The sequence below is a fragment of the Leucopleurus acutus genome (genome assembly GCF_964270905.1).
Source record: "Leucopleurus acutus genome assembly, chromosome: 3".
In the NCBI taxonomy this organism is placed as follows: Eukaryota; Metazoa; Chordata; class Mammalia; order Artiodactyla; family Delphinidae; genus Leucopleurus; species Leucopleurus acutus.
Window position 1 is genome coordinate 150,254,449 of NC_139145.1, and position 288,358 is coordinate 150,542,806.

The 288,358-nt window shown below is 39.6% G+C and overlaps 5 protein-coding genes across 8 annotated transcripts; 3 read left to right on the forward strand and 2 right to left on the reverse strand.

The window, feature by feature from the left end:
• Positions 1-1,561: 1,561 nt before the first annotated feature.
• Positions 1,562-20,146, reverse strand: LOC309960615 (UPF0489 protein C5orf22; the record flags this gene model as incomplete). Its single annotated transcript, XM_082837511.1, has 9 exons — positions 1,562-2,190; positions 5,269-5,408; positions 7,735-7,801; positions 9,809-9,930; positions 10,174-10,236; positions 13,711-14,140; positions 16,329-16,478; positions 18,696-18,841; positions 20,066-20,146. 9 exons carry the CDS (start codon positions 20,144-20,146, stop codon positions 2,058-2,060), a joined length of 1,332 nt encoding a protein of 443 aa, XP_082693637.1. The 3' UTR covers positions 1,562-2,057.
• A 306-nt stretch (positions 20,147-20,452) lies between these two features.
• DROSHA (drosha ribonuclease III) lies at positions 20,453-150,175 on the forward strand. 4 transcript variants are annotated; one of them, XM_082836166.1, is made up of 35 exons: positions 20,453-20,532; positions 21,612-21,738; positions 22,797-22,862; positions 23,780-24,613; positions 28,752-28,844; positions 34,394-34,504; positions 34,726-34,957; positions 39,229-39,370; positions 41,154-41,308; positions 44,302-44,382; positions 50,698-50,784; positions 53,053-53,139; positions 61,903-61,974; positions 63,569-63,650; positions 64,607-64,681; positions 78,527-78,696; positions 82,995-83,119; positions 84,727-84,826; positions 86,482-86,589; positions 97,133-97,240; positions 98,007-98,145; positions 98,477-98,537; positions 104,911-104,970; positions 106,266-106,365; positions 110,206-110,308; positions 112,513-112,583; positions 118,932-118,976; positions 120,492-120,649; positions 122,128-122,233; positions 140,389-140,530; positions 143,337-143,419; positions 143,511-143,614; positions 145,829-145,921; positions 146,731-146,777; positions 149,922-150,175. In XM_082836166.1, the coding sequence occupies exons 3-35, from the start codon at positions 22,846-22,848 to the stop codon at positions 150,050-150,052; spliced, it is 4,122 nt and encodes a 1,373-aa protein (XP_082692292.1). In that variant the 5' UTR covers positions 20,453-20,532; positions 21,612-21,738; positions 22,797-22,845; the 3' UTR covers positions 150,053-150,175. The 4 variants fall into 4 exon arrangements, with proteins under 4 accessions (XP_082692292.1, XP_082692293.1, XP_082692295.1 ...); XM_082836167.1 differs by lacking the exon at positions 118,932-118,976; XM_082836169.1 differs by lacking the exon at positions 34,394-34,504.
• Positions 37,935-39,070, forward strand: LOC309959578 (ATP synthase subunit g, mitochondrial-like). The gene has a single exon (XM_082835920.1). The coding sequence runs from the start codon at positions 37,985-37,987 to the stop codon at positions 38,294-38,296; it is 312 nt and encodes a 103-aa protein (XP_082692046.1). The 5' UTR covers positions 37,935-37,984; the 3' UTR covers positions 38,297-39,070.
• LOC309959935 (mitochondrial import inner membrane translocase subunit Tim8 A-like) lies at positions 141,051-142,562 on the forward strand (the record flags this gene model as incomplete). Its single annotated transcript, XM_082836481.1, has 2 exons — positions 141,051-141,089; positions 141,999-142,562. The coding sequence occupies 2 exons, from the start codon at positions 141,051-141,053 to the stop codon at positions 142,350-142,352; spliced, it is 393 nt and encodes a 130-aa protein (XP_082692607.1). The 3' UTR covers positions 142,353-142,562.
• A 72,083-nt stretch (positions 150,176-222,258) lies between the features above and the next one.
• On the reverse strand, positions 222,259-278,360 carry LOC309959517 (cadherin-6; the record flags this gene model as incomplete). The annotated part of the gene is made up of 11 exons (XM_082835843.1): positions 222,259-222,749; positions 228,031-228,282; positions 228,416-228,533; positions 229,593-229,714; positions 232,244-232,380; positions 237,285-237,538; positions 239,542-239,729; positions 241,878-242,045; positions 244,267-244,386; positions 247,688-247,982; positions 278,133-278,360. The coding sequence occupies 11 exons, from the start codon at positions 278,358-278,360 to the stop codon at positions 222,259-222,261; spliced, it is 2,373 nt and encodes a 790-aa protein (XP_082691969.1).
• Between the last annotated feature and the right edge of the window lie 9,998 nt (positions 278,361-288,358).

Below are 288,358 nucleotides of genomic sequence, written 5' to 3' on the forward strand. Positions count from 1 at the left end.
ATCTTATATTTAATTCACATTTTTCAAAAAAGCTGCTCAAAATCCCATGCTTTAGTGATACTTGTAAATAATCCAAGGCATTGTACTGTGGTATTCCTCATTGGCACTTAGAACACAAATGAAGGATGTCTTGATAAACTAAGTATCTTCCTATTTGAAATGTGCAGCGATATAATTCACTAAGTTGGTTATGGTCAACAAGTAGGGACTGAATTTTATTCTTCAATGAGAATTACAGAGCATGAGAACCAAATGATCTGAATGTTCCTAAAAAGGAAATTGATGCCCTTTTATTCTACCTGAGTTAAAACAATGATGAATCTCATCAGAGTTCATGGGAATCGTAATAAATGACTACTAAACCAGACTTACCAAGGCTATGAACACACCAAGATCATACACAATTAATTAGTGCTACAGTTTGGTTTTAAATCTTTAAAACCTCAAAACACACCTTTTTATTTACTTTAGCTGATAAAATAACTTACTTATAAAAGTAACATCATTTACAGAACTCTAATAAATTTTTTCAAAATTAAAAAATAAACAATAGCACTATTTTGCATTCTGATTTTACAGGGAAATAAAGCTTTTTGGCACATAATGTTCTATCAAAAATGGAAAGCTGAATCAGTTTGCTTTGCTTTTCACAACAGAAATAAGCATTTACACTTATTAGCATTGGGAGATCAACTTAATGACAAGAAAAGTTTGCTAGAAAATAGAATCATTGGAAAAATAGGATCTGGTGCCACCTACTGAGTGGCAATGGCAATGTGACCTTGGGTATTAGCCATCAAGTTAGGTAACACACTATAATTTTAGCTACATGCAACTGTACCCCTGTGGTCAAGGCTTAAAAGCTACATGCAAAAATGAAAACGACTGCTGTATTAGGAATGAGGATTGATGTATTTTTTTTTTTCTTTAAATGCCACCTGACCTTTTAAAGGAAAGGAAACCAAGGAGGTGGCTAAAAATGATTACTGAACACGAGGAATACTGAAGAGAGGAAGACTTTGGCAAATTAAGTAAACGAAAAGTTCCATGATCAAGAGTGACTTAGGTACGGTCTCTTACTCATGGAGAGACTGGTGGAAGGCAGTTACGTCCTTGGGTATTTATGGTAGATCAGAATTAAGGACTTAACTTCTTTCCCCTACTATTTACAGAAAAAGCTGGTTTATTTGAAAAAATTATCAATCCAGACTGCCAATAAAGTGGCACTTAGGAACTATAGATATAATGGTAATTGACACCCATTCTGACCATCTGGAGGAACAAAAAATCCTGGAGGATTTTTCTGATTAGCAAAGAAAAGTTACTTTTTGTTTGGTTGAATTTACTCAAATAGACCCCCTCAATACCAACAATGCTGAGAGCATTTCGTAAGAGTTGGGCCACAATCCTAAGTCTTGGAAAGGTAGACTTCCTAGAACATTTTCATGGACTGGCAAGTTTTTTTATTATTATCATTATTTTGCTAGTAGCTTCTGAGAATGTTACCTTCCTGTAAGGCCAGGGTGCCCTGAGTACTAAGAGCATGCCTAAGACATGTCTGTGGTTTTCCTTTCCTTCATAACATGTCTCACAATCCATAATTTGCTTCTCAGCTGTCCACCAAGAGGGCAGGGGCCTTGTCTATTCTGTTTGTTACCATATAACCAGCACTTAATTATGTCTGGCACATGAATGTGCTCAAAAAATGTCAGTTGGGTGAGTGAATGAATAAATGAATAAATCTCATACAGTCCAACCAACCTAAGGGGAAGAGGGGAAAAGAGGAAAAAAACCCTCACAAAAGTGAAGATGACAGTGATGGACAGGAAGAAAGATGAGCATCAGTTCCATCAACTGCGGGTAGACTTGATGCCAAAAAAACCCTGCCATCATTCAACAACTGGTGATACCTGTTCGGAGATTCAAAATACCTGCAAGATTTTAAATGAAAGTTAATATTAAAACAAAGTGTTCTCTGGAAGATTCATTTGCAAACAAGTTAATGAAAACCCTGTTACTACATCAAGATGTTAATAGGAGCCTAGCGTTGTGATGTTTCAAGATGAAGTGGACTCTGCTGAATACACCAGGTGAACGTCTAGAGTCCCATAGAGGGAGCGTAGCACACTGATGACTTTTTCTTGAATGGTGTCAACTTGCTCAGAAGGACAGTAATCATCCAGACTTGACCTGGAACCAAGCAGAGAAAGAGAAAGGAAAAGAAAAATACACATAAATAGGATGAGATCATACTGTGAAGTGAGGAAAAGCCTGCATGTGTTGACTTCAATGTAAATTAGAAATGAAGAAGCTGTGTTGAATTTTGGTATAATAACTGTTGAAAGCTACTAAACGTTTACTCTATGTCAGGCGCGTTACATGAATTATGTTCTTTAATCTTCTCAGCAACTCTATGAAATAGGTACATTTACCATCCCTTTAAAGGAGTCTGAAACAGAGAAAGATTAACCTGCACAGGCCACATACTAGTAAGTGTTGGTGATGGGATTCAGAACCATACAGCATGTCTTCAAAGCCTCAGTGCTTAATACTAGACTGTTGTTTTCCCTGAAAGGGAGATGTTGCTTGGGAACAGTGGGGCTAATTATATTAGTGACTGGGCATCATGTTTCACATTCTTTTATTATGTGTACACTCAGGCTAGAAATTATGACAGTAGAGGCGTTCCAACCGATAAAAGGGTTCTGCTTCTATAACCAATCTGCTAACCACACAAGCATACAAGATCATCCAAAATGAAAGGTGCGGATGTGCTGGTGCTGGGATTAGTCTCCTAGGTAGTATTAAGAGAAGAGAGTAAAGTGCGATGGGGCAGGAATCTGCATTTTGGGTCTTTCTAGAATCGCCAACTGTAATTTGAGTGGCACCAGCCAGTAACAATGTCGCTGATAATTTTAGTGGGATTAGTATCTGAAATGATTTTATCTGAAATGTCTCCTGGTTCTGAACCGGGGTGAGGAAATCCTTTGGCAATCCCACTGGATTGGAAAATGGCATAGAAATCTTTATAGAAGGAAGGAAATGGAATTCGTTATCTAGCTTACTCCTTATCACAAGTATTTTCGACCTAAAGAAACAATCTGTAAGACTTCAGATGAGCTCATTTCATTCTATGGTGATTAGGTTATTTTTGAGGCTTGATGTAAACAATTTTAAATTATTAAATACTGTCTAACATACACATATGGATAAATGTCTACTTTAAGAAAGCAGGATATGTAAAAGTTTGATTTATTAGCCTTAAAAAATAAGGGGCATTTCAATGCTTTCACAAAGATTTCTGGCTTCTTTAAAACAGTATTAGAGTAGCTCTTAATGGGAGCTACCCACAAGGGGAGTTTTGGAAATCTGCAGGTACAGTTTTGATTGTCACAATGACAACTAGGGGACCAGGGAAGAGGTCAGGGCTGCTTGAGTGCTTGCAATATGCAGGATAGTCCTGCAATGTGAATATGAATTGTCCTGTGTCCTGTACAGTCTCCAAGGTCCACGGAGCACTTATATAAGTGAAAAACCTGTTTTTAATTTTTTGAGCCTAGAATTTAATACTCTTCTACATATGAACAAAGTATTTTTGAAAATGGATTAAACTAAAATTTCCAGGACTGCAAATACTCTGTGAATTGAGGGAAGATTGGACTTTAAGTTCAGAACTTTACCAAGAGGTTCTTGTGACTAGACTAACCATGTTGCCATGGCAGTGCTGTTCATGGTATTTGGGCAATATGACGCACTGGATCTGTTGGCATTTTTAACAATTGCATTTAGTGACTCTTTGTAAAGATGCCAGTTTGGTGTGGCATCTTAATATATATTACTCTATTATCAATTACTTTCATTTCTCCTTTATGTTATGATTTTTTTGGTGTGTGGATATATGAATATATATTTAAATTATGTGTATAGGTAGGTTACTGCTATAAACTAAATGTTGTGTGCCCCAAAATTACTACGTTGAAACCTAATTCCCAATGTGATTATATCTGGAGGTGGAGGTCTTTGGAAGGTGATTGGGTCATGAGGATGGAGTCCTCATGAATGAGATTAATGCCTTTATTAAAGAGGTCCTAGAGAGCATCTTCACCCCTTCATTTTATGTGAGGTTACAGGGAGAAGATGGCTCTCTATGAACCAGGAAGCAGGTCCTCACCAGACACTGAATCTGCTGGTGGCCTTCATCTTGGACTTTCCAGCCTACAGGTCTTTGAGAATTAAATTCCCGTTGTTTATAAGCCACCCAGTCTAAGATATTTTTGTTATTGCAGCCTGAATGGATTAAGACAATGATATCATCTATATATTATAAATGCTACCTAAATATATTTAAATTATGTGTATATAGATTAGATTATCTATGAATTTCATTCAGGATGGTAAAAGAATTCTCATAAATATTTCTCATTAAATATGTAATATTATTTGCCATTTAAAGTACTTATTTTAGAAACTCAGTTACATACAAAATGAGTCCAAAGATTAACATAGAAAAGAAATTTTTATTAAATTGTTGTAACTATTCAGCACATTAGTACATTCAAATTTAAAACGTGGTAGCAGCTAAATATTCATCTGTAGGACACAGAAATGGGAATTCTTATGTTCAACTGAATAACATCACCAACTTCAAAGACAAGATTAACAGGAGTTGTATGTTGTTTGCCAACCATCACTAATAGGAAAGAGAAAATATAACACCTGAATTTCGAGCTGAGTAGGTAAAAAAATTAGCAGGTAAGGACTACTGCATTAGTAACCATTAGATTCATCTACGGAGATGAATTAATTTCCCACTGCCGTTGTAACAAATTACTACAAACTTAGTGACTTAAAGCAAAACAAATTTATTACCTTACAGTTGTGTTGGAGATCAGAAGTCCTAAAATAAAGGTGCTGTCAGGGCTGTAATTCTTCTCTAGGCTCTAGGGAAGAATCTGTTTCCTTGTCTTCCTGGCTTCTAGAGGTTGCATGAATTCCTTAGCTCAAAGCCCCATCCTCCATCTTCAAAGCCAGCAGTCTAGCATCTTCCAATCTCTCTGATTCTGACCTTCCTTGCCTTTCTCTTATAATAACCCCTGTGATTACACTGGGCTCACCCGGATAATCCAGGATAATCTCCTCAATTTCAAGCTCCTTGAGTGAACCAGATATGCAAAGTCCCTTCCGGCATATAAAGCAACATATTCACAGGCTCTGGAGATAAGGTTGTGGACATATTTGGTGAGCCATTATTCAAGCTACCACACTTACCTTGCAATTGTCACTACAGTAGGTTTTGGCAAATTTTTTAGAACGTAATACACAGATTGAATAAGATATTCAATTTCTTGTTCTGTGCTGACATGGTGAGGAAGTTCTGAATAATCACAGGTTAGACCAGCCTGGTGAACCTGAAAATAAGACAATTAAAAATTACAAGGTAATGTTGTTTTCAGAAGATTCTTTAACCATTTATGGCCTTGCTGACAAATTTTTAATATTTTTGTGGATTAGGATTGTTTCTTGCTTAATAGTTTCCATGCCATAGCAGTTATTTATACTTCGAAGTTTTGGAAGAACTGGTCTGTACACCAGTTTGGGCCTGATGCCTTTTCTAGGAATAATTCTTTATTTTATAATTGTGGATTCATTCAGTTTGTCTTTACTTCAGTCTATTTTGATAATTTACATTTTCTAGCAAATTGTCCATTTCACCTGGACTCTAAAAGCTAATATATATAAATTGGTACATAGTATTCTCACCTTACTTTTCTTTCAACAAATTATTTTATTTTTTATTTACTTATTTTTAACAGATTTTAAAAAAATTAATTACTTTATTTTTGGCTGCATTGAGTCTTCGGTGTGGCTCACGGGCTCTAGAGCACAGTTGTGGCGCATGGGCCTAGTTGCTCCGCGGCATGAGCGATCCTCCCGGACCAGGGCTCGAACCCACGTCCCCTGCATTGGTAGGCGGGCTCCCAACCACTGTGGCACCAGGGAAGTCCCTATTTACTTTTTTTTTTTTTTTTTCTTTTTCGCGGTATGTGGGCCTCTCCCGTTGCGGAGCACAGGCTCCGGACGCGCAGGCTCAGTGGCCATGGCTCACGGACCCAGCCGCTCCGCGGCATGTGGGATCTTCCCGGACCGGGGCACGAACCCGTGTCCCCCGCATCGGCAGGCGGACTCTCAACCACTGCGCCACCAGGGAAGCCCCCTATTTACTTTTTAAATACATGTAATGAGTACTACATTTAAAGCTTCAAGACGATACAAGGGGAAGACTTCCTCCTACCTTACTGAACCTACTGTTTTGAGTTTCTTGTGTATGCTTCATGTATAACCATATATACTGATATCTTATACATGTGTTGTAAATATAAATGACTGGTGTTCCAGTCTTAGCACTAAACGTGCCTAAGAGCTAGAAATGGCCCACAGGCTGACATTTTGCAGCCTCTGCATTAAAGTTCTGAAAACTGGAATTCAAACATATTGTAGCTTTGCCTGGGGTATGTAAGTGCAAAGTATGGAAACAAACACTAATCTACTGTATTACTGGAGGCTCTGGATACACATCAAAGATTTAACTGGCAATCATCAGTCAATGCACTAAAAACAGAGACCCTGCATGTTCTTTACTAAAATGATCAAAACACCTAGTGTTCTAACCCTGCAGCTATGGGCACATTATATTTGATTACATAATCTGCTACCAAGCCTATGCCATCCTTTTTCTCAACAAACGATGTACAAAACCGCACCCCCTCCACCACCAGAAAGTTCAGATGCCATGTGATGACTAAAGTAGACCTGCATGAAGACACATTCAATAATATCACGTGAGCTCAAAGGAGTTTTAAACCCTAAATGTCTTCTATCATTCTTAATAATTGCCGTTAAAAAAAGGGTGAGTCTTGAGTTATCTCTGATTTAACCAAAATATTCTTTTGCTGGTATGTTTTATTCTTATAAAGTTAGCATTAAATAAATACATAAACTTCAGTTCAAATAAAGTGGTTTGATTATATTCCACAAAAAAATAAAACACTACAGCAAAACCACAATTTATTAAAGTAAAATAAACACCAGAAGTAAAAGAAGCAGAAGACCTGGAGGTCTCAGCTCTGGCACAAAATTTGAGAAAAGGTACCTGAACTTCAAATGGGAAAATTTATTCTTAAATACTACAAAATGATATAAAAATAAAAGAAATTATCATTAAAGGCATCTTCTTTTGACACAGCATTCAGATTGCTGTTGGCAAACAAACTTATACAGCTAATACAGTTAAGATGTGCTGGCCACAATGGCTTCTATTGTCCTTCTATTTGGTTTTTACAATCAGAAGTTTTCAGAGAGAGAGGAAAGAAAGAAGGGGGAAGGGAGTATAAAAATGAACCAACAAAGAATGAGCAAATGTAGAAATTTTCTTTCCTAAAAGAAATCTTTTCTCTGGCAAGGAGAGATCTGACCATAGGCAAAGTTAATAAATCCACAGTACTTTTGCTTCATACATAAAATTGGCAAAAGTGTGTTTTTCCTGGAAAACTTTTCTAGTGTTCTGGCTTCTAAAAAGTATGTATTTCTTTCACTTCTTCTTCTTTTTTTTTAAAATCCACTCACACTTTCCAGGAACACAAATAAAAGTGAATCACTTTAACAAAGAGCACATTTTTCTAGCCAGAAAAATGCCTTTCTTAAAGGGTCATTTTATACTTCAATGTAAGTATTTACCATTTCATAGTCCGGCGCTTCCATCCGTTTTTTCAAACTTTGTATCAGTGGAACTAGTGATTCCATTCTGGAAAAAAGCACCCCTCAATTAAACATCACATCACCTGAACTAAAATTATAGTAGCAAATGAAATTTACCATTAACAATACGTTTCATATGATTCTTGGGAAATTAAAGTTGTTCAAATATCATCTTAAAATATTAAGAAACAAAGGTTCCCTGCTGTTTTCTGTTCTTTTTTTAAAAATTTATTTAATTAATTTATTTTTGGCTGCATTGGGTCTTTGTTGCTGTGCACAGCCTCTCTCTAGTTGCGGCGAGCGGGCGCTACTCTTTGTTTCGGTGCACGAGCTTCTCATTGCTGTGGCTTCTCTTGTTACGGAGCACGGGCTCTAGATGCACGGGCTTCAGTAGTTGTGGCACGCGGGCTCAGTACTTGTGGCTCGCAGGCTCTGGAGCGCAGGGTCAGCAGTTGTGGTGCACAGGCTTAGTTGCTCTGCCGCATGAGGGATTTTCCCATACCAGGGAACGAACCAACGTCCCCTGCATTGGCAGGTGGATTCTTAACCACCGCACCACCAGGGAAGCCCCTCCCTGCTGTCTTCTTACTTAAAAGATTACAGATCGTGTTAAAGATTAAAAATTAGCACTCAAGAAACTGACGTTTTCCTCTTCTTTAAAAATGGAAGTTCTACTGTGACTTTAAAAATTATTTTGATCAGCAAGAAAACTAAGTGCCTTTAGCACCCTGTGATGAGAAAAGATAGTTTCCCAAAAGTTAAAAAAAAAAAAATTAAGGACATATTTATTGACACATACAATTATAACTGGAAAAGTTTTATAATGTCTGATATAATAACAATGGTGCTTTTAAGTTATTTAATATAGATGGAACTCTTTGGAAGCCCTGATTAATTAGTGTTTCTAGTATTTTAATGCCACCTCTACCAATACCCACTTATCTGCTGGGAGGGAAAAAAATAAAGACAAAAGGAAGGCATGGAGGCCTGTCTACCCACTTACCCTATTACTTCTCCCTTTCTATTAACGACACTTTCTGGGCTTCTGGACCCTACTCACCCACCTCTTCTATTTCCTTAGGAATAGTGAAGACTCCTTCATGCTGAGGGTCTGACCCTTTAGGGGCATGGTAAGTTTGGGGAGACGTTTCTTGTTGTCTGACTCACTTTTCCTTTGTGCTATCCTTTTTTTCCTCCAATTCCAGTCACAGTTTAAACTCACCACTGTTGTAGCCTTGTTGTTTCTTCAAGGCTGTGACAGAACTGCCTGCAGGTGGTGAAGAGCTAAGTGTGCTCAGTAGGCAGGTGGATTTCAGTGGAAGGTGGCTAGATTCAGGATTCTAAAGTTGTCAGGCTATTTTGTTTGTTTTGTTTCATTTAATTTTAAACTTGGCTTAAGACTTCACAAAATCACAATATAGTAGGTACTCTTCAACATTTCTGGGAAGAATCATGTCCTGTGACTTATTTCTATATCTCCATCTTCCATCATAATTTCAAAAAGGAGGGAATCATTTTTAGATCTAGCGCCCTATACTGAAGAGGAAAAAAGTGCCTGATCAGTATTTACTGATATGATTAATACTACTATGGTTTATTCTTCCATACCACTGCTTTCCTTAGTGACAATAAAGTTTTACGATACTTATATTTCAGGGATGTTTCTGAACATTTTATTTTTAAGTGAAAATTGCACTGAATATTTTAAATAGGTAATACACATAGCAAAAGAAAATACTAATTTTAAAAAAAAATATTTATTTGGTTGCACCAGGTCTTAGTTGCGGCAGGCAGGTTCCTTAGTTGCCGCTTGCCGACTCCTTAGTTGTGGCATGCAAACTCTTGGTTGCGGCATGCATGTCGGATCTAGTTCCCTGACCAGGGATCGAACCCGGGTTCCCTGCATTGGGAGCGCACAGTCTTAACCACTGTGCCACCAGGGAAGTCCCAAGAAGATACTAATTTTTCAAAAGCAATTTATCTAGCAAATTTAGCAATATATGTAGGATTAAATACAGTAGAGTTGGAGAAAAAAAAAAATTGAGGGTCTTACCTAGGATATGAAGCCCATTTCTGTACAGTTTCTTCATCATCACCATCACACAAATCGGCAAAAGCAGCTTCTAAATCTTCTAATTGATGAATTCGAGTATCAACACAATCTACCAAATCTTCCTTTAAACACATTGAAAAGCCGAGATTATATAGTTACTCTTTCAAAAAAACAAGCGAAATCCCATTACAATGAGAATTTGATTCAATTAGTTAAAACATAATTTTTCAAGTACTAACCATGGGCTTCCCCAAGAAACACACACCAAGATTTTGGACAGTTGTGTGCGAGTACTCCAACACCATGTAAGCTATTATTAGATATGTGATAAATAGACAAACACAAAAGAAACAAATGGATGATACCTCTGTCAGGTTGGTACCAGGCTTTTTAAATTGGTACAGCTCTTTTAAGATTTTGTACTCCTCCTGGAAAACAAAACAAAAACTCCATATACTAGAAAAAAGATTAATTTTTCAATGATATGCTTTAAATAAAAAATGGCTCTGATACAAGAACATCTTAGATAATCATTTACAGGTTAGTCAGGGAAAATCAGGGAATATGTATAATTCATATTTCATTGTAAATATTACCACTTCTTTAGGGTAACTCTATCCATCTGGGCATGACAAGAATGTGTAAAAATTAGCTATGGAAGAAGACTTAATGGCTAACAGGTAATGAGATGAAAATATTTCTAATAATATTCTACTCTATAAATGGATACATCCTAGGATCTGAACAGATTTTCGCTACTTATGGGAAATATACATATCTTAGTAACAACAATAACAAAACTCTCCAAGTTCACTTTGCAGCTCTTTCCCTAGCCACAGAAGAGAGCTCTGGAGTACAAAGGCAATCCTGGAGGCAGATGCAATGGAAGGATTTTGCAGGAGAATGTCTCCCCTTATTCAGCACAGCCAGGCAGCCCCACTATAGGTAGGTATATCTGGCCCCAATAATCCTATTTAGGAGCATTGTCAGGAAGGGGTTACACATAAGACCTAAAATTCCTTAAGCACAAAGCGGTGCACTATCCTCATCATAACAATCCTGTGAGCTGGGTATGATTATTATTTTGATTTTATACTTGAAGAAACTGTGGGTCTGAAAGGTTAAGTAATTTTCCCAAGATCATACAGCTAATAAGCAGAAGTAACAAACAGAACTTAACTCTTTCTGACTTCTGAACATGTTTTTTTAAAAAATAGCTATTAAACTATAAGGTATAATACATGCTCTTTTCAAAAAGTTCTACAGAACCAAAGGATATAAAGGAAACAATATCCCCACTTTCTCAAGTTTCCTTATAGCACAGGAAAAGGAATAACTGTCATTAAGTTTCTTATGTAACCTTTTAGAAATTCCCATTACAAGTATTTGGTGAGTATATTTGTAGGATAAATTCATAAAGTCAGGTTTTTTAGCTTCCAGGTATGCCCATTCTCATGTTTTCTAAATATTTCTAAGGTCATTTCATAATTCTGAATGCTGGTAGTTATAGTCACTAGTTCATATACAATAGCAGGAAAGAAGCAGAGGGCAATTTTTCCCCCTTACTGCAAGCTGGGAGAGCACTCTAGTTCCCCCATTCTTGATCCAGATTGCACTACAGTTGACCCTTGAACAACATGGGTTTGAACTACACAAGTCCACTTATACATGGATATTTTTCTGTATATTGGAAATGTTTTTGGAGATCTGCAACAATTTGAAAAAATTTGCAGACCAACTGTATAGCCTAGAAATACTGAAAAAATTAAGAACAAGTATGTCAAGAATGCATAAAATGTACATAGATACTAACCTATCCTTACATAGACACAAGATGAATGATATTACTATAAAATTAATAATGGGTTAGTTTTCCTACTGTTTTACAACTTTGCTTTCAAAGAATTACATTACTGTACAGTATGCCCCTCTCTCTCCTAATTGGAGAAACTGCATATCATCTTATCACATAAGTGGTTTTTAAAAAAATATAACAATGTTTCCAATACTGTACTATGAATATGACTGTAATACTGTATGTCATAAAATTTTTATAACGATTCATTCATTAGCATAGAGGCTAGGCTACCGTGAAGCAATCATGTCAAATTACACTAGGCTACTGTAAAGCAATCACATTGCTGCTTCCTCATTATCAATGCATGAATCGTTATAACTGTAAATAAATATGACTTTGTCACATTATCTTTTCATTTTTGATATCTAGTGCTAGTAATACGTATAACAGTGTTTTGTATCATAAGAGACAATACTGATGTAGGTTCATCTTATTAACATGATATAAACTTATGGTATTGATAAATACAGTACAGTACTGTCAATGTATTTTCCTTATGATGTCCTCAACATTTTCTTTTCTCTAGCTTACTTTATTATAAGAATACAGTATATAATACATATAACATACCAAGTATGTGTTAATTTACTGTTTACATTATCAGTAAGGCTTCCGGTCAACAGCAGGCTATTAGTAAATTTTGGAGGAGTCAAAAGTTATACCTGGATTTTTGACTACACAGGGAATCGGCACCCCTAACCTCTGTGTTGTTCAAGGGTCAACTGTACATTCTCCAATTTTACCTATTTTTAATCAGTACCTATTAAAGATCTTTGATAATTTAGATAAATCACAATAGCTTCCGATATGCACACAGAACAAGGAGTGTAAAGTGCAACATCATTGTCATGAATCAAATACTGAACTTAGGTAGAAAGAAGACAGTTAATTTGAATCCCCAAAAGAACCAATCTGGAACAACCTCCCAAATGTTAAGCTAAGCAGTTATATGTGCTCATAAAATGCACCTGGGAATGCTCACTTGGATCATGAATTTACCAGTTTCTTAAAGGCACACATAGTTCTACCTCAGATCTGTGCATACTAATAGTGTCTGGTGATTTTCATTTAAGATCTCATGAGGTACCTGAAGGATCACAGGACTGAATCATTAGCTACAAATCATACATGTGTAATCAGGCACCTCAATGTTCAGTGAAAAATCTGTCACATGGGATTGTATATACATAGAATATCTCTGGAAAGATATACCAAGAAACTAGCCATGGTATTTGTTTCTAAGAAACTGGGGGAATGGAGAAGGAGTAAGAGAGTGACATATACACTTTTTAACGTACACACCTTTTTGTACCACAGCTGACCCTTAAACATCATGGGTTTGAACTGCATGGGTCCATATGTGGCGTTTTTCAGTGAATATATACTACAGTTCTACACGATACACGGCTGGGTCAATCTTCAGATGTGGAACTGTGGATACCAAGGGCCCAGTACAAAGTTATACGCACATTTTTGACTGTGCGGAGGGCTGGTGCCCCAACCTCCATGTTGTTCATGGGGCAACTGTATATGATTTTATTTTTTTCAACCACCCGTGTACACACTACCCCAATTAATAAATGCAAAATAACACTATCTAGAGCAGGGATTAGCAACCTATGGCCTACAATCTGTTTTTGTATATCCCTCCAGTGGGTATAAAAAAATTGAATAGTATTGACAATTTTAAAGGGTATAAAAACAACAAAGAATATGTGACAGAGACCACATGGGGTCCCCCACAAAGTGATTACTATCCGCCTGTCTGCCAAAAGTTTCCTGATCCCTGATCTACAGAAATTTCATACAATTCTCCAGAGCCACGTTTTAAAAATACCACATTTGGGACTTCCCTGGTGGTCCAGTAGTTGGGACTTTGCCTTCCAATGCAGGGGGCGAGGGTTTCAATCCCTGGTGGGGGAGCTAAGATCCCGCATGCCTCGTGGTCAAAAAACCAAAACATAAAATAGAAGCAATACTGTAACAAATTCAATAAAGACTTCAGAAATGGTCTACATCAAAAAAAAAAAAATACCCCATTTACCTGAGTGAACATTTCTTTGAAGGGATTCTTGACTGAAAAAAAATCTAAGTCAATATCTAAAACAAATGCATCCCCTTTCTCCAAAATTTTCAGGATTTCTCCAGTGCTGACTGAAGTGTGGCATTCTTGGCTTTCAGAAGAACATGAACATGATGGTTGTAGACAAGTTTGGTCTCTTCTCTGTGTCACTGAGTCATCTTCCAGTCCTTCTGAACAAGATTCACCATTAGTAGAGGCAGTGTTCTCTGCGTCCTCCAGTGCTAGCTTTGGCTTCTTAGCAGAAGACACTGTGTCATTTTCTTCTTGATTGTTACAGAGTTTATAAGGTTTCACCATAATTACATCCAATTGTAAAGGTTTTTGGTTCTCTAGCTGGTCTTCAGTTACATAAAGACCATCACTTAGAAAGTAATGATCTGTACTTGTAACCCTGGATCAGAGGAAAAAAATATTTTAAAGACGAAAGGACAAATTAGCTGACATTTCATATAGAATTTCAGAAATACAAGAAAGGACATATTTGACGAAAACTGGAGAGCTGTCTCTAATATTTGTATTTCCTGTTCTTCTATGGAAATAGGGTTCCCCAAATTTTTAGCTGGGCACACAACAGCCCAAAGTAAAGACCATATTTCACAGTCTATCTTGCAGCTAGGTGTGGCCATTTGACTAAATTCTGGTCAAAAGCCGTGAGTGGAAGAGAAGTGTACAGAGCCTCGCCCTCCCCTCCCCATCGACTGGCATGTGAACAAGGTGGTGGCAAGCCCCACTTGGACTCTGAGGACAAAGGCGATACTCTAGAGACGGGGGAGCAACAAGACAGAAGACACTGGCGTTCTCCAAACTGTAGGGCTGTCACATTGGCCCTGGACTGTGTGTGGTCAACTCTAACATGAGAAAGAAATAAATGGCCCTGTTTAGCCAGTGCTTTGGATCTCTCTCATACCAGCTGGATCTTTACCCAAAAAAATCACTGAAGAGAAAAATTATATCTGGAAATAATTTAAAATAATAGAAACTCCCTCTGACATATTTCAAAGCTTCATTAAATTTTATATAACTATAATATTTTAATATGAAAAGCAACTTAAAAAAATCTTGTGCATGTACAGAATGCATTTCACAAGTTGTAGATTTCTGATTTTAGACATATCAGCATGTTCTTAGCTTTTCAACTATATTATGCCTTGGTAAGTACTTTGAACAGCAAAACCAAATGCTTCTTCCAGAGGTAGGATCTACCCAATTAAAATAATGGTTAACATTTATTTCCCACCCACCCTCCTCTAGCATATACAGCCTTAAGTTTAAAAAGATTCAATTTTCTAAGAAAAGATTAATGACAATAAAACTAATGTCCAAGATTATTAAAAACTGTACCATCCTAAGAAAGACAAAGGCTGTATCCTCCAATCTAAATCTGTATTATTCTTTAATAAGGAACATTTTACTTTGTTCACATCTGTACAAACACATACATACATCTCAGACTGCATACCTATATGTGTCTTTTCCATAAATTTTTATTTGCAGGATTAACTAAAATCATGAGATAATAAAAATCTTCCTAATATTGTCATTACACATTGAGTATCAAATGTCTGTTTCAGATTGCTCAAAATTAATTTGATTTTGCAGAAACCTGTTACAGGTTAAATTAGGCCTACTCACCAAAGTACTTAATAAAAACCCTACCACTCTTTCATATAAACCAGTATTATGTATAATATTTGTATGTGGAGCCCTATTTAATTTGTTCTTACATCCTCAATAAATACAATTTTTATGTATACACAGAAAAGTTACTTGTCCAATTGATAAGAACATACAAGGAAAGTTAATTGTATCATTAAGGATAAATCAGAAATAAAAAGTATCATTTTCAGTGAGATAGACTGTATTTCATTTTCAATGTATTACCATTTCATCCCACTATCCTTCAGGTTCTAGAAAGTCATGATTCCACTGCTTAAAACATTCATCCCATAACAAGAGAATTTAGAAAGCTAAGAACATTCTGATACTTCTAAAGATATTACAGTATCACAAGCTACATAAAACATTGGTTAAATAGCTTATACACCAAAAATAATTGCATATGTAACTCAAGTCAGAGAATGCTGCTATTTAATTTAGATTAGGTAATTATCTAGAGCTCACCATATTAATAAAATTAAAACCCCAAATCTACTTTTCAGCCACTGAATTTATAAAAAGACCAAAGTGAGATAATTTTGCTTTTTCATTGCAAATTGTTAAATACAGCAGACAAAAGTTACATTGGAAGGAAATAATAAAATGTTATCATTAAATATATAAGTCTATAAGGTACTTCAATGATTTAATGGAGTTAGTCATCAATGGAACCAGGTTTCCAGAGGAGGAAGATCATGTTATTCAAAAACCAACTTGACTAGCAACAAAATACAAATGATGTGTGAAAAAGATCAAGAGGCTTGCAAATTTGTTCCTGGTGTTTCGAGAACTCTTTTTGGAAGAGTTGAGGGCTAATCTGACCCCATTTTCGTGTGGAAATACTTATAAGTTATTACAGGGACCTAAAATCAGATAGAAGAAGTATTCAATCCCTTTCATACTCATAAATACAAAGAAATTACCTGATTGTTGTGGTTGAAGTGTCTTTGCCTACTAAAAAATGATGTCTGCCCTCTCTGATTTGCTGAGCCCATGTGGGATGAAGCCATATTACATGGGAAAAATGGCCAGCATAAACTGCAGGTATAATCCAATTCTCAATACTTAATTCTCTGGAAAGAAATAGAGAGGAAGCATGAAAACTGTTAGTAAGTAGGTTTTTCCAAATGTAATTTCATTCAGAACAATATTTTAAGACAGTAGGTCTCCAAGTGGGGTCCAAGGACCCTTGCAGGGGTTCCTGAGACCTTTTCAGTGTAACTAGTTCAAAACAATTTTTCTAAGAACACCAAGGCACTATTCCCCCTTTTCACTGTATTGACATTTACACTGACAGTACAATGCAATGGTGGTCGATGTCCTACGATTAATCAAGGCAAAGGCACCAAACTCTACAAGTAGTCACTGTATTCATCACTACCAAGCACCAATGTCCCACACCCCCGTCCAGTTTCACGTGAGAAAGTCTTTCATAATTTTATTAAACTTTGACCCTGAGTATACGTTTTAAAATAACCTGTGTGGCAAGATGGGAAGTGCACAGCAAGCACTTCTGTTACGGATTTGGAAGTACAACGGTTGTCTCAAGGAAAAGCACTTGTAATTGAATTGCAAGCTGAACACCATTTTTCTTGAAATGAAGACTGACTCATAAACCACAGTTGTTCAGACGTGAACCTGAATTGCTGGATTCTACATTCCAACTAAGCTTTAAAAAATGACCACTTGTCAAGTTTTAGTATAGTATTAAAGAATATTCACAATTAACTGAAAAGGCTATGAAAATACTCTTCATATACCTCCACCAAAACAACATATGGTAACGGACTGAATGCAGAATCCGAGAATCCAGCTGTCTTCTATAAAGGCAAATATTAAAGAGATCTGTAAAATTTAAACATTGTGGGCTTCCCTGGTGGCGCAGTGGTTGAGAGTCCGCCTGCCGATGCAGGGAACACGGGTTCGTGTCCCGGTCCGGGAAGATCCCACATGCCGTGAGGCGGCTGGGCCCGTGAGCCATGGCCGCTGAGCCTGCGTGTCCGGAGCCTGTGCTCCACAATGGGAGAGGCCAGAGCAGTGAGAGGCCCACGTACCGCAAAAAAAAAAAAAAAGAATAAAGAAAATATATTTGTTTTCCATAAAAATATCTTATGCTAACATATAAAGTCCTATTATTTTGAAACGAATTAATATCTTAAACATTTCTCAGTTTTAATTTCAAATATGGTAAATATCAATAAATATAACTCACATTAAAAAAAACTCAAGAATTTTTAAGGGTGTACAGGAATCCTGAGATTAAAAAAGTTTAAAAACTATTATTCTATGACTAACTGTACAGTCATCATACCTGCTTCATAATTCTTTTTAATTTCTAAAATATAAAATCTCTAAATATAAAAGAGAGTAAGGACAATGGTAGGGCTACCACATTTCTTTAGAAATTAGTTCTCTGAGTTTTAGTTTTAGAGTCAACTAAAAGAAATGCAGTAGGCTAAAATTAATTCACACAAGCATTTATATTTTAATTTTATATTACAACAGGATAATTACTGCTATGTAACTTTTCATTTTATACGAGTAGGCTACATTGTAACAAATACATAAGTAAAGAGACAGTGACACGATTTCAGGGAACTATATCACTAAAGCGAGGTCAGTAAGTCACTATTTAGAGATACACTAGGTATGTCTTTCCTGAAGAATGGACTACAAATTACCGATTTCACGTCCACCTCTATGATTCTGTATAACTGAAAGTCAATAGGATTTGTGACCTGAAAAGAAACAAATTGGGAGGTTGCAGGGACTCAATACTGGAAGAAAGGATACACAAATTAAAGATGCATTGCTTATACAATTATTGAACTATGTGTTCAAGACACATTTTCTTGTGCCTCCGTAACCAGACTTTTAAAGGGGTAAAGAAGAGTGAACTGGCTTAGGTAATTTCTAAAGTCTCCGACTTCTAAAATTCTAATTCTAAAGCAGAGGCTGGTAAACATTGGCTGGGCCACCTGTTTTTGCAAATAAAGTTTTATCGGAACACAGCCACTGACACTTGTTTACGTAGTGTTTACAGCTGCTTTCACACCACAAAGGCAAAAATAAGTAGTTGCAACAGAGACCATATGGCCAGCAAGCCTAAAATATTTACTATCTGGTTCGTTAAGAAAAAGTTTGTCCATACTTGTTCTCAATAAAATAAAAAAGGCAAACAAAAGCAAAACTCATGAGCTTAGCAAAGACTAGTTCTCTTAATTGCTTATCATCTACTGCAAATTGTATTTCAGGTGCATAAAAGATGGTTAACAAAAATCACATTTTACCCGAAAAGTGTTTCCTTATCAAATACAGTGTCAGCTGGCATATTCACAGGAATAAGGAGGTCTGGATGTGAATCAAAATGCACAAAACTTATATTACTTGCAGGAAGATGCTTTGAGCCAATGGCCCGGTATATAAAGGGCAGAACCTGTAAAAGACACATACATGCACACATTCAGAATTGGTACTGAATTCATGAGCATACACTCAATTACAGACTGCAAAACAATGCTAAACATAACTGCACATAATTTGAAGCACACCAAGTTGTTAAAAAGTAGGGAAATATTAAATTTGTTCATTGCACATGGTTTAGACAATCATCTCAAGCTTTATTTTTTCCTCAGAACTTCCAAGTTACACCTCCAAAGGCTTTAATGGGCATCTCTCACCACCATGCTGCTTCCACCTCAAACACAAAGATAATGTGGGGAAATAGACAGGACTGGTACTCAGGAAAAAACTGCTGGTTAATACCCTCTCTGGCATTAAAGATGTGTTCAAGCTACCTGGGTCTTTTCCACACCTTCAGGATGGTGGTGCAGGGCTATGTCGTCTATAAGGCTCTTTGTCTTGTTACGGTCTCTAGAGTTCTAAGTTTAAGACTGAATTTGAAAGCACCACCTAACCTATGCTTGCTCTCTCAGACACATACACAGAGTCTCTAGGTCCTGAGAGACCCAACTTCCTTCCTATTCTCTTTACTTTATTCATCCACAAATCTGGGATCACCCTTTTCCTCTTTCATAGCCAGAGCATTCTCAAGGCATATGAATGCTATTAAAAAAGAAAAAAAAGTCTTAGACCACGGGACTGTCTCGTAGGCTTCCAGAAATCTAGATTAGGGCACCATTTTAGCTATTCCAAAGTAGCACTACCTCAGAAACAGAACATATCCTTAGTGTCTATAAACTCGGGGCACCCTGTTAAAAGATTTATGCACACACTACGTACACAATAATACTAACGGCCCTATGAGTGCTACTTTGCACCATTTCACAGGTGACAGTCCACATTCTTAACAAAAATCTCCCGGCTACACAGCAGGAACGTGTAGGGAGGCCGGGAGACAGTAGGAAGCCTGCGTCAATGCGCAGGTTGAGGACTTGGGGCTGTGCAGTTACACTGCCCGCGTTCGACTCCCGATGCCACCCGAGCCTCGAGTGTTAGAGGAGTTGCCCGACTCGTAGTAAGCGCCCCATAAACGTCAGCGCCTATTCTTCCAAGCTAACCGTTCTGGTGTCTTCCCCACAGCAATGCAACTCGCGTGGATAACTAACGCTGGTTATCTCTCTGGCCTCCGATGGCCAGGCTCCGCCGCCTCCTTGGTCCTCGCGCGATTCTGCCCCAGGCCCGGCAGCCGCCCTCTCACCTCCTGATGGTCTTCCACCACCCACACCGGGAGCTCATGGTAGCGCCGGAGCCGCGCGCACTCTCCAGTGAACTCGCTCATCTTCTCCCTCGGGACAGCGTCCCAGTGAGCTGGACTCAAAGAGGCTTGAGCTGCGACCCCGCCTCCTCTCCCGAGAGGAAACGCGCGCTCACCCGGTTGTGGTTCTGGATTGGAGGATGTAGGGGGCAGCGGGCGGGCGCAGGAGGGGTCGACGAGAACGATTGGCTTAGATGTTCATCGCTCTTATTGATGCACCAATCACCGCGCACAAGGCGCTGCGACGAGCCCAAGAGTTTTCCCTCCTGTGGTCCGACTTTCGCAGGTTCTCTTTTTAATTCTCCCGGTTTCCTGTTCCGGAGACGCTGGCGACGCTAAGGTCTTGGCAGCTGCAATTTGAGTCTGGATTTACTCTAACGGCGACCTCGCGGCCTGGGAGCCTTTTGCAGGTAAAAGGGGCAGCTTGCGGGTGTTGGAAGAGGGAGTGTTTCCAAGTGTCCTGATTTCAACGGGGCTGGAGTCTGGGGCTGGGGCGAGGGGCGCCTGGGAATTAGGATCGGGCAGCCCCTCTTCAGATCTGCAGCGAAGGGCGAAAAAGCGACTTTAGGCCCGGATCCTGCGAATAAATAGAAGTGAAAAATGAGATCTTTCTTTCATTTTGGAGCGCGTGCGGTGGTCCAGCCCTGGGGCCGCCCGGATCTCGGAGGGGAGTGAGACCGTAAGCTTACCTCGTGGGGCGCACGATCTGGCGGGAGATGTGAACAGGGAGACACGTAATTTCGGATCAGCCAGCCGAAGAAGACCGGCCTGGGGATTCAGCTGGGAGAAAGAGAGTGTTAATAGAAATGTAGGCACACTTTGCAACGTTTTCTACATAGACTGATGTTCCTGGACGTGTTAACTGTGCAAAACAGCTCCCTCAGTTTCCCTGCTTCCAAACAGCAACTTAGGAGTAGGCACACGCAGAAAATAATTACTTTTCAAGTTGCAGTGAGTTCCTTGACTTTTGATTTTTGTCGCACCCTAGCACAGCCTGACTATGCCTTTAATAGGTCAGTTTCATAATCAGTGTTTTCAGATATTCTGTCTCTAGAAACACATGAGGATCTAATGGCGAGTCTTCAACAGCAGTCTGAACACACAGTACAGGAGTGTTGGTGATCCTGACTGTTGCCCAACTCTAGGTTCAGTACATTCCTTTGTGTTCCCCAGGACCCTATGCATACCTCTTGTGTTTATAGCATTATATTATTTTTTAAAAATTGTATTTGTATGTGGATTCTGGGCTTCACGAGTCCTGTGGGCTCTGTGTCTTACTCATCTTTGAGTGCTTAGGACCTGTGACAGTGCCCCACATGTATAGGCCCCTTAAATGTTGCATGAATCAGTGAAAAGACCTGCTTTTTGTCTGGTTTTGGTAATGCCAATCTGTTGTGGATATATGCAGTAGGGAAATGTACAGTAGCAACACAGAAATGTATATCACTGGTGAGACAGTAAACATTTATTGATCACCTACTGTGTGCAGGACGCTCTGCCAGGGGCTGTGAAGGATACAGAAATGTTTGTGAATCAACCCGTTTCATCAAGGAGCTCATAATCTAGTGGAGGAGTTAGACATGCGCACACGTGACTGTAATATGAGGCAGTCTCTGGTAAGTGCTATAAAAGAATTAAGTACAGACTAAGAGCAACGGACGTGTAGAGGGAATGGGATTACTTCGTGAAGGGAACCAGGAAAGGCAGCACAGAAGAGTTGGCATTTGGCCTGGTTGGTGGGTAGAAGAAATTCAACGGGCAAATTCATAGGGTAGGGGATTTTAGAAGGGCAGGAGCAAAGAACAAGCGGGGTGATAGTACTTTGTATGTTAGGCAACTGGGAAAATCTGGGGTGATAGGCACTTCATGGGGAGGTTAATGGAGAATTAGCCTGGAAGAAGTTGGGACGAGATTGCAGAGGGCCTTAAATGCCAAACGTGTGGTTTGAACTCAATTCTCTGGGCCCTGAGTAGCCTGTGGTGGCAAGATGGGCTGTATAGGTCCTAGGTCTATCAAGAGGGCCTTGAACTGAATAATAATCATTAATCAGATATCATTTGGTATCTACTTTTTATTAAGCACAGTGATTGATACAGCTAAATAATCTGAAACTATTTTCATGAGCCATTTGAAAATCTACCTTAAGCCTATTGGTAAAACTTTTAGTTAGAAGGAAGATGCTTCTACATTAAAGCTTTTTGCTTTGGGTTTTTTAAACATTTTGCTGAAGCCTAAGTATTTGGAAAGCCGTTCCTGTTTGTAACATTCTTCAGTGGAAAGAGCTGAGAATGAGAATCAAGGGAAACTGTTGTGTTGACAAGATTATAATTAAGTTTGAATTTGAACGCTGGTCTCTTTGTGAAGTAAACTGGAGTGTGGAGTGGGAGAACAGAAATGATTTTTTTCTCTCAGTCTTTTAGCAAATTGGAGATAGAGTATGCCTAAGTTTCCAGTCTTTTAAGCTACTGATTATTTTGAGTCAGCAAGACAAGTATTAAGGATATCTAAAAAGTTAGCTGTAAACTTTAATTCAGTTCAGCGTGCTCTTAATTTTGTTAGTATGTGAACTGCATTGGAAGATGCAAAATCAGTGTTAAGATAATTGTAGAAATGTTTTCTAGCATTAGCAGTTTGGGAATCACTTTTATGTCTATTTATTCTTTCTGCCTTCTAGAGCTTATATTCTCTGTGGAAGATGTGACATAGCCAGATAATACGTCACCATGCAAGGCAGTACCTGGTGAGTGGTATGACAGTAATGAGCCGTTTTGGGAGAACAGGGAGAAGCAAACACTGGCACTGGGCCATTGAGGGTGGGAAGGGTTTAGATATGTGAGGAGAGGGGGAGTGTGTGGGCCATGTGGGCCATGTACACTGCCTGCCCTGATGGCCCTGGCAGTTCTGAGGTGCCGGCAGACGTTAAAGGTGGGATGAGGTAATGAGTTGGTGACCTGTAATCATTGTACGACCTGCCAAGAAGCAGCACAGAGTGTGTAAGAGCAGGGGACCTAACAAAACCCTTGGGGTGGTGACAGTGGCTGTAGAAAGGCCTGCAAGGGTGTTATTGTAGTAGCCAGGCAGGAGACGATGGTGTGAAATGGATACACTCAAGAAGTATTTATGAAGCAGAGATGATAGGCATTTGAAAATAAATTTTTAACTAGAGGGGATAAGGGAGAAGTTGTCAGGTAACCCCTGGTATATGACTTGAGGACCAGTAAATGGTCTCATCTATTGAGACAGGAAACACTAAAAAAGGAGCAGGTGGTGGTGTCTTGAAGGGGAAGATCATGAATTCCTTTTAGGATGCGTTAGGTTGAATTTGCGAGTCTGTGCTGAGTGGGGAGGAAAGTGTAGACGGGAAGATGGTGCAGATGTAGAGATGTGGGGTGTGTGGACGGGATGACATGGTGAGGTCATAGCACATGGTTGAGCAGCTTTAGGGAGTGACAAGGAGCAGGGACTGACCATGGCAGTGGGTTGGGTGGCTGAGACTGGGGAAGAGGAGTTTATTGGCCATGAGGAGGTTCCGCTATTACAGAGAACTCAGTATTAGATGGGTGGGATATGGCAGTGGCCTAAGGGATGGTCAGGCGTTTGTAAAACCCTGTATATATAGTGAGTTTTTCTTTTATCTTTTTCTTTCCTCCAACAAAGTCATAGAATGTCATTCCACCCAGGACGAGGGTGTCCCCGAGGGCGAGGAGGACATGGATCCAGACCCTCAGCACCAGCCTTCAGGCCCCAAAATCTGAGACTGCTTCACCCTCAGCAGCCTCCTGTGCAATACCAATACGAACCTCCGAGCGCCCCTTCCACCACGTTCTCCAATGCCCCAGCTCCCAACTTCCTGCCTCCACGACCAGACTTCGTGCCCTTCCCTCCACCCATGCCTCCATCAGCACAAGGCCCCCTTCCCCCCTGCCCGATCCGGCCCCCCTTCCCCAGCCACCAGATGAGGCCCCCCTTTCCCGTGCCTCCCTGTTTTCCTCCCATGCCGCCTCCGATGCCCTGTCCCAATAACCCCCCAGTCCCTGGAGCGCCTCCTGGACAGGGCACTTTCCCCTTCATGATGCCCCCTCCATCCATGCCCCACCCCCCACCTCCTCCCGTAGTGCCTCAGCAGGTCAATTACCAGTACCCTCCGGGATACTCGCACCACAGTTTCCCACCTCCCAATTTTAATAGCTTCCAGAACAACCTCAGTTCCTTCTCACCCAGTGCTAATAATAGCAGTAGCCCTCATTTTAGGCACCTCCCTCCATACCCACTCCCAAAGGCTCCCAGTGAGAGGAGGTCCCCAGAAAGGCTCAAGCACTATGATGATCACAGACGCCGGGATCACAGTCATGGGAGGGGCGAGAGGCATCGTTCCCTGGATCGGCGGGAGCGAGGCCGAAGTCCTGACAGGAGAAGGCAGGACAGCCGCTACAGATCCGATTATGACCGGGGGAGGACACCGTCCCGCCACAGGAGCTATGAGCGGAGCAGGTAAAGCACATGTGTGTTTTTTAATGAAGTGCAGAGGCCCTGGCACAGGCCATTTTTGTTGATCAACAACCAAACCGAAAAGGTCCAGCTGTGCACTTCGGTTTATAAAAGGAAAAGCGCCCCAAAATTATCAACATAGATTCATTTCAATGAATGTAAGATTCATTTCAATGAATGTAAGCCAGTTACTCTGCATAATACAGTTGACATTTTAATGATGATCAATAAAAGATCTTGTAGTTGTTTGTGTGGATGTTGTATTTAATTACGTTCAGTGTGATCACCATATCAGGTTACAGCACTTGAGTTCTTTTGGAATTGTTGATCTGCGTATGTTAACAGTCAGGAATCGAAGTAGTTAACAAGCAGAACTTGCTTTCTGATGTTTAGGATAAGTGGAAGTTTATCATATATTATTGCTTTCTTGCTCTGTTCCTTTATAAAATGAAATAATACACATTATCAAAGTTACAGTTTTCAAAATGGCTTTTAATTTGATTTTGTTGCATTGAAACATATTCATACTAAAGAAAGTTGCATTTAAAACGTACTATTCCATTCCAGATTACATTTCTTTTTTTTTTTCCAAAAGACCAAATATCTATATATACAAGAGAATAAGGTTTCCAACAGACACTCATAGATGAGCATCTAGAAGTGCTCTGAAATTATATGCAAATTCTTTGTGTATGTATGTTTTTCTATAAGTTAATCAGTTGCTTACAGCAGATTCTTAGGAGATGGTGTGAGTCTATTACACCAAAAATCTAACAACCATTGGTTTAGATGGAAAAATAAAAATGCACAGATATCGATTGTACTAATATTTATTCGTACCTTCAGTGAACTCTTTATATTGATGAAGATTTGAGGTTTTCCGGTTGTCAAGCTGGTAACAGTGCTGCTCTTTGTGTCTGCTGTGGTGTGTTTACCTTCATTGTCTTGTGGAACTTCTGTGCTGAAAAGTTTGAGGTCCCCAGAGCGGTCACTCCGTTACTTGGGTTTGTGGAGAGCTGGTCTTGGCCTCTATGGAATCAGTGTGCTTCTCAGTTCCCATGTTGTTCTCATGGCTGGGGGCTTGATTCTGACTGAACATTTTGCCAGTAAACGGTAGCAGTCATTCTCAGTCCCGAAGAGAGTGACCAGTGCTCGGAAGGTTTGGAAGGAAAATGCTCTATTGCTTCTCCCTGATGCCCAGCGGAAGGTGGAAGGAACATGTTTCCTTCAGAGGTGACTGATTCTGGTGGGCCAAAGCTGACAGAGTTGGTAGACTTTTAAAAGTCTTTTCAGCACGACTTACTTACTGTTCCCGGTCAGTTTTGTTCTTAATTCTGTGATGGACTAGTTGGCAGAGGCCTGTGATGGTTTATTTTACAGTTTTATGGTGAAAATCTAAATCAGAAAGAATTTGTTAATAGTTTTCTTCAGACAAAGTGATTATTAATAAACCTGTCTCTGGGGAAACATTTTGCTGCAAACTTCAGCATTCTAGGTGGCATTTTTTTTTTCCGTTTTGGGGGTGCTGTAGTTTTTAGGGCTCTGCTGTAAAATCCTGGATTCTTCCATCCAGGCTTAAGCTTGGAGTTAATGTGTTTGTTTGAAGAAACACAGATGTCCTGTAAACTGAGGATGTCTATCAGTAAGTGAAATCAAGTGCCAAAAGAATTACCCTTAATCTCCATTATTCTAAAAGGCAACCCCTTTACCATGAAGGACCTTAGGCAGTTAGCTCATCTTTCTAAATGGCCTTTATTTACTTTGGAGTTGTTTTATAATGTTGTATTTGGGATATTTGCCCAGGAGCTGCCTTAGTGTCACAGCCACATTAAAATCAGCTCCTTTTGGGGTCTTAGTAGCGTGTCAGTCATCTGTCTTATATGGAATGCTTCTGTGAAACAAACATGGGGCACCTGAAGTCCTAGTATAACTTATAGAAGTATATTGGAGAAAAACAAAAGTTCACAAATTTGTGCATTAGGTTGTGTTAAGTTTATGCAAATTCTTTAGTCTGTCCTCTGGCTACTTCTCCCCTTGCTTCTTGGGGTAAGTGAATCTGTCCTTTTTCAAATTTCATTTTCCCTCTTTTTCTCCTGCTCCGAAATCTGGTTGAATAATAATTACAAGATCCTTTTAGGGCAAACCATTTCTAGAGGAAGTTTGTGAAGAAGTAGATGTATGCATTTGCTATCGTGAAAGATCAGGGTTCCTCCGGGGAGTGGGAAAAGAAGCAGCGGCAGATGCAACCAGTAAGGTGCAGTGCAGCGGCTTCCCACAAATGAGTAGTGTTATAGCACAGTAATCCCCATAGCTGTCCTGTTGAGTACAACGTGTAGTCATCAGAGAGCTAGTATTATGTATCTAATACTACGCTTCCAAACAGGGAAAAGTTTTTGGAAAAATAACCCAAGCATTGTTTTTCTTGCTTTAAATGGCTTTATCATATAATGTTACTGTGACTTATGTCCATACTGGTCTTTTCAGTTCATAGCCACTCAGAGGTAGTAATCATTATCAGAAATGCCACTCTTGAATGCAAAATTCTATCCCCTAGATGTTAAAAAAACAAACAAAAAATTAGGAATATCCTTTAAGTTGAGGGTTTTTTGTTTGTTTTTTTTTTGATGTGGACCATTTTTAGAGTCTTTATTGAATTTGTTACAATATTGCTTCTGTTTTATGTTTTGGCCTTTCAGCCCCAAGGCATGTGGGACCCCAGCTCCCCAACCAGGGATCGAACCCATGCCCCCCACATTGAAAGGCGAAGTCCCAACCACCAGGAAGTCCCTAAATACAGTTTTTATTTGGAAGTATAGGCAATTATTTTTTTCAGCAGCCATGCCATCACAAATTACATTATATCTTTGTCATGTGGTACCGCTCACTAGCTGGGATTTACTGCCTAAAAGTAAACTGTAAATTTAGAAGTGTATCAGGTAAAGAATGTATAATTCCAAGCACTGGCTCCTTTACTTTGCACAGCTGGTGTGTACCTGAGGCTTAAGTATATGTTAAAAGTATTATTCAAAGGAGTCTTTCTTGAGGAGGGGTGATTTTTAGGTGAAAAAACAATTTTTGTTTTAATATCTAAGATCTCTATCAGTTTTGTAAATTTTGATTTCAGTGAATTTACATTTCTTCTGTTTGGCTGTAGGTTGGGGGATTTTTTTTTTTTGGCCATGCCACATGGCAAGCATATAGGATCTTAGTTCCCAGACCAGGGATCGAACCAGTGCCCCCTGCAGTGGAAGCACGGAGTCTTAACCACTGAACTGCCAGGGAAGCCTGGTGCAGGGAGAGGGAGATGTTTTTGAGTTCAGACATTTTTGTAGTCTTCTTGCTGGACTCAGACTAATATAGCATTTTTTTCCCCCATTCTAAGACCTAGTAGTTATTTCCCTTAAATTTATTTCTGATATAAACACACTGGAGTTCCGATTTTTGTTTCAGATCTCATTGTACTTATTAAATAGACTCAGAAGTTATTACTCTTATTATTACTAAATTCTGGTGTCACATTGGAAGGTTCAAAATCCTACATTCTAGTTTTACACTGAGTAAACTCAGTGTCTCCATTTAGAGTTTTTCTTTCAGATGAAGACAGCATTTAAAGGTAAAGTGACTTAGAGTCTCATGACAATTAGTGATGGCTAGAACTATACCTCAGGCCTATAACCTATAAGAGTTTAGAACTCTTTCATTATAGACCCTTGTCCTAATCTTTACTGTAAAAGCTTTAACTGGCATATATTTGATGGATGAAATTAAGAGTGTTCTACAATAGACAGTTGAATCCTTTGAAGTTTTCCTCTTAGGTTAAATAATCAAGGTTGGCTGGTTAGAAGGTCTCAAGAGAAGATTATGATAAAATTCCCTTTGTTGCTCAGTATTAAGTATGACTTCTTTTTTTTTTTTAAGAAAACAGCAAGAAATGTCCAAGTTAGTTAACTTCTGTAACGTGAAACACTCCTTTATCCTCTAATAAATGAAGGATGAATAAAAATTCCCATAGTGAATAGTGAGTGCCTGCAGAATTCTTAGGTGAGGTGAGGTTCATTTATTCAGAAGGTGAATTCAGTGAAAAGAGATGGTGTTTTGAGTCTTTCTGTTGAAAACAGCTCTGTGTATTAATTCCTTTAAGAGAGCGGGAACGGGAGAGACACAGGCACCGGGACAGCCGAAGATCACCGTCTCTGGAAAGGTCCTACAAAAAAGAGTATAAGAGATCTGGAAGGTAAGCAAGGAGTTGACACTGGTAGAAGTCATAGGATTATCTCCTGGAATTCAAATTTTGTGCTTGTGCAAAGTATCAGCCAGGTCTTAAGAATAGCCTGAGAGTCTGTCCAAAGAGCCCTGTGAAAAGTTAAAGTAGCCAATTACTTAAAAACCTTTACTTTCAAGATGTATTGAGAATGAACAAGGAAAATCTTGATACATTTCCAAAAGTTAGAAATTATATGGGCCACTTTCTGACCTCAGTTGCTATAAAACTATACATTAATAATTCAAGGTTTTTTAAGAAAAACCTTGAAAATTCATAATTATGCTCTTAAATTTACTTGTTTCAAAAAAAAAGAGCAAAACTGCAGTCACACCTTATTTGGAAAAATGACATTGAGATTGCTGCAAATCAAAACTTGCAGGATGTAACCAATTCTATATCGATAAGTAAAATTCATGTCTTATGTAATGGTAATTAAGAACAGTACTCTAGGATCTGACAGATTTGGGGTCAATTATTAGTTTTCCCAACTTTGTTATTGAGCAGAGTAATCTAATTTTTTTTAAGCCTCAGTGGCTTTGTCTAAAATAAGGACAGTTATACTTGCCTTATTGAGTGGTGAGGGGTCATTGAGATAATACACGTAAACCACTTAGAACTGGGCCCAGTAGTGCCAAATAAATGGTAACTATATATCTAATTATTATCTGATCACTTGACTCTAGAAATGGGTAGAGTATAAGAAAAGCAGAAAAAGGGATTTAAAGATAAAAGAAATTAATGAAATAGAAAATAGAACTGAAGTACTATAATAATATTTGTAAATAAATGCAAGATTTCTTTGAAAGGCCGTACAATTTAAAAAGTGGCAAATCAAGAAAAGAAATACATACATTCCATTAAGTATAAGAAATTATACTTTAAACCTCCTTCATTCCTGTATTATTACAGGAATGAAGGAGGTTTAAAAATTATTGTATGTTGGTATAAGTACAGATATTTTATTTGAGAGATTTAAAAACTTGGATGTGATGGGTTGTTTTCTATGAAAACAAAAATTGCAAACCTTACACAAGAAGCAGAAAATTTTAATAGGCTGATAACCATGGAAAAAAGTTGAAGAAGGTGAATTTGTGCCACTTTCAAAAAAGTTTTAAACTATTTTAGAACACTGATGAAGATGGAAGGAAAGCTCAGCGCGTGCTGTGATACCAGGAGAATCCAAATGGCAAAACCTAATCAATGAAAAGAAACCACAAAACAATCTCATATGAATAGGGATATGAAAATACTGATTAGTATATTAGCAAGTTTTCAGTTGTGTGTTAAAATAATTGAGAGATTATTCCAAGATTGCATGGGAAGATAGGTTAATATTAGGAGATTTGTAACTGTAATCCTTTGTGTCAGAATCTGTAGGGTTATCTCAGTACCTGCCTATTAGATATTTAAAATAAAGTCACCTCCATTTATGAGTAGAAACTGGTAAACCTCGAGTATAAGCAGACTTCTTTAACATGATGAGAACATTATCTCGTGACGGACATGATTGATACCATCTCAGAAGAGCCAAATTCAATGTTGAAACCTTATAGACCTTCCCATACACATTAAAAGGGGTCCTGTAAATCATTGAGGACCCACATTAAATAAAGACAAGGGGGCCCAATTGCTTACCACTGTCACCTGATGCATAGCTAAATCAACAAGCAAACGAAAAACATTGCATCCTTGTGTGTCCCAGGTATTGTACTGGTTGCGGTGATATAGTCATTAACAAGAGTCCCCACTTTTCAGGAATAAGAAAGTTAAGTACTGTGAGAAGTGCTTTTGGTAGAGCAATTAATTACATGTTGCTCTGGGAACACAGCAGCCCATAACTCAGTTTAGGGTAGTCACAGAGAAATTGACATTTTACTGATACCTAGAGTATGAGTAGGAATGCATGAGGGAAGGGGGATGGTAGGGGAAGAGAGAGAGCAGGTGTGAAGGTTGCAGTATGGAGAATTGGTCTCAGAGGATCAAGCCTCGAGGTAGGGAAATGAGTTTAGAAGGCTTTTGTTAGTAATCCACAGAAGAAATGGTTGTGCCTAGACCGGCACAGTGACAGTGGCGATGGGGAAAGATAGAGGTAATTGAGAGATCGATGAGGGACGCAGGAGGACTTGATAACTGATCGTGAGGAAGAGGCGGCAGCAGTCATCATCGAGGTCTGGTGTTCCCCTTTGAGGGCTGGGAACACTCAGAAACAGGTAAAGAAAGTTCAGTTCGGGGCAAGTGGGATTTGAGAATCTGTGAGACAACCAGATGGAATTGTGTGGTAGTTATTTGGACACAGAGGTGCAAGGTTCAGAAAAGAGATCCTAGCTGGAAATACTAAATGCCATGGATTAGATGAGGTCAGCTGGGAAGAGTTTGTTCAGTGAGAAAAAGGGCCTGAGGAGGAGGAGAAGAAGGAGGGGATGAGAATAGGAAACAAGTCAAGATACTGCGTTGGTGGAAATCATTGAGGACCGTCTGAGGCTGATGGTTTTTAATGTGCTGTGCTAGAAATCTCTTCAGTCTGCTGGTTTCTTCCCCATGCCCAGTAGCTTGTGGAGAAGGCAGAGACTTGGATTCTGTGAGTCTAACTAATGCAGTAGATGAGAAAATAAAAATTACAGATGTAAATCCTGTAAAGGAGGGAGAGTTATCATAGTTGTAATATAGCATCTTGTTAAAAAACAATTTCGAGTTTGGATTTTGAAATTTGAAATTCCTGAGACACCTACCTAAAAAAGATGTTTTGTTCCTGTTTTGAAATGTCCCTCTCAAAGTGTTAAAAAAAAAAAAAGAAAGAAAGAAAGAAAGAAAAGAATACTAATTGTTGTTCACAATAGACAACCCTGACCATCCATTATTCAAGATACCTGCCTAAGGGGATGGGGTGACAATGTCTTCTGCCTGTGTTTCTTGATGATAATAATAAACATTTGGTGGGATTTTTAGTACATGTCAAAATGTCTGTGTCAAACAACCATATTAGCATTTAACTACCACTTATTAGCTGTGTGATAGTGGGCGAGTGATATAATTTCTAATTGTTTCCTCTCTAGGGGATGTTTATATCTGCCTCAGGATTCTTGTAAGGACTAAGTGTGTCAGGGTGCTTACAAGAGTGTCAGGCTCTTAGGAAGCACCACAAATGAATAAACAAACAAACAAACGAAACCACACCACTGGGAGCCAAGATTTGCCATTATTAGCTAATGATATTATCAGGAAAATTCAAGAGAATTAGCTAAGAAACATGAGAATTAACTCACTGAAGTTATAAAATAAACATACTATAATTAATAGCCTTCCTAAATACTAGTAATACCTACTTGGAAAATATAACAGGGAAAAAAATGTAGATTGACTACAGAAAATTTAAATTAATAAAAATTAAATATCTTATTAAACTTAAAAAATATATAGATCAATGGGAAGAAAACTTCCCATTGTAAGTGTAGTAGATGACAAAGAAGCTGATGTAAATGAATGGAGGGCATGCCATATTCCTGTAGTGGAAGTGGAAGACAGGGTTATAAAATACCAGTTTTCTTCCAAAAACAGCTGTAGTTTTTGGCGGCATTGGTGGTATAGTGGTGAGTATAGATGCCTTCCAAAAAATCTATTTTAATGTAAGTTCGGTTGAAGTACCAGTTTTAGTAATCTAAAATTCTTCTTTGGAATAGAAGTGAGTATAATGAAGAAAAATAATAATGCACAATTTGGTATGGATATAGATAGATGAATGAAACAAATATTGAACAACTTTCAAGTATATATAAAATTTTACATCTATCATGGAGCTGTTTTTTCAAATCAGAGGAGAAACTGACGTGGGAACAATTAGCAAGCCATATGGAAAAAAAATTGAATTCAGGTTTCTGCCTTAGGTCTTGGACAGATACAGTAAAAAAATTTAATGTTAAAAGTAACTGAAGAAAATATAAAATATTTATTTAACCTTGGGATGGGAAAGGATTATAAGCGTAACACTAAGACTGGAAACAAACAAACAAATCTCTAGATTTGGCCATATAAAAATTGTATGTAGCCATAAGCAGAATTATAAGGAAAACAAAAAACTGACAAAGGTTACATTACTTATGACAGCAGACAAGTGATTATTTTAATAAAAAACTCTTTCAATAAACAAAAAAGACTATAATCCTAATTTTAAAAATATTGGCATGGCATATTGACTCAGATGTTCAGAAAAGAAGTGAATGTGAAACGTGTCATTTCAGTAGTGACAAATTAAATGAGATACTCTTCATAAGCATGGAAAAGATTAAAAACAATCATGTTGACAAGATGTGTAGAAATGGGAAATCACATATGGTTTTGATGGTAATCTAAACTGGTACTGCCTATCTGTAGAGAAGCCTTAAAAAAAGTACACACTCTGTGTGTGAAATAATCTGACAAGTCTGCAGAGAACCCAAGTGTGTTTACAGTAGCATTGTTTACAGTGGCAAAAAAAAAAATAGTAACAACCTAAGTGACTGATCAGATTTGTCAAATTATGGTATATACATATAAAAGAATAATATGAACTTATTAAAAATGGTTCAGATATAGATGTATTGAAGTAGAATGATGTTCCTGATTTACTACTGAGTTGTGGAGAGCAGGCTATAGAGTTTCTTTTTTGTTAAAACTTGTATGTTTACATATCTGTATCTTTTAACACATTTGTGAAATATAGCGGTTATCTCTGAGTGGTGTTACAGGTGATTTTTGTCTTGTTTTTGTTAATGCTTTATTATTTTTCTACAGTGAACATATATACATTTTACTTCACAGTACATTTTTTTTTCTGGTAACAAACCTAGTGATGTACATGTAATATTTGGAAGTTTTATCAATAAGTAATATATATAACCCTTCTAATCACTCACCCTTTTCCCCCTGATGTATACACACTCACACTTACCCTGTCATAAAATCAGGAGTGAATGGTAGAGTTGATGGAAAAAGTTAATTTGTGACTTTGACCCAGGTGTAAACTTTCTTGGATAATAGTGACTCTTATTATCAGGTTGCCAGCACAACACTAATAAAGCGGTTACTCTCCTTGGCTGGATTCTCAAGGCCTTTATGGTTTCACCTGAATTTCTTGGGCTTAATTTAAAACCTATCCTATAAGTTTTTCCCTCCAAGCACATCCATAGGCTGGGCCTTTGCAAATTTCATGCCCCAGAGATTCAAGGAGATAGAATTGCTTTTTTCCTTTTTAATTGAGTTAGTATTTGTGGGGTTTCGAATTAGGCAAAGTGGTGGTTCATTAAGCAGTAATACCCAAGTGTGCACTTCCAGAGAGATGCTTAGGGATAGTATAACTGGTTCACTCTTGGATTATGGTCCTCAGGCTAAATTTATGGCCAAGTTGAGACCATGTTTTGTGAAGATCTTTTTCTTTTTTCTTGGCAAAGCAGGATGTAGAGGATTCAAAACTAGCATGCTCAATGCTGAGATTGTCTATATATGTGGAGATTTCCAAATATTTCCCAGATATCTTTCTCTTCCAGGAGTTATGGTTTGCCGGGTGCTTCTGAACCTGCTGGATGCACACCAGAATTATCTGGGGAGATTATTAAAAATACAGATTCTTGGGCCCCACCCCCGGAGACTGTGAATCAGTAAGTAGATCTGGGGTAGGGCCTGGGAATTTGTATTTTTAAACAAATAACTTCAGGTGATTCTGATGTCACCAGACTGGTGTCAGGGGGTCACTGGTGAATATGGTGGTTTGCCATGACGTTTTTCTTTTAGGTAAAAAATGAACTGAAGAGGTGAAATAGAACAGTTTTACAATGGATGAACATTTTTAATAATTAGCCTCCTTCGTCCCCTTTTGAAGTCGCTCCCCAAGTAGGGAGAAGAAGAGAGCTCGTTGGGAGGAAGAAAAAGACAGATGGAGTGACAACCAGAGCTCCGGCAAAGAGAAGAATGGTAGCTCAGTCAAGGAAAGAGAGCCGGAGGAGTCGCTGCCCGACAGAAATGAGGAGGACGACGACGAGCTCCTTAAGCCTGTGTGGATCCGATGCACCCACTCAGAAAGCTACTACTCCAGTGACCCCATGGATCAGGTGGTAGGTCTGAAGTAGGAGAGGAGCTGTGGACCAGAGCTGCTCAGCCTCGGTACTATGGGCGTCTTGGGCCAGATAATTCCTTGTGGCGGGGCCCGCCCTGTGCATTGTCAGATGTTGAGCAGCATCTCTGGGCTCTACGCACTGGAGGCCAGTAGCACCCTCTGCTCGTTGTGATAACCAAAGCTGTCCTCTGATATTGCCACATGTCCCCTGGGGGTGACAGAATACCCCTCCCCGCCCCTCCGGTTGAGAACCACTGCTGTAGACCAAAGCTGCTTTACAAACGCAAGAGTGCAGCAGGTTAATGAAAGGATCTCTGCATTCTGCACTTTTTATGACACTGCTAGTCTTAATACTGGTGGTTTTGTAAGCCCTCACTCCTAGCTGCTTTATGCCTTTTGTGATCTATAGCCGTGTGTGTGTGTGTGTGTGTGTGTGTGTGTGTGTGTGTGTGTGTGTGTGTCCCCTCAAAATGAGAAGCAAGGGAGAATTGAGTTTGTCTCTTACAAGTCTATCCTTGACCAAAGGTAGCCATAGCAAGTTTCCCGAGCACATTGCTGGTTTTGTGGAGTGGCAGGTGTCATTGCCTTTGGTGGGCTCTTGAGAGACTCAGCACACGTGCTGTGGGAGATGGGGCTCCTGGGGCTCGGCAGCCACACCTCATTGAAGTGGGGACCCCACGACCTCCATATGCTCACTTCTTTTCTTTCTTCCATCTCCATTTTATTTTCTGTCACTCTCCTTTCTTTTTTCTCTTTCTCTCTCCCAATAGGTGTCATGCCTCTATCCCATTAATTTAGGTGTATTTGCCATGCGATGGACGTACAGTAATGTTCATTGATTAAATGAATGAGTGAAGGAATGGATATCTACAGATTTAGGACAGAAGAGCTTGGAGATGTTAGGTTTAGTGAGTGGGGTAGATAAGAGAGCATAGCAGTTGTTTGGAATTTTGTAAACATAGCTTTGACTTGGACTGGGCCCTTATCTATGGGGAACTAGAGAGGAGACTCCCTTGCCTTTGAAAGAAGGGTCTGAGAAATCTTTCCTGGTGGCATGATATTTTACTTGATAAAGTAAAGCAGAGTTTTAAATCATAGTTCACGTGATATAGGGAGGGAGAAGCTCACATACGGAGCACTGTTTGGTGTCGAAACTTTACTCCATGAATCTCAGATTATCTCATTTAATCCTTAAAACATCCCTGGAAAGAAGGCATCTATTACTTCAGAATGTTGCTGTAAATAAGAATAGTTGACTAATCGTGACTTAAACTTGCTGGGTTTATTTTTCTCAACAAGCTGTCTGGAGGGAGGTGGTGGCTGGTGTGCATTTAGTGGATCAGCGATGGCAGGGTCCTAGGTTGGCATTGCTGTCTTCTGGAGGGTCCACCACGGTTGCAGGATGCCTGCGGCAGCTCCAGGCATCACGTCTTTACACACCTCTGTCCAGACACAGATGCAGAGGGCAGTGTTGGGTGGAGCCTCGGGTGCCTGGGGATCTTTTCTTCCATCACTTTGCCCAGAACTGCGTCGTGTGTTCTCCCCACGGATTCATTTTCCATCTCTTCTGTAACTAATTTCCACAGACTTCACAGCTTAAAACAATACATTTATTACCTCACAGTTCTGTAGGTCAGAAGTCAAACTTGGGTCTCACTGGCTAAATTGAGGTACCAGCAGGGTTTCATTCCTTTCTGGAGGGAGCCTGTTGTCTTGCCCATTCAGGTTGTTGGCAGAGTTCAGTTCCTTGTGGCTGTAGGATGGAGGTCCTTGTTTCCTTGCTGGCTGGCAGGTAAGGGCTGTTTCCAGCTTCTAGAGGCCATGTGCATTCCTTGGCCCGTGGACCCCTTCATTCATCTTCAAAGCCAGCAGCCAGCGGGTCGAGTCCCTCTTGTGCTTTGAATATCTCCTGCCTCTTTTTCCATTGCATCTCTGAATCCTGTTGGGAGAGGTTCTCTGCTTTTAAAGGCTCATATTAGGTTGGGCCCACCCACATTATCCCATCTCAAATTCTGTAGCCTTAATCACATCCGCAAAGTCCTTTCTGCCATGTAAGGTAATGTGTTCATTTTCCAGGGATTCGGACAGAGGCATTTTAGGGGTAGGGGGACTGTGGCTCAGCCTGCCTTCTGAGACCGTGAGTTTTCTGCCCCAAATCTGAAGGGAATCATGGTTCTCTAAGCAAGGAGGAATGGCAGAATGGCTGCCATGGGTATTATTATTATTGAAATAACAAAGTTGAAGGCACTGAGGTTCAGCATTTAAACAGGCAGAGCTCTATTTTTCCCCCTCACCTTTTTGTGGGCCTATTAAAACTCCAGTGTAGAAGGAAGGCAGATAAACCAGAAGCCCAATATTGGCCTTTGTGTTTGTGCAGCGTTGGGGCAGAGAGACAGTAAGAATGTCAGAGCTATCCCAGCATCGCCAGTGTCAGTAATGAGCCGGGGCTGAGGAAGAGCAGTTACCCCCTTTTGGGGTAACTGCAGATTTTATGATTTAATATTCATTTTATGTCTGAAAGGTACATTTTGAAAATTACTAAGTCAGAGAGTATGGACATTTAAAGTGATTTTCAACCTGGGAGGAGAGTGGGGAAAAGTGGAACACTTCCTCTAGGAATGCATTGCAGAACCTTGTGTTTGTGGAGTGTGTGTGTGTGTCCCTGTGTTTATGGGGTGCATGTGTTTGTGGCGGTCATTAGATTAATGTGGGATATAGACTATCAGTGACTTTCAGTAGGGGAGGAGTATATGTTCCCTAGCAGGGTGTCAGGTGTCATGAATTCTCAGGGGTTTATGATTTTTTTTGTTGTTGTTATATCAAAAGGGCATAGATAAACTTTTCTGACGTTTCTGAATGTTGGCAATGTGCATTTTCCTGAGGACTTTGTCGACCATAAATGTGTGTGTGTGATTCAGAGCATCATTGCCAGCACTGGGCATTTTGCTTTTAAATGTTTATTAGCCTTCCGGGAGGGTGACATTCAGCCGGCCGGTCAGCGCGACGGGCTTTCCGTCCTAGAACCATGGCCCAGTTTGTCCGTAACCTCGCGGAGAAGGCCCCGGCGCTGGTCAGCGCTGCTGTGACTTACTCGAAGCCTCAATTGGCCACATTTTGGCACTATGCCAAGGTTGAGCTGGTTCCTCCAACCCCTGCTGAGATCCCTACAGCTATTCAGAGCTGGAAAAAAATTATCAATAGTGCTCAAACTGGTAGCTTCAAACAGCTTACAGTTAAGGAAGCTCCACTGAATGGTTTGGTGGCCACTGAGGTGTGGATGTGGTTTTATGTTGGCGAGATCATAGGCAAGCGTGGCATCATTGGCTATAATGTTTGAAGACCAGTCTTTGCTTTATTATTTGGGTGTTCTTGGACCATGTGTGAGCAGACTGCTATTTGAATAAAATAAGACAATGTGTCAAAATCAGTGTTTTCTCTATCAAGCACTACATGGAAGGTCACAATTTCTCTTGATATTAAGTTGGGTTGTCTTTTGCTTTAATACATTAATACAGCTCTAAATGCATGTCTTTGCTTAGCCTGAAATTGGAAAGGATAGATATGAATATACCAACCTGGTACATGTATATATGAGGATAGCATTTTACTTTGAAGTCTTGAAATAAATGATATTTAAGCTTAATTTTAGAAAAGTTGGGGAAAGGCTTTGAGAAAACAAGAACTTGTTCCAGTAGGAGAAAAATAATACCATGTGCCAAACATGGAATATACTAGTTAAATCACCTAGTATAAAGAATACAATTTGGACTATTTTTCTTTGCTAAAATCAGAGAAAGACCCCTTTGACAACAGGTGTGTCTGTAAATGTAGGGGTACTTTTTGTCAATTTGAATATAGCTTCCCCAAAAGAGACCAGCTGGGTGATATTCTGTGTGTCTTTGTAACATCTTTAACACTAGGACAGAGAATGAAAGCAATGACCTATGTTTTCAGTTTAATTTTGATATGTTATTAACCTGTCTTTTTTTTTTTAAAGACCTACCTTTACAAAAATAAAATATCCTATAGATATTTAACAGGATTATAGTTTAGTATCGTTCATGGGTCAAAATAATATATTATGTCCTGAAATAAATACAAGTGATTGGTATCAGTCTGTAAAAAAAAAAAAAAAAATGTTTATTAAATCGAGGGTTGAAAAATGACACCTTGCTAGTACAAATCTTTGGTCACTGGTGAGCTCTTATTGTCTCTTTGGTATGACTATTATTAATACAGTTCCTAATATTGATCCTTTATTTTTCAAAGGGAGATTCTACGGTAGTTGGAACAAGTAGGCTCCGCGACTTATATGACAAATTTGAGGAAGAGTTGGGGAGCAGGCAAGAGAAGGCCAAAGCTGCTAGACCCCCATGGGAGCCTCCCAAGACGAAGCTAGATGAAGATTTAGGTGAGTCACAAGGCACTAGACCGAGATCCTGTGCTCTTTTATTATTGCTTAATCCTGAACTTTTGGGATATGTCCTTGAGAGTCCCAGATTGAAATTTCCTCTTGCCCGTTTGGTTCTCCTAATTACAGTCAGCAAATACATAGCAGTGAAACTTTCTTCTTTCTGATCTTATTTTTCCTTAGTTACATTCAGCAGAATACATAAGAGATCTCATTTGCAAGGTGTGCTGACAGTTGTGTCTCCTGTAGAATCGTCTTTTGTCTTAATCAGAAAGGACCATTGTCCAGCCTCCCATCAAAAGCAGGAGCCTGTTCCCGTGCCTCGGGCCTCTGATTGGCAGGCATTCCCTGTGGCCATCCCCACTGCCAGGGTGCTCCTGGTTTGATGAGAAACTCCAGCTATAGCCCAGCTCTGTTTGAAGGTTTCTCTCTCTTCACAAAGTTTTCATAACTTTCTTATATGGTGATGTCTTGTCTGTTCGCAGACAAGACATTCAGCATGCCTTTTCCTGCGTGTTCTCTGGCTCTCATCTGTCTACTTTCATTATGTCTCCCTCGCTGAGAGGCAGTGTCCATGGTGGGGAAGAGCACTGACTGCACCAGCTGACCTGGGTTTGAATCCTTGCTCCACTACTTGAAAAGTGCGATCTCGGGCAAGTGATTTAATCTCTCTGTGCCTTACTTTTCTCATCTGTAAAAGAGGGATGACAGCCTCCATCTCACACAGTACACTCGAAAATACAACCATGTACGGGTTCCTTATTACTATGCTGTACTACGTTAATCTCTTGTAGCATTAGTCAAAGTTCTAGGTCTTTTTTTTTTTTTTAAGTGTGGTAAAATACTTACAACATGTACATAAGACACATAAGATGCACTGTTTAACCATTTTTGAATGTACGGCTCAGTAGTGTTAAGTACATTCACATTGTTGTGCAAACAACCTCCAGAACTCTTTTCATCTTGCTAAACTGACACTCTATCCACATTAAGGAACAACTCCCCAGTCCTCCCTCCCCCAGCCCCTGGCAACCACCATTCTACTTTCTGTCTCCATGAATTTGACTACTCTAGGTACCTCATATAAGTAGAATCACACCATATTTGTCTTTTTGTGGCAGGCTTGTTTCATTAGCATAATTCTTGGTCTGTTTTTATCCAGTCATTTCCAAGGACTAAAATCTTCTGTTGCTACCATCGAGAGAAAAACATTTACAATCTTCAGTCTGACGTTCAGAGCCTGGCATTCCTGACATTTGAGCCCTTCACTTCCAGGTTTTTCCGTGAGACCTTTGCTCCAGCCAGATTCCACCCATGCTCTTGCGTCTGTGCTTTTGCCTGCAGCGCCCCATCTGTGTTCCTTTCCGCCTCATCAGCCTAACCCCACCCCCACTCCATGCCTTGGTCGCATGTACCCCTTCTAGAAAATCCTCAGTGACCTTTCCGGACCAGTGTGGATTCACGGCACCTTTCTGAATGTGAAACTTTATACTGCTACAGTGGTTTGCATTTTCTCTGGCGTTGTTCATCAATTCTTTCTTTGTAAAAATATTTGATTCTTTGCTTCCCCCACTAGACTGTGACTTAGGATTATGGACTCTATTATTTTTCATGGGGTTGCTTAGCAGAGTTCTAGTATGGAGTAGGCACTCGAATATTTGCTGGGAGATAAACAGCTCTCCTTATATTTAGAGGTTTGGGTCATTAGAAAGTTAAGTCTCCAGGTAGAACCAGCTTGCAGATTGCTTCAGCATCTCTCCATGTTTTCCCCTCACCACTATAGAGAGTTCCAGCGAATCCGAATGTGAGTCCGATGAGGACAGCACCTGTTCTAGCAGCTCAGACTCTGAAGTTTTCGACGTCATTGCAGAAATCAAACGCAAAAAGGCCCATCCTGACCGACTTCACGATGAACTTTGGTACAATGACCCAGGCCAGGTATGAAGGCTTTTATGTTCTTGCTGTGAAGGTTGCGGACATACACATCACGTTTATGACTCTAGGCTCAGAAGATGCATGTTAGCTGGCACTGAAACTGAATTTTCCTCAGGGTTGAGTGTCATTCTTCACAGCTTATTTCTTTTCAGCTTCTGAGTTCAGCTCCAAAGCATAAGCACCAGAGCAAGTGTTCCTTGAATCATGTTTGATGATGTTGGTAAAATCCTGTGTTGGGGAGCAGGATGATGGTGCTGCCTCATTAAACTTTCAGTAAATGGAAGGAGATGAGTGGTGGGTTAGGGAGAGAGCACTTGTAGTTCTTTCTAAAAGCAGTTCATCTGGGGGCTTCCCTGGTGGCGCAGTGGTTGAGAGTCTGCCTGCCGATGCAGGGGACACGGGTTTGTGCCCCGGTCCGGGAGGATCCCACATGCCACAGAGCGGCTGGGCCCGTGAGCCATGGCTGCTGAGACTGTGCGTCCGGAGCCTGTGCTCCACAACGGGAGAGGCCACAACAGTGAGAGGCCCGCGTACTGCAAAAAAAAAAAAAAAAAAAAAGCAGTTTATCTGTAAGTTATCTTGCAGCCATCCAGTAAACAGTGTCCCAAGTCCTGTAAGATTCCGTAATTCCTAGTTGGTAGTAGTCACAATGTCTTATAACTTCTCTTTCTTGTTAATAAGCATGTTTGAGCTAATTACATCATGGCTGGACATAATTGTTTTTATTTTTGCTTACTATTTTATTATGAACTAATACATAATACAAAATATTAATAGTATCTATAAAAGATTTGTATTTTACAAATATACAGTACATACAAAAATAGTATCTTTAATGCATATGAAGTTATCAAGCATAATAAAACATATCTCTATAAAAAGATAATTTAAAATTTATGTTTTATACATAAATTCATACCATTGTCTATTATTTTGAATGCTCTTCTCCTGGTACTTATTAGATGACAGCTATCTAAATTTTTTTTTCTTGATAGAATTAATATAGTTAGAATGCCTGACAGAAGTGTACTTTCTCTGAGAACTGCTCTCTGAGAATTGAGCAGAAATGTTTGCAAATGGTCAGTGCATTTTGAAATCTTACTTTGATATATTAATCATGTGTATGATCTCTTTAAACAGCTTTAGTGAGTTATAATTCACATACCATACAATTCACACAATTAAAATGTACATTTCAGTGTTTTTATGTATATTCACAGGAATATGTGCAATCATCATCACAATCTAATTTTAGAGCATTTTTGTGTCCCCTAAGAGAACTCCTGTGTCCATCAGTCACTCCCCTTACCGTGTGGTCATATCAAGAAACCTATTCCTTGGTTTCTGTGGGTTCTTATTCCTGTCAGAGATTTACCAGGGCCTTCTGTACAGTCTCAACATTGTGTTTACTCTGTGGTTTTGCGTCCTCTGTACAGTTGAGCCTTATAAAGGGCTGATCTGCATTGGGGCCCAGACCCTGGTAAAAGGCAGGAATGTATGATGTCTATCTCACTTCCCCTAAGTGAGCACTAAGTGATTTTTCCACATTTTTCATCACAGCAGGTTGTGCCCAGCATTACGAATGTGTTGTGACTTTTGAGGGAATTCCATCACATCTCTGTTTGCCAGCTTTTACTTTGGATAATATCTTAATGTGATTTTTTGTTTGTTTGTTTGTTTTAGGTAGCCACGTTATTCCTCTGCTGTACCACCTGGAGCTTTAGATTTCCCAAAAGGATAAAGAAAGTTACAGATTTTTACTTTAAATTTCTTTTCAAAGTTTAATGAGATATTTTCATTGGGCACGAGTTACAAATCCCTGGAAATCGAAAGAAATATGTGTGTGTATATAGAATATATTTGTCCCATAATATATGTCATATTTATAAATTATACATTTTAATTAATACAAAGAAAGTGAGAAATGGAACTCCACTTCCCCATACTCTAAACTGATGCTCTCGTGTCCTTTTTGATTCCATATTAACCATTTATATTGAATAAACTCATGAAATTGGCTTTTAAGGCCCTTTAAGATTTTGACCTCAATTCTGCGTTTTTGGTTTTCTCACTCACACATATGGTCCGTTCCATTTAGATGGGTCTCAATCTCATGTCCCTGGAGCATAACATAGGATTTCTTCCTTCTCTCTTTTCTCTCATGCTGGTGCCTCATGTAGAATAGCCACCTTCTTTTCCCGTCCTGTTCAACCCTTCACATTTTGGTTTCTTGAAGCCTGGACATTTTTCCTTTTTCTTTAAAATTACTAAGCATTTCATATGTGTGTTATTTCTCCCATGTGGTGTAAGTATTCCTAGTGCTTGCTTCAGCAGTGCATACACTAAAATTAGAATAAGTATTCCTTGACTATGTGGACCCTTAGCTATGTATCACCCTCCTTCTCCCCTTTCTACCCAAGAGGCATTCAGGATTATTCACTTATTGAATCATGTGGGTGGAATTCATGGCAGTAAAATGAATTCAGGTGAACAAACATACAGACTCACCTGATTAGTGTTGAAAGTTTTTCTGGTTCAGGTAGGCATTTTCTTCCCTCTGCTTCAGATACCTTTAGGTCTGTCTTTGAAAACATTTAATCTGCAGGTCACTTTCAGAGCATTCTTTGTGTTCCTTCAGAATATAAAATAGGCTTTTCTTTTGTGAAAGAGTCATTTTTCTGAAATAAAAAATAGGGGGAACATACTGGAAAGTGATAGGAGAAGATGGGGGCAAACAGGGCTCTGACATTGTTATTTTCTGCTTGGCTGCACAAATAAGTCAGGAATCCAGCGTTGTCATACCATTTCCCTTTATCAGACAATAGAGACAGTTTGCAGCTTTATTGGTTGGGAACATCCGTTTAATCTTCTAACCATGACAGCCTCTTCAGAGCTTCGGTACTCATGACATTAAAACCCACACAGTTTCCGAGGCATCATCGTGCATGGAGTGGATTTTCCCCCAGTAAAAACAAATTACATTCTGTTTCTGACAGATGAATGATGGCCCACTCTGCAAATGCAGCGCAAAAGCGAGACGCACGGGAATCAGGCACAGCATTTATCCCGGAGAAGAGGTAACTGGTTCAGGTTATTATATTTGTCAGCGCTGAGAAGCCAGAAGTAGACAGATGCTGTTGCTATTCTTTTCCCCGTAAATGAAATAATACCATGGAAATAGTCTTCTCATATTCCCTAATAGTCTCTGTTACTGATAATTGGAGAAGAAACGTACTTGGGTTTTAGAGGTGGAGTGGGAATGTTATCAAGGGAACTTTGGAAGGTTCATTATTTAAAATAGGCAAAGTGAATTTGAGTTGCTTTTTTATTATTTTAAGTATCCTAAAACGGTACATATTGCAATCTTTTTTCATGTTTTTGTTATAAATGGGTGTGAATCTCCCTGGAGAAATGATCTTACTGAAGTGCTGTAAGGCACATGTCCTTTTTCCTTGGGGACGTGAGTGTACACCGTTGTGTTTGTTAGTCTTTGTCTGTTGTCCCCACTCAACTGGGAGTGGCACACGGACTTGTTTTACCTGTGTCATACCCCAGTCCCTGGGCTGTCAGGAGCGTGCCAAATGTGTCTGCCTGATGAGTTGAATACTTTTACATCATAGAGTTATATATACCTACTCCTGTTAAGTTATTTTCCTTCGTCTTTTCCCCATTATCTTTTATCTTTACAAACTATTCTCATTAATCCTAGGATTGTCACTTTATGATTCAGCACATTATGTTTAAACATAGTTTATGTAAATCCTTCATTTCTATGTAAAACTTGTTTGAGGCCATAACAGTAATCAGACTAAGGGCTAGGAGCCGATGGAGGATACTTTGAACCACTTGCCTCCCTTTGACCTCGTTTGTCTCTGGCAGTTGGCCAGTGTAGCGAGGGCCTGTGGGACAAGATCTGCTCTCTGTGAGTGTCCATGCGTGTGCTTCAGGCTGGGGTCTCTGCAGGCAGGGCTGCAGTGGAGACATTTCACAGGGACCAGGCAAGAAGAGAGTGGGCTTGGGACTGAGCAGAGGCGGAAGTCCACCTGTGATGGGCCTTTAAAGCCGGGCTTGTCGGAATTATCTTGCATGGGGCTGGAGTGGCTGTCATACCTGCATCTCCCTCGTCCCGAGCAAGCTGCCCTAGGAAGGGCACGACTTTGGCGGAGGGAGGGGCTCTGTAGTGGAGGCTCACCTGGAAGGAGCCAACAGCGGCAGGCTGTATGCTGACTGCTTTTCCCACAGCTGGGCAGCAGGCCCTTCCGCGAAGGGAGATTCAGGTGGGCAGTGGTGCTGGCTGAGGACTTCTGGGCAGGCAAACCCATCCTCAGAGTACATGTGGCCCTTTCACAATGGACGGGACCTATGTAGTCAGCATTCCACCAAGTGGTAGGTTGGTCTCCTTCAGGAATGGTGCCATATTGGGGGCCCAGCATTGGTCATTGGAGGTGGCTGGCTGGACGTTCGGCAGTGGCGGTCAGCTTAGCCAGCTTAGCCTGGGGAAGTGAGGTCCATGCTGTGGGGCTCGTGTGAAGCCTCCGTCTCTGCTACTGTGGCCACTTCGTTCATGTGCCCACCCTGTCTACCCTAGGTGGCTAATGACCGAGGCTGGCCGGCATCATCTGGCCATACCATTTTGTCAGCTAGATGGTTTAGAACCTCTTCCACAGTGGGTGCTCTCCCGTGAACATCCACATGTGATGGAGAGATCATCGTTCTCTCCTGTTTGTCTACCTACAAGTCTCTCCCCCAAGACCTTCTTATCCCTGATCTTCCCATCTTTTTCCTTCTAGGCCTCTGACAGCTGGCATGGCCACTTGCTTCTGCCATGAGTCCATCTATATTCTAGCCTCAGGCTACTTCTCTTTCCACACAGAGTGGATCACCAGGTACACCACCTGAAACTCCGCCCACTGGGAAGATTCTCCCTCATCGCTGTCTCTCAGAGCCATCCCTGAATGAGGCTGCAGCACGGTCCGTTTTCGGCTTGCACCCCCTTTCTGACTGACCTGTTTGCAAACCAAGCTTGGGCTTTTCCTTATGCTTTCATCCTCCCGTCCTTAGTCATCAGCTGAGGGAGGGGAACTGATGCAACGGTGGTGGGCTTGTTCGTGCCCTCTGCTCCTGTGTGTGCTTGGTTCTGGATGTACGCCCCCTCCACCTTACCATGGGTTGTTGCTGGTCCCACCCAAAGTTATGCCAGGGTGGGACTGGCAGAGCCCAGCTTACGATGGGCAGTTCCAGCCACATGTCTGTTTGCTGTCCCTTGGCCATGCCTTCCAGTTCTACCAGGGCCCAGCAGCACCCCAGGAATTGCTTTTCAAAGGCATATAATTCTTCACTATAGATGGCATGGCTTGGCTCCAGAACCCCAGAGACCAGCATTATGATTCTCCCAGTGTGGCCACAAACTCTTCTCGGCATCTTTTCCCACCAACAGTGTGGGATTTGCCGAATTGTATGGCCCCTGCAGCATGGCTGCTTGCACTGCGGTTTGGAACTGCTGAGGCCTTTCTCACTTGAGGCACGCTTACAGCTGGCAGCCTTTTGTGCCACTTTATAAATGGGCTGCAGTAATATTCCTAGCTAAGGACTCCACTGCCTCCTGAGCCCGGGGAGGCCCACCTCGTGTGCTGCTTCCTTCTTCATTGTAGGAGGTGGACGAGGCAATAATTTTGTCTTTTACTTTGGATGGATGTCTTGGAACTCCCCAGAATGCTCCCCTAAAATGGTGCGGCTGGGGTAGACCCTGAATCTTCGCAGGGTTTCTCTCTCACCCTTTGGAGCATATCCATTTTACTAGGGCTCTTAGTTTGCTCAACGTATTAATGTCAAAGATGCGGTGGAGCAATATAACATTCTACAGTATTCCAGAAGGTCAGGGGCACCTTGGACTGTATTATGACAGTGAGTGGGAGAGTGAACCCGGTGGCAAACCCATAAATGTTGTCTGTTCCACGTAAATGTGAACCAGTTCTGATCGGAACTGGTCCTCATCCTGATTGGGATAGAAAAGGATACATTCAGCAGATCAGTTGCCACGTACTTTGTACCTGAGGTCAGATTAATCTGCTATAACTACGCTACAACACCTGGCACAGCAGGTGCAATTAGAGCTACTTGGTTGAGCTTGTGGTGGTATATAGTCATCCGCCAGGATGCATTTGGTTTCTTTAGGGCCCAGACTGGTGAATTAAACAGAGATGTGATAGGGGCAGTCATCCCTGTGTCATTTGGATCCTTAAGGGTGGCACCAATCTCCACCATTCCCCCAGAGTCATACTGTTTTTGAGGTCCGGGTTGGGTGGCTTCTGCTTGACCTTTCCCATCACGATGGCTCTTACTCCACAGATCAAGGACCCAGTGTGAGGTGGCGCCGTCTGCCAATTTTGTCAATTCCAGTGGTACACTTGGGAACCAGGGAAATGACCACAGGGTGGATCTGTGGACTCAGTGGACCTACTGTAAGCCAGACCTTGACCAAGATTTTGTTTACTACCTTGGTCTCATCTCCCCCACTCTGACAGGGATACCAGGATGATACGTCCAGTCTCTGAGTATCAATTGATTCTGATGCTGGGTCTAACACTCCTTGAACTGTCTGGCTTCTTCCTTCCCCGGTGTACAGTTATCTGAGCAAAATGGCAGTAGGCCCCTTGGGGGAAGGACAGGGCCATCATGACCCTTTTTGCTGGTGATAATGTTGCAGGGCCCATCCTCCTGCCTTCTGGCCACCTCTTCAGGGAGTGGATTTCAGTCCAGTAACTTGTCAGGCCTGGAGCCGGGCAAGGGATCATGAGTGTTTGCTGGAGCAGCCTACCTTCAGCCTCTTGGTTATCCAGTCTTGATCACTTCTGTTGGTACAAACTAAGGTAGTACTCTTATCAGCTACCCATTTTTTTTGTACCTAAGGACACGGTGTTGTGAAAACCACTTCCATGACTCTTTGTGGGTTATATCCCCTTGGCTGCCACTTCCGTCTTGCTGGCGATAATGATAATTGTGTGACTTGGCTTCTTATAATGAGCCCCATCATCTGGCCTCTCTTGTTTCAGAGTCCTGTCATCCCTGCTGCTGTAACCACCTCTCTTACAATCAGCCCTGGCCTGCAGAGGAGGCCACCACCGATCGTCCTAGTGATGCTGGTGCCCCTTCACGAGCACATTCCTTTTGGCCTTGGTCAATGGCGTGTCCTCTGGGCCTTCCCATGGAATATGATTATCTGATAATATTTTTCAGTCATAGATACTATATCCATCCCAGCGTACCCATTTCCTTGAATCTCTGAATTCCTTCCTCCTCTGTCGGTCACTGCAGTTTTGGTATTTTCACTTTACTCAGCATGGGCCATCGCTTTTTCATGCTTTTAGGAGATGTCTTAGTAGGGAGTTCTCAGCATCTCCTGACATCCTTGAATCCTGAATGCTCCCAAGTCAGTAAACTCTTCCCTAATTAGCTGTATGTTCTGTTCCTTTTGATCGAGCACTCCCAGCATCTGGTCGTGTGTGGACTCCTGCTGCCGGCACGTGCTGGTGCCAGCTGGTTCTTACAGTTCCTTTGGGATGTTATGTCTCCTCTCAGCACCTTCCCAGCTGTAAAATGTGAAACCAGTTGTGCTGTGAAATGACCCTAATTACAGGTCTGTTGTGAGGTCGGGTGCCGGGAGAGTGAGGACAATGTTGCCTTCAGGGGCTTTTGTTGTCTTCAGACGGGTGAGTGCTTGCTCTTAATACACAAGGATGGGCCACCTCTGAAGAGGCAGAAGGCTTAGAGGCGTCTGAGGAGTCAGAACCTGTATGTCTCATCCCGGGTTTTCATATCCCTGACCTTGGCATAACAGACCTGCCTTGGTTGACTGTTAATTAGCCTTTAAGGTCCACCCACTCGGACAGGTAAGCCCTGGGCTTGGTCCTGGTGCTCTCTGACCTCTCACTGCAGGTGGTAAGAGCCTCTTTGTGTGCAATAGCAGGCTTTCACATCTGGCTTCTAGCTGCCTTTCCTTCTCCTCTGCTGCTGCATTTCTGTAGAGCAGTGGTTCTCTTAAGTGCAGCTCTCCAACTAGTATCAGCATCACCTGGGGCCTTGTTAGAAATGCAGATTCTCAGCCTGCCTCAGCTGCTGACTTAGAAACTTCTGGGCGTGGGGAGCAAGCAATCTGAGATCACACTAAAGTTTGAAGAGCATGGTAAGGCATCAGTGGTGCTCGGCAGTAGCCGCCCATCCCATTATCCCTACAGCTACCCGTCTCTCATAGTTTTAAACACCTGGTGCATTGCACCTGCTTCCACTGGCACAGTCTCCCAATTCAGCATCTTTGAAAGTTTCAATTGGCGTGTTATCTGGTGCCAGGGGCTGTGTGCTCCACCAGCCACCATGATGGGTTCCTTTCTGCCAGTTGGATGGTAAGTGATTCAGCTCCAAAACCCTATCTCATCTCCTGCTTTCTTGGATCACTTCTGGTGCCAACTGTCACACGTTGGATTCTCCCAAAGCAGATGCTAAGATGAAGTTTGGGGTGCATGTTTCTTAGGGATCTTCACCTGTGAGAGGAAGAGGATATTAGCAGCATCGGATAGACGGATTAGTCTAACTATGAGTCAGCTCCAGCAAAGCCCCTGTCAACCTGGTGCTGACCCAAGGAATGAGTATTGCCCATTCAAGTCGGGCTGGGGGGCTGGGCCTTTGTACCTCTGCCTCGCTCAGTACACGCCTGACGTCAGGTGAGGGGCCTCTGCAGTTGACACAGATCCTGAAGCAGCCGACAACTGGAGACTGCTGTCCATGCTCTTCACAGTAGGCAGCAAGTCCTTCCTTGAAAGATGGTCTGGGTCACCCATCGTTGTGTCTGTCACAGCGTACCCAGTGATTCCACTGATGCTTCTGTTGCTGTTTTCCTTTTCCCGTCTTAAGCTCTCTGCATATTCTGTCCACCACCTCTTGTGCTTCCTGCATTTCTGGTTCCCTCTATTTTTATTCAGCATATTTAACCCTTTCACTTTTTTCCCCTTCCTATTATAACCTACTGCTGTTACTTCTGAGATTATTTTTCTTGCTTTCTGGGGTTTTTTTTGGTTGTTTTTTTAGTTTATTGAGAGGTTAGCCAAAAGTCAATTATTATGTTATTTTAAATGAAAGGAAGACAGTCATGGAAATTCAGATCTAGAGAGATCTATATGTTGTATTGTACATGAGTTGGTGGGTTGAATGCCAGTGACCAGCAGCCCATTTTTATCTGTCTAGTAATGGTAAAGTGAATACTGTCCTTCCCTTCCAGTTTGTGAAGGAACACACATACAACCTCTTTTGTCAGATGCGAATCTAGAAAATACAGTCTATTTTTAAATAACAGTATTTTGCTGCTTTACTCTTAAACTCATTTTTATTTTTCCCCTCAGGCCATCAAGCCCTGTCGTCCTATGACCAACAATGCTGGCAGACTTTTCCACTATCGAATTACAGTCTCACCTCCTACAAACTTTTTAGTGAGTTCCTAACAAAATCAGGTTTCATTTGTTTAAAAATGTAGTAAATAGGTTCTATGTACATAGGTTAAAATGTGAATTGGTTAAATATGGATTCAGTTCTTAAATGTTCTTTCTTTTAAAAACATTTTATTTTTATGCCAATAAAATTGACCTTTATCATAGTGACTTTTATTTTTGGCTTCCTCTCATTATACTACTTTCTGTATCTTTTTTCATTTATATTGTTGGTACCACATAATAGCCAGTGAATTATGGAGAGCTTGTTCGTTGGAGCTGTGGCGTTGGAAGAATGCAGAGAACGCTTGTGCATCTCTTAAAAATCAGCTAATAGCTTATGTATTATCTATATATTATGACCATAAGTATTGCATATATGACAGTGATAATAATACCTAATGTTTGTTGACTATGGTACTAGGCACCATTCTAAGTATTTGACATGTATTAAGTTATTTCACACACAAAAATCGATGAAGCAGGTATTATTATCCCCACTATGCAGGTGGCGCAGTCGTCCATGTTTTACAGATAAGGTTAAGCCGCTTGCTCTAGATTATTCCGGCAATAAGTGGCACAGTGAGGACTTGAGCCTGGGCAGACTGACTTCACGGTGCATGGCTGTATGCCATTCCACTGTGCCATACTGCCTTTTCACAGTACAAAATTAATTAATTCTGGTTACTTTTTTAATTAAGAGATTTCAGTTTCAAAATTAGATTATTAATATTTTAACAACTTTATTGACATATAATTAATATACCATAAAACTCACCCATTTAAAGTATATATTTCATGATATTTAGTCTTTTCACAGAATTGTGAAACCATCACCTCAATCTAATTTTAGAACATTTTCATCATCTCCCAAAGAAACCCTGTACTTATTAGCAGTCAATTCTTTCCCACCCCACAGCCTTCAGAAACTACTAAGGTACTCTCTGTCTTTATCATTTGCCTATTCTAGATATTTCATATGAATGGAATCATAGAATATGTGATCTTTTGGCTTCTTCCACTTACCATAATGTTTTCAAGATTAATCCATGTTGTAGTATGTAACTTCATTCCTTTTTACGGCCAAGTAATATTCCACTGTATGGACATACTGTATTTTATTTATCCATTCATCAGTTGATGAACATTTGTGTGGTATCCACTTTGGGGCTATTATAATAATGCTGCTGTGAATGTTTGTGTACAAGTTTTTGTGTGGATGTATGTTCCCTTGAGTATAAATGTAGGACTAGAGTTGCTGGGTTGTATGATAACTATATGTTTAATATTTGGAGAAACTACCAAACTGTTTTCCCAATTATCATTTCACTAGAAGTTCTTTCATAATATTTAATTTAGACCAGCTTTGTTGAGTTATTCAAATGGGAAGTAACAGTAATATTGGAAAAACAAATAATACGCATTTGGATATTCTTTATTTCCCCCCCCACCCAAGTTCTTCGTGTGTGTGTGTGTGTGTGTGTGTGTGTGTGTGTGTGTGTGTGTGTGTATAAATATTTAGAAGAATAATGTTCAATACCTATGTAAAAAAACATGTCTTTTAGGTTTCCAATCTTGATAATTTGTTCCATGTTTAGGATTAAAAATGGTAGGCTATAAGAATGGCATAAAGAAGAGAATCTCTTATGCTTAGGTCAACATTTGTATATTTTAATTAGATTCAATTTGCAGGTAATTAAGATCTTTGACGTTATGCAGGAATTGATTTGTTACAGTGTTTAATGGGTTGGCTTCTCCTTGGAGGGCCTGGGAATGGAGCTGTGAGGGGATGAGCCTCCGGCACCTTGAGTCTTTTCAGAGCCTTCCAGGCTGTTGCTAGTTTTGACTGTTGTGATGCTGAGTCTTCTCCACTTGCTTTGATTCAACTGTGCCATTATGTTGTTCTTGTTAGAGCTTCTGTTAGTTCAGAAATATAGCTTAGTAAGAACAGGACTGGTAGTATTGTGGGATTAAATAAAACAAGTTCCTAGAAAATGAAGCCATGTAGCTAGCCTTTTTTTTCTTTATGGCACCCATAATAAACATTCTTGATTGTCTAGTATATAAATATTACTGAAGCTAGAGAGTTCCACCAAGCAGGAGAATTCTAGCTAGAATTAATCCTCTGTGTAAAGTTTCTCCCTGGTGTTTGGGAAAACGTTAACAGAAGTCCATACATTTCACCTATTGGTTGCTTTGTGTGTCCTGATGGGTTTCTGCACATGCAAATCATGTCATTTTTTCATACTTTGTGTTTCTGTTTGCTTTCAGACTGACAGGCCAACTGTTATCGAATATGATGATCATGAGTATATCTTTGAAGGATTTTCTATGTTTGCACACGCCCCCCTGACCAATGTAAGTATATGCTGATCAGCTGGCTTTCTCCTTCCCTGAGCCCCCTTCCTTCCCTTCACTCTTTCTTTCTAAAAGTCAAAGGAAATTTCTTTTAATCTGACTTCTAAGTAACAATTACTTTGCACCCCTCTACCTGAGCTGCAGGAAGTCAGCGGCAGTGTGTGTCAGGTGGCAATGTGACATCTGTGCTAATGAGTCACAGGTTTGGTCCACATTAAATGGTGTAAGTCAACATGTGTCAGAATAACATTTTGAGAGTGTGAAAGATTGAAAAAGAAGGATAAACTGTGGAGTAATGTGTCAAAGCTATTTTGGGTTTGGTGTCCTTCAAAAGAAAGTTGGAAAGTTTTAAGGAGAAGCTATTATTTAGTCTCTGAGCAATAGGTAAAGAAATAGAGCTTGTTCAGGACATCTGGAGCCTGAATTAACTTCATACATTTTTGTGCTTTTGAATCCCAGAAATATGTCTTCTTTAAGACACTCTGACATACAGATCCATGATATTATATAGGTATTGGTAATCGATTTGTTGGTAATCGGTTCAAATGGAAGTTCTGTATTTGTAAGTCAAAATCTTTCTGTCTCAAAGCTGGCAGTCATGGGAATTGTCTTACTTATTCTGTGTTCCAGTTGGACGTAGAGTGGAATTCACTGGCGGCTCAGGAAGGGAGTGTAGACGTATACTTGAGCCAGTCTAGATGCTGCTATAGAACTTACTGAATTACAGCTATGGTGTATGTACATCAAAGTAGAATGTTCTTTAATCCTTTCTGGTTTGGTTAAAAGAAATTACATCTGCAGTTTGAGAAGTTATTTTAGTACTGTTTACTTAAACTGTGAAATTCTGTTCCATTGGAGAGTAAAGAAAAAATCTTTGCCTAATCTTGCTCCTTTAGATTATTATTTTTTATTAGCAGACATGATTCTATAGTAGTGATACTAATTTAAAACAGATTGTTTTCTTAATGAGATTTTCTTTATGCTACAGTATATTTTATCCTAGAGAATCTTTTTTTTGAGAAGATGATTACACTGTAAATGTAAAAATAAAATCATTTGATAGTACACATCACATCTATCTCTAGGGTGGACCATAATATAAAAAGGACTTCTTTTTTTGTTGAGGTATAATTGACACATAATGTTATTAGTTTCAGGTGTACAACATAATAATTTGATATTTGTATATATTGTGAAATGATCACCACGATAAGCCTAATTAACATCCATCATCATACATACTTACAAAGTTTTAAATTGGACTACTCTTTTTTTTAAATTGAAGTATAGTTGATTTACAGTGTTGTGTTAATTTCTGCTGTACAGCAAAGTGACTCAGTTATATGCTGTAATCATTCTTTTTTTATATTCTTTTCCATTATGGTTTATCCCAGAAGATTAGATATAGTTCCCTGTGCTATACAGTAGGACCTTGTTGTTTATCCATTCTATATGTAATAGTTTGCATCTACTAACCCCAAACTCCCAGTCCATCCCTCTCCCTCCCCCCTCCCCCTTGTCAACCACAAGTCTGCTCTCCATGTCTGTGAATCTGTTTCTATATTGTAGATAGGTTCATTTATGCCACATTTTAGATTCCACATATAAGTGGTATCATATGGTATTTGTCTTTCTCTTTCTGACTTACTTCACTTAGTATGATAATCTCTAGTTGCATCTGTGTTGCTGCAGACAGCATTATTTCATTCTTTTTTATGACTGAGTAGCGTTACATTGTATATATGTACCATATCTTCTTTATCCATTCATCTGTCAATGGACGTTTAGGTTGTTTGGACTATTCTTAAACAATCTTTATGAAGAGACACTGGGAAGTTTTTGAATTTTGAAGGTTTCTTATTTTATTATTTTTTAAAATGTCTCAATTAGGCACTCAAACCCTTTGTTACACCAAATCTCATAGTCTTAGAGTTGAAAAGGCCTTCAGAAGTCATCTAGTCCAACTCCCCCCTACATAATATGTTTCTCTTTTTTTTTCCTCAGCAGGCTTGCAAATACAAATAATTAGTTACCATGAAAATATTTAAAAATTATCTGTCTTATCTATTAATTCCCTACAAGTAATACAGATCTCATTTTAACTTTTAGGATCACCTTAAAGAAGGAAAGAAGTGTGACTTCAGAGAGGGTTTAAACCTTAGTGAATTCTACTTACTAGCTGTATGATTTGACATTTCAATTTTTATAAACCCTGATTTTCTCATCTGTAAAACAGACGTTATTAGTTGTGGCAGTCTTACTGGTTTTTGTAAAAAAATAAATGAGATGACAAATGAAAAGTGTTTATCATGATGTTTAATATACAATACATATTGGCACTAATTATTTTGGATAAGATGTCAGGCAGATGTGGATTTGAGTCTTTCTTCTAATTCTTCTTTTTTTTTTTAACTGATTCTCCATATTTATGTGACTTTGGAAGAGTGATTCTTTGAGCTTTATTAAAGTTCCTCAGCACAAGGTTTGGCACTGAGAGGCCGCTAGTGCGAAATTAATTGCAGTTGTTACTGTTGTTGTAAAAGATAGGACTGAAAAATTTCTGGCTTCAGAGTATATTTTTTATAAATATTCAAGTTCTCAAAACTTGAGAACTTAACTCTGTAATGAGAAGATAAGCCCCATCATTTATGTTAGAGATGTTGATAAAATAAATCGAGTTTTAAGCTGAGTGTTGTACAGTTCATAGGAATTACATCCATCAAAGGCCTCTTGAATTTGAAATAGCCTCCCAAGAAAAAGAATTATTAAATCGCTTTACTGTTCTGATTCATTTTTTTGCTAGAGAGAGCTCATCAGCAAGAAGGGCATGCAAATGATGGTAATGTTAGAATCTCAATCCAGTCTAGTACCAACAAGTTCTCTTAAGGTCTTCTTGAATTGAAGTGGATTGAAAGCCTTGTTGGCTAAGTATAGAGCATTGTGGGAAAATTTTGTCCTTTTATGTAGTACATTTGCTGTTACTTATAATACCTGATGTTATTAGGGACTTTGACAACATAACTAAAATTACCTAGATATATGTATTACATGCATAATATTTTATCCCGTCCTCAAAAGCACAAGGCAGCACCATGATCATTTCCCTGCTTCTTTCCATTTCCAGTGGACTCGCTGCCCTGGATTTAGTCTTTCAGTTCCTGGAAGTAGTAGAGTTAGAATGTAGAAGTTTAGGGAGGGTATTTTCGTTGGTTTCTGGGAGGATGAGATAAGAGTTAGTGTCAAATCAGCATTCAAACGTGTTTTAAGAAATGGTAGTGGGCATTTATATTATTTGATTGGCCAACTGAGTTCTCAATCCACTGAGTTCCCAATATGTAGGAAAATGACAAGTCTCTTTGAGTCTTAGAGAGAGATGAAAGTTCGCATAGAAAAGGAGATTCTGCCTTTCCAAATTTGTGTGTCTGAGAAGGGCTCTAGTGGTACAGGTAAGAGCCCCAAAGAAAATACAGTGTGTATAAGAAAAGAGGTCAAAGAAGGAATCCCCCAAAAGTGATTTTAGTTGAAATAATGTGGGGAAAGGACTGAATTTGCATAAATCATCCAGCAGAGTTGCTGTTGCACATGGTAAAAGGAGTAAAGTTTATACTTTTGCTCTTTTTCTTGCCTCTGGACTATTCCCAAGGGCTCTGGTCCTTTTCTCTCCTGGATACACTCCCCTAGTAATGCAATGTCACGCACAGTTTTTCCTCCCATGCATGTTCTGACATTGATATTTATAGCTGTGACGTATGGCTCTGTGCTCCACACTCACATTTCAGATTGCCTGTTGGACATACCTACCTTGATGTTCCCTCAGGTACCTCACCCTTAACCTGTGCGAAACTGAACTCATCATCTTCTCTGCGTACTGAGTTTGAGGAACTCAGGGGACACCCTATGAAATTCTTTGTATTAATGCCATCGTGAGCTATCTGGTCCCTTAGGCCAGAAACCTAGAAATTATCCTCTATTCTCTCTCCTCTTTCACTTCCACATCAGAACAGTCACTGTATATTTCAGTCACATCTCCTGTGTTTAAATTCTTCTCCCTCCTTTTTGATCTTTTGTTCATTTGGCTTCTGAACTGTTTGTTAGACTCCATTCTGGTCTTCTGGTCTCTTGCCTTGTTCCTCTACAAGCCATTCCCACCCGGTTTACATAGCATCCCATCCATGTAAACTGTGATAGTCTCTCACTTAAAGTACTTGAATGACTTCTTGTTGCCATAAGGATAGCTCTGAATCCTTAACATGGTTTTTAAGATCTGCATAATATAGTTCATACTTTCCTTTCTAGAATTTTCTTACATCTCTGTCTCCATGCATTTCACTTCTGAAGAGCTAAATGACCTGTCCTTCCCCCAGCTCCCTTTTCTCTGTCTTGCTAGAAACTAAACACCTGTTGTTCCCCAGTTACTTTTCGGGATGACCTGGAAAATCCCTTCCCATCTTTGAAGACTCAACTCAAATGTTACCTCCTCTTTGGTTCTTTTGTACTTTATACTATTTTGTTTGCTTATTTGTTTTTTAAATGCACTTATAAGTTACACTGTATCATATTCTGTTTATGCTTGTTTACATGCCTTTTTTTCTCTTCTAGATCCCTACCTTTTTATTTTTTACACCTTTATTGGAGTATAATTGCTTTACAATGTTGTGTTAGTTTCCACTGTACAACAAAGTGAATCAGCTATATGCATACATATGTCCCCATATCTCTTCCCTCTTGAGCCTCCCTCCCACCCTCCCTATCCCACCCCTCTAGGTGGTCACAAAGCACCGAGCTGATCTCCCTGTGCTATGCGGCTGCTTCCCACTAGCTATCTATCTTACGTTTGGTAGTGTATATATGTCCATGCCACTCTCCCACTTTGTCCCAGCTTACCCCTCCCCCTCCCTGTGTCCTCAAGTCCATTCTCTACATCTGTGTCTTTATTCCTGCCCTGCCACTAGGTTCACCAGTACCATTTAAAAATTTTTTTTTATTTTAAATTTTTTATTTATTTTAAAAATTTTATTTATTTATTTTTGGCTGAGTTGCGTCTTTTTTGCTGCACGCGGGCGTTCTCTAGTTGCTGTGAGTGGGGGCTACTCTTCCTTGCGGTGCGCAGGCTTCTCATTGCGGTGGCTTCTCGTTGTGGAGCACAGGCTCTAGGCACGTGGGCTTCAGTAGTTGTGGCACGTGGGCTCAGTAGTTGTAGCTCATGGGCTCTAGAGCGCAGGCTCAGTAGTTGTGGCACATGGGCTTAGTTGCTCTGTGGCATGTGCGATCTTCCCGGACCAGGGCTCGAACCTGTGTACCCTGCATTGGCAGGCAGATTCTTAACCACTGTGCCACCAGGGAAGCCCAGTACCATTCTGTTAGATTCCATATATATGCATTAGCATATGGTGTTTCTTTTTCTCTTTCTGACTTACTTCACTCTGTATGACAGACTCTAGGTCCATCCACCTCACTATAAATAACTCAATTTTGTTCCTTTTTATGGCTGAGTAATATTCCATCGTATATATGTGCCACATCTTCTTTAACCATTCATCTGTCGATGGACACTTAGGTTGCTTCCATGTCCTGGCTATTGTAAATAGTGCTGCAGTGAACATTGTGGTACATGACTCTTTTTTTTTTTTTTTTTTTTTTTTTGCGGTACGCGGGCCTCTCACTGCTGTGGCCTCTCCCGTTGCGGAGCACAGGCTCCGGACGTGCAGGCTCAGTGGTCATGGCTCACGGGCCCAGCTGCTCCGCAGCACGTGGGATCTTCCCAGACCGGGGCATGAACCCATGTCCCCTGCATCGGCAGACGGACTCTCAACCACTGCGCCACCAGGGAAGCCCGCATAACTCTTTTTGGTTTATAGTTTTCTCAGGGTATATTCCTAGTAGTGGGATTGCTGGGTCATATGGTAGTTCTATTTTTAGTTTTTTAAGGAACCTCCATACTGTTCTCCATAGTGGCTGTATCAATTTATATTCTCACCAACAGTGCAAGAGGGTTTCCTTTTCTCCACACTCTCTCCAGCATTTATTTGTAGATTTTTTGAAGATGGCCATTCTGACTAGTGTGAGGCGATACCTCATTGTAGTTTTGATTTGCATTTCTCTAATGATTAGTGATGTTGAGCATCTTTTCATGTGTTTGTTGGCCATCTGTATATCTTCTTTGGAGAAATGTCTATTTAGGTCTTCTGCCTCTTTTTGGATTGGGTTATTTGTTTTTCTGATATTGAGCTGCATGAGCTGCTTGTATATTTTGGAGATTAATCCTTTGTCAGTTGCTCCGTTTGCAAATATTTTCTCCCATTCTGAGGGTTGTCTTTTGGTCTTGTTTATGGTTTCCTTTGCTGTGCAAAAGCTTTTAAGTTTCATTAGGTCCCATTTGTTTATTTTTGTTTTTATTTCCATTACTCTAGGAGGTGGGTCAAAAAGGAGCTTGCTGTGATTTATGTCGTAGGAGTTCTGCCTTTGTTTTCCTCTAAGAGTTTGTTAGTGTCTGGCCTTACATTTAGGTCTTTAATCCATTTTGAGTTTATTTTTGTATATGGTGTTAGGGAGTGTTCTAATTTCATTCTTTTACATGAAGCTGTCCAGTCTTCCCAGCACCACTTATTGAAGAGGCTGTCTTTTCTCCATTGTATATTCCCCTCCCCCTCCCTGTGTCCTCAAATCCATTCTCTACGTCTGTGTCTGTATTCCTGCCCTGCCACTAGGTTCACCAGTACCATTTTTTAAGTTTTTTTTATTTTTTATTGATTTATTTATTTATTTTTAAAATTTTATTTATTTATTTTTGGCTGCATTGGGTCTTCTTTGCTGTGCACAGGCTTTCTCTAGTTGCAGCAAATGCGGCGAGCGGGGACCACTCTTCATCGTGGCATGCAGGCTTCTCATCGCGGTGGCTCCTCTTGTTGCGGAGCATGGGCTCTAGGGCATATGCGCTTCAGTAGTTATGGCACACGGACTCAGTAGTTGTGGCTCAAGGGCTCTAAAGTGCAGGCTCAGTAGTTGTGGCACAGGGCTTTGTTGCTCCACAGCATGTGGGATCTTCCCAAACCAGGGCTCGAACCCATGTCCCCTGCATTGGCAGGCGGATTCTTAACCACTGCGCCACCAGGGAAGCCCTCTCCATTGTATATTCTTGCCTCCTTTGTCAAAGATAAGTTGACCATATGTGTGTGGGTTTATCTCTGGGCTTTCTGTTCTGTTCTGTTGATCTATATTTCTGTTTTTGTCCAGTACCATACTGTCTTGATTATTGTAGCTTTTTAGTATAGTCTGAAGTCAGGGAGCCTGGTTTCTCCAGCTCTGTTTTTCTTTCTCAAGATTGCTTTGGCTATTCGAGATCCCTACCTTTTTAAAAGGTAAGGGCTGTGACATATTTTAGAGTAACTGTGAATCTAACAGTTGTTAGCAAAGTATTTTAAAAATATGAATAATTGCACAAATTTGTAGCTCTCAAATATTTTTAAATGATTGTAGGAAGAAAGAAGAACTTAAAAATGATAGTGGCCTTAGCATGTCACTTCATCTGGTTTAGAACTCATTACCATGAGAAGGCTGAAAATGGATCTCTTATTAACGTTAATTATGAATTTCACTCAAATTAGCCACCATCCTAAAGAAAAAAAAGAAAGCACCTAAGAGCTAAACTTCATTTCTGAGAAAAAGATTTCCAGTAGATGGCATTATAGGACTATTTGCTTTTCTTACCATTCCTTTTGCTGGTGGAATTAAAATTTGTTTCTTTCTGATTGCTGTGGTTTGTAAAAACGATTACCTTTATATAAATTCGTCTTATGGACAGATCAAGGGGCCAGAAAAGCCCACTTAACACATCTCTAGGGCTTCTGAGTCTATTATTTTCCCTGGCTAGTCAGCCAAGCCACTGCATTAACCTCACACCCTTCCTTTCTCAGTCCTTCATTCATTCAAAAATATACTTAAAGAAAACCTATTAAATCTAGGCACTAGGCTAGTGTCTCATGATACATTGGTAAAGCAAGACAGATGTGGATTTATTTCATCTGAGCTTTCCTTCATTTTCACACATACCCTGAGTATTAGAACAGGAAATGAGAGGTGGATACCCAAGTGGCTTAGAGCTGGGGTCTAGAGCAAGAATTTCTAAGTCACCAGCTACCTGCTTCCTTCGGCAAAATATCTGACGACTCTGCCTTCGTTTCCTCCACTGTACCCTGGGAAGAGTAGTTGTACCTGTCTCACAGGGCTGGTTACATGAGTGACAGTATGTGAAGCAGTAGAACAGTGCCTAGCTGAATAAGTGGTAGCTATTATTATTTTTATTACCATGATTGCTTTTGCTCCAGAGCCTGAGAGGCAGCATGAGTTGTGTCTACTACGATGACTTATGAATCTATAGCTGATGAATTGTCAGCCTGCTATCCCTGCTCTGCCTGAAGAGCCTGAAAGATTTTTAAAACCTGAGAAAAAGAAGTATTTAATTGTGGTTTTATTAATTCTTTAGAGGCAATATATTTGGTTTTAATGAGTTCTTGTCATGTTTGTGTTGCTGCTGCTAATACAGTTAATTGAGCACCAACATTATGCAGGTTTCCTGTAGAGACTGGGCCAGCTGGGTTCTTGTTATTAAAATTCAGCAGTTGTGGTCAAGTTTCATGTGCAGCTTAGATTAAGGTGAAGCTTTCTCATTTGGTTCATGGCCTTCTGGGTTAGGTAGCAAACACATGTACAGGGTGAGCGCAGGAAGGTATTTTGAAACTGAACTTTTCCTCCTTATTATTGCAGATTCCACTGTGTAAAGTAATTAGATTCAACATAGACTACACGATTCATTTCATTGAGGAGATGATGCCTGAGGTAAGGGAAAAGATTATTTAACAGCTTGATGCAGCTTGCTCTTTTGTTTATTCCACACATGTCTTTAAAGCATTGAACTTGGCCAGGTCTGGCTTTTTGCCATAAGTATACCCTTAAAGTATTGTGTTCACTGTTGAAAGGACCAGTCAGATGTAGGCAGATGTAGCTTTAGGAATGAGGTTAAAATTCAGGTCGTTTTCCAACTTATTGACCTATTTTTGAACCCATTTCTCCTCCTGTTGCAGCTACTGATAGTAACTTTACATCTGTTTCTAGTTTGTTTTGGACAGGGGACAGCTTTTGGTTACTGGTCATTATCAGAGAGGAAATTAGAAAAGTGAAACTGAATCTGATAGCTGTTGGAATAATCTTATTCATTACCTCCAGTGACAAGATCAATGCTTGGTTCATTTTCCTTCTCATATATTTACACATTTTTCTTCCCATATATTTACATATTTTTCACTACGTATGCTCAGCAGCAGATTTATCTAAATATATGCAAGAGGTTTAAAATTCCAAAGCAAGATAAATGTGAATCTCAGAATGATTCATTGCCTGATCTTGAATTTAGTGCTGTCAACAAATCACACTAAGAAATAACAACTAGACAGCAAACAAGCTTGTGCACTTAACATTGTGTTGGAGTCGGGGTCGATTTCCTGAGCCCCTGGCTCCTCTTGCAAACCTCGTTTAACGGTGCAGCTCTGTCGAGGGCAGCGGAGCACCCAGGGGGATTGATGAGCATGACACGCATGCTTAGTTTGCACCTATTTCATTCTGGGCAAGTCCTGTTAATTCCACCTGTGTTTCAAAGAGAATTGAAGAGAAAGGGCCACCCCTTCATTCTTCAGCTTGGAAGGGCTTTTTTGCTTCCTTTTGATTTTTAAGGTCATAAGCCTTCATTTGCTATTGTAAAAGTTTATGACTTCTGGCATGATCTCACGCAGGGTGATTTATGAACCCCGAGCAAAACAAGTAGGAGGAAGAATTATGAGACAAGTCTCACTTGCAAATATATCATCTGTTAAGCTTGTTTACAGCAGAAATTTTGGTACAAGGTTCTGTAGTTTGTCTTAGTCCTGTATTTGCCTTCATTAAGAATTGGAACTTTTTTGGCACAGAGATCTTTGTTTATGGTAACTTTGTAATAATAGTGATTGTGGGTGTATTTGAGGGGTGGAGGTGAGCAGGGGTGGAGCGGGGGAGGTGCTGGGGACAAACCTATCAGACCTGGCTGCCCAGTGTGTGATTTGAATTAACAGAAAGTCCCTAGGAGATTCTGATATATTTTATAATTGGGTTAGAAAAATATGACGTAAAGGAGACTCTGATTTTTAAATTGCACATCATTTTATTTGTACATTGAGAAGGGCCAAGTTCACATTTTCTTAGGAATCCTAATGACACTATTGCCTACTTCATTAATGTTTCAAGCCAATGAGCTATTATAGGACGGTGACCAAACTAGGAAATTACCTTGTTTTAGTACAGTTGCAATAGACACTTTTGAAAACACTTGACTAGAACAAGCTGAACCTTGTTAATACATGTTTGCAGTACTACAGTGATTTGATTTTGGTTTATTTTTCAGAATTTTTGTGTGAAAGGACTTGAACTCTTTTCATTATTCCTATTCAGAGATATTTTGGAATTGTATGACTGGAATCTTAAAGGTAAATAATAGGATTTAAAGAAAAGTGCAGTGCTTGTCGAAGAACGTTGTGGTATGTGTGAAAACTCTTATAAAAGTGGGGGGACATAGTTGAAATTCCTCGTACTTTTGAAATACCCAGGGAAAAGTTTATTATTCATAGAAGTGCGTGTTATCATTTGACATGAATAAGGTGTTATGGTCTCATTTTAATACAGTTGGACAGTGTCCATTACGGAAGATTGCCATTAATTGTTACCTAACTGGTACCTCAGAAGATGGTATCAGTTATGTTGAGTGACTACCTTGGTTTATCTGCATTGGGGAAATCTCATTAGTTAATATTTTAAATCTATTGAACTTTACTGTAATAAACTTCTTCCAAGATGACAGTTTATTAAAACAGAACTTTAGTTAACCTTCGAAACACACACATACACTGTGAGCTACAGCAGTTCAAAACTTGATACTTCGTTCTTGGATAATAGTTCCCTCTTTTGGAAGTGCCTCTATTCCAGCAGACATTTATTTATTTTTAAAATAGTATATTGATGAATGGCTCTTCAAACCAAGTTTTTAATAGTATTTCTCTCTTTTTTTTCCCCAGTTGTATTGGTTAAAATGGAACGGAATGAAGACACAAGCATATTATATCATCCAATCGTTCATTATAACAAAAATCTTTGTATCTTTGAATTTCTAAAACTAGTTTTACCATATATACCATATACCGTATATAACCTTGGGGCATTCATTCTCCTTTTTGAGTGGTCTCTTCCCTACAGTCTTCATGGAATGTTTGTGGCAGTTACCACATGATTGATTTAGCTATTGAGGAGAAAGGGGCGGTTTTCTTATATCCCTACTTCTGGTGGTATTTTTTTGTATTTATCATAAATCTCAGGAGTTAAGTTGCAATGTTTGTTTCCTAAGGTGGTTTTATTTATTTTTTCTTTCCTTTTCACTTGTTTGCTTTAGGTCCTTTGTTTGAAGACAGTCCTCCCTGCTGCCCAAGATTTCATTTCATGCCACGTTTTGTAAGATTTCTTCCAGGTAAATCTTTTGACTTGTCAGTGACCTGGTGAGATAGTGCATCTGAAAATAAGCCTGCCATTCTCCTTTCAGTCTTCAGGGACAACTTTCCCACCTCAGACACTTAATATCTACTTCTCAGGTCAGGCATGAAAATGTAAAATTATACATGTTGATTTGTACCCCTGCATAATTTACGGTGGCCCCAAGTTAGATGAGCAATGAGAAAATTGATTTATAAATTTTGAGAGTCTACTTGATAAAATATCATGCAAGTATTAAAATTAATATGGAAAAATGCATGTGGCTTAACAAATGCATATAGTTAATTAGAAAACAATTATAAAATTTTATAAGCAATATGATTATAATTATGCTAAAAATTACTGCAGTAATAGTTGTAGTAAGATTAATATTATAGGTTTTTTTTTCTCTTTTTTGACATATACTTTTATTCATTTTACAGTAAAAAATAATTTATTGTCTCATGAAATTAAAAATATATAAGTAAATATATGACTTTTATGTTTTTAAAGCAATATTTTAACTATTTTAAAACTTTTGTCAAGAGGCTAGCTGTGAGCTATGGCATTGTATTTAGTGTTTTTTAAAATGGTTGGGTTTTTAATGAAATGTTTGGACGCCTTTTTGTTTGTAAAGTCTTCACCATCCTAAATGAATTCATCCCTGGAATCTCATTCCCGTATCTCACTTTCTGGTGATATCCATCTATACTTCCACCCTCTCCTTCCCTTATTCCCTTTGCTTCTGCTTGACTCTTCTTTTTTCTCCTTGTGTGCAGCCATCTTTCCTTGCTTTCTTAAGTCCTGTCCTCTGACTTCTGTCTCAGCTCTAGTGACCTCAGCCCCTTGTGCTAACCACCACCTTGCATGGAAATGTCATTTCAACCATTTGCCTTTTCTTCTCTGATGTTTGGGCCACTCAGTGATACGGGAGGAAAAAAAATGGCTGCTGCGACAAAACTGTGGTTTATAATTTCAGCTGGGGAGCTTTTCAGCATGTAAGCTTTCTGCCCACGTTTACATATCAGCAGTTTCAGAAGTTCAGCCTCATGCTCGTGCACTCCTCCTCGTGCCCCTTGTCCTCCTGGGGGCAGGACCCTTGCCTCCCTCATGCCTCAGAACCATCCCTTGAGCCTGTCAGATTCTGGGCCATTCACAGCCTGGCTTTCCTTTGGTGCCCCACCTGCCTCTTACCTTGTCCCCACCCCGCTGCAGCTGCTGATGCCAGAGCCAGCCTGCAGAAGACCAAAAACAGTGGACATGCTTCAGTTGAGTCTCCTCCCTAATGTGGTACCTGGGCTCTTGTTCTGGTCTGCCTGCTGCACTCTCCTTACTTGCCTTCTGGCTCTCTGATTCGTCCTTTGTGGCTTTTGTTTCTTGTCTTTTCATTCTAGTTTAGCTTTTCCTCCAGATTTTGTCCATGCTACCCTTTCCTCAGTCCACTCAGTCACAATGGCTTATTTTTATTTTAGCATGGTGTTAATCATATTTTTAGTATTCTTAATGTTCATTTTGTTTGGAAAATGCATTCAAAAGATTTTCTCTTTTGGACATCTGGTTTTATTTCATTGAGAGGTCCTTTGTATTTTTTAAATATTTATTTATTTTTATTTATTTGTTTGGCTGCATTGGGTCTTAGTTCAGCCTGCCGGCTCTTTGTTGTGGCACACGGGCTTCTCTCTAGTTGTGGCACATGGGCTGTAGAACGTGAGGGCTCAGTAGTTGTGGCGCACGGGCTTAGTTGCCCTGAGGCATGTAGGATCTTAGTTCCCCGACCAGGAATTGAACCCACATTCCCTGCATTGGAAGGCGGATTCTTAACCGCTGGACCACCAGGGAAGTCCTGAGGTCCTTTTCTTCTTTTCAAGTGAATGCATCTATGATTTTATAATGGAGGTTTAGCAGTAAACTTATTAGAAAATTGTGTTAGTTTGTTGAAAAGCCTTTCCTTTCTGTATCTGTCTGCCTGTAGGCATTTTATGACCAAACAAATCTCTAAGAGAAAGTGGACATTTTTTTTTTTTGAAAGTGGACATTTAAAAAATCATCTTAAAGAAGAATCTTATGTCAGATACTTACTTCGTGGGATTTCAACTCTCACAAAATGTTTCTTGTAACTGTATAGGGATAACACTTAGGTTGTCAAGAAGGGAAAGGTCTATTGACTTATTTTTAAACAGGATTTACTTTTTCATTAGACTTCCTTTTGAAAATATACTTATTAAAAAAAACCCGGGACTTCCCTGGTGGCGCAGTGGTTAAGAATCCGCCTGCCAATGCAGGGGACACGGGTTTGATCCCTGGTCTGGGAAGATCCCACATGCTGCGGAGCAACTAAGCCCATGTGCCACAACTACTGAGCCTGTGCTCTAGAGCCCACGAGCCACAACTACTGAGCCCGTGTGTCACAACTACTGAAGCCCGTGAGCCTGGAGCCCATGCTCTGCAACGGGAGAGGCCACCACAATGAGAGGCCCAGGCACCGCAACGAAGAGTAGCCCCTGCTAGCCGCAATTAGAGAAAGCCCCCATGCAGCAATGAAGCCCCAATGCAGCATTAATTAATTAATTAATTAATTAAAGTAACAGCTATTTCAGGGACTTCCCTGGTGGCGCAGTGGATAAGACTTTGTGCTCGCAATGCAAGGGGCCCGGGTTCGATCCCTGGTCAGGGAACTAGATCCCACATGCATGCCGCAACTAAGACCCGGCACAACCAAATAAAACAAAAAAGTAACAACTATTTCAGAACAATGTTAGTATACTTAACACTATTGAACTGGATGGTTAAAAATGGTTAAGGTATTTCAAATACATAATACAGCTAATAATACTGTATTACATATTTGAAAGTTGCTAAGAGAAAAAAATCTTAAATGTTCTCACCACAAAAAAGAAATGGTAATTACATGACATGATGGAAGTGTTAGATAACACTATGGTGGTAATCATTTTTCATTACATAAGTTTATCAAATCAATGTGTCACACCCCTTAAACTTACATGATGTTATATGTCAGTTATATCTCAGTAAAGCTGAAAAAAATGGTTAAGATGGTAAATTTTATGATGTTTTTTATCAAAATAAAAAAAATATTAAATCTTTAAAAAGTGACAACAGGACAAAAGAGTTGGAATGTTGCTGACTAATGGACCTAGATACCAGAAAACAGTTTCTTGATAACAGATACAATTTAGAATACTAAGCCAAGCAAAGGGAAATTTTCCTCAGTGTGAAAAAGAAAATTAAGTTTAAAAGTAGAAAAAGGTTAAGGATTTTTAAAATCAGTATTTCCTACATTTTCTAAAACGACATGCTTTATGAGTGTAATTAAATTTTTTTTAATTTTAAAAACAAATAGTTTGTGTCTCTAACTTCTCAAGTTTATATAATACTACTTAAGGTTGGCTTTCTATAATTACAATGTAAGATTCAAATTAATCAGTTCTTAAAAGGCTTACCTTATTAGCTTCTTCTGTCACTATTCGATTAAGAAACTTCATCATAATTGTTGGTGCCACAGGGTTGAAACTGTCAAAGTTTTATAAAGGAAGATAGTGGTTATGTGATTAATTAAAAAATACAGTATGGGGGCTTCCCTGGTGGCGCAGTGGTTGAGAGTCCGCCTGCCGATGCAGGGGACGTGGGTTCGTGCCCCGGTCTGGGAGGATCCCACATGCCGCGGAGCAGCTGGGCCTGTGAGCCATGGCTGCTGAGCCTGTGTGTCCGGAGCCTGTGCTCCGCAACGGGAGAGGCCACAGTAGTGAGAGGCCCGTGTACCGCAAAAAAAACAAAACAAAACAGTATGTATATAAAATTTTAAGCAGAAATTTCATTCTATTTCTATTCTATGTGATATAACACTCTCTTCCTGAATTTCTTTGGGAAACAGTAACCTTTGATTATTATCTCCACTGAGACTGTCAGAGATTATAAATATTAGAGGACATCGACCAATCTGCACATACTTCCTAAAATAACAAAAGATAGCAAGCAAGGTTGAAATTTAAAACACCTGCCATTTAATTTGGAGTTTTAGAAAACTTCACTGAAACTCACCTCAGAACTTCATGTAAAGTATGAGAATCTTGATGAAACTGGTTAGGTAAATCCTACCAAAAACAAAGGAAAAACATTAGCTCAGTTTCATTCCCATGTAAATTTATTTTCAGATTTATATCTACCAAAACAGGAAAAATGTTATCTATTCAATGTATTGTAACCAGAACTTTTGTAGAAATTAAGGGAGACATCAAATAGCTGATATCCTAAATAGTAAAACGTATCAATGGGATTTTGAGAGCAAACTTCTTAGGGTCACTACAAGTTATAATATTTTTTCTAAGATGTCATTTTCCAAATATTTTTTGCCTTTCTATACTTAGGCCATTAAATATTTAAAGTTCATTAACCCATAGCTACTTTATCCAAGTTTACTGCAAGAAACTTTAGGTTTCTTCTATTATACAAAGCCTTTATGTTATATTTTACCAGTACTAACACTATGGAGAGAGTTAATGTCATTACCACATGAAATATATCTTACAATTGTTTACTCAATAGTTACAGCAGAATTTCAAAAGCTGTCCTTACTTCAACTAGAATTATCAGTTCTCAGATCATCTCCAAACATTTGTAGTTTGTTATATTTTGTCGCTCTTAGTAGAAACTCTTTAAAAACTGCTATCGGAGGGCTTCCCTGGTGGCGCAGTGGTTGAGAGTCCGCCTGCCGATACAGGGGACGTGGGTTCGTGCCCCGGTCCGGGAAGATCCCACATGCTGCAGAGCGGCTGGGCCCGTGAGCCATGGCCGCTGAGCCTGCCCATCTGGAGCCTGTGCTCCACAATGGGAGAGGCCACAGCAGTGAGAGGCCCGCGTACCCGCCCCCCCCCCCCAGAAAAAAACAAAAAAAACGTGCTATCTGAGACCAATAAGGAAATACATGGAAGCTTGATTCTGAAAGGAAACATATTTAACACTTTTTTTTTTTTTTTTTTTTTTTTTTTTGCTGTATGTGGGCCTCTCACTGTTGTGGCCTCTCCCGTTGCGGAGCACAGGCTCCAGACGGGCAGGCTCAGCGGCCATGGCTCACGGGCCCAGCCGCTCTGCGGCATGTGGGATCTTCCCGGACCAGGGCACGAACCCGCGTCCCCTGCATCGGCAGGCGGACTGTCAACCACTGCGCCACCATGGAGGCCCTAACACTTATATTTTCAACCAGTTATATACGCATCAATATTATACATATGTTCGTAATATACATTAATGAATACATTTACATATACATGAAGGAGCACACAATATTGTAGACTGTTTTTAATTAGGCAGAACAGTTCAAATTTAAAATAGAATATTCATTTCAAAAGACAAAAGTCACTATGAACAACAGTAACTTTTCTGTACCAATGAATGTAATATGGAGTTAACTGATTTCAGAACACAGCTGTTAGTATAAAAGTCATACAATTGGTAAAAATATTTATGACTTTGCCTACACAGTGAAGATTCTCCCAATTAGTGCATGACTATAAATGAGCTGTTTTCAATAATAATAAGTTTTAATTTAATTTAATAATAAGTTTTGGGCTTCCCTGGTGGCGCAGTGGTTAAGAATCTGCCTGCGCTCTGGAGCCCGCAAGCTGTGCTCCGCAACAAGAGAAACCACCGCAGTGAGAAGCCAGCGCGCTGCAATGAAGAGTAGCCCCTTTCTCTAGTAGCTCGCTGCAACTAGAGAAAGCCCATGCGCAGCAATGAAGACCCAACGCAGCCAAAAATAAACACACAAATAAATTTATTTTTTTTAAAACAAAACGCTGAAGGATATAGAAAAATGCCTAATGTATAAAATGCATTTTGGTATTTGATGGCAAATTATGGTTGATTCGTTTTTCACAATATGACTTCACTGAATATCTTTAGAAAATGATGAGTTCAAAAGGAAAATACATTTTGATGTATATTTTCATTTTTTTCTGTTCATAACTTTTTTGCATAGTGGTCATCATACTGATAAATGTTTTGCATCCTAATTTTTAATAATTCATCAAGCAGGCAGATATTTTTAAAGATCATGATATGTAGTACCAAATTTCTTGTCAAAAGAATCATCAGTTTATGCTGCCATGGAAAATGCATTATTAGTCTTCTTCACGTTTTGGACTTTCCTTCCTTCCTCCCTCCCTCCCTCCCTCCGTCCGTTCCAACTATAGCTCTATGAGGCTAAGGAGTAAACAGTCTGTGTTGTATCACTACTGACATACTACTAAGTGGTGCACAGCAGGGGCTCAGTAGATACTTGTTTACTGACTTTATTTAATTGGTCATAATAGTGTCTTAGTAAAATATACATGTATTTCGTTACTAATAAGAGTGTGTTTTTCAAACATTATTTGGTATTGTCTCTCATTTTTAAAAAGTAAACCTTTGATTGAAGTAGAACACAAGTACTGAAAAGTGCACGTATCATACATGTAAGACTCAATGAATTTTCACAAAGTGAATATGACTGTACTCAACACCCAGCTCAAGATTACCAGCATCCAAGAGCCCCTTTCCAGTCACTACCCAGCCCGTCAAGGTAGCCTCTATTCTGGCTTGAAAATACCATGTATTAGTTTTACCTGTTTTTGAATTATAAAAACTAGAATTGTATATTCTTTTTTGTTTCTGTTTTCTTCTGTATTATGTTTTTTTTTTGTTTTTTTGTTTTTGTTTTTGCGGTACGCGGGCCTCTCACTGTTGTGGCCTCTCCCGTTGCGGAGCACAGGCTCCGGCCGCGCAGGCTCAGCAGCCATGGCTCATTGGCCCAGCCGCTCCGCGGCATGTGAGATCTTCCCGGACCGGGGCACAAACCCGTGTCCCCTGCATCAGCAGGCGGACTTTCAACCACTGTGCCACCAGGGAAGCCCTGTATTATGTTTTTGAAATACCTATTGTTACAGTTAACTGTAGTTGGCTCATTCTCATTGCTGTATAGTATTATATGGTATGACTAAATTAAAATGTATTTAACCTGTCTGTGATTAATGGACATTTGCATGCTTTCAGTTTTTGACTCTCTTAGATAGCATACACGTGTTCACCAAACACTTATACGTGCTTTTTGGTGAGCATATATTTATGCTTTTCTATAGTGGATATATACCTAGGAGTGGAAATTCTGGATGTGTTTATATTAAGCTTTGTAGATACTTCCAAACAGTTTTCCAAAGTGATTGTACTATTTTACCGTCCCACCTGCAATATGTATGAGAGTTCAAGTTATTCCACATTTGCACCAACACTTGGCATTTTTCTTTCTTTTTCAAGTTAGCCATTCTGATGAGTATTCAGAGGTATAACATTATGGTCTTAATTTTCATTTCCCTAATGACTAATGAAATGGAGCACCATTTCATATATTGACCATTTGGATGTTGTCTTTTGAAGTGCCCGTTCAAGTCTTTATCTCATTTTTCTGTTGGGTTATATCTGCCTTTTTCTCATTTACTTGTAGTTATTTTTTATATATACTCTATGTGAATCTTTTGTCAGATATATATATTGCCAGTACCTTCTCTGTGATTGCTTTTTCACCATCTTAATGGTGATTTTTGGTGAACAGAAATTCTTTATTTTAATGTAGTGCAATTTACATATTTACCCTTTTTGCTTGGAGCCTTTTGTATCTTATTTGTGAAAACTTTGCCTACCCCAAGGTCATCAAGATACTCTTCTATATTTTCTACAAATTTAGGTCTATAATCTGTGTCAAATTTGTTTTTACAAATGGTATGAGATATGGGTCAATACTCATTATTTTCAGTATGACATCCAGTTGACCCAGCACCATTTTTTGTAAAGACCATTCTTTCTTCACAGAATTGAAGTGTTACCTCGCCCTTAATTATGTCGACTCTGTGTGTGTGTATGTGTGTGTGTGTGTGTGTGTGTGTGTGCCCAAACAATACAAAAGTGTATGAAGTAAAAAAGTGAACACCCCCTTCTAGACATGTGAAAATGAATAGGTGCTATAAATGGTTTGATTTGTATTTGTCTTAACCTGTACAGAGAGAATTATGCTTTTTTCTTTGAGTGGGATAACACTAAATATGTTACACAGCTTGACCTTTTACTCAACTGTTTCGGACATCCTCTATATAAATACATTGCCTCAGTCTTTAACACCTGCATGGCATTCCATAGTATGAATGGACGTTAACTTTTTTGGCAGTTCCTCTAGTCATGAGTATTTTGGAGGTCTCTGTCTTTCCTCCATTACATATAAATACTTCAGGAATAGTCTTGTGTATCTATCCTTTTGCATTTGTGTGAGTGTTTCTACAAGGTAGGGTTCTAGAAGTGAAATTATTTGTTAAGACAGTACGCACATTTTAAATTTGGAAAGAGTTGGCCAAGTTTTCTCTAGAAAGGACATAGTTGGTAGTTCTAACCAACATTTTTTTTTTTTTTTTTTTTTTTGCGGTGCGCGGGCCTCTCACCGTTGTGGCCTCTCCCGTTGCGGAGCACAGGCTCCGGACGCGCAGGCTCAGCGGCCATGGCTCACGGGCCCAGCCGCTCCGCGGCATGTGGGATCCTCCCGGACCGGGGCACGAACCCGCGTCCCCTGCATCGGCAGGCGGACTCTCAACCACTGCGCCACCAGGGAAGCCCTAACCAACATTTTTAACAGTACCCTTTTTCTATACATCTGCCAGCAGTGGATATTACTAGTCACTTGATAGGTAAAAAGTCATCTGATTATTATTATTTGCATCTTGCTTGAACTCCTGTAGAATGAGCAGCTTTTATATAGTATTACATGGTCCTCTCCTTCTCATTTGCTTTTTGTTTGTATCAGTTTATTATACTATGTAACTGAAAGTTTATCAGTCATTCCAGTTTTTCTCTAGTTCCTCAGTTGACCTGCTTTGAAGACAGCTGTCTCAGTTGCTTTATACAAATTTATCCAAAGTTAAGCTTATAGTTTAAACCAAGGATTATTCAGTGCAGGCCAGTTTACCAGAAGTCAAATCACGGAACAACCAGTTTATTGATATTTTAAGAGTTTTCTCAAATTTTTGTTTCTTTCCTATCCCTGCCTCTACCTCTAGTAGCCAAATAGTTGATATGAGCTCTCCTAGAGCCCCTTGAAGGTTTTATCCTGACTGTAGTTAGGGCTGGGGCAGGGCATAATTCAAGTTAGGAAGGCTGCACTTACAGGAAAGCCTTTTCATTGTTTATATCATTGCTGTAGTAAAGCTTTGAGAATCCTGAATCAGTTTTGCAAATCAGTTATCTAGCAGATTGATTTTTGGAGAAGTAATTCTTTAGGTATGGCTGACAGAGAGCCAGAGGGTGGGAGAGTATATCAAAATTCCCAGGAGAGAAGTGTAGTTTGGAAAAAACATCAATTGATATAGCATCTTAATATAACTTTGTATTTGGAAAGTTTAGAAAATACTGTGTTGTTAATAGAAATTTTCAAAACTTAAGATTATACAAAGGTGTCTTAGTAGGAATATACAGGAGACATGGTAATGAAGCTATATAGTTATTCTCAGTGTAAGGAAAGAGGAAGATATTTTTATATTTCTTAAAATTGAGTGTTACAGCCTTGAGAAATACTCGTTTAACCAGCTGTATTCTTTTAAATTTTATTTTATTTTTTTTGGCTGCATTGGGTCTTCGTTGTGGTGTGCGGGCTTCTCACTGCGGTGGCTCCTCTTGTTGTGGAGCACGGGCTCTAGAGCGTAGGCTCAGTAGTTGTGGCTCACGGGCTCCAGAGCGCAGGCTCAGTAGTTGTGGCGCATGGGCTTAGTTGCTCCGCGGCATGTCGGATCTTGCCCGGACCAGGGCTTGAACCCGTGTCCCCTGCATTGGCAGGCGGACTCTTACCCATTGTGCCACCAGGGAAGTACCCCAGCTGTATTCTTAACACAAATTCCCTAGCAAAGTGCCCCTCCCCCCAATAACCATATAAATAATCAAGCAATATAAACCGAGAGAATTGGGTCTCTAAGAAACAGTTTATAAAGTCTGTCAGTTCATTAATGACTGTCCAGATTCATTCCCCGAAACACAAACTCCAGTTTTTCCCGAATAATGAACCGTTGTCACGGTTCCAGTCCCAGTGCTGGCAGAATTCCTGCTAACCTTAGCTTACCCACTCTCATTTCTCATTTATATCATGTCCTATTTATCTCAGCCAACGAGATAAAGATTACTTCCTAGCCCTCAGTGACATAGTTCCATAAATCCCCAACATAAACATGTAGCAAAGCAGACAAACCAAAAGAGCCAATTCATTAACATTAGTAAATTCATGGCAGTCTGCGAGCAAGTGGCCACATTATTTATCTGCTTCAGAAAGTCATTCCACAAATATTTCTGGAGTCTCTTTTTTTGCCTGACTGGGTGTGAGGGATGCAGCCCTTGCCCCGTGGGCTCTGCAGGACTTTGTAGTCACGCCTACTTTTCCTTATATTTCCGTAAGGATTTCACCTCAGGTTATCTGTCCTGAGTTTCTACTTTTTCACATTGGTAAATATCTATCTTCTTAGATTTTAGTTGCTATTTAAAATATTTAGCAGATTTCAACATGGATTTACAATTTCCCCTTCAGCATTACCAATTTTGCACCTGATGTGTGTATGTTTTTTAAAAAATTATTTCTAGTTCCGTGCTGCTATAAAACTCTCCTCCCACATCAGCAGCTTTGCACCTAATCTAGGTAGAGGCGTTCTCGTAAGCATTCAGTGGCTTTCCTTCTTTCTCTCACAGGTATTCTTCTCCTAAATTGGGCAGTGCCCTTGGTTTGTAGGTTTAAGTGTTACCCCCTCCCACTAGCTCTTTGAGTTTTTTATTCTTTTCACTTTAAATTCAACGCCCCTACTCCTTTTCACTTTTATTTGAAATGCCCTGAAGTCAGCCACTTGTAACTGCTTGTGGGGAGATTCTGGTGCCAGTGTGTGTACCTGGACTTGCATATCTTTTCTCCTTCCACCAGGCACCAGCCTCCCCAAATAAAATCTGAATTTTTTTTCTAATCCTCGCAACAAAACAACCCTCTGCTGCTTATAGTATCCTAGACTCCTGATGTATCCTTACAGGCTTACAGTGCTCTTTAGTAACCTTAACAAATATAATGATTACAATCTAAAGACTATTTTACTCTTTCCTTGGTGCCTAGAATCTCGTTAGTGTGGCAGTTCTTCTCGGGGCTCTCTAGGTTTTCTTTATCCCTGCTGCCCTGTATGTGGACACGTGCAAGTGTAAGTCAACTTACTCTGACTTTAAGAGTTCTCTTGTCCACCTGGTCACTTCAGGCCCCCCTAGAAGCAGAGATTACCATGGGCTCAGACGGACAGGTAGGCATTATGACTATGCTGGGCTCCATAGCAAAGAGGGGAACATCATTGATTGAGAAAGACATGTCACGTGCAGGCGGGTTAAAATTTCTATTGACACAGACTGAGAAATATGCCCTTAACCATGGAAGTTTGTTAATCAAAGGTGACTCCTGGGTTTAAGGCAGATGTTTTTGTAATGAGGCATAAAAGTTTTTTACTGCTGTAAACAATAATATGAAGGGTAGGTAGAACATGTCCTCATGTGGGTTGATTGTATTTTGTACTTTAGTTACTTCTTAGTTATTTTTTTTTAAGAGACTCTGTGTCTTTAAGAGAGCTCTGTTTTCAGAATGTTATCTGCAAAGATTCCTCTAGGAACAGTTGTGATTAGTCATCATTAGCCAACTTGCTTCTTGAAGGCCTAGAGCTTGTGTTTTTGTTTGTTTGTTTTTTTTCCATAATTGCTACATGGGACCACTCATAGTGCCTGGCACATGATGGTGAAAAACATGCTCCCGTCTGAGAGTCAAGTCCAGAGCGCTTCCCGTGCTCTGTAAAGCTTGGCAAGATCTGACTTCCCTGCTGCCTCCCTCACGCTCTCCTCCTCCTCACTCCATCCACGCTGGCCTCTTGGCAGTTCCTGGAACACATCAATCCCACTCCACCTTAGGGCTTTTGCTATGTTTTCTACCCAAGACACCCCGCTCCCAGATAGCCTCATGGGGCTCCTCTGCTTCTTTCAGGTCTTTGCTCACATGACACCTCTTCAAAGACACCTTTCCTGACCACCCTTTTATGTGTAGTTGCCCAGTTTGACCCTTATTCATAGCAGTCATCTCTGATCTATTATTATGTAGTTGTTTTTTATTGTATCTTTCCCTCCACTGGAATATAAGGGTTTTTTTTTTTTTTCTTCAGAAGATGTTGGGGGTAGGAGTTTATTAATTAATTAATTTATTTTTGCTGTGTTGGGTCTTCGTTTCTGTGCGAGGGCTTTCTCTAGTTGTGGCAAGCGGGGGCCACTCTTCATCGCGGTGCGCGGGCCTCTCACTATCGCGGCCTCTCTTGTTGCGGAGCACAGGCTCCAGATGCGCAGGCTCAGTAGTTGTGGCTCACGGGCCTAGTTGCTCCGCAGTATGTGGGATCCTCCCAGACCAGGGCTCGAACCCGTGTCCCCTGCATTAGCAGGCAGATTCTCAACCACTGCGTCACCAGGAAAGCCCATAAGGGGTTTTGGCTATTTAACACAGCTGTGTTTCCTAGGCCTGCTACATGATAGGTGCTTGGTAATTATTGAATGAATGAATGCATATTTAGATTAATGAATGAATGCATTCCTACATATATAGGGGCCCTGTAGCAGCAATGCCATCTAATTCCAGAGCAGCATCTGAGATAGAAAGACACAGATCAAAAAGAAGTTTTGTGTAGGCTTCAGTTCTTAGCCCATAGCAACTTGAATTAAAATCTTTTATCTTCTTCCATTTACTAGTATCCCAGATTCCTTGGCTGCCATGAACTCTTCTATCTAGCACAAATAGGACCCCCTCGTTTATTCCTACCCATTTCCACCATCTTGGTCCCCTTGTTTCTCCATGAAGTATTTGGTCCTATACCACTGTTCCTAGCATGTCTCATGACCTGGGAAGGGTAGTTATTGTTCTCTACACCTTCAGGGCTCTTGTCCTTCCTTTGGGTGGGACTAGGCAGAGAAAAGGTGGTTGTACATGCTGGTCAAGAACCTAAGCCTAAAGAGAAGGCAGAAGCCTGTGAATCTGAAATTAATGCTCACATTAGATCAATGTTTTTGATTCATCAAGTACCAGATTAATTGATTTTTTCCAAGGTGCTTTCATTATGTTCTTTGTTGTTTTTATCCTCTGTACTTGGTAATATATGCTTCTGTAAGTCTCAGAGTACTTGGTATTTTTTCCATGTACTAACTCCACAATGATTTCATGATATTAGTACAAGCTCTTTAGCTCTATTCCTCATGGCAGGTGCAGCACATTAGCACCAAAAAATTAGACCATAATGCAACGATAGCTTACTGAAAACATCCATAAATATCTCATAAAAGCTTAGAATTTCCTTATATCAGTAACATCACTGTCAAAGAGCTTTCATCTGTTACCCTGTAGAGAGTGATAAAATACTTAAAACATAACACGGTTCTGTATATTATAAACTGTGGTTCTTTACATTAGGTGGTTTTAAATTTATTTAGGTAGGCACCTTTTTTATATTCCTACCTTACATATGGGCCTTTTATCATTTATAATGCCATTGTTGCCATTTTAGTAAATAAGGTAGTTTATGAGCACCGTTCATCAGTGAAACAAATGGCTTTCCTGTTATTTAGCACTTGGTTAAACAAAGGTTTAATGATGTAAATTCTGTACTACCTTTTTAAAAATGCTCTCTTCTCATTGTCTCGTTTTTCCTTATTGGGTGGATGACTGGCTGTTAATTGAGTAGCCTTATTTTTCCCTCTCTCTCCACCGTCCCCTAAGACGGAGGAAAGGAAGTACTGTCCATGCACCAGATCCTCCTTTACTTATTACGGTGTAGCAAAGCCCTGGTTCCCGAAGAGGAGATTGCCAATATGCTTCAGTGGGAAGAACTTGAGTGGCAGAAATATGCGGAAGAATGCAAAGGCATGATTGTCACCAACCCTGGGACGGTATGTGCTGGTGTTGACAGTCAGAGACTGAATCACCTTCGTTTCAGGTTTGAGTGTTTTGCAAAAACGATAACAGAACATTTTTAAAGATTTACGTACTCATTGCTTCTTGTTCTGTGAGTAATTTTTTCCTTTAAATATTTAGTAAATAAGAAAAAATATAATGTAGGCATATTTAGTAGTAATTTCATCTGCTTAGTAAATTTATTCTGATTATTATGGAGAATTTTGAAGTGTTTAGATATGTTCAGATCTAATTTTTTGCTGAGTATAAAAGTAATATGTCTTCACTATAGAAAATTAGGAAAATAGAAAAACGGCCCAATGAAGATAAAAATTACCCACAATTCCATTCTCCAGAGATGATACTATTCACTTTTGTAGTTTATTTAAAATAGACATATTTCATATTGTTTTGAAACAAAATTGGCATCATACTATTAAATATTAACATTCAGACCTTTTCCTTCTTATCCTCCTCCAGGAACAACCACCACAAAGTCGTTTCTTTTCCTTAGTCTTAAATCTCTTTAGGCGTGTAATAAAAAAAAAAGCCCCTAAGTTATTTAATTAACCCCCTGTTATTGGGCACCTAGGTTGCTTCCAGATTTTTGCTATAACAAATAATGCTGTGTTGAATTTGTATATATGTGTGTAAACATGTATACATATGTATGTATTTATCTTTGAATGTGTCCATTTAATTCCTTAAGGTAGGCACATTTTGAAGGCTTTTGGTACATGTTATAAATTGCCTTCCAGAGGGTTGTAGAATTTGCACTCTGACAAGGAGTATATGAGATTGCCCATTCCTTCATACGGTTATACTAGTTTAACAAAAAACTTTGTCAATTGGTAGGAAAAAAATTGATACTATTTAGTTCAGTTTTCTGTTTATTTTGGTTTCTAGCAAAAATTGATATTTTAAATGTTTATTGACCTTTAAATTCTGATAATGGCTTATCGGTATCCTTTGTCTAACTTTCTTTTGTGGTATTTGTCCTTTTTTATTGATTCTTTGCCATAATTGTTACAAATATTTCCCATTTTGTTTTGTAAATTTTTGGCTTTAAAATTTGCTTCTAATGTTTATTTTGAGGTAAAAATATAAAAATCAAAGCAGAGAATTAATAGATAAGTAGTTTTCTCTTATAAAGAATATGCTGTTCTATATATTTATTAAAAAATTGTTTTGTCTAAAATGTTATTTCATAAAATAGTTATATATTGGCATCTTATCAGGATACAATTTTCCAAAAGTGGAGAATTAAAATACTTCTATGTAAAGAAACAGAGTAGTCTATTTAAACAAAGCTGTTGTTTTTAAAAGGCTGCCAAATTGCTTAATAGCCTTGATTCATAAAAATAAAAACTCTGGATCAATTTGTTGTAGCATGACAGTAACATCTGCACAAGCAAAATGTTGCTATTTTCAAATCAAATATTCCAACTAATACTGATTATTTTAAACAAATCTAGAAAGTGAAAGTTTAATAAAAATGTATTTAAACATTAAACTTGTTTAAAACTAAAAAATTTATACAGTTTTTACTGTTATATTGTTTAGCCACACAAATAATTATTAAAGTAACTTTAAAAGAAGTATACAAGTCATAGTACTATGCAAGTGTGACTCTGGACTTAATTTTTCTTTAAACAGTTGCACAAATTTACATTTCTTCTGTCAGTTTTATAGTTGGGTCAGAGGATGGGTGGGTGTGATGGTGGTGGGAGACATGCCTTTTCACCTTGGTAGGTCTGCTTGAAGAATCCCATGATTTACTGTGGAAACACTTTGATCCTGGGGCTTTCTTCCACAGCCTGGTTAAAATTCCCTAAGATCCTAGGATCAGTTGGAGAGCTTTTGAAAATATAAGAATGCCCTGATGCACCCCACCCCATATGCTCCACGTAATGGGGCTCAAAGATCTGAAGTTTAAAAAAATAATCCCCAGTTGCTTCTGGTTCACTCCTTGCTTGTTTTTGAGACAATGGCGTAGAGGATATTTACTCCATTACCATCATCATCATTCAACTCAGTTGTTGAGGGACTACTACGTGAGCCAGGTGCTAGTGAAGTATATACATTATATATGTTGCTTGTCCAGCTGCAAACTCACAGCATATCCATATGAAAGGAGTTTGTGATGAATTATTGAATCAATGGACCAATCTGAAAAAGCCGGTCAGGAAAGCTTGTAGTTTTTGGTGAGATCACTGGGCCGGGCTGCCAAGGCATTCTTCATAAACATTCTACTGTGGTATTTAAGGAATCAAGAAATTGTATAAATTATTGACACAATTGAATGTACATACTTGAGATGGTATATGGCCAGTTTTAAAGATAATAAGGAGACCACAGGTTAGTCAGGGTGAAAGGTTTATGTTGGAAAGTAATTGGAAATAAATTAAGAAAGCTATGTTTGGGTGCCAAGCTTAGGGGCATGTTGAAGTTAATTTTTTTTTTCTTCTTTTAGTATTTAGTCTTAGTGTAAAGGAGAAAAATATTATGAAAACTCAGTATAATAAAACATCCTTTCATTATATCCTTTTGAGAATAGACCTGGCACCACATTTCATCCTCTGCAGTACTTGCTTTGGAAGATTGCCCAGTGGTAAGGATATTGGGGAATTTATTAAAATTTCCAAACCATTATGGTCACATTAAGTACTTTATTGCTGCAGAACTTAGAAGAATTAATCTCCCTCCCTAGGTACTTTGCCTCTGCTGGGGAATACTTTGGTCATTGGCGAGAATGTTTTTTATTCTTCTACAAAAATGGTGTGATAGATACTGTAGGGTGTGGCCAAAGTCTAGAACTTATTTCATCCCCTCCCCCTATAAATTAGAGATACTGTAGATGTTTTAAATCACTATTTCCTCTGTTGATACCATAGCATGGTATTTAAAATAATGAAAACATGAATACTTCACTAGCGTTTTTCCGTGGGGCAATCCCTCTTTTAAAAATGAATTCTGCTGCTTTGATGCATAAAATACTGGAAACAATTCTTAGACCCAAATAACATGTTGCTACTGTTGATGGGCATTTAAATAATTTTATCTTAGGTTTTCTGTGACCAAAATCTTCTCCAATTATTAATTTTGAGAGCAGAGGTCAACTTTTCAAGATGCTAGTAAAATTTTGACTGTTAAATGACATTGAAATATTCTTTAAAAACTGAAGTCTAAGTTGTTTTTTCACTAATCTAGATGAATTTACACAAATCTTTTTACTTTGTCACCAACTTGTATCTGTCAGATGGCTGACTAGGACTACGGTTGTGGGTAGGGTAACCAGCTTGTCCCAGTTGCTGGGGGCTTTTCCAGTTTTAACATTGAAACCCCTGTGTCCTGGACAAACAAGTCATAGTTGTTGGGCATAGCTGTTCAACAGAATGAAGCTTATTGGCCTCCATGGGGATCAACTCCATAGCCTTGGCTCTAAAGCAACTGAGCCAAAGACGCCACAATCTCTTAGTAAGCATTTAGTTTCTAATTAGGGACTGCCCTGAGCAGTCCCTAATGCTTATATTGAGTATAAGCAAGGAGGTTGCTAAAGCACTCTCTGTGATTTTACCATCTTTTCACAAACTTAAGCTTTCAAGATGAAAGATATTTTACAAATGGATCCTCATACTTAAGTAACTTAAGAAGGAACCAGCTGTTCACTTCTTTTTTTATTAGACTTGGGGAAAAAAAAAAGACTTATGAAACTCTCTATTAAAATTTAAGAATGGCCTACATGGACATAATAAGAGAAGCTTAACTATTTGGTCTTTGTACCACCATACCTTTTAATTTAAAGGTATAGAGTTAAAGGAATACACAAGGTACACAGAGAACTAATGGGGGAAAATTATATAGAGGCATCTGTCTGTGCCTTCTGCGTAGAAATAAGCTATTCATTTGAAATGTGAAATTAAAGCAGAATAAGTCAGCATATCTCTTTCTGGTCATGTGGAATACTTCCTCTGTGTCTTTGGAGAGGTTAAGGAAAAGTTACATCTGCCTAAGTGTCCTTTCAAAAGTTTAATTTTTAAAGGTTTCTATGTGGATGGCAAACAAGGACAAAATCATTGTTCATTATGCCAAATGGCACAAACTCATTTATAGGGATGACATTATAGTTTTTATATAGTTTAGCTGCTATGATTAAAGGGTTTTTAAATGACATTTTCCCTTTGGGGATGAGGCTTTCCTAGGGGAAAATCCGATTACTTTCTTCCCTACTTAGATTAAAGACAATACTTAAAGAATTCTTAAGGGAATAAATGGCTTTGATTTTTCTCTCTAGAAACCAAGCTCTGTCCGCATCGATCAACTGGATCGTGAACAGTTCAACCCCGATGTGATTACTTTTCCTATTATTGTCCACTTTGGGATACGCCCTGCACAGTTGAGTTATGCTGGAGACCCACAGTAAGATATTTTTCAGTGTTTGTCTTAGCCAATTTCACCTTCTACTAACAGCTGAATTACCGAGGAATCCCCTTTAGTGGATTTTTTCTTTTTAAAAATTAAGACCTGAAATGAGCCATGTTTCCAAATTTAGGTTACCAAATGAGGCAGGTTTTGGTAGCTCCTGAAGAATTATTTTCTCTACATGTTTGACTTCAGGAAATTACTGTTCAATAGATTATCCTTGGCAGTCTTGGTCATATGAGTCCTGTATGTTTTTAACCTTTAAGGAACTTTTCCTTTATCCATCATTATAGTACTTACTGTTATGATTCTTTTTTATTTTTTTCAGTGCCTTCTAGAGGAAAGTAGCGCCATGTTGGTTCTTAGCACTGCCACATTTACGCAGAGTTCTGTTTTTTGGGTACATCTTAGTAAGAGCCCAACATCCCATGCAAAGTCAAGGGTTGTATTGGAAGGAGAAGCCATGACTTCTGACTCTTAGAATTGATGTTACTTTCCAACTGGCATGTTAGTGTTTTGCTGGGAGAAGATGAAGATGTGTGGGAATGGAAATAGTACCATTATATTCTTCAGGAGTGTTTGGATTCTCTACCTTGTTAAACAAACAAACCGTCTCCTGATTTAATTTTTTTAAAGGATTCATAATGGGAGAAAAGGGCATGGGAGATTTTCAATTCATAAATCCAATTCTGGCTGATATATTAGAAGAGGCTAAAGGGTTTTGTTCTTTTTTCCCTCCCTTTGGATAAAAGTATGAAGCAGTGAACCAGGCACTGTGTAAGTGCTTCTTTCTTTCCTCCATTCTCTAAAAAAATGTTATCAAAAAGGAGACACCCAGCTAAGGCCAAGGAAGGAGCAGTTTCAGTATGACAGAAAATCTTAGGAAAGTCCTTTCTTTTCAGAAAAGTGTTAGTAGAATGTGATTAGGCTCTCGTGGACTCTCAGATGGCAGGAGTGTAAACTGATAAAAGACTTCATATTCTCTTCATTTCCAGGATGCTTTAACTGTGATCCAGGTTATAACATATTTGGCTACAAATATGCTTATTTTTGTCATGGCATATACAAATTGATATACACCATTTGTCTTTTTTCCCTTCCCAGTGGAAAAATGGATGTATGTAGCTATGTAGCTTGGGTATTGTCCCAAAAGGGGTTCTCTTTTCTAATACTCTCCAACTTTCACTTTCAGTGAAGGCATTTTGGACATGGACAGTATCTTTATTAAGTAAGAGGTCTTTCAACAAACATCAGAAAACACATATTTAAATAAAACGTGTTACTTTCAAAGAGGTAACAATGAGAAACCATACATGTTTCTGTGTCTCCCTAGGAATTTTTTCCAGAGAGATTCATCCGTATAGTGACACCTCATTTTCAACCCATGTAGGCAGCAGTCAATAAGTAGGTTGCAGATGCCTCTTGGTCATCCTGCCCCTCAGCGCCCCCAGATCACATCCTTCCTTAGAATGAAGGTCTGCTGCCATTAAGGATATTCACAAGAATGCATTTATGATTGAGCAGGCCTGTTAGAACACCTGGCTTTATTGCACTTCAGATTTGCCTTCTTTTTGTCTGAGGTGTCTGTCTGTCCTTTTCCTTAGGTACCAGAAACTGTGGAAGAGTTATGTAAAACTTCGCCACCTCCTAGCAAATAGCCCTAAAGTCAAACAAACTGACAAGCAGAAGCTGGCACAGAGGGAGGTCGGTATTGGACCCTGTTCTCCTGTGACTAATGGTGATGCATTTCAGGTTTACTTGAGATTGTTTTTACAACAATCTTTAAAACAATTGGTTTAAAGAAACTATAAAAAAATCACACTTTATTCCTGTCCTCACATTAGTATGCTGATTGATTTTTTTCATCTTTTAGTAGCTAAGGGACCATTTTCTCCCCCTAAAAAGGCCAGTTTTTTAAAGAAAGTTGAGAATAAATATAGCTTCTAAGGAGTTAAAGTTTAAAACGTGCTGGATCAGCCTTTTATCATTAATTAGGCTGCACATAGTACCACTTATTCAAATTTCGTGGTCTTAAAGTTGTAAAAGATTGGCTTCCATATGTCTGTTAGTTTGGTAAGGTGAACTGATTTTCTAAGGTTTTATATCCCAAATTCCATATTTCTTTACTAATGGGTAGTATTATCTGTACTCTAGGATCATTTGTGTTTTAGTTTTAATTTTAAGAATAAATGGATTCAGTATCAACATAAATTTTGTCTTAGTAAGGTTTTATTCTGTTGCCATAGTGTAAGAGCAAGGTGGGGGTTTTTAAAAAATATTTATTTATTTATTTTGGCTGCGCCAGGTCTTGGTTGCAGCACACGGGATCCTCACTGTGGCATGCAGGATCTTTAGTTCCAGCATGCAGACTCTTAGTTGTTGCATGCAGACTTCTTAGCTGAGGCATGCAGACTCTTAGTTGAGGCATGTATGCGGGATCTAGTTCGCCAACTGGGGATCGAACCCAGGCCCCCTGCATTGGGAGCACAGAGTCTTAGCCACTGGACCACCAGGGAAGTCCCAAGAGCAAGGTTTTGAAGCTGGCAAAAGTGTTTGAATTCTGACCTCATCACTTTCTGTGACTTGAGTCAGTTAGCTTCATTATAAAGGACAGAACCAAGGCCAAGAGAGGCTGACTGAAATGTCCCTCTGTTGGTGCACCCAGGGAAAAAGGTGGTTGTATGGACTTGGAAATACTCCATTTAACTTTCCTCCAGTGGTATTGGCCTGTAGTAGGAACTTAATCAATGGTGGAGCTGGTGGTAGTGGTTCCTGTTGTAATTATGAATTCCTATGAGATTTTTATTGAATAAGCATACAAGTATAAAATTATTTTTTATCATTAATTATTTGAAGGGCGGCATAAAAGGGAAGAGTCAGTTCCTGTTTATGTCTTGCAGAAGTTTTGGATCACTGTCTTTTTTTAATAAAATGTACCCTTGCTGCAAGTGTATGCAAATTGGAAGGCAGCTTTGACAATTACATGGGTTTCTGGTTAATTTACTGATTGTCTTTCTTATATGTAAATGCTTAGCATAAGGCTTGATTTAAATATAATTTTTACATGCTGATTTCAAATTCCACACACCACATTTTGTTTCTTTTTCAGTAAAAGGGCATTTTTTGTTTGAACTTGCCAGAGTAGTTGATTTGGTTTAATTTTTTTCTTATCTATTTACCAGGAAAAGCTGGCTTATCCCCAAGGCCTTTATTATTATTTTTTAATCTAATTTGGCAAGAAGAGGTTTGACTACCTGAATGTAAGGGTGAATGAATCCAGCTAATTTACTAATGCTTGTTGTTTGGCTTAGTATTGCTTTAGAACTTAAAGGTTACTCATCATAAGGGGTCTTTTCTAGGAAGCACTCCAAAAAATACGACAGAAGAATACCATGAGGCGAGAAGTAACAGTGGAGCTGAGTAGCCAAGGATTCTGGAAAACTGGCATCCGTTCTGATGTCTGTCAGGTGATGACACTTCTAAGAACACAATTATACCCAAACATCTCTTCCTTTAAAAGGTGTCTGGCACTGAAGTCTTCCTAATTCTGAGAAGTTTCTGCAGAACATATTACCTGTAGCTAAATGGAACACCAACCATGAATTGTTTTCTATCATTTGGGTTTTGTTTTTGTGTCAGTTTTCATGTTGTCTTGTTTCATTGTGTGTGTGTGTGTGCTTGTGCATGTGCACAGTGGGGGCATGGGACACACTGACTTAGTAATGCTCAATTCTGTCTTTGTACACTGAATGAAGGCAGGTCTGTTCTTCAAATGCGTCTGCCTGTTTGAGCTCGTGCGTAGGTGCCTGTCAAAAGAGATCCTCCAGCAGCTCTACAGACAGATTCCTGAAGGTCGTGTGTACAAACTTTCCAGACTGATGACTCAGACTTGTATTGCAGAGAACGGAAAGCATTTATGAACAGAAACAGTATACATTTCATGTTTGAGCCAAATGATAATATTTTTTCTTTGGGTAAACTTAATAGAGGAACATTTCAGCTATATATATAACTGGCTCACTAATAAGTATTTTTGTTTTCCTTATGGGTGGAATTTTTACCAGATTAGAGGTCCCCCAAACCGAGCATGTTCTTTGACTCTTCACGTGATTCTTTGGTTAACGATTGATATTGGTTGCACTCCATGGGAATTACAGTAAAGGAAATGATTACCCAGGCTGGAGTCAGGTAATGCAGTTTGCTATGTTCGAACTTTTGGAAGAATACTTCCAGGCTGCCACTTATCTGTTGTAATGGTAGCATGTATTGTAATAAGTTCAGATACTCTTAGGTATTCATTTCATCATAATGAGTTTTCTTTTAAAAAAATCAATGTTGGCATTTAATTATTGTATTGAACAGTGGAATTTAATCGTATCACTGAAGGAATTGCTATGTCATTCATTTACCATGTGAAGCTAAGTGTTTTTGTGCTAGGATGAACTGCTATTGATGCAGTATTGCTAAATAGTTTGAAAATAATCATCTACAGTGGTAGCCAGTACACCCACCAAGTCCTCAGTTATCTTGCCAATTGACCAGTTTTTTTTGGTACTGTAAGTATTTTCAGAAGCGACTCTCTTACTTCCGTTGATTCTTTCTTAGCGCCACTTGGAGCCGTATCACCCAGTTTTTCTGTTTGCTAGTGTTTCTCCAAAACCAACACAACACCATAATGCCAACATAATGTCTTAAGGCATCGTAAGAACAATGAGTGGAATCTTGAACAGTCTGCTCAAAATCTGGTAATCGTGGTGATAAGTCAAAGTTGATTGTTTGAGATCATAACATTGAGCAGCATGAAGAACTGGAAAGGACCTGAGAGTTCTTCTAGTTCAGTGGCTTTTAAACTTGTGTTTTTGGTTGACTTTGAAGTTTCTGTTTGTTTGTTTGTTTTAAACAAAACCCTGTGGCGCCCTAGTTTGTAAAAAGATAAAAAAGCAACTGATTGATGAGTGGTGGGTATGAAGGGAGTATCCATCCCATTGTACGAGATCTCTCTCCCATCCTGTGGAGCAGTCCTTAAGGCAGTTTTGTTCCGCTGAACACAGTTTTTTTGAAAGCATTGAGCTCTTTGTACCCTTTGTTTTGGTAAAACAAATAGGGGTGCTGAATGATATGTTCCCCTGCCATTTTATGGCCTTCAGCTGTGACACAAATAGCTCCTCAGCTGGATTGGAAGCAGCTTGAGGACTAGGTTATCTTCTCTCTCTCTGTGTATATTATATTTTACATTCTGTTTTGAGGTTGTTAGGCAAACACACTCCATCAGTTCTTTTGACTAACTGGACCTGATTAAAACTTTGGCAAAGGTGAATACTTCTTTTTTTTTTTTTTTGCGGTACGCGAAATATTTCTTGATCTAATAATGGTTCCTCCATCTGGAGGATTCCTGCTCTTCCACAGAAAACTGGCATCTGTTTCAAAGCCATGCTTCCATTCTCCTCTCCTATTTTTTTACAAGTAACATTGGCTCTTAAATATATTTAATTTCTTATCCCAGAATAAATGTTTTCTTTTTTGTGTGTGTTCCTTAAATAAGATGGCAGGTAGCATGTAATAATGTAGTTTAAAACATTCAAAATAAATGCATTTAGTATTTTTCATAATGAAGAATAAGAATCTGTTTGAGAAATAGCAGTTAAATGAAATTATACACTGAATATTCTGAATAACCCTGAAGCCTGTGAAAAAATGGACTCATACTTAATTTTAAGAGAAAGAGGCTGAGCGCAGCTCTAAAATTGTTGGGTGGGGGCAGGGAGAGGTTTCCTCTATTTGGTAGTTCCTCGGTGTAGAACCTACTTTTTGTTAGTAATAATTGCTAGTGGGTTGCTAGCGAAAGCCTTGTGATGCTGTCAAACTGCCACTGGCGATAAAACTATTATGATGAATCTAAGGCAGAGCAACCTAAGGACCAGCATCTCACTCTAGAAGTGGAATTTCCCAACCAGAGAAGACAGCAAGGGTTGTTAGGAGATAAGAAAATTCTACCTGATGCCCCAATCAGTGTTAGGAGGAATGGAAACCTACGGGTGGTCCAGTAACCTGTAATTACACATGAGCTAAATGCAGACTTGAACCATGTTTAGAGAGAAACTATTGAAAGATTTTCTCAGTGTTACTGCTTGTTAGAGTGAATTCCGGGTAATATGGAAGAAAAAGCAGAAATCAAAACCAAACTGAGGCTGAGAAATTCAGCATTATGACTCAGAAGAGGAAAAAGGGTATCATGTGGCTACAGTATCTGTGCTTTAAGAATGGGGTTTTGGGGCTTCCTTGGTGGCGCAGTGGTTGAGAGTCTGCTTGCCGATGCAGGGAACACGGGTTCGTGCCCCGGTCTGGGAAGATCCCACATGCTGCGGAGCAGCTAGGCCCGTGAGTCATGGCCGCTGAGCCTGCGCGTCCGGAGCCTGTGCTCCGCAACGGGAGAGGCCACGACAGTGAGAGGCCCGCGTACCGCAAAAAAAAAAAAAAAAAAAAAAAGAATGGGGTTTTGCACACCAAAGTTGAATTGGTGTCTTAGAGGAGTAGGTACCTGTGCCCTGTGCTATGCTAAGGAGGTTGTCCATGGAAATCAATAAACTGAATCACAAGAATGAAGGATGAATAAATGTGACACACAGAGCTGTCAAAAAAAGGAGCAAAGAATCTGCATCAGGACAGTCATATAACCAGTATGAGGCTTGTGCAAAACTGGAGGACGCTACAGCTCCTTATTTTTATGAGGAGGCATGGTGCCTGACGAACTACACGTCATGGCTGGTGTTTGTATTGAGTAGACAGAGTTGTATTTGGACTGATTAATAGCTGGCTGTCTTCCTATAGTGACTCTCTAGAATGGGATGGAAGCCTGCCATGTGTTATCAAACTAACTGATGTTCTTGCTCAGTGATTTAGCAGGTGATGACTGAACAGTGAAAAGAAACATCTCTAGGGATTAAGAGATTTTGGACAACACATTGAAGGAAGTATTTTCTAAGTTAAAACTTGGGGGAAAAAAGGAAGAACCTCTGAGAGGCATATGGCTTCACAGTTATTGTTAACAAAATCTTTGGACCATGTGAGAGACGTGATTTTTGTTTTTCTTTTTTTTTTTTACTGGAGAAGTAATGCTTCTTGTGAAGAAAGGGAAGAAGATTTTGCTTAAAAGCTAACTGGCCTGATAGAGAACTATTATTATACTTTTATTTTTAAAAATATCAATATTACAGTAGTATAATATCAATATACAAGATTAGAGAGGAAAGTATAATGAACTCCATGGACTCATCAGTCAGTTTCAACAGTATCAACATTTCTATAATATCAAATGCTAGTCAATGTTCACATTTTCCCAATTGCCTATTAAATTTATTTGCCTGTTTGAAATGGACTACAAACAAGATCCATACTTTGCGGTTAGTTGATGTTTTTTTAAGTCTCTTTAAACTGTGGGTTCTCATTCCATTTCTCCCTTTGCTTTCCTTGCAAATTTTTATTGTGGAAGAAACTGGATCAGGTATTCTGTAGAGTTCCTAAGCTCTGATCAGGGTTTCCTTGATTGCAACTTTATGGGGTCATTTAACACGTGTTTCTGTCCCTTGTATTTCCTACAGATTGGTACTTAGATCTAATACTGTGCCATCTAATACAGTACCACTGGCCACACATGGCTATTTGAATTTAAATTAATTAAAATGAAATTAAATGAAAACTTCAGTTCTTAGTTGCCCTCACCACATTTCAAGCACTTAATGGATACCTCTGCCCTAGTGTCTGTTGTAACAGCACAGATACAGAATATTTCCATCATCATAGAAACTTCTGTTGGACAGCTGTGATGAGTTTAAAGTTCTTTTTTTTGAAGGACTTTTTCATAGGGAGTAGTGTGGTCTCTCTTTTTTTTTTTTAATAAATTTTAAAAATATTTATTAGGGTGCACCGGGTCTTAGTTGTGGCATGTGGGATCTTTGTTGCGACACGCGGGATCTTTAGTTGTGGCATGTGGGCTCTTAGTTGCGGCATGTGGGATCTAGTTCCCTGACCAGGGATCAAACCCAGGCTCCCTTCATTGGGAGTATGGAGTCTTAACCGCTGGACCACTAGAGAAGTCCCTGGTCTCTCTTTTTCGTGTGTGACGTTATTAGTTATTGATGGATCATTACCTAGGCCCAGTAATTCATTAGGCGTTGCCAAAGTGATATTCTATCTTTCCTTCTGCATTTATCAGAATACTTTTATAAAGGATATTCCCCTCACCAGCTATTTGATTACGCTGAAGTACAGATCCCATATAGGACAAAACCAAAAAAATTGCTCATTCGATTTATTCCATAATACATACACAAAGAGTAGTCTTAGAATAACAGTATTAATGGCACCACCAACAATATGATTATGGGAAGTAGGTGTTTGTTTGTTTGGGGTCTTTTTGTCTGTGATGATAGCTGTATCCCACCAGGCATGCACACTCAGATTACCATGTTTTAAGGTCATTTCTGCTTATACCACAAACTGGATACACAGATTCATTTATTTTATTTTACTTTTGATTTTAAAGGTTCCTTTTAAAAATTACATATTGTCTTATAATTATGTAGTATATTTACCATAATTCCAAACTCAGATTTACAAATGCAATTATGTTTTTCAAAAATCTAATTTCTATCTCTGTTGCTTCCACCTTGTTCTTGCCACTTTCCCCCCCACCCCAAAGGTAACCATCTTTTAGAAATGATTTAATTTTTCCCATTTTAATATAAGCAAATAGACACACACACACACACACACTCTCTTGATATACGTGACCTCCGCTCTGTCAAACTGTTTTGAAGTTTTGTGGTCACTTACGAGGTCTATTTTATTTGCCTTTTTTTTTTCTTTCCATATCTCTTTTTGTATTTAGGAAAGATTATATTTTTGTTCTAATGTTTACCTTTATTGTATAATTAAATTTCTCCCTCCTCTCCCTCTCTTTCTATGTGTGTGTATCCCGCTGTCTGTTAACGAAAATAACTACTATCTGCTACAGCTGGCCCTTGAACAACATGGGTTTGAACAGCTTAGGTCCTTTTGTCTCAGTGTCCAAAGATTTTTTTTTTTCTTTAAAAACTAACAGTAGTTTTACTAGAATATGTCTCAGCTCTTTTGGTTAATTTTTTTCAGATATGCTGTGTGCCCTTTCAATATATACTTTCACATTGTCTTTCATCTCAGGAAAGTTTTCTTGAATTACTGATTTCATTATTCTATTGTTTTGATTTCTTTTTTTTTTTTAACATCTTTATTGGGGTATAATTGCTTTACAATGGTGTGTTAGTTTCTGCTTTATAATAAAGTGAATCAGTTATACATATACATGTTCCCATATCTCTTCCCTCTTGCGTCTCCCTCCCTCCCACCCTCCCTATCCCACCCCTCCAGGCGGTCACCAAGCACCGAGCCGATATCCCTGTGCCATGCAGCTGCTTCCCACTAGCTATCTACCTTACGTTTGTTAGTGTGTATATGTCCATGACTCTCTCTCGCCCTGTCACAGCTCACCCTTCCCCCTCCCCATATCCTCAAGTCCGTTCTCCAGTAGGTCTGTGTCTTTATTCCTGTCTTACCCCTAGGTTCTCCATGACATTTTTTTTTCCTTAAATTCCATATATGTGTGTTAGCATACGGTATTTGTCTTTTTCTTTCTGACTTACTTCACTCTGTATGACAGACTCTAGGTCTATCCACCTCATTACAAATAGCTCAATGTCGTTTCTTTTTATGGCTGAGTAATATTCCATTGTATATATGTGCCACATCTTCTTTATCCATTCATCCGATGATGGGCACTTAGGTTGTTTCCATCTCCAGGCTATTGTAAATAGAGCTGCAATGAACATTTTGGTACATGACTCTTTTTGAATTTTGGTTTTCTCAGGGTATATGCCCAGTAGTGGGATTGCTGGGTCATATGATAGTTCTATTTGTAGTTTTTTAAGGAACCTCCATACTGTTCTCCATAGTGGCTGAACCAATTCACATTCCCACCAGCAGTGCAAGAGTGTTGTTCCCTTTTCTCCACACCCTCTCCAGCATTTATTGTTTCTAGATTTTTTGATGATGGCCATTCTGACTGGTGTGAGATGATATCTCATGGTAGTTTTGATTTGCATTTCTCTAATGATTAATGATGTTGAGCATTCTTTCATGTGTTTGTTGGCAGTCTGTATATCTTCTTTGGAGAAATGTCTATTTAGGTCTTCTGCCCATTATTTGATTGGGTTGTTTGTTTTTTTGTTATTGAGCTGCATGAGCTGCTTGTAAATTTTGGAGATTAATCCTTTGTCAGTTGCTTCATTTGCAAATATTTTCTCCCATTCTGAGGGTTGTCTTTTGGTCTTGTTTATGGTTTCCTTTGCTGTGCAAAAGCTTTGAAGTTTCATTAGGTCCCATTTGTTTATTTTTGTTTTTATTTCCATTACTCTAGGAGGTGGGTCAGAAAGGATCTTGCTGTGATTTATGTCATAGAGTGTTCTGCCTATGTTTTCCTCTAAGAGTTTGATAGTTTCTGGCCTTACATTTAGGTCTTTAATCCATTTTGAGCTTATTTTTGTGTATGGTGTTAGGGAGTGATCTAATCTCATACTTTTACATGTATCTCTTTTTTTTTTTTATAAGGACTGCTATTATATGCATCTTGTATCTTCTTTGCTTATTTTCCATATCTATCATTTTCTCTTAAATCCTTCATTTTTTCTGATTTTTTATTTTTTCTAAAAGTTTTTCTTTTTTCCATCTTTTATTTCTCAAAGGCAGTAGTCATTGGTTAATATGCTGTTGTGTTCCTTCTGTTTAGTCTATATTCTTGAAATCATTATTTCCTTCTATGTCTTTTTTCTGAGTTTTGTCACTTCTTTTCAGATCTTCCTTTCCTCCAGTCATCTCATTTCTGAATTAATATAGTATTTATTAATAGTTTTCCTTATAAATGTTATTGTTTTCTTAATTTAGTTTGTTTTGAAATAATAGGTTACAGCTTTCATTGGTTTTATTGGCATGTTTTTCTGGCATTTTATTATCAGAGGTATCTTGTTCTATTCCTTTCATCTATTTTCTTATAAAATCCTTGAGTGTGATTTAATCATGATTCTTTTCCATTGCTCTTTAGGTTAAATCTTGTTAAATAAGTGAAGTATTTTCCTGTGCTCTTTTAAAAAATATTTATTTATTTTTATTTACAATTTTTTTTGGCTGCGTTGGGTCTTCATTGCAGCATGAGGGATCTTCGTTGCAGCGTGCGGGCTCTTTGTTGTGGCACATGGGCTTCTCACTCTTTGTGGTGCGCGGGCTTCTCTCTATTTGCAGTGTGCAGGTTTTCTCTCTAGTTGTGGCGTGGGCTCTGAAGTTTGTGGCACGCAGGCTCTCTAGTTGAGGCACGTGGGCTCAGTAGTTGTGGCATGTGGGCTTAGTTGCCCCATGACATGTGGGATCTTAGTTCCCTGACCAGGAATCAAACCTGCATCCCCTGCATTGGAAGGCAGATTCTTTACCACTGGACCACCAAGGAGTCCCTATTTTCCTGTACTTTTAGGAGGAAATGTAAGCCAGAATAGTTCTCATGGCTCTAGAGCCTCTCCTTCTGTTGTTTTTGCAAAGTGATTTAAAAAATGGGGGGTGGGTGCTCATCATATCTGGGATCTGCTGCGTCTGTTTCGTTCCTCTACTTTTATCTGGACATTCTCTTTCTTTTGCCTTTTATTGTTTCTCTCCTGCTAAATGTGGCTTTTACTCCTAGCACTTTCTTCACACCATGGGGCTTTACCCTGGAAGGGAACTTGAGTTTTTAATTTTGAGCATTTTTAGGGCCCAGGCTTCTCCCACAGTGTTAGACTGTCCTCATACTCATCCAGTGAATTGGATTCTGTAGAGCCCTCTCCAGTTTGGGCCACAATTCCATTGAATATATGTTAATTTGGGGGCTCTTCCATTCTTGGGGTCATCAGAAGCCCTGCTGTTCTCTCTGTGTTTTTTCTCTCTCAGATGCTGAGACCACACACAGGTCTTTGTCCTCACCCACACTTATTTTGGCACGCGTGGGGATACCTTGTCATCTAGTTTTTATGTATTTATTGTTCACAGTTCTATTTTGCTATACTGGTTGCTCATTTGTAGTGGAGAACTTGAATAGATTTAAAAACTGTGCACTGCCATTTTCTTACAGTCTTCCAAAGGAGCTTTTAAAAATGAAAGCAGTTTCTAGGCATGAATGGAGTGGGGAGGAGATGCTTAGTGATTGTGTGTATTTTAACATTTCAAAAATTGATAATTTAAAAAACTGAGCTAGAGCCTCGTAGATAACCTTGAGACTTGTTTGTCAGGGATACAAGATGGACATGGGTCATATATACCTTTCCATGGTGGTCACAAGAAACATACCTGGGTAGAGAAACTGGCTCTGTTTGGAGCAAGTTTAGAGGAAGTGGCGAAGGGACTCACAGCTGTTTCACATAAGTAAAGGTTTTGTTCTTTTCCAGGGGTAGACCTAAGTTCAAAGGGGTAAACCTCCAAAGAGACAGATTTGGACTAATGATAATTTTCTAATAATCAGAGTACTCTAAAGGTAGTGTTGTTTTCTTAACAGGTAATGATTTATCTCTTCCCAGAGGTGTTAAAACACCAGTTTGAATTCATACTTCAGAAAGATAGTTACACTGCATAGTCTTCATGACCCATCCTCCTTGTGTGCTTAGCATCAATACCCTTGAGTCCCCTGCAATTGAAATGCCTGGAAAACTATATTATACCTTGGGAGCAAAAAGAGTGTCTTCATCTTTTTTCTCTTCCACAACTAATATAAGCCTTACCCATGGAGGTGCTTAATATGTATTTATTGAATTGAACTGGAAAGAAAGACTTTCTGTTGATTAGAGATCCTTTTTTGGAGAACTAATCTTTCTATATAAGTTAATACAGGAAACTGATTTCTGTAGTTTCAAGCAAATCCATTATCATGTATTTTTAAATAATGCCAGCTTAAAATACTTCAAAGACTAAAATGATATAAAGCACATGTCAGTCATTCTGTGATGGGCTGTGCCCATCCTCCAGGTTCTGATGAATAAGAATGACTCCTTTATTCTCTTGAGTTCTAGGCAAACATTATTAAAAAAAGAAAGAAAGAAAGAAAGAGAAAGATATGCTTTCCATGAAATCTCCCAATAAGGAATCTATAGGCAAATGAAAAGTGAAATAAAAATAAAAGTTCTATATCCTCAGGTGATTTAACTGTATCGGTGGTTTTATAAAAAGTTGTCCTTATAGTGTTAGATTGAGTGTTAAACCTAGAATGACCTTTCGAGATCATCTGCCTGAGAAATTCTTACCCAGAGGATAGTGATGGGCTTTAGAGATCTGTGAACTCATTAAAATTCCATACAATTTTTGCATGTTTGCACATAGGCACTTTTCTGGGGAAAGATTCATTTTCCTTAGATTCTCAGAAGTGTCTGGACACTGACAAAGTTTCAGAATTTGTGAGTCCTAATCCATTCCCTTAGAATTAAAGATAGACAAGGAGGCACAGAAATTCTTATGACTTCCTTAAGGTTACCCTGCTGGGTACTGATGAACCATGGCTATTCCTACTTCAATGAGGGCCAATAGGCCTTGTTCTAAGCAGCTTTTTGTATTTGCTCATTTAATCCTTTTAACTGTACTTGAAAGTAGCTACACTGATTGTCTTCATTTTACAGGTGAGGAAACCAAAACAGAGAGGTTAGATAATTTGCCCTGAGTCCCATGATGAATGAGTGACAGAGCAGGATTTGGACCCAGGCATTCTGGTTCTAGAGACCGTATCTTTAACAGCTATAGTCCACCACCCCTCACAGAGGATATGCCAGGATGCCATGTAGCCAGTAAACTGTTTCAAGACTTTGTGAGATGGAATTTAGGTTGTAAAAATGGTTCTTGTTTGTTGTAAAATAAATGAAGTGTTTTTAATAAGTTTTTATAGAGTTAAACATATTGAAATATGCTTTTTCCTAGCATGCAATGATGCTGCCTGTTTTGACCCATCATATTCGATACCACCAGTGCCTAATGCATCTGGACAAGTTGATAGGATATACTTTCCAAGATCGTTGTCTGTTACAGGTAAGAATTACTCTCCTGTACATTTATATAATAACAAGATAGGAGTAATTCATCTTGCAGGTTACAAATGGAGCACTGAGAGTCTCTTCTGGGAGATGATGAGGATGTTTAGAAACAAAGCTCTCTCCATTACTCTACTCTTATTGCCACTTTCAAACCCTTTTTCTCACTTTTTTTTTTTTTCTTTTTGATGCTGTCCCTAAAGAAATAGATTAGGGCTTCCCTGGTAGCGCAGTGGTTGAGAGTCCGCCTGCCAGTGCAGGGGACACAGGTTCATGCCCCGGTCCGGGAGGATCCCACATGCTGCAGAGTGGCTGGGCCCGTGAGCCATGGCCGCTGAGCCTGCGCGTCCGGAGCCTGTGCTCCTCAATGGGAGAGGCCACAACAGTGAGATGCCCGCGTACCGCAAAAAAAAAAAAAAAGAGAGAGACTAAAGCTAAAATTTGCCTGTCAAACCTGACCACTTCTTTCAGCTTTTCCTCCTTTATGGCTCTTCTTTCCAGGTGCTGCATATTCTAATTCCTCTCTGAAAGATGTGGTTTTTTAGGTTTGTTTAGAAGAGCTTGCACCAAAGCTTTGGAAATGTGACACTGGAGGAAATAGGATGGAAAGATCGGGGATTAAAATTTGACTAGATAAACAGATCTCTTTCCTGTTTCATTTGAGGTGATATAAAGATGGTGCTTCTATGCTGAATTTGTTTTTGTTTTTGTTTTTGTTTTTATGCTGAGTTTTTAAGACTGAACTTATTTCACCGAAATTTTAGCTGGCAATGACCCACCCAAGTCATCACTTAAATTTTGGAATGAATCCTGATCATGCCAGGAATTCTTTGTCTAACTGTGGAATTCGGCAACCCAAATATGGAGATAGAAAAGTTCATCACATGCACATGCGGAAAAAAGGTATGTTTGGATTCCACTCCCCTGTTTTGTTCTGTGTCTCCTGTTGTAAATTAAATCCCCACCATCCGGTTCCCTGGTGACTGATTCATTCTCTCTTTCTTTAGTGTTTCCTGACCCATATGTAATAACATTCACTTTGAGCAGAGCATTATGATAAGAGCAAATGAATTTGTGAGAAAATTTCCTTTCTCCTATCAAGTGTTTTAAGTAACTAAGTTGATCAGACTTGCTAGTCAAAGTGGGGTGAGATAGATAATTTTCTTTCTACATGTCATATGATGGTCCCAGAATTCTTCTAACAGTATTTAGTTGTGATTTTTTTTTTTAATAGGAATTAACACGTTAATAAATATTATGTCACGCCTTGGCCAAGATGACCCAACTCCCTCAAGGTAAAGTAGATTTTTTAATAATAAACTTTGTTGAGATATAATTCACATACCATACAATTCCCCCATTTAAAGTGTACAATTCAGTGGTTTTTGGTTTATTCACAAAATGGTGCAACCATGATCACTGTCTAATTTTAGAGCATTTTCATCATCCCGAAAAGAAACCCCATACTCCCCATTTCCCTCAGCCTGCCCAGCCCTGGACATCCACCAGTCTTCTTTTAATCCATGTTCAATATTTATGGATTTACCTATTCTGAACATTTTGTATAAATGGTGTCATACAATATGTGGTCCTTTGTGACTGGTTTATTTTACTTTACATTATGTTTAAAAGATTTATCCATGTTACAGTATATGTCAGTGTTTCTTTTTATTGCCAAATAATATTCCATGGTATAGATATACCATGTTTTATTTATCTAGTCACCAACTGATGGTCATTTGTTGTTTTTACTTTTTGGTTATTATGAATGCTGTTGCTATGAATATTTGTATACAGGTTTTTGTATGGACATATGTTTTGATTTTTCTTGGGTATATACCTAGGAGTGGAATTTCTGGATGATATGGTAACTCTGTTTCACCTTTCCTTTAAGGAACTGCCAGACTGTTTCCAAAGTGGCTGCACCATTTTATTTTCCCAGCAGCAATATATGTGAAGGTTCTGATTTCTTCACATCTTTCCCAACACTTGTTATGATCTGTCTTTTTGAACCTGGGCTTCCTAGTGGATATGAAATAGTATCTCATTGTGGTTTTGTCATATTTCCCTGATGGCTACTGATGTTGAGCATCTTTTCATGTGCTTATGGGCCATTTGTGTATCTTCTCTGGAAAAATATCCAGATCCTTTTCCCATTTTTAATCAGGGTACTTTCTGTTGTTGAGTTACAATCATTTTTTAATGTATTCTAGATACAAGTCCCTTATCAGGTATGTGATTTGTAAAAATCTTTTCTCGTTCTATGGATCATCTTTTCACTCTCTTAGTGAAGCACAAAAGTTTTGATGAATTCCACATAATAGATAAATTTTGTTGCTTTTGTTGCTTCTGCTTTTGGTGTCATGTCTAAGAAACCATTGCCTAATCTAAAGTCATGAAGACTTACATCTGTTTCTTCTAAGAGCTTTATGGGTTTTTTCCTCTGACATTTAGATCTGTTCTGTTCTGAGTTAATTCTTATATATGGTATGACATAGAGGTCCAGCTGCATTCTTTTGCTTGTGGATATGCAGTTGTCCCAGCACCATTTCTTGAAAAGGCTGATCTTTCCCCACTAAATCATATGGGTTGAAATCACCCTTGACAGTATATTTGAGGGTTTATTTTTGGATTCTTAGTTCATTCCATTGATTTTTATGTCTGTCCTTAAGCCAGTACCACACTGTCTTGATTACTGTAGCTTTGTAATAAGTTTTGAAATCTAGAAATGCAAGATCTCTTCTCTAACTTTCTTTTTTTCAAGACTATTTCGGCTATTCTAGACCTGTTACATTTCCACATGAATTTTTTAGTTACCTTAAGAACTTTTGCAAAGAAGCCAGCTGGGGTTTTGATAGGGATTGTGTTGAGTTTGTGGATCAGTTTGTGAATGCTTACCATCTTAATATTAAGTCTTCTGCTTAATATTGTCTTCTGTTCCCTGAACATTAGATGTCTTTATTTTTTCTTTGTTGTCTTTAATTTCTTAGTAATGCTTTTTAGTTTTCAGAGTATACATTTTGTATATCTTTTGTTAAATTTATTCATAAGTATTCTTTTCGATGCTATTATAAATGAAATTATTTTCTTAATCTTTATTTTTGGATTGTTCATTGCAAGCATATAGAAATACAATTGATTTTTGATTATTGATCTTGTATCTTGCAACCTTGATGAGCTCATTTGTTAGCTCCAGTAGTTTTTTAGTGAATTCCTTAAGATTTTCTATATAGATGATCATTTCACTTATAAATAGAGATATTTTTACTATTTCCTTTCCAGTCTGGATGCCTTTCATTTCATTTTCTTAACCTAGTTGCCCTAGCTGGAGTCTCCAGTACAATATCAAATAGAAGTGGTGAGAGAGGATCCTTACCTTCTTCCTAATCTTAAATGGAAAACATTTTTTTACTATTGTGTATGATGTTATCTCATAGGTGCCTTTTATCAGATTGAGGAAGTTCCCTTTTATTCCTAATTTGCTGAATGTTTTTGTCATGAGAGTGTGTTGAACTTTGTCAAATGCTTTTTCTGCATCTATTAAGATGATCATGTGTTTTTTTCATTTATTTTATCCACATGGTGTATTACATTAATTGATTTTGGGGTGTTAAACCAACCTTGCCTTCCTGGGATACATCACACTTGATCATGGTATATAATCCTTTTTATATGCTATGTTTAGTTAGAATTTAGTTTGCTGGTATGCTGTTGAGGATTTTTGGTCTGTAGTTTTCCTTTCCTGTGACATTTTAGTCTGGTTTCACTATTAGGATGATACTGGCCTCATGTAATGGGTTGGAAAGTTTTATATGTTAGCTTTCCGTATTTTATTTCTTGATTTTAAGTGATACCGTAATATATGAATATTCTCACTTTGTGGCCTGGAACCCCTGAGGAACCTGGGAAGGAAGTAGGCTGAGTCTATACAAACTCATTAACACCCTGGAAAACTGAATGGAAGTAAATGCCAAATGCTGATAGGGCTCTGATGTTGCTCTCAGGAGGCTTATCTCTGTGTGTGAAGCACAGCAGGTTCTATTTTGAAAGCCAGTAGAGGAGGTTGCTTGAGGGCGGCTTGCTTTTTAAAACGGGGCATTGAAGAGTTGAATAGCCAGGTTTGTCCCTCTTGGGATCCAGACTTAGATGGATGAAAGGTAGGTAGAGCAGGGTTGGAAGTGACAGAGTTGAGACACTGCTGCAGCTGGTAACTGGCCTCCACAGTGAGGTAGGTGCCCAGCTGAGCTAGTGTAGCTTCCTTTTCTACCTTTTTCTTCATATATCACTTTTCTTTTCAAATAGACTTGCCTTGACGTTGCTGTCTTTTGAGGTTATCATAAACCAAACTGTCTTTCCTCTTCAATCAAGAGGTAAAAAGAAAGGCAGGACAGAACTTTAAAATTCCAGTTTGAAGATGATCACATGCCTCACTACTGTGTTCTGTGAGGGTGTAAGATCAGAAAAGGACTGTCTAATTAGAGGAGCCCTTAATCACACCCTGAGGGATAGCGTGGCCATGGTTTCATTTTACCTTGCTATACTGTGGATTCTCCCGATGACCGGTTCTGTATTTTAATAAGTGAAACCCTTGGTCCCCTGCAGCCCCTTTAGCAAGGCCGCACACACAATAGACACGTCCTTTTCAACGATGAAAGCACAGATTTAAGTGATCTTTGTCTCATCTACCCAACCACAGTTATTGGTATGTAAATTATGTCTTTTGGTAGCATAGTTTAAACCTCATGGTTTATGTTTTCTTACTGTGGCCAAGGGAACTATAGCTGAGAAACTGTGTTCTTTCTGAATTTACCATTTTGAAAATGATACCATTGATAGAGAATACGCAGACGCTCTCTCTTGTCCTTTGACTTCTGCCCTGGCCTCTGCTGCTTGTGCTGAGAGCCTCTTGCAGTAGGTTTGATCTTTCGGCTGATGCAGAGTCGACCCCAAGTTTCTGTTCAGAAAGATCCTCCCAGCCTCGGTGGCCGGGCTGGCTGCTGCTTGGCTGCGGCTGTCCGGTAGCCCCAGCTGTGTCAGTACAGCCCTGGGAGCCATACTGAAGAAACTCAGGCGAATGTAGTCCAACAGACATTTATCCAGTGCCTTTTGAGCTTGAGGCAGTTCGTGGATATTTTACAGGGATCCAGAGGCAAGTAAGACAAAGCCCCCACTCGCCAGGAGGTGTGACTGCCTGGGGTGGGGTAAAAGTGCCGTAAACATAGTAACTTCATATAAGGAAGACCCTGCTAAGTGCTTCAGTGAAGGTCAGAAACAGAACATACACAGCAGACTGGGGGCTAAGGAGAGCTCTGGTGGTTGTTCACGGATTATAGGTCAGTTATGCACTGTGCACCAGAATAATTGCAATCACTTGAAACGACTTGCCCTCTTCCCTGTTTGTTTCTCTTTTTTTTACATCTTTATTGGAGTATAATTGCTTTACAATGGTGTGTTAGTTTCTGCTTTATAACAAAGCGAATCAGTTATACATATACATATGTTCCCATATCTCTTCCCTCTTGCATCTCCCTCCCTCCCACCCTCCCTATCCCACCCCTCCAGGCGGTCACAAAGCACCGAGCTGATCTCCCTGTGCTTTGCAGCTGCTTCCCACTAGCTATCTACCTTACGTTTGGTCCTGTTTGTTTCTTAGTTTGCTGTTACAAAGTGGGATGCAGTAGTCTCTGCTTCTTGGAAGTATAAGTATATCTTTGAAACGAACACTATCCAATTTCAAATGTCAGTGATTATATCTCCTCCCAAGCAAGCTTGCTCAGAATTTCAGACTAGAGAAAGGAAAGAGAGAGCCAACGAGCTAGTAGGTTGTTTGGGGAATCTGCGTCTGGCACTGAAGGTGGAGGAACAAGGCAGGTAGGGGAGCTTGGTGGAATTCTTCCCCCAGCCCCTCTGGGTACCACTCCTCGCTCCTGCCCATCCTGCAGTGCAATTAGTGCCACCTTCTGCCAGGTCTCCCTTCAGGCTGCCTCTCCAGGCTTCATCTTGCTATTTCTGGAGCCTCCTCTCTAGATCTTAGCTGTAACCTGCTTGAAAGCTTTCTGTGACGTCTCGTCACCTACTGAATAAGTCTGAACTTCCCCACCTGGCAGTCTCAGCACCCAGTGATCCAGGCACGTCACTCTCTTCCCTGTGGCTGTCTGCACACCAGTAAGACTGAGGGACTTGATGTGCTGCCAGACGTACCCTCTCCCTTCCCTGAATGCCAGCAGTAATTGTGCCTGTGGAATGCCCTGTGTACCCTGTGACATCCTGCCCAGATCCTGCTGGCATTTGTTTTATTGTGCATGTTCTGGTTCTCCCAGGTATTATAATTGTGTCATAGTCTGATTTTTTTTTTTTTTAACTGTGAGCATTTTGAAGATCTTTTGTCCTACTCTCTTGTTTCTTTTTTCAAATTCTTTTCCTTTTCCAACTAATGCCTTTCACAAAGCAGGGGCTCAGTAAATAAGTCTTAAAGGAAAGAATGCCATTCATGACATTACTTTTATTCTGGGTTATTTACTTGTTGACTAGAAGTAGGGAAATGGGGGCATTAGGAAAGGTCACGGTCAGAGCCATCAAAAGTTTAAATGGCTGGTTACTCTCTTAATCTGATTTGGGATCAGCTAGCGTTTACAAAAAGACATGAAGACTTAAAATTAATAAATAAAAATCTGTCTGCCTATCAAAAACTACAAAATAACTTTTAGGATGGCATCATCTCAAGTGAATATGCAGCCCATAATTTTTTAAAGTGTCACTATTTAACCACGTAAATCTCAGTTGTATAGTTATATTTAACTCATGCACATTACAATGAAATGTTACCACAGAGAAGGTCTCTGAAGGATTAGGCATTCGGTTCAGCCTTGTACTCCAACATGAGAAACAGCCTGTGAGAAGCACATTCATCATGTAATTAAGATATAAATAAAATGCAATCTCTGCACTGAGGGGGAGAGTATTAATTTTGATGAGGGACTCAGGCAGGGATTCATCTGGAGCTCACATTTTGCTAGACCTTGAGAGATGGGTAGGTTTTCAATGTGTCTCAGTGCACAGGGGAGAGCAGAAGCCTCCAGGGCGGCAAGGAGCTTGGCCTGAACAGAGGCACTGAGTATTTTAGGGGATGCCCTTTTCAGAGAGGACCAGGCAGTTTTGGAACAGGACCCTGTGCATAGGTGGGAGAGGATAGCAGTGGACAGTGAGACTGAAAAGGTAGGTTAGGCCTATTTTGAAGGACTTTAGATGCAAGGTTAAATTTAGAATTTGGAGTTTGGACCATGGGAAGCTAGAACATTGTACCAAAGCTGATTTTTCAGTGTCCTAACTCTAAGAATGCATTCTCCTTTCTCTCGTCCACCTGATAGTGGTGTGGAAAGAGTCCCAATTGTTAGGGTGATGTCTCCTTGCTTTAAATCTGACTCCCAGGGGGAAGGAAGCACCAGGGTGGGAAGCCTGAGACACGTAGTATGAGGGGACACTCCCTCCCCTTCCCATCAGGCAGCCTCTGTACCTCCAGCTAAGATGGCCATCAGTGTTCTTGATTATGAGGAATAAGGTAGGGTGCTTTGATTACTAAAGGAGCTAACCCTCCGTATCCTTTTCTTTGAGAAGAGAGGGAGGAAATATAAATGTGTGCTATTTTAAGTGATCTTTTTAATTCTGTAGGATTAATCACAACGAACGGTTGGAGTTCCTGGGTGATGCTGTTGTTGAATTTCTGACCAGGTAAGTAGGCTTTTCTGCCATTCCCCAACAATTGCATTTTATAGGTAACATACTTAATACATACCTTCTTTGTAATTAGCCAAATAAGGCCTTGAAACACCATGTTTTTGGTCTCCTCTGTAGAGCTTAAAAGCTACATGTCTGTGGCTCTTGCACTCACTGATGCTCTAATGAGCAAGATTACAGGATGAAAGGCTACTGTCTCTGTCCTGTCAAGTTTATGTTCAAGTTGCTACAGCCAGAAGAGATCAGCTTGTCTTGGTCTAGATGCTTCAGAGCTTCTATTCAATTTGTAGCGAAAGGGATGATATTTTAAAATGTCATTTCATTTTCTAGGATTTGTCTTTGATCCCTTTCTCACTCTTCCTGAACTCAAGGGAAGTAAAGTTTACAAGAATTTTAATAACTAGATTTTGGGGTGTGTGTGTGTGTGTGTGTGTGTGTGTGTACGTGTTTCTGTATGTTTTCTCTGCAGAAATATTTTAGGGTCCTTAATTTGGAGGTAGGGGTAGGAAAGTACATTTTGTTTTTTCATTACACATAAAATTTCCCTTTTAAAGGGAGATAACACATGTTTCTCTTGGAACTGTCTTGAGCTATTTTTATTCTCTTTAGGTCATTTCTTTTCCCGGAAGGACATAATGAGGCAAAGGTGCTGTTTTCTAAGCTTGTTCTCACTGGACACAGTAGGACTAGACAAGCTCAGCTGCCCCGATCAACAGTGGGTCTGAGACACCAGTGGGAGAGTTAGGGGAGCGCAGTTAGTGTCATGGTCTGAACGGGTCTTCCATCAGCCTTCTTCCTAATTCCCTTACTTTCCTGATCAACAGCGCCGGTTCTGTGTGCCACTCGTGTTCCTGTTCCTGTCCCTGTCTGTACTTGTGAAGAACGTGCCACACAGCTGCCCTGCTCAGAGCTCCCAGGCTCCTCTTCAGGGGCCCTCATAACCCAACCCAAGCAAAGCCCTCTGTTTCCAGGCTCAATTTTCATGTATTAGATAGGTTTGCTCTCAGCAGTGTATGAATGTTTGTTCAGGTCTTTGTTGTTATCATATTTCAGAGAAATCTTTTTACAGAAGTCAATGTGAACGTATGAGTGAATGGTGGTGTTTGGGTTTTAGCACATTCAGATATACCGTACATACTGTTTAACTTTCAAAGACCCTACAGTTTAGTTCACTTCAGCTGGTATGTATTGCCCAGATGTTATGTGTCAGGCCTGTTTTTTGGACTCAGAACCACAGACAGAATATTGTGATACATGTTTACTTATATGCTTTTTTTTTTTTTTGGCAGTGTCCATTTGTACTATTTGTTTCCTAGTCTAGAAGAGGGAGGATTAGCAACCTATCGGACTGCCATCGTTCAGAACCAGCACCTTGCCATGCTAGCAAAGGTACGTCAGATATCTGAAGCAGTCCATGCATAATTTTGCATTTGAATAAGTAACCCTTTAGGGTGCATTAAGGGTTTAATATTTTATAGACGAGGAAGGACTTTTTTGTTTGGGTTTTAAGGATTCAGCCTTATTAGTTCTGTTACCTTAGTGAGTTTCACCAGCAGCCAGTGAACTCCACAGTGAGGTAACTTGATAAGAGAAGAGGAAAAATTTGACAGGTGTGCGTGTACAGAGTTAAACATTTGGGGAAAGGAACATGAGAACAGAGTAAAAGAAATGAAACATTTCGTATTTTCCCTTTGTGTAATATTTCTGTATTATAATTGTTTTTAATTTACTTTAACAAGCAGAATTATAGCTTTGAATAGAATACTCCAGGCCATTTGTATCCACAGGGGATGCTTTACAGATCTTTGAGAATTCCCCCCAAATCACAAATCCTATTAATTAAGATTTAGGTTTTAGGCTGTTCAGCTAGCCACGTTGACTTAGCTGAGTGACTAGCAGAAACTTTTCTTGATATAGATTCATGGTAGGCATGTTTCTTACATTACCTCATTTGATCTTGCTGTCTCTGTACAGTGTCTTTTTTTTAAATTAATTTTTATTGGTGTATAGTTGCTTTACAATGTTGTATTAGTTTCTTGCACTGTCTTATCATAAATCATAACGGATAGGACATGGGCACTTGCCTGGGCCGTCAGAATACCCACAGGGGGACCATGGACAAATTGTTATTCTCTTTGCCAAGCCTCTGCTTTCTCATCTATAGAATGGAGATGGCATTAGCATCTACTCCACAGGGTGGTTGTGAGAATTAAATGAGATTATCATTTGAGTTTTAATGATTCCACTTGTAAAGTGCTTGGTGCAATGCCTGTTCATAGTAATCACATAAACATATGAATAAACTAGTAGGAGTTAGTTGTTTTTATTGCTGCTGCCGCTTATAAATTACATTTATAAATCATTATATTTTATAGGCCTGTGGGTTTATTCAGTAGTAAGGGGAACGGTGGCTGTTAAATTCCCAAACAGTAGTGATCCATTAGAAAAGCTTTTGTGAATTTTCCTTGATTTTTGCCTTAAGTAGTTTTATTTTTCTTCATTTTGATATAAATGTTGAAATCTGGTAAAAAAGACTAGATAAAACCCATTCTAGTTTTATGACTGATTTTTTTTTAAACATATTTATTTATTTTATTTATTTATTTTATTCCGGCTGCATCAGGTCTTAGTTGTGGCACTCGGGGTCTTCGTTGCAGCGTGTGAGCTCTTTGTTGTGGTGCACGGATTTTCTCTCCCTAGTTGTGGCGCGTGGGCTCCAGGGCACGTTGGGCTCTGTAGTTTGCAGCACGCAGGCTCTTTCGTTGAGGCGTGCTAGCTCAGTAGTTATGGCACACAGGCTTAGTTGCCCTGAGGCACGTGGGATCTTAGTTCCCCGACCAGGGATTGAACCCGCGTCCCCTGCATTGGAAGGCAGATTCTTTACCACTGGACCACCAGGGAAGTCCCTGACTTCTTAATTTGATCTTGCCAAGGTATTAATTACATCTAAAATGTGGTTACTTTTATCCCACAGTTTTCGTGTTAGCAAGAGTGCATTGCTTTATCATATATAACATCCTCATCATAGCTATGTTGGTAGGCTTTGACCTAGCTTCAGTGGCATTTGAGAATATAGACAGTGATGCCTTCAGGAAAAACTATAGGCAACAGGTATGCTAACTTGGTTTTAGCCTTACAGTGAATGAAATTCCACAATCTATATAAAACTGCTTCAATGTTTAGTTGATTTAATTGTCAAGATGCTTCCTGATAGTTCATGTAAGTGTCCATTGGAAATACCTTTAATAAGTAGATTGTCAGCACGCTCCCCCCACCTCGCCATTGTTTTCTTTTCAGTTTCAGATATAATAGAATTGCATAATTGTTTTTCAAACAATTGTAGGGAGGATATTTACAAAGTGTGGGAAATTACCATAGTATGAACATGGATGCTGTTACATAACACAGTGGGTGCTGTGCAAAGCCATGAGTTATGATGGGGGTGGCCAGTTTCTCCCTTCAGGGATTTCTGTGTGATCTTCCTCTACCCCAAACCCTGACATTCCCATAGCACTCAACACCCATCTCCTCCAGCAGTAGGCAGTGGTGGTCTTACCCTTCTTCTGTCTAGACCAGTGGTTCTTAACCATTTGGAAGGAGGGACTTGGTGGAGGAGTACTGCTGACTCTGAGAAGGTAATGAAAGCTCTAGGTCAGCGCTCCAGACAGGAACATTTTAACACATGCACAGTGGAGCACCACTCTCCTTTTTAAAATTTCCACTAATGCCTTCATGAAAAAATAAGGATATAGAGGAGGTATTATGAGAAGTTGGAAAATTCATAGCATTCCAGAATAGTTGTTGATAATATAAAATATGGCTTGCACTCTACTCTCAAGCACGGCTCCAGAGATAGCAAACAATTGGATTTTCCCAGTGAAGTTGTGAAACAAGTGAAATTTACATATTCTACTATAAACTCTTGCACTTGGGGATCAATTTTTTAAAAAGAGGTGGTTTCTGCTGTTGCATTTGTGGTAGTCAAAACTCTCATTTGAGTTTATAATACACTCATGAATTCCTAGGAATACAAAATACTGATAGCATATATGTCCCATTTTTATTGTCCCTTTTTCCAATGTAAACAGATGTGGGTATTTTTAACATACATATCAAGACATACAAAATCTGAGTCTCTTTTATCTGAGAGCTGATGAGATTCATATTGTCCTCGGTTGTTCATTGACTTGCGACTTGTTCCATATTACGTGGCATGTTATTGCTTAGTAAGTATTTATTGAACTGAATTACATGGTAATAGAAACAGATTTATTGCATGCTTATGCAATGTCTGTATCTTTCTCCTTTTATGGCATGAATTATGATTTCCATTTATTCAATCTCAGGAGTTTTATAAAAAACCATACTGTGTCTAGTTCTAAAAGGACTTGATTTGTACATTGTAATACAATAGGATAAGAAATAAGTAGCTACTGAACTCAAAATAAAGAGAAAATATGGGTAAGACAGTAAATGAAGGCGGAAGTAAAGTTAATGTGCACAGATATATTCATTAAGTCCTAAACAATTTCTAGAACTGGGCCATACATTTGTCTCTAAACTTGTCTGAGGCCCAATAAAAAAAGAAAATATAATTCATTATAAACCATATTCCCAGAGCCCTTAAGATAGTTCCAACCCATTGCTTAGATCTCACTGAGACTTTAGAAGGATAAGTGTGGAAACCTCAAAAAGCAGACGTAAGTGCAAAGCTATATGGCTCCCCAAATCCTTGTCAAATAAAAAAAAAGATTTAGAGATATAAGACATTTTGAAGTCTTCTGAGGGTCCCCATTTACTCTACCACATAAAAATCTCTTACATATGGTACAAACACCATCAGTACCACATAACTCTGGAATCCTAGAGGTTAACTTTGGGTTGGGTTTGTATCTCCCTAGACGTATTGGATGAACCCAAGGGTATGGTCTTGAAACAGAGTCTTATTCCAGCTTAAGCTAGTCCTTTTTCTGAACCTGGAATTGGACAGCTCAGATCTGATCAGTTCTGAACCAAATTGAACCATCAGAGTTCATAGAAGCTTGTTTGGGGAAAAGTCGAGGTTTGTCAGTGCTAAGCCATATGTAAGGACTCGTAGGGAAGGGTGACTAAATTTTCACATAAGGCCAATTAAATTGTAACCATACCCCTAGGAGATGCTGAGTTATTACAGTTACAATACGATTTTGTCGATTTTTTTCTTACTTTCTGTCATTTTGAATTTTGTAGAAACTTGAACTGGATCGATTTATGCTTTATGCTCATGGACCTGACCTTTGTAGAGAATCAGACCTTCGACATGCCATGGCTAATTGTTTTGAAGCATTAATAGGTAATTTCTCACTTATAGTCTAATTTCCTGCATGTCTACAATGTCTGGAGGGCACATAAAATTCAGTGTGGAGACTTGGGACAAAATTACTTGTTCCCAAAGCATGTGAGGTCCCCAGTATAATACCCACCTCCTTATACTATAGTTATTGTAGTTCCTCCAGAGCAGCAGTCATGCTTTCTTTTCTTGAAATCCTTGTACCATGTCATGTACATGCTTAGTATATACTGAACTGAAGTGCAGTGAATTAATATGGGGATGGATTACTTGCCAGATTTGATTCAGGATCACATACATAAATAAGTTGCTGGTGAGGCCCTAATACTGTTTTTGATCACATTTTAAACTATTCACAGGATTTTCTGATTTAAACATCTTGAAGACACCACATATTTAAAATCCCAGGGCTTGAGTCTCTATAACTGTTGTTTATTCACTTGAAGCAAGACTGATGCAGACACTTTACTTCCTCACTCAGGCTTTTTACTTCCTCAGTTTCTTTTTTACTGTAACTAGAATATAATTAGCTGTTTGTACAGGAAAGTTATGAAGAGTTAATTAGCTGGTGATTGCAAGTATGCTTTACAATGAAACGTTTCAGTAGATTGACAATTCCTTGATTTTTTAAGGTAAACGATTGAGTGCATTTTTCAAAGGGCTTTGTACTTCCTTATCAATTTTGCCCTCTTTCTTTGAAAATGAATATAAAAGCTTCCCATTGTAGTTCCATGCTGATGATGGTAGCAAGAGAATGTTTAATAATTATCCACAGTCTTTTCACAGGTATGTCTGTTTTGCACAAATATGTCTATTTTCAGAGGGTTTGTCACGTGGAGTGACTGTGCTCTGTAGACATAATACTTTTGACAGTTAATGTTACAGTTGACCCCATAGCCTGGCACACATGATTCAGTTCCCTTTTGTATCATTTATTGGCTCTGTATCTTTGCCAAGTTATTGAATCTCTTTGAGGCTCAGTTTCTCCATCTATGACATGGAGATAGTATCACTTACCTCACAGAGTTGTAACGATCTTAGTATCTGATCCTGGTTGCATCAAATCCAGAGCAAAGTTCCATTTCCTTTAACCCTCCCCAAAATCACCTACTATGGGCCCCAGTCCTGTAAATCTTTTCTAATACCCTCTTACTAAGGTGCCCTTGAAGGTGAAGATAAGAATGTGAAAATGCTTTGTACAGGGCCTAGGGCATGAGTGACCCCCACAAACCCCTACTACTACTACTACTGTCATCATCATCATCATTATTATTGTTATTATTATCATTATTACTATAACTATTGATAAATAATAAATGTATTTAGTCATCAAAAGCCCTGGGGACTAAGTATCTGAATATGTTATGTGGAAAATAGCCTTTCTGAAGACAGATGTAAAAAATATGATTTTAAGAACTAGCCTACTGCAGTTATTTGATACCCAGTTAAGATGTTACTATAGTACTTACTGGTTATGATGAATGGTAAACATGTGTACAGTGCTTAGTTATTTCAAAAAATTTTTAATAATTATTTCTAATTAAAGGTAAAGGTTATCCTGATTTTTATTTGCAGAAGCCTTAATTGATCTGAGCTCAAATTTTATCTATGGTCTGAAATATAAACTATAAATATAGAAAATAAAACATAACATTTTCATAAAGTTAAGTATTTGTGCATAGTTCCCTTAGTCACTAATGGTTCATACCCATATCCTTCATGATAGTTCATAGTTGGCCTCTTTTTCTTACAAAATAAGGTTTATGTTTTAGTAAATTGAATTTCGTATTTCAGTCTAACTTATAACACAAAGCATAGCTAAAAGAGGGAAAATGCTACCTTTAAAACAATTGCTTCTGGGCTTCCCTGGTGGCGCAGTGGTTTGGAGTTCGCCTGCCGATGCAAGGGACACGGGTTCATGCCCCGGTCCGGGAAGATCCCACATGCTGCGGAGTGGCTGGGCCTGAGAGCCATGGCCGCTGAGCCTGCGCGTCCGGAGCCTGTGCTCCGCAATGGGAGAGGCCGCAACAGTGAGAGGCCCGCGTACCGCAAAAACAAAACAAAACAAAAAAAACAATTGCTTCTGATCTTGTCAGATTTTTCTGTGAGTGGGTTTTGGCTTGCCCTTTTGCTTTTTTATGGAGATATGTAATTTTCTCTGAATATTAATGCAGCCTTCCTTTTGGCATTCTCTTCCTTTTATCTAGGAGCTGTTTACTTGGAGGGAAGCCTGGAGGAAGCCAAACAGTTATTTGGACGCTTACTCTTTAATGATCCGGTATTTATCTCGATTCATTTGATTTTTCTCAGTTATATATCATTACAGAAGATTTTATATCAATTAGTCTTTGTATTTTAAAGAGCGTGTAAGAGAAACAAAAACCCCAAATCTACCATAGATGGTAGATTTCAAGCACTTCAAAAATAGCTTAGGGCTTCCCTGGTGGTGCAGTGGTTGAGAGTCCGCCTGCTGATGCAGGGGACACGGGTTCGTGCCCCGGTCCGGGAAGATCCCACATGTCGCAGAGCGGCTGGGCCTGTGAGCCATGGCCGCTGGGCCTGCGCGTCCAGAGCCTGTGTTCCGCAATGGGAGAGGCCACAACAGTAAGAGGCCCGCGTACCGCAAAAAAAAAAAAAAAAAAAAGCTTGTTCAACTCTGTCACAGATGGGAAAGTTCTGTGGACATTTACACTAGTTTGGCTTCTACCCGAAACCCCATCTTTCCTCAGGTCACTTTTAAGTTAAATATGAATACAAATAAGGTAGGACTTTGCTTTATTTTGAAGTAGCTTGAAATTAATTATGATTTTAGATTTTATAATCATTGGGTACCTACCCCATGCAGGCTTAGTTGAAGCTATAGACTTTTGGCTTTTCTGTTTATGATTTGTTTTTATGTAAGTTATGTAGACTAGATAAATGTATATTTATTTTAGAAAGTCAGTTCATAGGGAGTTTCTGATAGGGCTATGAATAAAGAATATGGAAGTACTTTTTTTTTTTTAAAGCAAATTATAGCTCAAGAAGAAATGATAGATTCTAAAATAATTCCTGTTGTTACTAAAGTATTAAGCCATTAATATTGCCAGGGCTACCTTTTTAATCCTGCATGTAATAGAGCATACTGGCTGCTTTTTGTACCCAAACAAGTCAATTTAACATTTAAAGGGAGAGGCAACTCTGTATTCCCTATTGAAATGTCATTATAATTGAATGAAATAGCCCTCATGGAGCAGTAAAGAACATAGGAAGCCAGGGTTTTAAGCCTTTGTGAAACCTTCAGTGTAAGTGGCTGTCAGATGTTATTACTGTATTCCTTAGGATAGTTTAAAAAAAAAAAGAATCAATAGTTTTGAAAAATGGGGCCTGGATGATGCTCATATCTGAGGATTTGATCTTCTTTTACCTGTTTTTATAGAGATAGGTGGTGATTTTATACGTGTGAATTTCCTCCCGGTGGGAGCATTATCTACAGGTGTTCCATGTCCCCCATTTTGTCCTACAACCTATAAACAAGTGTGCATCTCGATTTGTATCTGTAGCAGATGTATTTTAAGTCTTTTTCTCAAAACTTAAAATAACTTTGTTCTGGCCTTTATCTTTTGTTGGCAGTTTCAGCAACCTCTTTACTTTGTTTGCTCCTCCAGCCTTGCCTCTGTGTGCCCCCTCACCCCTTGAACCTATCCTCCACCTACTCCTGCCCCTGTCCTCCCATCTTACCTGCATCCCCCATCCACTCTGTGTTCCCGTTTTCCTGAATTATATGCAGCTTTATACCTGGTAGTCTTAACTGCATCAGTTTTGTTTGGATTCTTTTCTCTCTTTAAACTGCTTCTCTCCCACTTGTCTACTTAGCAGGCTTATCTTTTATTTCCAGTACCAAGTACAATGCTGGCATGTGCAGAGTTTAATAAATATTTGTTAAAGGAATGAAATGGATAAATGACTAAATGAAAAAGCAGAGTCTGAACATCATCTTACCAATGGGATGGCTGACAGTCAGAATTTGTTTTAGTCATTTTAGTGTGTCTTTTGTGAAATTGAACAGTGCTTAGTAATATATGGTCTTCCCACTTCAGCGTTTTCAAGTGCACACACTTGGACAGTCTAACTCATCTGACATCTCCATACTGGTTTACATCTCTTAGTTGTAGTATGTGAGAGATTTTGGCGAACCATCGTACTTTTTCTTGAGTAATGGTTCTGTGAAAGTCCAGTCAGCCAAAGACAGCCAGAGACAAGCTGTAGGTTTACTGACTCCACGCATGGGGCTGGGGGAGGGGGCAGGGGGCATGCTCATAACAGGGAGGGGACCCTCCTTTCTGAGGCCTGGGCTGGTGCTGACCGGTTCCGAGGGGCCAGGAAAGCAGGGATCAGTTCTTGTTTGGTTGCCACGTCTGAGGCCGGGTTAGAAGAAGCAGTGGGGGCTTCCCTGGTGGCGCAGTGGTTGAGAGTCTGCCTGCCGATGCAGGGGACGCGGGTTCGTGCCCCGGTCCGGGAAGATCCCACATGCTGCAGAGCGGCTGGGGCGGTGCGCCATGGCCGCTGGACCTGCGCGTCCGGAGCCTGTGCTCCGCAACGGGAGAGGCCACAACAGTGAGAGGCCCGCGTACCGCAAAAGAAAAAAAAAAAAAAAGCAGCAGCAGCAGCAGGGGATTAATTTGGGATTGGGTGCTGTCAGGAGCCAAGGGGCAGTTTAGCTATTGAGTGTCCCTGGCAATCTTTATTTCGGGGCTAAGACATAGCAGAGCAGGTCAGAGGGCAACACTGGTGGGAGAGCAGTTGTTTCTCAAACCAGGGGGTCGTTCAGGGTTTTACAGATGCTGTAAGACCTTGAGGGAAATGCTGTTTCCTGTTAACTTGGAAGCTGGCTTTATGTGCGTCGTCCTATCAGCCCTGTTAACAGAAGGGCTATTTTTCTTTCTCAGCCTGAACTACTTTTTACTCTTTCAGCCCCAGGATGATTTTGCCAATTCTGTGTTTTCAGGTCTGTGTGACCCTTCCCGGCTTACCCAGTACATTCAGAGCCACTGTTTCCATTTGACCATCCAATGACCCTCTTAGAAACATAGGGAGCAATTACTATGTAATCTTTCCTAGTCTCCCACTCCCCCGCCATACACACCTCTTTTTGTCTGTGCATATCTGTCCCAATTTCTCTGACCCAGGCCTTTCTCTGGAGCTCCAGAAATTGGAAAAAGTGTCTTTTCAAATTGCCTCTGGGCAGCTTCACCTGGGTGTTCCACAGACACCTAATTTCAACAGGTTTAGTATTTGAATTCAATGCCTTAGCCCCCAAACATATTTCTCCTTCTTTAATTTTATGATCTAAACCAGAAACCTTAGGGTATTCTTTTGTCCTTAAGCTTTTTTCTCCTCATCTCCATTCAGTTGCAAACCCCTGTCAGTTCGGTCCCTCCTATCTCCTGAGTGGCTTTATTCTTGGCTGTACTGCAGCTTTTTTTTTGTTTTTTTTTTTTTGCGGTACGTGGGCCTCTCACTGTTGCGGCCTCTCCCGTTGCGGAGCACAGGCTCCGGACGCACAGGCTCAGCGGCCATGGCTCACGGGCCTAGCCGCTCCGCAGCATGTGGAATCTTCCTGGACCGGGGCATGAACCCTCGTCCCCTGCATTGGCAGGCGGACTCTCAACCACTGCGCCACCAGGGAAGCCCCGTACTGCTGCTTTAACGTTTGTCCTCCTCGTCTCTCACCTGCCATAATTAACCCGTTGTCCTTCCCTGCTGCTCTAGTCCATCATTCATGCTGTGTTTAGTGTTGTCTTCTTTTTAATGCACAGATTTGATTATGGTCTTTGTGGCTTAAAATCTTTGGTTTCTTTATTGCCTGCCAAAGTCTGTATTACACACCATAGCATTTAATAGTTCTCATAATCTGACTCCCACCTATTTTTTCGGTCTCCTTTCTTTTCACTCCCTCTTTGTGCCATTCTAGGAATTACCTTTTTTTAATTTTAATTTTTTTTGAGTCTGTTATAATTTATTAACAAATAAGTGTTTATTTTATTTTATTTTTTGCTTTACAGTGTTGTGAAAAATTTTTTTTAGGTTTACAGCAAAATTGAGAGGAAGGTACTGAAATTTCCCATATATTCCCTGGCCCACACATGCACAGCCTCCTCCACTATCAGCATCCCTGACCAGAGAGGTAAATTTGGTATAATCAGTGAACCTGCACTGACATATCATAATCACCCAAAGTCCATAGTTTACATGAGTGTTCACTCTTGGTGTACATTCCGTGGGTTCAGACAAATATGTAATGACATACAGCCACCATTACAGTGTCATATGTTTTCACTGCCTTCAAATCCTCTGTGCTCTGCCTATTAAGAGTTACCCTTTTGTGTGTGTGTACTTTGAGACCTATTATTTGTGTATATATGGTACCCTGCTTTTGATTCCCTCCCTCTGCTGATGTACTGAATTCCTCAGTGTTCTGTGTTCTTAAGAATACAGCTGAAAGGTCACTTCCTTTTTGAAGCTTGATCTGACACCCCAGGCAGAGTTTTCCTGGCACTTGGTATATATACATCACTATTATAGAATTTGTCATAGTTTATTAAATTATACTTATTTACCTTCATTCTTCCCCACTAGGCTCCTTTGAGGACAGAGATAGTGTCTTATTCGTCTTAGTAAGCTAATATGTAACAGGTATTCAATAAAAATATGCTGCATGATCTAATGTCCCAACAGTCAATGAACATTTTCCAGAAGAGCAAACTGAAGGTAGAGGCTTTACCTAAGGTCCTTGGGCTAATAGAAGGCAGAGCTGGGATTCCAGTCGAGATCTTTTCCAGGGTATTTTCTCTGACCCCAAGGGGGCAACAGAACCTTATCTCAGTGTGCAGGGTAGAATAAAGGAAATGGATGCCATTGAAACAGGCTAGTTGTGAGGTTTTTAAGCTATTACACCAAGATGGGTGACAGCAAACATCAAAGAAGAAATCAGTGTTTTTGAGCAAAGAATACATAGGAGAAAGGAGGAAGATGAATCTAGAAGTCCCTGACAGTTTTGAGCTTTGGAGATTGAAGTTGGTCAGGAGAGATAGTTGTTCGTCGTCATTGTTGATGTCACCATTATTAATAGTGGCATTTTCTGTGTGCCAGCACTGGGTTCAATGCTTTGAGTACATTGCTCACTGAGGCATCAGAGAACAGTCTGAAGTAGGTACTGTGATTATCTTTGTCTTACACTTGAGGAAAGGTTGGCTCAGGGAGGTTAGGTAACTTGCCAACGGGGAATCAGGATTAAATCAGGCAGCCTGTCTCCTCATCCTGCAGCTTTTTCTAACACCATACTCCCTAGTTTAAGGTGAAAGGTAAAAAGGTATGATTTGGTCATTTAGGTTTGAGGTAAAAGATGCCCATAAAGGCACCTAGAGTTATGGACTTGTAGCTTGGGTGAGAGGTCAGAACTGCAGCAGAGATGAACAAGTGATTTAAACAGAGGTAGCAGTTAAAGCAATGGGAATGACAGGGCTCTCCAGAGAAGCAGGTAATGAATAGGTCAGGCAAGGGGCTGAAGTTTGGTAAATGTCCGTTTCAGGTACAGCAGGAAGAGAAAAAGCATTGAGAGAACATGAGAAAGCTGCAGGAAGGGAGTGACATTCAGTATAATTTATGCTACAGAGAATTCAAGGGAAAGGTTATTGAATTGGTTAAGAGAAGTCCTTTAAATAGCTTTAAAAGAACAGTTTGATATTTAAGCTTGTTTTTTATATTGGCAAAATAAAACACCAAAAACAAAACCTAAGTGTATTTTATTAAGATGCAAGTTGTACAAAAATATCAGGTATTTTATTTCACTTTGTCATCATCTGATCACAAGTGATAATATATTTTCCTATACTTCCCCCCTCCAAAAATTAAAAAAAAAAACTTGTCTTTTAAAAGTTTTGTCATTTATCTCAAAAACCTATCATCGAGGCCAGAAAGGAGATTCAGTTGGAGGCTCCCTAGAGTCTAAAACTGAAGGAAAAACACTTTAATCCCGAGGAAGGTCTAATTATAACTGCCTCTGGATTTAACTCAATGGATTAGGATTTTCCACAGAATTTATTCTTTTATTTATTCTCTTATTTCAAGTATACATTTGTAATGATCCACAGTAAAAGTGTGGTCTTACAAATCTAAGTGTTTAGGAACTAGATATGGGGTGTTTTCCACTCCATCTTAAAACAACTCAACGATAATGAATTAGTGCCTAAATAAAGGACCATTTGAGATGAGTTTTCATTACAAAAGGCACAGCTGATGTACATTTCTGGGGAATGGTAAACTAAAAAATGTGATTAAAACAGCAGCTTAATCCAGTGTATTAGGTTAAGCAAATGGGTAACTTAGTTTTAAAAGGTGTCTTTGACTCTTGGGGGTGTGGGAGGCTCTTTTCCTCCCCAGCTTAATAGGCTAATTAGAGTCACTGCAGGCAATTTGAGTGGTGAATACACTTAAAAAAAAATAGTTTGCCAGCACTATTAAATTTGCAATAAGTGGAGTCAGCATCTAAAATAGTTCAGTATTTCACATAATGGCATTTTATTTAGCACTCTAGAGTGTGTTAAATGGCTCCCTCAAGCATTAAAGGCATCACTCCATTTTCCAGGACTTGCGCGAAGTCTGGCTCAATTATCCTCTCCACCCACTCCAGGTAAGTGTGACCTTCCTGTCTGCAGTAAGCTTTATAACTCTGGGCATTCATGATGCTTCAGTCTGCCTTTTGTCCCTTCCTGCTTTTATCCTTTGATTCCCTTCTGTGGCTTTATGACTTTAAGCTGGGGTGTCAGGCCGGAGAACTTTGGAACGAATATTAAAACGATGCCATGTGTTGCCCTCTTTGTGGTCTGGGGTGAGGTGGGGGAGGCACTGGGAGTCGCCTTCCCTCACGAGGCAGAGAGAACTACTTGCGTGGCTGTGGTTTGGTCCCTTCTCTTCCCCAAAACAGTGATAGTCAAAGCATAATATGTTGTCTCCAGTATATCTACATGCCTGCTATTATAGGGAAAATAATATGGAAGCAAGTCTGGGCTTATTACAAAGTAGAACAAATACTAAATTAACATTGCTAAATCGTAACCTAATTTGGGTCTTAGAAGTTGAGGGCTTTGACTTTGATGCATAAAACATATTGTAAATTAAAATTTTAGTACAGTATAATGGCTTTTTATTCAAGATTTTGGAATTTAAAAGATCTACATATGGTGACACTTTTTTCCCCAGTTGGTTTAAAAATTCTTACTATGCTTTTATTACCATTTTACCTTGGAGATATACATCATATACATACACATGTAAATGTATACTCATATATACATATTTTTGTATTGTATATTATGTGTATATAAAAGTCATCACTAGTGGCTGAACTCTCTCATGAGAGGCTTTACAGTAATAAGTGACATTAATTCAGAGTACTTTAGAAATATTTTATGCGTATGAGCTTGCCCAGAGTTCCTGAAAATATTCATTTTATTTAAACTCTTCATAATTGCTCTCTGCTAGTGGTTAAAGTCTCATTGTTATGTGGAGTACCTGACTAGTGGTATAATAATCTCCAGTGTGATAAAACTGAATCCAGTTTTAATGATGTTCATTTGCCAAAATAGGTTGGTCCCTAGAAGACACGCAGAGGTCAAGTTACTCAATGCAGAGACGCTCAAAAGCTGGTCCCCAGACCAGCAGCATCTGCATTACCTGGGAACTTATCAGAAAGGCAAATCCTTGGTCCTTATTCCAGTCATACTGAATCAGACGCTCTGGGGGCAGGGCCTGGCTATCTGCTTTTAACAAGTCCTACAAGGGTTTGATGAACACTAAAGTTTGAGAACCACTGAGTTACCAGATAGATATATATGTATTCTCTACCAGTGGTTCTTCAGCTTGCCTCTTCCTTGGAGAGCTAGTATAATACTTGGGATTTTGAACTATCTGTGTACAGTATTTGGCCTTGAAATCTGATAGAAGATTGGAAAATATTATTTGAGCCTTCTTTAAATATTAGGTTTGTTTGCCATTCTAAGGGATGAGAAAGAAGCTTTCGTGTTTTATTGGCATTTCAGAAATTTCTGCCCGTGGGAGAAGGAAGTTTACAAAACACTATCTTAGAATGGATAATTACTTTTGTAACTAAAAACTGCATGTGATTTTTATTTCTTTCTTCTTGTAGCTTCAAGAGCCAAATACTGATCGACAACTTATTGAGACTTCTCCAGTTCTGCAGAAACTTACTGAATTTGAAGATGCAATTGGAGTAATTTTTACCCATGTTCGACTTTTGGCAAGAGCATTCACATTGAGAACTGTGGGATTTAACCACCTGACCCTGTAAGTTAGAAGTACTCATGTAGTTCTAACATGGGCATTTAGACAAGCAGTCCCAAACGTTTGCTGCATGCCCTTCCAAGGTTGGGGTCTCGAACATATTTCCAGGGAAGTCACGTCGTTCGATGGATGAGCAAGCAGACACCAGTGTGGACCAGAGGATATGCTCTCGTCCAGTATTTTTGGTCTCATTGTCATGCATCTTATTTCTCTGTAAAGTATAAGAGAAGTGTGAAGGAAGTAAAAACTTCTTCTATGAAGGGACAAATATTATAGGCTTTATAGGCCATGTGGTATCTGTCATGATGATTCAACTCTGCCATAGTAACAAAAGCAGCCACAGGAAAAATGTAAATGAATGAACATGGCTGTGTCCCTTTTTACTAAAACAGGCCATAGGCTGAATGTGGTCCTCCAATCCCTGCTCTGGATGAGTGATTTGAACATGAGCTAATGAAATAATTAATAAAATAGCCAAAACGTTGTTTCTTTGCATGGTGTGTTTTATTCAGTTTTGGCTTCCTTCCCCCAAATCAGATATTCACAGTTCTCTTTACACTGTAAAGATTAAGAATTCTTGTCATAGATTTTTTAGTCCTTAACCTAGAGTCCAGATTTGAATAATGGAGTGTATTTTTCAATAAAAAGATAAAGATTTAGGGCTTCCCTGGTGGTGCAGTGGTTGGGAGTCCGCCTGCCGATGCAGGGGACGCGGGTTCGTGCCCCGGTCCGGGAGTATCCCACATGCCGTGGAGCAGCTGGGCCCGTGAGCCATGGCCGCTGAGCCTGCGCGTCCGGAGCCTGTGCTCCGCAACGGGAGAGGCCACAGCAGTGAGAGGCCTGTGTACCACAATAAATAACTAAATAAATAAAGATTTAGCAAAGAAAATTCTTGGGCCTTTTTGCTTTGTTTTGTCTGTATGAAGATTATCTGTGCAACATTGTTGTCTCTGCTGTACAGTTGACCCTTGAATCACATGGGTTTCAACTGCATGGGTCCACTTACATGTGGATGTTTTTCAATAAGTATGTGCTACAGTGCTACACAGGGTCGGTTGGTTGATTGGCTGGATCTGCAGATGCGGAACCGTGGTACAGAAGGCCGACTGTAAAGTTAAACTGGATTTTTGACTGAATGGGGGGGTCGCTGCCCCTAACCTCCTCACTGTTCAAGGATTCAACTGTGCTTTATTTTTCAATTGATACTCCCCAGCTTTTGGCCAGGCACTATTTACTAGTCTTTATTTTAGCAGTTGTTTAATCCTTATAGTACTTACTTTACTCTCCTTTGAAACTGAACCTGTATTGACTCAGATCTCTTCTCAGTTGAGGGGCCTTAGGGAATTATTTTTAGTTTTGTGCTTTAAGCAAGATGAACACATTGCTTTTTAACATCATGCCTTTTGAAAAAAATTCTCTGTGTTTTTTTTTTTTAATCCACAAATGCTTATTGATCTCTTTACATTGATGTTTTTTCCCAGAGGCCACAATCAGAGGATGGAATTCCTCGGTGACTCCATAATGCAGCTGGTAGCCACGGAGTACTTATTCATTCATTTCCCAGATCATCATGAAGGACACTTAACTGTGAGCTTGTATTAAATAATTTCCTCCAATAAGATTGCTGTATAACAGAGAGCAAAGATTAGAAGAGCCAAATATATATTAATGTAATTGACTTAGTTCTTGGTGACTTTAGCATATCATATGGTTTTGTTTCATTATGTAAATTGTGTGCAAAACAATATATGATAAGAGCTCATTTCCATTTAGTGACTGCCTACTCAGTGCAAGACATTGAGTTAGGCTTCATGGGGGGAGCAAATATTAGTTGACACCTAGTCTATCCATAAGAAGTTTAAAAACTATGAGGAGAAATTAAAAATATAAGTAAATAACTACAAATTCTCTCTCTCTTTCTATATCTGTATACATATGTATATAGATATAGTGTGGGGTGTGTGTATATACGTATACATGTACACTATAAAAAGTATAAGTGAGTAATTATAACTAAATACAGGGAGTACTACGTTAAATATTATAAAGAGACATAGGGAAACTGTGCTGTTTAGGAAAAGTAAGATTTCTTTCAGCTGTGGAATTTCTAGAAGGCTTCATGGATATGATGATGTTTGAGTCTTTAAAAGGATGAGTAGGATTTGGCCACTGGGAATTAATGGGAAGAAATTTCTATGCAAAGACATTGCACACATTGGGACTGCTGAAACAAGGGCACAGCATGGAAGATCAAAAGCCTAGTTTGAGGGGCTTCTCTGGTGGCGCAGTGGTTGAGAGTCCGCCTGCTGATGCAGGGGACACGGGTTCGTGCCCCGGTCTGGGAAGATCCCACATGCCGCGGAGCGGCTGGGCCCGTGAGCCATGGATGCTGAGCCTGCGCGTCTGGAGCCTGTGCTCCGCAACGGGAGAGGCCACAACAGTGAGAGGCCCGCGTACCGCAAAAAAAAAAAAAAAAAAAAGCCTACTTTGGCTGGATCATGTGGAGTTGAAAGGGACTTAGAGAGACAAGGCTTGATTTATGAACAAAGTGAAATAGTTCCCATTCCTCTCACCTTTGTTTCATTTTATAAAATTTTATTGAGCTTTTTTATTTGCTGGGTGTGGTTTTTACCCTGTGAAACCAATCAGTAATAAAACCAGAGTGGAGAACAAAACATATCTGGAAGCCAGTCGTGATGATCTCTCCCAGCCCAAGGAATAACCTTTGAGAAGTCCCTCTAGAATTGGGCATTGGAAAAGCAAATCTTTTATTGGGCAAAGAAAAAGAGTACTCACTATAAGACATTTTGTGAGTGCAGACATTCTTCATTAGCTTGAGGCAAATAAGTCTTTCATACTTTGCATCTCTACAATTTCTATACATGTTTCGCTTTCAATAGAATTGGATCTTATCTCTGCAACTGTGAACCCTGGAAATAGTTTATGTGACACACAAATATTGGATTTAGGGAGAATATGGTTATTTGACTATGTTTAGATGTAACTTTTCAGCAGAATTTCTAAGCCCAACAAAATATGGTCCTTTAATTCTTTCACTCAGTGAATATTATGTTCCTGCTATGCCCCATGTACCATTTTATGGGAAATCGGGAATATTATTATTTTACATTTAGTTTAAAATTAGCAGTTTGATTACCACTTAAAGTTAACTGCTTTTGGATGGACAAGAAATTCCTCTTGAATTAATATTAAGTTCTTAAGAACATATGAGCATTTACCGGAAATAAACTAGTATCTAGTATCTTGCTGTACATTCAGGAATCAATAAATGCTCGTTCAGTATCTTCCATTAGGGAATACACTTCATAGCTGTCAGAGTATCTGGTTGGTCTGAGAAATGGCGAAACTAAACCAAATGGCTTAAGTGGTAATTCATCTTACGGCCATAAAGAGACCACTGTTGAAAATGTGTGACTTAAATACACACATTTACCCCTATATTCCCACAAATTAATTGTGAACTCCAGGATTTTGTGGAGCAGGGACGTATGGATCAGCAAGTTTACTGCTTCTCTTCTTGGCCACGGCACATCCCGCCCCTGACCCCCAACACTGAACAGATAATGAAACCAGAACTCAGAAAGGCATGGGCCCTGCCCAAGGTCTGGATAAAGGTAAAAGCAGGACTATGCTAGACTCCAGTTTTGTGTTCTTTCCAAAATGACTTCAGTGCTGTAACTAATTTTATCCAAAATGTGTTTATCAGCCTTGCTGTCTTAAAAATAAAGAATTTTTGGATAGCTTCTTAGAAAAATGTTAACAAAGAACAGAATTCTGATATGATGGTTTTATGAACTGTATTCACAGAAAGCTTCTGTAGAAATCAGTAGGACCAAGAGATCTGCTGACAAAACAAAGATGTTCTGTCATCAGTGAAATACATATTTAAAAGATACTGACTCTCATTAATGTCTCTTTGATGTGGTTGCTCCCTCCCTCCTTCTTTATTTTTTGAGGTACACGGGCCTCTCACTGTTGTGGCCTCTCCCGTTGCGGAGCACAGGCTCCGGACGCCCAGGCTCAGCGGCCATAGGCTCACGGGCCCAGCCGCTCCGCAGCACGTGGAATCTTCCCAGACCGGGGCACGAACCCGTATCCCCTGCATCGGCAGGCGGACTCTCAACCACTGCACCACCAGGGAAGCCCCCTCCCTCCTTGAGCCGCTGTCTCCCATTGGCTTCTATGATGCTGCACGTTCCTGGTTTTCCTCTCACCTCTTGAGCTACTCTCTTAGCCTCCTTTGCAGGCTCATCCTATTCTATGGAGCTGATGAATATTCCGGGATGTACAAGGTTTACTCCCAGGCATTTCTTCTTAGTAGAGTCTCTTATAGGCAGTCTTTTCCAAGTATAGCATTAGTTTCACTCTGTAGGCAGACTTTTAAATGGACTTCTTCAATCCCGTTTCTTTTCTGAGCTCCAGTGCCAGCTGCCTTCTCATCATCTCCACATGTTGAAGACTGAACTTGAAGTCTTCTCCCACCTGGGTCCTCTACCAGTATTCCTTGAGTAATTGAATGGCAACATCACCCATCCAGTGTTGCAAGCCAGAAACCTAGGAGTCATCTTTGATTCCTCCCTCTGCTTCCCTTCCCTATATTCTAGTCCATTCGCAAGTTTTGACAGTATTACTGCTGGACAGTGTTATGTCTTCATCACCCAGATCCTCTCTACTGACCTCTGTCACCTGGACCACTGCAGTGGTTTCTGCATAGCTGTCACAGTGTTACAGGAATATGATTGACAGAGAGACTCGGTTAGAAGAGGTGGCATTTACTAAATTTCAAAGGATAGGCATCTTAAGGTTGTGCTTATACAAAGCAGTAGGCAATGCAGCGGGCTCAGATTTCCCATGAGATGTGTGTTACTATTGGAAAAGCTGGTCTTTGCCATTCTTGTACTCTCCAATGGGGGACATTGTCTCAGGTTTCGGGCCTGTTGGACAGCGTTACGGCTTCCTACACCAGCCTTCCTGAATCAGCTCTTGCTCCCATGCAGGCCAGGAGTCTTCTGCCTTCTGCAGAAGTCTTCTTACCTTCTGCGGCCAGTGGAGTCTTCACCACACATATTTTGTGACCACACTAACCATTCATCGTCAGTCCGCTTCGGTTGTTCCTCTTCACCTCCCCAACCTTCTCAGACCTCTTCTCTTTTCTGTTGACTTCCTCTCCATGAGTCTGAATACATCTGTACGTTACCTTCTATTTTATGTCTTCAGTTCTTACTTGCCCCTAACTCCATACTCAAATATCTCCATATTTAGAGATATACTTGGATATCTAGATATACTGGATCTCTGGTTGGATTTCTTTCGGGCACCTCAAACCTAACATGGCCAAAACAAAACTGATTTTTACCCCCAAACCTTGGTGTTCTCCATATCAGTAAGGATTGTTCTGTTCTTAGCTCAGGCTAAAAACCTTGGAGTTATCCTTAACTCTTCTCTTTCTCTCATCCTACACCTCCTAGCCATTAGCATAGCCTGTTGATTTTACCTTAAAAGTTCGTCCCTACTTTTCACCAGCTCCACTGTTATCACCCTGGTCTGGACCACAGTTATCTTTACCTTAAATTACAGCCATAGCCTCCCAACTGGTCCATCCCTCCCCACCCTTCAGCCTATGTTCAGCACATCATCTAGAGGGACTATTTTTAAAGAGAAGTCGGATTACAACTTCCTTTGTGCAAAACGTAAAGATTTCTCATCTCAAGGGTAAAAGACAATGTTGTTACCTACAAGACCCTGTATGACCTGCTTTCCTGCTGCCGTCTTAGACTTTTTCTCCTAGACACTTCACATTAGCCTCTGTGAGATTCCTGCAGGACACTAAGCAAGCCTTTGCCTCAGGGCCTTCTACATGCTTGCGGCCAAATCCCACACCTGTGTTCAGATGTCATCACCAGTGAGGCTTTCTTTAATTCACTCTGCTTGATAGTAACCTTTTTTCCTCATCCCCAGCTCCCCTCCCCCAGTCTGGAAGCTTACCTCCATTTTCTCCTTCCTTTTTCTACTTAGCACATACTATTCTCTCATCAGAGTGTAAACTTTGTCTATCTTCTTCACTCCTGATTCCCTGGGTCCTTGGACAGTCCTGGCATATCAGTGCTCAGCAAATATGCTGAGGGAATAATCATCATATTCCAGTCTAATCCTCTTCATTTTTTCTTTGGAGAGTGAAATGAACAAGTCTGCCCACCTGCCCGGCCTTGTGTCACATATTTGTCTTATCACTCTGCACCTCTTACCTGGCCTGCTTTGTGTTCCTCCAAGCTCTCTCCTGCCATTGGGTTTGTACATGTTCTACCTGGAGACCATTCTGCTTCCTGCCCTTACTCTCAGCTGCCTGGTATCTCCTACTCTGCATTAGATGTCAGTTCCCGCATGACTGCTGCCTGCAAGGGAAACTTTCCAGTCAAATTTCTGTGTTCTTTTCCTTCCTGGCACTTATTTGAGTTTTCCTGTCCCACTAGCCTGGAAGTTCTGTGAGAGCATGTGTTTATTTATCACTATATGTGCAGCATATATGTATATGGTATATGTAGGCTCTCAATACATATTTGATAAGTAGAAGAATGAGAGTTTTGTGGGCAGCTAAGTCATATAGAGAGGGAAGTGGAAGTGGCATTGGAAGGAAACAACATGTTTTTTTTAATGTGTAAGGAAAGAAGCTGAAAACTATTTATGAATATCTAAGGATTAAAAGTAATTTAAAATTTGCAGAGGATTACTTACTGCAGTTGCATTTGGCTGGGTAGAAGGCAGGGAGAGGATGGCTAATTATTCATTATTGTGATTAAAGAACACACAACTACGGCGAGGCATTAGTTGGCTCAGAGCTGTTGCCTTGCACACTCGCTTCATAGAGAATAAAGACGGTTGAGCAAATGAAATCGTGGTTTTCAAGTTTTGAATGCTGATGGGGGAAATCTATAGTGTTCTATAAGTTGGGTGTTCAAGAAGTCCTGTTTGGGAATGAATGTCAGACTTATATAATTGTGCTAGCATGATGGAGTTTGAATTGGGATGTACAGGGAAGAGGTTCTATTTCATAGACTGAAGTTTTGGTTTTTGAGGGTAGAACCTACTCAGTAGAGTCAGGGTAAATAGGAGAGTGTCTCAAAGAGCATTTATTTAGACAAGAATGCCTCTTTTGTCGCACTTTCAACTTTTAACATTTGCATCTTTTTCACCTCTATTTCATTCTTTTCTCTTAGCCTTTCCTATAAGTTTCCGAGCTAAAGATAGTTGTCAGTCCCATGCCTACAATGTGCAAGGCACTGTGCCTAGTGGAGGCGTCCACCAGCAAGATGAACTTGCAGAAATTTTTGTTTGTAGAGGAATGATTTGGGGTAATGAGAAAGCAAAGATTACAGATAAAATTTGAGAACCAGTGATCTAATCCTTCCCTGCTGCCTTCAGACAGCACTAAGCATAAATCAAACAAGCTATCTAACAGATCTCTTTGAGAGGGTAGATTCCACAGCCTCCTGTTTGAGAATTTCTCCATCACTGTCATAATTTGGCTGTTTGTATCTGACCTGCACTCCAGCGGGTAGCATTTGCATCTCTACAATTTCTATACATGTTTCGCTTTCAATAGAATTGGATCTTATCTCTGCAACTGTGAACCCTGGAAATAGTTTATGTGACACACAAATATTGGATTTAGGGAGAATATGGTTATTTGACTATGTTTAGATGTAATTTTTCAGCAGAATTTCTAAGCCCAACAAAATATGGTCCTTTAATTCTTTCACTCAGTGAATATTATTCACTGAATATTATGTTCCTGCTATGCCCCATGTACCATTATATGGGAAATCGGGAATACTATTATTTTACATTTAGTTTAAAATTAGCAGTTTGATTACCACTTAAAGTTAACTGCTTTTGGATGGACAAGAAATTCCTCTTGAATTAATATTAAATTCTTAAGAACATATGAGCATTTACCAGAAATAAACTAGTTCTTTAGTTATCACGGGAAATGGAGGCCATCTGGCTGCCACTGTTGGTATGAGAGACCTGTGTGGCACATCACTGTCATTTTTAATAATATGTTCTACTTTCACCCCATGCTCTTGTAGTAAAGTCCTCAGAATAATAAATCAGAGTCTACTGTTTTACACTAGATGGCCCTCTTTGGTAGCTCACGTCCCACAGCTGTGGTTTTCTCTTTAGAATCAAGAGTGAATAGAAGTTTAAGGAAGAGTGCCAATGTGTTTCTTTGCTTATTTTAAACCAATAAACCTTTTTCTTATTAAAATTTAAGTTTACACTAATTAGGAAAGACTGCTATGTTGAGATAATAGAAAACATACTGGATTCTCAAAATCGCACTTGGCAATTTGTGATATTTTTGTCGGTCCTTGCCACTGCTTCAGGAACTCAGCAGTCTTTTTCTCAGCTTCACGGAGAGCCCTAACTACAGCTTTCCTCACTTTTTCTGCTGATTTCAAGTTAAATTGTATCTTTTTTGCGGGGTGTTAAAAAAAGTTGTTAAGGACAGGTTAGCACTTAGTAAAATGGAGAGCTTTGAAGACTATTAGTGGACAGGTATCCAGAATATTTTGATTGAAGACAAATCCAGAGGAATTCCTGGAACCTCCTATAACCGTTTTCCTATAACCGAAGAGCAAGCATATCTTATAATGATGATGTCAAGTAATAACAGCGGCTAACGTCTCTGTGTGTTTATTATGTGCCAGTCATTGTACTTAGATTGTATACTCATTCACTTTAATTCTCATTACATCCCTGTGAAGTAGGTACTACTTCCTCCATGTAATGGATGTGGAAACTGAGCCTCAGAGAGATTTAGTAACTTATACAGGGTCACCTAGCCAGGAAGTGGTAGAGCCGTAGTTTGAACCCAGGCAGCTTGGCGCCAAATCTTCTGCTTTTTACCAGTACATCTAACTCAAGGCATTGTTTGCAAAACAGTCTAATAACCATCTCATGCTCAGTTGGGTGCTTAATGTTCATTTTCAAGGTTTCTACCAAGAAATGTTTCTTCTTTGTAAAATACTAATTTATAGCATCGACATCTGCAGGCTTTCCAACCTCATGTCTTACCCCATTCAAATCCATCCACAAAAATGATCTTTCTATAATAAGAAAGTTACCTTGCCACTGCTCCCATTTGACACCTTTTGGGACTCCTCTTCCCTTATAGGAAAGTACAGACTTCTTTTACATCACCTGCAAGACTCTCTCTGCCCAGAGGCTGGGCAGCCTCACCTGTATCAGCTCTTCCCCACCAGGCTCAGATTTCTCCTCCAGTTCCACCCAGGAATCACCTCACTGTGTCATGGCCCCTTGCCTTTTTTTTTTTTTGCGCACGGGCTTTCTCTAGTTGCGGCGAGCGGGGGCTACTCTTCCTTGTGGTGCACCGTCTTCTCACCTCAGTGGCCTCTCTTGTTGCGGAGCATGGGCTCTAGGTGGGTGGGCTTCAGTAGTTGTGGCACGTGGGCCCAGTAGTTGTAGGCTGCAGAGCGCAGGCTCAGTACTTGTGGTGCGCGGGCTCAGTTGCTGCGCGGCATGTGGCATCCTGCTGGACCAGGACTCGAACCCGTGTCGCTTGCATTGGCAGGTGGATTCTTAACCACTGCACCACCAGGGAAGTCCTGGCCCCTTGCTTTAGTAGAGCTGTTTCATCATCCTGGAAAACCCCTTCCTACTGTCTTAGTCTATTCAGGCTGGTATAACAAAATATCGCGAACAGGATGGCTTATGAACAGCAGAAATTTATTGCTCACAGTTCTGGAGATGGAGAGTCTGAGATCAGAGTGCCAGCATGGTCAGCTGAGGGCTCTCTTCTGGCTCGCAGACTTCTCATTGTACCTTCACAGGGTGGAAGGGGCAAGAGATCAGTATGAGGCTTCTTTTTTTTTTAGCATTTAATAAATTTACTTATTTAATAAAGTTCCTCTTTCTCATGATAGCTTCTGATTTAGTTGTTGTTGTTTTTAACATCTTTATTGGAGCATAATTGCTTTACAATGGTGTGTTAGTTTCTGCTATATAATAAAGTGAATAAAATATACATATACATATATCCCCATATCTCTTCCCTCTAGCATCTCCCTCCCACCCTCCCTATCCCACCCCTCTAGGTGGTCACAGAGCACCGAGCTGATCTCCCTGTGCCTTGCGGCTGCTTCCCACTAGCTATCTATTTTACATTTGGTAGTGTGTATATGTCCATGCCACTCTCTCACGTTGTCCCAGCTTACCCTTCCCCGTCCCCATGTCTTCAAGTCCATTCTCTACATCTGCGTCTTTACTCCTGTCCAGCCCCTAGGTTCTTCAGAACCTTTTCTTTTTAGATTCCATATATATGTGTTAGCATACGATATTTGTTTTTCTTTCTGACTTACTTCACTCTGTATGACAGTCTCTAGGTCCATCTACCTCACTGCAAATAACTCAATTTCGTTTCTTTTTATGGCTGAGTAATATTCCATTGTATGTATGTGCCACATCTTCTTTATCCATTCACTAAGTGTCTGTGGACACTTAGGTTGCTTCCATGTCCTAGCTATTGTAAATAGTGCTGCAATGAACATTGTGGTACATGACTTTTCTTGAATTATGGTTTTCTCAGGGTATATGCCCAGTACTGGGATTGCTGGGTCATATGATAGTTCTGTTTTTAGTTTTTTAAGGAACCTCCATACTGTTCTCCATAGTGGCCGTATCAATTTACATTCCCACCAACAGTGCAGGAGGGTTCCCTTTTCTCCACACCCTCTCCAGCATTTATTGTTTGTAGATTTTTTGATGATGGCCATTCTGACTGGTGTGAGGTGATATCTCACTGTAGTTTTGATTTGCATTTCTCTAATGATTAGTGATGTTGAGCATCCTTTCATGTGTTCATTGGCAATCTGTATATCATCTTTGGAGAGATGTCTGTTTAGGTCTTCTGCCCAATTTTGGATTGGTTGTTTGTTTTTTTGACACTGAGCTGCATGAGCTGCTTGTAAATTTTGGAGATTAATCCTTTGTCAGTTGCTTTATTTGCAAATATTTTCTCCCATTCTGAGGGTTGTCTTTTCGTCTTGTTTATGTTTTCCTTTGCTGTGCAAAAGCTTTGAAGTTTCATTAGGTCCCAGTTGTTTATTTTTGTTTTTACTTCCATTTTTCTAGGAGATGGGTCAAAAAGGATCTTGCTGAGATTTATGTCATAGAATGTTCTGCCTATGTTTCCCTCTAAGAGTTTTTTAATATCTGGCCTTACATTTAGATCTTTCATCCAGTTTGAGTTTATTTTGTGTGTGGTGTTAGGGAGTGTTCTAATTTCATTCTCTTACATGTAGCTGTCCAGTTTTCCCAGCACCACTTATTGAAGAGGCTGTCTTTTCTCCATTGTATATTCTTGCCTCCTTTATCAAAGATAAGGTGACCATCTGTGCGTGGGTTTATCTCTGGGCTTTCTATCCTGTTCCATTGATCTGTGTTTCTGTTTTTGAGCCAGTACCACACTGTCTTGATTCCTGTAGCTTTGTAATATAGTCTGAAGTCAGGGAGCCTGATTCCTCCAACTCCATTTTACTTTCTCAAGATTGCTTAGGCTATTCGGGGTCTTTTGTGTTTCCATACAAATTGTGAAATTTTTTGTTCTAGTTCTGTGAAAAATGCTATTGGTAGTTTGATAGGGATTGCACTGAATCTGTAGATTGCTTTGGGCCGTATAGTCATTTTCACAGTGTTGATTCTTCCAATCCAAGAACATAGTATATCTCTCCATCTGTTTGTAACATCTTTAATTTCTTTCATCATTGTCTTATAGTTTTCTGCATACAGGCTTTTGTCTCCTTAGGTAGGTTTATTCCTAGGTATTTTATTCTTTTTGTTGTAGTGGTAAATGGGAGTGTTTCCTTAATTTCTCTTTCAGACTTTTCATCATTAGTGTATAGGAATGCAAGAGATTTCTGTGCATTAATTTTGTATCCTGCTACTTTACTGAATTCATTGATTAGCTCTAGTAGTTTTCTGGTAGCATCTTTCGGATTCTCTAAGTATAGTATCATGTCATCTTCAAACAGTGACAGTTTTACTTCTTCTTTTCCGATCTGGATTCTTTTTTTTCTTTTTCTTCTCTCATTGCTGTGGCTAAAACTTTCTGAACTGTTGAATAATATTGGTGAGAATGGACAACCTTGTCTTGTTCCTTATCTTAGTGGAAATGGTTTCAGTTTTTCACCATTGAGAATGATGTTGGCTCTGGGTTTGTCATATATGGCCTTTATTATGTTGAGGTAAGTTCCCTCTGTGCCTACTTCCTGGAGGTTTTTATCATAAATGGGTGTTGAATTTTGTCGAAAGCTTTTTCTGCATGTATTGAGATGATCGTATGGTTTTTATCCTTCAGTTTGTTAATATGGTGTATCACGTTGATTGATTTGCGTATGTTGAAGAATCCTTGCATTCCTGGGATAAACCCCACTTAATCATGGTGCATGATCCCTTACTGTGCTGTTGGATTCTGTTTGCTAGTATTTTGTTGATGATTTTTGCATCAGTGTTCATCAGTGATATTGGCCTGTAGTTTTCTTTCTTTGTGACGTATTTGTCTCGTTTTGGTATCAGGGTGATGGTGGTCTCATAGAATGAGTTTGGGAGTGTTCCTCCCTCTGCTGTATTTTGGAAGAGTTTGAGAAGGATAGGTGTTAGTTCTTCTCTAAATATTTGATAGAATTTGCCTGTGAAGCCATCTGGTCCTGGACTTTTGTTTGTTGGAAGATTTTTAATCACAGTTTCAATTTCAGTGCTTGTGATTGGTCTGTTTATAATTTCTGTTTCTTCCTGGTTCAGTCTCGGGAGGTTGTGCTTTTCTAAGAATTTGACCATTTTATTGGCATAGAGTTGCTTGTAGTAATCTCTCATGATCCTTTGTATTTCTGCAGTGTCAGTTGTTACTTCTCCTTTTCCATTTCTAATTCTATTGATTTGAGTCTTCTCGCTTTTTTTCTTGATGAGTCTGGCTAATGGTTTATCAATTTAGTTTATCTTCTCAAAGAACCAGCTTTTAGTTTTATTGATTTTTGCTTTTGTTTCCTTCATTTCTTCTTCATTTATTTCTGATCTGACCTTTGTCATTTTTTTCCTTCCACTAACATTGGGGTTTTTTTGTTCTTTCTCTGATTGCTCTAGGTGTAAGGTTAGGTTGTTTATTTGAGGTATTTCTTGTTTCTTGAGGTAGGATTGTATAGCTATAAACCTCCCTCTTAGAACTGCTCTTGCTGCATCCCATAGGTTTTGGGTTGTCGTGTTTTCGTTGTCATTTGTTTCTAGGTATTTTTTGATTTCCTCTTTGATTCCTTCAGTGATCTCTTGGTTATTTAGTAGTGTATTGTTTAGCCTCCATGTGCTTGTATTTTTTACAGATTTTTCCCTGTAATTGATATCTAGTCTCATAGTGTTGTGGTCGGAAAAGATACTTGATTCGATTTCAATTTTTTTAGATTTACCAAGGCTTGATTTGTGACCCAAGATATGATCTATCCTGGAGGATGTTAACACCATGAGCACTTGAGAAGAAAGTGTATTCTGTTGTTTTTGGATGGAATGTCCTATAAATATCAATTAAGTCCATCTTGTTTAATGTATCATTTAAAACTTGTGTTTCCTTATTTTTTTTTCATTTTGGATGATCTGTCCATTGGTGAAAGTGAGGTATTAAAGTCCCCTACTATGAATGCGTTACTGTCGATTTCCCCTTTTATGGCTGTTAGTATTTGCCTTATGTATTGAGGTGCTCCTATGTTGGGTGCATAAGTATTTACAGTTGTTATATCTTCTTCTTCGATCAATCCCTTGATCATTATGTAGTGTCCTTCTTTGGCTTTTGTAATAGTCTTTATTTTAAAGTTTATTTTGTGTGATATGAGAATTTCTACTCCAGCTTTCTTTTGATTTCCATTTGCATGGAATATCTTTTTCCATCACCTCACTTTCAGTCTGTATGTGTCCCTAGGTCTGAAGTGGGTCTCTTGTAGACAGCATATATACGGGTCTTGTTTTTGTATCCATTCAGCCAGTCTATGTCTTTTGGTTGGAGCATTTAATCCACTTACATTTAAGGTAGTTATTGATATGTATGTTCCTATTACCATTTTCTTAATTGTTTTGGGTTCGTTATTGTAGGTCCTTTCCTTCTCTTATGTTTCCTGCCTAGAGAAGTTCCTTTAGCACTTGTTGTAGAGCTGGTTTGGTGGTGCTGAATTCTCTTAGCTTTTGCTTGTTTGTAAAGGTTTTAATTTCTCAGTCGAATCTGAAAGAGGTGCTTGCTGGGTAGAGTAATCTTGGTTGTAGGTTTTTCCCTTTCATGACTTTCAATATGTCCTGCCCCTCCCTTCTGGCTTGCAGGGTTTCTGCTGAAAGATCGCTGTTCACCTTATGGGGATTCCCTAGTTTGTCATTGGTTGCTTTTCCCTTGCTGCTCTTAATATTTTTTTCTTTGTGTTTAATTTTTGATAGTTTGATTAATATGTGTCTTGTCATGTTCCTCCTTGGATTCATTCTGTATGGGACTCTCTGTGTTTCCTGGACTTGATTATTTCTTTCCCATATTAAGGAAGTTTTCAACTGTAGTCTCTTCAAATATTTTCTCAATCCCTTTTATTTTCTCTTCTTCTTCTGGGACCCCTGTAATTCAAATGTTGGTGCGTTTAATGTCCCAGAGGTTTCTGAGACTGTCCTCAATTCTTTTCATTCTTTTTTTTCTGCTCTGTGGTAGTTATTTCCACTCTTTTATCTTCCACATCACTTATCCATTCTTCTGCCTCAGTTATTCTGCTATTTATTCCTTCTAGAGAATTTTTAATTTCATTTATTTTGTTGTTCATCATCGTTTGTTTGCTCTTAGTTCTTCTAGGTCCTTGTTAAATGTTTCTTGTATTTTCTCCATTCTATTTCCAAGATTTTGGATCATCTTTATATCATTACTCTGAATTCTTTTTCAGGTCACCTGCCTATTCCTCTTCAGTTGTTTGGTCTAGTGGGTTTATGCCTTGCTCCTTCATCTGCTGTGTGTTTTTCTGTCTTCTCATTTTGCTTAACTTACCGTGTTTGGGGTCTCCTTTTCACAGGCTGCAGGTTCATAGTTCCTGTTGTTTTTGGTGTCTGCCCCCAGTGGGTAAGGTTGGTTCGGTGGGTTGTGTAGGCTTCCTGGTGGCAGGGACTGGTTCCTGTGTTCTGGTGGATAAGCCTGGATCTTGTCTTTCTGGTGGGTAGGACCATGTCCGGTGGTGTGTTTTGGGATATCTGTGAACTTATTATGATTTTAGGCAGCCTCTCTACTAATGAGTGTGGTTGTGTTCCTGTCTTGCTAGTTGTTTGGCCTAAGGTGTCCAGCACTGTAGCTTGCTGGTTGTTGAGTGGAGCTGGGTCTTAGAGTTGAGATGGAAATCTCTGGGAGAGCTTTCGCTGTTTGATATTATGTGGGGCCCAGAGGTCTCTCGTGGACCAATGTCCTGAACTCGACTCTCCCACCTCAAAGGCTCAGGCCTGACACCCAGTTGGAGCACCAACACCCTGTCAGCCATTCGGCTCAGAAAAAAAGAGAGAAAGATAAAGGAAGAAAGAAAGAAAAATAAATAAATAAATAAAATAAAGTTACTAAAAATAAATTATTAAAAATAAAAAAGTGAAAAATTAATTTTAGAAAGAAAGGAAGAAGAGAGCAACCAAACCAAAAAACAAATCCACCATTGATAACAAGCACTAAAAACTATACTAAAAAAAAAGAAACAAAAAAGGCCAAAAATGGACAGAGAGAACCCTAGGACAAATAGTAAAAACAAAGCTATACAGACAAAATCACACAAAGAAGCACACACCTACACACTCACAGAAAGAGGAAAAGGAAAAAATATATATATATTAAAAAAAAAAAAAAAGGAAGAAAGCAACCAAATCAATAAACAAATCTCCCAATGATAGTAAGCTCTAAATACTAAACCAAAATAAACATGAAACCAGAAACCAATTAGATGCAGAAAGCCAACCCCAAGCCTACAGTTGCTCCCAAAGTCCACTGCCTCAATTTTGGGAGGATTCGTTGTCTATTCAGGTATTCCAGAGATGCTGGTACATCAAGTTGATTGTGGAGATTTAATCCCCTGCTCCTGAGGCTGCTGGGAGAGATTTCCCTTTCTCTGTTTGCACAGCTCCTGGGGTTCAGCTTTGGATTTGGCCCTGCCTCTGCATGTAGGTCTCCTGAGGTCATCTGTTCTTCGCTCAGACAGGATCGGGTTAAAGGAGCTGCTGATTCGGGGGCTCTGGCTCACTCAGGCCGGGCGGACGGAGGGGTATGGAGTGCGGGGTGAGCCTGCGGCGGCAGAGGCCGGCATGACGTTGCACCAGCCTGAGGCACGCCGTGTGTTCTCCTGGGGAAGTTTTCCCTGGATCACGGGACCCTGGCAGTGGTGGGCTGCACAGGCTCCCAGAAGGGGAGGTGTGGATAGTGACCTGTGCTTGCAGACAGGCTTCTTGGTGGCTGCAGCAGCAGCCTTAGTGTTTCCTGCTTGTCTCTGGTGTCTGTGCTGATAGGGGCCTCTTTTATAAGGGCACTGCTCCCATTCATGAGGGCTCCACTCTCATGACCTAATCACCTTCCAGGGGCCCCCACCTCCTAATGCCATCACCTTTAGGGGTTAGGATTTCAACATAAGAATTTTGCAGTGACACAAACACTCAGACCATTGCACCCATTCTTCTCCCACTGGCAGATGCATTCTTTTCAGTTCTGACTCTACATTCATCAGAATCCACCTACATAAAATTTTTAAAAATGTACTTGTCCAGAAATTCTAATCCCTTGGTTCTTGGAAGAGGCCTGAGTACCAGTATGACAGAACTAACTAATGATTCTGTTATAACAGCCAGCTAGGTCAACAAGCCTCTGAAACGTTTTTACTCAGGGGTCAGGTCCTCCAGGAGGCCTTTTTGAAAAGCTGGGTTGGAGAAGAGTACCTGCGTGTGCTGTGGCCTCTGCTGTCACTGCAGCTGTCACAGTGCATTGCATTGGCCACTTTGTGTATGGCTTCCTTCAGAGATTAGCGGCTCTCAGAGGGCAGCCACGGGATGTTGATCAGCTCAGATCTTCAGCCAGCAGCCCAGGGTCTGGTATAGCATCAGCCTCCACAGCTGTTTCACTGAACTGCCATAACTTTAGGTGGTTTTTTGCCTTGTGATCCCCTCTTGATCTCACTCGTTGGCAAACAGCATGATTTATTCTGAAACAGGGTTCAGCAAAGGCCAAGGATGGAGGTTGTCATTTAAAGAACTGCCATTCAGACTTTGTTGTTTAAGAGCAACGTCTTACCTCTTTTCAACCCATCTTCTAAATTTAAACTGACTCTAAAAATATGGATGATTTATATCTTCCTTCTCCCCCACTGACTTTTGGTTCAGGCTCCAAGTTTTGGCAAGAACTGAAAGATCTCACCTTCTGCTGGCCACCCTGCTGGTGCTTTGAGACCCATCGGGGCATATCTTAAATAAAATTGGTAGTGTTTCTGTTTACATCCTCACTGCTTTCCTCCTTCCCTGTCAGACAGCATTACTGCTCAGCACCGAATGAGGAGCCCTGAGGCTGGAAGGCGGCAGCTGGGGCCCAATAACCAGTGACATATTTTGGTTTGTGTGAGCTCATATGTACATCAGGCATGCCATGATTCTAAGGCATGAAATCTCCATACATGCAGCCCAAGTTAGAGTTTTCTCCTCTCACCAAAAGCATGTACTGAGAGAGAAGCTAGTTCATGCAGCATAGCCATATTCTCAAAATAGCCCTTCTGTTCCCCCATGGCCTGTACTTTGTGAACCTCCCCCTCCCCCATTATAAAGCCAGACTGAAAAAGATGTCTCCCTTCCAGCTTCCAGCTCAGTTATTCTGTAATTACAAGGTATTAGACTGGTGGGCTCCCTAATGGTTGCGTTTTTGTTTTGTTTTGTTCTGTTATTTTTGGCTGCGCCGCATGGCTTGCAGCATCTTAGTTCCCCGACCAGGGATTGAACCTGGGCCACAGCTGAGAAAGTGCTGAGTCTTAACCACTGGACCACCAGGGAATTCCCTGGTTGTGTCTTCTTTTTAACGTTATATGCTAGGCCTTTTTAATTTTGAGCTTCTCTGTGGATATTAATTTTAATGAAAACACTGTATTGAAGAAAAGATTGAGTTTAGGGGCAATCGGAGGAGGAAAGGAGCAGAGACAAGCAAAGAATAACAGTCTAACTCAACAGCAAGCATGGCATGTAAAGATCAAGTTGTATTTCTGCTTCATGAATCATTGTCAGACAAATTAAGAACATATTGTTTCTTATTTATCTATTGTCAAGGTTGCAGTCTCAGGCATTGAGGATGAATCTTGATTTTCATAAGCTCAGTTGACACTGTGGAGCCACAGAGCATAAAACTTGCATCTAATAAACAGAGTTCGATGTGGAACGGCAGGGGATATAGTACCAGCATAACTTGCAGTGCTTCCTGTTCCTTGGCCCTGGTGTCAGGGTTATTCCTTAGCAGGAAGGAATTGTACTAGACCAAGAGTTTGTTTTATCTGTTGTAAGAAAAAGTTCTAGTTTTAGGTACTTTATTCCCCCAAATCTTAGAGATTGGGGATAATTACTTTCAGCTTTTGTCTGGTGAGTTCTCATCTTTGTATCTACCCACTTTCTCCAGCCTCCCTCCCCACCTTCCTTTAGTGAGTGATCAGTGACTGTTAAATTCCTAAGCCATGCTTGTTTTATGGGCACGTCCACAATAGACTGGTTGTACAATTTTCATGCACTGTTTAATGTTACTACTTGGATGGTCCTTTTAGAGGACTGCTAGCTGACTGAAATTCCTAGTAGAAATTTTTGTTTGGAATTCCTGAAGTTGAAATACGGAAATTACATTTTAATTTGATTAAAAATAAAGGGTCTCAGCTTGAAAAACTATGAGTCAGGATATATAGTATATATAATCTTTATATATATATATATACACATATAAATCTGATATATATATATATATACAATATAAATCTTTAAAGAATGAAAGTAAAATGTAAATAAATAATTTCAATATTTTAAATAATACTAAAGCGTCACTTCCCCAAATCCTGTGATATCAAAATTAGCATCAGTGCCATAAGATGTGAAGCTTATTTTTGACTTTTTAAAAAATGCTCCTTTAAAACTAACGTACAGTGACAGAAAGTAGGTCAAGCTTGCCTGGTGATAGATGGATTGGATTGATTGGTCGCCAAGGGGCCAGGGAACTTGTTTGGGGTAACAGAAATGTAGAAGCTTGTCAAAACTCATTTAACTATACTTAAAATGGGTGCATTTTATTGTATGCAAATTACACTTCAATAAGTTGATTTTTTTAAAGTTTTAATGCTCCTTGGTTTAGTAACATTAAACTTAATGGAATCTTTGACCTTTAGTATAGTATAGCATGTCCCCCAACACTGCTCACTGCTACTAAACAACTAAATGAACTATTTAAATGTCAGTTAGGTAAAATCCAAGAGCAGAGTAAGTTATTAAGGAGAAACTAGAAGCATGTGGAATTTGTCACTGTTGCCTGGGGGTGGTGGTTGAGAACTTAAGCCATTGCTTGCCTAGGTGTCCCTGTGGTCTAGGCTGGGTGGGCCCAACACAGGAGCAAGAGAGAGACCAAAAGTGAAATGGTTTCTAAATGTACCTCAATTCCTTTTGGCCAGCTGTTGCGAAGCTCTTTGGTGAATAACAGAACTCAAGCCAAGGTAGCAGAGGAATTGGGCATGCAGGAATATGCCATCACCAACGACAAGACCAAGAGGCCTGTGGCCCTTAGGACCAAGACCTTGGCCGACCTTTTGGAATGTGAGTCCTAGGGAATAAAGCTTTTCTCTTAACCTGCAGGTTCAAGTTTAAATCAATGGACCAAATTTATGCTGCTTCTCATTATTATTATTTTCTGATTAAAGAAACCTCTTCTCTATTTTAATTTTTATTTATGCTTCTCTCCAAAGCTTGTTTGAAGGAGAATAATTTGGAATTAAGACTTGTGAATAATGAGCAGTGGAGGCTAACACAACATTGTAAAGCAGCCATACTCCAATAAAAATTTAAAAAAAAAGACTTGTGGATAATGAATTAATGTTCAGTCTGTGTTCACTAATGCTCCCCCCTCCTCACCCTACGCCCCTCCATCCTAATGCTCAGCCATCACATCTCTTTGTGTGAAACAGTAACAGAATGTGAAGATGGGAAATAGTGAATCATAGCTGTTTTTGCCACCCAGCAGCCTTTAGATAGAGGCCTAGAAGAAAGAAGGTAATTTATTCCCTAAATACTAAAACAGTTGTCTATTGTTGTGAATGAACTCAAAGCTCTATGGACAATGTTGTCATCTCTTGCAGTTATCAGACCATCTGATATGGTCTCGTAGCATTATAAGTAATCCTATTATACCTAACTAAAGGATTATACACACAATTTTATTGTTTCTGATACTACTGTAAAATAAGTGGGCCATTCACTGGGTCTTGGAACCTTTTTTTTTTTTAATGTTTTGGTATTTTTGGCAATTGGAATTATATACAGATATTAAAGTCTACCATGCAAGATCAGCTGATTTACAAAGTGCAAAGGCAATCTGACTAAGGAGCTTAAAAGAACTTCTTTTTCAATTAAAGGAAAGTAACTTAAGATTAGAATTAGAAAAAAAGTAAGTTGAGTGATCATCAGTCTCACTGGCTTTTTTTAGCTCAGCAAAAGCTATTTTTATTCCTCCTTTTAAAAACTCGCCGTTTGTTTGTGTGGTGAAGGTACCTTTTAATGAAGCTGTCTTTGGGGTCACCATTTTTTAATGCAAATTTGGTTATATTGTTTAATTGTCATTAAGCGCAGTATTAATTTTTTCTCTGTTTCGGCAGATTGAATCTATAAATTGTCCCATATCTGTTGATGAAAGGTAACACAAACCCTTGTAAATGGGTGATCTCCTCAAGATCAGTGTTAAGAATAGCAGGCCCCAAGGATGTGCTCATTCTGGCATCACATCTGATCTTCAAGTTTTATTTTGATTTATTTGATGTTAACATGGTTGTGTTCCCAGGTGTCATTCTTTCCCTGCTATACAGCAGCACTTTGTGTATCATTTTAACTAATTATTCATTTATCCCTTAGTCAAACGTAATTTGGTCTTTGTGGTTTTGCATCTTAATTATACATCTCCATTGCTGCTTTTAATATTAGTGATAAAGAGTACTTCTTGTTTGAAGAAAGATGAAACGGTAATGCTAAAAAATAAAGAGGGCTTGGAAGTTAACGTTTCTTAAAAGTCTAGGACTTGGGAAGGTCGGTGAGTTGGTGCGGAGTTTGTCTCGGCACGCGTGGCCGCGCTGGGTTGGAGTCCTCCTCGTCTTCCTCAGCAGCGGGTTTGGGCTCGGTCGACCCGCAGCTGCAGCATTTCATCGAGGTAGAGACTCAGAAGCAGCGCTTCCAGCAGCTGGTGCACCAGATGACGGAACTTTGTTGGGAAAAGTGCATGGACAAGCCTGGGCCAAAGTTGGACAGTCGGGCTGAGGCCTGTTTTGTGAACTGCATTGAGCGCTTCATTGATACAAGCCAATTCATCTTGAATCGACTGGAACAGACCCAGAAATCCAAGCCAGTCTTCTCAGAAAGCCTTTCTGACTGACCTGAGTATTACCTCTTTGGAAAAGGAAGGTAGTTCAAGAAATGAAGAGCAGTTGATGGGATGGTTGAAGAAAAGGCTGTGGGGGGATCGGCTGCCACCTTTGTCACTCTTGGGACATCCTGTCATCTGAGAATGAACAAAGACCAATTTTTGTGTGTGGGGGTGGTTTGAGGGTCAAATGTGTTTGGGGTTGTGTTTTTTAATGCTAATCTTGGGAAGACAATTGACAGATGAATGGAAAACTCTACTAGATGTATATTACTGTATGTGGGACGATGCTTTCCTCATAGTCCCATTAACTGCTTCCTACAATTTTAATAGTGGAACTGCTCTATAGTTTGATAGTGGGACCACATAGGTAATAATCTGTTATTTGTGTGGATTCCTTTCAGATTTCTGGAGAGATCGATATACATCTTTGTGTCTCTCAGAAAGGGCAGCAGTGGGGGAAAGAGTAATTTGGTACTTGACTGGAGGCCTCCTTATCTAATGTTTGATTATCAGTGCTGGAAAAAAAATGTATGGATTATTCATACAGTACATTTCACCTTTCTAGGTTATCTCCCTCCCTTATACTGTGATTCACTTAAATATCTGTATGTAAAGTACAGTCTTGAGCTAGTACAGGTAGCCTGAGAGTCTAGAGGCCTTTAGTTAAAGGAATCTAGCCAGCGAACATAATTCTCATACTAAACTGCCACAAGGAACAAGTTAACTTACCCTGTATGTCAGAGTCCAAAAAAATTTAAAGATGTGCCTAAATGAAAAAATAAGTTATAAAGATTTAGGCCAGTCAAAAACTAACAGCAGTTTCAGGTAGAGGTGCATGCCTAATGTAAATCAGCATAGTTTCCATTTACTGCGTTCTATTAATCACTGAAATAAAAGCTTCTACAAGAAAAAAAAAAAAAAAGTCTAGGACTTGTACTCTTTCTAGTAAATGGCAATGCATTGTGGCTTATTTTTACGTATTCTCTTTTTCAGCATTTATTGCAGCTCTGTACATTGATAAGGATTTGGAATATGTTCATACTTTCATGAATGTTTGTTTCTTTCCACGATTAAAAGTAAGCTCCTATAAAATTTAAATTGGTTGTATGCTCTATGCTTGGTGATTCTAGAACCCTTTACTAAAAACTTTTTGGGGACTTGTTGCAGGAGTTCATCTTGAATCAGGATTGGAATGACCCCAAATCCCAGCTTCAGCAGTGTTGCTTGACACTTAGGACAGAAGGAAAAGAGCCAGACATTCCTCTGTACAAGTGAGTACCTGCTGCCCACAGGCTGTTGGATCCGGGAAGCTTAGAGTAATGCTCCATGTGCCTGGAGGAAAAACTAATCACTGTGGGGTAATGGCCACATGAGTCCTGCATGGAGACGTCTTGACTCTGGGCCCAATGCTCAAACTCTTTGGGCCTCTCAGTCTTTGAGCTCTAAGTAAGTGGGTCACATTCGATTATCTGTGCTTTCTCCCATCTCTAAAATGCTTTGGGAACTGCTCCCTGGGAGAAAGACATGCTCAGATAATTTTTCTGATCAAGATCAGAAAAATTTACGTTAAATTGTTTTATGTACATTCTTATAGTTGTCTTCTTATTTCTTATAACCCCTGCTGCCTACGCATCTAGATTAGATGGTGTGTGCTTGTTTGTTTGTAACAGTACTTGTGTGTCTCTCTCCACTCTCTTTGAGGCCCTGCTGGCCTCTGTCCCGATTGCCTGATAGGCGATCACTGTAAAAAGCAGGGCAGTTCTTCACCGCTGCTATATTATTCAAATATTTGGAACTTTTCTTTTCAGAATGTGTACTAAAAGCTGCCGTGTACATTTGAATATCTTTAGTGACACATCTTTATCCTTTGAGTAGTAGCCAAAAGTCATTCAAAGGAAACGCAGGTCACTAAACACGTAACACCAGTTTTGATGAAAACAGGAGGTTTGACTCTGAAGTAGAGTAATTATCATGAGACATTCAGAAGGTGGTTTCAGAGGGTGGTCTCAGAAGGTGGTCTTAGAAGGTGGTTTCAAAGAGGAATTATAAAAGGGAGGGATTATCAAAATAACTGGGTTGCCTCCCAAGGTATGGTCTGGATATGTGTTTCTAAGGATGTTTAAGTATCTAGTTTTAGGACTGGGTTACCCCCGTCTCTGTACGCACATGGGTGCAAGTACACACATTTGTGTGAGTGTTTCATATGGAATAAAAGCCCCTTCCTGCGGACTTTCTCAGACTTCACAGTACTCAAGGGAAAACACCAGAGTGGCAGCCGGGAATTTAAATCCTTTTTTATGTTTTTATTTAATAGTCACAACACGTTATAGGCTTTTTCACTAAAAGAAAAACTGAGGCCAAGAGAAGGTTGAGTCACCCCACAGCAGGCTGCTATAAATTGTCCCAAGAAGCTGTCACTGCTCAACAGTGATTCCTTTACTTATCGGGAAAAAAACCAAATGTTCAGAAATAGCACTTTAACATGTGTCTAATAAGCATAATGAACATCCAAACTGTATGACATGAAAGGCTCAAAGTATTTCCTCATCAAAGTGATAATTAAAGTTCAATAAATAAAATGAGGATGATAAACTTCTCATAGCGCCAGCATGATTATATAATAAGCACTACCTTTAAGAAGCCATCCGTGTACTTTCATCCTAGTGAGTATATACACACAAAGGAAATGACTGCTCCCTTCTCATATATCCCCCAAATGAAAGTACGTGATGAGCTTGTTCTTTTTTATCAAGATGATGGGGTTGTTTTACATAGTTTTTTCAAGATTACTGTGTTCACTCCATTATCTTTGTTGGCTGCGTTTAATTTCCCTTTTCCATGAAGTTATCAGTTTTACCACATTTGAAATCTGCACCTTGTCATTAAAATCCAGCGTGCCTGGAGTTTTGTTTTTTGGCAGTTGTGTTGTGTACTCCACATCATAGCATACCTTTGAATTGATCTCTGATGTTTCAGAAATTAAATATATTTTCTGATCTTTTAGATAAGATACCAGACATTAGAAAGAATCCGTAAAGGGTGTGAAGCCATTCAGCTCTGGCTTGAGGTGCATTACCCAAATATTTATGATTTTTCTCTGTGATTAGCACTGAAAAACAATGAACAGACTGAAATGGCTAACTTTTCACTGACAAAAGTTTGTTAATTTTATGATACTAGGAATAACACTTTGAAATTGTTAAAAAATATTTTACCCTTCGTTGTTCGCCTTCAGATACTGTTTATAATGCTTTGGGAAAAATATGTGTATATAAAAATCCACTGTAGAATTTTTAAAATTTCCTACTTCAAAGCTCTCTATATTTGTCACGTTAGCAAATCAAAACCTTACTCCTTTAATTTCCCTGTTAATTTTACCTTCCTCTCTCTAAGCAATAAGTCACATGGTTTTTCTTGGAGTTATATATTAGCAATAACAATTAAGTAACACTTTACGTAATTAATGTTTTTCCTTTTCCTTCCAGGACTCTGCAGACAGTGGGGCCATCCCATGCTAGGACCTATACCGTGGCTGTCTACTTCAAGGGAGAAAGAATCGGCTGTGGGAAAGGCCCAAGGTATGAGAAGAAGATACTTTAAATTTCTTCACATGAACATCCTGTGTGTCTGGCAGGTGCCTGCTTGGTATTTCCAAACTCTGCAGCCTGTCTTTTTAAACTCAGAGTATAGAGTATTCGAGGGTAATAGCAAAGTGAATCCCAAGGCTTAATGTCCCCACCAGGCTCAGCCCCAAACTTGAGAATCGGCCTTGAGCAGTGGGAATGCCATTGCCTAAAGGGTTTTGGCTACCTTGAGGAAAGAACATTACCTGGTGCACAGGTGAGGTCTGTCCAGTTTAAGTTACCCAACACTGCTGCAAGCATTTCATAGAACATGTCATGCATGACACAGCCATTAGACACTTGATCTCTTATTACTACTCACTTGAGCTCACATCTTCAGGTAAAAAGAATTTCGTATGTTATCACCTTTCTTTGAACCTTCCAATTTATATCTTAAACTGAGAAATGATTTGAAGTCTGTCTACACGTGTATTTTTTTACTCTTTGCCTCTTAAACTTTACACTGAAGATGTTCAAATTTAAGTAAGAAATACTTCAGACCTAATATAGATGGAAGGCATTTTATTGCAGTGTTAAAGGTGTGGAATGAATAACTTAACAGGCTTTGTGCAAATAAATGACATTTCTGCATGCCCTTGTGTGTATTCCTATCTGTGCAATTCAGTATGTGACAGTAGAAGTAATCAGATAAAATTTTATGAACGAAATATGACAGAAAATCAGGCTGAATAATTTGGAGCCATGCTTTGTGTTTTTGAAAAAAAAAATCTTAAAATGTACCTTGTCTTTATTTTATTTAATAGTATTCAGCAAGCAGAAATGGGAGCAGCAATGGATGCACTTGAAAAATGTAAGCCTATCTCTTTTTCTATAATTATATGTTCATAATGTAATGAGTATTTTATGGAAAGAAAATGGGGAAGTAGAAAAATGGTAAGTACTGATAAAATGTGATCTTTTCTTCATAATTATTCTCCAGACAGAGTGTAGTAGAATGTAAGATATGTATAAAATTGGCTTATAATTTAAAAAAAAGTATTCCCAAATGCTTTTTGATTTTCATTTTCCTGTTTTGTATAGAGTCCCACTCTCAGCACAGGTAACCCATGTGAGTGACTTAGTATATTTCATTCTACATATTTCTCTATACTTCTAAAATCTTAAACCTGTGATGGTTTTTTTCTTTTTAGTTTTTAGCCATTGTTTTATTAAGACAGGATATTTACGTACTTCTCTGCATCTTTCTTTTCTTGCTAAATAATACATCACGGGCAGCCCTGCAGGTCATAGTGGCTCCAATTCATTCTTTCTTAAGGGCTGCATAATATTTCATGCCGTATTTTATTCAGCTTTTAAAATTTTTGGTGGACACTGTTTCTGTCTTTTTATCATTGTTGATAATAAAAGACGCTGTATTGCTGCTTTTAGTTCTAAGGGTTGGATTCCCAAGAGTGGGATGGCTGGGTTGAAGAAACTTCAATTATATAATTGACCCTATAGGGAACTACAGAGTCTTTTGTAAATTGAAGGCTTAAGTGCAAGGAAGTTTTCTTCTGAGGTATATTGTGCCGCTCAGCAGAACCTGTGGGTAAAACCTGACAGTGCAGTTCCCTCATGCTTCAAACGCCAGCTCAGTGTGGGTGAGAGCAAAGTGCGGGAAGCTAAAGGTAAAGAGGCCCCAGATGCTCAGCCTGGGAGAGATTCCAGGAAAGGCAGGAGGGCCGGGAGCCAAGTGGTAATTGGCGGATGATAGCTTGTGGGTGGGGGCAGGGGGAGGAGTCCTGGGGGCAGAAGCTGGTGTTACCAGGGTCCCATGTCCATGGAATCTTCACTGAGAGTTTTGTTGACTCTGTTGTGGAGCTTTTTTATATGTGTATAATCACATATTGAACTAAAAATGAGACTCCATTTTCCAGCTGTAGGGTTGTTAGAGATGATCTTTTGAGTTTTTGGTTTGTTTGCTTTCAACCATAAAACATACTGGAGAGATGGCTGATTCTGAGACTGGCCTCCACATGCATACTGGTGGAAGGGAATTGTTTAAACTGCTGGAAAACAGTTTGGCTGTCTGTATCAGGTCCTTAAAGAGGTTCATACCCTTTGATCTAGAGATTTCATTTCTAGGAGTCAAACCTAAGAAAATAATTGGAGCTATGAGCTAAAGTTCACCTACCACGATAAATGTGACAGCTTGGTTTGTAATAGCCAAAAAATCAACCAGTCAAACTGCACGTTTGAAGGTAGGGAAATGTTTAAATAAATTATCCCAGAGATTGACAAACATTTTCTATAAAGGACCAGATAGTAAGTACTCTGTCACAATTATGCACCTCTGCCACTGTAGCCCATAGGCTCGGGTAGTATGCAGATGGCTGGTGTCTGTGTTTCAATAAAATCTTATTTACCAAAACAGGTAGAGGGCTGTATTTGGCCTGTGGGCAGTAGTTTACCAACCCAAGTGTACCCATCAAAATGTGCCTATAACTATACTCTCCCAATGTAAGGATGGCTGGGGGAATGATTTTAAGTGTTCATGTGTCTGTGTAATATATGTGCACATTTACATTGCGTGTGTGTGTGGAGTATAACTTTACTTCATAGGAAAAGTGCTTATTATAAGGATATATTCTAAAAGCTTATCTATGGCTAGATCTGAGTGGTGGAATTAAGTACTCTTAATACTTGAAACCTGTGTTTTATACAGTACATAAGGAATCAAATTAATATCGTTTAGAGAATAGGATTTTATTGCTGTTTTATTTCTAAAATATGCCATTATGGCTCCTCTTTTGTTTAAAGTCAATCACTGACTCTTAGGTCTTAGGTGATTCACCACCTGCCTTTCAGATCCTTTTCCTACCACCCTCCCTGTCCCTCCTCCCACCTGGGGTGAAAAATGGGACACTGTGCTGAAAGGAAGGGGGGTTAGGAATATACTATATATTTATGTCCACGTTTATTATGCTTCAACCTCAACAAAATCAAACTTTCCCCCAAACATGCCATGCTGATTCTTCCTATTTTCAAATATGAAGTAGTACCTCTTGTGTTTAGCAGACCCGTACCAGGTTAGGGAGAATGGTGTCCTTCTCCTCTGTTACCAGATAACTTGTGTTGCTCTCATTCGTGCATGCATCCCTTTGTGGTATTTGTTGCTGAAGTGTGTAAGTGTTTGTTGACTAAGTGTGTAAAATGACTTTTTCTTGTTCCATATTTGATTTCTCACTCCATTGCTACACTCATTATATACCACAAATAACAAATGAATTGTAAAACGTTTACATCTTATTCAAGATTTCCACTGTGTCAACACTCTTGAGCAGGGTCAAATATCAAACTAAATGTAGGGTAAACTGTACTATTGAGTGACATGTTTCCTTTCACCAAATGAAAGTGCTCTACTTGAGTTGCTGTTGCCCATATAGCTTTTAGCTTCTCATGATAAACTTCACAAATTGAATTATCAGAAATAATGACTTAGGATGTGGCCTCCTTTTGCCCATCTGATCTTTTTACTCTTTTCAGAAACTTTAATTGTTGGTAAATAATGGTGTGATAATGTCGTTATTTGTTTGAGGTTTTTGGTTTAAGCTTTGTAAAAATATACAACTCCCTTTTTCTATAGCCTTTAATCTCTCCCTGAAAATCACTTGTTGCTAGGAGAACTGTGTTAAAACACCTTAGCTGGAAACATTCTGAAGCCACATGTCTATGTTTTAACATACCTGTGTATTTCGGTGCCTTTTATGCTCGAGTTCACATCAGATACTGAAATCCAGAATCGACTGCTGATCCAGACTTCCACTGTGTTCCCGAATGATAAAAGAATAAGAGAAGAAAGCAAGCAATTTTTTTTTCTCTTGCCTTACAAAATACAACTATATAGATTTCCTATGAATACATGTTCGTTCGTATGTGTGTATGTTTAGCTTGCATCATTCTGTGCACTGGTGGCTCTCCTTTATTAAGTGTAAAATATATCTCCTCGTGTCAGATAACTTTCCCCAGATGGCCCATCAGAAGCGGTTCATTGAACGGAAGTACAGACAAGAGTTAAAAGAAATGAGGTGGGAAAGAGAGCATCAAGAGAAAGAGCCAGATGAGACTGAAGACATAAAGAAATAAAGGAGAGCACGAAAGTGGTGGTGTATTTACTTGCTTAATAACTGTGACTGTTGCCGGTTGAGACCTAGTCTAGTTCTCCTGGAGACAGTTATGAATAAAGTGTGCCCACTGAAATAAAACACAGTCAAATCACTCTTGTTGTTTTACTGATCTCATATTCAGTTTTTAGCTGGAGAGTCTTTATTACAACGTATTTGATTTCTCTCCTATTGAATGGAAAACACTTGGGTAAATGTGCATATTCCCTATGATTTTGCTCTTTAAATAGTAAAATTTGAAACATATATTCTATGTGGAATAGATCCTGATTTTTCTATCTTTCTGAGATTGTGACTCCAGACTTTTAGCTGACAGGCAAAAAATTCACTTTACCAGATTTTTGGGCTGTGCTCTGTAAACATTAGTACTGTTTGAAATCTCTGGATTATTCACTCGATCTTTCAGCTTTCATCTGGGTGTTTGTCATGGTCTCAGCTGCAGACATTGTGCTTACCGTCGCTAACTGGTGAATCCTGTGTAGAAGGTATCTCTGTAACACTTAACTGGCTAATGGTGGGGTGCGGTGGGGGAAGACTGATACTTGAGTCATACGTATTCCTTGAGTCACGAGAATAGGGGAGAAATCGTGATTCCAAGCCAGAGGACGCTTTAAGCCAGGTGCTGTTACCCTGGGGTCAGTGGACCCTTTAGAAGTTTATAAACAGACTTCAGGAAAGTCTCAGAATATCTTGAAATTGTACTGGATTTGGGGAGGTGGCGGGGAGCAGGGAGAGAGGGGCTCATAGCTTCCATCAGCTCACAGTGGTCCCGGTAATAAAAGGGCTAACATTGCATTAAAAGACGTAACATCTTTTTAATGTTGTTTTAAACTGAACCTCACTGGTTTATTATTAATAAAGACAAAACTTCTTTTTTAAAACAAATGTGTTTTTATTCATTACTTTAACAGCTATCGAGTAAGTGCCCGCTATGCGTCAGGCATTGTTCTAGCCTCTGAGGCTATAGCAGTGAACACAATAAAATTCCCTGCCCTTGGGGGAGCTCGTGTGCTAGTGAAGGAATACACACGATGACAGAACATAAGACAGAGGTCACAGGGTGATGTAGATGATGGCCAAAGTAAAGTAGGAGCTGAGATGGGTGCAGTTTTCAGTCAGGTGGTTGGGGAAGCTCCCCAAAAGGGTGGTATCATTTGAGTTAAGAAGGGAAGGAGGAGAGGGAGCCGTTCAGGTTATCTGGAGACTTTCTTTTTTTTTCTTTTTTTTTTTTTTGCGGTACGCGGGCCTCTCACTCTTGTGGCCTCTCCCGTTGCGGAGCACAGGCTCCGGGCGCGCAGGCTCAGCGGCCATGGCTCACGGGCCCAGCCGCTCCGCGGCATGTGGGATCTTCCCGGACCGGGGCACGAACCCGTGTCCCCTGCATCGGCAGGCGGACCCTCAACCACTGTGCCACCAGGGAAGCCCATCCTTTCTTTTTTATTAACTAATAAATCATCTCTCAGTGTTGAATCCACATATACATTGATAGCTGCATATTAATGCGTATTTTGTATGCCAGGTTATACCATAATTTATTGACTAACCTAATGAAAGATGTATAGGTTATAAGTAATTTGTTGCTGTCATAGACAATGCTGTCACATTCATACACACACGCATGCACGTGCGTGCACGCACACACACGATAGAGAGGAGTGAGAGAGAAGACCTCTCTAGACTCTGTTAACTTGTTAATTATAGAAATGTAAGATGGTGGCTATAAGAATAGGTTGTCTTGGTTCTCTCCCCCAGAGGAGGACTAACAGGGAAAGAACCCTGAATTCATCAGTAGCCTTGAAAATGTTAGAGCAAAAGCCAAAAAGCAAGGGAAAATATTTGAACTTTTTTTAAACAAGCACTTTTACTAGTCTTGCCTGTGCATCAAAGTAATGCCAAAGCCAGCATGGGTTCAGGACTTTATTGTACCTGCACTTTTCCTCTCTGTAGTATTCTGGCCTTTTTCAGGTTCTCTCTCCATATTGATGGCTCTTGAAACCTGAAGAAGTTAAGTCCATAACACAGTAGAAAACCCCTTGCAGTGAAACACATCAAACACATATCAGGGCAGGTTAGCTTCGGGTGCTCTGCTGAGCAGTAATGAGGCCAGTGGCCAAACTCTGTAACTAGCCCCACAGACCGACTCAGCAGGCCCTGTGACTACAGTTCCCACTTTGCCTCTGACCCAGCCTAACCCAGTCTTCTCACCTTCCACTTCTGATCATGAGAAGCACCAGTGAGGGTGTAGATCCTGCATCAGTTCAACTGTGCTGTGTTATTCATAGAGGCTGAATATTAAGGTTGCTTCTCACCAGCGCTTAGGTTCTAGTCAGGGAGACAATGAAGTGATGGTGCATCTACTGACAAAGGGCCTCTGAGATTGGGAGGGGAACGGGGAGACCAGGCCGGACAGGGAAGTTAACTGTCTCCTTCACAGAGCAGTTAATACTTGAGGAGTTAACTGAACCTTGAAGATGAGAGAGCTTGTGCCATTCGGACATTTCCTTCCAAGGAAGCAGCAGGACTGGGTGGCAAGAAAACGACTTAGGAGCCTGTTGTATTCCATGAGAGATGTGATGAAGGCCAGAAACAAGGCATTGAGAATGGAGCTGCCAGGAGAGAACAGATTTGCAAGATACATAGGAGGTAGAACCTACAGGCCATGGAGTAGGGCGAGGTATCTCAGCCTCAACGCTAGTGACATTTTGGGCCAGATAATTCTTTTTTGGGGCCAGGAGGGACTGTCCCATGCCTTGTAGGGTGTTTAACCACATTCCTAGCCTCTGCCCACTAGATGTCAGTAGCATCTCTTCCCCCGGTTATGACATCTAAAAATGTCTTCAGATGTTGCTAAATGTCCCCTGGCGACAAAATAGTCACCTCTGGTTGAGAACCACCGAGGTAGGAGAAATGAAGTGAAAGAACACCAGGCTAATTTTTGTACAATCAAGATACAAACTATTTCGAGAAAAGCAGAATTAGGTGTTGAGTTGAGTTGGCTGTATTGGACTTTAGGGCCTATGGGATGTCTCTGTGGAGATGTTGAATAAGCAGTTGTAAGCATGGTTTTATAGCCCAACGAAGTTATCTGAGCTTAAGTACAGATTAGAAATGGACTCAAAAACCTCAGTGGTATTTGTACATCTACAAAGGAGAACACTGTTTTTCCCAGGTTGGAGATAGGAAACCATTCCAGGGATGTACTGCTTCGAAACTGTAGGCTTCATACGGGAGATAAATTTACACCAGAGAGGGAACTCAGCTTCCATCTGAACTATTTCAACTCTAGCTGAGCTTTCTTAGACCAGCCAGCTGTTTCAGAATTATTTCTATCATCATCCTTGTTTGTGACATTTCCCTATGGTTACCTTGTACAAAGTGAAGAAGACTCTTTGTGAATTACCTGGGTTCCATGAGATGGTTCTAAACCGGGAGTAACAACACACTAAAGTCTTGCAGACCCGTTCCCTAAAGCTACTAGCCCTCGAATCTTCCCTAGACCTTCATTATTTATTCTGTTTTATGAAGGATAAAATAAAGCATAATTAGGTATTATAATATTTCTTTTGTGTAAATATCAGAACTTTTAAGCGAACAGCGTGTGGAAGAGATACTTAATTGGCCACAAAAGATTTTTATTCTTATAGAATCGTTATCAGGAATTGCCTGCCCAACAGGGGACCACATTCCAGCCTCTGTGTTGAAGTGAATCCAAGTGGCTAGTTCCCACCCGTTGAATGTGAAGAGCTTCCAGGCTGTGGTGCCAGGAGCATGTTTGCCATTTCTCCATCCCCTTACTCCAGTTTGCTGGCTGGATGCTGACATCCAGGGAGGGTGACCTTGAAAGCTACCATCAGTGAGAACATGAGTGGCTGTGTGGAGCAGAGCCTCCACCCCCATTCCCACCGCCCACCTCCCCTCCAAGGATAGGAGAATACTGCTTGGACTTTACTCAAATGAGAAACAAACATCTATGTGTTAAACCACTACTTGGGGATTTATCCGTTATAGCCACTAGTGTTACCATCACTAACATAAGTGTTTCTGAGGCAGGCAATGAACAACCCTAACTGAATATTTGCCAGCCCAACCAGAGTTTAAAAGTTCATCCACCTGTTACTAATGCTGTATTGAACCAATGCTGTCATGTTCCTGGTTTCATTCTGACATGGTTATGTGTGGTTCAGAAATGCCCCTTTATGTTAAAAGAAATGTTAAATTATAACAGCCGTGAAATGAAATACATTTTTGCATATGAATTAGTGGCTTGGAGAACATTCATTCTAAGATTTATTAGTATTTGTAGCACCTACTATAATCCTGGGAAAAGCAGCATCATTGTTCTCAGGAAGCTCACCATTTATTTATATTTATTTATTTATTTACTTTCTGGCTGCACCTTGCAGCATGTGGGATCTTAGTTCCCTGACCCAGGGATCGAACACATGCCCCCTGCAACGGAAGGGTGGAGTCTTAGCCACTGGGCCTCCAAGGAAGTCCCGGATGCTCACTCTTTAGAAAAGGAAGCACATACACCCATGCACATAAGGCGCAACACAGAGGATCAGAGACAGAGAGTGACTGATTCCTTCTGGAGGAATGGCGGGGTCCGGGGAGGCCCACCTTTAGTTTGATTTTGAGAGATGATGTCAATCCACCCAGCTGTTGACTCCACCTTACCAGACTCCCCATGACAAAAAACCTTTTTTCAGATCAAACATAATATTTTGTGTTTTAGCCACAATGTCATTATGACCCCTAACAGAATTATCAAAAACTCCTTAATAACTTCGAATAACCAGCCCATATTCAGATGTACAGCTGGTTTGTCCAACTATTGATTCCAACAGGATCCATACGTTGCCTTCATTTTTACGTCTTCTACATCACTTTTAATCTGGAACGTTCTTCCACTCCCCCTTTTTTTCTAGTTGAAGAAACCTGGTCAGTTGTTCCATAGAGTTTCCCACATTCTGGATGTGATGCACTGCTTTCCTGTGGCGTCATTTACATGTTTCCTTTATGCTCTGTATGAGAACTAAAGGCTTGATTTTAGCTTTAGTTTCAAATTTTGTGGCATATGTGTATTTCAGGTTCCCCACCCTCCACCCCTGAAATAATAATTTCAACAGTGCCAGTTCTCTAATTCTTTTGGGGACTAGATGATTGTGATGATTAATTTTATGTGTCAGTGGGGGCTAGAGGAGGGATGTTGTTTTAGGCAACTGAGTTTGTGGTCATTTGTTATGCAGCATTAGAAAGTGAATACCTTCCCCTTCTGTTTCTAAACGGCTAATCATTTCATGTTACTGTCCTGTTTAAAATATTTCATGGGTTCCCCCTTGCCTGTAGGATAAAGCCCAAATTCCTCATCTCCGCATCCAGTTCCCCCCTGCCCAGACACCAGCCTCTTCTGCTGGCCCTGGACCCCTCATGCTGCACTCCAGCCTCATAGAACCAGTTGTAGATACATAAACACCTTCTCCTTTCTCTCCCCTCCAGGGCTGTGCACGGCCCTAAATAGGCCACCTCCTTGCTCCTTATCTCTTACTCATCTTTTGGGCCTCAGCTCAGGAACTGTCTCTCACAAGCCTTTCCTTGGACCTTAAACGTAGGTTAAGCGTACACCCTTAGGTTCTTTCCTGAATCACATTTGTCACACTGTATTTTACTGTCTCTTGACTCACCCATCTTTGCCTGCTAGACCACAAGCTCCTGGTGGGCTGGACCATCACTAATCTACCTTTGAACCACGGGATCTTTGTGGGCTTGCCGTCACTGTTGGCTGAATAAAAATAACCAGACTCCTCCTTGCCACGCTTCCACAAGCCTCAACTACCCTAGAGCAGAACTCCAGCATCCTCCAAGCAACCCTCCTGCAGGAACTCGGGGGCTAAGGTGAAGAGAATGACCATTGGAGGCTGCAGCATCTGTACCCTCTCTGGACCTCCTGCCCTTGGACTTGGCTGGGAGCTCGGTGCTAGAGCAGGAGAGCACGAGCTCAGTGGGATCCGGCAGGAAGCAGGGGAGCTTGGTTTCTCTTGTCTTCCTGAAGCTGTTGCTCTCACACCTCTCTGAGGCCGGGAGTTCACATAAACAGGCAAGCAGACAAAGAATAGCTCCGGGAGCTACTTCTAGGTGATGAGATAGAGCCACAGAAACCTGAGGAATGGCTTGGTCACCAGTGATGCCACCAATGGGTGTTGTGGGACAAGCTTTAGTCACTCGACCCCATAATCTCCGGCAGCAGCTCCCTCTCCAATATTCCTTGCTCTGGACAAATACAAATGATCTTTATTCAGTTCCGTATAACTGTATATCTAGACACAGCGCCAGTCGGCACCTCCAACTAGATTGTTGCTCCTATGTCGAAATTTGGGAGCTGCTATAAGCAAATAAGGGCAGAACCCCCAGTTTTCCCTCACAACAACCCCGACTAGATTCTCCATCTCTGTCTTACACTGTCAATGTCCTCAAGAGACATCCCTTTGAAGAGAGACCCCCCCCCCCATCAGATCTCTGTCAATAACCCAGCCGTGAATGAACACATCCATCCCATCACCCAAGTAGCTGCTTCTGAAAGTTTCATTTCTGCTGAAATATTTGTCCGACTAAAGAAAAAGTTTTAAATGAAGTTTAAAGACAAAAACCAAAAAACCCAACTTGCTAATATTTGTAGGCTGAATATTAGCCCATCACAGTTGGAAACTCTCAGATAAAACAACTCATAATGAAAATGCAGCAAGACCCTTAAATGTAGCAATTCTAATGCTCACCTGTATTATTATAATAATAGGGGTCTCAAATGGAGCTGTTGAGAACAGTGGCTGCCCCTGAGTAGAATTCAACCAGAAAGATCAAGAGAGAGCCCTAATTGCCTTTCTTCTCAGATCAAACAATTGACTTAATTCTCCAGGCCTACACACCAAAATGGTTTTGAGGAGATTCAAATAGGTTACTATAGAGGATTAAGGTTTTCTCTGCAGATTATACTTTTATGCCCCGTGGTTCGTTGCTTGAAGTGTTAAGTAGTTTTGTCAAAATAAGCAGGGCTGGAAGGATTTTTAGAATCTTACAAATCACACACTTGCTGAGTAACACAAGGGACATCTCTCCCCCTGCCCCCCTTTTCTTTTTTTTTTAATTTAATGGTTGAGGCTTGGGGGTGGGGAGAAATTAAGCATATTAGAGATTAGTTGGAAATTTCAAGAGGCATCGAAGATAAGAGAAGTACAAGTGTGGGGCTTTATTGTGTTTTGTCTTTCAAAAATTGTTTCACAAAATGATGCAGCTGGAGAAGCCACATAAAAAGAAGGGATTTTCTTGTGAACGCTTAACTGCCTGAAGAGAAAGTCCAGAGGGGCTGTGAAATCAGACCCTGGAGGCTTCTCTGTAGTGCTGTGCTAATCAGGGTTATTTTACTCACTGAGACTTCATTTCTGCTTAAAGGAGTTGGAGGCAAAAATGTAAGCTTTCGTTTTCTTACAATAGAGTATTGCCAGGAAAGGGCACTTGTCGGAAAGGCTTCAGCGACGTTCTGTCCTTGGTTCCACAGGTGGCTCGGCGGTCCTCCCAGGTCCCCCGGGAATGCGTTCCTCCTTAATCAAAGGGTTGTTCGGTGAATCTCCCCAGGTCATGAACTGCACGGAGCTTTGGTGATTTGTACACTGCCCTCCACTTTTTCGGTTCTCCTGGGTCTGTCCCTCTTAGCAAAGCTAGGTGAAGTAGCTTAATTGATGTCACAACATTGCACAACGCACCTAGCGAATGTGAACTGCAGACTTGACGAGGCCTGACAGGGAATGGACAACCGTGGTGTGCAGACATCCCGCGGAGCCACAGCAATTACGTTTTTGTCCAGCCTGGTACAGTCCCTCTTACTTCTGAGGTTGCCTTTCGCGTTTCTCCAGAACTCAACCCCACGCACTGGGTCTTGTCAGGTGCCAGGGAAAGTATTCCTCTGGCTCCGATCTCCATCTCTGGCCCGGGCCTGGCTCCGTTTTCCTCAGCCATGTCTGTGTCCTCCCGTGTGTGAGAAAGCCACAGAGACGGCATCACTGGCCGAGACTTCCAAACCGCCGACGGAGGTGCTCAGGGCGCCTCGGCTCCGTGGGTTGGGAAAACTCGTAAATCGTTTATTGCCTCCTCCCCCAACACGGAGGGAACTTGCTGGCAAACGTCAAGGCAGAGTTAAGCGGTGGGTGTGGGCATGCAGGGTTGGCCCAGACTTGGGGGGAAGCCAGAGGCCCAGAGGAAAGGCGAGAGAGGCGGAGACAGATGGGGCCTGCCGGTTCTCAGAGGCTGGGAGCAACTAGGGCAGGGGGGAGAGGAAGAGGGGCTTCTGAGCAGAGGAGGGATGGGTGCGGAGTGGGGAGGGGGCGTGGAGAAAAGCCCAGGGGAGGTTAGGGGGCCCAAAGTGCTGTGCATTCAACATGGCAAACTCCCTTCTTCTGTGTCTCCCAGGAGAGCATTAGGAAAACACCTATTGCTCAGTAATGGAAGACGGCAATGGAATAAACAGTGTTGAGTCCAGTGGGGAGAGAGCTGGGACCACACACAGGGCCTCATCAGATCTGGGTCACGTTGCATCACCAAGGGGACTGGGGAAGTGGTTTCTTCCGCTGCTAGCTTTATACATCTCTCTTTTCCTCTCTATCACGTTTTCTTGTTTGGCCCATTCCCATCCTGGCTGAGTCCCAAACGGACCCTTCTGCTCGTTCAGTGCCCAAGTCTCAGCCTTTTCTGTATATAGAACATCTTTCCCTTAGAGTCTCAGCACAAATTAAGTCCCTGAGTGGCATGGCTGCATTCAAATTGATGAGAACCTCTTAGTGCCTTGGATTCGAGTGCAGAATGAATGCTTCAAGACAGGGGTCAGCAAACTTTTTGTGCAAAGGGCCAGATAGTACATATTTTAGACTTTGCCAGGCAAAACTGAGAGTATTATGTAGGTATTTATAGAACAGGAGAGACAACAAATTTTCACAAATTTTGTACATGAAATTCAAAACTTTATAGAAAACACTGAAATTTGAATTCCATATAATTTTCATGTGTCACAAAATATTATTCTTCTTTTGATCTTTTTACAATTATTTAAAATTATAAACGCCATTCTTAGCTTGTGGGGTGTATAAACAACAGGTGGTGGGCTGGATTTGGCCCACTGGTTGTAATTTGCCAACCCCTGTTTCAAGAAGAATGAATCATGTTGCTATAAAGGAAGGTGCACTCACAACACCCTGTTCTTCCCATATCTCTGCAGGCTTGATTGTGACGATCTGGATAAAAATGCTGGTCATCCAAACCTCAGTTCCACAATCAATGCCTGTGATTCATGACAGGTAGGCAAAATGACAGAGTTATAGAATTCTCCACTTTTCTTCCAGGTAATTAGGCTGCAGGCCCAAATGCCTTGGTAATTAATGCTGGCATATCCCGTAAGTCCATGCATGCCCTTTATCAGAAGTCTGCACCCGGACCACGGTGGTGATCTTACATTTTCATGGCAACACATGGTTTTAAAAGCGCTTTGACATACTGTATCTCATTAGAGCTTCTTAACAACCCGAGAGGTAGAAAGGGTGATTATTATCCCCATTTAATGACTGAAAGAACCTAAATAAAACCAAAACCTCAAGAAGTTGTGGAGCTGCCTGTGATCAGTTATGCGGTGGTGGATGGAGGTTGGACCTCAGGTGTTGCTAGGAGCTGGGGATAGAGCAACAAAGACAAGCCTGGAGCTCCGGTCAAGAGGGGCAACAGCCCACAGAGAAAATAAAATAATCCTACTAACATTAAACGAGTTGGTACCCCTATCAAGATGAAAAAGCACACCCTCTCTGAATACATCCAGAAACATTTTGCCTTGTTTATTGTAACCCAAAAGCATATCTTAAGGTAAAAGCCTCCAAAAGCTGAATAAATCCCAAAGATAAAAAGAATAAACTTCAAGGTAATAATTATACTTCCAAAAACAGTCCCAGGATGCTTCTAAGGGCCAGTACCTGGAATGTGTATTTTGTTATTACCATAGATGTGAAGCTCTTAAAGCAGACAGCAAAGAGAATACTAAGAAAATCACAGTGCACAAGCTGACCCTCAAGGACAGCGTGAATTGGGACTCAAAGGCGGTGATGGTGGCCGTTCCTCACAGACCCCAGTGAGATCACAGTGTCCTGAGACTTTAATGGGCCGTGACAGGTTAGTGGCCCGGCCATCCGGCTGCCTGCCTAGAGCCGACTTCCTTGTGGGGAGAGGTCAGGGGAGCAGAAACAGCCTGCTGCTGCCGTCTGCTTCTCTCACAGCCACACAGCGACATCACACAAGCCCAGAGTCCTTTGAACACGGCTCCCAGGAAGTGTCACTCGGTGACAGAGCAGATGCTCTTGGAGGGCAGTGGATAAGAGCGAGAGCTGTAGAGCCACGCTAACCTGGGTTCAAATCCCAACCCTCCTCTTACTGACCTGGACCTTGGAGAGCCTGCCTTCATGTAGTTCATGGTTTATAAGAGAGGCTAACACAGTGGCTACACGGTTGGCCTGTGGGAAGCACTAAAAGAGATAATGCATGTAAAATGCCCGGCACATAGCCTGGCCTCTTGCTATGGGTGCTATTTATTAGGCCCAATAGCTAATCTGAAAGAGCTAATAACTCTCTGGAGAGGCAGCTCCGCGGCAGAAGAAAGAGCATTAGGCTGGGATTCAAAAGGCTTGGGTCGCACATGAAATTCTGACCCTTGGGAGAGGTTAAGTGATCTGAAGAAAGCCAACCCCGAAGCCCAAGCTGCCTCCTCTAGGAAATGGAATTAATAACGTCTATTTCATAAGGTCGCTGGGAGGACTAAGAAAGACAGGGTGCGAGATAGCTTTCTCCAGTATATTATTATATAGTGCCACAAAAATGTTCACAGCAACGTCTCTGAACAAGCAATATAGACATATTTATGTGTGCACCACATCTCGTCCCATAAAAGATTTGAGACATTCTTCACACCTCAAGCAGAGCTCAAAACCCATGTGAATAAAGAGAATCCACGTGAAATAATGAACCATAAATATGATTTAAAAAGGAGGACCCAGAAATAGGTAAAAGTAGGAACAAAAAGATCCAGGAGAAATAAACATTCAAAATTGTGGGGCGGAAGATTTTATCTACTGTACTGCTCAAACTGAATATCCAATTTATCACTTAAGTTTTCTGAGAGTCCAAGGGAAGAAAGGGAGATGTGGTTTTTCATTCTTATTGAAAAAAATACGTACAGATCTACCTCACCCTCTCCTCTCCCCTCCCCACCTCCATTCTTCAAGAGAAGCAGTAGTTTGCAACCCTTACTTCAACCTTGCCAAGGTAAGTACTATTTAGAAATGAAGAAACTAAGCCTCAGAGAGGTTGCCTAGCTTGCCTGAGATCACACAGCTAGTAGGAGGCAAAGCCGGGCTTCAAATTCAAGTTCAAAAGCACCACAGCCCTGTTCCTCCCACCACTAGCAGTGAAATTGTTCAGCAGGCGTCTTCCTGAGCTGCAGCAGCCGGGGAGACTCTTTCTTAGAATCAGACAGAGACTGTCTTGGTGCCCCAACTGTCTGGCCAAAGTGTGATTCAGCAGAAAATTACTGTTTCAAGGCCAAAGAAACGGAAATAAACCCTCTCATTGCCGCAGTGCCGGGCAAGCTGAACCAGCCTTCCTGGAGGGCATAGACTGGGGACACGGAGGAAGGAAAGAGGCAGTTTGCTGTCCTTGGGCTTGGAAGTGAACTCAGCGCAGGGCACTTGCAGAGGTGTCCTCCTCAGCCCGCAGTTGCTGAAGGCTCAGGTGATGTCAGTGTGAGCAAGGGCACAACAGACTCTCACGGGAAGTCCTCTGAAACAAGAAGGAAGATTCCAGCTCAGCCCTGGGTGAGGTAAGAACAGGGTGGAGCACATTCGCCAGCAGGAATGGAACAAAGGCAAGAGGAGTAGTAAAACAAAAGGGTTCTCAAAGTCCCATCCAGCCAGGCCTTTTATTCTGGTCTGGAAACTGATACCAACAACCCCATTGTCCAGAATCCCCCATCATCGTAACTAAGCAAGGTTCAGGTTTACAGTATAGTGTAAAGTATATGGTCCCCACTCGTCTTTTTAATGGATCCATAAAGTCCTGAGTTAAGAGGCTCCTCTAGGCACTGTCATATTGATATCCAGACGGGAGGAACCTATCCATTATTGCAGCCCAGAGTAAGTGACACCCCTGCCTTTAACAAAGTTCATGTCTCTTCGGGTGGCTATAGATAATATTAGCAGGGATTCCAAAATGCATTTCACAGTAGGTTCATAAAAGGTGCACTGAGTGACTGAGAGTACAATGTCTTCAAGCCATATTCCTACAGCACATGTGGCATCTAGACTCATAAGGTTTTTTTCTCTAGTGTCTAGATCAAAGCCAAGGGCATGACACCTACAGTACAGCTCAGGAAAGGCAATTCTGCAGAGGCCAAGACCACTTGTTTCAATTCTGGGCCTTCCAATATCAACTTTGATCAAAGGATAGACTTTATGTGGAGTTGGGTCATATGTATGTCATATATTTTAAATGACTGTCCAACAATCTCAGCCTGAGGTTTTGATGAGAATTGGACACCTGACAGTTTGGCGTTATATTTTTGGACACCGTCTTATATTAAAGAAAGGCACTATGTCAGTCTGATTCAGTGTCCTTTGGAAATAAAAGATAAACGGATGGCAACTTGATACTATTTTATGGAATGCAAGTAGGCAAAATATGCTATCTACTTGGATTGATAGCCATCCGACCGCTGCATGGAGGCCAGGTGCAGAAAACTAGACTTGTGCTCAGAAAATAGTTTGGGGGCTTTTCTGGTACTTGAAAAAATGATTAATTAAGTCCTGAAAATTTTACACTGTAGAGCATGAAAAGAAGCTTTGGGCCTCTAAAGTGTTGGAGGAGTTGTTACTTGTTCCCCTCAATGACTGTATAAAACCTGGATAACATGCCCACAGATAACATAGTTTTGATCAAAGCAGTGTTCTGATGAAACTGCCAGGATGCATTAATTGGAAGATGTACTTGTTTTAGTTTCTAAATAAATGTACCTGTTTTATGAGATAATTGGTTATGAACCAATTAGGTTTTGGACACCATCTGCCAAAAATGATTTTAGCTGGGTCCTGTGATTAATTAACTGGAGGTCCTCTGAATCAGAAGGGTTTGCTCATTACTGAATGTAATTTGGAGGAATTTGGGCCATAAATTCCTGACTGTGAGGACTATTCCACTTTAGTCCTGGTGTTTAGAGCGGGCGTTACAGTGTTTAGGAGAGGGCCCTAGCCTCTAGTTCACAGGACCATCGAAGAAAGACAAGAGTTAAGACGTGACCAAGACAAAAAGAAATGTGAGGGGACATTTCCCAGGCCCAACATTACCCAAATAATTGGAATGCCACGTTAGTAAGTCCAGAAATATCAGCGCCTCACAAACAAGTCATTAACCACTTCATTAGCCAGACTCTGGTTTGGGGAGAAAAGTCGTAATGGCCACATATTATATTTCTGTCCTTTTGCTTCACACATTTTTGCTCAATCACGATACCACCAGCATAACTAGAAATGTGTGAGTCTTTTCAAGGAAAGACCTCAGGTAAATGACTGAATCCAGTCTATTGTCAATCAACAAAAGGTCACCTTTGTCCTTTGGGATGCTGTGGGGTTACCAAAGGACTGAGATACCCCACTTAAATGCCTTACATCTTCAGCTCTCCAAAGTATAGCCCTGACTCAGAAGGAAGTATTAAAAAGCCTCACTTATGAAACTCTGCCCTGAATAAAGCCACGTATTCACTTCCCTGGTTCTTCTCTCAGATTTATTGGCTCTCCTGGACCAGGCTTCTTAACAAGTACCTGACTCTGGTTTCTCCTTCTCTTCAGATGAGAAGTGGTATAGAAAGCCAGGAAGAGAAAGAGAATGTCTCAGTGGGAGCTAGAGACATGGTCAGAGCCAGGGAAATGTTAAGTCTAGAGTCATAACAATGATAAAAGAACAATTCTAGACATGGAACCATATTTTATATAAGAATCAAATACTGTATATTCATGATAATAACTCTGAATCAAGAACTGGCTAAAATGCTATTTTCCAGGGCATTAAATCATGTGTTAAAATTGACCATAAAATAATTGGTAGGCTCAAAATCAAATAATATTCTAGCAGGAAGTAGATTTTACCATATGAAGAAAAACAGGTTTGCGCCAAAGGCAGACCAAAAATAAGAGGATAATGAAAAAAAATAAAAGAAAGAAAGGAAAACGTTGATTTGACAGCAACCGCTTTCCATAGGGTGTAACAGAAAGTAAACCTCTGGCTTCTCACAAAATCTGGATCACAGGAGCTCAATGTGGTTTTTACACAAGACTTAGAAGAAATCACCGGCATTAGGGTTTCCATCAAGGAGGAGCCGCCAGGCAACAAGCCTGGAAGCTCAGGACACACATCACTCTTAGAAAGGCGTGTTCACGCAGGGTGGTGCCTGCACGAGGAAACTTGTGCACAGAAGCCAGCAGCGCGATGGCCCTGCCTGGAGGTGGTGCAGGCTGCTCCCAGGGTATGTGGGCGGAGACAAGTTGTACCAATAGACAAGGCCAGATATGTGCATTTGCTCACATTTGGTTGGGAGGGGGGGAGGTTGGGACGAAGTCATGTAAAGAAAGCAGTGCAGCTTGACTGGGTTCCCCTGTCTCCTCCCCAAGTTCACCCATCAGCAAGGTCTAGGGGAGTTTGTTTGAAGATGTTAAATTGGGATCATACCGTGACAACCTCTTGCTTTTGTTCAGTAACTAGGGAGCAGAAACGAGTTTCATTTTCTCTATTTTTGAATCTATGGAAATGTATGCTCCATTTCTGAAAGATTTTCATTAAACTATATTTAAAATAATAGAAAAAATATTTTTGACCTTTACTTAGTTAACTTCTGTGTAGTGGTTATGTATCTGACAAAACAAGTTCAGGTCCTGGCTTTACCTCTTACTAGCTGTGTGACTCCAGGCAGGTTGTTAATACTTTATCTTTTTTTATTTTTAATGGAAAAACAGGCCATTTCAAAACCATGAATACCATTGTGGTTGAGAATATCAGTGTCCCATCTTAGGGGCAGCACTGCGGACCCCATCGTCTGCCAATGCCCCTGCTTCTGGAATCTCATGCTTGGTGGGTGTCAGGTCCTCTCTGATGTCTATCTGACTTGTGGGGAGAAGGGGTAGAGGGTAAGCTCCCACATAAGAGTACAGCAGGGACCCCACCTGGCCTGCTGGCATTGACAGAGGCTGCCAAAGCAGCTCTTCGCCTATGGGGCGACAACCCCTTCAAAGGACATTTTCTTTTCCCGGCTGCTGTCTCAGAGTCTTACCCTTTCTCAGCCTCAGTTTCCCTGAAAAGACCAGGAAGTACAATAGTTATACTCAGAGGGATTGGCCCAGGGCTGCATGAGAAACGAGGGCCATTTCCTATTGATTTCTTACTGATTCAGCTACATCTGGGTTCTCAGAGTAGAGCTATTTAGAGAGTAGACTTGACTGAGAGTGTTTCCTGGCGTAAGTAAGGCTGAAGTGGACAGCCTCCTACTTTGTGTCTCTTCTTCAACGATGGGATCTAGAGAGCCTCCACTTTCCCATCTTTGAGTTCATCTGGCCTCTGCTTGCACATAATCTTGAATGCTCTGCCAGAGTCAACAGGAGCAAGAGGCAGCCTTTCAGACCTAGTCACGCTCAGTCTCCAGCTCCTACCAGTGAATGCACATGTGAGAATCGGGGCTGCCCAGATCCTCTCTTTTCCTTGCATGGTGAAGAGTGCCTGGTGGTCGCCATGACTCTGTTCAGTCCTGGAACCCACATCTCTTGACCTGGTCATCCTTGGTCTGAACTACAAGGCCTTGGAAAATCCATGCTGTCACAGCATGAAGCCACTGGCTCCTTTGGTGCTGGCCAAGGTGCTGATCATATGGGAGCCAGAACCCAAAAGTCTTCCTGCAAGAGAATGGAGCTGAACACCTTGTCCTGATTGGATGACTCAGTAACCTGCTACTTAGGAGGGACAATCATCACCTTGCTTCCACATCTCCTGTGGTGACCCCCTCTCAGCTGGGGTTGGGGAGGGAGAGTGGGGGATAGGTGCTCTAAGGGCAGCACACTCAGCAAGAGCATGCAGTTTTATTTTGAGTAGAGGAACAGATGGGGTGGAGGGAGAGAAGCTTGGGGTTCAGGTTCCTAGTCTGGAGGCCAGGGTGCTCCATGGAGCTAGTTTGAGGAAGGAGAGAGATGGCTCGGAAGTCCGTAGGCTGTGCCAAGGCAGCAAGAAAGCATATGGGATGAGAGGAAGGCAGAGATGGGGGACAGAAAGCAGGGGTCGGAGCCAGTAAGGTTTAAGCCTGGACTATAGCAGAAAGGCCCATAGTAAGTGAGAGGAACACCAGGACCAGAGGGAAGAATCAGCCAGGAGGAGCATTCTAGAGGGTGTAATATCATGATGGCAGAAGGTCCCGGAGAGGGGGTATTGAGGAAAGTCAAGACTACACAACACACTTTTGTATTTTCCAGTCTAGTTCCACTGAAAGAGATAACATTCTAAACAACTTTTTTTTTCCCCTAACTACTTAATTTTATGTTTTTTGGCGGCACTGCGGAGCAAGTGGGATCTTACTTTCCCAGCCAGGGATTGAACCCATGGCCCCCACATTGGGAGCACAGAACTTTAACCACTGGACCGCCAGGAAAGTCCCAGAGGAAAGTCTTCCCTCTCTCTCTAAGTGCATTATAGTTATCTGAACTGTTATTTTGTAAGGCAAAATCCTTGTTTCCAAGGAGTTTACAGCTTAGCTGATGATACATCATATTCACTCAATAAAGGGTTAAATAAAAACCCAAGTAGCACAGGTGAAGTGACCAATAAGTGGTATTCAGAATGAATGAGAGTTCTAATAAGGGAGACTTCACAAATGAAATGCAGTGATTGGAGGGGACAACATGGAGAAACTGGAATCTGATCTGAATCTTAAAGGAGGGAGCAGGCTTTGGAAAGGTAGAGGTGGGGGGACAGGTGGGTCAGGTAGGAAGAATGTCCTATGGCAGAGTTAAGTGAGGTGTGTTATCAGCAAAAATATGCAGGCTGGCCAGGGCTGGCCCCTCTGTAAAGGGGACAAGTGGAAGATGCTTGGAGGATAGCAAGGAGGCCACAGTGATGTACTCTCCCAACGACACAGAGGAAAGAGGCCATTCAATACATAATGGGCCAGAGCTTAGCTATGCCAGGTCAGCTTAAATACCAAGCTGTATTACTGACCTAGAAGATTGCACTGTAACATGATACAATATATAAAATCAACACATATGAAGAAAACAATCATAAAAAGTAGTGTTAGGGCTTCCCTGGTGGCGCAGTGGTTGAGAGTCTGCCTGCTGATGCAGGGGACACGGGTTTGTGCCCCGGTCTGGGAGGATCCCACATGCTGCGGAGCGGCTGGGCCCGTGAGCCATGGCTGCTGAGCCTGCGCGTCCGGAGCCTGTGCTCCGCAACGGGAGAGGCCACAACAGTGAGAGGCCCACGTACCGCAAAAAATAAATAAATAAATAAATAAATAAATAAGTAGGATGAGTCAGTCTTAAAAGCCTAGCAAATGAAATTTGGCCATCCCCATCAAACTCTGTCAAGAAGAGAGTTTTACCCAAATGATTTATAGTCTTCTGGTCTCATAGGTAAGAACATAGTATGGGGAGATGCCAGCCTCAGAGGGCTTGAGTAGATATTCAATTAGATGAGTAAGTAAATGAATAAAGGATCTTATTAAATATTCAATTAATGTGATTCTTCTTCTCTTTCTGACTCACCACACATTCTTTTGATTGTAACTTAGCATTCCTTTTAGATTTGCCTGCAGAGAGATAATTACTGATCATAGATCTTTCATGCATTCTAGTCTCCACAACAAGAATTTCTTGCTGTAAAATAATAAACTGACATTCTGGTGTTCTACATCATGACTTTGGCTCATGGGAAAGATGCACTTTTGGTTTCTGAGGGTGACTACCAGACACTAGATGGTGGTCAGTTTGCTGGGACAAAAATCACCCTTGTGTAATGTTTCTTGAGGACAACCTTGCCACGGTGGAGAAAGCACTGTATGGGGCATGATTATGGAATGTCTTAAATGCCAGTGTGACGAGTATCGAGTTTATTCTGTAGGATTTTGGGTGTAGTTCAGGTCAACAAATACTTCCTGAGCACTTGCTGTGGGAAAGGCATTGCTGTGTGGGGAGGAAAGCGTTCATAAATAGTCTGTGTGGAATCTACAATGTAGTGGGAAAGGCAGCTCCTCACAAAACCATTTGTGATGGACATTGAGATAAATGTATAAAATAGACTTCAGGAGGGAAGTGGCATTCAAACTGGGCCTAGAAAGAGAAGGATCATTTTTAACCTGCAAAACTAGGAGAAAGGCCATTTTAGGATATGGGAGCAACATAAGGGATGACAAAAACCACATTGCGCCTGAAGAGGGATGATGGAAGTTTGGGTAGAGCAGACATGACCTTGATCAATGGGCTATCCTCCAAGTAATGGTGGTTTGTGAATGGGTGAGTGATGCAAGTAGATTTTCTCTTTAGAAAAACGTTAAAAGATCATGAATAATAGATTTTAAAAAGATATTTGGAAGGAGAAATATAAATTATAAGACTGTCTTAGGTATCAGGTGAAAGGTGAGTAGGATGTTAAGAGAAGGTAGTGGGGGTGGAATGAAAAGGACAGGTTCTAAGGAGAGTTCTTAACATGGTGGCCGAGGGCTTCCTATAAGTCCCATGAGTGAACTACGGGGATGCACAAACCTCAAAAGTTGTGTGTCAAATTTTGTGGAAGTGTAAGTATGAATTTAACTGGGGAGAATGTTCTGTTAGCCCGCATCCCCCAACAAGCAGTTGCCAAGATCATATTAAACATTTAAGAAATTTCTTCGCTAAAATGCCTGTGGGAGAAAATGAGGAGGGAGCTGGAAGAGGCTGGGAGAGTCTTCAGAGAGGAAAGGAAGGAAGGAAGTTCTGGTGGAATCCTTTCAGAATGCCATTCCATCTAAGGACGCTTCAAAAAGGCCACAGTGGAATCCTCCAGCCAAATTACTAATCAGGGGAGTCCCTAGTCTCCCAGGAACAGCTGTGCCTTAGTATTCCTGCTGTGTTTAGTAACCATCTGGGAACAGCCTGTCAGAAGCACAGTTGAGATGCAAAGGCAGCAGCTCTACTTTGAGCACAGCAGCCAGGGCCCCCGGTGAATGGTGCTCCCTGAAGCTGGAGATCTGAGAGGCTCATTCTCATAACCACCACAGGGGCACACGACCTTTATTGGATTCCCAAAGTGGTTCATGACCAAAATGGGGTTAAAACATCACCTTCCCAGAAATTGTTGAGGTAAAGTTAACAAGGTATGCAAATAATTTTCTGCGTATCTAGGAGAATGATGGTGCCATTGCCTAACACACGGTGTGTAGGACAAGACCTAGTGCAAGAAAATGTGCTTTGTTTCTGCCATGTTGTATTTGAGATGCTGGAGAGAGAACCCATTAAATACCTACCGAGCAAGCCAGAACCTCAGATGGCACAGTTTGAGCTGCAACTCTGTGAAAGACAATTTTCATGGAGAAATTGAGGTGTCAATGGAAACAATAGACAGGAGTGAGTTTCCCTCAGGAAGAGGTAGATTGAACAGAGCAGAGGGTCAATTGTCTATTTTAGAGGGGGCACTGGGGCATGACAGTCCAGGTGTGTTGCTGAAAGAAGAGAGGGTAAGGGTGAGGAGTGATCCAAAAGGGAAGGAGATAATCACTAAAGCACTTGTATCCTAAAAGCAATGAGGACAGGATCTAAAAAACAGTGGGGTGTCAAAAGTGCCAAATGCTTGCAGAATATCAAGTAGGGAGAGGTCCAAGAAAGATAGCCATATTTTAAGAAGAAAAGAATCATGAAACAGAGACCTCATCTTAATCACTGTATTACCTCTGTGTTTGCAATCTCCCTGCATTTTCGCGAATAACTATTTTTTTCAATTTTTTCTCAACTACAAATCAGGAATAAGTGGGTGGTGTAGAAAGGAGGCTGGAAGAATCAGGGTCTATCACAAAGAAACAAATGGTGTTTCTTCAAATATGTCTGAGACATTTTTTTCGTCTTTATGTAATTTGAGAAGTTGTCACCCAAACTGCACAACACAAAAACTAAACAACACCTAATACATGTTATAGTAAATATTTTCGGCCTAATGTATATTTATTTTGAAAGCTTACCATAGCATGTATAGATGATTGGTATCATCTTTTTATTGAATTCACTGTTGAAAAACAAATTTTCTAGGGTGAAGATATTTTTCCCTGTGTAGCACGAGGACTGGAAATTTGTACTATTGTCTGATGCTTCAGAGATGCTTCTCAGTGCCAGTTATTGATCCATGTTGTTTGATGACTAAGCCTGTAAGTCCTATAAAGCGTAAGCGTATGGAAGATTGATTCAAGAGTTGCCCATTTGAACGGCATGTCTTATCCTTTGCAAAATGGTAGTTTTGATTTTCTCCCCTAGGTTACTCATGCCCTTTCTATAAAGATCCGTAATACTCATCTACTTGATTTTTGTTCTGGGAATATTTTATCTCTAGTGTGAAGTTTATAGTTTTAACTTATTAGAAAATGCAAACTTCGTAGTATAACACACTTCCCTTTCCCCCTTGTTACAGAACATTATTCTATACTTAATTATAATAATAGGCTAATCTTGATTCCGGTAAGATGACTTCTAGAGAAGTACCTGGTTAATATATACTTGCTGAATGACTGGATTAGTTCCTTTTGACCAACTCATTTCTATTTCTGATGTAGATGTCATATTTTACATTGTGCTTCAGCTTGTAAATTACTTCGGGTTATCTCGAAAGTAGACTGAGAATGAATCTTGAATTCAATCTACAAAACAAAGACGCAAACTGCACCTACAAAAGAATAAATGAATGAAAGAACAAGACAATGAGTTTCTTTGATTTTTTTCATGGCTTAACATAATAGTGTAATCTACAAGAATACAACCAATGTTGGTTTCATCTTTATGGTAGGTCAAGAAGAAAGATCACCGTTTCACCATTTTTAGTTAATACTTTGAGCTGGTTCAAGGAAACAAGGTCATGGGAGGAGTGCAGTCTTTAAAGACAGGCAGATTATATAAAACTTACTGATGTTGTGACCTTGGAAAGCTAAACAGCTTCTCCGAATCTCATATTCTTTGTAAGACTGAAGCAGTAAGGCCTCATATCTCCTTGGGTGGCGTATGAGGTAAATGAGATAAAATATGTGACGCTCTGGACGTATGATCTGACAAAGTTAAGTGTTCAGGGGACTTCAGATCCCTCCCTCCCTTTCCTGTAAGCATCAACACAAACAGAAATTCAATTATGGGAGAAGAAAGGCAATTAAGGAACACTCAATTTTCCTAGCTTTTATAAATCAAAACATATTTATGGGGCTTCCCTGGTGGCGCAGGGGTTGAGAGTCCGCCTGACGATGCAGGGGACGCGGGTTCGTGCCCCGGTCTGGGAGGATCCCACATGCCGCGGAGCGGCTGGGCCCGTGAGCCATGGCCGCTGAGCCTGCGCGTCCGGAGCCTGTGCTCCGCGACGGGAGAGGCCACAACAGTGAGAGGCCCGCGTACCGCAAAAAAAAAAAAAACAAAAACAAAAAAAACATATTTATGAGTTATATTTTAGTGTGTTTACTGGAGAAAACAAAAATAAGAAACAAAAACCAGGCATAAAACCTCACTGTTCTCTTGTATTATCACGACTGTAAAAGACATTTTTTCATTGGCTATTTAAAATCTGGTGTTCCTGAGTCCTATGAGGAAGCCCACAACCACTCACTCTGCTTCAGATATTGACATTCCTGTGAAGAACAGATATTTTCTATTGGATTATTACTCATCATGACTGAAGTTCAACAGATAAATTAAAAACACAGCCACTCCTCAGCCCTGGAAGTGACTCACTTCTCAAGGAATGCTCCCCCTTTACTTCAAGATGGGCTGAAAGACGCCCTGAATAAGAACTGCTCCTTGTCAAAGAGGCCTCTGGACCATTCCCAGAAGAAATTATGGGTTGTCTAATAGAACTGCACAGGCACTTGGCCAAGTGCTTTCTGGAGCTTGTCCTGCAAATTCCTGTAATTTGCACCAGGTCATTTGCTATCCATTTTAGCTGACTGAACAGTTTGAATCACAGGTGTGAAAAGGCAACTGAAGCCATAGTTAGCAGAGACCTTCCAAGAAGGTGCTATTGCCATTCTGACCATGTGTAAGTGGGGTCATGAACTACAACAAGCTCTTTACTTTGCATAAAACACACACACACACACACACACACACACACACACACAATTTATTTAAGAATAATATTGGTTCAATAACCAAAAACAATCTGATTTAAAAATGGGCAGAGGCTCTTAGCACACATTTTTCCAGAGAAGACATACAGATGGCCAACAAGCACAAGAAAAGATGTTCAACATCACTAATTATTAGGGAATGCAAATCAAAAACACAATGAGATATCACCTGACATGTTAGAATGGCTATTATTGAAAAGATAAGAAATAACAAACGTTGGCGAGGATGTGGAAAAGGGGGAACTTCTGTGCACTGTTGGTGGAACTGTAAATTGGTGCAGCCACTATGGAAAAGCGTATGGAGATTCCTCAAAAAATTAAGAATAGAACTACCATGTGATCCAGCAATTCCACTTCTGGGAATATGTCTGAAGATCATGAAAATACTGATTCTAAAAGAGAAATGTACCCCTATGTTCATTGTTGCATTTTTTACAGTAGCCAAGATATGAAAGCAACCTAAGTGCCCATCAATGGATGAATGGATAAAGAAGATGTGGTATATATGTACAATGGAATACTACTCAGCCATAAAAAAGAAAGAGCCTTCCTTTTGCAACAACATGGATGGACCTTGAAGATATTATGCTAAGTGAAATAAGTCAGTTGGAGAAAGACAAATGCCATCTGACTTCACTTATATGTGGAATCTAAAAACAAAACTAAACAAAAAGAAACAAAATCAAGCTCATAGATACAGAGATCAGATTATTGGTTACCAGAAATTACGGGGCTTGGGGGGTGAGTAAAGTGGGGGAAGGGAGTTGACTGTATGGTGATGGATGGTAACTAGACTTGTGGTGGTGATCACCTTGTAGTGTATAAAGATGTCAAATTATAACGCTATACACCTGAAACTTATATAATTACAAGAAGAAAAGAATAATTATTGGTTGCTGTGAAAAAAAAATTCTTGTTGCCTTACAGGGAGAATGTGAAAAAAAAAAAAAAAAGAAAGAAAGACATCTAAGCCTGAGTGGAAAATACTCCAACTAACTGAAAGTAAACACTTTTCAAACTCTAACGGGTCTCCAGCCTTGTTTTAGATATTTTCAGCGTTCTTTTTAGATTGACTAGAGCTTAAACAGTTCAGTATTTTTCTCTATCTATGTTACGTTGCAAATGTGGTGTTCAGGTACTTATTTTCCAGTTTAGCATTTCACTAATAGTCTGTTATTTTCCACCTAGGTTGCTTTGTGACAATCTCATGCAGAATTCCCTCCTATGAGGTCTCTTCTCTTTTAGATACATCTTATTATCCATTAAAGAGTAATGAGATAATAGGGGCCATCCAGTGACTATAGGGGAATAAGTACCCAGCACACCCTTGTAAATAAGTAGTTGCTTTCTCCCCCGGAGAGCTTTAAAATATGTCCACACTGGAAACATTTTAAAGGACTGGTTAAAAAAAGATCTTCACTTAGTCTTGCATCTCTACAGTTCTCACAGGAGTTTTGTTAAAACCCTTTTTACCACGAATACATGTGGGTGTTTATAGAAGCAAGAAAGTGAACATGAAGTGGTTTTCCCATTGTGCATGTTTCATGCAGTGTATAAAGCACAAAAGTGACTAGAAATGCTACAGTTCTGCAGGGAAGCCAATGGCTCAGCTCAGAGCTTTGGGGGGAGAGTAGTTGAAGGCACAGGTGCTATGACTTGAACAGCTGCCTGCTGCTGTCACCAGGGGCAACAGTCACTTCCTGGGCTTTCATGGCGGGAAGAAGGAGCTCTAAGTTCCCAATGGGGACCTTGTCCCTTAGGGTAGGAGGAATGAACCTGTGGCCCATTGTGCAGTATTTAGTATGAGGAATAAGGAAGGTTGCCAGCTGGGCCTTCCATGTCCCGTGTTGTTGCTTGGTACTTCATTAGAGCAGCAGGTAAAACAATTCACCATCGATTCCAGATCCCACCCTTTGTTTCTCTGCTCAGATCTCCCATAGAGTTTTGCCACGTGGTCTGTGGCATTCTCTGACCTCTATGCTCCATGGTCAGCATCCAACCCTCAGACTCGTTCTTCGTTAAAATTGTGAAATGAAGTTTGGAAGTTGGAACAAGATTACCGTTCCAGAAACTTAAAAATAGTTATTCAGAAAATTTCTTACATTGCTTCTATCCATCTGAGTATCATGGGAGTTCAAATTTAGAGATTAGTTTCTCCTAAGGTCAGGCCCAGTGTTCATGTTGCCGTAGTAACATTGCTAATGAAAGAGAGTTTCCATGAGACCCATTTGTCAAACTCTGTTCCAGTCACAAGGGCTGGATTTATAAGAACCATAGACTACTTCAACTTATTCCTCCTTTGCAGATACATATATTATTTTATAGGCAGGCATCAAACTATGTAGCTGGACTGAAAATTAATGAAATACTGGGACTGGTAGGCTGGCTATTTGAGACAAATTAAAAAGACCATGCTTATCAGTGTATATAGACAGGCTTTCTTTCTTGAGTTCATACAAGCTTTAGAGGCAAAACTTTTCCCAAATTCTGCCCATAGCCATGACATAAAGATAGATACCATCAGATACCCAGAAGGAAAAAAAAAAGATATATTCAAGTTTCTAGGACTTAGTAATTTGAATCTCAATCTGTGATTTCAACTTTGACCCCATCCTCAGTTTGATGTTACTAGTTAGTGTGTGATGCAATCTTTCAGAGATGACATGCCTGTTGTATCAGGATATACTCTGTCAAGTACGTGCTTCATTTTTTTTTGTTTATTGTTTTTGCATTTATTGTTTGTGGATTGGGTCGTGCTTTTTTTTTTTTTTTACATATTTATTGGAGTATAATTGCTTTATAATGGTGTGTTAGTTTCTGCTTTATAACAAAGTGAATCAGTTATACATATACATATGTTCCCATATCTCTTCTCTCTTGCGTCTCCCTCCCTCCCACCCTCCCTATCTCACCCCTCCAGGCGGTCACAAAGCACCGAGCTGATCTCCCTGTGCTATGCGGCTGCTTCCCACTAGCTATCTACCTTAAGTTTGGTAGTGTATATATGTCCATGCCTCTCTCTCGCTTTGTCACAGCTTACCCTTCCCCCTCCCCATATCCTCAAGTCCATTCTCTAGTAGGTCTGTGTCTTTATTCCTGTCTTACCCCTAGGTTCATCACAATTTTTTTCTCTTAAATTCCATATATATGTGTTAGCATATGGTATTTGTCTTTCTCTTTCTGACTTACTTCACTCTGTATGACAGACTCTAGGTCTATCCACCTCATTACAAATAGCTCAATGTCATTTCTTTTATGGCTGAGTAATATTCCATTGTATATATGTGCCACATCTTCTTTATCCATTCATCCGATGATGGACACTTAGGTTGTTTCCATCTCCGGGCTATTGTAAATAGAGCTGCAATGAACATTTTCGTACGTGACTATTTCTGAATTATGGTTTTCTCAGGGTATATGCCCAGTAGTGGGATTGCTGGGTCATATGGTAGTTCTATTTGTAGTTTTCTAAGGAACCTCCATACTGTTCTCCATAGTGGCCGTATCAATTTACATTCCCACCACAGTGCAAGAGGGTTCCCTTTTCTTCACACCCTCTCCAGCATTTATTGTTTCTAGATTTTTTGATGATGGCCATTCTGACTGGTGTGAGATGATATCTCATTGTAGTTTTGATTTGCATTTCTCTAATGATTAATGATGTTGAGCATTCTTTCATGTGTTTGTTGGCAGTCTGCATATCTTCTTTGGAGAGATGTCTGTTTAGGTCTTCTGCCCATTTTTGGATTGGGTTGTTTGTTTTTTTGTTATTGAGCTGCATGAGCTGCTTATAAATTTTGGAGATTAATCCTTTGTCAGTTGCTTCATTTGCAAACATTTTCTCCCATTCTGAGGGTTGTCTTTTGGTCTTGTTTATGGTTTTCTTTGCTGTGCAAAAGCTTTGAAGTTTCATTAGGTCCCATTTGTTTATTTTTGTTTTTATTTCCATTTCTCTGGGAGGTGGGTCAAAAAGGATCTTGCTGTGATTTATGTCATAGAGTGTTTTGCCTATGTTTTCCTCTAAGAGTTTGATAGTTTCTGGCCTTAAATTTATGTCTTTAATCCATTTTGAGCTTATTTTTGTGTATGGTGTTAGGGAGTGATCTAATCTCATACTTTTACATGTACCTGTCCAGTTTTCCCAGCACCACTTATTGAAGAGGCTGTCCTTTCTCCACTGTACATTCCTGCCTCCTTTATCAAAGATAAGGTGACCATATGTGCATGGGTTTATCTCTGGGCTTTCTATCCTGTTCCATTGACCTATCTTTCTGTTTTTGTGCCAGTACCATAACATCTTGATTACTGTAGCTTTGTAGTATAGTCTGAAGTCAGGCAGCCTGATTCCTCCAGCTCCGTTTTGTTCTCAAGATTGCTTTGGCTATTCGGGGTCTTTTGTGTTTCCATATAAAATGTGAAATTTTTTGTTCTAGTTCTGTGAAAAATGCCAGTGGTAGTTTGATAGGGATTGCATTGAATCTGTACATTGCTTTGGGTAGTAGAGTCACTTTCACAATGTTGATTCTTCCAATCCAAGAACATGGTATATCTCTCCATCTATTTGTATCATCTTTAATTTCTTTCATCAGTGTCTTATCATTTTCTGCATACAGGTCTTTTGTCTCCTTAGGTAGGTTTATTCCTAGAAATTTTATTCTTTTTGTTGCATTGGTAAATGGGAGTGTTTTCTTGATTTCACTTTCAGATTTTTCATCCTTAGTGTATAGGAATGGCAGAGATTTCTGTGCATTAATTTTGTATCCTGCAACTTTACCAAATTCATTGATTAGCTCTAGTAGTTTTCTGGTAGCATCTTTAGCATTCTCTATGTATAGTACCATGTCATCTGCAAACAGTGACAGTTTTACTTCTTCTTTTCTGATTTGGATTCCTTTTATTTCCTTTTCTTCTCTGATTGCTGTGGCTGAAACTTCCAAAACTACGTTGAATAAGAGTGGTGAGAGTGGGCAACCTTGTCTTGTTCCTGATCTTAGTGGAAATGCTTTCAGTTTTTCACCATTGAGGACGATGTTGGCTGTGGGTTTGTCATATATGGTCTTTATTATGTTGAGGACAGTTCGCTCTATGCCTACTTTCTGCAGAGTTTTTATCATAAATGGGTGTTGAATTTTGTCGAAAGCTTTCTCTGCATCTATTGAGATGATCATATGGTTTTTCTCCTTCAGTTTGTTAATATGGTGTATCACGTTGATTGATTTGAGTATATTGAAGAATCCTTGCATTCCTGGAATAAACCCCACTTGACCATGGTGTATGATCTGTTTAATGTGCTGTTGGATTCTGTTTGCTAGTATTTTGTTGAGGATTTTTGCATCTATGTTCATCAGTGATATTAGCCTGTAGTTTTCTTTCTTTGTGACATCCTTGTCTGGTATTGGTATCAGGGTGATGGTGGCGTCATAGAATGAGTTTGGGAGTGTTCCTCCCTCTGCTATATTTTGGAAGAGTTTGAGAAGGATAGGTGTTAGCTCTTCTCTAAATGTTTGATAGAATTCGCCTGTGAAGCCATCTGGTCCTGGTCTTTTGTTTGTTGGAAGATGTTGAATCACAGTTTCAATTTCAGTGCTTGTGATTGCTCTATTCATATTTTCTATTTCTTCCTGATTCAGTCTTGGTAGGTTGTGCATTTCTAAGAATTTGTCCATTTCTTCCAGGGTGTCCATTTTATTGGCATAGAGTTGCTTGTAGTAATCTCCCATGATCTTTTGTATTTCTGCAGTGTCAGTTGTTACTTCTCCCTTTTCATTTCTAATTCTATTGATTTGAGTCTTCTCCCTTTTTTTCTTGATGAATCTGGCTAATGGTTATCAATTTTGTTTATCTTCTCGAAGAACCAGCTTTTAGTTTTATAGATCTTTGCTATGATTTCCTTCATTTCTTTTTCATTTATTTCTGATCTGATTTTTATGATTTCTTTCCTTCTGCTAACTTTGGGGGTTTTTTTGTTCTTTCTCTAATTGCTTTAGGTGCAATGTTAGGTTGTTTATTCGAGATGTTTCCTTTTTCTTAAGGTAGGATTGTATTGTTATAAACTTCCCTCTTAGAACTGCTTTTGCTGCATCCCATAGATTTTGGGTTGTCGTGTCTCCATTGTTATTTGTTTCTAGGTATTTTTTTTATTTCCTCTTTGATTTCTTCAGTGATCACTTCGTTATTAAGTAGTGTATTGTTTAGCCTCCATGTGTTTTATTTCTTACTGATCTTGTCCTGTAATTGATATATAGTCTCACAGTGTTGTGGTTGGAAAAGATACTTGATACAATTTCAATTTTCTTAAATTACCAAGGCTTGATTTGTGACCCAAGATATGATCTATCCTGGAGAATGTTCCATGAGCACTTGAGAAAAATGTGTATTCTCTTTTGTTTTGGATGGAATGTCCTATAAATATCAATTAAGTCCGTCTTGTTTAATGTATCATTTAAAGCTTGTGTTTCCTTATTTATTTTCGTTTTGGATGATCTGTCCATTGGTGAAAGCGGGGTGTTAAAGTCCCCTACAATGAATGTGTTACTGTCGATTTCCCCTTTTATGGCTGTTAGTATTTGCCTTCTGTATTGAGGTGCTCCTATGTTGGGTGCATAAATATTTACAATTGTTATATCTTCTTCTTGGATCGATCCCTTGATCATTATGTAGTGTCCTTCTTTGTTTCTTCTAATAGTCTTTATTTTAAAGTCTATTTTGTGTGATATGAGAATTTCTCCAGCTTTCTTTTGGTTTCCATTTGCATGAAATATCTTTTTCCATTCCCTTACTTTCAGTCTGTATGTGTCTCTAGGTCTGAAGTGGGTCTCTTGTAGACAGCAAATATATGGGTCTTGTTTTTGTATCCATTCAGCCAATCTGTGTCTTTTGGTGGGAGCATTTAGTCCATTTACATTTAAGGTAATTATCGATATGTATGTTCCTATTCCCATTTTCTTAATTGTTTTGGGTTCATTATTGTAGGTCTTTTCCTTCTCTTGTGTTTCTTGCCTAGAGAAGTTTCTTTAGCAGTTGTTGTAAAGCTGGTTTGGTGGTGCTGAACTCTCTCAGCTTTTTCTTGTCTGTAAAGGTTTTAATTTCTCCTGGATGAGGCTGGATCTTGTCTTTCTGGTGGGCAGGTCCACGTCTGATGGTGTGTTTTGGGGTGTCTGTGGACTTATTATGATTTTAGGCATCCTCTCTGCTAATGGGTGGGGTTGTGTTCCTGTCTTGCTAGTTGTTTGGCATAGGATGTCCAGCACTGTAGCTTGCTGGTCGTTGAGTGAAGCTGGCTGCTGGTGTTGAGATGGAGATCTCTGGGATATTTTCGCCATTTGATATTACGTGGAGCTGGGAGGTATCTTGTGAACCAGTGTCCTGAAGTTGGCTCTCCCACCTCAGAGGCACAGCACTGACTCCTGGATGCAGCACCAAGAGCCTTTCATCCACACGGCTCAGAATAAAAGGGGGAAAAAGTAGAAAGAAAGAATTAGAAGAAAGAAAGAAAGAAAGAAAGAAAGAAAGGAAGGAAGAAAGAAAGGAGGGAGGGAGGGAGGAAGGAGGGAAGGAAGAAAAAAAGAAAGAAGATAAAGTAAAATAAAATATAATAAAGTTATTAAAATAAAAAAATAATTATTAAGAAAAAAATTAAAAAACAAAAAGCAAAAAAAAGGATGGATAGAACCCTAGGACAAATGGTGGAAGCAAAGCTATACAGACAAAATCTCACACAGAAGCATACACATACACACTGACAAAAAGAGGAAAAGGGGAAAAAAAATCATAAATCTTGCTCTCAAAGTCCACCTCCTTAATTTGGGATGATTTGTTGTCTAAAGGAGGTAAGGAAGGAAAGAAATAAAGAAAGAAGATAAAGTAAAATAAAATAAAGTTATTAAAATAAAAAATAATTATTAAAAACAGCAACAAAAATAAAACGGACGTATAAAACCCTAGGACAAATGGTGGAAGCAAAGCTCTACAGACAAAATCTCACACAGAAGCATACACATACACGCTCACAAAAAGAGGAAAAGGGGAAAAATAATAAATCTTGCTCTCAAAGTCCACCTTCTCAATTTGGGATGACTGGTTGTCTATTCATATATTCCACAGATGCAGGTACATCAAGTTGATTGTGGAGCTTTAATCCGCTGCTTCTGAGGCTGCTGTGAGAGATTGCCTTTTCTCTTCTTTGTTCTCACAGCTCCCAGGGGCTCAGCTTTGGATTTGGCCCTGCCTCTGCGTGTAGGTTGCTGGAGGGCGTCTGTGTTTTGCTCAGACAGGACGGGGTTAAAGGAGCCGCTGATTCGGGGGCTCTGGCTCACTCAGGCCGGGGGGAGGGAGGGCCACGGCGTGCGGGTCGGGCCTGCGGCGGTAGACGCCAGCGTGACGTTGCACCAGCCTGAGGCTCGCCGTGCGTTCTCCTGGGGAAGTTCCCTGGTTCCCGGGACTCTGGCAGTGGCGGGCTGCACAGGCTCCCCGGAAGAGGGGTGTGGATAGTGACCTGTGCTTGCACACAGGCTTCTTGGTGGCGGCAGCAGCAGCCTTAGCGTCTCCCGCCCGTCTCTGGGGTCCGCGCTTAGCCGCGGCTTGCGCCCGTCTCTGGAGCTCCTTTAAGCAGCGCTCTTAATCTCCTCTCCTCGCGCACCAGGAAACAAAGAGGTAAGAAAAAGTCTCTTGCCTCTTCGGCAAGTCCAGACTTTTCCCCGAACTCCCTCCCGGCTAGCCGTGGCGCACTAACCACCTGCAGGCTGTGTTCACGCCGCCAACCCCAGTCCTCTCCGTGCGCTCCGACCGAAACCCGAGCCTCAGCTCCCAGCCCCGCCCGCCCCGGCGGGTGAGCAGACAAGCCTCTCAGGCTGGTGAGTGCTGGTCGGCCCTGATCCTCTGTGCGGGAATCTCTCCGCTTTGCCCTCCGCACCCCTATTGCTGTGCTCTCCTCCGCGGCTCCGAAGCTTTCCCCCTCCGCCACCCGCAGTCTCCGCCTGCGAAGGGGCTTCTAGTGTGTGGAATCCTTTCCTCCTTCACGGCTCCCTCCCACTGGTGCAGGACCCGTCCCTATTCTTTTGTCTCTGTTTATTCTTTTTTCTTTTGCCCTACCCAGGTACGTGGGGGGTTTCTTGCCTTTTGGGAGGTCTGAGGTCTTCTGCCAGCGTTCAGTAGGTGTTCTGTAGGAGTTGTCCCACGTGTAGATGTATTTCTGGTGTATCTGTGGGGAGGAAGGTGATCGCCTCGTCTTACTCTTCTGCCATCTTCCCGGAAGCCCCGTGCTTCAGTTTTAAGAAGGCAGGTTGAGCACACATTTGCCTTTTGACATTTCTCCAAAACCATTGGGGAAAAATATATAGAAGTAGTTAACCCATAGTGAGCAGACTAAGTTAAGGGCCAGGAAAGGTGGGTCACCAATGGATAAAAATGTTCAATGGATTTCTGGGAGACAGAAAAAGAATGGAAGTGTGTTGAAGGGAGGAAGCCTAGAATATCCTGTGGGAGCCAGCAGCGCCAGTGGGAGCCAAGAAGCTTGAAGAGACTCTAGGTTCTACATCAAACTGTGGTATGAAACAGGAGTAAAGGGCACTGCTCAGAGAGAATCTGATGGCAGAACTGCACAGGTGGGTCCCACAGCTCTGTATGCAGAACAGCAAGAAGGCTAGGACTTATCCATAAGCCAAACCAACCAACCCCCCAAACAACCCACCAACCAATCATCAACCAATCAGCAAAAACAGAGGGATGTTTTCTAAAACAAATATGAATTCAGAAAAAGTCAAGGTCCCAGCTGTGTATTGGTGCCTGAAGCACACCCCTCTTTTTTCTGCCTGTTGTAGACCTGCAGCCTAACAGAGGCTGACTTTTCACTCTTTCTAAAGCAAAACAGTCAGCTGCCATGCCTCATCCATGTGAGCAAGCTTCTCAATCAGAATTCCCTCAAAAAGTGAGAGGGCCTTTTGGGATATAGACCTACATGCACGACAGCAGAGGAAAGCCACACTGGCTTCTCTGGTTTCTGCTCTTGAATACGAATGAACTTCGTCAGTCGTAGGACAAAAACCAACCACGTGGAAAAGAAGGACCAAGGTAGCCTGTATCAGCTAAGATGCATTCAACTGCAAGTAACAGAAAATCCAACTAAAGTGGACTTGAACAAGGAGGACATATATTTTCTCATCTAAAAAAGTCTGGAGATGGAGAGTTCTTAAATGGAGTAGGTCAGCAATGTCATCAAGGACTTGAGATTTTCATCTTTCTGTTCCACAATCCTTGGCACGTTAGTGATTTCTTTTCTCATGGTTACAGATGGCAGCAGATATTACATGAATAAGATTGCTTAATTTTTTTTTTTTTTTTTTTTGCGGTATGCGGGTCTCTCACTGTTGTGGCCTTTCCCATTGCGGAGCACAGGCTCTGGACGCACAGGCTCAGCGGCCATGGCTCACGGGCCCAGCCACTCCGCGGCATGTGGCATCTTCCCGGACCGGGGCACGAACCCGCGTCCCCTGCATCGGCAGGTGGACTCTCAACCACTGTGCCACCAGGGAAGCCCAATTTTTTTTTTTTTTTTTTTTTTTTTTTTACCATGTGCCATTTATTGTTAGTGAGAATACCTTTCCCATAAATGTCCTAGGAGCTTTTCCTTATGGTCACATTGGATCTCAGGAATTGGGTCTCATGCCTATGCCTATAAAATCATTAGAAATGGGAATGAGACTCTAGGCCAGGGTTTCTCAAGCTTCACAGTATTGACGTTTTGGACCAGATAATTCTTTGTTGGGGGGGGTGGGTTGTTGTCCTGTGCATGGTAGGCTGTTTAGCAGCACCCCTGCTAAGTCATATTCCATTTTGGAGGGACATCCTCTTGACCAGTCTCAAGTAGGCCATTGAAGATGACGGTCAACAGTGACTCTTCTGGAGAGCAGAACCAAGGGCAGAAGGACCACAGGAGCTGCATACAGAGAGCAGAGCCAAGGTTGACCTTGTGAGATTGTGAGATTTGATGTATGTAGTAGAGCAGTGACATCTCTACACTTCCTATTCTACCATTTCCCAAACGGATGGGTCTTTGTCCTATTTTGTTTTGTCTTTTTGGTTTGCTGGTTTTGTTTTTGTTTTTCAGTTATTCTGTTTCTCCTCCTCCATCGTATATCAGACATATTGTTTCTTAGCATAGACCATCTGACCCCAAGGAGAATCATCTACAATTGGCAGAGGACAAACCATCATTCAGAAATTGTGGACTTCGGGCTTCCCTGGTGGCGCAGTGGTTGAGAGTCCGCCTGCCGATGCAGGGGACGCGGGTTCGTGCCCCGGTCCGGGAAGATCCCACATGCCGCGGAGTGGCTGGGCCCGTGAGCCATGGCCGCTGGGCCTGCGCGTCCGGAGCCTGTGCTCCGCAACGGGAGAGGCCACAACAGTGAGAGGCCTGCGTACCGCAAAAAAAAAAAAAAAAGAAAAAGAAATTGTGGACTTCAAGGTTGATGCAGCAACTGAATGATATTCTGTGGGTGTCTTTCTTGCTGAAGGGATGAGTGTGTTCTGCTAGGGTATATGGATACTGACGCGCCAAAGGGAGGACTTTGACCGCCACTACAGATTGGATAAAACATCTATGTCCAACCTCCTTCACTCTCCCCTGTCTTTACCATAGAGGTTGTAAGTTTGCATACTTACCCAGTCACCCATACAGCCTGTGGTAGCCATATGACACAGCTCTGACCAATAAGACATAAACAGAAGTTTAGGGAGAGAACTACTCTAGGGAAGCATTTGCGTTATTGATAAAGGAAACAGATGCAACTGGCTCCGGCCCTTTCTTCCTGTCTCCACTTCCTCCTGCCTGGTTCACGAATGTGATTCCTGGAACTAGTCATCTTGCAACCATGAAACAACAAGGTCTTCCATGCCATCTTTATCCATTTTATCAGTTCTGGATTGTCTGTCTCTGAAATTATCGATATTTGAGTAGTTTATAAGTCAGGTATATTTGAGTCATTATAAGTCAGGTATTTTATCACTTGAAACTGAACAGCAACTAATTAGTAACATAAAAGAAGGTAGAGTGAAGGAGAAAGGCTGAAGTGAAGGATACGGATGCTAATAACCTCACCTTATGTGCAGTGGAATTGAGATACTGACTTTTGTCTTTGGAACATAGTCTATGGTAATATTTGGTAATTACCCACCGACCCTCACCATATTTTGTTTTTTAATTCCAAGAACTTCTCTCTATTAAACTTCATATATTAGGCTGAGACACTCTAGGCTTATTACTGGAGGAGGGCTGACCTAGCCCCATGCATCAGTCAAGTTATTGGCTTTTGAGATTCTGAGTGTGCATTTGAAATTCACTGTCTAGAAGTCCAAAGATTTTTCAGCTTTCGAGAGCCAGGATTTTTGAGAAGAATATGTATTGAGTTCCAAAAGCTTGGCTTTGCATATCCAAAGAAAAAAATCTCTGAAGGTATCAGAGCCTAAAATTAGGTTTGCCTGATGTGAGGAAGGAAACTAGAGGTTTAGAGAGTAAGCAAGTGCTTGGGAAGTTGCTTGTACTCTGCCCACCACTCCAGTTCTGGGGTGAGAGGAGACAGATTTGAGTAAGAGTAAGTAAGAATAGAGGAGAGCAGTGCACACCTCTCTGGAGGTTCATTCAACTCCTGGAAGGCAGCAAGCTTGGAGGTTCATTCAACCTCCTCTGGAGGTTCATTCAACTCCTGGAAGGCAGCAAGCTACACAGCAAGGCTTGCAGAGGTTCCCTCAATGCTTAACAGAGTGGTGTCATAGCCATAAAATGGGAGTTACAGTGGGGCAGGCCAAGGCAAAGGGGGCCTGAGACAGCACTGCTGAGCTCCCTTTTGCCCCATAGTCATAGAAGAGAATCAGAAAACTGTTCATGAGTGAAAAATGGTCACAGCAGGGTTAAGTTGGCTAGTGGATCTGATGGGAACTCTTATCAGAACATGGATGATACAAACCATTCAGACTAGTAACCAGAGATCACAGTGGTGCCTTGTTCAGTACGGTGGATGCCAACACAGATGTCAATGACCAAAGATCGGGACTTGCCAAAGAGGTCAGAGGTTAATCACCAATAGAAGTCGACCTACCCCCACTGCTTCGGCACCACAGCAACCCTCCAGAAATGACCTGCCCTCCCGTGAACAGGGAAAGGAGGAATTAAATCTGACTTTATAGATTTTAAATGTAAAACAACATAGTTTGCATGGAATTAATAATGATTAACGTTTCTGCCAGCTGGTACAATAGGGTCTTTTAGTTAGAGAAAATCAAGTTAATCCTTTTTACGCCCAGGAACATGGCTTGAGAAAATTGAACCTGTTACATAAGAAATTGAGGCGTAAGTATATTATTTAAGGTAATTAAAGATAAACAGGCAAGAAATAAAAATGATAATACATCACATATTATAAAGAGGAAGAGGCGGGAAAGAAGAGGATAGTTATAAAAGTTAATTAATCCTCATCTTTCATTTCTGGAAGACAATAGGCTAAATATAAATTTGATACATCTACAAATCTCATATTCATGTTATTTAGTATCTTGAAAGTAATAAATATAAGAATTAAAAAATAGTTAAGAGGTTTTGCTTGGGAGAGGGACTGGGGGAAGGTAGGAGACTGTTTCTGTTCATCATAAATTGTTCTTTACTATTTGATTTTTTTTTTGCAACATACTTGTGTTACTTTGATATAAACTAGAAAAGAATTAATTATGAGCCTGTGTGCCTTTGAGTTTTATGTTGCAGCGGTATATGCTAACAGAATACTTGTAGTAAAGATAAAAGTACTCCTAAGTGTTCTGAGAATATGGGCTACCATGTACTGCAGAGTGGCTTTGCAGACCTCTGCAGGAATTCCTAGACTCTATGGACAAGTATGGCAACCACCAGACCAATAGGATGATTATGGGGCAAAAAGACAGAAGAGAAGGACAAATAACACACAAAGCTTGGACAGGGAGACTTTTCAAAACAGACATTTTTAAGAGATTTTATGGTATCATAGCAGTTGGAGCTGTGGGATGATACATGTGGCAGTGGATTGTCTTTTGTGAAATGTACTGGGCCTGGTTTTTAAGGCTTACACACACACACACACACACACACACACACACACACAGTGCATTTAGCTTGTGCTCTAGCCCACTAATCATCGTCTTCTTCTCACTTAGCCCTTGAGTCTTGAGAGCCCAATTAAAGGCCCCAGAAGCAACAGTCTGTGACACTTGCTGATCCCCCAGCCTTGCCCTGTCCTCTCAGAGGCAGAGGGCTGACAAACAGAGGACAGGGGGTTATGCCTGAAATCAGCCGTTGTTTGACCCATGCCAAAAGAGAAGTTCCCTGGAGCAAAGGACTGTGACTTTGCAGGGGTCTAGGAAACAGTACAGCAAATCCTTGTAGTGTTGTCAAACACATCACCCCTGTGCAACAGCATAAAAACCACTTTTTGTTTTTAAGTTTGGATGACTTTTGTATCAACAACTCTAGCCAACAGCCTTCATTATCTCTTGAGCTGATGGAACCCTAAGAGTAGAGATACATTCTCAAACAGTTTTCTCAGAGAGAGAAATATACCAATTGAAAAATACAAACTAGATTAAATAGTTAACAGTTGTAAAATACATAGATAGAATTTGCACCAACAAAAGATAATGTAATGGAGGCTTATTACACTTTTTTCTCCTGTAGTGGGTTTTTGCTTGTTTGTTTGTTTTGCCACACGTCATGTGGGATCTTAGTTTCCTGGTCAGGGATCGAACCTGTGCCCCCTGCAGTGGAAGCACAGAATCCTAACCTCTGGACCACCAGGGAATTCCCACCTGCACTGTTTTCTTTCTTTCTTTTTTTAAATATTTATTTATTTGGTTGCGCCGGGTCTTAGTTGCGGCAGGGGGGCTCCTATAGTTGCATCTTGAGGGCTCTTTAGTTGCAGCACAGGGCTTCTTAGTTGCTGCATGCATGTGGGATCTAGTTCCCCAGCCAGGGATTGAACCTGGGCCCCCTGCACTGGGAGTGCGGAGTCTTAACTGCTGCACAACCAGGGAAGTCACCTGCACTGTTTTCTTCACCATTTTTTCAGCTGTTTTTTCAACATGGTTATCTTGCACTCAAATAGCATTTAAAAATGAATTTAAGCACAAACAAATGTCTTTAGAGAAAAATAAAGGCTAAACATGACAGCACCTTGAAAGACATAGAAATAGTGTAGGTATTCTTCAGGCAATGCATGCAAAGTAACATTTTCAACATGCTACCAAGGTCACTCTCATGGAGTCTGAAGAGGCAGGTGAGGGTTATATATATTCTAGATCCCAAATCAATTCAAGTTGGTTTATGACTGGTAGCAACTATTAGTGGGATTAGTGAAACTTTTCAGCCTGAAAAAATTTTCTGAAATTATTTAAACCAACTCTTGAAATTCAGAGAATGAACTAGATTTCTTTTAAAAAATTGATTTCAGCCCATGACACCAAGGGTATAATCATGCTATTCCACAACTATGTTATGGTTCCATCAAATAACAATTCTATTTGTGTGGCCACAGAGAGGTGAATGGAAGCTTCTGACCTCTAACAGTGCAATTTTGCTTTCTCAGTAACAGCATCCTGGAAGCACTGGGGGCAGATTGCTTTCCCTAGAGTGCAATACCTGAAAACTGGCCTTGGCTTTCTAGCCATTGGTCTCGCCACCTAGGAGAGGTCTTATTCACTGCTGACAACACAGAAAGAGGTTAAATCGAAAATCAGGCTCCATACACATGTTTTATACCTACAACAGGGTGCCTTCACTGCAATTCAACCCTAGGCTGCTTAGTCAACTACACGGAAATACACCTAACCCTCTTCTATCACTGTGAATTCTTTCCTGAAATCCTGGCCATTAGTTGAAAAGCTGTTACATGAAAAATATTTCCGTTAGTTGTAAGGAATTCTGTTCTCAGTCAAGGTTCTCAAGCAGTTTTCTCCCAGAGAAATGTATCAATTGGATAATGGAAACCAGATTAATTAGTTAATAAACAACAATTATAAAATACATAGATAGAATTTAGACATAAAGTGTAATGTAATGGAGGCTTATTACACTTTTTTCCCTGCACCATTTTCTTCACCAGTTTTCAACCGTTTTAGGGCTCATGATTATCTTGTACTCAAACTGCATTTAAAAATAAATTTAAGCACAGTTAAATATCTTTAGGGAAAAATAAAGGCTAAACATGAGAGCACTTTGAAAGACATGGAAATAGTATAGGTACAACAGACTGAAGATTAGTAAAAGGTACCACCTCTTCATTTCTCTTGCTCAGTACATGTCCACAAAGCAAAACATCCAAACATGTACACAATTCAAATTTATTTCAGATGATATTCTCTAACTAGAAGCAGTTGACCTGAAAATTGGTGTGTCTTTGCCTGAAAGTATAATTGCAGAATATCACTTCTTATAGCTCATTAATTTAGTCTGCTTTGGGATACAAAAGTCATTATACTAAAAAAAGGAGTGTGGTCAGCAGAATAATGGTCCTCCCCCGCCAAAGATGTCCATGTCCTAATCCTCCAAACATGTGAATATGTTACCTTACATGGTAAAAGAGATTTTGAAGATGTGATTGGATCTTGAGATGGGAGGATTATTCTGGATTATCTGGATGGGCCCAAGGTAATCACAAGGGTCTTTATAAGAAGGAGCCAGGAGGTCAAAGAGAAGCATATGATGATGGAAGCAGAGGTCAGAATGATGCACGGAAGGGACCACTAGACAAGCGTGCAGACAAATGGCCTCTAGAAGCTGGAAAAGGCAGGAGAATGGGGAAATGGATTTTCCCCTAGAGCTTCTAGAAGGAGCACAGTTCTGTTGTTCAATTTTAGACTTTCAGAAATTGTAAGATAATGAATTTGTGTTGTTTTAAGCCACTAAGTGTGTGGTAATTTGTTACCGAAGCAGTAGGAAACTAACAAAAGTCATTAATTTTAAAAAGAGTAATTGACAAGTAGTGCAATTTTCAGGAGCCATTGTGGAAAACCTGTTGATTTGACAGCCTTTGTGAGATATAAGTCTCCGCCCACCCTTTGTTCTACAGGACTGGGCTGAAGCCAGTGCTGGGGATGGATGTTTGAGACCCAGGAGCTAAATGCCTATTTTAGGAGCATACCTTTCTGCATTCAGCTTAGATAGAAATGTGTCTCCAGGAAATTTACTGTTGCTGTTTGTGGGCAATAGTGTGCAGTGGGGGAGTGAGGTAGAGATAGTGGTGGGAAGAAATTCTTTTTGTTCTGCCAAAATGCCAATCATCCCTGAGCGATGGGTGGAATTTTTGCTGTTGTCATTTATTTTGATACTACTATGAACTGAACTGTGGTCCTCTCCAAATTCATATGTTGAAGCCCTAACCCCCAATGCAGTGGCATTTGGAGATGGGGCCTTTGGAGAGTAATTAGGTTTAGATGAGGTCATGATGGGGGGTGGGGTCCCCATGATGGGATTAGAGTCCTTATAAGAGTTTCACCAGAACTTGACCATGCTGGCACCCTGGTCTTGGACTTCCAGCCTCTAGAACTGTGAGAAAATTAATTTCTGTTGTTTAAGCCACCCAGTCTATGGTGTTTTGTTATGGCAACCTGAGCAGACTAAGATATTGAAAGAAAATAAGAGTAGGGGTGTAAGGCTTGATTTTCATATCACCCCGGTTTTACAAGAGATCAAGCCAGCCAAGAGTAAGCAGAAACACCCAAGATTCAGAGGAGTTGTTAATGCCTGAGATCCCGATGGGTCCTGGTGGGAGGACCTGGCATTTCATGATCTTTACAGGTGTGGCAGGCAGAGTTCAAGGTGGCCCCAAGATTCCTGGTCCCTGGTGCACACACACCTTCTTCCAGTTATTCAGTGAAACACTAATCTAGATGCTACTATGGAGGAATTTTTGCAGATGTAATAAGGTCTCAAAACAGTTGGCATTAGATAGGGTGATTATCTGGGTGGGCTTGATCTAATCATACTAGCCCTTCAAATCTGGGTCTAGAGGTCAGAGACAGAGTAAGTCAGTGATTCTAAGCACAAGAAGGATTTGATGCACAATTGTTGGCTTGAGGGTGGAGGAGACCACATGCCAAGGAATATAGGTGGCCTTGAGCTGCTGAGAGTGGTCCCTGGCTCACAGCCAACAAGGAAACAGGGACCTAGTTGTACAACCACAAGGAATGGAATTCTGCCAACAACATGTATGATTTGGGAGCAGATTTTTCCCTAGAGCCTCCAGATAAGAACTCAACCCAGAAACACTTACTTTGATGTCAGCCTTTGGTAACCAGAGCACAGAACATAACCATGCCATGCCAAACCTCATACAGTAGAACTGTGGGCTAATAAAGGGGTGTTGTTTTAAGCCACTACATTTATGGTAATTTGTTATACAGCAATAGGTAACTAATACAGCAGTCTGTGCTGCTGTTGCAGTTCCTCCAATTCTGGGCACATGGACTCCAGCTTTCATCAGATTGAGACTCAGTTAAACAGTGAAACTCTTACTTGGAGCCAAACATGCATGAGAGCTCTGCCCACCCTCTGAGATGAGCTATGAATAGGATAAATTTTGGAACCCTTAGAAATTACTCTTGGGGACTTTAATCTTTATGAAAGACTGACCTTTCTGAAGCTAAGCATATGGCCTCAGAGCCCTTATAATTTTGTTGTTAACATACCAGTGCAGCTCTATTTGTATCCATGGGCTAGGCCATTTAAGTTAAACATACAAATGGCCTTAAAATGGTCAAATGTTAAGAATTGGTTACCCTCATATATTGGGTCTGAGAAATATATATATACATATATATATACATATGTGTGTATGTGTGTGTATATATATATATATACACACATACACACATATATATACATATGTATACACACACACACACACACACACACATTTTTAAATCTAGTTTGACAAAAAGAGCCTGCTGATTACTTTCCTAAACAACCAGAATTTTAAAAAATCGTTTTGAACATTATTTTCCATAATCAATCTGCTTGATAAAATGTGCCTTTAGTCAGTATCAGCGTATCCCATTCAATTCAGCAAACATTTAGTGACTATTTATTCTATTTTCTTTCTTTTTAAAAATTTTGTCTCAGTGAATTCATGGGAACTTTTTTTTTCCCCATTGCAAAAATCAATCTCGTTAAAAGGTGTCTATTATAAGGCTGCAATGTAAGTTACTACAAGCTCTCCAATAACTTTAAAGGAGAAGATACCATATGTCTAGTATGAAGAAGAAAAGATTGTTGCTAGGGTCAGAACACCAAACTTAGACTGGCTTAAACAAATTGAGGAATATTTGTATTCTCATACAGGTGGTATAGGCACATAATAGCATGTCAAGATTAATTTTTTTTATGTTTATATACATTTTCTTCATCATTGGCTGACATCAACATTCATCATTTGGTTTTGTTATTCACTGAATGTTTTATTTTTAATTGAGATATAACTGACATGTAACATTGTATTAGTTTTAGGTGACATAATGATTTGGTATATGTATATATTGCAAAATGATCACCACAATAAGTTTAGTTAACATCCATCAAACATTTTTTTTTTCTTGTGATGAGAACTTTTAAGATCTACTCTCTTAGCAGCTTTCAAATATACAATACGCCATTATTACCTAAAGGAATTTTTTGTCTTAACTGAAAAGTCTAAAACTAGGCCTGGCTCCAAGTACTGTCTCACACAGAAGTTCAAAATATCATGTTTTCTCCATGATTGTTTTAGTTTTCCCCTCCTCTTTGTGCCAGATTTATCTTCAGGCCGGCTTCCCTCATGTTAGCAAAATGGCTGCTGCAATTCTAGCCCTCATACCCTCACCACCACCTGAGAAAGAGAGAATGTCTTCTTGACTATACTGCCTTTGGAAGACAAGGGAGGCTTCTATTGTCAAAGCTCCAGTAAATATTTCTTAAGCCTCATGACCTTAATGGGATCATATCTTCTTCCCTAAACAAAATATCAAGACTCAGGGATGGGAGGGGGGAGATAGAACTAGTGGATTGGTTCATGTTCCTCCTATGAAAACAAAGGAGGAGTAAATTCCACCCAAATTACGTGGCTGAGAATAGGAAAGGAGCGATTGTCCATCCAAAGAAAGATTTGTGTATTGCTGGAGGGAAGAGGTGAGTCAGTACAATAGTAGAATAAAATAAATGCAGTAAGATAAGCACAAAGTACTTATGCTATGGTGTCAAAAAGAGAAAGGGTCAACCTTTTGTCAACGTTCGGGAGATAAGAAAAGATTTCATTAAATAGTTGTGTATTGGTTCCTACATATCATTAAAGATCTATGTTAGAGAGGCAAAAAGACATCCTTAGAAGTAGGAACGTGGCAGCAAAAACAAGAAAGCAGAAAACTGTCAAGTTGTATTACAGTGACACTAATGAATGTAGCATGACTACAATACAAAATGCTGGGAGACGCAGCTGAAAAGGAAAGTTGGAGCCTTACTGTGATGGGCTTTCCTTGAATTCCAGCAGGAGGAGTCTTATTTAATTTAGAAACCAGTGGGGAGACTTTGACAGGTTTTGAATAGGGGAAAGATATAACCAAATATGCCTGCTGGAAATATTAATCTGCCAGCAATGAAGTGGATGAATCGCAGCAGAGAGAGACACAACTCACGGAGACGGGTAAGGAAGCTATTGTCGTTTTCAGAAGAAGAGCAATGAAGTTGGCTGGCAGCTAAGAAGTGGAAAGAGATGATGGGCATGAGATGATGGGCATGAAGAGAAGGAGAATCTTCACGGCCTTCTAATAAATTAGTTCTAAAGGATTAAATGCGGATTGGTACTGATGGAAGCTCTGATGTCACTGTGATGAGCAAGAAAGTGGTATCCATCATTCACGAAAATGGAGCCCTCAAAGGCACAGGTATTTTGCAGAGCAACAGGCTCCACAAGAGGGGCAGTAAAGACTGCCTGCCCCCGTGGCAGCTGATTCTTAGTTCTTGAAAAGCAAAGGGGCCCCTCTGTTATAATTCACCTCTTTTATGAGCAAAAGTTGTTAACTATGACCTTTTTTTTTTGACTGTGTCATTTCACTGGCTCTTAGCATCACAGAGCCATAACCCAGGGGCAGGATCATAAGCCTGCAATAGGGATCCTTAAGCAGGTTTGGAAATGAAACTCTAAAGTCAGGTAGATGGCGATCTCCATAGTGTCTTTAGTAAAACCGTGGGAGAACGAGGCTTAGTGTGAGGCTCAGATGGACTTCCTTAGATTGCTCCTGAGCATTTAGATTCACTGGTTTACAGTCAGTGCTCGGGATGCAGGATTTCCTGCAGGGACGGAGCCTCTGAATGAAAACCTACACCGTGTCCCAAGAGAATGGCACTGTCTCTGTGGGCAGGCAGGCCCCTGAGAGAAGAGGGACATACTGGCCCATTTATTTCATTCACCAGTAAGTCCTTCCTCTTCCCTGGGGAGGAAGGGGTGAGAGGGCCACAGATAGGCCTGGGGTCTGGTCCCTTACTGACAGTGGGGGCCTTCCTGTGACCTCCTGCAAAACTGTCTTCCCTTTCTTCATTTTCAGTAGCCGAGGTCCCTGATTCATGGTGGCCTCTCAACTCTGGCTCCGCCTGGCTCTGATTGGACAGAGAGGGAGAGGCATCCAGATCAGACAGATTTCCTAACGCTTACATAAGGAGTGTGAAAGATTTGAATCGACGATGTGCTGTGGTCGGATTGGGGTTTTAGAAGATTTGCTCTGATGACAGTGTGGAAAATGGCACGTGGCAGAGAGGCCATTTAGGAAGATTGGGGGAATCCAGGGAGAAGGGGGAGGGGGATGTACTAAAGCATTGACGATGGGGCTGGAGTGGGGCAGACAGATTTCTAAGCCATTGAAGAGGAAGAATCCATGAGACTACAGGTGGACAGAAAGAAAGAGAAAACTAGATAACCCCCAGAGACTGCCTGAGGCCCTTGGCTGGACAATAAAGTCATTCCTCAAGAAAAGAACTGTAGAAAGATGAGCATGTTGAAGGGGGCAACGTGAGATTTCATTTGGGGCATTTTCGTTGCATGTGGTGTTTCCAAGTGAAGATGAGCAGAGATGCCCTCAGCTCTCTGCAAAGCTTGAGATCAGCTGGGGGTGGGAGCTTGGAGGTGCTAATCTCTCGCTCTTTACATTTCCATTGAGGGACAAAATTACACGGCCCCACTCAGAGAAGAAAGGTCGGGGAAGAACACTCCCAACCTCTCTCCACCCCCTCAGTCACTCCTTCACAGGGGATCCTCTTTCTTCCTGACTGGCTCTGGTCCTCTTTCTTTCAGACCTGTCTGCCCACCCAGAGTGCCTTCTGGGCTCTTCCATACGGTATGCTTCCAGGGAAGGCCTGATGTTTTCATTTCAGTGCACACCTTACTGTGGATCCAAAGCCACATTCCCAAATCAGTGTTATCGAAAATACAGCTGACCCTTGGCTCCCATCTCTCTGTTCCTCACCTCTTATTTATCAGTTGGTTCAGAGCTCTGGAGGAGAGCGTATTAGCTGGCTAGTGCTGCTATAACAAAGTATCACAGATCAGGTGGCTTAAGCAATTAAAGCTTTTTTCTTACAGGTCTCGAGGCTAATAATCCAAGATCAGGTTGTCAGCAGGGTTAGTTTCCTCTGAGGCGTCTCTCCTTGGCTTATAGATGGTTGTTCCCCCCATCCCCAGTTCCCTCTGTAGCAGCCTGTGTCCAAATTTCCTCTTCCTGTAAGGATACCAGTCATATTAGATTAGGACTCACTCTAATGACCCAATTTTCACTTAATCCCCTCTTTAAAGGCCCTCTCTCCAAATACAGTCACATTCTGAGGTACTGGGGTTAAGGCTTCAACATATGATTGGGAGGAGGGGTCGCTCTTCAGCCCACAACAGAGAGAGAATGGTATTTATTCATCCTCTAAAACTTCATCAACAGCCCCTATCCTGTTCCCTTTCTAAATACATTCTCACACACAATTTTGAGACCGATTTTTTTCCCCTTCACTCTATTTGCTTCAATGCCAAGACCTAGGAAAATTTTAATCAGGGGACTGCTTAGTTTCATTAAAGAAAAAGCAGGTCAGTGACGCTCAGAGGCTGGATCCCAGTAGGGGGAGGGTTGCTGGGCTGTGTATCTCTGGGAACTGGAGAGAGTTCAGGACAGTGCCTGGTGAGAACCTGAGCCCCTGGTAATCAAGACGACTGTACGTCTTCCCTCAGAAACAGTGTGGGGCAATGACATCATCATTTCTACAACCCTACGGAATTTATGATTTGCCAAAATATCTGAGGTTAACGTTGTGTGTATATTTAGGTTCACAACTAATTATAAGGCCATAATCTGGGCCTATCTTTCTTCATTAAGTTTTGCTCTCTGATATGTATTTCTCCCACCAAGTTTGAGCTTGAATGGTTTTCCCAAGGGAAATAAGTTCTGTATCCAGAGTGACGGCTGATTTTATGGAATTCTATTAATACCCTGCACCACTGAAGACAGTCATTCAGGGCTTTGTTTCAGGGACATACAATCTTTAGGCATCACCACACAATGAAAGGAAGAAATGACAGATCTGTGGCAATGAAGCACTTTTCTTGATCAGTGTGATTATATCAGAATGCTCAACTTGGATATATTGATTTGTCTTTGAGAGTGCTTTGTGTCACATAAATCTCATAGAAATATCTTTAAGGAGTTGCCCCAGAAGGCCACTGCTTTCCTCCTCAGCAAAGAAAAGCAAAGCCAGGGAGTCATTAGTCAAAGTTTCAAACAGAATGGTCCATTTATGAACTGACACTGGATGGTTTTCTATTCTGACATTCATAGGATTTTAAAACAAAGATGCATTTTATGATTAACCTCGGCATATAGAAGCAAAGAGCTATATTTTTCTCTTTTGACTTACTTTGGCAGCCTGAATTTTTAAAAAATCACCTTCAAGGAAAATCATATTTATTATACCTCAAAAATTCAGTTTATATGCACCATTGTTCAGAGCAATTTCTTTTTCCCTATGTTTAATAGCCAAGAGGTCATTTGTTTTGGAGATACATTCATACTTTGGAAGATTTGGCCATCGATGGAAAAGAATGTTCTTGAGAGTGTTTTTTCCCCCTGCTGCCTTAGTACAGGAAAATAGGTCTCAGAAATTATAAATGAATTTTAAAATATTGATTAAAAGTTTCTTACTTGTTCTTTATTCTGGGACTCATAACCTCAATTTTCTAATTTTTAAGAGCTGTAGTGAAAAGAACATCTTTTATCTCTTTCTCTTTTGAATTGGGTGACTTTGGACAATTATTGAATTGAAGTTTACTTTTTTCCCCTTGTAAAATGAGTATTGTGACACAAGTAGGCAGTACTGGAGAAAGAGGGGAGGTAGTTTAGCACATTGTTTATTTAGGAGTGTGGGTTTTAAGCCAGCGTGACTTGATAAATCTGCTACTTGCTGGTTGGATGAGTCTGAGCATGTGACTTACCCCCTAAGCCTTATTTTCCTTATCAGTGAAGTAGGCATAATAATTGCTTTTTCTCATGTGACTGTTTGAAAAAGAAATGAAATAATTTATAAACATACTGTGAGATCATCATGAACGTGAAAATAACCATCAACTGCTTTAATTATTTTGCTTCTCTCAGTATAATAACTAAGACATAGACTCAAAGGGAAAGTAAAATCCATAAAATTCAAACTCTGTCCTGGGTAAAATGGATTGAAACCAGATTAATGTAATTCGAAATATATCTTTTGAATATCTATGTTCATATATACATATACATATGCACATATATATGCACAGACACATACATAGATATTTACATAGAAATATAAAATAAATCTATTTATACTCAGTTGAAATTTCATAGAGGCTTTAAATAACAACTTGAAATGTATTTACCAAGATTTTATAACTATACTTCCATTTCAAATGCAAAGCCATTTTCTAAATAAAAAATATTAGTCACAAGTATAAAATTGGAGTAAGATTTAATAATCTCCCTTAGGAAGTGATTTTAAGGTTTAAATTGTCCTTTTAAACTGCATTAACTCTTAAATTCTTCTTATAATGTCTTCATATTTAAGCTTCAGTGGAAAAAAAGGAGGAGCTCATCATTCTCTCACTTATTTAAAAATATTCCTGGATTTAAAGACATGAAGAGCTTCTGCTTAAAGATGGCAGCATAAAGATAATTGGATTAAGCACCACTCTCTAATAGCAACTGAAAGCAACACAAATTCTAAAACAAGAGTCTATCTTTAATGAAACCAGGAGACAGATACAATCCCAAACTATGAAGAACTGCTTCTAAATATAGGGACATTTGGCCTCAATTCCAAAAGGATGCCAAAAGTAGATTCACACTTGACAGTCTACACACACACTGCAGAGTTTTCCAATAGTAGGTGGCACTGCTCGGAACTGCTTCACCAGTTACCCCTTACTGGAAACCATTAATTCCACATCCCACACTGAGGAACTGCAGACCCAATGGGATTGGAAGGAGAAAAATCCATTAACTTTGCAGGAAACATCCTGGAGGCATACAATGGGAATATCAATACCACTAATAATAGCATCAACAATAACAATGGCCGATGGTTATCAAGTGTTTACTATGTGCTAGGCACGGCTTTAAATGGTTTACATGGACCAACTCAGGTAATCCTCACAGTAACCTTATGGTGAGGGTACTATCACGATCCCAATTTTACTGGTCATTTACAGAGCCTGTCCTCTTCACCTCCGTGCCTTCTGCACATGGAATCAATTTGATCAGTGGGTCAAGGTCAGTTGAAGGAGAATGAAAATAAATGTCAAGTCACCACAAGAGAACTTGAGCCTTATGGGGCTTCCCCATGAGTCTCAAAATCTTCTGCCCCCTCCCAGAAGGAATGCGGGTCATGGGGAGGAGACGTGCTTGGAGCAAAGGCACAGCAGAGCTGATGAGAAAGTCTTCTAAGAAGACACTGCTTCAGTGAGACTCCTGTGATTCTGGCTCTCCCCCACATTCCTTCCTGATATGACTCCTGTGCAAAAAGCTGAACAAGATGGAGCCACTGTCATTTAAAAATGACTCATAATTAGAAAGAAACCAGCATAGACTAATGTATAGATATTTGAAAGATAGGAAAAACAAGAAAAACATAAAGAAAAAAAAATAGCCAGTGGCGTGAGTGGAGGAAAGAGAACATTTAAAAAGGCAAGTGGAGGGCTTTCCTGGTGGCGCAGTAGTTGAGAGTCTGCCTGCTGATGCAGGGGACATGGGTTCGTGCCCCAGTCCGGGAAGATCCCACATGCCGCTGAGCGGCTGGGCCCGTGAGCCACGGCTGCTGAGCCTGCAAGTCCAGAGCCTGTGCTCTGCAACGGGAGAGGCCACAACAGTGAGAGGCCTGCATACCGCAAACAAACAAACAAAACAAAAAAGGCAAATGGATAATACACGTCAGAAAATGAATTAAATCATGCAGTGGATAAAATTTCAAACACTTTTCAACAAAAAGAGAACAGAATTCACGGGAACCCCATAACATTTTAAAGGTAAAAACAAAAAAATCACTGCCATAGGACAACTGATAATGGTAAATTTGCTGGACGTGAAGAGCGAAGAACCTGATGTGGATCTTGCAGTTAGAAAAGTACCTATTACAATAGACTTTCAACTAATACTCACTGAATTAATTAGTGAAACTAAGCCAGAAAATGACGAAATTCACCTAATTCAAGGGAAAACCAAGCCAGTTTTAAACTTCCTAGCAACAATGCTAGAAAATGCTACGGCAATTACTACAAAGTCTTCAGGGAAATAAAATGTGTTCTGAGATTTTTATACTCAGTTAAATGTCATTCAAGTATATAGAACACAAACATTATTTTGATACACCAAAGAACTCAGGCAACATGGCGCTCTTTAGTTTTTTTTGGGAAAAAAAAAAACTATTTGATTATGAAATCCAGCCAATCAAGAGATAAGAGATAAATAAAGATTTCAGGAATAGAATGATGAGAATACTGATACCATTTAGTTATAGTACCAGGACTAAACACCTGGAAATTATGGCATTAGAAGAGAATGCAAAGGTTATATATTGTAACAACATAGAAATAATGATCTCAGTACAATAATCAGGAGGTCAGAAGAAAATAGAGACGAGAGGAAGTGTTTGTTTCCTCTTATTTCATTATGGAGCATAAGAAATTCTAACAAATGCTGATAATTCAGATTATGAAGGTTTAAGTGTGTTATTTTAATGCATATAGATAACACCGGAATAAATTAAAATAGCAATATAAACAACCGAATCAGTATGTGGAGGGTGTGTAAATTTAGTAGGATAGATATGTATGATAATTTCCTCATCTTCCTTAGGGGAAATTGGTAGATGCTGTTTAAGGTTGATGAATAAATTTTAAAAGTTGTTTAAATGTATTATTCGAAAGTATAAAATCTAAAAACTAAAAATTTATTATAAACACAAAATCACACAAAAATAAAATAGAGAAACCCAGATCACATAGGAAAATAGAGAAAACAAAGGAAGTATTAAATACATAAAATATAGAACTAAGAATAAGATAGGGTCAAATTAATAAATGTAAATGGAGTAAACAATCTGTTGAGAGAAAGAAAAAAAAAAAACTCCTCCTACCTCACATTGCTTAAAAAATGTAATACCACAAGATGAAGTGTAAAAGAGACACATCTCAAACAAAGTAACTTAGCAAAGTTGAAAATTAAAGGTGTGTGGAAACCCCCCATTCCCCCTCCCCTGCCAAAAAAACCCCCAAAACAAAAAACCCACAATTAATCAAGGCCAATGCAAACAAAAAGGAAGCAGGGGTTGCAGTGTTATTAGAATATCATCCAAGATAAATCATAACAACAGCTCAGAGAAGTGAACTAGTTAAAAACTGAGAAGGCAGAGTGTTGGATGAGTCATCTACATGGTTGCGATCATTCCCAAAAACAATGGAAGGAGTACCACTAGAAGTGATGTATGTTCTGTGCTTAGCAAAGCACCTAGAACATCATAAGTTCTCAACGAATGCTAGCTATTCTCTCATTTATTTGAGCCCTGCTTCTGTTCCATTTGTTCTGGTCTCTTTCAGAAATTCCATTTATCTGTACGTTGAATCTCTGCTAACTGTCTTCCAGGGGCCAAATATCTATATTTTATGTTTGATGTGGTTCAACCTCTACTCCAAGCACAAGCCATGGAGTTGTGCCTTTCCTGTTTCTTCTACCCATTTTGTCATCCAGCCCAGCTGCCATCCAACTGTCTGTTAGGTAGATTGGCCCATGCTTATGGGCTCACAGAACAGTTGCTTCTAGATGATTGTGGTTCCCTTGTGACACACTTCCTGCTTTTCCCATGATCCATTCTTTTCTTCAGCCTTCAAGCTTGGAAGATGTCACTGGAATTTCCCCAAGACCTCCTCTACTTATATTAACCTTGTTCCATCTCTGTTGTATCTCTCTGAAGTCATAGAATGTGGAGGAACTTTTCCTCATTCAAGTGTTGAGACAGCTTGTTCACTGTTTTCAAAATCATTGTGTCACTGTAACAAGGGCCTGGGAAGACAGTTAGACATCTTTGCTCAAGTCACCATTTTACATACAGTTCCTTTATTCCATTTTGTCTTGACTCATTGGACTCCTGTATTCCTGGCTTTTATTCCTTTATGTCCATATCCTTGTTTCAGTTTCTGCTTTTGGACATTCTCTTTGGAGATCTGTTGACTTCTCCTTTTGGCTCTCTGAGTCTGGGTTTTTATTCAACTCTCTACTCTGATCTTAATATCCCTCTTCACACTACCCAGTCTTGGAGGAGAATCACTTCTTTTAGCTCCACCCTTGTAGGGTATGGTAGGCAGGATTTTAAGATGGCACCCATGCCCGTTGTCCCCTTGTATCACTCCCATGATGTTATGTTATATGGCACAAGGGAGAGTATCTGAGTGTGCCTGATCTAATCACACGAACCCTTTAAGAGCAGAGTTTTCTCTGGCTGGTGGCAGAAGAGGAAGTCACAGAGATTCAAAGAATGAGGATTCAACACAGCATTGCTAGCTTTGAAGATGGAAGGGACCATACGCCAAGGAATGTGGCTGACCTTTAGAAGCTGACAATAGCCCCTGGCTGACAGTCGTAAATAATTGGGGACTTCAGTCCTACAGCTGAAAGGAACTGGATTCTGCCAACAACCTGAATGAACTTGGAAGCAGATTCTTCCCCAGAGCTTCCATATAAGAGCCCAGCCCAGCTGACACCTGATTACAAGCCTTGTGAGACCCTGAGCAAAGAATGTAGGCATGCCATGCCAGATTTCTGACCTACAGAACTTTGAGGTAATAATTGGATGTTTTAAGTCACTAAGTCTGTAACAATTTTTCCACAGCAATGGAAAACTAATATATAAACATCACTCACTTGCTTCATATGTTTCAGAGAAAAATCGGATGATAAATTCTGGATGGGAAGAAGTAAGGGAATACTGCAGTGCTTTTGCAAAGAGAGGCTAAACAAAAATATAATGTTAACTCTTTTCTTCCACACCTACCCATTGACTAGACCAGAAAGGGCTGGTAGTCATCCTAGCCTCCACTTCCCCCTCTTCCTCACTCTCAGTTAGTCAACAAGTTCTGTCACTTGTCCTTCCCAAATATCTCCTCTAATTTTTATTCTCACTGAGTGGTCTTATTTCAAAAACTTCATTACTTTTTTAATTTTTATTTTTCTACTGAGATATAATACACATATTATATTAGTTTAAGTGTACAACATAGTGATTTGCTATTTATGTATTTTGCAAAATGATCATCACAATAAGTCTAGTTAACATCCATCACCACACATAGTCACACGTTTTTTTTCCTACAATGAGAACTTTTAAGATCTACTCTTAGCCTTCATTCCTTCTTGATTATAATTGTATAATAACCTCATAGTTCAGAGCTTTACTCAATTCTCTACACTGCTCTTGTTTTGAAGTTTCTGAATCCCTAATTTGATTATGTCACTCTTGTACTTCAACTCCTTTGAGGACATCCTATAGCCTTCAGGAGAAAATCCAAACTCCTTGGCATAGGATTTCCAGCTTGAATTTCTCCCACACTGGCTTTAGTTATACTAAATTACTTGCCTTTGCTACAGGGAAGCATATATTTGCACTACTCTGTGCTTGGAAGATTACTGCCAATTCTGTCTGGAAAATTGCTGTTCATCCTTAAAACTCATCATCCCTTTCCAGGAAGTGTCTTATGAGTTAGATACAGACACTTCTCTCACAGGGTCCTCTTCATTAGATAGTTGGGTACCTTAATAGGGGGCTTTCTTCCCTTCATCACTGACAGATCCTGACAACCATTCTCCCAAAATGTAGAGAGACCTTGGATTTAGACCAGGGTCATGCAGACGTGCGTCGCACCAGACAAGGTCTAGTTCAGGTCCAGAAGTGTAATTCGATCTTTATCCTTGTCTTAGGGTATGACCACCTTTGGAGCAGAGATGAGTCATTTTGCATAGGAAACTCAGAGGTGTCTGGGAAAGATGGTCTAATCACTCCTCTGTCTCTTCGCACTGAAAGAGAAGAGACATTGGAGTTCGTGGAGACCTTAGAGCTTACAGGCTTGACCTGGTGAATGTCTAATGATAGGGAAGGACAGCAAGGCTTTTCACATAATGCTAATTTGAGTCCAGAGAGAGATGTGAAAGGCTGGACTTTAGGTGCTGCTGACATGGCCCTGAATGGGTTCACATGGGACCTGTTTTTGCCCTAGGAAGTGGTTACATGAGAACAGAAGGGGCTGATAACTCAGGCTCAGCAAGGCATGGCCCGCTGTGATGGATGGAATGGACCATCTTCCCTGGAAGGACATTCTCACAAACACCATGGAGCTGGGCACTTAGCATGAGACAGGACAGCTGCAGCAGCCAGTCCTTGCATTTTTACTTCAGGAATGGTTCTTCATCCTAAAGCAGTTATTTTCCACTGCTGCCCAAATGTCTGCCGTGTACAGGCCGTGAGGTGACAGACACCAGAATTTGTTCCACCTGCCCCTGAAGTGCTGAGGGAGGGAATGGAAGGAGATTTGATGTGAAGGCCTTGGCTGGTTTCCTTCACACTGAGGGAACAACCTCATGGAGTTATTATTGCTTTGGTAGCTAGTGGCATAGGGTCTTTTTTCCACTTATGGTGCTTTAGCCACACTCAGCCATAGACAGCTTCCATTCCTCAGTCAGAGCTTCTTCGCCATGTGGGAGCTGGGATGATAGAAGGACTTCCTTCTGCTTCCAGCATTTGGTGTTTGAGCAGAGTCCTCTGGGATTTGACCTTTGCCTATTGTTTGCACCCCAAACTACCACTTTTATAATTTTCTTAGTAACATTGTGTTTGGGTGAGTAACAGAAACAAAAGTAACATTATTTCTTTCTTCACTCTCTGCAAAATAATGCAAGCAAACTATATAAGTGACTCTAGAAGCAATAGCAACAAAACTTGAGCTACCTAAAGCATTTGCCTAATCAGCTGTGGCCAGGAGACCCCAATCACACTGGGGTGGGATTGTCCGTCCTCAGATAGTCAAGGCTGGTCACATGCCTCCACAGGTGTCTACCACAATATTCATTGGTTTCCCCGTTTGTTTCTTAACCAGCTTATAAATATTTGAAAGTCCATCTTTTTTTCTATTTCTGGTGAAAACAGAAATAGGCACTTCCAATAGGCAATTCAGTAATGTTAAAGCAATTTTAGTATTGGTTTAGCATTATTATTACATGCAGGGTTTTATATCCTGCATTTTGGTTCATATGAATTATTATCATACTTGGTTTTTACAGATATAACATGAATTCTCAAAGGATGATGAACTCTGATAATTAAGTATGCTCCTTAATTACGAGTTATTTTGGTACTTGGGAAAAATATTTGATGCAGATTCATTGGTAACATAATTTTGCCTCATCAGATGGAATACTGTGAAAGTTGTAATAAAAACACTGCTCTATCAACACATTTAAGGTATACTGTTTTCCTCCAAATTTGAAAATTATCTAAAAAAATACAAATCTTTCCTCCATAGAAAATAGACACAAGAAAATAATAAGAAGTACATATCAAATGATTATACACATTTAGCTACATCAAATACTATTTTACATCAATAAAAATGCTTAAATATTTAATTTTTATAAAATCCACTAATTTCATGACAGGAATTAATAATTTATACAATGAAGGACACTAGTAATTTGGACTATTTTAAATTTAAAATTTTACTACAAGTAAAAAAGTACTTCTTGTAAAGCTTTTTTCTTTCCTCACTCTTTGCAAGATAATGCAAAGTAAAAGACTTTGAAACACTTAGAAGCATGATTCAATGTATCCAATTCTGCAAATGGAAATGTAGGCTATTAATTTCTCCTTTGGAATTTATTAACTCAAACCACAAAACAGACTAGTTAGAAGAGCATCCATTATGGGTAAAAGAGCTAGAGAATCAAGTAATTTCTTCTTCTAACTGCTGAGAGTATATACTCTCAGTATATACCATTCCCAGCATGAAAATATTTAACGGTTCTTCCAGGATAAATAAGAATCCTACTCTCTTTTTATCTCTGACATGACTTTGCAAAGAACTTTGCACAGAGCAGGTGCGTGACAAATGCTTTTAGAAACAACTGAAAAAAATGGATGCAGAAACAAAGAGAAGTTAGTACAAGAGTGTGCTGAAAGCAAAACCCACACTGAATGTCTTCGATGTTTGGGATGTTGAGATTAAACTTAGAACAAAAGAGTTTTTACATGTAAAAGGTTATCCATTTCATGAACTCTCATTTGGAAAATTATTATTTTTATCTAAAGCAGTGATTTAAAAAGTTTTTTCCTGGCTTGAACTTTCTGGTGCTGTGCCTCAACAATCTCTTTGTCACACCCTCACCCCTATTATAGACCAATAGATATAAGTAGCCAAATTCAGAAAACAATGTTTTCTTTTTACAAAGAGCCAAAAATTCAGAAAGCAATCTTAATCCCAAATCTTTAGAAAAATCTAACTTTTGGAAAAAAAAAATTTCAAAACTGCTCAATGAGACTTTTCCCATCAGTTTTGACTGTGCAGCAGTTTTTCATGGTCCACACTAATATCCTGAACATACTGCTTGCTCAGCACCATTCTCCTCTCCATTATCATGTATTCAGAAGAGATGAACGTTGCCTTTCAGTGTGTGTATAACACTTGTCCCCCAGGTATTCAACCTCTTGTCTCCTTATTAAGAAGCCCAGCCGCAATATTCAACCCTACAACAAAACACACACACACACACACACACACATGCACACACGTCTTTTCCTGAGTCACCATCCGATGTTGTACCGTTGAGATTTCAAGGTCAATGTGTGATAGCTCCACTGAGAATCTTGACTATGTGGAATCATTGCAAACATGAAAAAGATGCTTTTTGCACTTGCTATCTGAAACTGAATGTGAAAGCTTGTAAATTAATGTACAAAAGCTTAGGAAAATATTACAGTTGTCACACTTGATTACTTATAGACACAACCTGACATTCCCAAAGAACAGATATTAAAGAGTAACTCTTCTTCAAAGATATAAAAACTCACTCATTCAGGTAATCAATAAATATTCATTGGGAGTCTGTTGGGTACATAACATGGCAGGTACACTGATGGATAATAAAGATGTATAACATATGATATTGACCGTGTATATATCATTTCCTAGAGGGCTTTGCTGACAAAGCAGAAATGAGGAGGACTGATTACTGTAAATGGTGTTGAAAGTTATTCTTTATGTACAGTAGTAACATGACCAGGTATACCTTTAACAACCTTGTCCCCCCAAAGATCCATTATATATTACCAATAACCAGGGAGAATTTAAAATGACTCCTCTATGGAGGAAGTGGTCCTAGACCAAATTTGGTTACAGACACTGTGAACCAATGCTTTAAAAATTTTCCAAGTGAAATGAGATAAGCCTGACTTGATTAGACGTCATCTGTTCTCTGAGATAATCATACAGATTTAAAACAAAAAGTGTCAATGCAATGCAATATTGGAATCCCATGATTAGAAGGATTTTTTTTTTTTTAAATGTATAGGAAGCTGCTCATTCTCTGAGGATCTAATGAACAGCCTTTGAAAGTAAGGGAGCGAGAATAATCAAATAGGTTGTTTAAGAGAGTCATTTAAAGGCTTCTTCTATGAAGAAACATGAGCTTCCAAATGGTGAACTAGATTGTCAAGAGACTGAAATTTTTTTTTTTTTTTTTTTGGTGGTACGCGGGCCTCTCACTGCTGTGGCCTCTCCCGTTGTGGAGCCCAGGCTCCGGACGCGCAGGCTCAGCGGCCATGGCTCACGGGCCCAGCCGCTCTGTGGCATGTGGGATCTTCCCGGACCGGGGCATGAACCCGTGTCCCCTGCATCAGCAGGCGGACTCTCAACCACTGCACCACCAGGGAAGTCCGAGACTGAAATTTTAACCCTGCTAAATATGTCATTGAATTGTTCTACAAAATACAGTATTACTATTTCCCTAAATTTTCTATGCATCTTACAAAGTTTGACGGAGAGGTGAATGGCTTTATATCACATGACATCTTTTTTGGCTTTGGGGAAGAAGGAGCTGATTCAAACTTTAATCACATCAGGCTACAGATTAGAGCTACTGTAAATTCATGGTCTTGAATGCTAATTTGGATCTTAGTCCTACCTGGAAAGCCTTCTCTTTTCAGTCATCTCTCTCTCCTACTCTCTACACAGGTAGCTATGCCTGCTTCTCCACAGAAACGAAAGAACCTCCTGACCCCAAATCTGTTATCTTATGAGTGCCTCCCTTCCTTGCCATTCCACTCTCTCACCACTTCTTAACTTCCACAGAGAGTTGGCAAAGTTCACTGACTTCACCTCCTTACCCGTTACACCCTGGCTAATGTCCCATCCCTACTGAAATTGCTGTAGCCAAGGTCATCTACTACCTTCTTTTCTTTATGTCCAATGGAAACTTTTCAGTCCTTATCTTAGTTGACCCCTGGGTGACATTTGGTACTGTTGACCCTTCCATCCTTATTATAACTCTTACCCTAAATTGGAAAAAAAAAAAAAACCTGCTTTTCTCCTAGTTCTTGAGAAAATCTTTCTCAGTCTGCTTAGCAGGTTCTTTTATTTTTGTTTATTCCTTAAATACTGGTGTTCAAATAGGTTGTGCCTTGTCCCTCTCCTCTTCACACTCTATAGACTCTCTCTGCACAGTCTCTTCCATTCCTGTGCCTGAAGTTGTTATCTATATGCTGCTGGCTCTCAAAGCTACATCTACATCCCGAATTGCTCACCTTAAACTTCAGATCCATATTTTCAACTGCTGCCTGACTTCTCTTGAATGTCACACGAATACCTCACACGTAGCATGTTCGAATTGAACGGATTATCTTTCTTTCAAATTGTTTCCTTTTCCTGAGCCCTCTCTATGATAGCACCACAAGCCACATAAATGCTCAGTCCAGAAACACGTAGGGATGGTCCACAACCCAGTCAATGGGCAAAACCATTCTAAATCTCTCATGAATCCAAGCACATAAAAATAAAATCACTGTGACCACTGTGCTGGTACTGGCTATTTTCACCTCCTGTCTGAATGACCACGTTAGCCTCCTATTGTGTTCCCTTGTGTGTAAATCCATCTTGTTCCAAGCCTTTCTCCACACTACAGCCAGAGGTATCTTTCAAAAGAAAATCTTATCATGTCACTCCTGTTCTTCAGATGTTACAATGGCTCCCATTTTAAGGTCCCAGCTCTTGAAAATGTCTTATATTACTCTTCACCACCTCGTCTCCACGCTCCTTCTCTTTTAGATCTCACCATCCTTTCCCGTTCCCACGCCCACTACACTCTAATCACACCAGACTTCTAAAGTTATCTGAATATACCATGGTTTTTGCCAATTCTGGGTTTTCTCGTGGGCTGTTCATTTTGTTGGGATGTTCTTTCGCTCGATTTTTCACTGCTTAGCAAAATCATGCATTCCTCTCAGAAGCTCTGATTTGTATCTACATTCCCCCCCCATACTTCTATCATAGCACATTATTATGACTGCTGATTTAATTTTTTGGTGTTTTTTCTGCTAGACTATAAACCCCGAGTGTCTGTCATATTCAAAGCTGTAGTCTCAAACATCTATCACCTTAAATATTTATTCATATTCACTGACTGATGGATTTAGAAGGTGAAAGGAGGATAAATGAATAGCAACGCACTCAGCAGAATGGAGAAACTGAAGCCTAATTTCTAGCGTGGGGTGGGAATGTAATAAGAAGCAAGCTAATTTATAATGCAACACTCAGGCAAGGTCAAGGCATAGTGGTGCCAGGTACCTCTGATTGCCAGGGGGTGGGGTGTGGCTGGAAGCGGATTGACTGTAAATCTGTATCAGGAGCAGTTAGTCTCCAGATCCTCTTTCCTACCCTGCACATCCAGCTGATTTTTTTCACTGCTCTCTCCCCATCTCAGCAGAAGGTAGGAGGTTTACTCTCTAGAAACACTGAATCAGTGAAATCCTGTGCTCAGGAACAACAGGTATGGCTGAGCGCAGGGGGGAAGAGCTGTACCTTAAAGGTGAATTACATGAAAAATCTCTATTCTGAACACTGGGATTCCTCCAGTTCCTTCCCTGTGTAAAGGTTTCTAAATACTGGCAACCAGGATTGGATCCCTGGGGAGGAGACTGGAAGAATCCTCTCACTGGATATTGACCCAAGACAAGACATTCATAAATGCCGACATTTGAGTGCCCCAGTGAAACCATTGGTTCTTACTTCAGTCATACTATGGGGAGGCCCGCCAGCCGACAGCTAGACCTTCTAATTAGCTTTTTAGTACCTCGCTATTAATTAGGAACAGGCAGCTAAGGGTTGCTAGACATTTGAGGAAGACTTCTAATGTGGAAGACAAAGACCAAAGCAAACAGAAAAGAAATTTAGAAAAAATAGAGATAAGCAAACAGGAGTAGAAGAAAATGTTTTAAAAAATTCATTCCTGATATCAGAGAGATGGAGAGTTTCTAGACAGATATGCAAGCAGAAGAGAATTGACAGATTACCTTATGTGATTGAGAGAAATTTAAGAATCACATCAGGATGTTTGTGGCTGGATTATGACAGGTATATAAAGAAAAAGCAAAGTTTAAAATGAGGCAATTACTAATTTCAGGGAAAAAAAAAGTTGAACAAGAAAAGACGTGAAATCACAGTATAGTGTAAGGCTCAACTGTGAGTCATCATATTTACACAGGCTAATAATGTAAATAAACTCTTAATCACCAGTTGTGCTATAACTATATGGGAAGGATGGGGGGAGAAGTGAAGCGTGTGCGTGCGTGTGTGTGCGTGTGTTTGGGGGGTGGTTGTAGGAAATCTAAACCCTTTCTCTCCATAGTGGGAAGTCGGTAGACAATGTTCAGAACTGTAAACCCCAGCGATAGTAGTATTAAGCTGAACCATCTGAAACCGTTGATGTTAACCACTTTTCACCTACAAAAATTGCAATTTCTTATGATTCAACCTAACATAAGCATTATTTAGAAATATGGAAGTAAACTCTCTGGAAGAGTTGAAGGGGTTACTTCTGGGTAAAGGGAGCGAGGGTAGAGTGGGAAGTTCTGGCTTATAAGCTTTATAGAGCAATTTGGCATTTTAGACGATATACATATATTAGTTTAATAAAAATTAAAATTAATAAAAGGATGAATAAGTGGATTACTTCCAAAGTACCTAAGTGAAAAGACCCATTTTCCTAGGAGGAATGATTAATGGTGGTAATTGATCAGATTGTGCTCACCTTTCCTCCTTTAAGAAGTTTTACCTTTTAAAAAGTGACTATTAGAAGAGCTTTCTCTGAAAAGACAAAAATAGTCTGGTCTAATAGCTCATTTAGAACTTTAATTGGAAATTTGGTTGTGTCTTCTTCCAATTAAGCTAACTGAAGTGGAACTCTGATTGGGCCCTGGGAGAGGAGGAGTTCCCCAGCTGAGGCTCATAGAATAACAGCTGACTTTAAAAAGAGAAACAAAAGCAAATGCTTAGGAAGACTGGAGAATTGACTCTATAGGGATTTCAATTATTTACTTATTGACTGACATATGCAGGGAACATAGCCAGAAAAGTTCTGAAAAAAAGATGGGAGAGTGAAGAGCTTCACCTGAGGATTTAAACGAATGTGTATGAACTACTCCTGGTATTTTCATTGGAAACTTGCAAACTTTTCTAGAGAGGGCACCTGTTTTAATTCCTTTATCATTTGCTAGACAAGTACGTGCATTGTGTTCAATAAATAAAGGAAAGTTGGAAGGCATGTGCAATTATTGCAACTTCTATCCCTCCTCCTCCCTTCAAGAACCTTCTTTTCTAGTTAAATCCATCTACCCAGAGTTCCTTGAGCATGCCTTGCCTTTGTTACCGCAACAGAATTGTTTCTAAAGCTCTGGTGTGCATAAAAATCACTGGGGAACTTGCTATAAATGCAAATTTCCAATCCTGTCTTCCCTTTCTCCATGACATCTTTTAATATATTAGGCACAGTACACACAGTACTTATTTATGCTCTCAGATGAGCTGCAGCCCAAAAAAAGCCTAATTTTTTTTAAAAAAGGCTTTAAAATACAGAAGGAAAATTGCAAATATAAAATCAATACAAGTCTAGTGGTATATATATATATATATATATGAATATATAACAACATTGTGTAAACTAGTGAACTGCAGCTTGATTCACATCTTCAAGGTAAAGTGTGGGTATAACTTAATATGTTGAATATAGTGAAGGTGGAGCCTCCAAACTTTGGAATGCCTACAGCCTCTGGAGTACATAAAATAGCCCTGGCTATTTGCGGAATGGGACCAGGGAGCTTGCATTTTAGAGATGCATTCCAGGGACACTGCCGTAGGTTCTAGCACTCCTTCTGAGACCCAGTTCAGGTCTTAATGCCAAAATCAATCTGCCCCTCAACCTTTTCTCACTTGAGAGCTATCATTTGAATCTTGGTGTCATTTTGCCTAATTCTTTTAAGGTAGGTATAGTTCTTTGGATCCAAAGGGAACCAAGCAGTCTGGATTGCACATTTATTATTTTCAGTACAAATTATTTGTTAAATATATATTCACTTGTGATTTAATTTTTGTAACTCTGCAAGATTCTTTTGTATAAATGTTTTCACAAATCAGAAAATACTTTGTCATGATCTTCTTGATTATGATAAGGGAAAAATATGTTTTATACAAAAAGTAGGTAGTAAAGTTTTCATCACATAAGAGATGTTCAGAAATCTTTGAAGATTGGCTCAATTTTAATATATTATCTATTATATTTTAATACTATCATGAATACTTTTTATAATGCTTGAGATAGTAAAGAATAAGAAAACAGTTATAAATTAGCATTCAGTTTGAAGCAGTGACATTCTAAGGCAACTTTGAGTTCTTTCTGAATCTCTGCCAAAGCCATAAGTCAGGAAAGAAACAGGTGTCTTTCTTAAGCTTTTGATCCTGACCTTCTGAGAATGAGAAATGACAATAACATAAAAAGCATTTCTGATCAATAAACTTCAGCTTCCCCATTTTGCAATAGGTGGGAGGACAGACAGGGAGGGTTAAGAGAATTATCATATTTTTTCTGGAATCCATCTACTCTTCCTAGCAGGTTGGCTTTAAGCTTTGACTATGCCTCGTCTTTCTCCTGACCCCACTCTTGACGTTACTTTGGCCCCTTAGAATTTAGCTATAATATCAGTGAAAGGGTGTGGAAAGAAACCCTAAATGACTAACGTTGAGCTTCTGTTGCTCACAGGAATGAAGGTTCAAAACAGAAATGAAGTTCAATTGTAGAAAAATATGGAAAGTACATTACTTTTAGTTTGTAAACAAAGATCTGTAGCTACTGCTCTGGCACATGGATACCACCTCACTGGGCAGTTGGGTTTTCCAAGGATATAACAGACACTGGGCTGTTGGTGTGGGTGCTTGGATTCAATGGATGCTCCTGGCTAGAGCGAGTCTCCTTTGTTCCTCCAAACTCATGAAATCTGAATTGCGACAGGAAGTCCTAATTCTTTTCCTTCTCTCCCATCTCTTGAAGGGCATGGTTACCCTATAGAGGGCTTACCACGATTTGATGGTGTGAAATATCAATACTGTCAAGATGATTATTATATAAACAACTAGAGTTTTTGCAGTCTGGGGTGGAATTTTATGTTTCTCGGGAATATTTTTCCTTGGGAAAGCTGTTTCAGTGGTATTTTATAATAGGAATCAGTTGGATGATTGGTATTAATAGGCAGAATTTTGCTTTTCAGTCTCTTTTTTCCTTCACGGAGCATTTGGACTGATGTTATGGAGAGGAATGTCTTTTTTTTTTTTTTTTTTTTTTTGCGGTAGGCGGGCCTCTCACTGCTGTGGCCTCTCCCGTTGCGGAGCACAGGCTCCGGACGCGCAGGCTCAGCGGCCATGGCTCACGGGCCCAGCCGCTCCGCGGCCTGTGGGATCTTCCTTGACCGGGGCACGAACCCGTGTCCCCTGCATCAGCAGGCGGACTCTCAACCACTGCGCCACCAGGGAAGCCCGAGAGGAATGTCTTTAAGGTTGCAGCCATCAGTGGAGTCCAACCTCATCTGAATTTATATAAAGGAAAAAAGAATCTTTCTGCCAATAAATATTTATCTCAGATGGATGGGATTGGACTATGTGTACAAAGGGGAAAATGGGGGATTCAGTGGCAGGATTGCAGAGCCTGAGTTAAAAGAATTGAGTTTAATCCTAATTCCTGTGATGGGACATAGGGACAAATAGCCCCACTTTGTTTGTGAAATGGGATTGATACAGCCTAGTGTACAGGGCATTTGTGAGAGTTATATTAAGTCATGTATAAGATAGTTATTTCTAAAGTGCTGCATAAAAATAAGGCATTATTATCAGGCAGCTAAGCAAAGTTAAAAGCTTTAATAAAACCTATCCTTTACTGACTATAAGGACACATTTTCTTATCAATGTGCAAACAAGACATATTCACCATTAAAAGTTAAGTTTTTGAGACTAAATGGCTCAGGAAGCAATAAAGATGATCTAATATGTCAAGGGAGACATTTAAAAAAAGGAATAAGTATATTATAGACAAGTAGGAGACAATCTACTCCTTCTAAAGAACCATATCTATTCATAGCATATTTAGAAAAGTATTGAATTCAGGAATATAAGACCCAGAAAAGTGATCTAAAGAGTCAGGGTGTCATTCTGTACAAAATGTTTAGTCAGGTAAACTAAGGTTAATAATAGGAGATTAAATCAGGGCAGTCTTGAGGGAAGGGAATGCACAGAGCAGGGTGTGTGTCTGTCTTTTTACCCCTGTATCCCTATCACCTTGATCAGTGCCCGGCCCATAGTAAATTCTCAAATGGTTTTTGCAGAATGAATATAAAGGTTCATGAGTATCACTATGGAGAGATGCAACAACAAGGCTGAAATTCACATCTGAATTGTTGAAAGAGATACAGGCTTGTTGGTTCAGATTTATGAAATAAAGATGTGAGCTAATTATAATGGCAGGCTGAGCCTTTTAGCTTCTTTAACTGTTCCAAATTTTTGATAACCTCAAGACCAGAATGCTCTTCCCAAATGTCAGTGGCGAGTAGTCAACAAAATTTAGAATGAAAAAAAAAAAAGCATGTCTTTTACAAGAGGACTTAATCTCTAAGGTTTGGGATGGCAAATAGGTCAACATTGTTCTATTGTTGACAGCTGCTGGAGCATTCCTGCTAGAGATGCTAAGGCTAGAAATCCGTGAGTCAATTCATCAACAATGCCCACCATGGGTGTTAGAGTCCAGGGATGGTAGACAAACATCTCTTACAAGGGTTTTCAACTTGGAGGTTGAATTTATAAATGACTTTTTTTTGGCTGCCCCTCATGGCTTGCAGGATATTAGTTCCCCGACCAGGGATTGAACCCAGGCCACAGCAGTGAAAGCGCTGAGTCCTAACCACTGGACCGCCAAGGAATTCCCTATAAATGACTTTGTACCTGCTCTTCTGATAACACACTCAAGATTATTATGGGATATGGCTTATTATGGTGACTGAAATAGGGGCGGGGATTGGGAAAGATATTGCAAGATTGACAGAGACTGAACTTAGATGTGGCAGATACATATACGTGTGCTGAACAGATTCACATGTTGCTCGTCTTTCTGCATCTCCCAGCCTCTGTCCAGTGCCTTTGGGGCCATATGATTGAGTTCTGGCCAATGAGATATGAGCAGAAGTTGCATAAGCCACGTGTAGGCCCTGACTTTAGGAAGAGCTCATATGATCGTCCAGCTCACTCTGCTCCCCTGGCATGTTAGCCCTTGGAGGCAGCGAGCTGCGGATGGCATAGCTACAAGAGGGAGAAAGGCCCACAACAACCCTGACGTTCACAAGGGTGAGACATAAATTTTATAGAGATTTTGGATTTTGTCTACTGCAGCAGCTAGCGTGAATTACTAATAAATATCATTATGGGAAGTGGTTTGTTAAGGTGATGGGTAAGGGCTTAGCCCATCTGAATGTTTGCAGGAATCTGCTTCCTGAACTGGGTCCTTGAGAAAGCACATTGCACTTCCTGCTTATGTTACTATTAGGTCAGGGAAGTTTCCTAGATCCTGCACACTATGCTTGCCTTGGGGTGGCCCAGAGCTGGGGATGGGGTATCGGGGTAGGAAGGGCTTGGCTCTAGTGCACCGTGCATACTACTGTACAATGTACATATCCTTCAAAAAGTATATTTCTGGTAGCATCATTTATTTCCATCGTTTTCTGTTTCCCACCAAGTTAACTTAAAGCCAAATGGCAAAAAATGAAAACACAAAGCAACAAGAAAAAGCAGCTGCTATGGCATTGGTGATCCTCTGTGTTCTGATGACGTGACTTTTCCAAACCTAGTCCCCTTCACGGAACCTCAGCTGAGATCAATGGCATTACTTAAACATCCCTCTCTTCTCTCTCCTTTTCCTGCTATTCTTTTCAATTCGTACCTCCCTTTGTCTCAATCTCACTAATTCCTAAACCCCCCACACCCTCCTGTACCTGGGCAGAAAGAGTTTCTCCATCCTATGAAATCCTATGAACATTTCCATATATACCTCTCTGAAAGCATCCCATGCCACCTTCTGGTAGGTACTCTAGTTATGAGTTTATGGCAGCCCTTCCTCATGGACAGGCATCTGGAGAGAAGGGAAAAATATATCTGGCTTATTGTTGAATATTCCACAGCACACAGTGGAGTGCCTGCTGTATACTGAACAAATGAATGAATAAATAAAAATCGCCGTAGCAAAGCAATGAATTCAATTCTCCCAATTAAAAAATTGGGAAACTTCCTCTAGAAATAGGAGGCAGCTTAAAAAAGAGCAAGCGGGTAAAATATTATAGCTCTGAATATGCTGAAAACATTTTATTTACTCATAGTATAAGAATGCTGGAAGGATTTTATTCTTATTCCCCTTTGGACTAACCCTTTTTCTTTTTTAATTTTTATTTATTTATTTATTTATTTGCGGTACACGGGCCTCTCACTGTTGTGGCCTCTCCCGCGTCCGGAGCACAGGCTCAGCGGCCATGGCTCACGGGCCCAGCCGCTCCGCGGCCTGTGGGATCTTCCCGGACCGGGGCACGAACCCGTGTCCCCTGCCTCGGCAGGCGGACTCTCAACCACTGCGCCACCAGGGAAGCCCCCCTTTTTCTTTTTTAAATCAGAGATCCATAGATAATTGCTTGTATGGGAGGGAAATGAAGGATGGAGATTTGGGATGGGCAGAAATATAGAACTGTCCTTTTTTATCTAAAGCAATTACCATGAGGATAATCAGCTTTCTTAATACAGCGATTCCATATAACAGTAGAATTCTTGATGTCCCAGTGGTAAGAAGTCTGCAGGGCCGTGCCAATGATATATATTGCTGGCTGGGAGAAACTGTTGTTTACAAGCTAATTATTGTATAACAAGTTGGCTTTAGCTAGCTCTCTGAGAGGTTAAAACAGCAGATTTGGAAAGATAAAGTGTGTATCAGTATGTACATTTTAAAGATCTCTGATTACAAACAACAGTTTGAGAGAACTGAAAAAGAAAACAAGTTAGAAAAAACCAGTTTATTAAGTAATATCATATAAATAACTTGTTACAAAAATTGATTTGCAAAAGGCATATTTACTCTTTGTGAGAAATCACTTTTTAAATTGCATTCTTTTCAAATTTTTATGTCTAAGAAAACAAAGGAAAATAAAAGAAGCCATTTCAAGGAGCGTGTATTTGCCATTTGACTACAACAAAAGGCCCGACCACACTGAGCTATAAGGTAATTGTCTCAACCCCATTCTTCTAATACAGAAAACTTTCTCATGTAAACTGTGAAGTTATGAAAATCTCCCTAGCTAGAAATGTGGATGAAAGCTGAGCAGTGATTGTTTCCTTCAGGTGTTGTTGCCAAAGACACGGGCGATACCGAGAAAAACCACATGAACTGAGCACTCCAGTCAGTAAACCTTCCAGGGTGGTATCAGCTTCAATTTATACTTGGGAGTATTTTTAATTAAAAACAATCAATACCAAAAAGCTTTTATTTTGGGGGTTTAAAATCACAAATCACTGTAGGAGAATGCCATGTTGCCTTAGCTTGGTACTACTGAAGATGCCCATAGCAATTATTTTAAGTCCTATTCTTATGCAGTTTACTTTCAAAGCAATGAAAATAATCACAAACAAAATAGTACAGTGGTTTTGAATCGCTCCTGTGTTTCTCCCGAGCAGATCAGTTTTCGTTTGCTACACAGCATTCCTCCTGAATGCCTAGTAATTCTATACATATGATTCCTTAATAAACTCTAAACTAATAGATCATAGAAAACTAAAAGCTTATAGCAGGTGCCTCTAGATGTATTTACATAAATAGCACAGTCTTGCAAGAAAGACCAAGATCTCATTATAGTGGAATGCTTTCTCCACAATGCTGGGTCCATGCCTCATTTGTCGAATTAACCCCATTTGAGGAGAAATTTGAGTTTGTGGTCCATGCGTTTTTTAAAAAAAGGGAATTAAGCAACTTGTAAAAGCTCTTTTGAAATTAATCTAATAACCCAGTGGCTCTTCGGCTAAGTGCCTGGTCCTGTCTGAAATACAGTGGGTAATAGGCTTTGTTTCCATTTCACCTCCTTTCAGCACTTTCATCTGCTGGCTCTGTCGGGCAAACGTTCCCCCCAAATTAAAAAATGAAACTGCATCATAAATAAGGTATTACCAAATGGGGAGTAGATTAAAGATTGTCTCAGCAATGCTTAAATTAAATTGACAATGCAGAGACCATAAACTTCTGGCTTTAAAAATGAACTATTTCTTTATTAACTTTTAACAAGTGTGTGAGTCAGTGTATTGCTCTGCACAGAAAATATGGTCGGGGTCCGATATTTTTTAGTAGAGAATTATCCCTTTAGAAAATTATTCCATAAAGATGCCAAAGGGAGATTAAAAATGCTGCAACCGTAAGAATCACTGAACTTTTAAGGAGATGATACTGTAATTTTGTATTCTCTAGAAAAGAAAGCTGCTGTCAGACCTCAGGAAATAGTTCATTTTCCTGAAGATGCACACACGAAGTCTTAATCTTTCCAACTCTTATTATCTGTTAAAGGAGGCTGGGTTGTAGTGGTAATAGTAGACTGCTTGGATTTTTAATCTCCTGTCACAATTCAAAAAAGATTTCCTCTAGACCAAAAAAAAAAAAAAAAAAGAATAAAATTACACTAAAATGATCCTTTTCAGAGGATACCTTTCAAAATAGTGGAGATCATGACTTTTTAGTGTTCTTCCAAAGTAATTACACCACGTCAACACTAGTGACTATGAAAAAATAATTTATTTGGTGGTTCGTTCAGTCTCTGGGGAAAATGAATTTAGCTGTACCTGCTTTAAATATTTAGTTTGTGCCCAGGAATCAAGTTTCTTCTTTCCTTTCAACTGCATACTTTTTTAATGGTCCTCAAGTATATAGAATTGAGGAATGCCCAATTCGTAGTTTATACATGATTATCTCCAGTGAAATACCCATTTCAAGACAAAGCATTTGGTATAAGGTATTGCTCAGCAAATCAGAACACCTCAAATGTATGTATCACTTAAATGTTTAAATTTAAAAATTACCTAAAAGTGAAATGAATGAACACATTCTGAAGTTAGTTTGGATCCATAAAATTTGGATGCTTCTAAGATAGAGATTCAACTTATAAGAACTTTTTGTATAACTTTTTGGGAGCTGAAAATGAACACTAAACCAAAATTTTTATACTGAGTTAGAATATAACACCAGGTGTTATTCCATCTGAAAATGGAGTTGATTTGTATCCAAACCTCCCTATAGGCACCTAAACTGTAAAGCTAGGAAAGCTCTTACAAAAACATATATTTTCTGGGCCAGGTCCCCTCTCTTATGGCTCTATGAAACCAGTTTTGATTCTCCCTCATTTGATTTAGTCTTTTATTTGGGAATGAATGTTTTCCAGGCCTTTCAGAAGAAAGTGCCATGAGGTGAAGGGGCTTTAAACTTATGCACAATAGTTTAATGTTTTCAAAATTTCAGCTTATTCTAGGGAACATCTCAGTGATGAAGAAACTTTCCCCTTTGAATAGAGGGCAAAAAAAAAAAAAAAAAAAAGTGAGAAGGGCCTCAAAGTTCTTGAAACAACCCACGAAGGCAATCTCCCTATACTTAATGAATTTTAGTTTCTCAGTGATTAAAGCAAATATTAAAACAACTTTATCTCTTCTCAATTTCCTCCTTTCTCATCACAAACATCCAATATCAGGACAGAGACAGTGTGAAAACTGAGCTGAAAGCTAATGTTTTCTCCAGTCATTCATGTCAACCCAGGTTCTTGACCGGATGTCTTGGTGGAAGGAAGTGAGACCAGCACAGAATGATGGAACTATGGCTCTTATTGTTTCCACGACATCAGGCAGCTTTAATTTTAGGAAAATGTTACTCAGTCTTGACATTTATAGGACCCTAGTGCAAAATATTCAGCTCCAATCTATCCAACTTCTTAGAGATTCACTTCATCATCAGCTTTTGTGGTAAGAGATTTAACAGTTATGTACTTAGTCATATTAACCTGCTCTTGGTATAACTGTCCCATCTTCAGGGTGGAATAAGATAACTTCCAATTACACCTCAGAAGTTCCACTACAGAACTTCTTACTTTCACTTAGGAGGAGAGCGTAAACCTTACCCTTAAACATGGAAGTTGTTGGCATCAACCCACACACATTCTAATTAATGCCAAAATTTTAGAAGGAAGACTTCTGATGATACTTTTCTTTTTACAGAACTATCTTTCTTGATATACTTTATTACATGACATGAAATATAAGGATAGAGAGCACTTAAATTTTACAGTAATTTGTGTGATTAAGGTGCTGTTCTATTGCTATAAATAACTAGTTCTTATTAATTAACTTTCCTAAGCTATCTTTTTTTCAACACTTACCTGTGACTATGATATATATCGACTCATTACAGTGAAGCCCTCCTGTAGTATTTTGTCTGCGTTCCTGTGTGTGTGTATGTCTGTGCGTGTGTGAAGAACTAGAAAAGAAAACCTTGTAAGCAGGAAACAGCCCAACCATGAAATACTTGTTAGTATACAGGGAAGTCCATCCATTCAGGAAACACAAGGAATAATATGGTTGTAAAAAATTTTCACTCTCATTGGGTAACCCCAAAGACTATATTTCTCTTATTTTAAAGGTGCTGTCTTTACTTCCTGGGTAATAAACCTATTTAGAACTTAACTACTAAACAACAGTGTGTTTCCAAATAGAAAGTATGTGCTGATAGGACATTATCCCCAAATGGAAATGGCACTAAGATTATCTGTAGAAAATTACCATTAATTGAAAATAAATCCCTAAGACTAATAATTGAAGTCAGCGTATTCTTAAGTACATATTATATACATACAGAGCCTGTTTTTTTCCAAGTTTTCAAAACAAGGATGTTTCATTACAGTACTTTGGAAATTTCTGATGACTGCACAATGTAAGAGTCTAATGACAAAAATCATTAGAACAGCATATGAAATAAATGATCTGAACCTGCCAAAAGGATTAGTTCAGTTCAGGGTCCTCTGGACGATAACTATGATGCTAATTGCATAATTAGAGAAATAATGGGTTTGATGGATTGTACATTACTTTTCTGTTGCAGTTTGAGACCATTACTTTATCATTCGTTCGAAGACAAGGAGGGCAGGGATTGCCGTGGGAACAAAGTTAAAAACAATGAAAAAATTTTAACGCTTTTGAAAGTCAGCTATCATTTTAATTACAATCTTAAACACCCTTGTTGAAGGGAATCCAAGTTTTCCCTTTTTAAGTGTTTTCCAAACATGTAATATGTAGGTTTTCACCATGATTTCAGTGTTCATCTATATGTATCGTGTTATATAAATATACGGACATTTCCAAATGTGAAGGACAGGGTGTCAAGTTCAAGTGTGACTGGCTCTTACCTCCCCATTAGACTCTGAGAGAGGGATCTGAGTTTTATTTAATCTACCTTCACTAATGCAACTTAATTGTATAAGACGTATCTGAAGAATATGAATTATTGTACTTCACACTGCTACTTTCAAGTATATTAGAATAATACTGACAATTACAGACAAGGAGTTAAACTTTGTCTCAGAAAAGTTCCTTCAAGAACTTTCTAAACAATTTAGACTTATTTGTAATTAGCCTACTGATGGCTGAAATAATTTCAAGTGATCCATGATACATTTGGTGGCCCAAACTTTAAAATATGCTAAATATTTCCTTTGTTAACATTGATTATTTATTTTTCTTTTCCCTTTATATGGTACAAGGGCAAACTTTTGTATGTCTAATATATAACAAATTATGAGTCAGTGGCAAGGAATGAGGTCTTATTAAGATTTTTTTTTTTTTGGTTATCTTTGAATGTTACCATTTAATTGGCATCATTTCCTAAAGAAGAAGGCGAATCTCAAAACGTTGGTGGATCTGATGTTTTGAATAGTCACTGGTGCCAGAAAAAGATCATGAAGGATAAACAGGACTGGCAAATATCATTTGAAATTCTTTGTAACAGAAATACACACCCATATATAGTTCATCATCTCCTTGTGAGCTGATATACCAGGAGCAGTGGTTCCTCCTTCATTTCTTTAACTAAAACTATATTCTTATAAAGTATAATCCCTTATCCCATTAGCATGTGAAATGTACAGAGCAGTCAGCTGACCTTGAGTCAATGCAATGTACTATGAGACCAGGCCAGTGAAATCGAGCACGTTCCAAACCTGCACTAAGAGAACAGGGGAAAGGATTACTCCCCATCCTCTCCTCCAGCACGGTGCCTGTTGGGCTGACATGGTTAACTGGATGCGCTAAAAAATAAACATTTGCCTCTCAGAAGCTCATAAAAGTGTACTAGAAAAAAAGTCTCTAACATTGGATCCGCACGGACTGCAGCCATTAACTTTTGGAACGGGTAGAACAGAGAACCCTTCACGGAGCGGTGGACAAACAGAAAGAAAGAGCCACTTCACATGTTTCAGTGTCGTACTGGAAAATGAAAAAGGCAACATATTAGGAGTCCTTGTCACTGTCCACCCCTCCGTACATATCTGCGAGCTTTTTGAACCGAGGCCCCCAGTCACTAAGGTATTCGTAGTCCTGGTCTCCATCCGTGGTCACCGACTCCAGCGAGCTCAGGGAATCGGCCACCGAACCAGTACCCTCGTAGGCGAAGGTGGCCAAGGAGTCGTAGGGCGGGGCAGTGGGGTCCGTGTCATTTTCCTTTAACCTTTGGTTAATGAAATCTCGGACGTCGGTGTTATCACAAGCTGCTGGAGTCCGTCGGGGTAGAAAAAGGGCTTCGGGCACAATGTCCCTGCGTAATTTGCTGTCCTCTATGGCTTCGGGATTCCTCAGGGTGCCGATATCAAAGGCCTGGGTGTCCTCCTCTCCCCCACCTTCGTCGTTGTAACTGACAATGTTGTCTCTGATGTCCTCTTTGGAAATGATCAAAGGTTCTTTTTTCCGCTGTCGCCTGAGAGCTGCAAACAACACCACTGTCACTGGAAGGAGAAACAAAACAGCGAGGGAAGGGAAAGTTAATTTGCCGACCAAGTAACATCAGGAAGAAACACTGCTCCAAAGTGAAGTTTTCAAAGTTTTCGAGGAAACTACTCGAGACTCAACTTTTGCTTCCTTAAGGTTGCACGTGCCTCCACGCATGATCAAACCATGACCCTCTCCCACCCCCAAATCGAGTAACTATTTGAAAGAAAGTTAGGATTTAAGTAGAGGATAGAACACCTTCATGTTTTGTCAGTAGTTCCTTCTTGCTTTGAAATGGCAGACTACTTTCAAGGTAAGGGAAAAAAAAAAATAATAAAAAAGAGCTCAAGCACAGTGAGAGTACTGCAATAAGAGTGAAAATTATGCTGAACACCTGAAATGCTCTGAAGCTGTTTATAAGTACAAGGCTGGCATCTTCGGGGATGTGTTGAAGGGTTTGCATAACTCCACTTCTAAAATAACTTTTGCACTGATGCCTTCTTTGTTTTTCCCGAGAAAAGTATAAAGTTAGTTTAAAACCCAAAATAGAGACGTGGATGTTTGGATACCTTTCTTACATATAAGGACAGGTAATACCTGCAGAGACCCAGATACAATTCAGAAAGCCGTTTTGGACTTCAAGATCAGCCAGTTTGAAGGGGGCAGGTAATAGTGCACATGCCAGATTATCTGTGTTTAGGCTAAACAAAACAAACACAATTGAGTGGGAACTTAAAAAATCTCTCAGAGTTTCATGTTCTGTAAGTCTGTTGACCGGAATGTTTGTTCTTTTGATTTTTCCTAATTCGGATTAGAGGCAAAGCAAGAGCTGTGTTTAAATAGCTCCTGATGTGGGCTTCCCTGGTGGCGCAGTGGTTGAGAGTCCGCCTGCCGATGCAGGGGACACGGGTTCGTGCCCCGGTCCGAGAAGATCCCACATGCCGTGGAGCGGCTGGGCCCATGAGCCATGGCCGCTGAGCCTGCGCGTCTGGAGCCTGTGCTCCGCAACGGGAGAGGCCACAACAGTGAGAGGCCCGTGTACCGCAAAAAAAACAAAAACAAAAACAAATAGCTCCTGACGTTTCTTCATAGCTGGTTGGGTAGAAAACAGCTGGCTACCTGTAAAGAGACACATCCATGAATGAACACATAGATGGGAAAGTGAAAACATACTGACAGCTTGGAGAGAAAACAGCCATCCAGGGCAGAAAATGCATTGTTAACCTGGGGTTGTCCATAGGAGATTAGTACCAGTAACACCTCTTTACTCTCTCATCCATAACATGGTCCAGTTTTTATGAGCCGTGCAAATTGAATTATCACAATAAAAATTACAGAATAATGGCTTTTGGTGGATGTGTATATCTATCTCTATATTAATGGATATAGGCACACCCAGGTGTCTATATATTTAACATTTCAGATGTTAATAGTATTAATAATTGGTGATCTATCGAGATAGTTCTATGTGCCAAGCACTGTGCTAAGTGCTTTACATACCGAATCGAATTTAATTATCATAATAGTCTTACAAAGTAGGTACCATCATTATAACTCCATTTTACATAAGAGGAAATTGAGGTTTAGAGATGTCACGTGTACAAACAATTGAAATCTAGGTCAGTCAGACTAAAAAGCCTGTACTCTTAATTACCCTGCTTTGAAGCATGTTTGGATTGTAGACTATTTCTAAAGGATATGCAATTTTGCTGTTTTCAAGCATGTGGTTGTGTAACGGTACACATTCTCTTTTGCTGCCAGAGAGTATCCTGATGCCTCATTTATCCCTTTCATTCAGGGTATTTATTTATTTGTTCATTCAATAAATATTTATTTAGTGCCAACTCTGTGCCGGGTATAGTTCTAAGCATTATCAATTAAAAAAAAAAAAGATCAAGAGCCTGTCTGAAAAAGGGAGGCAGGAGTGGTGGTGGTGGGGTGGCGGATAGAGACAGAAAAAAACAATGTATGTAATAAATAAGGAAATTATTATAAGGTGATAACTGCAATGGAAACAAGAAAAAGTAGGGCAGAGTAAGGAGGATGGGAAGGACTTCTGTGTACGTTTGAGGGGCTGTATATATTTTCTGGGGGGGAGACTGCATCATTGAGGAAGTAACATCTGAGCAAAGAGATGAGGAGTTATGTAAGGAACTATCTGGAGAAAAGGACAGAGCTAGGAGGAAGGCCACGGGGTGGGGGTGTGCCTGCAGCGTGTGAGGTGCCGGGGAGACGAGCGGAGTAGGAAGGGCCATGTCAAGTGGGGCTGTGTGTTCTTTGTACGCCTTCACTTTACCCGGGGGTCCAGGTGGGTGGAAAATTGCACGGCTTTGGGTGGAGGGATGCTCTTAATCTACCTTTTATGCTGGTTTCCAGTGTGACGCGGATTTGCAAAACAGAGGGTTGTAAATAAGGACAGCCTTTGGGATAGAGAATAGAATCAAGCTAACTGTCGCTCAAAGAAATAAATTCTGATGGACACAGGTTCATTCCAACGTTTAAGGCAAGATAGCAGGCATTTATCACTTCCTGATTTTTCCGCAGCTTAAGGTGCCTATATCTTGTCTTTTACTCCTGTGCACACCTGAAAGTGCAATTGTCTAGAAGACAGAGGGCACATTCAGTAATTTAAAGGCATTTGTGCACTGCCTAATTCTCCTACTGTTACAACTGCCTATATCTTTTCTTATTGGCCCAATGCACATCTGAACAGAATTTCTTGAGGGTGTAACTGCCTAAAAGGAAGATCTTTTTCAAAGCTAACTTTTATAAACCGAAAATGTGAGTTCTAAGCACATGGAACAAAAACACTCTGAGAAAGTAAAATGCTGCCTTCTCTGTAACTGAGCCTTTCCCTTTTCTCTACCCCCTTGAGGCCAGAGGACAGCAGTGAGATATTTGGGGCCAGGGTGCTTGGACAAATTTGTGTTCAAATCCCATCATGAAACTGGAAGGTAGCAAAGCATCTGAGATCAGCAGATCTAGGTTCACTTAAACGATCTGACCTTTCTAAGTCAGATTCCTCCTCTGTAAAAGAGAAGCAATAACACAGTGCCCAGTGTGAAAGTTATTATGCCAACTCTAAAGCACCAAAGAAGCACGAGATGTAGTAGTTGTTTTTACTGTTGCTTTATTGACAAAAACAACAGATGCCACATGATCGACTTTCTTGACGGCAGATCTCCTCCTATATCAATGTGGCTTTCCTTCTCTTACCAACTCTCAGGTTTGCGGCCACTTTCTTCAATGGTCTCATTTTTAGTTCGAGCTCTCTTTCAGCCTGAAAGTTACACTGCATTCTATAAGTTCATGGAGAAAATAGAGTACAGTGTGGAAGCACCAGGGGTCGGCAGGGTAAAGACCTGTGTTTGGAACTTAGCTCTACCACCTGTTAGCTGTGTAACTTGGCTTCACACCCTGGGGCCTCTGTTTTCATATGTAAGATGCAGATAAATATAGACTAGATGGTTCTGAGGATTAAGTGAGAAAGACATTTGTAAAGCATCTTGCCCAGTGTCTAGCCCATGCTGTGAGCCTAGTAAAGATTAGATCCCATTTTTCTCCTTTTTAATTAGGTACAGAATTCCAAAGAGACTAGACAAGATGTGGGAACACTGAGGCAAATTAGAAGTAATGAGGAGACAGTGAAGTCACTGGAGGGAAAAGATGAAAAAAGAGGACATAGGGAGCTGGTTAGAAGGAAACTAAGGGGGAGGACAAAGTGGGTAGATGATGAGGGAAGGGAAGCATGACCTCTATGAGATGAAGGCTGGCTCTTCCTCCATAGACCATGAGTCCATGGAATTCTACCTGAGTATGGCATGCCAGTCTAGCCCTTCTAAAAATAACCTCTTTTTTTTTTTTTTTTTTGCGGTACGCGGGCCTGTCACTGTTGTGGCCTCTCCCGCCGGGGAGCACAGGCTCCGGACGCGCAGGCTCAGCGGCCATGGCTCACGGGCCTAGCCACTCAGCGGCATGTGGGATCTTCCCGGACCGGGGCACGAACCCGTGTCCCCTGCATCGGCAGGCGGACTCTCAGCCACTGCACCACCAGGGAAGCCCATATAACCTCTTTTTTTTTTATCAAAAAGAATATTCATATCTTTCTCTTGGAAAACAATTTTTACAGACTCACACCATTAGAACACTGATTTGTCTTTGCATACTGTCAGTTTTTATTTACCCTCATATCTTAAAATACTTCCCCCAAATCTTAGCTGACAAAGCGAATCACAGTTCTTTAGCCGAGTTTCAAGACTCTGTTACAATTAGCAGAGTTGATCTGGAACGTGAAACTCTTGAACAGGGATCCCTAGGCTTTCTCTTCTTAGAGAAATGGAGGTTTTCCTTTCCTCTTTTCGAAGTCACTGTATTGTCATTTTTTAAAAAGGAGTTTTTCTCCTTCTGTGAAATCCGGGTTAACTCTGGCTTATTTTTTCCCCCCATGGTGTAGGCAAGCTTCTCAAATCTTAACTTTTTTTTTCAAAGGGCTGCATTAACTAACATTTGATTTCTTAGTTCACAACAGTCAAGGGACTTTGGAGCATTTTGAGCTCAACTTGTGCACTTAATTAGTTGGTTGGGGGTAAAAATTTCCTTTGATTCACCATTAGATCTTGATTTTCACTATTCATTCATTTCTTTTAGGTCAAAGATTTATTTCCTGAGTCACAAACGTTATTTATTATTGAGAGTCTGAGAAATAATAGACATTGTGTATGTGGCAATCAGAGAGCAATGCTAAGAAGGTAGTTATTTAAGTGGGTGGATCCAAATAAGTTTTCTGAGATAAAGAAAATTTCACCACGATTTATTCTCCTGTATGAGAAAAGAAAAGTCATCACATTTCTCTTTCCACTTTCCCATTGATCTTTAAACTTTACCTTTGTAGAAATGGCCTTCATTACATACCCTATGTCCAATGACTTTTGTTCTTTGAAAATTTAACGTTTGCCAGGTTAAATATTAAACAACAAATGAAATGGAAAGGGCATATTTATATTGCCCTCAAATCCCCCTGTGGTTCATTCCCAGTCTGATAGAAAAGAGATTCTTTTGGTGGAATGACTCCCTGGGTAGGGAAAGACATGGGCAAGTTTCACAGCTCTTCATTCTCCAAAGCTATTTTCAAGCAAAAACTAGTTCACGGGTGAACCACATAAGATTCTCAGCACATAACTCTCCTCACCTAGATCGGGCTGTATGCCTTAATGGGGGAGGCGGATAAATCTAGAGAGCCACAGTAACAGTGTGTGCCCCTCAGCGTGGGGAGATAGGATGCAGGGAGAAGCAGTTTACCTAGTAGGGTCACGATGCACAGCAGGATGGCAACCAGAGCCCCCGTGCTCAGTCCCGTGGGGTGGACGAGGGCCTCCGCGTGGCAGGACTGCATGTTCCCTTGGTGGTCACACGCACAGACCCGGACAGTCACTGTCCCAGTGCTGCTTTGGACTGGGTAGTCATTGTCTGATATGACCACAGGCAGGAGATAGGTGCTCATCTCGTGTCTGTTGTAGCCATTTTTCCGAGTTAAGATTCCCGCTGTGTTGTCTGGAACCGGAAAGCAAAGTGGTGAATGGAAGTGGAAACCATGTTATATATTGGATCAATTGTGATGGGAGTAGACAGATAATAGATGCAGATAGAGATATATAGACAGACAAGGCAACTTGGGCTCATTTACCTTTGTTGTCTTGAATGGTAAAGTTTGAGCCACTGGCTGCTTCTGGGGCCAAAGAGAACGAGAATTGGTGCCCGCTGTAAGGGTCATCCTTGTCAACGGCTCGTAGGGTCTGAATCAACTAAAATTGAAACCATAAAGCTGCCATCAAGTCTTGCTGACTCAACAGTGTTTCTTACAGTTTTGCAGTAAATGGCTTGATCAAATGATTTCTAATTTTACTTTTAAAATGATAGCCTCTAGAAAATTTACAATGAATCCACTGTATGCAAAGAACTAATAGGCTGGAAGTAGAGCCAGGGACAGTACTTTGTTGTGGAGCTGTCCTGCGCACTGTAGCATTTTTAGCAGCAAGCCTGGTCTCCTCCCTTCAATCCAGCAGTACCCTCTTCCTTGTCACAATCAGAAATGTCCCCAGACATTGCCAAATGTCCCCTGGGGGGCAGTATCACCTGGGTTGAGAAACATGGCCCTAGAGTGATACCAAGCTGTAAAATATCACAATGACCTATGACAATATTGCAGCTTAAGTAAATGGAGGCACTCTTTGGACAGCCTGCTTAGAAATGCAATCTTGGCATATACATAAGCCGTCAAGCTGCAAAAAAAACTAATTTGAATATAAAACACACAACTTCAGCTTCTCATTTTAACATGCATTTTAACAGTGCACTTCTATTTTGACAAACTGTAACATAGTTTTTATATCACTGTCAGAAAAGACCGATTTCAGGTGGGGACAAATGTGTAAAACAGTAAAACATTCATGAATTTGTACTGCTTGTACAGATGGGCAATGTAAGTAAGTGAAACTATGAATTATAGGCAATTGTAAAATATGTTCTAGCTTTTACTTTCCAGTATATATGGTAATTAAAAGTATCTGCTCACCAGTAAAGATTTTTCCAATAAAACTGTGACTAATCTATTTCATGTCAAAACTTAAGACTGATTTGGGATCAGCGTCAGTCTTTGAGACTGATGAACTTCCTGTTCTTAAAAACTGTTTGTTCTCTTATGCAAGTTAAACATTCATCGTGGTTCTTATTTGTAGCAATAATTTTGTTGGCATTTATTTCATAGATAATTCAAAACTTGCCCTCAGCTCTGTGTATCATCTGAATTATTAGAAGATCTAAATTAATCTGAGTTAATTAATTTACTTTCTTATGAAACTCACCTGATCTGCTTTTGCTTTTTCACAGACAAAGGTTTCATAGAATTCAGCAAATTCTGGAGGGTTGTCATTGACATCTAGAACTTTAATATACAGCGGTACTCGGCTGCTTTGCTTTGGATTATCTGCAAAATGCCAAAAAGAAAGGAATAGCCATTTATATGTGGACGGCCAGCCCCTTTAGATGATGGTTACTCACTCCTTTCTCATTCATACATAGATTCCCCAAAGCTCCTGTGAGTACCACAGTGAATTATGTATCATCATAGTCACAAAAAAGTAGAATTAGATTGTTTGGTACTTCTGGAGTTGGATACACCTGATGGAAATATCTAGGAGACAAAGCTACTTCTATTGGTACAGTGCAACTGTATAACAAACCCCAGAGTAACACAAAATAAAGAAAAGCTCTCCAGGAAAGGAATTTTAGAAGCATATTTTAAAGGAAGCCAAGGAAGTAGGCAGATGGGAAAAATGTGGGCAGAAGGAAAAAGGATGGGATAATAATGATTGTTAATGGTCTTAGTTTTTTAGTTTGAGAGCTAGACATTGTGCTGAGCACTTTGTTATATTTTATTTAATCCTTAATAAACTTCTGAGATAAATATAATTATTGCCCCCATACTATAGATGAGGAAACACATCATATTATAGATGAGACACAGAGAAGTTAGGTAACTTGTCCATATTCACAGAGATAGTAAGGACTGGAGCCTAGACTCAAACTTGGGTCTGTCTGACTCCAAAGCCTAGGCTGCTCATCTAGGATAATGATAGAGCAGAATCAGTGTTTGAAGACCTGAGATAAATGAAGTATTTTGGCTGTCATCTCTGATAATCTCCTGGGTAGTATGGAAGGCAGATTCCTGTTCTAAGAATCAGGAGCTGGAGTCTCTTACCTCAGGTCTCTTCACTCACTACACTCATGTCTATTTGTTTGTTCACTTCATAAATATTTAATGAGCATCTAATATCTAAGTAGTGCCAGCCACTATTTGGGGTACATAACAAAGATCCTGCTTCCTGGAGCTTTGTTCTTATGGGGGTAGGCGAACTGTAAACACATAAATATATAATGTGCCAGATGGCAAATGCTACGGAGAAACTAAACAGGCAAAAGGGACTGGAGAGAGATGGAGGTGCTGCTTTGTATGGGATGACCAGGATTGGCTTCTCTGATGAGATGCCATTTGCATAGAGATATGAATGAAGAGAAGGATTAAGCCATGTGAATATTTCCGGCTCTCGAGGTAGAGGAAATGGCAGGTGCAATGGCCCTGGAGTGGGAGAGAGTTGGTTTAATGCAAGCTCTTGGCTCTTGGCGTCAAAGGTAGTTAAGAAGTTTAGACAATAAGATTCTTAGGTTCCTTTGCATCTAAAATTTTGCTCACATTATTCTTCCCAAGTTAGAACTGCAGAAGATGAAGTTTTAAAAGATCTTTATCACTAGTACTTTCAGAGATATCATAGAAACATTAAATCTTAAAAACAGAAATTTTTAGGCACAAAGTTTAAAATACACACAAGATGACTACTTCAGTAAAACATAAAATTTCATGATGTTATAAAAAATGATCTTTTCAGTGGGAAAGAATTTTGTAATTTTAAAGCTTGAAGTATTCTCAGTCATTGGTATCCACATTAGTCCACATAAATTCTGAAAATCAAATTCCTACCTAACAAATTTATAATGAGGAGTTCTTATCACTATCAGAAAGCAATGCTTCATTTTGTCCACGTTGGTTGTTATTCTAGTCAATATCTTTCAGTCACTTCAAATCTCATGAGTTATGTTGACAGAGAATATTACTGTATTATACCATTTGGTATGGAGTATTTCACACTAGATACCCCACTGAGCTAAAAATGTTTGAACTTTTAAAATGAAAAACAAAAACTAAAAAATGAGCTATAATTTAGAAGCCTGTTTTCAAACGTTTCAATGTTATTTTAAAGATCCTTTTTCTTTCATCTACTTAGGTCGATACATTGTGTTTACATTATACAGTTTTCACTGTATATAACCATTTTATTTGAAGTATTCCTTTGGCCCTATTTTTCTCTGCCTTAAATTTCACGGGGACTGCCATAAAATTCATTCTAAACATTGTGTTGATTAGTATTGGTGATTAGTAGTAGTCACTTTGGTGTACCATAAAAAAGTTACAATTTATATCTCTTAATTCTGTAACAATTTTGAAGTAGACATTCTACAGAAAGCTAAAGGATGACTATCCAGAAGATTTCTAAACAATGACTACATTTTAGAATATACTTGATCTCCACCCCCTCCTCCCGGCCACACACACACAACGTCTGTGAGCCCATTTCTTTTAGCTGCTTCTGTAATGTTCTGATTTATAAGCTTTTTGGAATCAAATCCAACATGTACCAATTCAACCTAGGTTGACAGACGCATTCCTGTTTTATTGTTCCCAAACTGCAGAACTTCCACAGTTGCTTCTGCATTTAGGAACGAACCAACATGTGTCTAGAAGAAACATTAGTGCAAATCATTGCAGAGCTCTTTCCCTCAATAAGTATCGAGTGGGATCATCAATACATGGTGATGAGTTTCAGCCGCATTTCACTAGCCCTTGTGGAGATGCTCTCTCTGTCAATCAGGGACAGCAGTGGTAAAAGGGTGGACTTACTGATCTCTGTTGCTATCACTGTAATGTTGTGCCACAGCAATGTTTCTCGGTCAAGAAGTTTCGATGTAAAAATTGAACCATTTCCAGAATCGATGTTGAATATTCTGTCCATATCTGTGTGTCGATCAACAGAATACCTGATAATGCAGAGCAGAATTTAGAAAGGTTTTCTTTGATTTGCTATTCTCGCATCCTAAAACTATTCCCAGAAAATCTGTTACGTGAATTTTTTTCTACCTGTAGCACGTATTTGAATATCGGTAACTTAATATTAAGCAAAATATTCTGATAAATTATTTCTTTACAATTGAGGTCTTAATAGTACATCCACTAGACAAGTTGCATGATTCTGAGTATCATTACTAAAGTTTCATTTTAAAAAAATGTAATTTAGATCAAGTTTATATAGTAATTGTTACATTTTAACTTAAGTTTTTAGACATTTGGTTAGGACTTTAATGTGTGTGTGTGTGTGTGTGTGTGTGTGTGTGCGCGCGCGCATAAGTAGGGTTATTGGCTACTTTTCTATTATCCATTTTATTTAAAAAATCGTTATGTTGAAAAAGCAAAAGATGGTTAATGTGGCTGAGGTTAGTGAATCTGGAGAGGGAAATATCAGATGAGCTTGCGGAGAGATCCACAGTCGGGACTGCAGAAGGATGGGCTGGCTGTGGGGAGGAGTTGGAGTTTATTTGAACTTGATGTGGATCTTCCAATGGATTTTAAGCAGAGGAGTGTCACCATCTAACTCATGCTTAACAAAGATCACTGGTTGAATTGTGGAGAACGGTTGGACGGTGCTGTCACAAATGATAGGAGTGAAGAACAGGATTTGGGGAAGATCATAAGTTCCAGTTTTGATATGTTGAGGCTGAGGTGCCTGAGGAACGTTCAGGAAGCTCAAGATAAACATCCAGACTGACAACCTAGATGTCCTATTCAACACTCTAGGAAGAGAAAGGGAAAAATGCAAAGAATGTACTTGCTTAAAGGATGGACGGGAGAATGGAGACCCACAGGGACTAGAACAGTGCCCAGAGTAGAGTAGGAATTTGATAAATCTTTAAAAAGGAGAGTTTGGAGAATTCAAAGAAAACCAAGAGGTGCTTTAGAAACCAAAACAGGACAAAGTCTTCAATGCTGGAATTGATGAAAGACTAGTAGATTTTGAGAAATGTTATCTTCTTTATAAATTTATTACTAGTGTCTGGATAGTCATATGTAAGGGGAAAATATGTATACGCCGTTTTATGGGGGGAGCATTAAAGAGAAAACTCAGAAGAAAGTTGATATGCGAAGGCCATTATGAACAAAAAATTGCCTATTTCAGCTGAATTCTCAAAATGTACATCATGATAGGAGATTTTAAAATGCTACTCAGTAGAAATATATTTTAAGTAAATGTCCTACCTAGTCATACACATGTGGAAGTATTATGAATGCTTTTTAAAAAAACTCTTGTTACTAACTTGCAAATAGTGTATCATGTTCCAAGATTCTATTTCAATTAATTATTTTGTTTTAAAGTACTACTAGCGAATTATAATAAACAATGTTATCTTAATAAAATCTATTTTTGTCATCTAGCAGGTGTCTAAAAAATATATATTCCATTATTGTAGGCTATTTAAACTTGATTTTAAAGAGAATTAATGAAGTTCACAATGGATACATATATGTCAAGATGGAATTTTAGTTTCAGTTTACATAAATCTAGTGTTTTATTATCAAAAGGTTTGAAACAGATGAAATAGCTACTGTTTTGCCATTTATGTCATGAATCAACATTTATTAAGAATTTAGCCAATTGCATTGAACTTGCTTGATCACCTTTTTTCATTTTTGAGAATGATAAATATTTATAGGACATAATTACCAAAAAGGAAATCTCAGTATTCATAGCCTTTGTAAGGAATTTAATTATTTTCTACAAATATATTTTTTTCTTTCATGAAAAATGTCAAGTTTAAGACATGATGCTTACTGCCTTTATAAGCTGTTAACAATTATACACAGCAGTCATCTTTTCTTGCTCTTTGCCTCTTTTCTTCCTGCTATAGTTTTAAGTTTTACAAGTAATCGTATTTTCCAGTCAAGCCTTGAAATAAAGGGTAAGGGGTGAGGAATTTTTACTTGAAGGTGGCTTTTGATTTTAAAGAGAGAGGACTGTTTAGGAAGTACCATAATTGTGTATTATTTTCTTTCCTTATTTGGGGCTTTAAAAATTAATAGAAAACCTAAAATGTCTACATTGTTTAGGAAAGATATCTCATTTGAGGCACACAAGGCCTCATTTGTTTGTTGTTTTTCTTTCCAAAGTAATTTCTATTTATATCCAGAAATTTACTGTCCAGTCACATTAATAACTGATAAGGAAAAAGGTAACCAATCTCATCATGATTATAGCAGATCATTCTGCTAGGTACCTCGTTTTATTCCCTAGAATTTTACTGTATTCTGTGATTCAATAATTTGTCTTCTCATGTATCCTGAAGGGAGATTTGTGGGTCAGGAAAAGAAAATGTGTTTGCATGTAAATTTTTCATAATAAGTATTCAGAGTGACATTTTATAAGACTTCCATGGAAATCAAAGGACATTTGTGATATGAAGTTGTTGGAAGAAAATTATTTTATGTAATTAAAGAATTAAAGATTTGTGCTTACATAATGATAAATCATTGTTTGGGGGAAGAATTCTCCAGTATTAATTGTGCACCTAACATTGTGTCTAGCACTTACTTGTGCAATATTTATGTCTTGCATAACCAAAAACTATGTGTGGTTGTAATTTCCGAATATAAGAATCAGTTTATCCTATAAAAAACCCCACTGGAATATGCATCTATATACCAATATATCTATGTGTATTTTTATCCTTAAAGCTATATCTATATATGAAATCCATATGTACCAAGGGAAGGCTGGCAGAAAAAACTTTAAAATTAGCTGACAGCCAGCCTAATCTGACAAGCTAACTACTTCCTGTAATAAAACATAATATAATTGCAATGGGTAAAAGTGGCATTTGGTATAAAAAGTAAAACAGACATAAAAATGAAGCCTACATTCCCAGAAGACATTATCTCTTTCAATTAAAAGCATGTTGACTGATGAAAGAGGTAACCGAAGCTCATATTTATAAACTTCCAGCATTAGCACTTTTAAATTGGTCTTGATGTTGACCTGCTAAGATTTTTGTCTTATGCAGTAGAACGAACTCTGCATGTTGGGAAAGTACTTAAGGTTATTTGTGTTGTAGGAGCAGAGGCCGTCATTCATTTTCCTTATTAATTATGTTAAATGTATACGGAGGAACACTTGACCCATGGGGCTCTCATGTGGCTGCTTTGGGTTGCCCATCATCCAATTTAAGGAGCCTACAGGTATTCCAGTAGAACGATAAGACAACAGAGTCTGTTTTCCCAAAGATTTAAAATTATTCCCTGAAAATAAGCCAGGCATTTTTGAGTCTTAGATGTGGGACTTGCCATGAGGTTTCATTTGAACTCAATGGCTAAAAAGTTGAACTCAAGGGCTCAATGGCTAAAAAGTTGGAAAACGACTGCCTTAGAGCCTCAAACTCTTTCATCTGCAATAGTATTCTTCATGCAGCAGCCAATGTGGTCCTCTTAGAGAGTAGTTTTGGATTAGTTAGCTTTTCTACCCAAAGCTCTCCAGCGGCTTCTTACCTCAATCAGAATAAAATCCAGTGGTTACCAGCGCCTACAAACCGCAGTAGGCCCTGCTTCACTCACCACCTACCAAACCTCCCTGTCGCCTCATACCGTGCCACTCCCAGCCTGCGTCCCTCTCTCAGCTGCGGAGGCCTCTACTCCTACCTGCCAAGCAAGCTCTGATATCAGACCTTACCCTTGCTTTCCCCTCTTGTTGGCATGTTCCTCCCCCAGAGAGCAGTGTGGTTCATCCCTTCATTTCATTCAAATCTTTACTCAGATGATTTCCAACAAGGCCAAGCCTGACCACACTATCTAAAATAGTACCCCAGATACCCTTTGTTTTCTATACTCTGTCTTATTTTACTGCTTACACTTTAGTTTCACCTGACATAGCATATATTTATCATTTGCTTATTTCTTTCTTCCCCAATTAGAATGTAAGCTCCATGAGATCAGGACTTGGTACTGTTCTCTGTCAAATCTCTAGTGCCTAGAACATGCCTGGCACACGGCAAGTGCCCTGATCAGAATAGATCTGTAGACTCACGGGTACAGCTTCTCAGTCTGCTTACTTTCTTCATGAGGAATAATTTACACAATACTATTCTGGTTTAGCACTTTTCTCATCTAGTCAACTAAGCTACTGGTAAAGGCTCAAAGTTGTTGATGCCAGTGCTTTCATGATAAGATTCTAGAATGCTTAAGCAGTGGTGGTCTCAAAGGGCAACGAGGCTTTCTTACAACATGATTTACAACGAAGGTGTAAGGAAAGTACAGGGAAAATAGAGCTTGCTTACATAGTATATATTTGGATTCAGCTCTATTAATTTAATTTCCCCAGGATTTCACAGACGTATATCATGAAACAGTGCTTGTTTTTATCCATGTCTGCAACAGAAAATAATTACGCATCCAAATGGAGCATAATTCTGCCTGTAAGTGTTACATGGTGGGTTCTTCCACGCTTGAAAAACTGACTTTCAAGCACAGTGCCTTGTTTGTTAAAAATGCTTTCTCCATTCCATACCAATCTCTGACAAATCTAAGACCTAAAAAAAAAAAAAAAAATCCCAGACCATTCAGCTGCATTACCTTGTACCACTTCCATGTAAGCAGTAACCTCCTTATAGCTCATTTTATGTTTTTTCACCCCCAATTTTGAGTTTTTTAGGTTTACATTGTTGCTAAAATAATATTTTATGATGAGCAAGGAGAGCAGAGTTAGTAAAGGTACTTTAAAGTAGTTTTTCAGGAAGACAAAACTAATTGGAAAAACGGGATTCCTCTTTTCCAACTTACAAGTGAATATTTGAATATAAGTCAACAAACTTATGGAAGAGACATGTCACAGAAGTATGCTTACTTGACAGGATTTCGGGCAGCATCTGGATCTTGGGCTGTGACTGAGCCTATTGTCGTATTTATCTGAGCATCTTCTCTTATTTGTAGGATGTAGGCCAGTTTGCTGAAGACAGGGGGCTCGTCTACATCTTCCACCATAATTTTAACTGTGGCTGAATCTTTGAATGGACCCAGGTAGAGAAAGCGGGGTTCAATGTGAGGGTTGGAGGCTTCCACTTTGAGGCTGTACACTTTCTTCTTTTCAAAGTCCAAGAGCTTGCAGGGGGTGCGGGGAGGAAGAAGTGACATATTTAAAGCAGCCAAGACACAGAAAGCCAAGGCATGAGCCATTTTTAGTGCAAATCACTGATAAATGAAAGTGATCATATTGCTTTGAGACATCACTACACAGCGTGATACTGGATAAAGACATTGGAATTCAGATACCACACAATCCTGATGGAAGTGTGGGCTGAAATAACGCACCACGGGTGCAAGTTATGATGGGCAGGAGAGGGAACCTAGAAGCAGGAGGGAACCTAGAACAGGCCCCCTTTAAAAAAAATCCTTATATTTGACTACAGGGAGCCTCGCCAGGGGCAGGTTGGCAAATATGTAGTAGATCCTTCTGTGTCAGATGTTGTCACATTTGGCTGTAATTGAACAGCTAATGAGTGCTTAAAATTTGCCAAGGGACTTCCCCGGCGGTCCAGTGGTTAAGACTCTGTGCTTCCACTGCAGTGGGTGTGGGTTCGATCCCTGGTCAGGGAACTAAGATCCCACATGCTGCGTGGTACGGCCAAAAAATTTTTTTTTTTAATTTAAAAAAATTGCCAATATCTGAGCCCCACCCTGGACCATTAAACCAGAATATCTGGGGTGGGAATGGCAATCTATACTTTTAAACACCTCCCCTAGTGATTCTACTGTGCAGCCAGGATGGAGAACCACTGGTCTGCAGCATGATTCCCTGTTCTTCATTCAGATAAAATAGATTATACATGGGGTTTTTTTTGGCGTGAGTTGATAAAATATTCCAAGTGATATCCTGATAAGGGCGTCTGGCTAATTACTTGCCAAAGAAAGTAATGATCATCGTTGTCAGAGGTCTTTAGGAGAAGTATCTCTGCTTCTGGAGACATAGTGAACCCAAATGCTTGTTGCTGACTTTTAGTTTTAGATGATAATATGACAAGGCTCACGAGAAACACAATTAATCAAGACGTTAGTGAATGTGATTTAGTCGGCTAGGCAAAATTTCAGTTTGAATCTGATAAGGCACTAAGAATATTAAAAAGGTTAATGCACACTAATGGGCTTCCTAATTATATTATAGTGTAAAACATTGATCTGAATGTCACTTAAACATGTTTTATTGTGTTTCCAGATATTAAGGCATGTAATCCAAAGCTTAAGATGAAAATTTTTCTTCTTATTTACGTCTACTTACGCTTATATTTACCAGCAAATACAACAATATGCGACAGGAGAGAGAAAATATTACACCATACATGATAAAAGTGAAATCTTTAAAAAAAAAGTAACCAAAACTAATATTATTTTCAGCTTTGAAGCACACAGTTTATTGGTTTTTAATTTTTGCCATATTTTAGTATACTGCTCCGTGGTACCAAACAATTCTGGGGGTTAAATAGTGAATAAGTACATAGGGGAAAATAGGGATTTAGAATATAAAATCTTTATTATTGTGTTCCAAAAAGTAGCTAAAGAGCTTGCAGGAAATTTTGCTACTTTGTTTTTGTGGTCTTTATATATCCTCTCTAATTCAAACCATCTTTATCACTGCTTGTATTATTCTCTTCCTTCAAAGCACGTAACGGAGTTTGTAGTTACACATGTTTCTTTGTTTTTTTGCTTCCTTGTCCATGGGAGCAGTTCCCTGAGAGGAGAGACCATCCTGTTGAATGTACTATTGCACCTCCAGCATCTAGAACAGTGTCTGGAACTGTTTTTAAATTTATTCTTCACTTACATTATTTATTTCATGTATTTTTTGTATATCATTTGTTTATATTGTTTATTTACTTAGGAAGTTTTTAATAAAAATTTATTGAAAGTATGGAATTAATGAATGTATAAGATTATTGAGGACCCCTGAAAGCCAACCAAAGAACTCTCAATGTAATTAGACTAGGTCTTAAAAAGAAAATTAATAAAACAAGACTTGAGAGGAACGTTCATGTAATTGCCCCCAGTTACTTAGGGACCAGAGAAAAGTAAATGCCTTCATTTGTGTGGTATTTTTAAAAATGCATTACCTTTTTGACAGTTATAATCCCTTCCTGGGTTTCCTGATCGGTGATGACATCAAACATGTCCAGCCCCTCTCCCTCTGTAATGCTGTACTCAATTTCAGCATTTTCTCCCAGGTCGGCATCACTGGCTTTGATCCTGCCAATTGGTGTACCCGGCGGAGATGATTCAGGGGTTTTAAACTGGTATGTACCTATTAATCACCAGACAGAAATAAGTCAAACATAGACTAATTACACTCCATCATACTAAAAATAAAACCCATTTTCTAGCAGTTCGTTCACACATTACCATGGATGCAGGCAGATTTGTGCTTCCTTAAAATAATTAATGGTGCCCTAGTCTCCTTAACGTTTTTACTTTCATGATTGTTAAGAATATTTCTTCTATTTCATGACCTGTCTCGTGGCAAAGGGAAAACACTTTTCTTGTCCTGTAAGTAGGCTTCCAAGTTTTTGGTGTGATTGTGAGAAAGTCTGAACTGTGAAAGGAGGGCGCAGAAGGTTGCAAAGACCCCTGTTAATGTAATCTAGCAGAAAGAATAAAAAAGAATTTAACCTGAACTGTGACTTTAAGCCAATTACTAGGTGTTCTTTAAAAGAGCTCTTTCTGTCATTGCTAATAATAACTGAAGGTGAAAACAAATTACAGCACTTCCAGAATGTATCCAAGTAGAGATTCCTTCACTCCTACATGAAGCTGGTCTAGTTGCAGTTAGGGATATAGATAAATACATTGAGAAAAAATCTCTTAATTTTTTCTAATTTTGACTAATTTCTTCCTTTAAATTTTACTAGTGTTTTTTCTATGCATAGATTTCTCCCATTCTTGTATTTATATTACTAATTTAAAAGCTAGACATATACTTTTCTCATGTTGGAAAAGACATTGAAGGAGACATGTGAGTTTCAATTAGATCTGTCAGGCCAGCATGTGCTTAGGAACAGACAAATAGTAAAAACAAAACTTATTCTATTCTCACCCATTACATTTTGCCAACTATTTACACAAATTGCTTTGGAAAAAAAAATTTATAGACTATGACACTACTAAAATATAGTCCTTCAACAATATTTAATCCACTAAGTATTGATTGAGCTCATCCTTGGTAAAATGATAAAACATGCCAAGTTTTTCTCTAGTGTATTCCACTTCCCTTTCGGGTGCCTCCAGCCCCTTTCTATATTCTCCGGTCCCTTGCCTCGGGACATTACGCAGTAATGATCACAGTCTATTTATTCAAGGAGAGAGCACAGAGGGGGAAGGTCCCGTGGTATGGGTAATCCTTCTGTTATCCTTCCCCAGGACATCCCCATATGGAAAAGGAGGTTTCTGGGAAATGTGCTGGTGATTCTGATATTTTCATTTCAGGCCTCTGTGGGGGATGGTTTAGCGTTCATAAAACCTTTCTTCTCCCCGTTAAATCAGAAATTAGTTAGCTATACTGTTTTTGCATTTAACTGTGATTAAAATACTTGAAAAAAGTAAACAAGATAAAACTATTTCCTGTTGATCTGTGTGTATCTCCATTATAAAAGAAGCCCTTATTAGCTGACCAGCTTTACAAAAGGGCCACGCTTGAGTAAGTGGGTTTTCTACTTAATGATGGCAGCTGTTTTCTCCTGGAAGACAGGATTCAGGTAGTTTTCTTAGGAAATCATAGTCAGAAAGGAATTTTGATCCTGGAAGAAAAATGTCATTAAAACCAGTACCTACTTGAGGTCTCTAAGTGAAAGGGTCAAGTGTACTGCTTGAGACAGAGTGGGCATTTATGAATGCTGGTTTCTCCTTTATCTTCCTTCTTACCTAATCATGAGCGTTAAAGATTTTAGAGATGACTTTTGGTATCTCAATTAACCATAATGTAGAAAACTATTTATGATTACAAATGGATTAAGTAAATAGTTATTTCCACAGTTGTATTTTTAGAAACAGTAAAATGATAAATCCTCCCCTTGCAAAGCCTCGTGAGGACTTAAGGGAGATTACATGCCTGATTAAATTCACAAAATATAAAGTCAAATTTTTCCTCACAGCAGCATGTTTGTATACATATGTTCTGCACAAGCATATTTATGCCTGTGGTGGTCTTATTAATAAGGAAAAATAAAATAATGATGTTGCTTTTATAATAACAGCCATATCAGACTATCGCTCAGCTAATGACCAATAAATGTTCACATCTACTGAGCATCAATGTTGTCAACTCATTTTAATAAATGTGCCAGTTCTTACTAAGTTCACTAACTTTGGCAATTAATAACGGGAAATAAATATCATTCTTAAAGTTGCAGTTTTACAAAAGTGCACTGAAGACACTCATTCAATCAAATGTTCCTACTCTGGGGAAACCGGGGAGGGTTGTCATTGACATCCGTCAGCGTGATGTTCACTGTGGTGGTCCCAGACAATCCCCCCATCTGTCCACCCATATCCTTGGCTTGAATCACCACTTGGTACTGCTCCCTGTTTTCACGATCCATGTTGAGCAAGGCTGTCTTGATGATACCTATGGATATGAAGTTCAGAAATGGAAAGGGATATATTAAAAATACTTTACAAAATCATTTATTTATGCAAACAAACATAGATTGTCACCCACAATATGCATCACACTGTGCAGATGTCATGGGTGACCATTAAGATGATTGATTATAGTAATCAATCAATAGTAATCAATTTCCTTCGTACTGAAGGAAATTAAACCCACGTAGGGGAGGTAGATACATAGATACATTAAAAAAAAATACACCTATAATGCAAGGAGAATGAAAACAAGTACAAGTCACATCCTGCAATAGTGCAGACTGTAAGTGGTATAAATATTAAGTGTTATAAGATGACACAGCAAAATATAACTTGGCGTGTGGCACAGTGCTAAACTACTGTAGCTGCTTGATAAAGGACACTGGGTGCATTATGAGGAAATTAATAAAGTCATATATACTTGAACTGACTCCTGAGTTTCACATTACCGAATTAACTAATTCCTCAGCAAATATACCCACCATAATGAATGCTCTGAGGATCTTCTAAACCACAAAACTGTGGTCTTATAAAAACACAGCATCAGTTGTCTCATAATGATCATCTTGTATGATCCTAGAGAATTTTTTCCCTAAAGCTGACGTGAACTTTAGTTCAACAGGTCCCAGCAGTGACCAACATTCTTCAGTTAGGTAAAATTTATCTCTGTTGTTAGATGGTTATAAAATAATTAGTTTAAAGAACTTATAAAAGTTTGTCTAATATCTATGTAAGGCTTATGCTTCAATTAGCAGCATTCTTTCAAAAATCACTGGAGAAGGCTTTATAACCTTCTCAGGTGGCACATTCCAGTGCTTAATGACTAGTGAAGCTGAAAATATCTTTCTTTATTTTTAACAAGAACACCTCAGACAACAGGTAGGAATGAATACCTCAATTTCATTCCTGCAGTGCTGGCTTCAGTGAAAGTGAAGCTGCTTTCTGTTCTCCAGATAATAGTACTTCTCTATTTAAACACAGGAGGTCACCTTAGCCTTCTGTCCTTTAAGTTGAATAATTCTAATTTTTCATCCTCATTGTTTTTAAACTCAACATTTCCTTTTTCCTTGGGATTCTTTCTAAGTTCACGGCACCTCTTACATCGATTTCCAACTGGATGTAGTGACCTAGAAAGGTTTTGATTTCTACTAACAATAATGGATGCTTAAAAATCATATAAAAGGAACTCTACTCCTATTATGACAGCAAAAATATGTGTAGAATTTACTATACAATACAAGTGATATTTATTAAAAAACAGTTCATCATAAGATAGTATGCTACTCTGTGGAGATAGTGCAGAAAAATGAGATGTTGAAGAAGGATTCCATTAAGGCAATCCGTTTTGTTTTTTAGGGCAGTAGCAGTTAGGATAAGCTAGACAACGTGACAACAAAATTAAAATTTGAGTGGTTTAACTGAACTGTAGTGCTCTGTGCAGGCCAGTAAGAAGCTCTGCTCACGAAAACCCTTAGACATTCAGGCTGGAGACCCACTCGATACTGGTTTCCATCCATGATCACTGTGGCGAGAGGAAGGGAACATGGTGGGTTGTGCACCAGGTCTAAAAGTTTCGCTTGGAAATGACTCGTATCACTGCTACATTTTATTGGCCCCAATAAATCACATGGCTACATCTAGCTTCCCAGCAGGGTAGAGAGATGCGATCCTACTAAATAACTAGAAAAAGAAGAATCAGAATATGTATAAACAGCCCTACTGGCTATCAGAAGGAGTTGGCCTTTTAGCTTCATCTCAAACTGGAAAAGAGAATAAAACAATGTGTAATTTTTCTGAATCTCCTCTGAATAAACATGGTGGATGAAAGATCCATTGTCAGATTACTTGCTTAAAATGACCTGGATGTCATATTTACAAGTGTATCACTGGTGTTGGGGAGATGAATCTAAGAAAATTCAATCACACTGATTGTTTTTATTAAAAAATATGCTAGCTCAGTTGAGCATGTCGATTAAAATTATTTTTACATATTTACAAGTGTATGTCATATTTACAAGTGGATGTCATATTTACATATTTACATATTTACAAGTCATATTTACAAGTGTATCACTGGTGTTGGGGAGATGAATCTAAGAAAATTCAATCACATTGATTGTTTTTATTAAAAAATATGCTAGCTCAGTTGAGCATGTCGATTAAAATTACAGATGGTAAAAAGAAGATACAAAAGGAATTCTAACCTGTTTCTGATTCAACTGAAAAATAGGGCTGCCCCTGTAGGATGCTATAGACAATTTTAGCACTGTTTCCGTACGTTGGATCATCAGCGTCAGTTGCAGTGACTTGGACAACAAATGTGCCTGTAATGACAGAAACATGAATTGAAAATAAATTAAGGGTTAATGACGGGTCCTTGATACCCACACAAGGAAAAAGCACAACCTTACTTCTACAGAAAACTATCATGGCAAGGGAGTGAAGAACTACAGTGGGATGCTAGGCTAAAAAGCCTTGGATTTCTCACTCTGAAGGAATGTGATCAACATTAATAAATATTGTAAGGATTAAATTAAAGGGAAGCATGGGAATGATCATGACTTTGGGTGTAACTGATTCCAACCCATCTCCAAGGGTGAGATTTGATTGGATTCTTGCTACGGCAATTCTTTCAAGTTATCTAGGCCTAAATCTATTGGCATCTTGCACTATTTTTTCTACGAGGATAAGTGTAGGTATTGTTTAATCAGGAGGCCATTCGTGATTTTGCTGGAAATTTGCTGTGTCATAGGTGCTTTTACTCCTGGACTAGAACGTGCTGACGTGGAGCCTGCAAATGCAGTAGCTATTTTGTGATCTTAGCAATGCCAGCCTGACGACAAAGCTGAATAGGACAGAAAATTACACAGAAATATCTAGAACACAAATCAAACTGTGTTCAAAGTCCACTTTACTTTTGGACTTAAGTAATGTGACCAATAAATGCTTGCATTGTTTAAAGTAATTTGAATTGTGTTTTCTGTTACTTACAAATAAAAGCATCCTAAGTGATAAATCTGATAATTCTAAGAGGTTGAAAGACCTTGAACCTTATGAGAAGTAGTTTTGGATTAAGTAAAGAATTAATTGGAATAGCAGAGGATACACACCCAGAATTTATAATCCCAAAAGATGATTATAATTAAATCCACAAAGAAGGCTATGTTGTTTTAGATTGGCATTCTTATCTTAGAGACCACAGTTAATAATAACCTTCAAAGTATCCCTAACCCCCAAGAAATTCCATGCAAATTTTTACATGTATATTACAATGAGAAGAAGTTCCATGGACTTTATCTGATTCTCAAAGGGGTCTGTGACTTCCAAAAAGGGTAAGACCCTCTGATTAAGATCATTTTATGGCTGACTTTTGGTATTCATATTAGACAAAGAGTAAGCATACTGCTAGAATTCTCCTGTCCACGAACAGGGCAGGGAAGTCACATTTAGGGAATATTAGAATTTTTACATTGCTTGTGTAATGTAAATAATTACATTATTTACAAATTACAAATTACATTATAATTACAAATTACATTTTGTAATGTAAATAGTAATTTTTACATTGCTTTTGTAATGTAATAAATTGTTCCATTTATTGAACAAATATACTGTACTGTGTTAGGGTTGGATGCTCTGGAGGTAGCATGTTGATGCATGAGATAGAGCACCCGTCCTTGTAATTTGACAAGGTATGTAGGGAAAATGAGAGCATATGATTTTAAAGCGAGGAGTAGTAGAAGTCAACAGACACCTACGTTCTTATTTGACATCAGTACAGAATTTGATTGCTTTTAGAATATGGTTATCTGGACACTTTGAGTGCCTATTAGTTGCCAGATGTGGTACTGGGGGCTCTGCACTTGTTTTCTCCTTTCATTCTTACGATAAGGATTAGGAGTTGATGTTTATTATTTCTTTTTTATAGATATGGAACTGGAGGATCAGAGACATGAAGTCATTTATTTACCTAAGGCCACATTGCTGCTTATTAGTAGGGATAGTTTCAAACTTAGGTCTGTTTGTCGTCGAAGTCCTTTTTTTTTTTTTTTTTTTTGCGGTACGCGGGCCTCTCACTGCCGTGGCCTCTCCCGCTGCGGAGCACAGGCTCCGGACGCACAGGCTCAGCGGCCATGGCTCACGGGCCCAGCCGCTCCGCGGCATGTGGGATCCTCCCGGACCGGGGCACGAACCCGTGTCCCCTGCATCGGCAGGCGGACTCTCAACCACTGTGCCACCAGGGAAGCCCCGAAGTCCATTTTTACTACCTTGTTATTGTCCCACTACCTTCATGTAATTCTTTTGGGATGCCTTTACTATCACAATAATGACATGTTAATTTATGATAATGATGAATGTCAACATAACTGTGCCTGTGTGCAGATTGGAAAAAGGCTTCTCTTCCTCAAGACGTGTTACTGCCAGCTACCCTCAAATATTTATAAAACATATTTAATTCTATAATGACTTCAAGAGTACGCTGCCCCTTATATTGTGCAGTTACACTTTGCACATCTTGTTAGAGTTGCCCAGTGTGGTGCTGATGACCAGGCTGTCCTTCATTAATTCTTCCTGCCCTTTACCATGTAGAGGAAAAATATTTTTCCTAACAAATCTTCCTCTTAAAAGAATTCTAATCCTCCTCTTAACTTTGGTGATCATTTGTGATTTTTCTAACAAAAAGTGACTTCAAGTAATGAGATGAGTAACTTCTTCATGGGAAAAATTGAGATGTTTTATAATCATTTCTGTAGATTATGTATTTTCCAAGTCTTAGAATTGTGAACTGAAATGTCTCTGATATCTGACTCGCAAAATTATGGAAATGTTTTTTATTATGTAATTTAGCCCTTTTGAACTTGACACTGAATATAACTTAAAATAACCCTTTACACAATAGTTGAACATTTGTCATTGTCTCCCCTGAAGTGTTTTAATGTGGCTGACAGTGATGTCAGTAGGATTTTTTTCTTAATTTAAATTCTATTTACCTTTTCCCAATCTAAGCAAATTAAATGCACACGTATTAACTTTAAAATTGGTAGTAGAATTGTGCACAAAATATTAATTTACCATATTAATGTCATGAAAGTCTCTTAATTTCTACCACTTAGTAAAGAACATATCCTCTAGACATCGTCTGCATATTGTTTACGGATTTTTTTAAAAGTTTTCTTTCAGTCTCTTTCTCAAATATAATTACTCTTTAGTCTGGACTGTAAATTCAGGGCTTTTGTTTTCCATTGGGGAGATCCTTACCTGAAGCCTAATACCACTATGGGCTAAGAGAAATAGAGAGGGCTGCTGCCTTTCAGTCCAAGAAATAAAGTGGGCATTCTGAGTGGGGGAGGAATTAAATGAAATGGTCTCTCCTCCCTCCCCCTCTCACCCTGCCACTTTTCATACCCTAATCACTAGAGGAAATGCTGTTTTCTTAAAAATAATAAGACTAGAGTAATATTAGGAGACACCGGTGCACTTACAAAAAGGACATAAATGGACTGTTTGAAACACAATGCTTCTAGAATTTAGCAGCTAAGTTCATTCAATTCAGCAAATTTCACTCACAGGACTTGTTATTCAGTTGATGTGCTAGAGGAAATGGTTGAATCACATCTCACTCACCGACATCAGACATTTCAGGAACAGTGGCCGTGTAAACCTCCTTGGTGAATATTGGTTCATTGTCATTGATGTCATGGATCTTGATGATGAATTCAGACTCGGGCTCCACAGGTCTCCCTGTTTTTCTGTTTATGGCCTGAGCTCGAAGGATGTAAACAGGTTTTTCTTCCCTGTCCAGCCTCTTGGTGGCCTGTATATCCCCTGTGTTTTCATTGATAATGAAGAGATCTCCTGCTCCATCTCCTGAAAGGATATATTTAAGTGATCCATCTCCTCTATCCTGGTCTGAATGTAACTAGTGTAGAAAAAAAAAAATTAAAGAAAGTAAAAGTCAAGCATGTGATCCTAAACTGTTTGTCTTTATGATGCAATGCTATGTTAACTTTCATTCAAGTCTTTCTAAAGGTTGCAGATGGTTCTCTTTTACTATTTACTTAAATCCTCAGTAGTAAATGCCATTCGTTAATGAACATGTTTCCTTATAATCACAGAGATTTCCGGAAGTGGAACAGAGCTTGGATAAAATTTAGTAATCCTGATTTTGAAGAATGGAAAACTAAAGGCCAGAGCAATAGTAAGATGCCCAAGGACATATAGGCCTGGCGGGAACGAAACTATTTTCACTACAGCTTTCAGATCTATTAATACACTCTCCCCCTCACTTTTATGTACACAGATACACTAGACAAGCAATATCCTACTGAGAAAAGGATTTTGGTTTTTGAATCAGAGTATACATTTTGCCTCTACACATTGCTATCTTGGTGAATTTAGGAAAGCTAGTCAATCTTCTTGATTCTAATATGATGGAGATTATAGTCAATTTTCTAGGAAGATGTGAAATTTATTTATGAAATTCAACTCAAAGTGTTTGAGAAACATCTTAAGTGCTGCCAGGGACAATGCCTTGAAACCACCCTGACTAGGTAATTTACAAGATAAATTGGAATAAGATAAATTGGAAAAGAATATTTAACACATATTTTAGTTTAATATGGGAAAGGACCTTCTAAAAGATTAGATTGAATAGTCTGCCTTATGAAGCAGTGGGTTCTCTGTTCCTGAAGGTCATCAAGCAGAGGCTCTGATAAGATTAACAGCCAGTGAAATGGGTCTGGGTAAAGGGTTGCGGTAATGAACGTGAAGATACCACTGAAGTGAAGAGGGCGATCCTAACTTGGAAAAGTAGCCCATGGGTTACTTATCCTGAACTTTATATCCACTCTATTGACTTCCCTGTTGTTTCTTTAGTTCCCTTCTCCCCACCTCAGCAAAAGTTTAGGCAGTATCTCATAGGTCTTCCAATAACCTAACCCTATTCACAATTTTTTTTCAAAAAGTGCTTTTTACCAAGGAGAACTGTTTTCAGATCTCAGTTGTAAGTGTCAGCTACATACAGACAAGTCAGCTTTAATGGCTAGTAGGACCCTGTGGGGCCCTCCTGGGTACAAGCCCCTCCGTGCTTCCTGTTTCTTGTTTGTAGAGAAAGGCTTTAGTCTCCTAGGTCTTTCCTGAGTTCCAAAGAGCAGACTCAAGCAGTTACTAATTAGGTAAGTGAGGGAATGCAGAAACAAAGGAAAAGCAAATAGTTCAGTGATAAAACGGAGTCCTAGTTCCTCCTGAAGAGATATATACATAACAATCTGACATATATTTTTGAGTTCTGCAGAAACTAAGCTCCCCCACACAAGGTAGAGGATGGTGATTACATGTTACCACAAGCATGCAGATGCCAGATTCAGAAGGTTGATGATTATGATTCCTGAAACATCACCCTGTTACCTCACCACCAGCCAGTCAGAAGAAGGTCCATGAGCTGCAATCCTCATGCCAAATGTTGCCTTTAAAAACCCTTTCCTGAAAGCCATTGGGGAGTTTGGGTCTTTTGAGCATGAGCTGCCCATTCTCCTTGCTTGGTGCCTCCAATGAACACTGTACTTTCCTTCATTACAACCTGGTGTCAGTAGATTGGCTTTGCTGTGCAGCAGGTGAGCAGACCCAAGTTCTGTTTGGCAACAATCTCTACCTTATTTCAACTCTGTCTAAGTGGAGTATAGGCTATGTTACAACAGTAATGGCAACAACAGCAGCAGGTAAACCATCTCTGTGTTCTCTTGATTGATACTGCATGGAATGTTCAGAGTAACGTCTACAAACACATTTGAAAATAGAATCTCAGGGGAAAAAGGGACTTAAAAAATATGTAACCCAGACTTTCTAAAAGTATGTCCCATGGAGTATCATTTACACAAAATGCTGAGGAAAAAGCGTTCTGTGGCCCAATAATTTTGGGAAATACTTCATATTCTGCCTCTTTCTTAGAGTCACCCAGTGCCCATTAACTTAGGAAAGGCTGTGAGTACCTATAGTCCACAACTCTACTAAACATCATTTAATCTAGCTTTCCTGAACTTTCTTATGTAATGAATCCTTTTTGGGTGTGATCCGTATTGATATTCCCCAAAACAGTTTTCCAAGAAACTCATTTTGGGAAACATGAGATAATTGAATCCATCACTGCGAGAGTCAAGAAAACTGAGGCTCCTATATGTAGTGTTTCCCAAATCACGCAGCTCATGTGAGAGTCAGATTAGAACTTGAGTGCAAGAAGAGGCTTATAGATTATTCCGTGCAACCTTCTCATTTTGAGAGATAAACTGTGTCTAATGCCACACAGCTACCACTAGTTAATAGCAGAGTTTGAGGAAGAGAATATTATTTATACAATTAGTGGCCTTGAAAGCAATTTGACAGAAATCATGCAAGATAAGTGCGAACGGGGAGAAAATTGCTTAGAAGTGAGACAAACGCAATAAGAAATGTAAAACAAGAGCACTCCATGATTTGTGTAATGTGATGCGCTAAGAAAACGCTGAAACCCTGACTACACAGAAAGAGTCACTGGGGAAAGTTTTAACTCTCCATCGTCAAATTCTTATGACTGAAGAGAGCTCTTAAAAAGCTATTTCATTAACTCATGAGTAATGAAACCAATGTCACTGCCCTTTGGATCTGGCTCTAGGACAGCCATGGTCAGCAGCCTGGCACAGTGCAGGGGGCACCACACCAGGAGTCCCAAGTGTGGGCCTTGCTCATTCTCTCTCTCTCAATAGGACAGTCAATTAACTTCCAAGCCCTGGGATCCTTATCAGAAAATGAAGATGATTGAGCTACAGGACAAGGCTGTAGTGAAGCACTAAGAGACTATATACAAATACTATGTTAGTTCCTACATAAACATGCAATAAAAGCATGTGTTTTATAAATTATAAAGTGTCTTCCAAATTTAAGATATTGTTACTATTATTAGCTCTTAGTTCACAATGAACAGGTTTTTGCTTTTGACTTTGAGAACTTTGTTCTGAGGCCTTTGAAAACCCAATTTTACAAACACATGGTATCTCTAAGGTAAAATCTGTTATCAGAAGCCAGTATTCTTCTATCAGGTGGCCACTGCTATCTTTCCACATGATTTATTATATTCTGCATTCCACTAGATTACAGCCTCCCCTCAGCCAGTTCTTTCATCACTTTCAATATGTAGTTGTTGCACAATTAGTAGGTGAGTACCACATTGGATGACAAGATTTATTCAGGTAAAAGTAATCAGAAACTTATTTTTAGCTGTCAGGAGAGACCATTTCAATGACTTATAGAACAAACACCAAGACAATGTAAAAGGGCAGTGGAGATGCCAACTAAGAGCGTGAACAGGGATTGCTCTGCAGATCCCAATTCTGATTTATCAATATTTGAAAACTAGTGGGAAAGTGCATCTCTTCACTCAGGCATTGTATAATAATAAAACAATTTAACCTCATCCCCCTCCCAGTGCAGTGTTTGCATCTGATGGAGCGCACAGAATAGAAACCTCCAGAAGCCTTTGTGTGCTCTTTCCCCCTCTACTTCCCTTCCACTGAACCCCCCTGAGGCCAGTTCTTTTTTCTCTTCTTGGGGAAAAGAGGAAACGTAAGAAGACGTCAGTGCAAGTGAAAGCGGTGGTGACAAGCAGACATTAGGGGTTTGTTGAGCTCTTAGAGTTTAATTGGATTTTTTTTCTTTTGTGATGTCATTCATCATGGCCACTGTAAAAGGCAGAAGTTAAACAACAACAAATAAAAGGTTGTATGCTGCCCGAGGCATGTTTTTTCTAATTTCAGTTTAATGTGGCTGTTCCATTAAGTTTAATCATCTGGCTCACTTCTAACGATTCACCATCAAGTAAAAATTATCCACTTCCCTCGGAAAGTCACATTTCACCTGGGGCTCGCAGGACTTTCTACTACTGTACCTGGAGCATTTTGTTGCAGAAGAAGCTCTTGGTCTTTGCTTGCTTTTCTGTTGACTTATCATTTTTTTAAGTGTAGCATCTTGACAAATAAATACAAGGATCTGGGGTTGTAGATACGGCCCCATTGCAGGCATCGCTAAAGCGGTGCCAGTATCTTTTTATCTGCTACGCATGCCACCTCCCGACTTGATTTTGTCTCTAATTCAAAGGTATAACACTAACTGTACAGATTTTTAGTGGTTTATGGAGCTAGTTAATGCTGCCCCATTCCCCCCATTCCCTATGTGTCACTGAGTCACTTGTCTTAAGTCAGTAACCAAACTGAATCTTCTAAGCATATGCATTGCTGAGACAAGAAAGCAGAGTTTAAACAGAAGTTTACCTACATGGCACATCTGGAAGTACCTACAACAGCCTGAAAGGGACTTAGGGAAGGAATTATGTGATTCTTTTGCTGAAATAAAAAAATGGGTTATGACTAATATGCTCATAGAGTGTAATGTGGCCCTTTAAGAAACGTAATGATTGCTAATCTGGAATGTTATAAGAATCAGAGAACAGCTGTGGTGAAAAGATGTTGTCTGATTGGGATTGAAGTGTAGAAACTGGAGTTACAGCAGAGAGAACACCTTTGTGCTAAATAGATTGAATATTATTTTAAATTGGGAAAATAGATTTACAATCAACTTAGGACAAATTGAAGCTTAACTGAATTCAATATGTATATGTATATATGAGTGTGTATATACATACATCTCTCTACATAATGCACGTATACATAATGCTAATAAATATACTTAATGTAAAAATCGTGAAGAGCTTGTTAGGTAGAGTTTATGTCAGGAAGAAATTTCTTGAAGTACATGGCAGGGATTAGGAGTAGATTCTGTTTCAGAGATCATAGGGGTAGGTAAATAAAAATATCTTTTTTATTTTTTTTCTTTTGCGGTATGTGGGCCTCTCACTGTTGTGGCCTCTCCCGTTGCAGAGCACGGGGTCCGGACGCGCAGGCTCAGCGGCCATGGCCCACGGGCCCAGCCGCTCCGCGGCATGCAGGATCTTCCCAGACCCGGGCACGAACCCGCGTCCTCTGCATCGGTAGGTGGACTCTCAACCACTGCGCCACCAGGGAAGCCCTAAAAATATCTTTTAATAAAATTTTATATTACATATTTTAATATGCTGTATTTGGATGTTAATGATTATTATGAATTAACTAATTTATATCTAATTTATATTTAATTTATGTTTTTTACAAGTTAAAATGCTGAGGGCAGCATATTTTTGTGGCAGGTTGTTGGAACTAGACATGCAAATTCTCAGGCCCCATCTACCTCCAGAATCAGAAACTCAAAGGGTGTGGCCCAACAATCTGTGTTTTAAGAAGCCCTCCGGGTGATTGTGATAAGAGCTCAAGTTTGAGAATCACTGCCTTAACTAGTACAATCATAATGCATGCATGGTCTTGGGCAGGGAAAGAAATGGGTATGTAGTAGTCGGGTAACCTTGGGGAACTTAGTTAATTTCTCCAAGCCTTATCTCCCTCATCTACATAAGAATAATACCATTCTTAGTTTACAGGTAAGTTGCTCTGAAAATTAATAAAACAATGTATGTAAAATGCTTAACAGAAGGCCTAGCTCAAAGATATGCATCAATAAATGATTCTTACATCACAGACAGGAAATATTCAGAAGGTGGACTTTGAAGGTGGAAACATTTGGGTCTGAATTCTGACTTTCCTATTAATCAACTAAATTAATTAAGTTATCATAGTTTTCATAGGTCATCTTTAAGACAGAACTCAAAATAACTAATTTTGCCAGATATTCCTCTTCTACTTGTCCATTAAATGTAAATATTCCTTAGGCCTATGTCTTAGGTCCTTGTCTTTCCTCATTTCACATACTCTCTCCAAATGAGATTATCTATTTTCATGGATTAAACTATTATCTCTGTGCCATTAATGTCCAAATCTCTGTAAAACCTCAGGACAGACATTTTCGTGAGATACAGAGTCAAGGATACAGTGATTCCCAGGCAAGTCTCTTGGACAACTCACACTCAGTACTTCCCAGTTGACGTCATTACCTTCTCTCCCAAACCATTCTTCCTCTTGTATGTCCCATCTCTGTAAGGACCACCAGAGAGTCACCCTAGAACCTTCCTTCTGCCTCCATCTCCAAATTCATTAGGCCCCTAACTCCTGCCAATTCTACCTCTTACCTATATCTTGACTCACCGCCTACTTGTCTCCATTCCCACTGGTGCCACCCTGGTCCAATTCACCACCATTTCTCTTTGACCTATTGCAATGAGGCTCTCTGAACACACACTCAGTCTTGCTTCCTTTCCATCTATTTTCCTTTCTGTGACTAGATGAACTTAAACAACACCATCAACAACTTTCAAGATACCACTCTTTTCTAACTGAATCCTTCAGTGTTTTCTCTTTACTCTTGGGATAAGGCCCCTAGCCCCACTCAGCATGGCCTCCAAAGTCTCCACAGTCTCTGCCCCTCTCCTTAGCTTCATCAGCCGTCATTCTCTCCTTGACACTCTTTGTTCTAGTGTACTGTACGTATTGCAGTTGGTTGAAGATACATCAGACTCTTTCATATCTAGGCCTCCTTGCATGTGGTCCCCTTGGTGTAAAGTCCTTTTAAACACCTTCACCTGGTTAATCCAATTCATACATCAGGTCTTTGTAATCTTGATTTCCTCAGGGAAGTTCTCCCTGAGCTGCTAGTCTAAGTTATAGCCTCCTGTTCTACACTCCCAATTTCTTCCCCAGTTAGCCATCAGTACATTCTCAATTTTTTTTTTTTTGAGAATTTCACAGCTGTTTTCATGTTTCAGTCAGCAAACAGCTAGATGGCAAATTTCATGATTAAAAAAAGCATCAAGCCTGTCTGGTTCACTTCCGTATTCTCAGCACCCAACATACCAGCACATTATAGATCTTCAATAATTAATGATTGCAAAGAAAGAATGAATGAATGTTATAAAGATAAAATTGGATAAAATATCAATAATCAATGAAGGTTTCTGGAAACTAGAAGGTAATCAATAAATCTTAGTGTCCTCCACCCCCTTTCTCACTTGATTTTAGGATAATTCCATGTATCAAGAATATATGTTCCTGAAGCTGCCAGATAATTTAGCAATTACTACCAAACACTAAGCACATTGTCTAGTCTGAGCAGTCAGAGAGCAATTCAAGTTATCACCTCAGATATAAAAAATTTTCTTTAATAACCAATTAAACCTCAATAATAAAGGCAACCTGTATTGGATTTGTTCAAAAGAGCAGATGTTATAAGTACCTTGACCCATTATAAGTGCTGGAACAGAAGTCATCTGTTAAGGGTGAAGAAGTTTCAAGAATGAAGCTGATGGAAAATGAATGGAAAATTCTCCATTTCACAGAAACATTGTTCTATTAAAATATAGTTTAACTGTCAACCAAGACCATTTAAAAACACTTATTGGCTTGAAGAGCTGCATAAGGCAATGAATAAAAAACATCTAATACCTGCCTTCTATACCTTTGCAAATTAGCCTTGGAAATACTTACCCGTACATAAAAGAAAGCAAATAAAAGCAGACATTAGACACTTCGGTATTCTTATTAAGTATTAGTTAGGAATAACAAGGTAAAGGAAACGCTAGAGAACAATACAGAGGGAACCTGTGAGTTGGACAAGGTGGAGTCAGGGGACATGTTAGCTCTTTGATGGTTTAGGAAGACTTCTTGGAGAAGGTTGGATCACCGAGGGGAGAAAAATGGCTTGGCAACCAGTATGAGCACGTGGCATGGTTTCAAGGCTCTGTGTGGGAGAAAATCAGAGAAGGCCTTGAGTATGTGCCTGGAATAATAAAAGCAATAAAGTCAGCTAAAATAGAAGCGTCCTTCCCTTGAGGTGCAGGGTCACATATTTTCTCACACTGCATTCAGATGTGCACGGGAAGATGCAGCTTCCTTATTATTTCTTCCTTTTTTTTATCCCTCAAGCTCTAATCCCATTGAGTATTAGGAACTCGATATTAGGTTGAATATTCAGTCAATATTCAGTAATTTAGTGCAGTCCAATAAAATCTGCCTGATTCAATAATACAGTCTCTTTAGATAACTATTTTAAATAAATCCCAGTCTTTCTGGGTTTTGCTTTCTCTCTTTGCCCCTGATTCATTCCAAGATGACATCTGGGTGTATGAAGAGGAGAGACCCACATGGCACAAATCAGAGGAAAATTCGGGGCTTTTGGAGCTAAGGGCAGTCCTGTACTGCCTCTGGTCCACTGGTCTCTAGACAATAGCTCTCATCCATTACTTTCCTCAGGGGCATCTATGGTTTTGGCAAGTGGAATCACGATCTCAGCTCTCCAGGGTCCAAGGTGACTAGTCCCACCCTGCCTGCCTCCTTGGTATCACATACCCCCTGATGTCTGAGTATCACTCCTCCATTGCCCTTGGCAAATGTGGACTTAGCCACAGGGTTGCTTTGTCCTTGGTAGGTACCAGCAAAGAGATCATCCACCCTTTTCTTGCCCTGGAGAAGCCCAGGAGCTTAAAGGAGCTTCTCCTCCACCACATGATTGCCTCAAAGGGAAACGGGCAAAAACCCACTTTGTTTTCACCTTTATCCACAAACTTGCCACTGCTTCCCACTGCCCCCTTTTCCAGACTTCAGATACAATGTCTCAGAGAAGTAGAGATGACTTTAGATACACACAGGGCTGTGTGTTTTTGTGTTTAATAGCCAGGAATGTGAAATGCCTCCCTCAGTTTCAGGAATACCCCACCACTTAAGTTTTGGTGGGAGGAAGAGACAATTCCCACCATAAAAACTGAGAAGATAACTGGGGGGTAAGAATGACCAATAGCCCAGAGCCTGGCACCAATAACTTTTGGTAACTACATTTATAAATGGGATTCGTAAGTTTTATTCGAATTGGCCAGGCTCATCTCTCGATATGTTAAATGGGCTCTAGAGGAATCAGGACAATCTCTTTTCCTCTGACAAAACCTAGGTTCAGGCTGCCTCCATCTCCCATTTTCTTTTTTGATTATACTGTGTTGCCTCTTATCATGACTAGAAAACATTATATCCTTCTATATAATCTAAATAATTTGATTGATTTTTAGAACAGTGTAAATATTTTATCTTTAAAGCTTTCTCTTATATGATCAATCATTTGGCAATGGGTCTGTCTGGAATTTGGGAAAATAATAATAGCAGACATCTATGAAGCCCATCCTATGGGCCAGGAAATGTGCTGCTGTTACACAGATTATATAATTTGTTACTCATTATGACCCTCTTCCTATCACCTCAACTGATGAGGAAACTGAGGCAAGGTAAGAGTTTAGTAACTTCTCAGCATCATACAACCAACGGGAGAAGGATTGGAGTCCAGGCAGTCTGACATCACAGTCTAGTCTGTTAACTGCAACATAAATATTTTCTCTGGATATTCACATTCAGTTCTATGACATTCATTAAAGGTTTATCCTGTACCAAACAATATTTTAAGTGCTGAGTTACACAGATCTATCTAATTCAGGATGTTTTGACCTCTGCTCTATGAACATTTTGGGCTGGGTAACTCTATTCTGTGTATTATAAGATGTTTAGCAGCATCCCCGGCCCCTACCCACTAGATACCTGTAGCACCTTTCAAGTTGTGACCACCAAAAATGTCTCCAGACGTTGCCAAATGTCCCCTGGGGGGCAAAATAGCCTCCTTTGAGAACCACTGATTGAATCCTATATCTATCTATCTATCTATTAATATCATCTATCTATCTATCATCTATCTATCAATATCATCTGTCATCTATCTATTATCTGTCTAATCTATCCTTCAATCTTTTTTTCCTCAATGCGTACCTTGTAACTTTAAAAATACGTTCATATAATACCGTAAAGTGCTCTGCATTTGCAGAGATTCCACATGACCCCACTCAATTCAATCTTTTACCTTTGTTAGATTTAATAAGCACTGAAACAGACCTTGTGTTATATGAAGGAGAATTTTTGACAAAACTGCTAAAAGCAAAAGAATTTTAAATCTAAACTCAGAGAAATGTATTAATTCCCTTGACATTTATCCTTTACACTCAATACCTTGAATTTAATGTCAAAAGTACCAGAGTAACTATTAAATGAACAAAACTTTAGTGCTATAATAGTTGTGGTAAGCAGAATAATGGCTCTCCCAAAGATGTTCATGTCCTAATTCCCAGAACCAATGACTATGTTACCTTACATGGCAAAAAAGACTTTACAAGTATGATTAAGATAAAGATTTTGAAGTAGTGAGACTGGATTAACCACATGAGCCCAATGTAATCACCAGGGTCCTTATAAGGGAAAGAAGTAGGGGAGAGTTGGAGTCAAAGAAGGAAATGTGATGATGGAGCAGAGGTCAGAGAGAGAGACTGAGATAGAGAGAGATTTGAAGATGCTATGCTGTTGTCTTTGGTGGAAGGGACCATGAACCAGGGAATGTAGTCAGCCTCTAGAAGCTCGAAAAGACAAGGAAACGGCTCCTCCCCTACAGCCTCCAGAAAGACATCTTGCGGCACCTTGATTTTAACCTAGCGAAACCCATTTCAGACTTTTGACCTCCAAAGCTATAAGATAATAAACTTGTACTATTTTAAGCCACTAAGTTTGTGGTAATTCATTACCGCAGCAATAGGAAACTAAGGTAGTTTTTTTCTTGTTCTTTTTTGAGGGGGGAGGATCTTAGTTCCCTGACCAGGGATCAAACCCGGGGCCATGGCAGTGAAAGTGCCGAGTCCTAACCACTGGACCGCCAGGGAAGTCCCACTAAGGTAGTTCTTTACCTTTGGAATTCAAGGTGAGCTGGAACTGCATGTGGTCCTTCAAGAATTTCAGTGAAGAAAGAAGAAAACTAACACGTGGTGAACATTTACTATGTGTTAGGTGCTGCAGGAATGCTTTGTTTGTTAATCAATAATACTCATAATGACTCCAGGAAGTAAGCTTTATTTTCTCCACTTTTATCAGAGAAACTGAGGTTAGGGAGGTTAAGTAACTTATCCAAAGTTAAGAGCAGAGCCAGGGAGGTTACCAAGACCTGCCTGACTCCATCAGAGTCACTCTCTGACTCACATCAGAGAATACTACCAAAAAGCACTCCCTACCATGATTATAAATGTTTCTGGATTCATTATATTATTATATTAGACCCCAGGCTAAATTATTTGTAAATTCTATTGGCACAAATGGTACAAATTATAATAGATGTTATTGTTCATTTGGGATTTATCAATTAAACAAATGCATTTTGGTTTACTCACTGCAAGAAGTTATTTCCCCAAAAAGGAGTTGTTTACTGCCTTTTGCTTGGCTCTGGAAGACCAAGGTCTTTGGCAGACTGAGACATTAGTCTGACCTCCTGCTTAGTCTAACATTTTCATTTTAAAAAAGCCAGTGGTAAATCAAGCTGAGAGCCAGATATCCAGTCAAAAATTGATTTAGTAAGGCATTGTAACTCACCAATTACAATCCTACTTTTTGCCTTATAATGTAATCTCTTCAGCACTTACCAAATCTAAGGACACACACACACACACACACACACACACACACACTCCCCTTGCCTCCTCTCTCTTTCTCTCTGTAAAAATACACTTTGGAAGAAAATATTAATAGATAAAAGCAGACATCTGAGACATGATGATTCAAGCAGCAGAAATTTTAAAAAAATTATGCTCCTCACTAGTTAATGGACTTTTCCCCAAACGTGTTTTTCTTCAAAGGTAAAAAACATATTGGAAAAAAAAGAGAAAAATATTGGATATAATATTCTTATGTAGATTCTTACTTAGAATCTAAAAAGTTAAAGCCATATCTTTATAAAACAAGTAGGTTGCTTTAGGGAGAAACTATTTCTCATTCAAATTCATAACTCTCAAGCATCCTGTACATGTCCAGTAAATGATGATTAAACTGAATTCTGTAACCCACTCATATACTCAAGGAAATAATGGTGAGCAATTCTAAGAGAAATGATTATGAGTTCATTAACTAGTTTTTAGTTTTATTGCATGGGAGTAGCTTATAAATTTTTAAATAATTTGAACAGCTTTGTTTTTTGTTTTTTCTTTAAGAGAATAACTGGGAAACAATCAGTGAAGAGAAATGTGTGCTGTCTGGATGGCCATGCTAGGGAAAGTGTGCTCATGGTGATGTTAGTGCCCTAAATTCAAGTGCTCCAACTCCTAAGCCCTGTGCTACTCTTCCATTGCCCACCATGCCTGAAATACTCTCTACTACTTGAACATGGTAATAATGTGGTATAAGGGAAGAGTAGTAGACTAAACCATGTCAAAAAGCATGGACTCCAGCTTCACCTTTGGCACTCTGCTGGCAATGGCACTGTGGTCTCTTAACCCCTCGGGGACTCTGTTTCCTTACACCCAGAAGGATTAAATTCTGCTCAACTGAAAGAGTGCTTAGGCAGATCGTGAGGAATGCTTGTACACATGAAAACACTTTATAAACTGTAGTACTTGATAAAATGTGGAAAAATATTATCACTGCTCCTATCTCATTACAAATTTTCTGCAATAAAACTCTGCTAAAAAACAATCTAAGAAGCTTCTTCACCTACCAGGGGATGATTTCCCTTGTGTTGTGTTTTCTGTTCTGTCCCTCCCACCCAGCACCCTCCCCTTCTTTGAAGTTATTTGATGGTTTGAATTACAGTAAAGATTCTGACTGTCTCATTATCATTTTAAAACTCAAGTAAGTGATGTCTAGACTGTTGAAAGGAGATAAAACTGAATAAAGTACTGCCACTGAAGTCTGCCCAAGTCACTTCATTTTCTTGGTTTGATTTTAAAACAATATTTCCCTGTAAGAGGCAGGTAGATTGGTAATCACCAAGATCATAGCTTTCATACAAGGTAAATGATTCCCCCCTTTTGTTCTTTTTACAGAATACACACAGTTCGGAGGGTAGATAGAACACTCAAGATACAAATCGATAATAAAGTAATTTCTTATACTCCACTCTACCTTATTGATTTCTTTTTAAAAATTTTTAAACACTTTTATTTGGCAGTAATCTCAAACTTAGAGAAGATGCAAATATAAAAAATGCTTTACTTGATTTCTAAAGGGAAAGTTTGCTTCCTGGAGGGTATTTATCTTCATTGGAAAAACAAAAAAGAAAACCTAGGATGTAGATTAAGTAAATGAGCCAGATTCTTATGCTTCACGATTTATGAAAAGAAAACAATAAAGCATGCTAAAGTTTTGCATAACTGTTTTAAAGCAGAACTTTCTTTGCATCTCCTCTTTCATGTTCGCTTCTGAACTGTACTCATAATATAAACAGTAGAAAGAGTTAAGATGTGATTATTTTCCAGAAATGATTATATTTCTTGTGAAAACTCAAAATATGTTGATTAGAAGAATATATAGTTGGTACAAAAAGAATTAGTCGTTATATAGAATTTTTCTCTCTCTGTTATCCCATTTTTCTGTATAGTTGATTTTTTTGTGAATCATTGCAATCAACATTCTCAGGTCTTAAATGATTTCTCTTTTACTGAGCACTTGAATTATCTGCACAGTGTAGTTTAGGAATTTTAGGAAAAAAATTTGTTTTCTATTAATGAACTCCGGCTTTTTCTCATTTTGTTTCAAACTTTCTTCTACTGAGATCCTAAATAATGTCTGATTTTTCATTTGTAAAAGTCTTAAAGGAACCAACTTTTATATTATTTGCTATATATTTTCACTTTTATCTTTCCTGTTAGTTTATGCACATACAACTAACTGTGTTATCTTTAATTTCTCTGGTTTGCACTAAGGAAGCTTGAGTTTTCTGCTATTATATCATAAAATACCTATGTCATTTTGATGTGAAATTTCCAGAGGTAGTTTCTGTGGAAAGACTTTCATGATGATTTGGTTTATATGTTTACTATCTAATATATCCTTGAACTTTAAAGACTAGATTTTCAGTTGTCAACAACACAAAACGCGATCGATGATATCCATATCAAATCATCCACATCAATAAATTGGGAGGCAGCTTTTAGATAACACAGCAGTTTTTTATCTTTTGTGGTCCCTGCAGCTTAATTGAAGTAATATTTGACTGTTTCCAATGTGCAAAATCTGTACTAGATATCTTTAAGGATAAAAATATGAGTGAGGTGTAGTCTAGGGTCCTGCGGAGTTTATAAAGATATAAGTATTCAAAGGTTTAAATTCAATATCTAAAGTACTAATTTGAAAGACTAGACCTAGGACCCAATATAAAAGAGTACTCAGTATATTAAAGGTCAAAGTTTAACCTTAAACAAGGAATTAATTATTTAGCTCTTAAAAAATGTAATTAAACAATTAAATCAAAAGTAATTTTCCCACAATAATAAACTTTGGTGCAATAATATAAGGATCTCATGATATTAAATCCCACTTAACAACTTAACTATGATAATTCCAGTTTAAAACATTATACCCTAAGTGCGATAGTCATTTTTGATTGTTAGATGCATTGAAGTTTTATTGAAAAAATAACAACACCTAACCAGACTCTTAACATTTCACAGTAGTTTAAATATTCAAAAACATAAACTCCAAATTGTGGTGTTAAGTAATGATGTTTTAAAATGAAATGATATATAGCCTTAATAGGAGGATCTACAAAAGTTACCAGGATCATCAAATTACATAAAGTGTAGTGCTCATTTTATGTTTAGTTTGGTTGGGATAATAAAGAAAACTTTGCGCTGTTATATATACTTGGCCCTCTGAATTGCTGGCGATGAGTTGTGTTTGCAGCTGCCTTAGCTGCTCTGGCACCATCTTCTGGCCCATAATACTTGACTTCAGAGAATGAGACTGAACATTAGTGGAATCATCAACTGGGCACTTTTGGTTCATCCTTCTCTTCACCTTTCCTGTTTTCTGAAGATGCACTTGATAGTAGGATGCCTTCCCTCCTTATTCTGGTGTTCCCTTAGTACCTTCCTAGTGAGTACCATATGCTGACCTCATTCTAAGCTCTTTCTCTTATTAACTTAATTAATCCTCACCTCAACAACTTTATTACTCCCCTCATTTTTAACAGCTGAAGAAATGGAGAGCAGAGAGAGGTTAAATAACTTGCCCAATATTACCCAGGTAGTCACAGTGTAGCTGAGGCTCAAACATAGGCAGGCTGCCCATGCTATTAACTTTATAGTCTCTGGTGAATAATTGTTGAATGAATGAAAGCCATTTTCTCTCCAAATCTATTTGAAAATGCAAGAGCTGAGATAAATTCTTCAGCTGCCTTCTTAACTCCAATCTCTGTTCCCTCTAGTCAGCATTAAATCCCACATCCAGACGGATACGTCAGGCTTTTTGTTATGCTTTCATTACTGCCCTCAGGTCTTCTGAAACACACCAATTCGCCTCAAGTATTTATCCATATATCTTACACGTGTATACATTTTAATCTTTTAAAGTGCCTCCCTTTTCTTGTGCATATGTGTTCTTTGTGAATAGAAAACTGGAAGAAACTATAAATATTTTTCCTGTGAAACATTTTGGCATGCTGCTTTTCTTCTTATTCCAGGCTGCATAATTTCAAATTTGATTCCTCACATTGACCTTTGAGAATAGCTGTTGTTATTTTTACTTATTTATCAACAATGGCAATAAGAAAAAAACCTCTAATTCTCTTATGGAGAATTCTGTACTTTCTTTCAATATCTTCTTCAATTCTAGATGGAAAGATAGGTATTCAAAGAATATTGATATATTTAGCACACTCATGAGGATATGATATATATGATGTATGTATCAATATATGATGACAGTGTATATTACATTATCATCTTAATAACTGGCAATGTAAAAACTTGTAGGAAGGTGGAGCTTGCTAACAGCAGCCTACATCTATACAAAAAGAGTTGAATCCTTGAGTTTCCAATGATACATTAACATCTAAATATAATCTCTAAATTTGATGAAGGTTGTTAAAGGCAGGACCCCTTCCAAAACCCATTTATTTTTGGTAGAAAAGGGTAGAATATTAGAAAGACAGCTTTTAATTTTGACTAGAGGTAGGGCACTCTAAAAGTTAAATTTATAATTCTTGTTACAATATATTCTTAGTTTCTCATATTTAAAATAATGTACGAATTCACATCAATGGAAATGAAGAAAATCAGTGGTTTAAGAATATTTTGACCTTTGAGTGCCAATATGTCAGGGATTTTTAACTGATTTTTGAAATGAGTCAATCAAAATGATAATTAGGGATTTTGATTTTAAAAGACATGTAAACTGGGATGTTGGCATTCTGTATATTTATATTCCCATTCTGCTAGGGTGGACCCATACATGACAAAAAATGAAGAACTCTGGTGCAAATCAAATATTTACATGGTTTCATAAACAGATTAAGGTGATGAGTAAAGAAATACTTAACAACGTCCATAGGCTAGATTCTGGCGGGTTTGTTATAACGAGCATGCAGAGCCTCTATAACCTTCTGACAGCCTCTAGCTCTGTTTGGCTTGTGGAGCACGGAGGCAAAATAACTCAGTGGGAATGGAAAGGATTTGAACCTTTAACTCTCTTTTGTTCAACTTGATCCCTCCATTTTTTTCAGCAAATTGAGTTATAAGCAGAGGATATAGGAGTCCACAGGCATAATAACATGGAAGTTGGAGGATTTGGGATTGGGTCCTTGTTTGGCTTTCTATACTTTACTCTGCTTGTGTGACCCAGGTAGCCAAACAGTGCATTTGGGTTTATGACCAAGGTCAGACATTCTAACTCTTCTGCTCTCCATGTGAGTGACTGCAGAGAGGGAGGTTTAAGACTCAGAGAACGGCTGTTACACAGGACATTTTCTTACGCATAAAATAGCAAATTGAAGCTTTTGTCGTAAAGAAAGTGGAATCAGTTGGCCGACAGTGGAAACAAAATCAGCATTACTGCCAGTTATTGACAGTTGGGAAGTTACTTCTGGAAACATTTTTAAAAAGTACGTTCAAGGAGCAAGTGAAGGCACGTTCTCTTAAATACGCTAACCGGTTGAAATATGAAAATGTTAAATGTCTGAGCATTAAATTTAAATGATGAAGAAGAGAGATGTGCCCAAGGCATTTGTCCTGACACAGGGAGAAAAGATTACTGCAGGTGACTGAATCAGAACAGAAGTTTAGAGAAGGTTGTCAAGGGAAATAAAAAGAAAAGTGACTTTTTCATCATGATGACCAGAAACACCACTAATTGCATATCTAATTTTAAAATGCCGACCTATAACTATTTTGAATAACACTGATGTGTTCTTGAAATTAAAACAAGAAAAATTAAAAAGAATGCGTGGGATAATAATGCAACACATCTGTGTAGCTCTTTAAAAGTAGTCTCTAAAATTTTTTTCTGTTTCTCTCTACCCTTGGGTTTCACACAGCAGGTCCTCAGTAGGTATTTGTGGTATTGAGTTGAATGCAATCATTGAATGCCAAAGCATATTTTAGGACTGTTTCTTCATTTGTGCCTCAAAATGTCTCTGTGAAGTAGTGGATGTACAGGGTAGGGAATATAACTGAGTACTTGTGAGGTCAGACAGAGGTCGACTGCCAGGTTATAGCAGTCAGAGATCTTGGGCCAAAGTACTGGCCCAATCTGAGCCTTAGTTTACTCCTCTGTAAAACAGGGATTACAGTGGAAACTCACTGGTGAGGATACATTGCAATAGTACACCTGAAGCAGTTAGCAGAGTGTTTGGAACAAAACAATACTCAGTAAGTGTTAGCTATGAAGATGTTTTAATCTGATGTTCCTTTTTAAGCAGCAGTGGTTAATTAGTCTCTGAATCACCTTAGGAGGTCTCTACTCCTAAGTCTATGCTCTTTAAAAAAAAAAAAAAAGGAATATAAGAAAGCAATCTTTTAAATGGTCTTTCAGATGAATAAAATATGGCTTCATGTTGACTGAATTTGGATTACGTAATTAGGAACAAATAATTGTTCATTCCTAATTTTAAAGGTGTATATGGCTGACAACTTTTATTTTTATGGGCTGTTAAGACATTACTGTCTAATTATCCTATGACTAGTGGCTCATTGAATCGGGTAGACATTAACGACTCAAGAGAAAGGCATATTAGGAGGACCTGTACATTAGAGCATCAAAGGGAACCCAAATTTTCATGATATTTAAAAAAGCACAGCATATCAATTTTTGGAAAAACTCCCCCAAGAAAACCATCACCAAGATGGCAGAGTAGAAGGACGTGCTCTCATTCCCTCTTGCGAGAACACCGGAATCACAACTAACTGCTGAACAGTCATCGACAGGAAGACACTGGAACTCACCAGAAAAGATACCCCGCATCCAAAGACAAAGGAGAAGCCACAATGAGATGGTAGGAGGGGCGCAATCACAAAAAAAATCAAATCCTATAACTGCTGGGTGGGTGACTCACAAACTGGAGAACACTTATACCACAGAAGTCCACTCACTGGAGTGAAGGCTCCGAGCCCCACATCAGGCTTCCCAACCTGGCGGTCTGGCAACGGGAGGAGGAATTCCTAGAGAATCAGACTTTGAAGGCTAGTGGGATTTGATTGCAGGACTTCAACAGGACTGGGGGAAACAGAAACTCCACTCTTGGAGGGCACACAAAAAGTAGAGTGTGCATCAGGACCCAGGGGAAGGAGCAGTGACCCCATAGGAGACTGAACCAGACATACCTCTTAGTGTTGGAGGGTCTCCTGCAGAGGCAGGAGGTGACTGTGTCTCACCGTGAAGACAAGGGCACTGGCAGCAGAAGTTCTGGGAAGTACTCCTGGGGGTGAGCCCTCCCAGAGTCTACCGTTAGCCCCACCAAAGAGCCGGGTAGGCTCCAGTGTTGGGTTGCCTCAGGCCAAACAACCAACAGGGAGGGAACCCAGCCCCAACCATCAGCAGACAAGCGGATTAAAGTTTTATTGAGCTCTGCCCACCAGAGCAACAGCCAGCTCTACACACCACCAGTCCCTCCCATCAGGAAACTTGCACAAGCCTCTTAGATAGCCTCATCCACCAGAGGGAAGAGAGCAGCAGTAAGAAGAACAGAAGCAAGAAGAACTACAAAAGCAAGAAGACAGGAGAAGCAAGAAGAACTATAATCCTGCAACCTGTGGAACAAAAACCACATTCACAGAAAGATAGACAAGATGAAAAGACAGAGGGCTATGTACCAGATGAAGGAACAAGATAAAACCCCAGAAAAACAACTAAATGAAGTGGAGATAGGCAACGTTCCAGAAAAAGAATTCAGAATAATGATAGTGAAGATGATCCAGGACCTCGGGAAAAGAATGGAGGCAAAGCTCGAGAAGATGCAAGAAATGTTTAAAAAAGACCTAGAAGAATTAAAGAACAAACAAACAGATGAACAATACAATAACCGAAATGAAAACTACACTAGAAGGAATCAATAGCAGAATAACTGAGGCAGAAGAACGGATGAGTGACCTTGAAGACAGAATGGTGGAATTCACTGCTGTGGAACAGAATAAAGAGAAAAGAATGAAAAGAAATGAAGACAGCCTAAGAGACCTCTGGGACAACATTAAACACAACATTCGCATTATAGGGGGTCCCAGAAGGAGAAAGGAGAGAGAAAGGACCAGAGAAAATATTTGAAGAGATTACAGTCAAAAACTTCCCTAACATGGGAAAGGAAATAGCCACCCAAGTCCAGGAAGTGCAGAGAGTTCCATACAGGATAAACCCAAGGAGAAACGCGCCAAGACACATAGTAATCAAATTGGCAAAAATTAAAGACAAAGAAAAATTATTGAACGCAGCAAGGAAAAAATGACAAATAACATACAAGGGAACTCCCATAAAGTTAACAGCTGATTTCTCAGCAGAAACTCTAAAAGCCAGAAGGGAGTGGCATGATATATTTAAAGTGATGAAAGGGAAGAAACTAAAACCAAGATTACTCTACCCAACAAGGATCTCGTTCAGATTCGATGGAGAAATCAAAAGCTTTACAGACAAGCAAAAGCTAAGAGAATTCAGCACCACCAAACCAGCTCTACAACAAATGGTAAAGGAACTTCTCTAAGTGGGAAACACAAGAGAAGAAAAGGACCTACAAAAACAAACCCAAAACAATTAAGAAAACGGTCATAGGAACATACATATTGATAATTACTTTAAACGTGAATGGATTAAATGCTCCAACCAAAGGACACAGGCTTGCTGAATGGATACAAAAACAAGACCAATATATATGCTGTCTACAAGAGACCCACTTCAGACCTAGGGACACATTCAGACTGAAAGTGAGGGGATGGAAAAAGATATTCCATGCAAATGGAAATCAAAAGAAAGCTGGAGTAGCAATACTCATATCAGATAAAACAGACTTTAAAATAAAGAATGTTACAAGAGACAAGGAAGGACACTACATAATGATCAAGGGATCAATCCAAGAAGACGATATAACAATTATAAATATAAATGCACCCAACATAGGAGCACCTCAATACATAAGACAACTGCTAACAGCTATAAAAGAGGAAATCGACAGTAACACAATAATAGTGGCAGACTTTAACACCTCACTTACACCAATGGACAATCATCCAAACAGAAAATTAATAAGGAAACACAAGCTTTAAATGACACAATAGACCTGATAGATTTAATTGATATTTATAGGACATTCCATCCAAAAACAGCAGATTACACTTTCTTCTCAAGTGCGCACAGAACATTCTCTAGGATACATCACATCGTGGGTCAAAAATCAAGCCTCAGTAAGTTTAAGAGAATTGAAATCATATCAAGCATCTTTTCTGACCACAATGCTATGAGATTAGAAATCAATTATAAGGAAAAAAACTTAAAAAACAAAAACACATGGTGGCTAAACAATATGTTAATAAATAACCAAGAGATCACTGAAGAAACCAAAGAGGAAATCAAAAAATACCTAGAGACAAATGACAATGAAAACATGACAATCCAAAACCTATGGGATGCAGCAAAAGCAGTTCTAAGAGGGAAGTTTATAGCTATACAAACCTACCTCAAGAAACAGGAAAAACTCAAATAAACACTCTAACGTTACACCTAAAGGAACTAGAGAAAGAAGAACAAACAAAATTCAAAGTTAGCAGAAGGAAAGAAATCATAAAGATCAGAGCAGAAATAAATGAAACAGAAACAAAGAAAACGATAGCAAAGATCAATAAAACTAAAAGCTGGTTCTTTGAGAAGATAAACAAAATTGATAAACAATTAGGCAGACTCATCAAGAAAAAGAGGGAGAGGACTCAAATCAATAAAATTAGAAATGAAAAAGAAGTTACAACAGACACTGCAGAAATACAAAGTATACTAGGAGTGTACTACAAGCCACTCTATGCCAATAAAATGGACAACCTGCAAGAAATGGACAAATTCTTATAAAGGTATAACCTTCCAAGACTGAATCAGGAAGAAATAGAAAATATGAACAGAACAATGAAACTGTGATTAAAAATCTTCCAACAAACAAAAACCCAGGACCAGATGGCTTCACAGGTGAATTCAATCAAATATTTAGAGAAGCGCTAACACCCATCCTTCTCAAACTCTTCCAAAAAATTGCAGAGGAGGGAACACTCCCAAACTCATTTTATGAGGCCACCATCACCCTGATACCAAAACCAGACAAAGATACTACAAAAAAATAAAATTACAGCCCAATATCACTGATGAATGTAGATGCAAAAATCCTCAATAAAATACTAGCAAACAAAAACCAACAACACATTAAAATGATCATACACTGTGATCAAGTGGGATATATCCCAGGAATGCAAGGATTCTTCAACATACGCAAATCAATCAATGTGATACACCATATTAACAAATTGGAGAATAAAAACCGTATGATCATCTCAATAGATGCAGAAAAAGCTTTTGACAAAATTCAACACGCGTTTATGATAAAAACCCTCCAGAAAGTGGGCATAGAGGGAACCTACCTCAACATAATAAAGGCCATATATGACAAACCCACAGCAAACATCATTCTCAATGGTGAAAAACTGAAACCATTTCCTCTAAGATCAGGAACAAGACAATGATGTCCACTCTCACCACTATTATTCAACATAGTTTTGGAAGTCCTAGGCACGGCAGTCAGAGAAGAAAAAGAAATAAAAGGAATCCAAATTGGAAAAGAAGAAGTAAAACTGTCAATGTTTGCAGATGACATGATACTATACATAGAGAATCCTAAAGATGCCACCAGAAAACTACTAGAGCTAATCAATGAATTTGGTAAAGTTGCAGGATACAAAATCAATGCATAGAAATCTCTTGCATTCCTATACACTAATGATGAAAAATCTGGAAGAGAAATAAAGGAAACTCTCCTATTTACCATTGCAACAAAAAGAATAAAATACCTAGGAATAAACCTATCTAGGGAGACAAAATACCTATATGCAGAAAACTACAAGACACTGATGAAAGAAATTAAAGATGATACCAACAGATGGAGAGATATACTATGTTCTTGGAGTGGAAGAATCAATATTGTGAAAATGACTATACTACTCAGAGCAATCTACAAATTCAATGCAATCCCTATCAAACTACCAATGGCATTTTTTACAGAACTAGAACAAAAAAATCTTAAAATTTGTATGGAGACACAAAAGACCCCGAATAGCCAAAGCAGTCTTGAGGGAAAAAAATGGAGCTGGAAGAATCAGACTCCTTGACTTCAGACTATACTACAAAGCTACGGTAATCAAAAAAATATGGTACTGGCACAAAACCAGAAATATATATCAATGGAACAAGATAGAAAGCCCAGAGATAAACCCATGCACATATGGTCAACTAATCTGTGACAAAGGAGACAAGGATATACAATGGAGAAAAGACAGTCTCTTCAATAAGTGGTGCTGGGAAAACCAGACAGCTACATGTAAAAGAATAAAATTAGAACACTCCCTAACACCATACACAAAAATAAACTCAAAATGGCTTACAGACATAAATGTAAAACCGGACACTATAAAACTCTTAGAGGAAAACATGGGAAGAACACTCTTTGACATAAATGACAGCAAGATCTTTTTTGATCCACTTCCTAGAGTAATGGGAATAAAAACAAAAATAAACAAATGGGACCTAATGAAACTTAAAAGCTTTTGCAAAGCAAAGGAAACTATAAACAAGATGAAAAGACAACTCTCAGAATGGGAGAAAATATTTGCAAACGAATCAACAGACAAAGGATTAATCTCCAAAATATATAAACAGCTCATGCAGCTCAATATTAAAAAAACAAACAACCCAATCCAAAAATGGGCAGAAGACCTAAATAGACATTTCTCCAAAGAAGACATACAGATGGGCAAGAAGCACATGAAAAGCTGCTCAACATCACTAATTATTAGAGAAATGCAAAGCAAAACTACAATGCCATATCACCTCACACCAGTTAGAATGGGCATCATCAGAAAATCTACAAACAACAAATGCTGGAGAGGGTGCGGAGAAAAGGGAACCCTCTTGTACTGTTGGTGGGAATGTAAATTGATACAGCCACTATGGAGAACAGTGTGGAGTTTCCTTAAAAAAGTAAAAATAGAACTACCATATGACCCAACAATCCCCCTACTGGGCATATACCCAGAGAAAACCATAATTCAAAAAGACTCATGCACTCCAATGTTCATTGCAGCACTATTTACAATAGCCAGGTCATGGAAACAACCTAAATGTCCATCAACAGATGAATGGATAAAGAAAATGTGGAACGTATATACAGTGGAATATTACTCAGCTATAAAAAGGAATGAAATTGGGTCATTTGTAGAGATGTGGTTGGATCTACTTACGGAGTGAAGTAAGTCAGAAGGAGAAAAACAAATATTGTATATTAACAGATATATGTGGAACCTAGAAAAATGGTAGAGATGAACCGGTTTGCAGGGCAGAAGTTGAGACACAGATGTAGAGAACAAACGTATGGACACCAAGGGGGTTAAGCAGCTGGGGGTGGGGGTGGTGGTGGGATGAATTGGGAGATTGGGATTGACATGTATACACTAACATGTATAAAATGGATGACTAATAAGAACCTCCTGTATAAAAAAATAAACAAAATAAAATTCAAAATTTCAAAAAAAAAAAGAAAAGACAACATAGGAAGATTTTGAGCAAGACTAATAAATAAACCAAGAGGGCAGGCATAGATAAATCATATTAGGAATAAAAAAAATTGCAGATTGAAAAAAAATAAGAAACCATCACCAACTTCCAAAAAGCTAACATCAGAAAATATCTGTGAAATATATGGTTTATCAAATTCCACAAAAACAGATCTCTTGATATGCTGCTAAAAATAGAAGCATTTCAATGGCCTCTAATGGAGACTAGTTTTACCTATACATTGTGTGGAAGGAGAGGATTAAGAACATTGTGAGGAGACAATAAAATGGAGGAGACAAGGAAATTAAGTGTTGCTGTGGGCTGTTTAATGATAATATGTGAATCTTTTGCCTAAAATTGTGCATAGTTTTGAGATTTTAAATATATTCATTCTTATATTAATGAATAACCATGTCTTCAAAATCTAATCTATATCTACCTATGTTTTTTTCTTATTGAATTTAATCTTAGGCTATATACCAGCTATTGTCAAGGAATTGCTATATTATGTAAAGCTGGAAGAAGGGGCATGGGGTTTTCTGAAAATGTGGAATTACAATGCTTCCCTCTTATTTTTCTATTCAGCTTACATAAAGCCAAAGATAATCTAAGTGATTCTGCATAAAATCAAATACTCTTTCCTTTAGCCCTTGACAAGAAAACATGTACCTCTTTCTGTTTTCTGTGCCAGCATCAGTGACACTCTCACTATCCTGATTGTTCTATCTTGAAATCTCCGACTTTTTGAACCTCCTGCATTCTCTCCTTTGGCTTCTGCAACCAGTTAATTGGGAAGTACTGGTAATTCTCCCTCTGCCAGATGGGCTAACACCTGTTCTTCCCTTAAGATGTGGTCCCAACACCATCATTGTCTCTAGGAAGCTCTGTTGAACCCCTGAGCCCAGGTGACCCCTCTCCTTTATATTTCAACAATACTTTGGGGATGCCCATTTTATCACTGAGCTTGCCACATCTAATTATAATCATTGCCAATAATATTCTCCTAGGGCAATGGTTCTCAAGTTTCGCCACATATTCGGATCATAAATACTTAATTAAAAACCAACTAAATCAGAATCTCTGGGGAAGTGAGACCCAGGCCAACGTACATATTGTTAAAAGCAGCACTTCTCAAATTTTAATATGCATAAAATTCACCTAAAATTCTGCTTTTGTTGAAAAGCAGATTCTGATTCAGTAGATCTCAGGTGGGGCCTAAGAGTCTAAAGTTCTAACAAGCTCCCAGACACAGATGCCGCTTATGCTAAATCAGCATAAAATTTCCCCCAAATGGTTATGTATTTTAGAACATGGGTCCCCAGCCTTTTTGGCACCAGGGACCGGTCTCTCGGAAGACAATTTTTCCACGGTGGTGGGCCGGGGGAGGGGGCGGTAGATGGTTCAGGCGGAAAGGCGAGCTATGGGGAGCGGCAGGTGAAGCTTCGCTCCCCGCGCGCCCGCCCCCCCCACCACCCCGCCCGCCTCTCACCTCCTGCTGTGTGGCCCGGTTCCTAATAGGCCGTGCGGCCCAGGGGTTGGGACCCCTGTTTCAGAAAATAGCATCTTCCTTATCTGTATCCGTATCCACGTCTATATCTTACGCTCACAAACTTTTACCCAATATAAGACCACTTCTTTCTATTCTGATACCTCTACCTGCCACCACCTTTTCAGGTATGTAGAGGTGTTGAGAATTGTCTCATAAATCAGAGTTTGGGTGTCAATATTTCAGCTGTAACTGGCCTTCCTCACTTGTATTTACAAGTGCATCCCTCCCCAGCTGTGCCATGTCCATGTTTCTGTGTTAATCTTACTGGACACAGAACAATGCTGAGGAGCATTAAGACAGTATGAGAAGGAAGGTCTTGCTACCTTTGCTTGTGCTTCAATTTTTAAATTATTATTAATTAATTATTTTTGGCTATTAACCTATTTTTGGGTCTTCGTTGCTGCGCGCAGCCTTTCTCTAGTTGCAGCGAGCGGGGGCTACTCTTCGTTGCGGTGCTTGGGCTTCTCATTGCGGTGGCTTCTTTTGTTGCGGAGCATGGGCTCTAGGCACACGGGCTTCAGTAGTTGTGGCATTTGGGCTCAGTAGTTGTGGCTTGCGGGCTCTACAGCGCAGGCTCAGTAGTTGTGGCGCACGGGCTTAGCTTCTCCACGGCATGTGGGATCTTCCTGGACCAGGGCTCGAGCCCATGTCCCCTGCATAGGCAGGCGGATTCTTAACCACTGTGCCACCAGGGAAGTCCCTGTGCTTCAATTTTAAAGCATGATCTTGTATATTCACTTCATTGTCACTCCAGCCTCCAGACTCCATCTTCTGCTGCTTCTTGGATGCTTATGTGACTTTCTTTTTCTCCTTCTACACCAGGTAGCCTCTTGCTCCCACACCCATTCTCACATTTTCCCCCATTGTGAAGTCACTGTCATCCCTACTGACTTACCTCCAAATAACTGGAACCAAGGAACACACATATAAACAGCTGCTTATAATGTAAAAACTTCTTTCTTCTACTTTAAGTGTATTTGCTCAACCATATTACTTTTCCTTAGTTAATGCTTCTATCTGTTACATGTACAGATCAACCTTTTCAGTTTTAGGTCTCAAGAATAGGCTCTAAGTAGCTATTATTTAGTAGGGCTAATGACACAATTTAAGGTTCTATTAGCCTTTGTACACCTTTATATACCAATCTAGCCACATTCCTATGGTTCCCAGAGTGTGCACCAAGGCACCCTGGTGTGCAGCAGGGAACTCACTGCAGCACCAGGAAATATTTTAAAAAATTGAGGGAAATACAGCAACATGAGCTATCAGACATCTTGCGAATTACTAGCTCAGAGTAGATCACAGTTTCAACAGCAGGTGGTGCTACATTCCTTTCGATGATGTCATATATTTATTAAGATGGGTTTCCCACAGTGCCTGTGTTAAAAAGCAAGTACCATGTGAAAAATCAATGTGGAAAAGGAAACCAGGGATTGGTGTCCAATCTGAGAAGTTGTGCAGTGTCCAATACCTGCCCACATTCCATTAGGAAGTAACTGGTTATTTAAGAGTGAAATAAAAATATTATTTTTTCTATTAATTGTTATTTTAGTTATTTATTTGTTAGAACATAAATACGTATTAAGTTGTTTGGGCCTAATTATTTCTTTTGGCCTAAGGGCATTGTGAAAAAATTATCGAGATGTTACAGGCATTGCAAACCAAGAAAGTTTTGGAACCTCTGCTATAGTCTAATTTTTTTTTTCCCCCCAAATTTCTTGACCTTGTGGATTCGGATAATCTCATCAGGTACGCCAAATCTTTTAAAAGTGGACCAACCTGTTGCCACATGAGAAACGAACCTTTTTTTTTCTTTTTAAGTATTTATTTTTTGTCTACGTTTAACTGTGGTAAAAAACAAATTGTAGTCTAATCCCTTTGTCTGTTGATAAAACATATAGTCCAAAGACAGATTCAGGAAAATGCCTTATCAATAGTTCAGGAACACCTCTTACATACATCTGATGTAGCAATGCTGGCACCTACAATAACTTCAATTATTGCCCTTGACTTTTTTTTTTCTAGTGTATATTTTTTATGGGTTATAACTTCAAGGAGGTGGGGCAGGGGCAGATAATGATGAGGAAGGGAAACTTATCTTGCTGCCGATAAAATATCCAAATCCAACGAATCAAACTGAAGCTGTGATTGTGAAGGGGTTTTCCCACAATCCTCTACATTTGCCAGCCACTGAGAGATCCGTTAATTATATCATTTTACTTTTTCAATGATATAAAATTCAGTAATCCACTTCCACGCATTACAGACAGATTTAATAGAGTGTATACAATGGAGTTTTCATCAATAACTTCTTTCTGCACCTACTACGTGCCAGCCACTAGTTCTTGTCTCACTTTACACTGCAGCTCCATGCCGTAGGTAGGCATTGCTCCATGCATTTTCTAGATGAAGAAAGTAAAGTCTGGAAAGGTTAATAGCCTGCCGTGGGCCAGACGACTGGCAATTGGCAGCACAGCGATGCAGCCTCAGATCTGCTTGACTCCACAGCTCGCAATTTTTCCCCGTGGCAATATTACCTCTCACAATTATAATCATAAAACTGATTCTTCTGAGGTTTTATCCATTGTTGCTTCTAGTATTTTGAAATATCTGGCCTTTCTTTTTTTTTTTTGCGTTACGCGGGCCTCTCCTGTTGTGGAGCACAGGCTCCGGACGCACAGGCTCAGCGGCCATGGCTCACGGGCCCAGCTGCTCCGCGGCACGTGGGATCTTCCCAGACTGGGGCACGAACCCGTGTCCCCTGCATCGGCAGGTGGACTCTCAACCACTGCGCCACCAGGGAAGCCCTACCTGGCCTTTCTTTAAAAATACATGTATTTTTATGTAAAATGGCATCACAATTTGAGAAGAAAAAGAAAAGAAAGGGGGGATCAATTATTTAAATACAGCACTTTAAAAAACTTAATCTTCTATAACAATAATGTTATTTGTATTGTAGAAAGTGCTTTAAAGATTATAAGATTATTGTTATTTTTTACAATAATTTTTTAGCCTTGCCAGTGTAGTGCTATTCAAATTTCACAGAGGAAATGGAGTGAAGTACAAGTAAGTGGACTGTCTTCAGCAGTCACATAGTATGTGAATTTCATAGCAAATACAAGGTTAGACCCTTGGGGATCCGTGTTGATGTTCATCCCTTCACTGAATATTTCCTCTCCTACTTTATTCCACATTAATAATTCACTTCACTGGAACGATGCCTGGTTACCTCAGCCCAAGCCATGGATGGCTTTCCTTCATTTATTGTGGTAAATGCTTAAAGAGAATATTGGCACGGGGTTATTCAGGGATATTTGATAACAGATTGAAGTGTGAACATGCAGCCCCTGGAATCTGTAAAATTTATGCTTTTTGAGTGCTATCTAAATATAGATGTTCTAAAATTGTAGCTGTAATCATAAAGACATTTTATCATCTCTATTATGTTTGTTCCCAGTGTGTTTACGTAAAGGATGTATGACAATTATTTTTCTTATCAATACCATGTTCTGAGACAGAGAACCTACGAAGTACAAACCTGTGTCCCTGTCTTTTTTCACTTATTTGCGGGATGCAGATATTCTGCAATGGGAATGTAGCTGATGATAAAATTTCAGTGAAAACTCATGATGACAGTATAACTAAGCTGTTTCCCTGACTCAGCGCCAGTAATCTGGAAGGGCTGTAATAAGCGATACGTCCTCATTTTACTTTCTGGAGTCAATAAAATGGTCAGATGATATTTGGAAATAGCACCTTTACATAATCATTTTTTCTCTTTTGTGAACCTTGCCACAATTAAATCATAAGTTTTGAAATGCCTGGCTCTTGCCAATTATGGGAGATAAGACAAAACAGCAACAGCAGTAACAACTAAATCTAAGGCCGTGGTGGGTTTTGAGGACAAAGGGCTCCATTTGGTCAGAGAATGGATGGCACTGTAGGTAGCAGAGTTAAAAAATAGTTAATTTGAACGTGGCCAAAGGACTAAAGCTCAGAATGTTTCCTTTCACAATGAGAAAAAGGAAACTTCTTTTCCTTACAGCTTAATCACTCTATTCCTATTTTCAATACATACTACTTTATGGAATAGCTGGACCACATTTTTCAAGCTAAAGTAAAAATTCAAGGATTTATGATAATCCTATGCGGCTGGTTGTAGGTGTTTCGTTTTCAACGGAAGCATTTCTCTTTCTTTGTTGCAGTGCTAACATTTCTCAGCTTCTCGCTACAGTCTTCCTGAAACTACTCAAGTGAAAAAAAAAGTCTTACCAGATAAGCAACAATTCTTACTGTACTGGGGGAATATTTCACATCTTCCCCATCTATTTATGAGAAGTAACTTCTTCAAGCTTTTAAAACCAGAATGTCAAAGAGCCCAGTGGAATCCTACCTTGCCCACATACTGATAATCGGATCCTGTGTATTCCTCCAGCAGAAAGAACTGATTCCACATCCAGCTCCTTTTCGAACGGTTCAGCTCATTTTTGCTGTTTCCAGAGAGCTCCAGGGTCCTTTTCTTTGCCGGGAAACCACTAGTCCTCTTAGATAATGGAGTTGAGAAAGTTGGGTAGGGCTGGCCAACCCAAAAGAGAAGCAAGAAGTATCGGTAAGTTCTCATTTTGATGACACAGTCCAGTCTCTGAGTAGTGGGTGCCCTTCTCCTTGAAGTGTCTTTTTTCACTGCACTGTATCCAGCCTCATTCCTCCTCTCTTCCTTAATGTTCTTGGCTTGGCTCTCAGAGGATATCTGGAAAGAATAATAACATATTAAGCATTTTTAGAGGTGCTTAAAATTCAGCGTTAGAGCAAATAAGCTCTGGGAAAAAAAGAGGACATAAATTTGAATAGCAAAACAACAAAAAATAAATTGTCTATCAGTTTTGAAATGAGGAAAACAGTCTTTCAGATATGCTAAATGCAAGGTGTGTTCCGAGTAGGAAGCTGCTGTTTTTCTCTCTCCTTTTCTATCACTTAAAAACCCTGTTTTAAGTAATAGCCTTGCTATAGGTCAACATGCCAGAGTGGATTATTTCACTACTCTTTTACCTCTGAGTATATGGGTTGAGATCTGGTTAGAAGAAATGAGTTTGTGTTTCTGATTCTATTTGCATATTTATCCTCATGAAAGAATATCACAGACAGTTTTGATTCAATTGAAAGTGGATAATGTTGAAATTTCGCTACAGTGTATCGAGCACCTGTGATGTGGAGGCAGAAGCCTGTTCTGCAGACTCTTGGCTTCCGAGATGTGTTGTGATGGAACAGCCTGGGTCAGATAAGCTTGGAAAAGACCTAATGCCTTCCCTTCAGGATGCTCATTATCATATTGAGGTTTCTTTTTTTGTTTTTTTTTTTTGAAGATTTTTGTCTTAAAAAAATTTTTTTATACATATTGATGTTTCTGAAGTGAAATTTTGTAGCAATGATGATAAGCCTGCATTTAGTCCAGTATTTCCCAAACTTGACCAGGAAACGTTTTTCCTCATACAACCCAATTAACACTACAGGATGGGTTAATGAACAACCTGTGGAATTTGTATTTAACAGAATAAAGAATAAAATGAACAATTCTATTCAAATTTCTTTAGGAAATCCTGGTGGGCTCTTCTCTCTAAATATTACTTGTATCATAGGCAACTAAGTATATATATTAAAATTTGTCCAACAGTTTCTATGTAATTTTCACAGGTACATCAGATATACCTCAATACCACAGTGAGGGCAATCGACGGCAAGATCTTCAGAAAAGTCAGCTATTATAATCGCGGTAATAATTTTCCATGACGAATACTAATTTTCAAAAACACAACCTAGCATTTGAAACAAATCCTTGGGCCAGAGTGCTTGGCAAAGATGTCACAATTTGGTTTAATATCTTATGTAAATTAAGTAATACATGCCTATATCTCCTTCCTAAACTTTCCCATGTTTCTTGAAAAAAAATCCAATAGATTACTCCTTCATCTTACTATTTGATATAGAAAACATATTTTCTTAAATAATATTAATAAAAAAGTGAAGGGCTTTGTAATGTAGAACAGAGTAGTAATTAAGCTGGTACAGTTAATAAATATGTGCAGATAAAGAAACAGGTTGTAGGTAATCTGATCAGTATTTTTTTTTCCCTCTATGTCAGAAAAGATTTGTTCCCTTTTGTCCTATTTTTCTACCGGGTAAATGTATATATGACCAGTTTTTTTTTTTTTTTAAACCTCAGCAATTAATAATTATAGCCACCCAACACATGTTTAAGTGGAAGTTTTCTGTTGCAATATAAGTGTAATATTTCACAGTGTTCAGCATTTTTAAACCTTTATTCCATTATTATGCATCTTCTTGACAGCAGGCTGGGGAAGTTGAAACTTCCACAGGTGAGTGAATTAGTACTGTGACAATTAGTCATGCTGGAAAAATGCCAGGTAGCTATATTTGTCATTATGTGGCCTTGGTACAGGTGTGGAATGACTGATGATCAATTAGGTAACGACGGTTCTTCTCTCTTCTTGTGGATGGTACATAAAGGGGACTGAGAGACCATATGGAGAAAAGCCCTCTAAAGACATCTATTCATTTCTAGAAATGAATATCTAGTAGATATTACACTGAAGTTGATTCAGTGGAAATTACATTTTTCTTAATTTCCCACACTCTCCATTATTTGTGTAGACAAATCCTGCAGTGAAGAATTACACATCTGCTGCTGCACTCAGTGTGTGGCCCACAGTGCTGGCAGGAAAGAGGGATGCAGAGAATGGAGGTGTCAGCTGTTTAAAAGGCAGACTCCTAAAGGCCATTTTAAAGAAAAATCGATCCCTGTGGATGTTGTATGCAAACTCTACAAGCTGTTGCCACTTGACTATTAAATACTAGTTCTTTTTAATATCGCAGATACCAAAATGTCAAGTATTTCATATTTTTTTCTGCTTGGCTGGTAATAAGCTTTTAAAGTGGTACAAATTTAAGCAGAGTTTCCAAGTATGGTAGAACATGTAGTTTTGCTGTAACCCAGCTCTTTTTGTACCAACTTGGTAGGGTGTATCCTTGTTAAAACTCAATATGCAAAATTACTAAAATTACCATGATCCACTCATATTTGGTGTTAAAGGGATAGATTTCTCTGTGAAATTCTATAGTTAAAAAAACTCCAACAAACTCTACACTGTTGAATATATAACTTAGCAATTCTCATATAATACTTCTTAATAGTCAGGATTGCATAGTGCTTAAGATTATCAGTGTTGGAGACAGATTGCCTGAGTTTGAATTGCTGTGAATTGGGGAAAATGCTTGATTTCACTGTACCTTAGTTTCTTCTTCTGTAAATGGGAGTAATTACAGTAACTACCTCATAGGGTGTTATATATGGATTAAATGAGTCATTGCATGCACTTAAAACAGTGCCTAGCACTCAGTAGGTATTAATAAGTATTAGCTGTTATTATTACTACTATTGTTACTATTATTTGCATTGCAAGTGTAGAATCCATCTACAGCAGCCTGCAAAAGTCTGCAAAAGATAGCTTGGTTACCTCTTAGGCTTTAAATACTTCTTTATGTTTCAAGAGGCATCTCCAAGCAAGTCAAATTCTCTTAAAATTAAAGAATAGAAGCACTTTAAAAATCAGAATTAGTCCGTTTGCCAATTGTTTGCCTTTGTGTAGACTTCGATTCTGTATTTCACAGAAACAGTATAGAAACAGAGAAGGCAGAAGCTTTATGCCCACTGCCTGCCTCAAGAAGAATACGGGCAAAAAGGAAAGGTCACTGGAGGACAGACTCATTCATACAATCTATGTGTTTTTTTCCCCTTTCCATTTTGTTAAAGTTTTGAAAATCATCTTTACTTTATTCAGGTGAAAAAAAAAATCAGACCTAGCTTCAATGTAGCATTAGTGCCCTTGCAAAAATGGGACTGGACATACATGTCTTCTTGTAATTTAACATGCTGGTATTATATCGGGTAAGAATCTGATATAGTTGAAATTAATGATATACAGATTTTAGATTTTAATCTAAAAATATGAAATGAAAAAAAACCCATATTCCAAACATGACCTTAGATGCAAAAAACTGGATTCTTAAGGTGATAAATGGCTGTTAAGTTCAAGGAAAGGAAGGAAAGGGCCTGGTATAGCACAACTTTGAGAAATGTGGGAAAGTCGCTGACTTCTGAGCAGTCAAAATACAAGAAAACCGCTTCCCTGGTGGCACAGTGGTTGAGAGTCCGCCTGCCGATACAGGGGACACGGGTTCGTGCCCCGGTCCGGGAAGATCCCACATGCCGCGGAGCGGCTGGGCCCGTGAGCCATGGCCGCTGAGCCTGCGCATCCGGAGCCTGTGCTCTGCAACGGGAGAGGCCACAACAGTGAGAGGCCCGCATACCGAAAAAAACCCAAAAAAATACAAGAAAACCACATGGCAAGTAGTAATCGGATGTGCTGGCTCGTTCTGTAGGTCTCGGAAAGTAAACTAAAATGACAAGAAAGTAATGGCCTACATAGACAATGAATTTTAAAATAGCAGGTATGGTTATTCAAGAAGGAAAGAACCAGACGATTAGACAGTGGGAATGGAAAGAATACAAAACAGTGTGGATATTGTATCTTTTTGCCCCCATCCCCTCATGGCATTAACAGCAAATGAGTTAGAGATATCAAAAACTCTATAAAAATAAAACTTGACCTGCCTAATTACAGCCCAATGACAGTTTAGCAATGAAGTTAAAAGATTACTTAATAGACCAAGTCTCTACTTTTTATTTTCTTTTTGCTAGAATCTGTTTTTTTTGGGGGGGGTGGTGGGTTTCTATTTCTTATAGGCAATAGTTTGAATCTTTGTAGAAGCCTTTTCTTAGTCATGTGTAGAAGGTAATTAAGATGTTTACGGTTAGTGGGGCAAAGCCCACATAACATTGATAATTACATACTTTGAAAATTTATTTGTCTGGCAGCCAATATGCATATATACTTCAATCTTCACAAGAGTACATAATCAAGTCCAGCTTTTATTTTAATGCATGCCAGTTAGAAGAAGCCTGGGCCTCATTAATTCAGGGTCTACCAATTTAGAATATGTGATAATTAATGGCAGAAGCTGGGCTGAAGTTTTCCTTTGATTAGCAAAATCTTTTCCACTAGATCACTGGAAATTAATAATGTAAAAATATTTCATAGGAGACATAGAATGAGAAGACAAACTACAATGTCTTCAAGTTCCTTGGAGTACTTTGGAATCACCTTTTATTTGCAAATAATTAATATGCTAATTAGAAAACTTCTCTATGGATTGAATTGCTTCTTCAGTGACTTATGTTTGATAACAGTCTGAATGACTCAACTATATTATCTGGTTTTGAGATACTGATTTTATTATACTATTTACAGACAAGCAAGTAAATATTAGACAGATTTAAAAGCAATATAATTACTTTAAAGTTTTAGAATTCAGACTTAGCATACATTTGTTCTGGTGTTCTTGATTAATTCTAATCAGTGCAATATTACTATAATGCCATCTAGGCTTACAAATTAAACCAAGTACATTCATTCTTTGGCATGCAGAGCCTTAACTTTGGCATTGAAAGCAAGTAAGCATTCAATAAAGCAACATTATTAATATATTTGAACCATTTACCTTAGTAAGAGAATGTTTTAAAATCTGTTATGAAATTATTTCTTCAAATAAATGGTGTTGCACAGAAATACTGGAGCATAGCACTTTGCATAATGCTGCTCACAGAATCTTATCTACCCATAAGTCATCCTAACCCATTGGCATAACCCATTAGTAATGCTTTTAGCATATGTACCATAAGTCCCTTCCGAATTTTTGGTACATCTTCTCACATTCTGTGGTCAGTGAAGTAGAAGACAGCTGGTTATTTACAACTATTTAACATTTCTCCTGACCCTATTGTATTCCAACTCTTGAGAGCCTGAAACCTCTCCATTCTCACACTATCTTTGGGTGCAGTGGGGACAAGGATGGTATTTACTCCATTAAAACCGGCAAATCAAAGAAGCAGGACTGTGATATCAGGATGAATTAAACAGAGTGAAGCCAAACGGACAGGTCTTCCTACAAGTAAATCTTTAAAAATATATATATGTTCTTTATTCTAAGAGAAGAGTTTTACAGCCAATTAAGTTTGTTCACGATTGATTTTCTGATCACCCAAGGAACTTTGTTTTGAATAGGTTGCCAACTGCTGTGAATAAAAGTAAGTCTATAGTACATGGCTGATCTTTTAGAAGTGGTGACATAAGGATAGAACCAATTTAAAATTTTTGGTAGAGATTTCACATGAAGTCTTCATTTCGAAGCCTCCATTTCATTTTTCTGTAAATGTCAAAGTCACTGTTGAGTAAAATTGGTTCCGTTTCGTGTGTGTAATGAACTCCACTGAAATGTGTCAAACAGCCTTGGCATCTTTCATCACGTAGCATTCCTCTTGTGCCAATGAATCATTATGGCAACAGTCATCGAATGATGCCCGAATTTTTTGTAAATGTTTATATTTGTGGATAATGCCAATCTGTTTGCAAACTGCTGTGTTTCCAGATGAACCTATTTCAACAGTATTACCCTTGTTCTAAAATCATATTCCAGACATTGCATTAATGAAGATAAAATCAAATGTTACAGCACATAAAAGGGCGTTCTATACATAGTTGAGGCTCAAGGAATATTTGTTGGCTTGAAATACTCACTTGGGAACAAAAAACCCCAAAACTTGAATCAAAAAGACACAGTTCTTTTTCCACATTTTTTTTGGGGGGAGTCCAAACTATTTTATTGTGAGAGGAAGTATCAGAATACGGTTAAGAACAGACTCTGGCACGTCACATGTTTAGGTTAGAAGCTCAGCCCCACCCAACACTGGCTGGGCAAATAGGGGACCAATGTGTGTCTCAATTTTTTTTATCTATAAAGTGGAATGATATTCATAGTGCCTACCTTGTAGGATGGTTGTGAGGATAAAATGAATGAGAATCTACGTGAGGTCTTAGCTAGTAAGATGGTCACAACTACCTAAGTTGTCAAAGAATATCTTAGCAGAGGATACACTTTGCCTCCTGCACATTTCTTATTTTGCCTTTCACAATTGAGAAACTTCAGTCAGTCACTCATCGTTAAAGATCAATGCATGCCTATTTCTGGATTAACTTGAAACCACAGATGCGCTGGTGACATCTTCATTTCTGGAGTGGAGGGAGCTGCCTCCTGAATCGGTGCTAGCGCTCCCCCATGATCCTTATGGATGCCGGCCCACTGTGTGTTCAATTGCCATTCAGTTGTCTTTTGCCATCTCGCATTCTCTGCAGTTTTCTTAAACCTGCTTGCTTCATTCCTTTATCAGTTATGAAACCTGCTGGCTTCATTCCCTTACTGCCTGGCTCCACAGGGCCGTTGGGCTTGTGGATGCTCTCTTTGACTTGTGTGAACAAAGGAGAAGAGAAAGCATTTTATACCTTTAACTAGCTATTCATGGCATGAATTTTAAACATTTCTGTAGCAAACTATATGGTTAGGTCGCAGAAATCTATGAAAGACTTGGTTTCATATTACTCCCTGCTTGTACATTAGGCTCTCTGGCAGCTTTACTTCTTTCGGATGCATAGCCATTTAAGACGACGACGCCTGAATAAGACTGCAAGATGTCAAAACCCACTTGCGCATTAGTGTGAATGATTTCAGTGAGTTTGGTCTTCTTCCAATAGCTCAATGAAAAGGCAGCCCGAGTGTATTGGCTGGGAGCTACAAGGGTACCGTAGCGGGGGTGAGGAGTTCGAAACAGATTTAACTTTATTAAACTGCAAAAGGAGTCACATGGTTGGGTTTACCATTAAGTCAGTGTGAAATGACTGGCACGTCACAGATGCTTTTTAAAGGCTCATACTCATGAAAGTGCTATGAGGAGTGGAGATGTTGTATTTGTTCTTGCTGATATAATATCTAAGCCTTTGTTCATTATATGAAGTCTAGCTCATAATAATAGTTAAATTTGCTGTGCTCTATTCCTGAACTTACTATGCGCTAGGCACTGTGCTGAGCACATCACAAATACGTCTTCATTTAATTCTGATGACAATCTGTGTGGTGGATAATATTCTTATAATTTCTGCAGATGAGAAACTGAAACTTACAGAGATCGAGTAACTTGTCTATGGTCAGGTAATGGGTACATGATGAAGCCAGACTCCAGCCCTGGCATCAGACTCTGGAGTCCTTGCTCTGAACTCACTCTGAGGAGTCACAGGCCAGGCTGCTGTCCATGATAAGTGCTCATTACAGCTGCGACCTTACAAATGAATCTTCACAACTCCCCTAAACGTATAACCACAACACAGGTCTCTGAGAGGTAAAAATAGTTGTCACAAAATGTATAAGCTAAATAAGAACAGCAAACAAAGTTTGCTTTGTGCCATACAATGGGATAAATGCTCTGTAAACATGTAGTCTTAAACAACAATTCTTTGAGACGGAGACCACCACCCTTATCCTTTACTCCAGACACAAGAAACACAGGCTTGGAGGGACCGGACGCTTTGCGCAAGGGTGCACAGCTAGTGGTTGGCAGAACTTGGACCAAACCCAGCTAATCTAGAGGCTCCTTCTTAACCATAACATTCACTATCTCATTTGTATTTTGCTCATGGAAACAGCATCTAGGTTTTATTTACTCTCATTTCAGACAAAATTTGAACCAATTTATCATCAGGTTTCTAAATCCCCAGCAAATTAAAGAGACAGTGTAAGGAGTGCTGGGGGCTGGAGTCCCATTAGTAGGAGAGGGTGGCTGAAAAGCCCAGAGAAAGGCTTCAAAAGACAGACAGAAAACTAAAGACAGAGTGGACAGGTAAGGAGCTGGCCCTGGTGGATAGGCGACACTCTGTGCTCCTATGCTGAGAACAGTCTGCACATAGTGACACCAGATAAACATTTGTAGAATAAGTGGATGCATGGATGAATGCATGAGCGACTGAATGTAAGAATGACTCAACGCCTGAATTGATGATAGGACTAATGACTGTAAGCATGGACATACAAAAACCTCACAGCACTTGAGGAAATCCAGCACATGAATAGTCATGATAATGATTCTGAATCATTAAGAAGAGTTCCAAGTCATCTTGAACGTTTGGTTTGAGAAGGCATGGATATGTAGGATAAACACAAGCAATACGACTGTCAAAAGTTACCACAGTGATATCTGTTTGGCTGTGCTGTGCAGCATGCAGGATCTTAGTTCCCCGACCAGGGATTGAACCCAGGCCCTTGGCAGTGAGAATGCAGAGTTCTAACCACTGGACCGCCAGGGAATTCCCACAACAGTGGTATTTAGAAGCGCTGCTGGGTGTTAGGCCTCACTGTCCTTCTCTCCCTTACTCCCCGTGTTACTTATCTCAGGCAAGCTCTTCCACCTCTCTGAGCTTTTGTTTCTCATGTGTGACATTGGGGCTGGTGTGCTGATATCCACGGATAGAACAGCCCTGTGGTTAGAAGCACACTCTGAGCCAGTTCACCCACATGTATCCCAGCATCAATACTTACTAGTCTTGAGAAGTGGGCAAGTGGCTTGATATTCTGTGCTTCAATTTCCTCATCTTCAAATTGGGAATAGTACAGTTTTAGGGTCTTAGGGGGCAGCACCTGATAAATAGCATTTCTCTTTCTCTTTCAAACTTCAAAGAAATTAAGAAAACAACAACAATAACGAAGGAGTGTTAGACACCAAAATCTCACTTTTATCACCCAAAAAAAAAAAAAAAAAAAAAAGCCAGACTGAAAAGGTAGCTTAGTTTGAAAGCTTCGTGGGCTTGCTAAGTAAACCCAGCATTGGGTAGATTCCCCGCTGGAGTCGGGGTTACATTCTATTTTGCTTTTCTTTTACAAAAGCAGAAGTGGTTGTTACCTCTGGAGAGCAAGCTCCAATTCTACAGTTCAGAGCCAGAGGGAATAACTTTCTGCTCTCGCCCCTAGCTGGCTCAGGTACCGTACCCGGAGGTCTGAAGGAAGTGATGGGGCAGAATCTGTTTTAACCCCCATGAATTAAAAACAGATCATTAGAGACATTAGTGATCCTGAGAGCCAGTAAATCACTTATTAATTACCAACAATTCTTGCACTTAAAGCTTTGCTTTCTGGAGTTGTTTACAGCATCACTAAAAGGAAAAAAAGTATGAATAATTTAAAGACTGGGAGTTTAAAGCTTCTCTTAAAATATCTCTCACTTCAGGTCAATTATTGCATTACAGGCAAAATGAATTCTTTTCCATTTCTCTTCACCTTCCTCACCAACCCCACTCCCCGGACACACACAGAGAAATATGGCGAAAAAGGGAGGATGTGCTTTGGACATTTACCTGTTAACATTGAAAAGCTGCAGTGGCTATTCTCACCCAGAAGGACAGTACTGTTTACAGAGGTGTAACCTTTTACACCAAGTTGTTAATGGGAAAAAATAATTGAAGCCCTACTTGCTATTTGGATGGCTTCATTCATTCAGTGTGTTTTATGCAACACTTTATTTTCAGAGTATCCATAACCTAAATTAGATCCTTCTTATAATATCCTGGTGTAGTATCTTTGAAGAAATTTAATTGAATAAATATT

What these genes read in the sequence shown, in the direction of transcription:
- DROSHA (XM_082836166.1), top strand. An exon ending in CACACGCCCCCCTGACCAAT is followed by an intron (nt 53,140 to 61,902) that starts GTAAGTATATGC and finishes TTATTATTGCAG; the next exon opens with ATTCCACTGTGTAAAGTAAT. An exon ending in GTTTCTTTCCACGATTAAAA is followed by an intron (nt 143,420 to 143,510) that starts GTAAGCTCCTAT and finishes GACTTGTTGCAG; the next exon opens with GAGTTCATCTTGAATCAGGA.
- LOC309959578 (XM_082835920.1), top strand. Translation starts at nt 37,985, where the DNA reads ATGGCCCAGTTTGTCCGTAACCTCGCGGAGAAGGCCCCGGCGCTGGTC.